Source organism: Chrysemys picta, chromosome 1 (genome assembly GCF_011386835.1).
Source record: "Chrysemys picta bellii isolate R12L10 chromosome 1, ASM1138683v2, whole genome shotgun sequence".
Taxonomy (NCBI): Eukaryota; Metazoa; Chordata; order Testudines; family Emydidae; genus Chrysemys; species Chrysemys picta.
The window spans coordinates 297,718,614-297,968,170 of NC_088791.1; the positions used below are offsets into that span (position 1 = coordinate 297,718,614).

The 249,557-nt window shown below is 43.2% G+C and overlaps 4 protein-coding genes and 1 long non-coding RNA gene across 19 annotated transcripts; 4 read left to right on the top strand and 1 right to left on the bottom strand.

The window, feature by feature from the left end:
* Positions 1-690: 690 nt before the first annotated feature.
* On the top strand, positions 691-8,366 carry LOC135983232 (uncharacterized). Its single transcript, XM_065593862.1, has 3 exons — positions 691-924; positions 6,564-7,154; positions 7,742-8,366. The coding sequence occupies exons 1-3, from the start codon at positions 837-839 to the stop codon at positions 8,242-8,244; spliced, it is 1,182 nt and encodes a 393-aa protein (XP_065449934.1). The 5' UTR covers positions 691-836; the 3' UTR covers positions 8,245-8,366.
* Positions 8,367-12,345: 3,979 nt separating this feature from the next.
* Positions 12,346-33,846, top strand: CDADC1 (cytidine and dCMP deaminase domain containing 1). Of its 2 annotated transcripts, XM_042842731.2 has the most exons (9): positions 12,346-12,566; positions 13,915-14,009; positions 18,280-18,457; positions 19,458-20,036; positions 24,172-24,221; positions 25,811-25,977; positions 26,509-26,698; positions 27,930-27,981; positions 29,799-33,846. In XM_042842731.2, the coding sequence occupies exons 1-9, from the start codon at positions 12,470-12,472 to the stop codon at positions 29,870-29,872; spliced, it is 1,482 nt and encodes a 493-aa protein (XP_042698665.2). In that variant the 5' UTR covers positions 12,346-12,469; the 3' UTR covers positions 29,873-33,846. The 2 variants fall into 2 exon arrangements, with proteins under 2 accessions (XP_042698665.2, XP_008166564.2); XM_008168342.3 differs by lacking the exon at positions 12,346-12,566 and having other exon boundaries at positions 13,908-14,009.
* Positions 33,847-38,973: 5,127 nt separating this feature from the next.
* LOC135983237 (uncharacterized) lies at positions 38,974-43,315 on the top strand. Its single transcript, XR_010600836.1, has 2 exons — positions 38,974-39,127; positions 40,079-43,315. It is a non-coding gene; the product is annotated as an uncharacterized LOC135983237 (long non-coding RNA).
* Positions 43,316-46,417: 3,102 nt separating this feature from the next.
* On the bottom strand, positions 46,418-147,804 carry CAB39L (calcium binding protein 39 like). Of its 14 annotated transcripts, none has more exons than XM_008168300.4 (10): positions 147,557-147,804; positions 113,820-114,040; positions 105,906-106,052; positions 85,328-85,492; positions 79,925-80,043; positions 71,324-71,492; positions 61,611-61,670; positions 55,819-55,884; positions 54,938-55,081; positions 46,418-48,535 (listed from the first exon to the last, which is right to left on the bottom strand). In XM_008168300.4, exons 3-10 carry the CDS (start codon positions 106,005-106,007, stop codon positions 48,356-48,358), a joined length of 1,005 nt encoding a protein of 334 aa, XP_008166522.1. In that variant the 5' UTR covers positions 106,008-106,052; positions 113,820-114,040; positions 147,557-147,804; the 3' UTR covers positions 46,418-48,355. The 14 variants fall into 14 exon arrangements, with proteins under 14 accessions (XP_008166522.1, XP_065449950.1, XP_065449988.1 ...); XM_065593878.1 differs by having other exon boundaries at positions 147,530-147,558; XM_065593916.1 differs by lacking the exon at positions 147,557-147,804 and adding an exon at positions 147,535-147,552.
* Positions 147,805-147,926: 122 nt separating this feature from the next.
* Positions 147,927-241,718, top strand: LOC101950365 (histone-lysine N-methyltransferase SETDB2). Its single transcript, XM_065582429.1, has 25 exons — positions 147,927-148,066; positions 149,611-149,966; positions 150,869-150,946; positions 153,503-153,625; positions 167,152-167,217; positions 169,690-169,780; positions 170,480-171,043; positions 171,807-171,926; positions 173,246-173,415; positions 173,875-174,103; positions 177,668-177,764; positions 178,854-178,962; positions 179,814-180,148; positions 181,967-182,055; positions 183,171-183,284; positions 202,280-202,291; positions 204,377-204,509; positions 212,852-212,959; positions 213,751-213,884; positions 218,234-218,280; positions 230,727-230,785; positions 235,029-235,095; positions 237,427-237,549; positions 238,995-239,066; positions 241,528-241,718. The coding sequence occupies exons 2-25, from the start codon at positions 149,951-149,953 to the stop codon at positions 241,662-241,664; spliced, it is 3,093 nt and encodes a 1,030-aa protein (XP_065438501.1). The 5' UTR covers positions 147,927-148,066; positions 149,611-149,950; the 3' UTR covers positions 241,665-241,718.
* Positions 241,719-249,557: the final 7,839 nt, after the last annotated feature.

The window sequence follows — 249,557 nt, forward strand, 5'->3', positions numbered from 1 at the left end:
GTGCTGCCTGAGCCGGATGCCGCAGGCCAGGTGTTGCCGGGGAGTAGAGCGCTGCGTAGTTGTATCTGCATCCGATCCACTACCTGCAAAAATGGTCTGTGGATGTGAAGCGGGTATCGGCGGATTGCAGGGCTCTAGCCATTGGAGATCTCTGTGCCTTGAATAGCGCGTGCGGCGCACGAGGCTGGGGCCACACGCCCCAGGCTCCCTAAAAACAAACCCACAAAGTGAAAAGTAAAAGCTGCCCGAACCCCTTGGGGGAGGTCAGAGCCCCTGGGGCTGCTGCTCCCTCGCCGCCCCAACAGCGCTGCTTCCAGCCCCGCTCCCCTGACATGCCCGGGCCCTCCAACGGCTCCAGACAGCCGTTATATGTCTGCAAACGGGTCCGGTTTCCACACAAAACCGTCGCACCGCTAACTGCGCTTCCCGCCCTGCCAGCGCGGCGCCAAAACATCCCTGCGTGCGACTGAGCCGGCCCCGCGCGAGAAGCAGCTCGCCAGGCCGGGCCCGCGCGCCGTTGCTGAGGGGAGCATGAGACACCGCCAACCGCCCAATTCCCACAGCAGCCCGCTCAGCTCCCCGCAGCCCGCCCCGCCCCATATTGAGCCAACCAAAGGCCGCTCATTGGAGTGACTTCACCTCCCCCTCCCCAGCGCCTGAACCGGCCAGCCACGCCCCTTCGCGGTTAAGGCAGCAGCTTCATGATGACTCGGTGATGCTGACGCAAGAGCTCGCGCCGCGCTAGCTCGTTGACGGGTGTTTGTTGCCACAGCAGTTATGTGGGGCGGAGCTGAGTCGCCGGAGCCGCTAGCGGGCGGGTGAGGCCAGCGAGACCAATGCAAAGTGCGGAGGGTCCGGGCGATGGACAAGTGGCGGCCGGGCGGAGAGTCAGCACCGCGGGCACCCAGACCGACAGCGTGTCAGGTGAGCGCCCCTCCCCCACCCCCAGACCGAGAGCGTGCCAGGTGAGCGCCCCTCCCCCTCCCCCTCCCCCAGACTGTGCCAGGTGAGCGCCCCTCCCCCATCCCCCACACCTGAGAGTGTGCCAGGTGAGCACTCCTTAATGCCCTTTCTACTGAGACTGCCCCACCCCTAGCCCCGGTCAGACAGCATGTCAGGTGAAAGCTTCTCTCTTCTGTATCCCCAGCAGACAGCCCTCCCCGATATCCAGGTTGACAGATAAGAGGGAGCCCGTCTCCCCCACAATGTGATATTTCCATGCCTTCAGGACTGAGCCTGGCAGCATGTCAGGCAAGAGCCCCCTTCTATCCCACTTGCCTCCCCTCACCAAACTGGCACCTACTCCCCACCTCCTTGGAGTCCTCCATCACTAGAAGTTGATCAACTAGGGCTGTGCGTCTTTCTAACAGATGTGCTGTAGTCAGGGTGAAAGTAACGCGGTACGGTCTGGTATGGCGTACCGGTAAAACGTGGCCGCCGGTACCGGCCCCTGCCACCTTACTTTAACATCACTGCCACTTTTGTGTCCCCTGTCGTTGGCCTTGCTGGGGCAGCGCTTTATCGTCCCTGCCCCTTTTGCCCCCCCACCCACCCACCCAGGCTGCCAATGCGGGGGGCAAAAGGAGCAGCTGCCCCAGGGCCGGCGATTTAAAAGGGCCCAGGGTTCCATCTGCTGCTGCAGTAGTGGCAGCAGTGGACAGAGCCCCAGGCCCTTTAAATCGTCCCTGGAGCCCTGGGCGGCATGGGCCAGTCAGCCTGGAAGGGCTGGCTGTGGGATGCTGACCACCAACCCTTCCAGGGGGAGCAGAGCCAGCCCCGCCCCTTCCAGGGCCCCCGTGCAAGTAAGTTTTCAGTTTTACTTTCACTCCTGGCTGTAGTTGAAACAGCAGTTATAGGCCTGATGGAGAAATCATTGGGTGAAGTTCTTGGCTTGTGTTAAGCAGATCAAACTAGTGGTCCTTAAAATCTATGACTACAGTGGAGGAGGCTCCCCCACTGGGACATCGACAGCATGTTAACTGAGTCCCATTTTCAAAGAGCTTACCATTCAATATGTAAATACATAAAAGACGGAAGAATATTCTGGAAAACAAGATGTGTGGATGACTGTTTTCTTCTCTCTTTCCTTCCACTCCCTTATTTTTTCGCACATCTTTTCAAATTATAATCTCATCTAAGTTTACACTATGGTAAAATCTTTTCTAGGTAACTGGTCCTAATTTGCTATTGCAAGAGCTGTAAGTGTAGGAGTATATATTCTCATGTATGCTAGCAGATCTTCCTTTGTAGTTCTTTGTTTACATGATACATACACTTTAAAATTATTTAATGATTAGAAATGTCGCTTAGCCATCTATTATCTTTTGAAACACTCATTAGGGAGTTTGTAAGTCTATTTCTGCCTGGTAACTGCTTCTTTGGCAGGACGGCTCAGAGATTTTTCCCATCATTCTTCTTGACGTTTTCCTAGCATTACTAACAATGGGTGTTTCCCATTAAATTTTATTTATATGGTTTCCTGCTAAACCAGTACTACTTACTTGAGTTTGGGATATAGTTTTATCTTTTTCCTTGTATTGTATGTCTTAACTGGGTTTTATGGCCTGTGTACTTAATTATGAAGCATTCCTTTTCTTAAAAGTAACACTGTTGGAATTGACAGTCCTGTGGCACCTTATAGACTAACAGACGTATTGGAGCATAAGCTGCGTCTGACAAAGTGGGTATTCACCCACGAAAGCTTATGCTCCAATACGTTTGTTAGTCTATAAGGTGCCACAGGACTTTTTGTCGCTTTTTACAGATCCAGACTAACACGGCTACCCCTCTGATACTGTTGGAATTATTATTATTAATACAGGATATTACCATGACACCAATTCAATCATAAATTCCTTTATTAAATCCAAAGACCAAATTATTCCTGAACAGTTACTCTAGCCATGTCTAAAAATCTAAATATGCCTTCATATGCCTACAGGCATGATCCACCTATAACATGGCCCAAATAGAGGTTTTGCAAAATAATCTTGCAAGAGTGTTATGAAATTCTAACTGAAACTAATTTTGATTGGCTTCAGATTTTCCCTTAGTGTTTGTGACCCAAATGTAGCAGGGGGAATAAGGTGTATGTGCAGACTGCCCATGAATACCACACTTATGCTGCCTCAGCACCATGGGAAATAAAGATGGTGCTGCTAAAGCTCTGCTTAAGAAGAGAACCATTCTCCCTTCTGCTTGAATTCCTCTGAGAAACCCAGTCCTTATGGTGGGTACAGATGGGAAGAAAACCTTCTATCCAGCCTTGGTTCTCTTTCTGCCAGTGTAAACCCTTGGAATTGAATAACAAGCGTTTGTTTTCCCTGCTGTTGCGTGATACTGAAATGAAGGATAGTGTTACTTCCTGGATGACATTTTATGTGACACAAAGCTTGGCTCCTATTCATTCCCGACCGATACTCTAGCCAGGAATCGCCCTTTGACACTGCTTTTGCTGAGTCTTGTAGTGGGGATGAGATCAGCATCCCCAGGATTATTTGGGAGGATGATGGTGCTTTGATACACCTGCAAAGTTCTCTTTCAATAACTATACATTGGCAGCAGTTTAAAAAAAAAAAAAAGTGGCTTGATTTTTCAAAGGTTCTGAACTCTTGCAAAAAGGGAAGGAGGAGGATCCCGGGAACTACAGGCTAGTCAGCCTCACCTCAGTCCCTGGAAAAATCACGGAGCAGATCCTCAAGGAATCAATTTTGAAGCACTTCAAGGAGAGGAAAGTGATCAGGAACAGTCAGCATGGATTCACCCAGGGCAAGTCATGCCTGACTAACCTAATTGCCTTCTATGATGAGATAACTGGCTCTGTGGATGAGGGGAGAGCAGTGGAAGTGTTATTCCTTGATTTTAGTAAAGCTTTTGATACCGTCTCCCACAGTATTCTCGCCAGCAAGTTAAAGAAGTATGGGCTGGATGAATGGATTATAAGGTGGATAGAAAGCTGGCTAGATCATCGGGCTCAGCGGGTAGTGATCAATGGCTCCATGTCTAGTTGGCAGCCGGTATCAAGCGGAGTGCCCCAAGGGTCGGTCCTGGGGCCAATTTTGTTCAATATCTTCATTAATGATTTGGAGGATGGTGTAGACTGCATCCTCAGGAAGTTTGCAGATGACACGAAACTGGGAGGAGTGGTAGATATGCTGGAGGGTAGGAATAGGATACAGAGGGACCTAGACAAATTAGAGGTTTGGGCCAAAAGAAATCTGATGAGGTTCAACAAGGACAAGTGCAGAGTCCTGCACTTAGGACAGAAGAATCCCATGTACTGCTACAGACTAGGGACCAAGTGGCTAGGCAGCAGTTCTGCAGGAAAGGACCTAGGGGTTACAATGGATGAGAAGCTGGATATGCATCAAGAGTGTGCCCTTGTTGCCAAGAAGGCTAACTGCATTTTGGGCTATATAAGTAGGGGCATTGCCAGCAGATCGAGGGACGTGATCGTTCCCCTCTGTTCGGCATTGGTGAGGCCTCATCTGGAATACTATGTCCAGTTTTGGGCCCCACACTACAAGAAGGATGTGGAAAAATTGGAAAGAGTCCAGCAGAAGGCAACAAAAATAATTAGGGGGCTGGAGCACATGACTTATGAGGAGAGGCTGCAGAAGAGAAGAATGAGGGTGAGATTTGATAGCTACTTTCAACTACTTGAAAGGGGTTCCAAAGAGGCTAGATCTAGACTGTTCTCCGTGGTACCAGATGACAGAACAAGGAGTAATGGTCTCAAGTTGCAGTAGGGGAGGTTTAGGTTGGATATTAGGAAAAACTTTTTCACTAGGAGGGCGGTGAAGCACTGGAATGGGTTACCTAGGTAGGTGATGGAATCTCCTTCCTTAAAGGTTTTAAGGTCAGGCTTGACAAAGCCCTGGCTGGGATGATTTAGTTGGGGATTGGTCCTGCTTTGAGCCGGGGGTTGGACTAGATGACCTTCTGAGGTCCCTTACAACCCTGATATTCTATGATTCTAACTGACATTAACTTCAGTGGGTTGCAGGTGTTCAGCACCTCTGAAAATCAGGTCACACTATGTTTGTTTAAGGTCCACCTTAACAGATATTTGGAGTTGCCCTTCAGACATATAATACAAGCTATCCATTGTGCTATACACTTTTGTTTACCATCTATAAGGAATATATATGTTCTGGCTACAGAAGGGCTCTGAAATTCATAAATGCAATAGAAATATAGATTAATGGGATAAACTCTACAACCCAAAATTACATGAAGAGTAAACCTATTTTACTGTTTTGTTTTTCTTTAGAAAATGTGAGAACAGGAATTTCCTCACACTTCTTATATATTGCATAACAATTGGGGTCCCGCAGGGATCAGTTCTGGGTCCAGTTCTGTTAAATATCTTCATTAATGATTTAGATAATGGTATAGAGAGTATGCTTATAATGTTTGCGTATGATACCAAGCTGGGAGGGGTTACAAGTACTTTGGAGGATAGGATTAAAATCCAAAATGATCTGGACAGACTGGAGAAATGGTAGTACTGAAGTAAATAGGATAAAATTCAATAAGGACAAATGCAAAATACTCCATTTAGGAAGGAACAATCAGTTGCACACATGCAAAATGGGAAATGACTACCTAGGCTGGAGTACTGCAGAAAGGGATCTGGGGGTCAGAGGGACCACAGGCTAAATATGAGTCAACAATGTAACGCTGTAGCAAAAAAAGCGAACATCATTCTGGGATGTATTAGCAGGAGTGTTGTAAGCAAGACAGGAGAAGTAATTCTTCCACTCTACTCTGCGCTGATTAGGCCTCAACTGGAGTATTGTATCCAGTTTGGGCACCACATTTCAGGAAAGATGTGGACAAATTGGAGAGAGTCCAGAAAAGAGCAACAAAAATGACTAAAGGTCTAGAAAACATGACTTATGAGGGAAGATTGAAAAAATGGGGTTTGTTTAGTCTGGAAAAGAGAAGACTGAGAGGGAACATGATAAGTTTTCAAGTACGTAAAAGGTTATCACAAGGAGGAGGGAGAAAAATTGTTCTTTTGAACCTCTGAGGATAGGACAAGAAGCAATAGGCTTAAATTGCAGTAAGGGCAGGTTAGGTTGGACATTAGGAGAAACTTCCTAACTATCAGGGTGGTTAAGCACTGGAATAAATTGCCTAGGGAGGTTGTGGAATCTCCATCATTGGGGATTTTTAAGAGCAGGTTAGACAAACACCTGTCAGCAATGGTCTAGATAATACTTAGGCCTGGTCTACACTACGGGTTTAGGTCGACTTTAGCAGCGTTAAACCGAATTAAGCCTGGACACGTCCACACAACGAAGCCCTTTCTTTCGACTTAAAGGGTCCTTTAAACCGGTTTCTTTACACCACCTCTGACGAGGGGATTAGCGATAAAACCGGTCTTTGCGGGTCGGAATTGGGGTAGTGTGGACGGAATTCGGCGTTATTGGCCTCCGGGAGCTATCCCACAGTGCTTCATTGTGACCGCTCTGGACAGCACTCTCAACTCAGATGCACTGACCAGGTAGACAGGAAAAGACCCGCGAAGGTTTGAATTTCATTTCCTGTTTGCCCAGCGTGGAGAGCACAGGTGACCCCGCAGAGCTCATCAGCACAGGTAACCGTGATGGAGTCCTCCCAGGATCGCAAAAGAGCTCCAGCATGGACCGAACGGGAGGTACGAGATCTGCTCGCCATATGGGGAGATGAAGCAGTGATAGCTGAACTCCGTAGCAGTAAAAGAAATGGAAAAGTATTAGAAAAGATCTCCAAGGCCATGAAGGACCGAGGCCATAACAGGGACACACAGCAGTGCCGCGTGAAAATTAAGGAGCTACGGCAAGCTTACCACAAAGCCAGAGAAGCAAACGGAAGGTCCGGGGCAGAGCCGCAAACTTGCCGCTACTACGCGGAGCTGCATGCGATCCTAGGGGGTGCAGCCACCACTACCCCAACCGTGTGCTATGACTCTCTCACTGGAGAAACACACAGGGAAGACGGTTCGGGGAACGAGGAAGATGACGATGGAGGTACTGTAGGTAGCTCACAGCAGCAAGGAAGCGGAGAAACCGGTTTCCCCAACAGCCAGGATATGTTTGTGACCCTGGACCTGGAACCAGTAACCCCCGAACTCACCCAAGACCCTCAGGGCACACAGGAGACCTCTGGTGAGTGTAACTTTGTAACTATTTGTAAACATTACAAAAAAAAAGCAAGCGTGTTTAATGATTACTTTGCCCTGGCAATCGCGGCCAGTACATCTACTGGAAAAGTCTGTTAACGTGTATGGGGATGGAGCGGAAATCCTCCAGGGACATCTCCAGAAAGCTCTCCTGGTTGAAATGGGGTGATTTTATTAAGGGGACATTCAGAGGCGCCCGTTCCTGCTCTTCTGACCAGAAATGTTCCCCGCTGTTAACCACGCGGTGGGGGGAGGGGTGAAGTGATCATCCCAGAGAATCGTGGTGGGGGTGGGGGGGTTTACTTGTGTTTGTGCCGCATGTTAACCGGGAAACCGCAGCCCCCTCCTTTTACATTGAAACCCCATTTTAAATGGACAACCCAATTCATCCTTGATATGGGAAATGCGCTGCTGTTTGCAACCTTTCCCGCATGTTAAGGTTAAAAAAGCCAAAACACTGTGGCCTACGATGGCTGCCTGCAAGCCGAAATATGCGACCTTGTAATGAAAGAGTGTACCCATTGTTCTCTAAAATGTGTCTTTTTTAACCACCTCTCCCTTCTCCTCCGCCAGCTGCAAATGTTTCTCCTTCGCAGAGGCTCGTGAACATTAGAAAGAGAAAACGTAGGACGAGGGACGAGATGTTCACGGAGCTGCAGATGTCCGCCCAGGCTGATAGAGCACAGCAGAATGCGTGGAGGCAGTCAATGACGGAGATGAGAAAAGCCCAATATGAACGAGAGGAGAGGTGGCGGGCTGAATCGCGGGAAGAACAGAGCAAGTGGCGGGCTGAAGACGATAGGTGGCGTCAGCTTGCAGACAGACGGCAAGAGGCAATGCTCCGTCTGCTGGAGCATCAAACTGATATGCTCGAGCGTATGGTTGAGTTGCAGGAAAGGCAGCAGGAGCAGAGACCGCCGCTACAGCCCCTGTGTAACCAACAGCCCTCCTCCCCAAGTTCCATAGCCTCCTCACCCAGACGCCCAAGAACACGGTGGGGGGGCCTCCGTCCACCCAGTCACTCCACCCCAGATGATCGCCCAAGCATCAGAAGGCTGGCCTTCAATAAGAGTTAAAGTTTTAAAATGCAGTGTGTCCTTTTCCATCCCTCCTCCCCCACCCATCCCAGGCTACCTTGGCAATTATCCCCCTACCTCTGTAAGGAACTAATAAAGAATGCATGAATGTTAAAAAAAAATGACTTTATTGCCTCTGCAAGCGGGAGGGGAGGGTGGGGTGGGGTGGTTGGTTTACAGGGAAGTAGAGTGAACCGGGTCGGGGGGGGGGGGTTTGGAGGGTTCATCAAGGAGAAACAAACAGAAGTTTCACACAGTAGCCTGGCCAGTCACAAAACTCGTTTTCAAAGCTTCTCTGATGCGCACCGCGCCCTGCTGTGCTCCTCTAACCGCTCTGGTGTCTGGCTGCGCGTAATCAGCGGCCAGGCGAGTTGCCTCAACCTCCCACCCCGCCATAAAGGTCTCCCCCTTACTCTCACAGATATTGTGGAGCGCACAGCAAGTAGCAATAACAATGGGGATATTCTTTTCGCTGAGGTCTGAGCGAGTCAGTAAGCTGCGCCAGCGCGCTTTTAAACGTCCAAATGCACATTCCACCACCATTCGGCACTTGCTCAGCCTGTAGTTGAACAGGTCCTGACTCCTGTCCAGGCTGCCTGTGTACGGCTTCATGAGCCATGGCATTAAGGGGTAGGCTGGGTCCCCAAGGATCACAATAGGCATTTCAACATCCCCAATGGTCACTTTCTGGTCCGGGAAGAAAGTCCCTTCCTCCAGCTTTCGAAACAGAGCAGAGTTCCTGAAGACGCGAGCATCATGTACCTTTCCCGGCCATCCCACGTTGATGTTGGTGAAACGTCCCTTGTGATCCACCAGGGCTTGCAGCAGCATTGAAAAGTACCCCTTGCGGTTTACGTAGTCGGTGGCTTGGTGCTCTGGTGACAAGATAGGGATATGGGTTCCGTCTATGGCCCCGCCACAGTTTGGGAATCCCATTTCAGCAAAACCATCCACTATTGACTGCACGTTGCCCAGAGTCACTACCCTTGCTATCACCAGGTCTTTCATTGCCCTGGCAAATTGGATCACAGCAGCCCCCACCGTAGATTTGCCCACTCCAAATTGATTCCCGACTGACCGGTAGCTGTCTGGCGTTGCAAGCTTCCACAGGGCTATCGCCACTCGCTTCTCAACTGTGAGGGCTGCTCTCATCTTGGTATCCTGGCGTTTCAGGGCAGGGGACAGCAAGTCACAAAGTTCCATGAAAGTGCCCTTACGCATGCGAAAGTTTCGCAGCCACTGGGAATCGTCCCATACCTGCAGCACGATGCGGTCCCACCAGTCTGTGCTTGTTTCCCGGGCCCAGAATCGGCGTTCCACGGCATCAACCTGCCCCAGTGACACCATGATTTCCACATTGCTGGTGCCTGTGCCTTGTGAGAGGTCTATGTCCATGTCAATTTCCTCATCACTCTCGTCGCCGTGCTGCAATCGCCTCCTCGCCTGGTCCGGGTTTCGCTTTGGCATGTCCTGGCTCTGCATATACTCCAGGACAATGCGCGTGGTGTTCATAGTGCTCATAATTGCCGCGGTGATCTGAGCGGGCTCCATGATCCCAGTGCTAGCTATGGCGCCTGGTCAGAAAAAAGGCGCGAAAGTAGTATCTGATGGACCAGGAGAAGGAGGGAGGGAGGGAGGGAGGGCCGAGTGACGACATGGCGTACAGGTACAGGAACAGGGAGAAACACAAACAACTGTCACACAGAATGGTCCCCCCAAAGATTAAAATGAAAACCCTGGGCTTAGCAGGCCATTGATTTCACGGAGGAAGGGGAAGCATATGAATACAGAACAAATCTATTTTTTACATCTTAAGGTGGCAGCCGACGGTGCAGCATGAGTGACAGCCATACCCATACCAGTATGACGATGACGGATACCAATCATAAAATACCATCATCTGCCAAAAGGCAAGGGGCTGCTGCTGTGTAGCAATGCAGCCCCACGTCTGCCAGCCCCACGTCCGCCAGCACCCAGCATCGCCCTCGGCCTCTTCTGGGTGCTTAGCAGACAATACTGGGCAATTGGCAGAAAATAGTATATTACGACTGGTAGCCATCATCATCGAAACAGTAGCATGTCTGCCCAGGTGGCCATGATTGACAGCCACACCAATACGATGACGACGGGTACCAGTCATAATATACCATCGCCTGGCAAGGGGCTGGTGCAATGCAGCCCTACGGCTGCCAGCCCCATGGCTATCACTCATGCTACACCGTCTACCGCCAAAAGGCAGTTAGCAGCTGCTGCTGTGTAGCAATGCAGTCCCACGTCTGCCAGCACCCAGAGGACATATGGTGACGGTGAGCTCAGCTGAGCTGAGCGGGCTCCATGCTTGCCGTGGTATGTTGTCTGCACAGGTAACCCAGGTAAAAAGGCGCGAATCTATTGTCTGCGTTGCTGTGACGAGGGGGGAGGGGCCTGACGACATGTACCCAGAACCGCCCGCGACACTGTTTTGCATCATCCGGGCATTGGAATCTCAACCCAGAATTCAAAGAAAAGGCGCGAACCGCTTCTCAGCTCTCTGAGCTGTGGCGCAAACGTAGTATCTGACGGACTAGGGGAAGGAGGGAGGGCGGGCTGAGTGACGACATGGCGTACAGGCACAGGGAATTAAAATCAAGAACGGTGGCTGTGCATCAGGGAGAAACACAAACAACTGTCACACAGAATGTTCCCCCCAAAGATTAAACTGAAAACCCTGGGCTTAGCAGGCCGTTGATTTGACGGAGGGAGGGGGAAGCAAATGAATACAGAGCAAATCTATTTTTTACATCTTAAGACGACGGTGCAGCGTGACTGATAGCCCTCGGCATCTTTCTGGGTGCTTGGCAGCAAATACGGGGCGGCGTATGACGATGGTCTTCAGGCCTATTGCACAATCGGCTGCTCAGGGAAGACTCTGCTAACGTGCGATGACCCGACTTGTAATAGGACGGCTAATAGTCGTAATACACCATTTACTGCCAAAAGGCAAGCCCCACGGCTGCCAGCACCCAGATCGCCGATGAAGGCTACCAGTCTACTGCACCGTCTACCGCCAAAAGGCAGTTAGCAGCTGCTGCTGTGTAGCAATGCAGTCACACGTCTGCCGGCACCCAGAGGACATATGGTGACGGTGAGCTGAGCTGAGCGGGCTCCATGTTGTCTGCACAGGTAACCCAGGAAACCCAGGTAAAGAGGCGCGAATCTATTGTCTGCCGTTGCTGTGACGGGGGAGGGAGGGGCCTGACGACATGTACCCAGAACCGCCCGTGACACTGTTTTGCATCATCCGGGCATTGGGATCTCAACCCAGAATTCAAAGGGGCGGCGGAGACTGCGGGAACTGTGGGATAGCTGTGGGATAGCTACCCATAGTGCAATGCTCTGGAAGTCGACGCTAGCCTTGTACTGTGGACGCGGTCCGCCGACTAGAGCACCTAGAGCATTTTATTGTGTGGACACACACAATCGGCTGTATACAACCGATTTCAATAAAACCGGCTTCTATAAATTCGAACTAATTTCGTAGTGTAGACGTACCCTCTGTCCTGCCATGAGCGCAGGGACTAGGCTAGATGACCTCTTGAGGTCCCTTCCAGTCCTATGATTCTATGATTGTTGCTGTAATGTGCACATATTACTTATGTTTGCATTGATTCTAATTAGCTGTGATGCTATTTGTGATTCTTCTGTGGAGAGAACTCTAAAAATAAACTGTTGCTTTAAAAGGTCAGTTACATTGGGTTGTATGCAAACACATTTCTTTACCTACTTGTCTCTCTATCTGGGTTCACATAACAGCACCCATCGCTACAGTAGCCAAATGCCCATAGCCTCTCTTCCTCCCCCCGACCCCCCCCCCAAAAAAAGAGAGAGAGAGAACATCAAAATAGGCCACTGGTCTAATTGTTCTTCCTACTTTCCCTGAGGCAGTTAGGACTGTTTTAAAAATAAATAAATACAAATTCCCTCTTCTATCTCTTCTCGCTTTCACTTTTTTCACCTTCCTTCCTATAAGTATTAAAAAGGATGGGAGAAAGGATTGAGCCTTGTGGGACTTAACAGGTGACTGCTCTGAAGTGTAGAGGAGCATTTACTCATAACAGCTCTCCACGCATCCCTAAAGGAGGGAGTGGAAGCATATCAGAGCTATTGTCTCTGAGGCAAAATAGTAGTATGCTGTGCCAACTGTGTAAATGTTACAGATAGTCCCAAGACATCCTCCTATCTATGTATGGGGGAGGTCATCCATCAGCACTACCAGAACTGTATGTTCCAAGACCAGGCCTGGATATTGAATAGAAGGAGTCCCAGATATTGGTGGTGGATAGGTATGTTTGGAGGTGACTCTTTTTTTCCTAATTTCATAGTTATCTTGATCAGAAATTGAATATTTCACACCAGGTTGTAGTTTGTAAGATCTGCTGGAACCAAAAATGGTTTCTTGAGAATTGACCAAACTGTGTGGTACATTTTACTAGTTTCATTGGTGGTGGTGGTGGTGATGGTAACAGTCTGTTACCCAAGAGCACCTAGTAACTTTGCTATCTTTCACCACTTGTTAAAGGCATGTGTCTGACTCACAGGAGGTGACTCAGATTTCTTTCAGCACATTTAATGTGCCTTTCTCCATGAATGTGCCAAATTCAGTGGGACTAAGTATATGGTTGCTGCTTTCCCCCCACAAGTGGGATGACTTCTGTGAAAAGTATGTTACCAGTTCCTCACATTATACAGAGCTGGGTAGACAAAGCAATTTGTGTTCCAGAAAAGTTCTATGTAGTGGGATTTAGCCACAGCAATAGTAGAAGCAAAAGATCCACTATGCTCTACCATGGCGGGTGTAGAATTTCTAGGAAATCTTTGTAGTTTATTTGCATCTAATCATATTTTCTGCTGAAATTTGTTTCATTTCCTTCTTGCTTCATTTGATGGAAATATCAGAAAAGCATGGTGATCTGTGGGGCTGGTGTTGGGGAGAGATGAATTTAGGCACTAGTATTACTAGTGGCCACTGAGTGATTATAATGCCTCACTAGCTCTTCCATTGCTTGGTCTATAGGACTAGGGAAAGTTTTCGTGGTAGATGCTTGGAGTAATATTTAGGTCATTAAAAGTGTGAAGGAATTTTTTATTTTAAAAACAAAAGTCACAATTTTTGCTTGTTTTTTGCTTTTCAGTTTTGGTAATAAAAGTAGGTGAAATCGCTCACTTCGTTGTTTTCACTTTCCAGATCATACTTTTGCAATGTTTGAATTTTAAATTCTGCATATTTATTTTACTGTTTTTATTTGTATATTAATTAATGGAACAATTTCTTTGTATTTATTACCGTTTATATAAATACATACTTATATTTGAATTACATGTGTGTACATTTAGAAAAATTATATATTGAGTACATGCCAGTTTAAAACAGCTTACTACATTTTCTATAGAGGAAACATCAATATTAGTCATTGGCTTTATAAATGCTTGTTTTTACAAAATTTAATTTGGAGGCCAAATTTAAGTTGAAGATGGCACTTCAAGCTACACTACCATCCAGTGTGTATTAAGCAAGGTATTCCATCTTTTTCTACCTACACTATAGAACACCAGTTATGAGTCTTAATCATTAAAGCAATACAATATTTTTATCAGTTAATATTTTATCTTTCATCTTTTTTCTGATGACAGGTCAAACACCAAGGCTTTCCAAAGTCAACCTTTTTACTTTGTTCAGTCTCTGGATGGAACTATTTCCCCCAGTTGAACAGCAAAAGAAATCGCAGGTAAAATATATTGCTTGCAGTTTAGTTGTCCTTCCTGAACAGCTGCTAACATTTAGGCTATGAATACACTTAACCAGACTATTGTGTGTTATTTATACATATAATAAATACTTTCCAGGTACTTTTTTTTTAAAGTACAAAAATTGTATTGATTGTATTTCTGACCATTTTTTCTTCTGTAGTAAATGGCAGGAGGAATAAAAGTAGAACCTGAGAGCAAAAATTTAAGAATGCTATCTATTCACCATCTAAACTTAAATGTAGTTACATACATTTCTTTTGTTTATATCCAAACCTTGTTCAAACAATAGGATTATTGTAAATGCTCTTCTGTCTAAGGTACTATAGATGCTATAGCAGAAAAGAATTGAGATGTCATATGTACTACAATAGATAAGGAATTCCAGTCAGCAACATTAACTTTGGTCATATGATCTCAAAAGAGGCTTGGTATTTGCTGACCGATATTAAATTAGAAAGATAGGAATGGGGTTATACATGTGGCAGAATGGTGGTCCAGATTTAAAAAATGGGGTTGAAATGCTAAAGAATCTCTTGAGATTGGTGGTCCCCTGTATTTTTCAGCACATGTTACAATGTGTTGCCATGTGATGATTTCTTGAATTTTCTATACCTTACTCAAATGGTAAGAGGGTGTACGCTGATGTAGTGTTATGGAAAACATTATGATGTTGTTTGGAGTCTACCTCCATGGATTTTCCTGTAGTCCACCAAGCTGGCCAATGGTTCACTCAACTGGGGCTTAAAAACATGGATCCCATCGACAGAGCAGACTCTCTTTAAAACACAAACCTTCTTGTATAGTTATAGGAAACTGTCATTTTAAAACCAAACTCTTGAGTGAATGGTAGGTGCATGGAGCCATTTGAAATGTCCATTGCACCTTTTTAAGGCTAGAATATCTGGGTGTTAGTGAAAAGGGTATTTATCTGTGTCAACTGGTCTCCTGGATAACTGAAAGACAGTGATGCTTCCAATTCGAGGTGTTTTTTGTAAGCACCTTGTTACAGGGTTCTCTCTAAGCGATCCCTTTGGGATCAAGGATTTTGTTACTCTTCTTTAAAAATAATTAATTTTTTATACATTGCATACCTATATGCCACATGATGGAGTCAAGATAAATCTTAATGTACTCCTCTAGTCTAGTGCCAATACTCTTACACAAGTGTAAATGTTATTTCTTCATTTAAACTGCTTGAAGGGGAAATGGCAATACTCTAGCTCGTGTATAAACTAGAACAGGAAAAGGAGGGTAAAATAAAAATTGGTAATAATTAGAAATCTGACCCAAGCCTCAAAGTTAGGTTCCAAATTTAACTAACTTGCTGTTCTAGGGTATTCAAACCCACTCTTCTGATTCTGCCTATCATAGAGATATGGGCTCCTTATGAAGTTTGAACCCAAATTCAAACTTAGACAAAGTGACTAGGACAGGGCAGGTAGTAGGCAGCTACATGGGGCTGTACAAAAATCCCAGATACAGAACTATCACTAACAATGGAATTTCTTCATAAATCTTAAGCAACTGTAGTCTTTCAGTTCTCACTCTTAGTAGCTGTAACACCATGATGGCCATTATTAGAAAAATCTCATTGGGCTAGGCTGTCTCCTATTTTTCCACAAACACAAATGATCCAGATGTAGCAAATGTTGCTTGCAATGTACAAAGGGAGGATTTGTCTTCCTGATTCCCCAGGCAGCCTCTGCCGATGAGGAGAGGCGAAACTAGTGTTCAGGGCCGGCTCTAGGCTTTTTGCCGCCCCAAGCAAAAAAAAAAATTTGGCTGCCTCCTACCCCAGCCCTGGGCCCTTTTCCCCTCCCCCACCCGCACCCCCTGACTCCCCAGCCCTGGGCTCTTCCCCCCGCCACCTGCACCCCCTGCTGCCCCAGCCCTGAGCTCCCCCCCCCCAAACATGACCTCCTTGTTCACCACAGCAATCCCCATTTATACTTGCAGTGGGGATCAAACCGTTTCTCTTATTTTTATTTCACTTTAGTATAAATCTCGCCCCCACAACCCCATCTTTAGTGCTCCAAATGCACATGGAAGGCACAGGGACTAACCCTCAAACCTTGTACCCAGAAAGGGATGGGGAGCTAGTAAAGAGGGTTCAGGCAGAGGAGCGGGTGTGGGGGTGCTTGGGGGCTCTACACTGGCAGAGAGGCGGGGTGTGATGTACTTGCGGAGGAGGAGAGGGGGTATCAGGAGGGTTGCGGGAGAAGAGGTGCAGGGGAGGGGGGAGGTACGGTAGGAGAGGACTCTGGGAGGGTACAAGGGGAGAGGTGTGGGTGAAGGGAGAGTACAAGGGGAAGGGGTGCAGCGAAGGAGCAATGGGGGAGGTACAAGTGGAGGGGCTGTGAGTGGGATGGGGGGGTACAAGGACTGAGAGGGGCAGGCGCTGACAACTGTTTCCCCAACCCTGTGCAGGCAGAGCCGAGAGGACAGACAGTGACCCCCAGGTGCCTGAGCTGCGGGGGTCCCCCGGCAGGGCAGTATTCCCTGCTGCCCCGCTCGGAGCCGGTCTCTGCCTCTCCCCACCCAGGGCAGGCAGCGCAGGGCTGAGGCGGGGGAGGTGCGCGGCGGGCTGGGTCCGGGGGCAGGAGGGGACGGCGGCAGCTTGGGCTGCCCAGCCACTTGCCCTATCAGCGCGCGAGCCAGGATCTGCACTCCCTGTACAGCCCGGCGGCGCCCTGCACAGCCCACTCGGGCGGGCAAACGCCGCGCTGCCCTGGGGAGACTCAGAGCAGCAGCGGCAGCAGGACCCCTCCTCCCTCCCTCCCAGGCCCCACTTCCCTTCCTCCCTCCCTCCCTGGCTCCTCACACCCAGGCTGGACTGCAGTTCAGGTTGCCCGGCCGCTGGAGAGCCAGAGCATCATCCCCCGGAGCTAGGGTGACCAGATGTCCCGATTTTATAGGGACAGTCCCGATATTTGGGTCTTTTTCTTGTATAGGCTCCTATTACCCCCCACCCCCGTCCCGATTTTTCACACTTGCTGTCTGGTCACCCTACCCGGAGCTGAGCCCCTCTCGCTGCTGGGCTCAGCTCCGGGGGATGATGCTCCGGCTCTCCAGCAGCAGGGCAGCCTGAACTGCAGTCCAGCCTGTGCGACTCAGGCTGCCACGAGCGCCATCTAGTGACTGCTGCCAGAACTGCAGCGTCAGTTCCAACTCAGCCTGAAAGCTTCAGCTGACAGGGAACATCTTGGTTCAGGGCCGGCTCCCGGCTTTTTGTGCCGCAAGAAAAAAAATGGGGGGGGGCCTGGAGTGCCACCCCTTGGAAAGTGCTGCCCCAAGCACATGCTTGGAGCGCTGGTGCCTAGAGCCGGCCCTGCTAGTGTTGGAAGCTCAGATGTTCTCCAGCATAACTTCATCCTCGTCCTGGGAGAATGAATAAGAGTGCTGAACTCATCAGCATTCTTACATGGAGGGTTCACTGTGCAACAGAGAGGATTCAAGAATGTAGACAGTGACTAGGATTGGAGGCTGTACCCTGGCCTTTCCACACAGATCCCTTGAGCCATGGTTTTAGTTTCTGTGGCTGGAAGGGAGGGAGACGAACCTCACTCAGATGGAATCATTCAAAAGATACTGACTGGAAATTTGTGGGATGTCCCATCCTCCATGTGGATTTTCAGGGAATAATCTGCGCCAGGAAAAAAAGACAGTAAGATTCAATGTGTTTTGACTGGAAATTTGATACAGGATCTGTTAGATGAGTAGAATGACTAAAAAAGATTAGCATGTACTTCCAAGATCTATAATGAACGGCACTGCCTAAAGGAAATGTAACCAAGAGATGTATCTGCCTATTAATCTCTGAGAGACAAGGTGGGTGAGGTAATATCTTTTATTGGACCAACTTCTGTTGGTGAAAGAGACAAACTTTCAAGCTACACAGCGTCACAGCTGAATACAAGATGGAACAGATTGTTTAGCATAAGTAGTCCTCCTTGTATTTAGCTGTAACACTCTGCATACCTTTCCTAGACCTGAAGAAGAGCTCTGTGCAGCTCAAAAGCTTGTCTCTTTTACCAGTGGAATTTGGTCCGATGAATCCACCTTCTCTCTCCAATATCCTGGGATCATGAAACATGTTTTGACCATCACTGCATTATCATAGCCCAAAATTCAAAGAAGTGCAATACTGCATGTAGGTAAGTCCTTGCTTTGTGGAACACACTGAATGAGCTATGGCATCATTATGAACTTTTAATTTATAACAAAAATTAATACTGTACTTTTTAATAGGTAAAGAAGACTGGCCTGGTCGTAGTGAAAAATATAAAAATGGTTGGTCTACATTGCTCCAGTGCAGACTTACATGCTGGTCAAATTGCTCTGATTAAACATGGATCAAGGCTTAAAAACTGTGATCTTTATTTTTCCAGAAAACCATGTTCAACTTGTTTAAAAATGATTGTAAATGGTAAGTTACAGACTGTAGTATGGAAAGGGTAAACATGTTAATTTAGATGTTTTGCTACTTATGACTGACTGACAATACAGAAAACTCATACTCCCTGGGGATTGCCCCAGTACTGTATGTAAATGTTTACCTCATTGGTTTGCATAGTAAGCCTTGATATTTTCATTAGGGGAAACCAGCATTAAATGTCTCTATTCTACAGTTGGTGATTCAGGAAGTGGGACTCTTTCCACTGAGCCAGTAGCCTCTCAGGTACTGATAGGTGGCACTATTATGTTCATTACTTGGACATAAAACTTAGGCCTTTGACCACTGACACTTTGCAAGCGTAGCAGTGTTAGCCTGGGAGTCCTGGTTAGTTTTATCCCAGGTAGTTGCATTCTGCTTGCCTACCTGTAATTTTACCAGAAGATCCTATTGCGTGCTAAGTATTAACTGCAGCAAAGAGGAATGTGAGTTGGTGTGGAATTCAGATGCAGTTCTTCGAAATTCCTTTTCCATTTAAGATGAAGACCAAGTGCATTTCACAGATCATTTTCTTCGTCTTTGTGTGGTGTGGACTGACTGCACTGTCCTTCAGCAACCCTTGCTTTTCACCACCTAGAGCACCACTAACAGTAGCTGTTTTTTTTGTTATGCACTGGCAATGTGGTCAGGTGGTACAAGACACAAAAGTAAAAGTCCCTGCCCTGAGGAGCTTACAATCTAGAAAACAATCAGCTTCAGTCTATTGGAGATGGTGCATCTTGGCCTTTTGGTTGCCAGAACTGTAAAAGCATAATAGAAGCAAAACTAGCTAATCTAAGACACAATAACCCCTTGAGGCTGATATTTGCCAGCACATATGCTCAAATACAGTTTGAAGAATACCCACTCCTTGTTGTTAAAGGGGTCAAAATGCAGTATTCTATGGTAATGTTTTAAAGTTAAGGTTATGAAAAATGTTTTTAACACCAGTGTTTGCACACTTCCTGTTAACCATGTGTATCTTCTGTTTCAGCTGGAGTGAACAGAATTTCTTATTGGCCTGCAGATCCTGAAATAAGTTTGCAGAATGAAGCCTCCAACCCTACTAGTACTGAAGATGCAAAGCTAGATGCCAAAGCAGTAGAAAGATTGAAGTCAAATAGTCGAGCTCGTGTGTGTCTCTTGCTTCAGCCTTTAGTGTGTGATATGGTGCAGTTTGTAGAAGAAACCTCTTACAAGTGTGATTTCATTCAAAAAATTGCAAAAACTCTGTCTGGGAATAACGCTGACTTTTATACTGAGTGTAGACAAGAAAGAATAAAGGAGTATGAACGTTTATTCCTAATTTCAAATGAAGAAATGCACAAGCAAATATTGATGACTATGGGTCTGGAGAACCTCTGTGAAAATCCGTATTTTAGCAATCTTAGGCAAAATATGAAAGATCTTATCCTGCTTTTGGCCACAGTAGCTGCCAGTGTCCCTACCTTTGGCCATTTTGGATTTTATTGTAATGGATCACAGCAGACAAATGACATGCACCATCAAAGCTTGCCCCAAGAAATTGCAAGGCACTGTATGATACAAGCCAGGTTACTGGCGTACCGAACTGGTGAGTTTCTATGTGAATGGGAGAAAAGCCAGTCTTGTGGTGATCATGGGACTAGAAGTCAGGAGCCCTGGTTACATTCCTGGCAGTGCCAAACACTTCCCATCTGACCTTGGGCAAGTTCCTACATCTGTAAAGCGGGGGTACCACTTAGAGTACCTCACAAGGGGCCTTCATTAATGTTTGTAAGGGGCTTTGAGCTCTTCAGATGGAAGGAGCTCTCACAGTGCAATTATCCTACACTGGCAAAGCCTCAGCCAGCGTGTGCACCCCCATCTCAAAGATTGAAACGTTATCTAATTTATTGGAGCCCCTGCAAGATCTTTTATATACGAACACCTTCTTGTCAACAAGTGACACCTAGTGATCAGTTGGCATTGTAGTAAGCACTTAATACACTTAAATAGAAAATAATAGTAAACAGAAATAGAGATGCTCTTCCATATCTGTTCATTACCCACCAGCAGAATACTAGTTAGTTTTGTATAACAGCATTTTCCTATTCCCATTGTTTAGTAGTGATAGTCATTACACACTTGACAACTGACCGTTTCCTACTTGCAAAGATTCTGGAGTTTTGAAGAACAGAATACTTTTTTTGTAGAGGACAGAGGCTATGTATCGACTTTGGCCTACTTTTGATACCAATGATTTCTAATCCCCTTATTCTCTAGTTAATTAAATAATGGCAGACTTGTGCAAATTCCCCTATTAGAAACTAAAATTCTTTGTGCTATTATGCAGGACTCTGAGAAAAAATATATACTCTACATGATAACCCTTAGGAAACTTAAAATTGACAATACTTTCCTTACTCATTTTTTGCTTCCTCTATGTTGGTTAGTTACTGTGTTTGCCAGTGTTGTTTTTTATTTTTCCATTAATAAATGAAGCATTTGTTTGAAAAATCCATCCAAAATTGGTTAGATTGATTTTTTTTTTCAAATACTTTAAAATAGGTCAAATATAACAAATTGCTTGTTCTATTGAAAAGGGATGTAAATACAGTATATCCCTTATATTAATATATCCTTTTCCTTGGCCTGCACATTTAAAGTTTGAAGTATTGTATATGTCACATCCCCTAGGATGTACCTGGCAATAAGAAACTTTTACATCTTGTGTTTTGTGAAGAGGTCTCATCACATTTAGAATTATTTCTCTTTCCCTTCTCTGAAATCTATCACATCATTAGTCCCCATGAGTCTCTGATGTGATGAAGTTGAAAATCAGTTTGACTCAGACTGACTCAGATGTTTGGTTTTCTCGAGCAAAGTATGGTTTGTTTTTGTTTTGTTTTTTCCTTCCAGCTTTTGTTCTATAGGACAAGGGGAAAAAATAACAGATGGCAGTAGGGTAACTTATAGAGAGAGCCAAGTACCAAGAGATCTGCACACTTTAGGGTTATTTCATAGTGTGTATGCATTGGTACTAGATAGCCTAAGTGTCTCCTAGGACTTAGAGAATGTTTGTTGGACAAAGGGTGCAGGAAACCTTTCTTATATTAAGTCCTACCACCTCTAACCTGTAGATCTTTCATCCAGCCTCCTGTTCCTTGCCATTTCTAAGTTTCCTTAGTGTGAAAGAGACCTCAGCATAAGTCTTGGGTTTTTACGTAAGATTGGCTTCAAGAAGCACAAGCTATTCATTCTTCCTGGCATCATACACCATAAGCCCCTAAACCCTCTACATCCTGCCACCTGCACAGTTGAGAGCCACAAAGCATCCAGTTTATGCATTAATGTATTTGTGAAAGTCCTGGAAATGGGGCAACCATCAGAGGTCTTGATAATGTGGTCATAATTAAAGTGTTATATTAAATAAATGACATGCAAACCACAGGCAGATCAGTGGTATAGATGCCCTGGCTGGCACTATATAATTTTTATAGGAAGGGTATTTCCCATACTTCCTTCTGCAGGTAAACCACTGCTCCCCAAACCCAAATGCAGCACTGACATAAGCTAGCGTAAACTCCATCTAAGTTAATGGGCACTCCACCCATGTACAGCTGGGCAAAATTTGGTTCGTTATTCCAGCCTCTCTTCCAGGGAATCTGAGGCAGATTTCTGGTATTTGCATGTAATTGGGCTCAGGAAGGTTTAGAAAGTTTCTCTTTTGTCTAGTTCCTAATTATCCTCGAGGCTTTTGTGCCTCCAGAACAGCAAGAGGAATTCCTTCCAGAAATCTGTCCTTTCTTACAAGTGACTCTGGTGACACTTCTGCAAAAGCAAAGGAATTCCATTCAATTCAGATTTGTAAACAAAAATTGTCCGCTGGTGATCAACTCTTCCTACACTTCCAGTACCAATTTTTGAATTGATGAGTGATGTGCATATAGCGGTGTGGGCTTGGGATGCTGTTCAGGTCTGGCCATCTGTCTGCATGTTCCTCAATAACCATAAAATAGGGAAATCTCTGAGCATGATAGGTACTAGCTAACAGGAACTCTCCATCCCTATGCCCACAGCAAATGTGGCACCCATGCATCTTATATCCTTTCAACCTGCTCTGGAGCCATAATGAAGAATTTTCTTTAAATTACATATTTTTAAAACTCCCACTCTAGCTCTCTTGCCTCCCTCTGAAAAATTGTATTTATTTAAGGTTCCAATTCTGCCCTCAGTTACAGTTGCAACTTTAAGTCAAGAGAAGCTGCTGGGTGCTAAACACTTTGAAAACCAGACCATTTATTTAGATGCCTAAACATCTTTTTTGAAGCCTGGCTTTATGCTTTTTTGCAAATCGTGCCCTTTGAAAGAATGCTCATTTTGGAAAGTTAGGAGGCAGGGTTGGCACAGAATAGAGAGAGAAAAGGATCAAAGTAGGGAGCACATGCCAGGATAAGTTGAGGCAACTCCCTGTTAACCTGGTGATGATACAAGCCTGGGCTGCCTAACCCTTTGGACTCAGTTTTAGACCACAATATGATGGCCATCTTTTAAACCAGAGAGCATTATCTAAACAAAGAGCACTGATTGGTTCAGGTAAGGGGGGATAAAACTTGAGGAAGAAGGTTTACAGCCACAAATTGTTCTTCTGTTTTACCTTTATTAACTGAAGATATTTGGATAAGTGTTTATTATGTCCAGCCCAGCTTGTCCTATTTAGGCTAGCAGTGACATCCTTATCCTATGTTAACTGATATTGAACTAATGCTACAGCTCTAGTTATACCATGTGGTAAAGAAGGGATACAAGGAAGGAGAACAATTCATGCTGGCTAATATATAGGAATAACTAAGAAAAACATGTAAATAATTTGTAAGACCTGGTAAAAACATTTCCTTGCCAGGAAAGTCCCCCTGTAAGTGATTGCTGAATTCTACATGGCACTAAGAATGCTGGGAGATGGTTAATTGGAACAGCACTGGTTGAAGTGTTCTGTACCGAAAGCCATAATGTTCTTTACCACCGGAGCACACCCCATTTTTAACCAGTTAAAATGCCTCCCATCAGAAATACCTTGGAAGATTGTCCAATAACTTAAATGAAAGTTTTGTTCAAACTCCTGCGTAGTGTGTAAGAGAGAGCCCACAAAACTCTACTGTACTAGAGCTTGATTCTGTATGTGGCTATTAAAAAGTTTGTCTTTAAATAAATTTTGATTAATTTATTCTTTTTTTTTTTTTTTTTTTTTCTTTTTTAAGTTTCCAAGTGATCTTCTGCCATCCATTAAACTCCTTGGTGCTATGGGCTAGATTCCCAACACACAGTCCTTTGCTTTGTGTAGGGTGATCAAAGCCAATCACAAAGCACCTAGTGTTTCTAGGTAGCTATCTTCTTAGCACACATTGCGTTAGTAGTATCTAATAACTGTCAAAAGAGACCCAATGCTTATATCTCTCCACACTGTAAAGTAATTAAATTATTTAGTCAGCTAAGATGTTGGGGAAAAGACAAGGCCTGAGTCAGGAGGGCTGCGTTCTGTTCCTGTCTTTGTCACAGACTTGCAAACCTTTGGTAAGTTTCTTAATCTTTCTGTGCCTCATTTTCCCTATCAGCAAAGTGGAGCTAATACCTCTCAGATGTACCATGAGGCATCATTCATTAATTGTTAGGTAATGCTATCAGATTTCCAAATGGAAGTTTTCTACAAAAGTGGCTATTACTTATTACTTATACATTCTATATTTTAGAGGATCACAAAACGGGTGTTGGAGCGGTTATTTGGGCAGAAGGAAAATCTGTGAGTATGGAAAAATTGTCACTTTGTCTCACACTGGCAGTTTGTACTTTAATTTTGCTCAGCATTGACTATATAACTTTGTGGAAGAGGTGTTTATGCCTTATGTTATTAAAAATTGCATTTTTTATTCTCTGGTAACCCTAAATTGGTTGATAATTGGGCTGTCAAGATGGATTAGTATGATTGAGTTGGTAAATGCCACAATGTTTGTGCCTAGTTTCTCATCTGTTAGACTCCATAGTAACAGAATTACGGTCATTCCAGGTGTCCTAGCTACAAAGCTTTGCCAGTACTACTAATCCAGCAACCTGTGCTGTTCAACAGTGTCACTATTCAGTTCTTCTCCCCTAGAGAAGTCAAAGGGCAACAGCTTACCTGACAAATCCTTGTTTGATGCAACTGTAGTGTTACACCACGTTGAACTTTTTTCTGCAGCAAATGTCTGGTGAACATGCCTCCTTTGGCTCAGAGTAGGGTTTGAGGGAATGGAAAAATGCCAAAACAAGGCATATACTAATGTGCAGCATTGACTCATAAACCTAGCCAAAATGCATTCATGTACTGCACTATACTGTTGTGATGCAACAACAAAGAACTATAGCAGTGCTGGATGTATCAGAATGACAGGTTATTTTACTTCTGTGGAAAAGTATCTTAGATATGTGTCTCTGCTATTTCTCCTGCTTCAACTTGCTTTCTTGGTTCTAGCTACTCTGCACTGGAGCAGTACTTTTTGAGAACCACGTCTATTTAGTGACTAATTCATCTGCATAGCAAAATAAGAACTGGAACCTGAATTTAAGTCACAGAACTTTAGTCTCCGATTTTATGCCTTGGTTCCGCACATGGCACTAGAAAGATAAATGTAAAGTGTTATTACTCGCCTTTTCTTTTCATGCCTGGGCATAAACTTCTTTATGCTAGAGCTCATTTCATAGGTCTTTTCCATCTTTGATTATTCTTACTGTATTAAGAGAAGTAGTGAGTCCTCCTGCAAGTGCAAGATTATTCCATGATGTATTTTCTAGCACTCGGTTTGGATTATTTCATTCTAGTCATCAGATACTTACAGTTGTACCACAAACTATTCTAACTTCAGCCACTAACTTCTTTACTATATCAACACGTCTGCCATCTGATAGATCTCCATGCAATGGCCGAATACAGGCTTTTGCATCTCGAGCTCACCCTGTAGCTGCTCTTTCCTGCTCTCACATATTGCAATGTGGCTTAATGACTTAGTCATTCATACCTTTTATTGCCTCTATCAGTGCTGCTTACAAGGAGAAGTAGCCAATGAGGACAACTTGCATTATTTATTTTGTTCGTGTTATAATGTGACCACCCAGTGCCATGGATGGAGATGGATAGATATAGATATATAGATGGCACTGGATGGTCACATTATAACACGAACAAAATAAATAAATAAATATATAGAACCCCCACCACTACATACACACACTATACTGCTAGTGAAAGCCCAGCTTTAACTCTACAACTCAGAATTTGAACACTGAATTAAATACACCCTGCAGATGTTCAAATAGACTGCATATTAAATCAATCTTGATGGTTCACTTTTGCAGAGCTGTGATGGAACAGGAGCCATGTATTTTGTAGGCTGTGGTTATAATGCCTTTCCTGTTGGATCTGAATATGCTGATTTTCCACACATGGATGATAAACAAAAAGACAGAGAAATCAGAAAGTTCAGATACATCATACATGCTGAACAGAACGCCTTGACATTCAGGTATATGAATCTATTATTTTAATATCAGAAAAGAAAAAGGCAGCTCAGAAATGAACAACTGATAGATGCAGAGCATGATGTGATGATGAAAGGTGCTATGTACAATCAAACTACACATTTAAACGTGATGTAAAATTTGAACATTCACAGGTAAAATAGTTTCTGTGAATTCTTCAAAACTGAAGGACTTGACTTAAATTGTTCATTCTTGTGTGTGTGATGGGTACCATTAAAACTCAACAGTCACCATCTCTGGTACCTGTCATAACCACATTATTGTCCTGAAATGAAATGCTGCAGAATGGTAAATGCTGAGTCTTTAACAGTGCTGTGTTTGTCATTCAGATAGCAAATCCTAACCAAATGTGTCCTCTTGTTCCCAGGTGCTTTGGTAGGAATAACAAACCTGCTCCGAAGAGCAGAATATAATATGATTAACAGAATTTCTTTGCTCACCCACTTGAGCCTAAATCACCACCATTCAGAATTGTTGAGTTTTTAATTTCAGAATCTTTTTCTGACTACTTGTAGGTGTCAAGAAATAAAACCAGAAGAGAGAAGCATGATTTTTGTGACAAAATGTCCTTGTGATGAATGTGTGCCTTTAATCAAAGGTGCTGGCATCAAGCAAATCTATGTAGGAGATGTAGATGTTGGAAAGAAGAAAGCAGACATATCATACATGAAGTTTCGTGAACTTGAAGGCGTTAGCAAATTTACGGTAAATGGTAGAACGTAGTGAATTTTTTTTTTTTTAAATCTTTAAGTGTACAGGAATGTTAGGAGAGCTGTGGAGACGGGGCGTAGAAGTTCTACCATCATGTCACCTAATCCTGCTTGGAGCAGGGTTCAAAGAGATGGTAGTAAAAATGCCTGCACTCTGTCTACACTGGTGTTTGCACCATTGCTGTGCTAGTGTGAGACCCATGATGGAAAGCGTGCTAGTGTAGACAAGGCTTCCAATACAGTTTTTTCAATAGGAGCATTTTGCAGTTAATAGCCCATTTTTAAAAACCCTCCTGCCGCTTGACCAGATTCAACAAGCTCAGATATAATCCTCTCATACCTTCAGTAGCTTGGAAGATTGGTTTCCAATGTAAATGCTTCCAGATGCATCTGGGAGATTAAAATGGGACCTTCCTAACTACATAAGATCCCTTCTTCAACCCTCCCCACAAAATCTGGGTTTTCAGTAACAGGCTGGGAGCTGAGGAAAATATCATATATGACACACTCTGCTCAAGATTCTAATCTTCAGTATTTTGTTATGAGTGCAATTGTCCCCTCTGCTACCATATGGGGAGGCCAGGGTACGTTCACACGGAGTAGATGTACAGAAGAAAGAGAAGGGCTCTGTGGCATGCTCTCCTGATCCTTTGGAAGCCCGTCTAAAGGGACAGTATATGGTGCATACTCTGCAAAGTGAAAAGGGGCAGGCCAAAGGCAGAGCTGGGAGTATCTCCATGGTATCTCCCTACAAAGTTTTCCCTTAAATAAGATTTGCTAACTCAGTTGGTACTTTTGTATGAAGTGACCTCCTCCAAACCCTCCCCTTCATACACTGGGGTGGGGTTGGAGGTATCCACTGGAAGGGCCCATTCAAGAACATAGCTCTTGGAGGAGTCACAGTGCATAGGGTGGAAGGTGGATCTAGGCACCTGTTCTGAGGCACTGGGCCTTGTAGGTGTTCAAGATCATGGATGTTGGTGCAACTCTCCCATTCCAGCAGGCAATTCCGCCTCACAAGTGGAAGTTGTGGCCATACAGTTTTAACAGAGCAATAGCTTTTTCCTTCAAAAGGTGAGGTGTGAAAAGAAAGCAAACCTTGTTTGTAGTTTTATAGTGTCAGAGGAGCTCACATCCTTAAAATGAAGTGATGTCCCAAATGTCCTCTTCCTCCCATTGTTTGTTTTTTGTCCTCTAGAAAAAATGAAACTTTTTCTTTTTCACAGTGGCAACTAAGCCCATCCCACACTGGTGTTCATGAGCCCACATCCAGAGAAAGTAAGTATTTGTAGTAACAGGTTGTAAGTAATTACATGCAATAAATACAACAGATTTTGAAAACAAACCCGGAATACTTGCAAGGTTATAGCTTACTTTTCAAATTCTGACAGACAACGTGCCTATTTAAACTTTCAACTAGATACTAGTGGTGAGTATAAAACTTCTGTATTCATTTAAAAAACAAACAAACCTGGTACCCCCCACACAACATAAATATCCAGTAGTGCTTTATCCAGATATGTAAGTTATCCATAGTATCCTAGTTTTTTGCACTGATTCCATCCTATTGGGAGGGTTTTTGAAAAGCCTTCAAGTGACTTGGAGCACAAGTACCAGTAACTTTCAATGAGATGTGAGCTCTGAAGTCACTTAATGCTTTCAAAAATTCAAACCACTGTCCACATTTTATAAATAACAAAATGCACCAATACTTTTTCTCAAGCAACTCTCATTTCCATGGCAGTTGGTCCCCAGATCACTGCATATGAGCTGTTCCCCACTCCTTCAACCCCAAGCAAGTGTATGTGCCAAGTGAGCTGTCACTTTCCAAAGACAGGAATTAAGTCACAGTGTCATGCTAAGGCCCTTTCTACACTAGGGGAAATGATCCATTGCAACAAACTAGCATCAGCTGTTAGCCTCTGAATCAGGTTTGGAAATGATGTAAACAGCCAAAATATTTGTAACACCCAATGCAGAAGGCATGCTAGATATCTTGTTCCGGGGGTAACTGGGAATACCTTGACTGGAAGTACTGAGTCTGCATACTGTATACACAGCTAGGAGTTTCACTGATTGTTTCTGGTCTGTGAGAGGCCACAGAGCACTGACTAAACTCCAGCATGCAGTGAGGTCCATGTGAAATTTGAGATTGATTCTCAGGGGCACTCTCTTCTTTGGTTGTTTGGTCAGGAATTCATCAGATATTACATAGGTGTTCACTAACCACTGCAGAATACCAATAACTGAACTATTTTCAACCCTCACTGAGGAGAGGTGCATAAGGTCCCAGTGCTTGACCGCTGTTGTCAACAGGTTATTTTCCAAATGTTTATTCCTTTAATGTGGTGCCCTTGAGTTTTAAAGCCATCTCCATTCTGGGCCACTCAGTATACTTACCTCACAATAGCTGTGCTTAAGTGGAGTAAGCTCCTCCATCTTGGGAAAGGTGCTCCCTTATCCTTGCTTAAGCTAAATGTGCTACCTCTGTTTTCAGCCCAAGGTATGAGAATCCTGAAGTGCTGTGTGCACACACAATGCTGTGCCTGCATAGAGTGTCTGTCCTAAAGTAGATTAAATATTTTAATTAATTGATTGCAGTTTTAAACCCACTAATGACAAGTATTCATAGTTGGGAATGTGGCAAGGGCATTGACCTGTGCCTTCCCTGGGAACTTGGAGTACATATGAAAGAGGAAGACCTGTGTAGTCCCTGGATCCAGACTCAGACCCATGTGTTATAGCAAATAAAAAGGGATAGACATTTTTATCTAGAGCTCTCGACCCCCATTGCTGTGTGCTAATGACTGTATGAACAGCGTGTGCTGGCATGTCACCAGCATTCTTTCAGTGGAGTAATAGCTGAGTAATTCTCAGTTGCCTGATACTTTGTATAGGTATCTCTTAGGGTTTGAGTCTGCTTAGCTATCCCCACAGACAAGGGGGTGAACTAATATCTGTTATTTGACCCACTTCACCATCTTTTGTCTCTAATATACTGAGAACAACATGGCTACAACAGCAGTGATATGGTCACGATACATTTGAGTGTTTAATGTATATTTAATATTCTCTTAAAACATCTTGTGTTTTAGATGGCGTACAGAAAACAAAATCACTAGATGAACAGCAGCACCAGAGCAAGAAGCTCTGCCTCGGAAACCATTGAGCAACTAAGCACGAAACAAGCAAGGTCTCTGCAGATTCTCCATAGCACTTTTATAATCCAGCCTGTTTGTGCTAGCAAATAAGGATGGGTTTTATTTATTAATTACTTGAAAGGAGATTTTTTAGAATAAGTTTATTTATGATGTCTTAAATGTTTTATAGCATTTTTAATTTAGATGTTTATGAAAAGAATTTCTGGAAAAATGCTGCTTATATCATATACAACATGAATTTGTTGGCAACCACTAAGATTGCTTTGCTGGCTGGTCATTGTTAATAAAAATTCAGATCAGAGGACTGGAAACTAGCTCATTGCTCATAGGACAGAAGAATTTTGGGGAAAAATAGCAAAATGGCATCCGCTTGGCTTGCAGGAATGGATTGCCATGCTTCAGGCAATCAGAACACAGCTTTGCAGAAATGATAAGGCCTGATTGTTCACATGTTCTGCTTGTGGAAATGCCACAGCATACAGGGTTTGTAGACACTAACTGTAATTCTGTTACACTAAAGTAGGTTTCATTTTGATTTCCAATCCTCTGGTATAAGGGCTATAAAGTCATTGAATGTCCTCACTAGATAAATGACTCCCAGATAAACCTTAGAGTGTTTTTGATAAATTTCTCTCTACAATAGCAGCAGGAGTTGCTATTCTGTGACAGCGTTCTCTTGCATTGACTTTATTTGTTATGGATGCTTTTAAAAATGGACTTCAGTTGAATACTCCTGTACGGAGATCAGTTTGTCACTGTTTAAAAACTGGAGCTAGCTGACTTCATATGTGACACACTCTGTACCTTGTGTACAACACACAGGGATGCTTGGCTCTTAGGTCACATAGGAAGAATTTTTTAAGACGTTATTAACAATGTCTTAGAACAGTCATTGTCCTATAGGAAACTCACTGGCTAAATTACCAGATTTCCTTATGTCCCTTGTTAGACAGGAAGATGTGAACCAGTGAGACAGAATGGTTTCTCATAGAGACCAATACTATATTGATAATTAAAACTGGAGAATGGAAAGTGTATTAGAAACCAGACTAAACTTACAAACTCATCTCATTAATGGCTCTGAGGTCGCACTGTGTACAGTTACCAAGTGACAGGTGTTTGCACTCTGTCAGAATACAAGGGCATGCTCAATTTTTTTGGTCAGAGGTTAACCCCCCCCCCCCCATCCAAGCTACATTTGCTGGTTTTGACTGACAGCTGGTCCATAAATCCCAGGAATCCCTCTCCCTTCACTCCCCCCTGCCAAGCTCCCAAGTGTAAACTCCTAAAACCTCTCCCTCCTCTATTGCTAGCAGGGTATACAAGGGGCTTCCACCAAAATGTAACAGCAATTCACTAACTAGTGGCTCCTCTTCCTCCTCGTTCTCCTGCAAACCCAGCAGGAGGGCAGGTTCCCAGGCTGGGAATATAAACTCGAGTCTCTCTCCCCCATGATGATGCTGATCATGACTAGACCCTGGGGGCAGCCAAGGCTTTTAGAAAAAATGTAATACTGGAAACATATGCACTTGTTAAGAGAGAATTTGCTCGTCCAGCAGTAGCACTACAATCTCCACTATAACTACACACGTTATGCCTGATAAAAACCATGGTATGTTTTAAATAGCAGTGAAACTGCAAAGCAAGGCATGCCAGTGATTTCAATACTGTCTATATCTGCTCTTTTCTGTTACTGGTTTCCAGCTGCCCTGCTAACTGTAGAATATACAGGACCTTCCGCTTTCATTTTGCCTACTATGGAAGCCATATATAGAGTCTCATAAATTCTTGGTCTTTCTAAAAAGTTAGCATGCTGGTAGACAGGGCTGACCAGACAGTAGGTTGTTTAGCAGACGTCTGCCATGGAACATGTTTTTTACTGAGAGGCTTTTGTGTCATTGTTACCCGGTTTGGCAGAGGGTCCCAACTCTTAATCTTCATGGTCTGTGGTTAAAGTCTCTAGGTTCTGGTTCTAGATGCTCAGAGTTGCTGCCTGTGACTCCCAAGGTGCAACATGTTGCTGTGATTCCTTCTGGGCTTGCAGTGCCTGCTTACTCCGAAATGCCTGGGACCTATGGTCTGGGTAGCCGGTGCAGAGCCTTTACGGGAGCTTTTATTCCCTTACATGGATATGTAGTTTGAGTAACAATGTAACCCTCAGTGGAGTAGCAGGAGCTGCTGTTTCCCTTCAGCCTGTTTAAATTTCTTTAAAAAAAAATATTCTGGAAACTGTCTGATGCCAGATGATGTAAGTGTGTTTTGGGTGGAGAACATTCTGCCACTAACATCTGTGTGTTGAGTAATGTCCGTGTGCTGCTGCAAGTGTTAGTGCATTTCAGGATTAAGTTGTTTACAGCTTCATTTCATCAGGCCAGATTCTTGGCAAGTGATCCCATTGAAGCCAACTTCATTGTAAATAATGGTGGCAGAATCTAGGGCTTAATGAGAACTTTGAAACCATGCTAAAGAGCTAGTACAACAGTGACGCAGAAGGAAGTCCATGACCTGAAATAACTTGCCTGTCATTGTGCCACTAACTATGTGCACTTTCATGCACTAGGATAAAACAGGGGCCTTGCTCTTGTACCTGGATCTGCACAGATGGATCTCTGTGCCTGCTTCTAGCCTCTTTGGCTTCAGGGGGCCTGCACAGGTCCAGTTGCAGCATTCAAGCTAAATGAGGACAGCAAAATTTGACCCAAATTGTTAACCCATCTTTAAAGCATACAATGCTGCACCAAAATATTCTGAGAGCAGTAGCAGGCCAGTATTCCAGTGAAAACAGATTCTCTTTTAAACCATGGGTAGTCCAATTTTAAATTAGTCTTGGGACATTCTTTCCCCTTTTGACATTATTAAATTAATCTTAAGTAGCCCTGTGTATTAAAGGGACACTGTCAAGGTTAGTACAGTAAACAAAGAAATTTGAACTTTCCTTTTCCCTAATCTATTTGCAAACTTCATGTAATTCTTTACATGCATTTTTTTCCTGTAGCTAGCGGTCTGATGTTCCTTCAGGTTTTATACAGACTTCAAAGTAGCTGAGGATGTATTAGTAACCCTACAGTAATAAACTAGTATGTTCATCGGATGACTTATATATTTTTGTAAGTAAACAGATTTTGTGTCTACCATTGAAGTGGCTGTTATAAACTGCAAGGAACGAGGATCTGATAGTTATCACAATAGAGGCAAAGAGAAAATTCATCAAAAGATACATTCTTTGACAGTTCTTTTAAAATAAAACTTCAAATGAAGACTTGTCTGAATCATGGTGGAGGTTTGTACTTCATCAGTTCTTTTAAATTTTAAACCTTTATTTTTGTAAAAATTGCTTTTAAAAAGGGAAATTATTCTGGATTATTTGTACAGCTTTTGTTTTGAAGAGGTTGATGGTGACATTTTATAATTGCTTTTAACACAGAGTGTGTGGGGCCTGCATTTCTACAATGTTCTATCATATTATTGCTACAGCTCAGACTCACCTTCTGAAGCTCTCAAAGTTTTTAAGAGTCTGGTCTTGCACATGTAACTCCATTAAAGTTCTACACATAGGACTGGACCCTTACCTTGGCTTGTGGCTACAGTGTGTCCCCAGCTCACTTTGCCTCTCAAATCATGGCCCATTTAGATGCAGCTGTGTGCTTTATCTATTGAAAGATGCAAGGAACACTTTGATGTTTTCTACAACATTTACATGAGCATGTATGCGAAGAATTTTCTCTGTCATCCTATGTAAAGATATAACTTTAGCACACCCGCTCTTTAAAAAATGTTATTTTACATTTTATATTAAAGTGTGAAATTTCTACATATGGAAGTTTTGCTTGGTCCTTTCAGCTCATGTGAGAACAAGTATATTGAAAATGTTAAATATCAGTAACTTGTCTCTATGATGTGATGAGAATTACAGAAATGATCATTCTTGGTGTCTGTCTTATAGCAATACATGTTTTTTGCTAATAAATTACTCTAAAGATAAGTATTGAAGTGTTTTCAAGTGGCTTTGGCTTATTAAGAACAGTATTAATGCTTTGAAATACATGCACTTTATTTGCTAAATATAAAGCTACATTGGTGAAATATTGTTCATCCACAAAACCTGGCTCTAGTGCCATCTTGTGGTTTGAGTGAGGCATTTATCGCATCATAATGCCATCGGGTGCTGACACAACTTAGTGGTTCAGCTGTGTGTGTGTGTGTGTGCGCGCGAATGCATCTTTTATACACTGACGCTTCCACCTCCCAAGATGTTAAAATTCTCCATTTCATTCTAGACATCACACCGGAGAGCTTAAAATTCTTTCCTCTGTTCCATCCTTTCTGACCAAGTGGGGTGACCTCCCTCGTTCAGCATGTGAAGTCCACAGCTGTGATGAGGAAGAGCAAAATAATAGAAGCAGCATTGGCTTGGTTGCAAAAGTGTGATTTAATCCCAGTATAATGACATTTTAAATTTAAAAAATACACTTGTATAACAAAAGCCAGAAAGAACAAACCAAGAGGCAAGTACCCTAGACCTATCTTTCAAAGTTAAATCTTCTTTCAGAGTTTGAGAATTTTATTTTTAAATTAACATATTGGTAGAGTCAGGGAGACTGTTGGTAAAAGATTGATTCACACACTAAGGCTCATTTACACTAACTTTGTAAAATACGGGTTCTGATACTGCTCTCACTCACATGGGTGTAACTCAAGAGTCTAAAAGCAGTGAAATGTGTGGAGATGCACAGGTGTGAGAACAGAATCGGGTCACTGCAGAAGTCTATATTCTGCCCTTTGGGCATATAAGCTGAGGAAAACCAAATATGTAAGATCTCACAGAGGGATACAAACATGGGGAGAGCACAGGCTCTGCAGTCTGTTTCTTCCCTGCCCCCCAGAATTCCACAGAAATCCCTTCCAAGTGGTTTGGGAGGAAGGGGTAAAGGTGGTGCACCCTGGAAGCAGCTGCCCTCTTTCCCTTCAAGCAAGAGTCGTTCTGCATCTCTTCAGCTATTATTGTACATAGGGTTGCCAGGCATCCGGTTTTTGACCGGAATGCCCGGTTGAAAAGGGACTCTGGCGGTTCCAGACAGCACTGCTGACCGGGTCGCTAAAAGTCCAGTTGGCAGTGCAGCGGACCTAAGGTAGGCTCCCAGCCTGCCCTAGCTCCGCACAGCTCCTGGAAGTGGCAGCATGTCCCCTTTCTGGCTCCTAGGCACAGGGGCCAGAGGGCTCTGCATGTTGCCACTGCCCCAAGTGCTGGCTTTGCACCTCCCTCTGGCTGGGAACTGCGGCCAAAGGCAGTTGCAGGGGTGGCACCTGCCAGGACGGGCAGCACGCAGAGGTAGGAGCCAGCAATGTCGGCCGCTTCCGGGAGCCACATGAAGTAAGCGCCGCCCAGAGCCCAAACCAACTCCCGCGCCCCAACCCCCTGCCCCAGGTCAGAATCCCCTCCCACACCCTAACTTCCTTCCAGAGCCTGCACCCAACCCTGAGCCCACTCCTGCAAACTAACGCCCTCCCAGAGCCCACACCCCCTCCTGTGCCCCAGCCGAGCCCACTCCTGCAACCTAACTCCCTCCTCCTAGAGCCCACACCTCAACCTGTGCTTCAGCCCAGAGCCCCCTCCTGCACCCTAAACCCCTCATTTCTGCCCCCACCCCAGAGCTCTCGCCCTCAGCCAGAGCCCTCATCCCCTCCCACACCCCAACCCCCAGACTAGTGAAAGTGAATGAGAGTGATGGAGGGAGGGGTGATGGAGTCACCGGGGGGACAGGAGCGGGGTAAGGATGTTTGATTTTATGCGATTAGAAAGTTGGCAACCCTAATTGTGCACCTCGCAGGAGGCAGCCAATGTCAATCTAGATATTTTAGGAACAGTGGGGAGTTGGCAGTACTGGCTTCTGTGAGTATTGAAATGGCTTATGGGATATGAACTCTTCTCTATGTAAGCACCAAAAACCTAACCAGGAAGAAGAAGTAGTAGATGAGGCTTTTATAAACTAAGGCTTGGTCTACACTAAACCCCCAAATCGAACTAAGGTACGCAACTTCAGCTACGTGAATAACGTAGCTGAAGTCGACATACCTTAGTTCGAACTTACCGCCGTCCAGACCCGGCAGGCAGGCTCCCCCGTCGACTCCGCGTACTCCTCGCGGCGAGCAGGATTACCGGAGTCGACGGGGAGCACTTCTGAGTTCGATTTATCACGTCCAGACAGGACGCGATAAATCCAACCCAGAAGTTCGATTGCCTGCCGCCGAACCAGCGCGGTAAGTATAGACAAGCCCTAACAAAATCATCCAAAGCACAGGACTTGGTGGCGATGGGGCACTGCAACTACCCAGACATATGTTGGGAAAATAATACAGCAGCACACATTATCCAACAAATTCTTGGAATACACTGGAGACAATTTTTTATTTCAGAAGGTGGAAAAAGCCATTGGGGGGAATCTGTTCTAGATTTGATTTTGACAACTAGGGAAAACTGGTTGAGATTTGAAAGTGGTAGCTTATGTAAAGTGATCATGAAATGGTAGAGTTCATGATTCTAAGAAGGAATGGTAGGAGGTAAAACAGCACAATAAAGAAAATTGATTTCAAGAAGGCAGACTTTAGCAAACTCAGGGAGTTGGTAGGTAAGAGCCCTTGTGAAGCAAGTCTAGGGAAAAACAGTTCAAGCGAGTTGACAGTTTTTCAGAGAGTCATTATTAATGGCACAAGAGCAAATTATCCCATGTAAGAAAAATAGGAAGTATGGCAAGAGGCCACCCTGGCTTAACCAGGAGATCTTCAATGATCTGAAACTCAAAAAAGACTCCTACAAAAAGTGGAAACTAGGTCAAATTATTAAGGATGAATATAAATAAATAACACAAGTATGTAGGGACAAAATTAGAAAGGCCAAGGCACAAGGCCGGGATTAAACTAGCTAGAGACATTAAAGAGTAACAAGAAAGCATTCTACAAATACATTAGAAGCAAGAGGAAGACCAAGGAGAGGGTAGGCCCATTACTCAATGAGCGAGGGGAAACAATTACAGAAAATGTGGAATTGGCAGAAGTGCTAAATGACTTTTGTTTCAGTTTTCACCAAAAAGTTTAGTAGCAATTGAACAGCTACTTTAATGAATGCCAGTGAAAATGAGGTAGGATCAGAGGTTAAAATAGGAAAAGAACAAGTGAAAAATTACTTAGACAAGTTAGATGTCTTCAAGTCACCAGAACCTGATGTAATACATCCTAGAATTCTCAAGGAGCTGACTGAGGAGATATCTGAGACATTAGTGATTATCCTTGAAAAGTCATGGACAATGAGTGAGCTTCCAGAAGACTGGAAAAGGGCAAATATTTCGACCATCTACAAAAAGGGAAATAAGGACAACCTGGGGAATTACAGACCAGTCAGCTTAACTTCTGTACCCAAAAATATAATATAGCAAATAATTAAGCAATCAATTTGCAAACACCTAGAAGATAATAAGGTGATAAGTAAAGGTCAGCATGGATTTGTCAAGAACAAATCGTGTCAAACCACCCTGATAGCTTTTTTTGACAAGGTAACAAGCTTTGTGGATGGGGGGAAGCGGTAGATGTGGTATATCTTGACTTGCGTAAGGCTTTTGATATTGTGTCGCATGACCTTCTCATAAACAAACTAGGAAAATGCAACCTAGATGGAGCTACGATAAGGTGGGTGCATAACTGATTGGGAAACCGTTCCCAGAGAGTAGTTATCAGTGGTCAAAATGGAAGGGCATATCAAGTGGGGTCCTTCAGGGATTAGTTCTGGGTCCAGTTCTGTTCAATATCTTCACCAGTGATTTAGATAATGGCATAGCGAGTACACTTATAATGTTTGTGGACAATCCCAAGCTGGGAGGGGTTGCAAGTGCTTTGGAGGATAGGATTAAAATTCAAAATGATCTGGACAAACCAGAGAAATGGTCTGAAGTAAAGAGGATGGAATTCAATGAGGAAAAATGCAAAATACTCCACTTAGGAAGTAGTTGGTAGCACAAAACCTAGGTGTACTAAGGAAGACAGTCCTGAAAAGTAAAATGCCACAGTTTGATCATGTGGTTGCAAGTGTGACTTTTTTTTTTTTGGTACAGGACTAGCCTCAAGTTGGCAAAAGCCTAGCTTCTTCCTGTAATCTTGTCTGACTAGCTGCCATGTGATGGTAAACTAGATCCCTGCTTCTTTAATACAGATGTAGACAGCAATAACAACACAGGTAATGCTATGCCTGGGTCAGGCCCTACTGAGAGGCCCACAAGCAAGTATCCACATGATTGAAGTGTAAAAGTCTGACCCTGGCTTGCCCAGTAGTTGCTTTGTTTAGGTTGCAGGCAGGCAGTGTATCATCCAGGGGGCAGCAGGATTATTAGGTATACAGGTGCACATGCTGTACAAAGGGGGGGGCAGGGAGCGACAGAGAGATGCTTATTGCTGTACTAGCTACATGGTTGGTTGAGTGAGTCCAAATCTGCTAATCAACTTTAGGAATCTTTACTGCGAACTGATGCCTTCATGTCATAGCAGGCACAAAAGGCCTCACGTGTTAATTAGCCGACTCACCAAAAGGCTAAATGCAAAGCTGCATGCTGATATTTGGCATAGCCACCAGAGGGCAGTGTTACCAGATCATTAAGTTGCTGATTGCTAAACTTCACTCACTTGATTCACAGCAAGCTATTCTGGTGAAGCATTTCCCCCAAGCCCTGTGGCCTTGCGTTCTCATGTGTGGTTTCTCTGCACGGGCAGGGCACACACTGCCAGTGTCTGTATTGCAGCAGCAGGACTCTAGTGATATGGCAGCTAGTCAGAAAATTCCACTGGGGCAGACTGTGAAGGACAAAGCAATGTCTGATAAATGCCAGAACAGTTGAGCCAGCACAAAACTAATAACCATGGAGGGTAATGAATGACCCTAGCTTGAATGTAATGTAGGGGCCAGGCACTGCTTGAATCCCCAAGCACAGCCAGCGTTGTGTTTGGGCACTGAGCTTCTGAGTGCTAGTTACTTTTTAGTATAAAATTGTGTTTTCTTTACTCTGCCCATCTTAAAATCCATTTATTTGGGCAAATTCTGGCCTTCCTGCTCGCTCCCCTTTTGCAGCTGATGAATTGTCTGGCTCACCTTTGATGGCTAGTCCAGTGTGTGGCTCTACTACAAAGCCCTTGCTACTGAAAAGGGCAGCTGCTCCCCCCGAGCCCACCAAGACATGGACTCCATGACTTTCCAGGGCCTCCATGATTTCTGCAGCCGGCAGGTGAGACTGACTCCAGGGCCGCCCGAGCAGCTAGGGTGGCCCCAGGTCCAGCCGCATCGCACACACACCCCCACGCCGCCCCTAGCAACGGCGGCAGCAGTCCCAGGCCGCCACCCCCCCACCAGCAGCAGCGGCAGTCTCAGGCCAGCAGAGCTGTCCCCCACCAGCAGCAGCAGCAGGGGTCCCAGGCTGCCCCTTGCCAGCAGTGGTAGCAGCAGTCCCAGGCCACCCCCACATCCCGAGCACCAGCGCTAGGGTGACCAGATGTCCTGATTTTATAGGGACAGTCTCGATTTTTGGGTCTTTTTCTTATATAGGCTCCTATTACCCCCCACCCCCCAGCCCTTGTCCTGATTTTTCACATTTGCTGTCTGGTCACCCTAACCAGCGGGCACCCAGGAGCTTCCCCCCCCACCAAGTACCAGAAGGTGCCCCGGAGTGCGCCCCCCCCTGCTCCAGAGCATCAGCTGCCCCCCCAGAGCCCACCAGAGCACCCATCATTTAGTCAGGGGTATAAAGTACAAGTCATGGACAGGTCACAGGGCCGTGAATTTTTGTTTATTGCCTGTGACCTGTCCATGACTTTTACTAAAAATACCCATGACTAAATTGTAGCCTTAATTATGATGCTTAACTAACAATTTCTGAACTGAATTTGGTGAATTGTCAGTAGAGCTGGGTGACTAACTTAAAAGGAATTTTTTAAAGGGTGGGAGGAATTATGTCCTGCTTTTCTTTCTGATGTGCCCTGAGACATGTGACAGCCTCTCCCCCTCCCACCCCCTCCCACTCCATAAGAACAGAAAGAGGACTCACTCTTCCTTTTTTTTGGCCTCAGATATTAGCAATGGGGGGGGGACTCAACATTTGCCATTTTAATTTAAAAAAGGAGGGGGGGGGGGCTCATTTTTCTACAGTGTGTTTGTGAACCATGTGCCACTTTTTTTTCAGCCAGCTCAGTCAGGAGCCTACCGTCTGGTTTTGCTGGCAGGGCACGGCACGCTACGCTGGGCTGAATATTGAAAACTCTTCCATCCGCACTGAAGGGCTGGTGAAGCCAGGCTGGCTGCAGACTGTCAGGCAGCGACGTTAAACAGCTGGTACCAGACGAAAACTTTCCGCCAGCTGACTAACCTTCCTTCCACCTCAGGGCTTAGCTCGCTCCTGCCTCTTGGGACAGGGCGTGGCCAGTTTGGTCAGTAGGTGCTATGGGGCGGGCTGGCCTACAGAAGGGAGCATGGCCTATAGTTTTGGCGGAGGAGACAAGTGCGGAGCTGGCTCCTGTCAGAAAAGCAGCCAGTTCCTCGGGTGGGGGAGGGAGAGGCACTGAAAAAGAAGGGGAGACACTAAGGGCTTGGCCTTAAAACTTGGCATTGCTGTGGCTCTCTGTGTGGTGTTTGGCCAGACCTAGTGCCCCTGCTCTGGGCCCGAGTGGTTGGAGCGCAGTTGCCGAGGGCTAGACAAACCCTCCCTTCGTCTCACTGATGAGTGTAAGCACAGTGCTGCAGCAGTTCCTTTTCCAGGCAGCACAACCCCAGCAAAGTCGCAGAGAAAAAATCCCCCAGTTGATGGCAGAGATTGGAAAAATGACTGGGGACTCAGCCGCCACCTCCTCCCTGAACTGTAGGCCAGGCCTGAGGCTTTAAAGAAGCTCATCAGGCACCATGACTAAGTAGCCAGTGTCAATGCTGCACGGATTTTCAACATGCTGTCAAGGCCCCATGGCACAAGAGCAATAGGCAGACACCCTCTCCTATGCGTGTTTGTGCAGCCTGTACTTGGCACCACGGTCCCATACCCAACATAGTCCCTTCCGGTCATGCGTGCCCCCATGGGAACGTACAGCAGGATGAGAGAGACGGATCATTATAATGTGGACTCCTGAGTCTCAGACAGGCTGATTGGATCACTCCGTAGCTCTGAGCTACTCATAAGTAGCTTACCTGTCAATTGTTTGCATTACGCCTAGAAAAACCTCTGTTGCTTTCATTTTTGTCTTTAATGAACGGGCCAAGATTTGTACTTTCTCAGCAGGGATTTTTCTCGTTCTTGGCTCCCCCCCGTGCACTGTTGCATTACTGTGCCTGACCCACAGAGGTTTGTGGATCGGGTACAGTAACGGGTGAGACAATGTGCATCAGTGGGCTCGGCTACACACAGTCCTATTCTAATGCTAACTCTGACAGTGGCCTTAGGCAAATCGCCGATCTTCTCTCCATAAGTTTCCCCATGCTCAGCTTTAAAATGGGAAGACAGTTGATTCCACTACTTTACCTATCTTTGTGGGGGTAGTGCGAGAACATACGAGCAGCGTTTTGCCTTTGCTATGCCTGCTTGCAGGTATACGCTTATGTGTACAGGTGGCCAGGTTGCCATCCTGCCATGTGCAGCAGCAAATGGCTGGCGTGTGTTGGTTCACTGGGTATTTGCATATGGAAACCAGGTGCGTGCAGCAATGCAGCTAAGTGAGCCTCATGGTAAAAGGTTGGCTCCACTTAGTTCATGTTTGCCCAAAGCTTTGAACAAATGCAAAGTGCTAGGGCCTGATAAGTATTTTTGTTAAGCAAGTTCAAAGCCTTGTCAAGGCAGCTGTTCTCAAAGTGAGTTCAAGGACACTGGTATAGTTGTCAGAACTATATGAACATAGATAAGGTCCCCACTAGTTTGGAAAGAATGGGCCTTTGTCATAAATGGTGTAAAGGTCAGTTCTGTGTAAATGTCACAGTCTCCAGCATGCAAATGTGCCGATCGGTCGTCTTTTCTAGAAGGCAGCGCCTCTTCATTAATTTATTAGCCTCTTTCCTCACCAGAATGAGTTTTTTTAATTGCAGGAAGCAGAGATTGCATGAAGAGTCCATGACTCTGGCACTGAACAGACAATGCTACACATGGGAGACTATCTAGCTGAAGGGTTTCGATAGTGCCCACCACCTTAGGAGTCAAGCGCTTGGCACTGGCCAGTTATTTATGTATTAAATGTGCAAGTGTCCACTGACGTGTCATCTCGGTGTGATTAAAATAGTAAACTAAGTGGCAGCATGGTCCCCTGGAGGAGATGGACTGATGCATCTTTGCTCTCTACTCTCTCAGCTGCTGAGACTGCTCCTGTTCTACTCTTGGTTGTTTGTTTCTGCTTTGTTTAAATCAATCCTGACTCATGACCACAGGAGATTCTTCCCATTCGCATCCCTGGAAGAAGCACAGCAGGAAGGAGGGGGATGCAGTTAAGGCACAGGACTGCTAGTCAGGAGATCTGCGTGATCTTGGGCAAGTCATTTCCCTGGGAGCTGCGTAGCATAATGATGAGCACAACAGACTGCTGACAATGACTCCTGAATGTTTAGCAACACATTGCCTTTTGGGTAATATAGCAAATGTCTGCACAGCATCTGGGAGCAAAGCTCCCAGCCCGGGGCCACAGGGTCACACTAGCGCTCTAAAAATAGCTGTGTAGGCAATGTTTTTATATTGTGTAGCTCAGGCTGTAGCCTGGGCTCTCACACCAACCCTGCTCCCTAGGCCTGAGAGCCCAAGCTCTAAGGTATAACATAAAAGCACTGTCTACACAACTGTTTAGAGCACTACTGTGAGCCCTGCTAGCATGAGTCTGGGGACTTGGGCTGAGCATTCCCCGATGCTTTGTAGACATACCCACAGAGAAAGTGTAGGCCACATTCTTCCTGAAGGTGCAGGCACTTGCCCTTCCTTGCTTTCAAGGGGAGCTGCTGGTAATGTGAGAAGGGGAGACAGGAACATGCCCAGCTTTCCTGATTATGGATGAACCTAAGGGAGAAATCCTTAGAATACACAGGATGTTTCTTGTCATTTTGTGCACTGTAGCCTGTTCACATAAAAATATTTGACGTGTCTCCCTTTCTTAAGTTGATCTCACATTTGCTACTCAGAAAATGTAATCCCTTACTTGTATATATGGCATGAGAGAGAGATGCTCCCTAGAAAACACTATAGCACTTCGAAACTACAGTAGGACCTCAGCGTTACGAACCCCTTGGGAATGGAGGTTGTTCGTAACTCTGTAATGATGGTAATAAAATGTTATGGTTGTTCTTTCAAAAGTTTACAACTGAATATGGACTTAATACAGCTTTGAAACTTTACTGTGCAGAAGAAAAATGCTGCTTTCCCTTTATTTTTTAGTAGTTTACATTAAACACAGTACTGTACTGGCTTCTTTTTTGTCTCTGCTGCTGCCTGATCATGTACTTCTGGTTCCAAGTGAGGTGTGTGGTTGACTGGTCAGTTCGTAACCCTGGTGTTCAGAACTCTGAGGTTCTATTGTAATCACATCTGGCCAATAAAGGTCTGACCATGCTCCCAGTGACCTCAGTAGCAAACCCCTCACTTACTTGAATAGAAGCAGCTTCAGAGCCGCTGTGCTGATGCAGGCTGCCTTGTTCTTGACAAAGCAGAGTTCAGGAGCCAGCATGCCATCCTTTAAGTCCGTGCTGAACCATTCCTCCCTACATGATTTGTGAAGTGGGAAGGGTCTGGGGTGACTCACCCACGCCCCCTTTCAACTCCAAAAGGAAGGCAGAGATTTGAAATCCTGCCTCACTGAAGTGTATTCAGATGTGTATGACAAGTAATGGGCCAGTAACATTCCCCAGGGCACACCAACCTTGTATATAAAAAAAAAGATACACAAGCTTAAGTCATCAGCTATTTCAAAATACACCCCTACTAGCTACTCATCATGGACTCCAAGGTAGAGTGGCTAAGTCAATGGTGCGCACAGCAGCCTTCCAAACGGTTTGACTTGGGTTCAATTGCCAGCCTGAATATTTCAGAGGCGGTACAGTCTAGCAGACAGGATCCTTGACTGCAAATCAGGGGCTCTGGCTTCTAGATCCTGGGTTCTACTGGTCTGCTGTGTGAACGTGAACAAGACACTTCATCTTTCTCTGCCAGTGTCTTCTCCCACTTTGTCCGTCTTGTGAGCCCATGGGGGCAGGGCTGTCATGTGTCTGTACAGAGTATGTGGCCTGGAGCTCAACTGCTGTCACTAGGTGCTACTGTAATATAAATGTTCAGTAATAAATATTGATCTATCATTTAAGTGCTATCAGCAATAGATGGGGTGGAATCCTGGCCCCACTAATTCTATGCGAGTTTTGCCATTTACTTCAGTGGAGCCAGGATGTCACCCTAGACGAATGTCATTCTGATGGGTAGCGAAGACTTGTGGCTTACTGTTGAAATTACTTAAGGCATGTGGAATCATGATGCCAGTCTCTCTCTCTCTCTCTCTCTCTCATAGTTTTAATTACTGTATGAAGCATCTAGATACTACGGAGAAGAGTGCTTTCCAAAAATACTAGATGGGTGTAGGGCAAACACAACTGAGCGGAACTATTTACTGTAACACTCAGATGGAAAGAGTGTGCCAAATTCCATAATTAGTGAAGGCCCAAGTTCCCTATCAGACAACTCTTTCCCCATTTGTTGAAGTAGATTGAGAATGGATAGCTTATTTTTCATTACAGGAGGAGGACTGTGATGCCTGTTTTAGTCAAATTCTTCATATTTGAATAAACTGTCTAAAAACCTCAGTTAAATGGGTTGGTTTGTAGTTTCCGGGCACTCATCTGTATCAAAGAAGGTTTCTATGTACAGATGTAACAGCATTCTGCGAGTTGCCACAAACCAAGTCTCCAGATCCAAACATCCCTTGACCTTCGGGTGGGATTTGGAATCTGGATTCTGCAGCTCAAGCCTCTCTGGTTTATTTTTTCCTCCTCCCTCCAAGTGTTCTTTTCACCTCTCTCATTGATAAATTGTGTCTTGGAATCACCCAGCTCCCACCGATATTAATTTTAGTCCCTGGGAGAAATTGCGATTTCCTGTCAGGAGCTGTTTCTGAGACAAAACAGGAGCCCTGATTGACGCACAAAAGGAAATTGAAAAGTCTATCTTTACTCAAGATGAATCAGAGAAGACCTCATCTTTCAACTAATTAGAAATGTGTGTCCCAGCCTGCTGTGAAATATTATTATGGAGCCTAATGGGCTCCTCAAGCTTAATTTAATCACCATCATTTCTGGTGCTCTCTCCTTTTACAAATGCTAAACAAGTTGAGTTTGGGAAAGATTTTTGCATTGCCCTGAGTGTGCTGGAAATAACTTCATACTAGCCTGAAAACACGGAGCCAGCCCTATGTGCAATAAACTGGAAGGAGGTGGATGGGTCTGGCTCTGTACAGGGCCACATTAACAATCTGGAATTCTTGGCCCACCAGTGCATGGGCCCCCTTAGCCCCTATCCCAGCCCCATGCTGTGGTCCCACTTCTGCTTGTGGTGGCAGTGGCCACCCTTACAAGAGCTGGCTTCTGGAGTGCCCAGTGTCACTTTCTGGGGCAGACTGGGGCCTCGCTGCTCTTTGGACCACTGTGGGCAGGCTGGGGTATGTTCAGGACGACAGATGACACAGCTCCACTTACTCCGCTGTAGGCATGAAACTCTCTGTATGGGTCCCTCTTCCCCTACGGGAGCCACAATGGGGGAGAACAGCTAGACCATCTGCCCACACCGAATCTTCTGCTGGGGCCCCTCAGAGCAGTGGGTTTCAGAGTTAACAACCCACTAAGATGGATGAGGCCATTCACACCTTTCAGAGCTACTGTTTCAGGCTGCCTGCAGCCTAAGGCAGACGTCACTGCATCAGTTATACGTGGCTGGCTTCGCAAACATGAGAGCTAGAACATTTTTTGTAGATGAAGGCTGAGATTCTGATGTTATCACATGACTCTAGGAGCTGAGGCCCTATGCTGCCTATGTGTTAATGCAGTCCCTGATATGGGCCCCTCCTAGGAGGTCCTGAGCACATCCTGAGACACTGAATGCCCCAACTCCCATTGGTTTCAGCACCTTGCAGGAGACACTCCACAGCTCAGAGGATCAGACCCTTTAGTGAATAGCTCTGAAGCTTTTCCACACAAAACCCCCCTCGCTACTCTAGAGAGGCCCCCTTATCAGCAGTGAAGCGCAGTGTGTCAGTTCCAGCCATGTGGCATGGCACTGAAGGTCACAGGAAGGCCAAATTGGATTGTAGCCTGGGACTGTCAGGCCCTGGGCCAGCGAAGACTGCAAATGTGATATTTGCAAAGCACGTTGGCTCTGAAGGAAGTGATCATCTGTCCTCCTCCATCTGTGGAAGTTGTGGCTTATGGATGGGAGAGAGAGAATTTATCAATGAAAAGATTCTAAGTGAAGGTGTTTTTTGAGAAGGTGGGGGGGGAGTGAGGGAAGGAAATAAACAGTGATTAAAAAGTGTAGATTAGTAACCATGCCTTTAATAACTTGTAAATATAATTTTAAAATTTCAAGCAGCTAAGATATACATTTGTCGTCTATGCCTGACATCTTCAAAGTAAACCATGTGTTGATGACCTATTTGTTTGGTTTCACCCCTTTTCTAAAGCATACAAATTAAATTCTCAATCACCTTAATATACAACAGTTTTATGGACAAAAATCTCACCTGATTTCTATCCTTTCACTGAAGTGTTTGCTATGCAATTATAGCTGGAGAACGTAATATTTCATTCAACAAACAGAAAAACCCAGATTTAAGCTAATAGAAGAAATACTTCAAGAGGTTCTCTCCCCACTCTCAACCTCCTCCACCAAACAAAACACCCAGAATCACAGCGCCCATTTCCTAGAAGAAGAAGAAAAATGGCAAGAATATCTAGGCAACTCTTTTTGGACCCAAGGCTTTATTTATCTCAGACATCACAGTGCAATGATTTCCCCTTCCACAATGTTCAGCCTCTAGCAAAGAAACTGCATTCACATCTGAACAAATCAAATGGAACCACATAGGGCAACCCTGCGAGCCCAAAGTTACACTCCTAGAACCATGTTCCAGCTTCTTCAAGAAGTGGCTTGATTTGCAGAGGGGCTGCACCTCTGCAGCGTCCATTGACTCTATGGGAGCTGGGGTTGCTCAGCTGCTCAGAGTTAGGCCATTTCTATTTAGATGCCTAAATAAGAATTTCGGAGTCTGATTCAGGTCCCCAGGTTTGAATGTTTTGGGCATGATGTTCCCAGCACAGGCAAGTATGAAGGAGCAGTAACTGAACCACTCCAGAATCTACGTCAGAGGGTTCCCAACCATGGCACAGGTACTGTATTGGCACAGGTATTGGTACTTTAGGCTTGTATCATTGATACGCTACCTGGGCTTCCCTTAGGACTCAGCTTAGGGTTCACTCCTGTGAAGTGCTGAGTGCCCCCACTGACACTGAAGTCAATGGGAGATGCACGCTTCAGGACTGTGCCCAGAATAAGAAGTGGTGAATAAGGCCCAATTCTGTTTCCACTGAAGTCAATGATAAAATTTCCACTTATTTCAATGGGAGCAGGAGCAGGTCCTTAGCAATGCACCTCTGCCCTTAGCCCTGATGTATTGCCTGGCTCCCATTCAAAGTGCATGTTCTAATTCCCAGTGGAGCTAGGACTTCTCCTGATCAGTCTTATTACAAGACTGGAGTTTGGGGCAGCCTAGGCTGCATTGTAGGGTTAGATCAGATACAGAGGGATGGGAGACAGTGGGCACTGGCTGCCCCACCCAAAGTATTAGCCTAATTCCCAGGTTCAGTTGGTCAAACTGGTGGGAAAGCTCTGAGCTTGAGTGAAATCAAAAAGACTGAAGGAATGAGTGAACATAAAAATAAAGTGAAAATGTGAACCTTATTTTTTTCAAATCTATCTCCCACTGCTTTAGCTAACAAATCTACTACATAAGTGCAGATAAGTCAGTCGCCCAACACCCTCTTTCACAGTCCTCATGTGCACGCAGAACTAAAACAAATTCACAACTACAAGTGCAAAGAAAAAGATAGTTACAATCTTCCGAGCTCCTACTTTGTGCATTTATGGAGAGCTCAAGTTTGCTGATAAAAGCAAGAGCAAAGAGGTTCATTCTTCTGGAGTGCACAGATGAAAATCTGCCTTACCAGCTTCTAATACAGAGGGTGTCTAAACTGACATAAATAATCACAGACTTGATTAGAAATAATATATTATTCTAGACTTTTTTTTGTTTTTTAAGTTTTCATGTAAGACCTTTATACTCTTGACATCTATGTGAACAAAGAATCAAACTAAAACAGGCACTTCTCAAGCGCTATTGTGTTGTTAAATGGCATGTGGGAGGAACTGAACAAATATGATTTCATGCCTATGATGGGAAATTAGGGGAGATCTTCATGGTGTTGGCTTTTTCAAGTCTCGGATCTGTTTAATCAAGTAGTTCTTCTCATCGGTGAACTGTTCATCATCTGTCCTCTCTTTCTGGAAATTGCTCAGAAACTCAATTAGCTTGGGTTGGTTTTTCAATAGAATCTCCACGATAGGCTGCGTTTTGTTTGGACTGGCCACAAATACCTAATATGCAAACAAAACCACACACACAGAGAGACAGAAAGAGAGGGATGAACAATCAGAGTCATGACACTGCCCTACATCATTCTCTGTTGAGTCAACTGAATGCTGGTGGCCAGATTCTCTGGTGCCTACTCTGTATCTACTGAGCGCAGTACCCAGTGAGGGGGAGAGGGAAGGGGCTGCATATTTGTTGTTTGCAGCTACCTGACCCTGTGGCCAGTTCTATACTGACCTCAGGCCCAGCATACTTTATAGTAGCCTCCAAGATCCTTTAGTCTAAAGTAGGACAGCTGGCTATGGTTCCCAAGAGGTTGTCTGCCAGCTGGAGATTAGTGCAGTTGCACTCTGACCACGACCCTTCCATTTCTGACAAGCATCAATGCCTCCGGAGCTGCAGGGAGGGCATAGGAACAGATTGTGCTAGCCACATATTAGCTGGGGAGCTCCAACAACTTTCTTGGCCCTTTAGTAGCACAAAGCGGCCAAAACAGGAAAGAAAATCTGACCCTGTATCTTAAACATACGTTAAAGTTTCCCATGATCTTGCTCATTAGCAGCTGGAAGTGAAGTTACACTTGGCCTTGTTATCACTCTCCCTTATTCTGTTCCTTTTATTGACAAATGGTTTGATTGTAATGCCAGCTGTTGAAAGGTGGCTATAAATCCCTGATCACTTCCACATATACAGCCCTCCCTCATGAAATGTCTTAAATCCATATTTACTGGGAGAACAGACGAGTCTTGTGTTGGTGATAGAATTTCCATATTAAACTGAAATGGCCTAAAATTAGACCAAGCAGATTTGTTTTGGTTTGTGAACTTAGGTCACATCCTCCACTGCACCCTAGTCCATTTTAGCAAGCAGGCTGTGAATGGAAATTTACAAGAGCAGGATCCACGTACATTTCAATCTGTTTGCTAAGCTCACAAGGACACAGCAGTGAGGCAGAGCAGAAGGATAGTGTAACACGCTTACATACGCAGCTCACTGCCAGCCCAGTACCTTGGAGGTGCTGTCTGTAGGTCACCCAGGTGAGAAGCTGGGATCTTCCCTTTGTAGCAATCCTGCACTTGGGAGGCACTTGCCTTTTGTCCTCCCTGTAACTCTCTTTTGGCTCCTCGTTAGTCTGGCTCTGAGGGCTTCTCCTGCTTACATCTGCAGCCTCCTTCAAAGGGAGGTTCCACAGCAAGAAGCCGTAGCCTGTACTGATGCCTAAGCATATGTCCCCCCAGCCTAGATCCCAGCCCCTGTGCAGGAAGGACAAGGCCACTGAAGCAGCTCCCCCACCATACCACAAGGTGCAGATTTGCACCCACAAGAGTCCTCTTTTCAACAATCCGGCCCTTTGTTCAGAACTTTTAAAGTCATGGACTTCTTTTAATTCCTGGTGACCTCTAGATGTTTACAAGCAATGGCACCTGACTCAGCAGTGCAAGACTTCACCACAACCCCTTTAGAGCCACCTCCTTGCCAGATGCTTCAAGTTCTCAAAAAGTAGTGTCTGTTATTAGGGGCATGTTCCTTGTTCTGAGAGGTAGTCAGCTCATGGCCCCTTTGAGTGCACTGAGAGGTACAGATAGAGTTTGTTCAGCCACTGCTTTGGCCATTTAAAAACATTCCTTCCATTACAAATAATCCTATTATACAAATTGCATGTTGTTTCCCACAGTTCAGATAAATAAAATAATTGTTTGAGAGAGCACAATGCAAATGTATTTGCAATGTCTTGCATTTTCAGAAGTATCTAATGATTTGGGTGCCCCATCTGAGACACCTTAAAGGAGCCTGACATGCAAAAAGCACCCATCCACAGAAAATCAGGCCCCTTTAAGATGTCTCAAGTAGGCCACACAAAAATTAAAGCACCAAAAATGATTAGTCAATTTGAACATTTAGACCACCACTGTATCTACACAGTATGAAAGGAACAGCCTGTGAACATGCTTGAAAGGATTTAATTTTAACACTGGCTGTAGCCTAAAATATGTATTAGCATAGCAAATGATTAAACGTGAGATGTCTCCTATTAGACTGAATTCTTTAGCTTCTTGTCTGATTGCTTATAGGTTATAATCCTCCCCCTGAAAAACTGGCATAAAAGATAGAAAACTCAAATGTAAATCATCTTTTGACTACTAGACCTACTGCAGGACTCAATTTCAACTCACAAATACTTTTTTCAAACCCTGGGATCATAAAAGGATTGTAAAACTGAATGACCGGCTCCCTCAATCAACTACAGTACCACAATGTCACAGTATTGAAACAAAAACTTTACACATATCTACAACAAACAATCTTTATACCTTGAGGCTAGATCCAGTATGAGGTTTTATTTTTTAAAGTCTCCTGCTAATGCTTCACTTGAAGACAATTAAAAAAAAAAAAATCTCTCTCTCTCTCCCTGGAAACAACATCAGTATTCCAGCTAGTTGGAATATTTCTGAAAAAAATAATTTTGTGGAGATATATTAGTTTCAACAACATATCTGTCAGAAGGGTTTTGTGATTGAGAGTTCTCTGGTCACTTCGGAGGAGTTTTGACACAACTCCACTTTGTGAAAATGTTTGAAAGGTTGTTTTTCATTCCAACATGGAATGAAAACAAATGTCAAAACTCAAAAGTTGCCATGAAATAGAACTGTTGTCCTCTAGCTGGCTTTAAATCAGTATTATCCATCAAAATTGATAAACTGTACACTCCATATCCACTCCATAAAGTATTTGATCAGAGAGTTCTGGAGTCTGACCTTGGTTCTCACAATTAATGACAACGCGTCATCATCATCCCAAGGGAACACAACAGGGATAAAGATACTAAAATGGTCTGATGCTCGATGCGTCATTGTGTTGTCACTAATAATCTTTGTTTTTTTAAGCACGGAGGCCAAGGCTACTGAATGTCACAGGATCTTGATGAGAATAGTTCACTGCAACCTCTGACCTACTTTCAAATGGTTAGAGATTATGGTCCAAATCTAGCATGCATAACTCTATACATTAACAGGCCAATTGACCCACCAGGGCTGAAACTGGTCCCATGATTTTCTCATATGCATCGCAGGGGGATTACCACCTCGCTAGAAGTGCATGAAAGCTCACGTAGCTGCACCTACAACATCCCCCACAGACCAAGAATTATCAAGTCTATAGCTCAGAAATAACACAAACTCGGCTTCTGCCCCATGCTGAGCAGAAACGGTCAGTATTGTCAAGTTATGCAGAACCGTTTGCAGAGTGAGCGACAGGAGGTAGCTTTGTGGTGTGCATGAAAGAGAATGGAAAAATGAAGCTAAGGTCAATCTATTTTTAGATTTAAACACTAAAACCTATCTTGCTACATCTCTGCTTAAGAAAAATGTGATCTTATCCTGAACCACCACTGTGGGGTGAGTTCACAAAATAATTGAATTGTTTAACATGATAGTCAAAAGAGGCTGATACTATTCTATATTTGTATGTGCATTGTGTGCAATATACTGCAGTGTGCTTTACTTTTGATTGCCTGCAAGAGAACAAAGAAGCAAAAATCACATACTTGGATGGACCAATAATAGTAACACACATATTTGTCAAAAGAAAACACATGAGTATTCAGAAAGACTCTTTTATTGTTCAACTTCCAAACCAGATATTGATTCTCCTGCTGGAATGGAGAGGGAGAAAAGGTGTGTGTGTGTCTGTGTGTTTTATTAACACTTAAGATAATCACTAATCCCTTTGTTTTTGTTACTTGGGGTCTACCTATATTCCCCAGGCTTTTAGGTGGCCATAAGTGGGTGACTGGTTGTGTGGGGTGGAGGCTAAGGGTTGAAGAGGTCTCATTTTGTTCAAGCAAGGGTAAGGGAGGGAGCAGGAATGATGAGGGAGGTAGAGGTCATGCTGGTGAGGGAACTGGGCGGAAGTACTGAAAATTAGACCTCATTACTTCTTTTCTGTACCTCTGGGCAGAGTACTCTGGATGAGTACGACTGTCCTCTGGGCTTGAAGAGTTAATTGCATTTTTAATTACCATCAAACTTAACTGTAAAATATTGAGAATTATAGATGCTCATGGTTCTAGTTAAAATATTGCAGCTTCAAACCCTCAATAATCAGATACTGCCTCAAGGAGCTGAGAGTCATATGCCTTCTTCAGGGTCAACTGGGGCCTGGGAGAGCTGGAATTTGGATACTTACATAACAAGCACTTTTTTCATTTCAAATGTGCCTAGCTGCAAGAACATCCAAGTCAGGTAATTTAAACCCAAATCTTTTGGCAGCTCGCAGTAAGTAGCAAGTATCAGCTGCTTGGCAAATCTTTGATTTCATATCGGTATTGGCACTCTGTGGTAATTTAAAACCGGACTAACTGGATACTTTCAGCATAGTTTTAAAGTTATGTGAAAATAAAGACAGAGAGCCCGACTTCCTCCCCCACCCTCGGTTACACCAGCATACAGCTAGAGTAACCAGGGGGAGAATCAGGCCCAAGGACTCTGCACCCAGAGCAACAAGGCACATCACTGCCTTTCACCTGCCAGAAAGGGCGTCGGGACAAGGCAGTAGTTTTTCCATGAAGCGTACATCCTCTTTCATATTTAGGGATTTCCTGGATTGGTTCCCATCATCAGCATAGAATTTATGAATAAAGGAAAACTCAGGACAAAATGCTCAGTGCCCTTCTCTCGTGCGTGTAGTAAGTGAAGGCCCTGATGGCCTGACTGGGACTTTTGGCACTGCACAAAATACATGGGTAGGCACTGTCCCTGCACTGAAGAGCCTACAAACTGGATGCTCCGAGCACGAGAAACAAAAGGACGGTGGACACTGGGAGGAAGGCTGAGGGTGACAGTAATTATATCATATGGTTACATAGATAGCTATGATTACAGATCACTCCAAATCCTCAAATTTCTATTTTAAACAAAATAAATAAATAAAATCATCTATTCATCACTGTCTGATTTCTTGGAACAGCCCAGCAGAACTGGGTGCTTAAGAGGAATCTGAAACAATAGATGGTAGTGGCCTTATGAATTAATTCAGGGACTGCACTTCATGCATAGAAGTTCCATGCATAAGTACGTGACTATTAGTAAATATGAAAAAGTAGCTAACAGAGACCAAATCTCTGTCTTCTCTTCCCTCCCTTGACATTTGAGCTCTTAAAGACTGCAAGTATTTGGGATTTGCTCTCCCCAACTTATGTTTGAGCTGCATACCTCCTGATAAGGGGTAAGAGCAGAAGCTACTCACAGCAGTTTGGTTGTCAAGAATAAGTCAAAGGCTTACACAAGTAATTAAGTGCATCACTGAGGTTTATTATGCAGGAAGCAAAATATTGAAATATGTTGGGAATCCCTGTGATTACTTTACGTAGATGAAAGATTGTATGGAGCAGCCATACCATCCTTCAAGCCGCATGCTGGAGATGTAAATGCCTGCTGAAAGATCTTTTGCACAATAGAAATGGCAGAATCAAAGGCCTCAAAAAGCCTTTTTGAATATTCTGAGGATGATGTAATTTTTGAAAATACTTGCCATTTGGTGCAATGTGGTCTGTTTTATAAACATCTCCCAGGGAAGGACATTCTCCCCCTCCCATAGGTTTTATCCCTCTTCTCTGCAAATTAATCTGTTCAAACTATGAAAATACAGCCATGCATATTTATGAGTTAATTTTGCATTATAGTAGCTCTGCATAATAATAATTCTACTCATCTTCTTGCTCAGGGCAAAAAACTTTTTTGATGGGTAAATAAAATTTAAAAAATTTAATCAAATCATGATGATAAAAGAAAGTAGTGTATGTGCCTGGGCTGATAATATTTTTATGACAATTTTGTAAGGCTGCATTAGTGATCAGTGCAAAACAGAACCAGAAAGAGGAGGATTAAGCATATGCTGGGCTCAAACTTATCAAAGGCAAATCTCTTGAAATAATATAAAAATTCCCACTTGCTTCTGCCTCACCCAGAGAGCTAACACTGTCTATCTAGGTTCTTACCCAGCACTGTAATATCTGATTGCTGGGTGCCATCCACATCAAATATTTTGGAATCACATGACTCCCCCAATTCTTACCCAAAGTCACTGTGACATGACCTGAGAAGAGCACCATCGACCCCAGCAAGTGGTTACCTGCAGCAATCAGCCAGGCAATTTGTCATCCCTTTCTAATAATGCATTGCTGTAACAAGGGCCCCCTCAGATCACTAGGCCCAGATCCAAATGACCCTGCCTTAGACATCACCTAGAGAGGGCAAGCAAGCGCAAGAGAGAACTGTCAGGGACAAATTTCTTATTAAAATATTTTCAAATGTTTGAAATGGTTTGTAAAACCCCACATTTTTCTGGGTTCTCCTCCCTCCCATAGTGAGAGAGAGGTTACTTCCTCTCTGAAGGCCATGCTGAGTTACCTTGAACACATGGAATGCTTCAAACTGAATGTTGGGGCTTTTATCTCGCAGCAGGTTCATCATTAGCTTCAGGTTCTCTGGTTTGCTGATGTATTTTGTCATGATGGCAAAGTTGTGTCGGTCCAGAATCAGTTCACCCAGCAGCTGTGGGAACATTTACAAAAACAAAGGCTTTGTGACTCACCACAGAATTTATGATTCAGATGAAAGCACCACATTGTTATCTTCACTCCCAGAGGTTTCAATAGTGTCTTATCTTAGGCCATGGTGGCTTAAAAAATGGAGGGCCTTTAAAAAAACTGAGGTGAATTTGCAGTACATGCAAGTGAGATAACTGTCCAATAGCACTGATCATGCAAATAATGCAGAGCTAGATACCATATTAATGCATAGAGTAACAGTTGGATTGAGCCAGATAAAATAAAAGCAAGTACAACCACCCCACATTGTTGTGCTAATTCACCTCAATCCTTACATGCCCCATACTTTCCTGTTCTAGTCATGAGAAGACTGCAGATTTTACCAAATTGCTTGGTGCATGGACAAATGGGGACTACAACGAACCTACCAAACTCACTCCCACCTGTGTTCTGAACTAGGCTGTGAACTCAGGTGACTCTGAGAAAAGAGGATGACACCCTCATTTCAGAGAAAGGACTCCAAGCTTTGCCATAGGAGTTCAGGAACTACGACTTCTCAATGCTAACCCCAATGCAGTAACATAAAGATACCTCCTGATTTGCACAAGCACTAGATTAATTTAAAAGCATTTCTTTTGTAACCAGAAAAAGAAGTATACAAGGCCACTCTGTGACAGTCTGTGTAATAGTCTGAGCATGTTATGGCTATTCAAAGAAAAGTGTTCAGGAATTTTACATTACCTTTAAAGATTGTCTCTTTGTGACATAATTCTCAGAATGAAGCAGTTTTTCATAGTCCTCAAAGATCTAAGGGAACAAGAAAAAACCAGTGTAGCCATATTCTTCCTTCTCCCCATCCCCCTGTACTGGTCCTTCCTGCACTAAGCTTTGCGATGGCAGCAGCATAGCTGTGGCACTTCTTTCTGATGCCAGAGCCCAGCCCATATTGACCACTGATTAGCAACATCCAATCAGTGTTTGCTTGCACATGTGAATCCACCAGAGAATCAGGAACTTAGTGCCCTTGTGATTCACACCTTATGCCATCATCTTATACAAGATTATGAATTTGCTGCCAAAATAGAACACACAAATATAACATTAGTAACCAGAGACCATCTGCGGTAACTGTTATACCAACATAGGATTATATAAGTAGAGTGCCATCTATGTCCCTGGAAAGGCAGACAGAGAAGGATGGTGGAAGTCTGGCTTGTTAGAGTGACATTGCTATTTTTAGTGGGTTTCTATGCATGCATCTAACTTGCCAATTTTCCTTTTTGCTTCACTTCAGTTGTCCTCATTGTCATTACTATTCGCTATACCTTGGAGGCTTAAAGATCAAAATGAAGGCACTGCAAACACAGCATGGGGCCGTATAACAGACACAGAGAAATGTAATGGAGTCATGTAATGTTTATAATGCCTCCTCTTAATGTTACAGTTTCTGGGCCTCACTAGGTTCTGAGGACTTTCAAAGTCCCATTGAGTTAGTGGGAGTTGAGGGTTGCTCAGCACCATCCAGGATCAGATCTCTTGTGCTAAGACATTTTGTAGTTCTTGTTCATTAAATGTAGACAGAGCCATAGGTGGGCATAGTGATTTACAAACAGATAATCAGCGCTGAAAAAAAAATGAATTTGGAGAGAGACTCAACATGTTATACCAAGTGGTTAGAATGGGAGGAAAAGGTAATGAGACTACTACTTTGTGTAGTGCTTGCATAGTTTCATTTATTTTATAAAAAATGTAATGGGCCAAATCTTAATGAAACTAAAATCAATGTAGCTCCGTTTATTCATAAGTGTAGCTTCATTGGCATATGACCCAAAGATCTCCTAAAAATGGGGCAAGACTCAGGGCCATGAAACCTCAGCCAAGGGTTTTAATTAATGATTGTGGGAAGCAAGAGCCAATCACTCAGACGGCTAGACTGTGCCGCTGTCTATGCTGCCATGGCCACACTGCTATTTTTAGCAAACTAGCTCACACAGAGCTAGTGTGTGTAAGCCTGCCTGTGGTGAGACGCAGACGCTCAGCTGCGATGTAGATGTGCCCTCAGGCTCCAATCCTGCACTGAGTACCAGATGGGTGGAGCTTTGTGTTTGCACAGAGCCCTGGGGAGTCAGGGCTCCATGCAGCGATCAGCTCACATGATTCATAATGCAGAGGTTTTAAGTGACTTGTTCAAGTTCATCCGGCATTAACAGCAGTTAGGAAAATAATATACAAGAGCCATGACCTGCAGTCCCCACTTTAACCACTAGATCACACCATGTGATGCAAGTTCAACGTGGCACTCAAATGCCTTACCTGCACATTACACTTTGGCCATTAAAATGAGCAGCACCTTGGAAAATTTGGTTAACAAAATGTTTATTATTGTTAACCAGACTTAAATGGCGATGGTGACAATTTGATGGTCACAATTTCTTCTTGACCTGGTTGATCTTTTTAATGTTGAAATATCATTCACTGTTTTTGCCTGGTTGGTATAGCTGTGTATTTGAACAATGAGGTTATATGCAAACAAATTTAATGCATGTCTTATTTGAAGCTAACTTTAGCTTGTTCATACTGTTGCAATTAAAAAAATAAGCAAAAATATGTTTGTTAAAATGAAAGGGTGCTGTGTCAAAGAATGCAGTCCCTGGCTGTCTCATCACTCAAGGAGTGAACATGGAATGATACCTCCCATCTCGCTACATGCCAATGGTGGGCATTTGTCTGCATTGCCACAAACTTCATTCTCAGAGCCAAATCTGAGCTCAGATGTATGTGTTTAACACACCCTGATTTCAGTGGGAGTTGTTCATTTGTATCTCAGGGCACAATTTGTCCTTTATTGTTTAGGATATAATGGGAACGTCTATACAGCAAAGAAAACCCTGCGGCAGTGAGTCTCAGAATTCAGGTCCACTGACCTGGGCTTGTGCTATAGAGCTAAAAATGGCAGTATATACTCCTGAAGGAATTCTGTGCCAAAAAATTAAAAATTCTGGAAGTTTTATTTGTCAATAAATAAATGCAGAGGCTCCAGCATGGCAGTGGGGAGCACAGCCACTGGCTGCATGAAGGTGAGAGATCACCCTGCAGCTTCCCCACTCCCCACCCCCAGGACACAGACACAGTGGTGAGGCTGCACCTGACCCTGAAACAGCACAAGGCCTGGGCCTGCCCTAGAAATACCCTAGGGCCCTGCTCCTTTACCCCAGGCGCACCACATGTGGCACAGGCAGGCTCAACCAGGCAGGATCCAAGTGTGGAGGGGCTCAGTGTGGGGAGATCCAGGTATGGGGTGACAGGATTCTGTGTGGGACAATCTGGGTGCAGGCAACTCAGTGAGGGGTCTAAGTGTGGGGGGGATCTGGATTCACAGAGGCTCGCTGGGGGGGTTCCAGGTGCAGGGGCAATGGGACTCTGCAGGGGCTTCCAGGTGAAAGTGGTTGGGGCTCAGAGGAGGTGTCTTGGTGTGGGGGTCTCAGCTGGGGGGTCTGGGTGCTGGGAGAATGGGGCTTGTTGGGGTGGGGGTCTGGGTGCAGCTAGTTGGGGGTCAGTGGGAGTCTGGTGCAACTAGCTGGGGGCCGGTGGCATGGGGGTCTGGATGTGGGGGCTCAGGGTGGAGCAGGGGATGGGGCTCATCAGGGTGCGGGTTTGAATGCAGGGAGCTCAGTGGGGGGTAGTCTGGGTGCAAGGGTCCGGAGGCAAGGGGTCTGGATGCAGGGGGTGAGGCTTGGTGGAGGTATCTGGGTATGAGAGGTCCAGATGCACGGGGTTTGGGAGGATAGGGGAGCAGGTCCCTGTACAGTGACCCCTCCCCCTGCAGCTGGGGAGCAATGGGGGCAAGAAGCAGGGGAGGATGCTGAGCTTCCTGCAGCTGGGGGAGGTTTCTGGGGGTGGGTCTGACACAGCCCCAGCCACTGCTTGCAGGGAAGAGGAAATCCTGTTCTCTCCTGCCTCCAGCCCAGCCGGGACTAGCAGCTGATCCCAGCTCAGGGTAGGAGCCACTGGCTGGGGTGTCCACAGCCCTGTGGTGATTTACCTCTCTGCCAGCTGCTCCAAGTGCCTGAAATGATGCAACTGCGCAGCTAAGGAGTGGTGTCTGGCTGCTGTTGCAGCTTCCCTGTCAGAAAGTCATTTTTCTGCAGGGAAGCATGCACAGTATTCCCCGAGGAGTAAATATAGATGTTCCAACTTGGGCTGGATCCTGGGCTCTGAAACCTGGGAAGGGTAACAGAACCAAGGCTCCAGCACAAGCCAGAATATCTACACTGCTATTTTAGCCACAGCAAACTTGAGTCAGTTGACCCAGGCTCCGAGACTCACTACTGTGAGGGGTTTTTTTCCTTGTGGTGTAGACATACCCAATGTCTCCATTTATTGAAAAAAGAGTGAGCCCACTCTTGCAAGGTGGTGTGGGTGCCTCCTGCAAGATGCTGCCTGCCCTCAGCTCCACTGGCTTGAACACACCCCACAGGCTCAGGCCAAACAGGAACAGATTATGCTTTTGGTCTCCAGGTATCTTATTCTCATGGGGGACTTCAATCACCCTGGCATCTGCTGGGAGAGCAATACAGCAGTGCACAGACAATCCAGAAAGTTTTTGGAGAGTGTTGGGGACACCTTGATGGGGCAAGTACTGGAAGAACCAACTAGGGGCCATGCTTCTCTTGACCTGCTGCTCACAAAACAGGGAAGAATTGGTAGGGGAAGTAGAAGTGGCAACCTGGGCAGCAGTGACCATGAGATGGTCGAGTTCAGGATCCTGACAAAAGAAAGAAAGGAGAGCAGCAGAATACGGATCCTGGATGGCAGAAAAGCAGACTTTTCCCCCCCCCAACTACAAAAAGGATGTGGACAAATTGGAGAGAGTCCAGCAGAGGGCAACGAAAATTATTAGGGGGCTGGGGCACATGACTTATGAGGAAAGGCTGAGGGAACTTGACTTATTTCCTCTGCAGAAGAGAAGAGTGAGGGGGGATTTGATAGCAGCCTTCAACTACCTGAAGGAGTTCCAAAGAGCATGGAGCTAGGCTGTTGTCAGTGATGGCAGATGACAGAACAGGAGTAATGGTCTCAAGTTGAAGTAGGGGAGGTCTAGGTTGGATATTAGGAAAAACTATTTCACTAGGGCGGTAGTGAAGCACTGGAATGAGTTATCTGAATGTGGTAGAATCTCCATCCCTAGAGGTTTTTAAGGCCCGGCTTGACAAAGCCCTGGCTAGGATGATTTAGTTGGGGTTGGTCCTGCTTTGAGCAAGGGGTTGGACTAGATGACCTCCTGAGGTTCTCTTCCAACCTTAATCTTCTATGATTCAAAGAGGTACCAGTGATAGTTTTGAACATGTAGCAGTCTGTCTAGCTGAAAAAACAGAGTTCTGTTTGTTGACTGGAAGTCCTTTGAAGAACATTATTCTCCACTACATGTACTTTGAGCATCAGTGTTACACAAACTCAAGACAGTCATTTTATCACAGTGCTTTAGTACAGAGATATAGAGAATAAGTGAAGATATACAAATTGCCTGAGTCACACTGCATTTGTGACTCAGCAGCATGCAAGCTTGAAGGTAACATGACAACTTAATCTTCTGTCGAATTCCACCACCCATGTCAGCCCAATTTCAGTTGATTCCAACAGAATTTTCTGACCTACACTTGATTTTCCAAGATATTTTAAACCAAAGAGAAATGGCAATATACCAATAGACTAACTTACTTAGGATGATAACAGGTATATTCACATCTCAAAATCCCTTGGGATTTACAGAGACATAATTTCCAGTAACACTAAAATAAATTCTAGTAACTCTTGTCCTCTATCCTGAAGCATTACTGGGACATGAATGACCACTAGCTATTCCCTAACACTGACCAGATGGAATCAAACTGTAGCAAAAGGTAAATATTTTAAAAATAAAATTGGTCTAATATCTGTACACACGTGTAGCTCCCACTAGTGTTAATGTAGTTATGTTGTGTGCAATGAAGCGAGAATAGATTCTTCCCCTCTACTGTTCCACATCCTAAACAAGATTTGCTTTTGACATGGAGTTGTACTAGAAATCTGGAAGCCTGTAAACAGGATATAAGCGTTATTTCTACAGATGGCTAAGGAGGATTCTCTCTTGGTAAAACTAATTATTTTGGCTTATAGGGTGCAATGCTTGGTTCTAAGTAAAAGTTTTAGGTGGAGCATGTAGCCCTCAGCTACACATGCTCTGTTTATGAGCAGATTAGAAAGTAGGATTCAACTAGCTGCTGAAGTACAGGCATCTTCCCTGAAGTCCCGCTGCTGTTGTCCCAACTGGATCCCTCGCCTGGGAAATGGAGGAACTGTGCTGTTAAATGAACAGTTCTGATTGACACAAAGAATCAAGAAGATCCACTTATTTTTAATGTTTTTTTCTGAGTGGAGCCGAAATGCCACTACAAAAGGTTTCCAGTTCAGATCCAAGTGAGGGTGGATTCCTCACAGTAATGTTTGCAGGAACATATATGAAACCATTAAGGATGGAAATTATTTGTACTTACTGTGTCATAATTTTGTTCTAGGAAATCTGCTACCAACAATTTGTGTCTCGTTAGCAGGTCCTGGAAAAGAAACAAACAACCAGGGGAAAAAAATCACTATCTGAAGCATTTTCAAACTCAACCAGCTTTTCCCCCCCACTAGTTTGATCATCCCTTTAATCTTCAGTTGTAATGGCTCGGGGAACATTTTAAAGCAGCTCTTCTCCTTTACAAGAATTTCCAGCATTATCTCAATGAAAGAATAGGTAAAAGGAGTGACAGTGCACCATTTAATATCAGTTGCTGATTCATGTTTACTAGTTCAGTGAATAAAAACAAAACAAATACTATATTTAGAAAATATGTATCCTTAGATATTTTTGCACCTATCATATGGTCTGTGGGCACATATGCATATATTAATTTTTAAAATGCCAATTGTAAGTTGGAGCTATTTTACCTTTATAGAATCTACCTTTCAGAATACAGTGTATACCACAGGGACAGCCAGACTGTGGCCTGAAGTCCAAATGTGACCCATGAAACCTAAAACATGCCCCACAGATGCTCACTGTCACTCTCTTTCTGTAGCTGCAAAGTGATGACAAAGCTAATCAACTCCAGATTTTTATGGTTTATGGAGGCAAATAAGCAATTTAAATTAATTGATCACAGCAAAAACAATTACCAATTGCCCCATCTCAAAAAAGATATATTGGAATTGGAAAAGGTTTAGAAAAGGGCAACAAAAATAATTAGGGGTATGGAATGGCTTCCGTATGAGGTGAGATTAATAAGACTGGGACCTTTCAGCTTGGAAAAAGAGACGACTAAGGGGAGATATGATTGAGGTCTATAAAATCATGACCGGTGTAGAGAAAGTAGATAAGGAAGTGCTGTTTACTACTTCTCATAACACAAGAACTAGGGGTCACCAAATGAAATTAATAGGCAGCAGGTTTAAAACAAACAAAAGGAAGTATTTTTTCACACAATGCACAGTCAACCTGTGGAACTCCTTGCCAGAGGATGTTGTGAAGGCCAAGACCATAATAGGGTTCAAAAAAAGATAAATTCCTGGAGGATAGGTCCCTCAATGGCTATTAGCCAGGATGGGCAGGAATGGTGTCCCTAGCCTCTGTTTGCCAGAAGCTGGGAATGAGAGACAGGGGATGGATCACCTGTTCTGTTAATTCCCTCTGGGGCACCTGGTACTGGCCACTGTCAGAAGACAGGATACTGGTCTAGATGGACCTTTGGTCTGACCCAGTAGGGCCATTCTTATGTTCTAATAAATATTGTCTACATTTATTTATTTAAAAATAAATTTCTATATGAAGAAGGAGTTTGAACCCGAGAGGTTTTAAGCACCACAATTCCTATTTGGAGTTAAGAGAAGACCAGGACCATAGATTTCACTGAAAGTTTATGTTGCTAAACATCTCTTTGGCTCAAGAGTAGCCCTCTGCGTAGCCCTCTGGCTCCTGGCAAATGCTAGTGTGGCCCTTGGCATCACAGAGTTTGGGTCCCCTGGGACCTGACTCTCCTCTTTGGCAGTTTTAAATAGTGTAACTCCATTGCCTTCAAAAGGGTTACTTTCCATAGGAGTGAGAAGAGAATCAAGCTCCTCATCTAGTAAATTGACCTAAGCCATTTTTTTCAAATTTGGGTGCCTAAAAGTTAGCCACCTAAATCCATATTTAGATACCTAAAGAAAAAAAAAAGGCCTGATTTCCATACAGGCTGAGCACCCACCTTCCCTACTGAAGTGTATGGGAGCTGCAGGTACTTGGCACCTCTGAAAAATCAGGCCACTTATTTAGGAGTCTAAATATGGATTTATGTGGCTAATTTGAGGCATCCAAATTTGAAAAATTTTGTCCTACTGCTCTCTTCACTAAATTGCACTGAAATGCAATAAAAGCCTAGATCTAAAGCCCATTCAAGTCAATGAGAGTCTTTCTGTGGACATGAACAGAAAGGGCTTTGAATCAGGCCCTGTATCTTTTTCTTTAAAAGATCTCTCTTCTTTTAACAGCTTTGCTACTCACTGTCAGAAGTTGAGGCATATGCAATTGTCTTTACACAGAAGTGTTCTCAATAGCTCCAAAAATATATTTAATCTGATGGTTCTTCAGTTTTTAATTTGATTTATAATGAATTATATTGAAAGGATTAGTATTTAAAGGATTTGTATTTAGCAGCCATTGAGAAGAGGGAAGAAGAGGTCCTCATAAACATGGTTGCTATAAAAACTAGTATACTATATAGTTAGTATATTCTTTTATTCAGCATGGATGTGATGAATTCAGGTTAATTAGCAGAGTGGACTTCAGCCTGCTTCATATGCAGGGAACTTAGCAACCAAGCACAGCATTTTTCATTGTGTCCAACAAACTGCATATAGTCCAAAAATTAGTTTTGTTTTTATTCATACAAAATCACAGGACAGAGTGGTGCAGCAACATTTGACCAGCATTCTTCCCACCTCCCAGCTGCTCCTGATACCTCCATAGCAGATTATGTCTCTAAATACAAGTCTGTTTTCCCCAATCCCCTTGCATTGCTCGGCAGCTCAATCACCCTCTGCCGTGCACCTGGCTGAATTTAATTAAAAAGTATATCTTAATATCATCAAAAATTCCAATATTTCCCTACTACAAATATCCTTAGATATTAATGCAAATTTAATTAAGCCCTTCTCTGGCCCCTGCAACAGACGAGTCTTTCTTCTCTGCACCAAACACCCATGTGATTACATTATACAACCCAACAAGGGGGTGGCAAAACCCAGATCAACAGGTGCAGTAATCCACCGAATGAAAAACTGTAATGCTTGTTTTTACAGTCTTAGTAGTCAAGATATAGCTATATGTTTTATAATTCCTGTTACTTTCACATCACTTATTGCTATTCCAACTTAATGGAGATACCAGGATCAACCAATGTTTAGCTAGACCAGTGCCACGTCTCTGACACTAGTCAATACCAGGTGCTTCAGAAAAAGGGGCCAAAACAAACAAAAAAAACCACCCCAACAACCCATAATGGACAATTATGGAGTAACCTGCTCACAGAGGAAAAGTTTCTCTTAACTTCAGGAAATTAGTAGCTGCCTTATGCCCTGAGCCATGAGGGTTTATGTTTATAATTTTTTCATCTATTTAATGTATCTATGGATGTTACTATTCATACAGACATACAATTCTATTTTTAAATCCTACCATGCTTTCAGCTGGTGGGTCCATGACTATATAGGTCCATTGGTTATACATGGCAGGGTCCAGCAGTCTATAGTCCTTAATACAGCTCAAAAGTGCTTTGTCCCATGCCCTGCCTTGTGGCTGGGGGAAAAGGAGATTCTGTTACCCACCCCCACCCATATTTTTCTCTTGCTTAAAGCCTGATTACTCTGATATTGTGCAAAGGATATGAATTTCTTCCACAGTAAATTAATGGCAGAGCTGGAAATAGAATCCAGGAAATCTTACTCCCATCCCCATGCCTGACCAAAAGACAACACTTCCTCTTTGAATACAAAGAGGGTCATTGACGATCAAAAACTTGAGTCATGTGTACATCTTTGTAAAATAATACTGCTGTACATATTTTAACTTGGAATTCTCTATATTTATGCATTAGTTCAAGTATCATGATATTCAGCTGGAGATAAAGATGGATAGCAACTTCAAGTCTTCTTTATTGCTTAACAGAGCTGGTTTGTATTGGAAATCTGGCCTCACTGACCACTTAGGAACAAGGTTACTCCCATTAAGCAAATCTTTACTCCACTCAATATTTCAAGGATGACAGTAAAAATTAAGACCAGGTTTCGGGATGTGCCTTACATTGGTGAGTTGAATTCGCTATTAGACTTTCTTCTAATTACATCCGAGGTTTCTCTCATCATGTTTCTAATTAGCTTTTCAAGAGGAAAGAAATAACTTGTTTCTATGACAGCAAAAAATCTACTGATAGGAGAAGGAAAAAAAGAACCATATCTATATTTAGAAGAATCTCTCATTGCAAAGATTTCCCCCCAGCTTTTTTAGGTGGTTTTTACAGAGAATAACCAAACTGTTCCTACGCATTAAACCTAATGGGCAAACAAATTTTGCTCAAGGACTACACTGGCTATTGCAAGTCACATATACATCACAGTCACATATACATTGCATAAAGTAAAGCACATTGCAGCCAACATCCTCTTTAATAGGGAGATATGGCCTGTGGAGACTGCAGGTCCCAACATGCAATGCCGCATCTGGACCTGAGCAGCAACCACAGACCACAGAATTTAATTTTGCATCTTGCATTTGGTCCACCTCAGCCCCCCATTAGAGGAAGATTTAACAGGGGGATAGCAGAGCAAATTCCAGTCATGCCCCTCTTCTTGCTTTGAGGGACATTTAAATAAAAAGGTCGCAGTGTTTCAGTCAGTGCTGAAATGGTTTGATCTAACCTGTTGCTCTCCCGTCTCTCTCCTCTTGGCCTACCTCTCCAATTTCTCAGTATTGCTATCCCCCAAGTTCCCAAAATAATGAAATTGGCATAAAAGGTCATGAAATTTTCTGAAAACAATAGATTCGGGGTTCTTTTTAGTTGCCTTTTGAGTCCTTAAGGTGCGATCAAGTCATGTTTTCAAGCTTTTTCCTGCAACCACAATGGCTAGATGCTTTAAAAAAATGAAAGCAGAAATTCTAACATAATCACATGAAATCAGGAGCTGAGACTTTAAAAAACTACAAATATCACAGGACTCTCAATAATATTGTGAGAATTAGCAACACTGGTTTCCGCTTGTCAAAGTGGTTGCTACAGCTGACCCTCATGTTGCCTCTCCAGCTCCACATCACCCTTCTCCTGACCCGAGTGCCATTAGAAACAATCAGTTGCACACACAGAAAATGGGAAATGATTGCCTAGGAAGGAGTACTGCGGAAAGGGATCCGGGGGTCATAGTGAATCACAAGCTAAATATGAGTCAACAGTGTAACACTGTTGCAAAAAAAGCAAACATCATTCTGGGATGTATTAGCAGGAGTATTGTAAGCAAGACACGAGAAGTAATTCTTCTACTCTATTCCGTGCTGATTAGGCCCCAATGGAGTATTGTGTCCGGTTCTGGGTGCCACATTTCAGGAAAGATGTGGACAAATTGGAGAAAGTCCAGAGAAGAGCAACAAAAATGATTAAAGGTCTAGAAAACATGACATATGAGGAAAAAGAACAGGAATACTTGTGGCACCTTAGAGACTAACAAATTTATTAGAGCATAAGCTTTCGTGGACTACAGCCCACTTCTTCGGATGCATACCAGAAGTGGGCTGTAGTCCACGAAAGCTTATGCTCTAATAAATTTGTTAGTCTCTAAGGTGCCACAAGTACTCCTGTTCTTTTTGCGGATACAGACTAACACGGCTGCTACTTTGAAACATGACATATGAGGGAAGACTGAAAAAAATGGGGTTTGTTCAGTCTGGAGAAGAGAAGACTGAGAGGGGACATGATAACAGTTTTCAAGTACATAAAAGGTTGTTACAAGGAGGAGGGAGAAAAATTGTTGTTCTTATCCTCTGAGGATAGGACAAGAAACAATGGGCTTAAATTGCAGCAAGGGCAGTTTAGGTTGGACATCAGGAAAAACTTCCTAACTGTCAGAGTGGTTAAGCACTGGAATAAATTGCCTAGGAGTTATGGAATTTCCATCATTGGAGATTTTTAAGAGCAAGTTGGATAAACACTTGTCACGGATGGTCTAGATAATACTTAGTCCTGCCTTGAGGGCAGGGGACTGGACTAGATGACCTCTCAAGGTCCCTTCCAGTTCTAGGATTACCATCTAACCTTGCCTGTCACTGCTCTATTCCCACATCCATACTCACTGTGGCTCTGCTTCCCCTCCTCCCCATCTAAATCCAATCTAGAGACTTACTGTTACTTCTCTACCAAGTTCATTTGCCAACTTGACCTTTATCCTAAAAACTTCATGTAATGTAAGATGCAGCACTATTCCCATTTCCAGAATTATGGGAAGAGATTTTTTTATGTACTGCTACAAATGTGCATTGTGAAGTATCATTAAACATTGAGGAAAAGGGAAGAAAAAATACTGAGGTAAAATGAGACTGAAATGACACCTACGATTTTGCATGAATTCCTCTATTTTACAACCCTCACCTAACATACAAAGTAAATATAGACCTACATGGTAAGTACTGTGTAATCACAGGGTAATTATTTTCACCAGTTTATTTCTTTATTCTAAACTAGTCTCATGAACTACAAGTTTACAGAGTCATCAGTTAAAATTTGCCGCATCGCTGTACTGCAGTCCTAGGACCGTGTGACCAGTACAGGTGCATGTGGCACCTTTGATCCAGTCAGGCTGTATTGGAAATATTTTCAAGTTACATGGATCTGCTGATTACACACAGGAGGCAAAGCAGTCTGCAGTCCCTAATACAGCTCAAAGGTGCTTTGTTGTATAGCCTGGCACCAACTCCATGACCACAGTGCTGGGGCTGGGAACAGCAGTAATGCAATTAGTCATTCTTCTTTTTAAATGATTGGAATACTATTGAAGAGGTAGGAACAAAGGGAACCTTTTGTGGACAAAGCAGTAGAGGAAATGAGCATGTGGAACCCTCTATTATGGGGTGGGAGACATGTGATTGAAGCTGGTGCCCTCTTCAGGGATTCTTATATTTCTTCTAACAATATACTAAAGGGGCATTGGCGATAAGTTTGCAGACTCCTACGTGGTATTGCTGGATCTACCAGTTTTGTTTTTTTGTTTAAAAAAGAACTACACTGACCCAAGTACTCTCTTGTCCAGAGTGCACATTATAGTAACGTATGCACGTTCTCCATCCTTTTGAGATGGCAACATACATAAGGAGTAATCTCTGAATTACTTGTCAGCCAAAATTCTTACATTATCTATTAGTGGACAGTACAAAGCCAGACCTGAAGCGGAGCTCGGTGTCGCTTGAAAGCTTGTCCCTCTCACCAACAGAAGTTGGTCCAATAAAAGACATTACCTCACAGGCTTTGTCTCTCTAAACTGAGTAACAGGCAGCATGGTAAAATAACACAGCATTTCCTACTTCACAACCATTCCATGGACATGGAGGTCCCAGATGCCAGGCCTGTCAAAGCCAGCGACAACCTTGTTTAGGAAGGTCCCAAAAAATACCTAGTTGAGAAGGCATTGCTTTCCAGTGAGTCTTCCTAATGCTGCTATCAGAGTTCACAAATGACATTGCAAAACCAAGACAAGCTGTGGGAGGCACCACCCCAGAATTGCTTAGAAGAAAGATTTAGGCAAAGTTGGTCAGATGAAATAGCTGACTGATTGGAAATTATTAGTACATGGTACCATCCTGATCTGATGAAAAGCTGATATTAAACCAAGTGGCAGAGATGTCAATCAGAGGGGAACAGGAGGACTTGTGGCACCTTAGAGACTAACAAATTTATTAGAGCATAAGCTTTCGTGGACTACATCCGAAGAAGTGGGCTGTAGTCCACGAAAGCTTATGCTCTAATAAATTTGTTAGTCTCTAAGGTGCCACAAGTCCTCCTGTTCTTCTTTTTGCGGATACAGACTAACACGGCTGCTACTCTGAAATCAGAGGGGAGATGTTTCAAATCCTCCCTCTTGGTTGTTCTTATTCTCACTTGTGCAGTGTCTAAAAATTGACAATTTAAAGTCCTTAGGGCATGGACCTTGTTCAACTACCCATGCTACCAATCTCCTAGCACATCTTTGGAAGTGGTATTAATAATTATATCAGCCTTTTGTCCAGGATGGTTAAGCAAAAAAAGAGCTTTTTTTTTTTAATTATGTGTTTAGCATGTCACTCACTTCAGGCATGGAATGAGTACATTTTGTTTGGGCCGAAGCTGGCAAAATCTGCTTTATTATGGGATTGGTATTATTTTTCTGCACAGCATCTGTTATCCTGTTGCAGTCACAGAGCCGGGTTTGAAGGTGTCTGGCAGTCATTCTTTCAGTCTGTTTTTACTGCTGTTTCAAATATGTGGTGATGTCTTTTCTATTGATTAAGATTTATATTATTCAACTCAGCAGAAGCATCAGTCCACAAGGACTTAGTGAGGATAAACTTCCACATACAATGTCAGCACTCAGTTCCCTGAAACAATAATGAACTAAACTGTGCCATTTAAACACAGCCTATGGTAAAAAGTGGTATGTGGCCACACCTCCCCATGGAGACCACTGGGAGATATTCTGTGTCATGGAGGCAGAATACCTCCTTGAACGATGCAGTACATAGGGGACTCAAAACCACTACTACACCCCTTTCGGTGGTGTGCCTTGCCAGTTTTTTCTTCTGTGTGTGCCAGGCCCACTCCATGGAATGGTGCAGAGGAGGGGAACAGAGTCTTGATTCCACCTCCCTGCTCCTCCAAGAATATGGAAGCAGTGCAGATACAGCAGTTACATCTGGCCCTTACATGGGCCCCCCAAGGTGGGGAAGGTCCTTGCCCCTTCTCAGTTTGTAGAATGTCTGTGCACAGATTAAGAAAGTCACATATTTTATTTATTCATCAAAATTATTCAACAAAACTTTCATTAATTTTTGTTGACTCTGTAGCTTGCTATTTGAATTGTGTTGTTGCATTGTGATTGATCACATTAATCATATGATTTACATCTGTTTTGTGATCGGATCAATGTAACAACCAATTTGCAAACGTATTCCAAAAAGCATGCTGATGTTTTGGTTTTGTAATTATTTTAAATTTAACAATAAGGGCACCTAGAGCCCAGACAGGATTTCTTTTAAGTTGTACTTAAATCTGGATACAAACTAAATAAAGGATTGTGAATACTGTGAAAGGTACTTCATTAACTATTCACGCAAATATTCATGGAATTTATTTGCCTAACTCTGCTTCTGAAGAATAAAAACCTAAAGGCTGCTGCAGCCTCAGGTTCCTGAACTTTAAAGAGAATGATTTCTTTAATCTAAGAACAAGTCACCTGAGTCTGCATAGCAATTACTCTCTTAGGCCATAATCCTGAAATTCATTGCATGTTCCAGACTGCTGCACCCATGCAAAGTCCCAGTGACTTCATTAGGGTTCTGCGTGGGTGTAGTAGCCTGTCTGCATGCAAGAAATTGCAGTGATCAAGTCCTTAAAATCTGAACCTGCTTGGTGCTCCAAGCCCACAGATCCCCAGGGAGAAGGCAATGAGTACCATGTAGGACTGGATTGTAGAACTGCCAATATTTTAAGATGAATCTATGAGAAAAGCTTGTCCTATCTAGAACTATGGCTAAGCAGTCTGGTGTGTAAGGACCAAACTCAGAGCAGTAAGATGAAGTAAGGAACATTGTGAATGACTAAAATGATTCATCCCATATATTATTTTTAAGGGATTATATGTGATACATGGCTAATTTTAGTTTTAAATGGTTATACAAAATGCCTTGGAACATCAGGATGAAGGACATCAAAGAAATATAAATCTGGATTAAATTAAAGACTCTGGACTGACTCTACCCCTGCTGTAAATCCAGTCACAATCTGACCAGGGATGAATTTAGTCTTCTCTATCTAACAGTAAAAAAAGCAGTCTACTAGAAAGAAAAACCCAATCCCTATGTATTATACCACATCCAACAGTCTAAAGCCAGTGAGGGAGGAGTGCTGTTTTAAACCCAACATTGTAAAGTTCCCATAGACATCAAATAATTTACCTTAAATGTAGCAAAGGCATCAGAAGCGATGTCAAACGTTGACATTTCCACATATTTGAAAAAGTCTCTGAACTGTTCTGAGAAAAGGATGATTTTGGCAAGTGGCTCATGCCGGATACATTCTCTCAGCATAATTCCACAGCGTAAGGCAATATGTGGTGCTTCGTACCTAGAGTATGAAAAAGCACCAGACAAAGAGGGTTATTTTAAGCATAAATGGGCAATTGCCTACCACATATAAGATGCATCTACCAACACATACTAGAAGGCCCTAATACAGAACACTGGATCCAACCTTCATGGCTTGGACCCATACTTGAGAAACATCAGCAGGTCTCAAATTTTTTTTTTTTTTTTTACAGGCAACCCCTTTCACATTGCAAGCCTCTGAGTGTGACCCCCCTAATAAATTAAACATACTTTTTAATATATTTAACATCATTATAAATGCTGGAAGCAAGTGGGGTTTGGGGCGGAGGTTGATAGCTCAGGACCCCCCATGTAATGGCCTCGCAACCCCCTGAGGGGTCCCGACCCCCAGTTTGAGAACCCCTGAGCTATATAATTAAGGTTGCTAATAGTACAAAAAAAGGGGGGGAAGGGGTTGGAATGAAAACTAAAATTTTTGAAATACTTACATTTCCATTGAAATTTTTATGCTTGGCCTCTGCTGAGAGGTGATTTTGGGGGGTGTTTGAAAATTTTGAACAGAATTCCTTCACCATTTTGGAATTGAGAGGGTAAACCAAATACAGTATATTCCAACTCCCTTTTTAAATAACTCGGAGACCCTTAACTTTTATAAGTAAAATATATACCGCCTCATAGACCGTGTTTTTGCCCCCCTCCACTCTGCAATAAGAAAAGACTCCACTGGAACACTAATCTCTAACAAGCAAGAGAGGAAGAGTTTATCCATGCAGCCTCTTCAGTGTCTGTCTCTCTGCAGTTCTGATGACCTATTCTGTAGCCTGGGAGTTTGAGCAGAATTTTGTTCATCTCAGTCTCTGTGGAGATTTGTTCAGAAGACCAGCATTTGGCCCTCAGGTTGTAACCACCTTATGGCGAAGACACTGTATCGTACAGCAGCAAGCACACTTGTAAACCCCGGGGGGAGGGGAGGAGAAGAGTCATCTCTCTCTAATTCCTATGTAACACACTGTATCTCCTTTAAGTCAAAGTGCATACTGAAATAAAGCATGCAAGGTTTCAAGAAAAAAATGGATGTGATTTAGCCAACCCAAAAACCTCCAAACCTCTTCCCGCTGCAACATTTAAATTACTACACAATGAACAATGTTCATTTAGCTGAAAATGACAGGGCCCAAATGAACAGAGAGGAAACTCTGCTTCAATAGGTTGACTGTTAGCCAAAGCTTATTTACCTTATTGTTTCTCTGCACAATTAATTTCTACTGTCAGGCTAAAAAATAAGACAGACTGCCATCTGTGCTGTGAGTGAGTGGGCCTTTCAAATTCACCACCAGCTTCCACGTTAAAAAGAATGGTAGTGTTTCCAGAGCATACTAAGGCTGCATATTTCCATGTGATGACTACAATAGCTGGCCTAGTGAAAAATGAACCACTGATTCAAAAGTCAAATGAAGCTCCTCTTGCCTCAAACGAAAATAAATCCCAAGCAGCTGATGACAAGCATGTCTCTATCATTTGGGGGGCCATTTGCACACTAAACATATGACTCTTTAGATAGTAAATGTCCACTGATGTTTTCTGCTAAGAGTTTCCTCTTCTCTACTGCATCAGGTCATATTAGTACAAAGGCACATTTTCAAACAGAAGAGGCAGAGTCACTTCTAGGAGTGTGGCCAGGAAATGTTTAATGGCTGGGCTGGTGAACATTTTAGGAGGAATATAAATAAATGTTTTATATTTTTGCCAACACAATACACTTCCAAAAACACAGGTATCATTGTAAGTAAATGCAGTAGAACCCTTAAGTAATTTGGTATGTCACTGGGGCTACATAAGCAAGGCAAGTTGTACTTGGCTCCTGGAATATACCTGAAAGAAGATTACCAGCTGTCTGGCCATAATTAGCACTTTGTCTGCACCAGCAGTTCCATTCAGCACCACTGTGGAATTTAACAGAGAACCAGAAGGGAAAGTAATCCATTACCAGATGCTAATACAGCATTTTTAGTGATGATGATTAGTTATTATTAGCTGAAATGTGCTCAATGGTATAAAGACACAAAATGAAGATCCTACCTGCTCTGAAGAACTTTCAACCTAAAAGTTAGACACTGAACACGGGATGCACTGGGAAACCCAGAAGAAATCAATCACCTTTTTAATATTTACAACCCATTTTTGTGGACACTGTGAAATCAGCAAGTCAAAGAGAGACTTGAAGGAGAATAGAAGTCAGTTGGCACAGTGGGGGCAGGATAGAAGAAGGCACGGAGATAAGGGTGGAAGGAGACAAGCAGGGCATCAAGACTGGAGGGGCACAAGAAGAGACTTCTTGACAAATTGCCACATCCCCCTCAGCTTCTTAGGCCTGACCTTATACCACTGAAGTCAATGAGAGTTTTGCTATCGACTTTAATGAGCACACGATCAAGCCTTTAGTGATGCTGTAATAGTACAGATATTATCCCTATTGAGAAAGGAGGCAGCAATGGAGCACAGCACAGAAACACAGCATGGCAAGGTAGCCCATGGAGATTTTGAACTCTGATTTTTTTCATGTACAGAATGCCATCCTAGCAGCTGCTGTAATTTTCTCTGGTACAAAGTTATACATTATTTTACATCACAGGGGACTGAATTCATCCCTGGTCTAACACCACTGAATGCAATGGATTCCAATGGACATCGGGGATTAATTTGGCCCAAGGACATTTGCTAATTTATATATCAAAAGCTACATTCATTTGAAGTCCTATTTGCACTCTGCAAATCATACTGAGCCTCCATAAAGGGAAGATACAAAACCATTAAAAGTTAGTCCCCTTGGCAGCAGGTAAGTCAATTATCCTATTCTTTTTATATTATACACACACCACACACACACACACACACACAAAAACAACCAACAGTTTGCTGAGTCTTTTTGTGAAGCTAACAATTTGGGAGGGATTAACTGAGAAGTAAAATGAAGACCGGATGTAATAATAGTTATCTCAAGCTGGCAGTGCCACTGCAGTATTACACAGGAAATGCTGGGAAGGAGAGCTTATTCAGGAATCTTCCCACTTAACAACAGAGCTCACATTATGCAGTGAAAAAAAGTGACCTTTTGTTGTTGCTGCTGGGAACTGACTGTCAGGTGGCAATGGAAATTTTTCATTCAATACTGCGCAAACAATGACTTGCCTTCATGATAGTTCTGTGTGGTTTTTTTTCTACAATTGTATGTAAAACATACATCCTGATTGACTTATTTTTTAAACAAAATATATGTCAGAGATAGCATCCTATAATTTTATAACAGAGATGGCCAAGTTCAGGGAGATAACAGGGAGAGAATACTTGTGGCACTACTTTGGGTTTGTTTCAGTTTTTCTTCCTTTTTTAAAGAAATATTATATTATATTCACAAGAAAATACATAATAAATAAAAAAGTAAACAAAGGAAATACAGGGCTGAGTTAAGCACATAGACCCAATCTTGCAATTCATGGCACATGAGCACAGAAGACTGGTCACATGCAACAAATTGCAGGCTTGGGGCCCTACCCCTACGTTAGGCACTTACTATAAGTTGTGGAAGTTGGAACTCAACCCCAAAGTTGGATCCATGCAGATAGGTGCCTCTGTTCGCTCAAATGTATTACAGGCTCAAGGCATCTTATTAAGATCCCTTGTATAAAAAAGTTTTATCAATCAAGAGAGAGCACAAAGAGTTCTATAAAGGAACAGAAAGCTGTGTTCGAGTCAAAGACAGATACATGGCATGGTTTCCTATCTCCATGGGAGTTCAGCAAGGCTGCATTCTGTCACCATCTTTGTTCAATACTGGTATTGATTGGTTGATAGATAATCTTCAGGAGGCAGCCATCAGTGGCATTGAAGTGAACACTATTCTGCTTTGAGATCTTGAATACACCAATAACATGGTCTTGTTGGATCAGTGTGGTGAATTGCTGCAGCTGATGGCCAATCTGGTCAGGAAAGAAGCAGTGCATGTTGATCTGGTAATTAATCTGGATAAAACTAAGCCTCTGGCCATTCCCATCAAGCAGCCCTCAGATCCAGATTACAACCAGTTCAGTAAAAATCTGTCCAGGTAGCAGGTAGCAACTGTCAAATACTTGGGCAGTGTCAGACAGCACTGGAGAATGCTCAAAAGATGTAGATGCTTGGATAGGTGCCGACTCCATAGAGAAAAATAAGCAGGTGCTTAGCACCCAGCGGGAGCCAAGCTCCCCCCCTTCACTCTCGCCCGCTGGCGGCCCGTGCTGATCATCTCCTCCCCCTCCTTGCACACCGTGGCTTGCACACTTGGGGGAGGGGGTGGAAAGAGGTGGAGAAGAGGCCGGCGGGGTGAGGCCTTGGGGGAAGGGGTGGAATGGAGGCATGACCGGGGGTGGAGTGGGGGCAGGAAAGGGCTGGGTGGAGTGGGGGTGAGGACAGGGGCTGAGCAGGAGTTGAGCACCCCCGGGGAAAATTAGATGCCAGCGCCTGTGGATGCTTGTACGGCAGCAGCTGCTGTCATGTTTCATGCCGTTCAGCAGCCTCTGAGGGGACATCAAGCTTGCTATGAAGCTATGGATCTATGGAACCATGGTTATATCAACTCCATCGTATGGAAGCGGTGCTGAGAAAGGCTGAAGAACATCAGATTGATGTTTTCGACCTTCATCATTTTTGTCAGTTGTTCCATATCAAGTGGCAGGACAAGTTCAGAAATGAGGATCTTCAAAGCCAATAAACCCAGCAGCCACCTTCATCAGCAACGGTTCAGTTTCAGCTGTTTTCTTGGTATGGACATATAATAAGAATTGAAGACCAATGAATTCCGAAGCGTGTATACTAAGGAATGTCACTACACGGCCAGTGATCACATGGTGCAAGAAGATTGCTAGTGAAGGCCATAAGCTGAATGTGCAGCTAGACCACATTAAGCACCTTGACAGAGATCAGTTCAGGTGGTGCTTGATTTACAAGGAGGCCATGTACCTTTGGGATTTGCCACAATGATGAGGAGTATATAAAAGTTACAGCATTCAGCAGCAATCCCCAAATATTGCTGTGATATTGTAAACGTGAGAGTTTTGGACCATTCTAGTAGAATTCTTTAGTTCTTTCTTATAAGGTTCTCCAGGACTGGCATACATTAATATTTTGGCACAGTTAATAGTGCTATTCCCATTGATATTACAATATACATTATAAGCTTCCATATTATCTTTTTTTCCCTATTTATTTACAGAGAATCCAAAGAGTACTTGGGACACGATCCAAAAATATTTTACAGAATTGCGCCACACTGTATAAAACCAGGCAATGTGCCAAAGAAAATGGGAGGAGGAAGGAAAGAAGAATCCAAAGGATAGAGCTAGCAAAAAGGGGTGAAAAAATGGTTTAAAAAACTGATTTAAAGATTAGACAAATATTTATTTTTTACTTAATCAACAGAAAAATTTATGAAATTTACCTAAGCAGTGATTAAAGGAGCTATTATCACTGTCACGTGACAAGGCAAAAGGGTCACAGAGAGTTGCTTTCCTCTAACTCTGAATAAGAAACTTAATCAGCACGAGAAAAACATTATTTCTTCAGCTCTTCTGCCTCTCTCTACTTCACTGTCAAATTTCTGCGTAGAACCTTGCTTAGCCCCTCCTACCTGGATTCCTGCTAGAAATTTAAAGGAACAGCATACATATCTTCATAGCCATTTGAAGCTGGACTGCCAAACGGTAGACTGAAGAAATCCTTAGCCCCACAAGTTGTTTATAGATGACTACTACTGATGCTATATCTACACTTAAAAACGCTGCTGCAGCTGTGTTGCTGTAGCACTTCAGTGTAGACATTCACTACAGCAACAGGTGGGGTTCTCTTATTGCGGTAATTAATACATCTCCCTGAGAGGCGGTAGCTAAGTTGATGGAAGAATACTTCCATTAACCTAGTGCTGTTTACACCAGTGGTTAGGTCAGCATAGCTGCGTCTCTTGAGACGTACCTATGCCAATGTACCTTTTCAGTGTAGACCAGCCTGAAGTATTTGGGATTGGGGAGCAGCAGAGATGGTCTTCAAATGCCCCTTTCTGTAGGATTTGACCCATGCAGATCCATGCTGAGCACAAATCACATTTGTGGGAGATACTCACTTTCTTACTGCCTATGTTCTCCTGTGGAGACCTGCCAGGGAAGTCACATCTACAGCCAGCAGAGAAGAACAGAAATCCCTCACACAAATCTCTGCAGACTAGTCTCAATGCAACAAAAATGTAGCTTTTCATTTGAGCAATGTATTCGCAGGCAGGGTACTTCAGGATTTGACCACATCAACATTAAATAGGCAATACTTTGAATGTATCAAAACGAAGCAACTATATAAGTGAGCTGTAAAGTATTTCCTTTGGGAATTTTGTTTTACTTATTATCATCCAACTCACTTTGTAGTTGACGCCCAAAATCTGTGTGCCTTTTTGCACATCATCTTTTGTATATGCAGTCATTACAACTGGACATAAAAGTCACATGCAAATGCCAAATTTGTGCAGACAAATGCATTATTGACACAAGTAAGTGAATGGACTTCATGCCTTGCTTTATTAAAATCTGCTATATATATTTTAATATCATTAAATTTAACAAAATGCCAATATTTTATAGAGAAACAAATTAGCATAATCATTAAGACTAGTTTTCTGAAATAGAGTATTCACCCAATACATAATCTGTAGTTTGACATTAATTAATTAAAATTCAGCAACAACAAAAATCCATATAGCTGGCTGACATCCTTTTGAGAAATCTGCTGCCTCCGTAACTCAGATTAACAGATATAAAACAAATCTGAGTTTCAAGGTTAAGGATAAAGTTAAACATATCATTGGATTTAATAGTTAAGACCAATGAGTGGCTCAGTTTCTGTATTTATCACGCAACTTTATCAAAAATAGTGGGCCCAATCCTGCTCCTATTGAAGTCAACCAGAATTTTGCCACCAATTTCAACAGGAGCAGGCTCCTAATTTGGAAAATCTGGGGGGAAAAAATCCCAACTAGTAATACAGTCAAAGTCCAATTCTTTTTTTTTTTTAAATCATTACCAGAGCTGTGAGCATATTGCCGGCTCTTGTGATTTCATTGTAAGTCTTGCAATATTTGGGATTTTTCTTAAAGTCCCAGCTCATGGAGCTATGTTGTTATATGAAAATCCCAGAGTGCATTTTTTGTAAACAGTAAATTGCTATCCATGGTTGCAGAGAAAAGCTTGAAAATTAAAACCCTAAAGGCTCAAAAAAGGTAATTAAAGACCCCCAAATGTATTTTTTTAATCTCAATTTTGGGGGCCATTTCCTGATTTTTGAATGCCTGAGTTTAACAGTACTGCTATTATATGGTTAACCAAGAGATTAAACTGGTTATATTTATTAACTGACCAATATAATGTCTTATTTTTACATAGTAACTTTCATCCAAAACAATCCTAAAGCTCTTTATAAACAAGGGCCTATATTCACCCTCCCCCAGGAAAAAAAAATGAAAGGGTGATCAGAAAATAGCAGCTTTCAAACCATGGAAAAGCTAAGATTCTCAATATAAGGGCAGGGAGATTTGTGGCCTAGCAGAGAGAACAGAAGCCTCAGAGAAGTTTGGCCTCACTCATGCATTCCCATGCATCAATGCAGTTAACATCCCCTCTGTGCTGCTGCCTAGTCCCCTTTCATGGCAGCATAGCTCACCTTGGAGGCCTCTGAGCTGAGCACTAACTCCTTCTGTGAGACAGAAACCAGAGGGAGAATTAATGCTGAAAAGAGCAGTGTTAACTTCTGCATTGATCTGCACTTGGGAATCTGCTGGTTGTTGAGGGGAACATGTTCCCTGATTCCATCCCCCTCTCTAATGTCAGTCCAAAACTCAGAGCCCCAACTGTGCAAAGTCCACGAGGAAGAACTTCCATGTGGTCACGAGGGGTTGTAGAACATGTCTTTCAGACACCAGTACCTTTCTTGTAGACTTCTCAACACAACATGCAATAGTCCAGAATTTGGCCAAATATTTATAAATATTTTGCTCACTACTGAAATGCAGCCACCTGTGAAGGGAACCCAGCAGTTACTTAGCTGCACCCATCAATCCAACACAACAGTTTAGGGCAGGAATGGAAGAGAGTATCTCATGGAAAACAGAGGCGGAAAGCAGTCAGAATGTAATTACCCCAATATGGAGTTTGGCCAAGAAATCATGACCAAATAAATAATGCAGGTACTGAAATGTGTACAAGTGTCCATTTAAGTAGTAGCAAGTCAACAGAAGCCAAGAAATCTGAAATTAAGGCTGAAATTTCATCCACTTTTTTTTTTTAAAACCATCGTATAAGGTAGATCAAATGCCATACAAGCATGCTCCAGACAATCCTGCTTAATGGAAATCAAACTCAGATTAAAATGAACACCCACCCTTTTAGAAGCATAAATAGGATATGTGGATGGGCACTAATGTATTCCACAGTAGGGCTTCGAGTGCCAATTTGTCTTCTCAAGATGTTGTTAAATATCTGGGACACATCCTTTTTGCCCTATTAAAGAAACAAAACATAGTTGCAAGTGTGAAAACATGAAAGAATTTGATTATTCATTAGAGTCTTTATTTACAATAGGAAAAGAGACCCAAAACAGAACAAGTCAACACCAGCTTGCCCTACCTGTCTTTCTTTGCTGTTGACCCCCCACATCTTATTGCTCGAAAGATGGGTGCATCTTCAATGGCTCAACAGGATCCTTTGGTTCCCCCATCTATTTGTTCTGGACAATACCAATTCCACCATTTGCATTTTTCTTTTGCCAAAAATGCAGACAAAAACCAAATCCTTTGTTCTGTTAATTAGCAACATGTCTCACCAGTGATGCACATCTGCTCCCTTAGCCCCCAAATTCTGAGTCCTCACAGCAGCACTCAAACCGAGCTCCCAATGGGGCAGTGCAATGCATGGTTTTGACCCACTTGGTCAGACTACTTTTTTTCCTTTTATTACTATCACAATCAAAATGATAGCTCAAATTTAGCTAACTCTTACTCTTAAAAAAAAACTATTTTTTATAACTTAATTCCAACCCCTAATATACAGCAACGTGCCTGGTGTACTGAAGGACAGGACTAGCATTCCTCTTATAATCTTTATGTTAACCTTAAGTATAAGACAAACGTTATTGTCATTATCTGTGCTCTGGTTTTTTGTTGTTGTTGACTCTACTTTATTCCCCCAAAACTGGACGAGATTGGTCCATAACTTCTCTGAAGCTCCGAGGAACCCTCTCATTTTCTCCTGCTATTACTCTCCACATATACATCTTCTGAATCTTGTACCACATTAACCGGAACGATGATGACTAAAGACTTCTGAGAAGGCCCTTCTGAGCCATTTTGTAATCACCCAGAGAGGTTGCTGTTGCAAAAGTGGAGAGAGCCACATTAAAAGTCTTGTAGTGGATAAATATTGGGTCATAATGGACAATGCAAACCATAGGAAAGTGTTATTTATAATCTGTATAATATTCATAGATGCATTACAAGAAGACAAACACATTCCTTGGCTGGGAAATTAATGAAGGTCTCAAGGCAAAGGGCAGATAGTTTCACACAGCAGAGAATTTTCCTAGCTTCATCCTTGCAAATAAATCACTCTTGAGAAGGACTGAATATTCTGCCTTCCTAGTTGTTCCAGCCCAGCTGGCCTGGAGAGTAAGAGACTAAGGCCTTGGCTACACTTACCCGCTAGTTCGACGGCTGGAAATCGAACTTCTGGGTTCGACTTATCGCGTCTAGTCTGGACGCGATAAGTCGAACCCGGAAGTGCTCGCCGTCGACTGCGGTACTCCAGCTCGGCGAGAGGAGTACCGCAGAGTCGACGGGGGAGCCTGCCTGCTGAGTGTGGACCAAGGTAAGTTCGAACTAAGGTACTTCGACTTCAGCTACGTTATTCACGTAGCTGAAGTTGCGTACCTTAGTTCGAATTAGGGGGGTAGTGTAGACCAAGCCTAAGAAAGGGAATCAAATCAGTAGGATGGCCCATCTGCTGCTGTTTGAGATATTCTTGACACTTGGACATTCCTGTAATTAAGCCAATTTCTTTTTAAAATTGTTCCCTTTTAAACTGTAACACTCTCCACATAAATACGGAATGCTGCACAATTAAATCTGTAAGTCATGAGACCTGTTCCCAGGAGTTCCAAAAGTTAGTACACAATGAAAATAATCCAGAAAAGAAGAGCTGTTGAAAAGGGGAGACAACATTGGCCAGAAATGTAAATGATCCTAGCTGCATAAGCACAGGATTTGGGGAGAGATTTCTCAGACCATTGGGACTGCCTCTCGAGTGTCTGGACTCCCAGTGACATCAGTGAACACTGAATAGACTAGAGAAGAAAACAGATATGAGGCTTGTCCCAAAGACGACAGATCCTGAGCTCCACCAGCATCCAGATTCCTGCTAAGTGGGGGATATTATTTTCTTGATTTAAAATAAATCGTGTTCAATTATGTTCAAATGTCAGACAGAAACCCATGTATGTTGGTGGTAGTGGGGGAGGTCGCCTGAAAGAAAAACCAAATTTCCCATTGTAGGTAGGTAGGTAGGTAAGTGCCAAAACAAAAAGGCCTTATACAAAGTCCTGAAGTCAGCCTCAGAGGGACTCTGGAAGACTCATTTAGCGAAGAATGTCCATAGAGTGGGGGGCCCTGAACAGACAAAGCAATGGCACTATCCAGTCTGAACTTCAGAAAAGTCAGCAAGGACAGGCTGGTCAATCACAACTGCTTTACAGGCTCACAGCAGAGGAATAATCACCCAGGTTCCTTAGGCCTAAATCATGAAGGGCTTTACAAATATCAGCCACATAGTTCACCATAACTCTCAATTTAAATTTTGGAATCACCACCACCTCTGGCCAAGAAAGAGGAAGGAGTGCCAAAAACATTATATTCAGTTTTAAACACTAGGTGTACTACAATTATGTGTTTTAAAATGGCACATCCCCTAGAGGCTAAAGGCAGGCACCCATCAAAAAATGTATGCAAGAATTATGTGATTTTGCAATGCTTCCTTTATGTGGAATTTGCAACGCAAGTTCTCTTTACAATGAAAAACGCAAGATACAATAGAAGCAGAGTACAGGAGGGGCAAAATTGAAGCCAAAGCTCAGTGACTAGATATGAGCAAGGGATAATAAACTCATCCTGTGGATAATAATTTACCAGATTCCTCCACCATAAAACAACCCAAGCCAATATGATATTTTAAAAGAATCATTGACAAGAAAATGAGTGTAGGATCTCTGTAATGTAGCAGTTTTATGTTATCATTTGTCCTGGGCTACTGGCTATTTCTCACCCCCTTTATTAGCCAACTAAGAGAGGTTTTTGTAGCTACTGGCCCAAGCTATAAAGTTCAGATCTGAATTCGAATTAGAACTTCCCAAAGTTCAGTTGTGTTTGGGTTCATGATTCCTGCTCACGGCCATCTCCACTGTTTTATAAGGGCATCAATATTCAAAAAAGCCAGATTTTAAAACATGATTTATAATGGTACAAATGGGGATTAAACACAGAAAACACATTTGCATGCTGACAAGTAATGAATTGCACAGACAATCAGTTATATGTGGGTAACAATTGGAAGACAGCAAAATAAGGCTCAAATGTGGCCAGGAAAGTTTAGAAGCTCAAAAATTATGGGAACCTGAAGATACAGTGGGCATATACTGTTACTAAACTCCTTTTCAATTACATTTTACTGATGCCGTATACATTTCATCCGCTTGATTTGTCTAACAGTAACACCGGTGGCAAAGCAGAGAGTTTGCTGTGTGATTATATAACTTTGTCATGGATGAGGCTAATTTCACAAGTGAAGTATTTAGAGTTCTTTTCACAGTAATAATAAATACCACATAGTTGCTGGTTCACAGTTGACACATCAGACAGAGTCCTGGCTTGGAAGACTGTACTCTGGAGAAATAAGCCAAGGAATATTCCCCATTTGATATAAACTATACAGAATGCCACGCTTTTAAAGCAGTAGTTATCCCATGATTTGAGAAGTTGTATGCTGATGGTGCCTTTAATTTTTTACAGTTTGCAAACTATGGGATTATTTTTCTGATTTTAAAGAAAACATTTAGAGACTGACACATTTAGCAATAGCAAGAGAACAACAACAAACAACTGAAGAAATTCTATGATCAAGAAACCTCTCAGCTCAAGAATAGAGGGAGAGGAAGGAACTTGTGTTAACAATGGAATTTTTATATTAAAAAGTAAATGAAAATAATCTATCCCTAGAACATAAATCTCCCAAGGCTATGCCATTTAATACTGCAAAATGAACATTAAGTCTCACTGAAATGCCATCAGAAGGAGCATATTTTTCATATTTTCCAGTGAAATACCACAAGTATTTTTTTCTTACAGCATTTCAGTGAAAGCCACCGTTACAGCTCTAAAGGACTTCAGGTTTCACACAGAGGAAAATGTTCCTCCGCTTGATTCATTTTCAAAGGATGCGGAAAGTAACAGCACAACAAATGGTTCTTTCCATTAAATGGGGGACAGTTCCCCACAGGAACTCTCACAAAAGGTGACTCTCACAGGATTGCACAGAATCACCCCAGGAAACAAGCTAAAAGGATGATGCTCCCTGGAACCTGGTTTTAATTTCTGAGGTTCCCCCTACAACACATTCAGTTAGTGCCCCCACTTCAAACTGTAGCTAACGGGAGGCACTGTGTGAGCATCCTGTAGGACTGGAAGTACGGAATTCCTGAGTTCTAACCCTGCACCAACATGCTGAATTATTTGTGATGATTCATCCGAGCAAGTGGGAACACAGGAATTTCCATATTGGATCTGAACAGTAGCCTCTCTAGTCCAGGATCTTGACTTTGACAGCATCTTCATAGGTAGTGCAAGAAATGCTGTAGTGAAGTTCTAGAATAATCTCCCTACGGGGAAGTGTCTTCCCAACCTGCATCAGTCAGAGATTGGTTATGAGGGTTTATATCTATCCTAAATTATTTTTAATAATTTCTAATGTAAATGGAGATATTCTCATTGTCCTATGAAAATCTAATCCTTTTCTGAATTATTCCCAGTTCTTTTCCTTAACGTTATACTGTGGCAATGAATTCCCAAGGCTAATTACGAGTTACGTATTCCCTTATTTTACCAATATTCAGTTTGCTGCTTTGCCATTTTATTTAATGTCCCCTTATTCTTTTACTCTGAGAAATGAAAACAGGATTGAGCCAATCTATCAAGCCATTCGTTATTTTGTATACCTCTATCAACTAGGCTGTCTCAATCCCCTCAGTCTCTTTTCATAAAGAAATGTTTATATGGCTCCACTCATTTTCATTCTGTCTCCAAATCCCCTGTATCTTTTCAGAGACAATGAGACCAGAATTTAACCCAGTCAGGGTGAGGGTGCACCACTGAAGTATATTAGAGCATTATAATATTTTCAATAGTATTTTGCATCCCATTGCCTTACGCATCTGAATAGTCGTTTGGTCATTCTGATACTCCATAGAGTTATGCCAAGAAAGAATCTAATGCATCATGTGTAATTAAGACAGAGAGGGCACCTGTGTATCAGCATATTGATCACTACACAACAACAGAGGAATGCTCTATTGAAAAAAGCCCCCCAGCTTTCAGCATGTCTAAAGGTTTATAGCGAAAGTGAATGTTGGGAAGACCTAGCTACACAAATCAGTTAAACTTTAGGAAACTATAACTAAGCTAAATGATAATATCAGGATCAAAAAGATGGAATTCTTCTTTTCTGAGAACTAATATTGACCTACCTCGAAATCTATCAGCTGCAAGTTGGCTATAAGTGTCACTAGCAGGCCACTGTTGTATAATTCTTGTGCCAGTTGAGCCACTGTTTCCGTAGGTGGCTCCTTGTCACTAGTACCACACAGAATTTCCTTCATTGCTTGCAGTGATTTTGACACTTCTTCTGATGCCTGGTAATCAAACAGGACATTAACAGTTAAAGAACAAACCAACTTCAGTGTAAATAAAATTGGTAACAGAGAAAAACTGTTCAAACAAAACTTCAAACAGATTCCAGTACAAAAAATGGTTAATGTTATTAAATGGTTTACTAGATTTTTGCATACACTGGGGCTGGAACATTCACGCTGGATCCTGCAGCCCTTACTCAGGCAAAACCACATACTAATTCAGCTGTCGGTGAACTTAAATGCAACATACCATATATTCATATGTGTAATATGCATAAAATGGGGTCAGATTCTGGGGTAAAGGTGTAAGATACACCTCCCTGTGTTAGCAAGGCCCCTTTATGTTTCAGGAGGCATTCACTCCAAACTAAGGCAGGGGATGTTTCAGCTGCCATCTTCCCTCAAGTTTCCAGCAAAGGACTCCACAAGAACTCCGCAAGAAGGAGGTGTTGAGGGACACACTGAATCAGCACACTCCCCAGCTGCCTTGGATATATACCTTTTCCGTCTAAAGCCCCCTATTTTTGGGGCTGCACTGGCCTCACTACAGTTGACCGAGTAACTCCTTACAGACAGTGTCAGCTTTGCACCACTGCAACCTACTCTTCCCATAACAGTGTTTTTGCCACTTAGATCCTAAAACCAACCAGCAAGCCTGGCCCATTACCTTTAACTAGGAACTTATCGATGGAGTGTACAGATATCTAGATTGCAGGTTAAGGTAAACAACCTAACCTGCTTCCATTAAAACAAAACAATTGTCACTAAGCAAAAACAAAGCCAAATATCCTTCATCCTCCACTCCTTCACAGTTTATTTTAAAATACTTCTGATGAGCACAACTTTTCAGGTGCATCAACCATGAGTGCAAGATACAAAATCTGGATGATGCTTCAGATCCACTAGAAGGATTTGAATCCAGGGTTTTGGTTTGGCCAAGAAGAAAGACTGGAGCCATTTGTAAAGTCTGATTCCAAACCAGGTTAAGATTTTGAACGTCTCAAATTTTGGTGGATATTCATAGAATCCAAGGCCAGAACAGACCACTGTGATCATCTAGTCTGACCTCCTGTATAACACAGGCCATAGACCTTCTCCAAAATAATTTCTAGAGCATATCTGTTAGAAGAACATCCAGTCTTCAAACATTCAGATCCAAGCTTCTGGTCTGAGCCTCTCTCTAGTTTTACTCCTGAGGGTACTCTGCGCCAAAAAGTTTAAATTTCTGCACACAATATTTTAAAATTCTGCAAATTTTATTTATTTGTCAAATAAACATGGAGGCTCCAAGCATGGCATTGGGGAGCAGAGGCCATTGGCGGCACAGAGGTGGGAGATCACTGTGCATCCTGCCTCCCCCCCACAGTACACGGACTCAGTGGTGACGCTGTACCCAACCCTGACACAGCACAAGGACCGGCCCTGCCCCTCCATGCCAGGTGCACCAGGTGTGGGCAGGCAGGCTCAGCAAGACAGGATTCAAGGGTGGAGGGGCTTAGTGTGGGGGGATCCAGGTGTGGGTTGAGAGGGTTCTGTGTCGGGCAATCTGGGTATGGGCAGCTCAGTGGGGAAATCCACGTGTGTGTGTGTGTGGGGGGGGGAATCTGGATGCACGGGGGCTTGTTGGGGATTGTGGATGCAACTGTAATGGGACTCTGCAGGGGGTCCAGGTGAAGGTAGGTGGTGCTCATCAGGAAGAGGTCTAGGTGTGGGGGTGATAGAGCTCAGCAGGGGGATCTGGGTGTGGGGAGCTCAGTGGGGCAGTGATCAATGTGCAGCTGGTTGGGGCTTGGTAGGGTGGGGATTTGGGTGTGGGTGGCTCATTGGAGTGATCCAGGTGCAGGGGGAGTGGGGCTCGGAGGGGGTTCTGGGTGCGGGGATGGGTGAGGCTCGACAGGAGGGTTTGGGTATGAGGGGGTCTGGATGCATGCATGTTGGGCAGATGGGGGAGCAGCTCCCTGTACAGGGATCCCAGTCTCTGCAGCTGAGGAGCTATGGGTGCAGGAAGCACGGGGCGTGGAGTTTGCAGAGCTTCCTACAGATGAGGGAGAACTCTAGGGGTGGGTCTGACACAGCCTTGGATGCTGTGCAGGGGAAGAGTCAGCGCAGGGTAGGAGCCACCAGCCCAGTCTTCCCTAGTCCCGCCCTCTGCCCCATAGTGATTTACCTCTCTGCCGGCTGTCCTTGGCACCCAAAACATACTGCTGGGGAGGGTCGCACGACTGCTCTTATGGCTTCCCTTTGCTCCCCCATCAGAAAATCATTGTTCTGTGTGGAAGCAAAGATATCTGCCGGGGACATAAATTCTGCACATGCGCATTGGTACAGATTTCCCCCTGGAGTATAGTTTCTACTGAATGAAAAGTCTTTCAGTGTTTGAAAGAACAAGATGATAAAGCTACATAAATAATCCCCACCGCATGCTAGAGAAAACCACATGATATATAGATTGTAAGCATTTCAAGGTACAGACTTTGAGATGGGTCTGACCTCACACCACAATTATACTGATACAACTCTATTAACTCCAATGGAATTAATCCAAATTTACAGGAGAGACACACTGGAATCAGCCCCCCCTTCCTGATTTCATACCCAACTGCAAAGCTTCCAGCATGCACTTTGCACTATATAAAATAACAAATACTATTTACCTCCTAATTGTACCAGGTTTGCAGTTGTCCACTAATTTGGATAGGTCAATATGTGATGAGATTAATCTACATTCCCTTCCCAATGAAAGTTTTATTTGGCCACAATAGAAGGCTTTCTTCTCTCAAACATTTCTCATGGTCACCGTCTTTGATTAAGACAGCCCACTCTAAAAACATGCCTATTTCTAACCATCGGATGTTAATGGCACATCACTAGAGCTATCAAACAGAGTACAAAAGGACTTAGCAACGGGGATGTTATCTTGTGAATTGAAAACCTAAGTCTTTATGAAAACTGTGCAAATATTTTCATATCCAAAGCAAAACCTGTACATTTTTGGCTTTTCACCAGTTCTGGTTGGCTGGGTGTGAAAATTTCTGGCATTTTGCAGTAAAAACACAAAACAAAACAAAAAACAAATCACCACCCTGCTTTTCTCTCTAAACACAAATACTCCTTTCTGCCAGGCAGAAAATATTTGCAAGATTCAGACTTCAGTTGTAGCATCATAGAGCTATAGATAGGAAAATAAATAATTTAAAGGAAAAACAGACAAAAAAAACCTAGGAGTTACACAGCATCTTGACTCAAATTCTGTCTTCATCTGTCTCATATCCTTCCTCTCCTTCACCTCTAAACTCCTTGTACATGTGGTCTACACTGACGACTTCAACATCTTCTTTTATTCACTCTTGGATACACTGCAATTTGGCTTTCACATACTCTCCTCCTGCAAAAGGATAAGTGTTCTTATCATGGTCAACAATAACCTAGGGTGACCAGACAGCAAGTGTGAAAAATCAGGACAGGGGGTGGGGGCTGTAATAGGCGCCTATATAAGAAAAAGCCCCAAATATCGGGACTGTCCCTATAAAATAGGAACATCTGGTCACCCTACAATAGCCCATTCCTGGCCAAGTTTAAGGGCCTGTTCTCTAGACTTAACCCTCATAATCTATGCGCAAAGAGACCCTGAAGCCTCAAATGCAGGTCCTTAATTTAAAGATCACTTCTAGCCTCTATTTTGCCACTTGTATTTAAGCTTCATAGTTCTTTATAATAGCTCCCATTGCTGAAGTACACAAGCACTTTGTTCCTTGGAGGGAATCCCACTCCAGCCTTATATGCAGAAGACATTCTGTTCCAGGAACAAAAGTATCTGAGTACATCCATATGATCCAAGAAGCAAAGGACAAGAGAAACCTACAAAACCTAGTAGCTACAGACTGTGGATTTTGGAACTGTGCCTTTAAATTGTTTAGCTTCCCAAACCAGAAGTCTGGAGTAGAGGTGCAGCAGATTCCCAAGTTCTGTGATATAGAGACAGTTGGGGGAACTGTGTCACTGAACAAAGAGGCTCTCTTTCAAGCATCTTGGGCCTAAACTGATTATTGAATATCAAGATGAAATTCAATAAAGACAAGTGCAAAGTACTTCACTTAGGAAGGAAAAATCAAAAGCACAACTACAAAATGTGGTAGTACTGCTGAAAAGGATCTGGCCAGATAGTTGACCAGAAACTGAATACGAGTCATCAATGTGATGCAGCTGAACAGAAAGCGGATATGATTCTGGGGTGTATTAACAGGCGTGTTGTATGAAAGACACAGAAGACAATTGTCCCATTGGACAAAGCACTGGTGAGGCCCCAGCTGGAGTACTGTGTCCAATTCTGGGCACCACAATTTAGGAAAGATGTGGAGAATTGGAAAGAGTCGAGAGGAGAGCTACAAAAATGATAAGGTTTTTAGAAAACCTGACCTATGAGGAAAGGTTAAAAAAACTGGGCATGTTTAGTCTTGAGAGAAGAAGATTTGGGGGGCAGGGGACACCTGATAATAGTCTTCCAATATGTGAAGGGCTGTTATAAAAAGGACGATGATCAGTTGTTCTCCATGTCCACTGAAGGCACTAACAGGCTTAATCTGCAGTAAGGGAGATATTAGGATTGTAGTAGTAGTAAGGGTAGTTAAGCTCTGGAATAGACTTCCAAGGGAGATTGTGGAGTCCCCATTATTGGAAGCTTTTAAAAACAAGTTGGACAAACACCTGTCAGGGATGGCCTAGGTTTATTTGGTCCTGCCACAGCACAGGGGGCTGGACTCGATGACTTCTCGAAATCTCTTCCAGCCCTACATTTTTATGATTCTATGTTGTACCAGGAATAAATAGAAATGAGAGAAAATAATCTGAGAGGAAAAATGAGCAGATAAAAGCTTTGTTCTTTAGATAAGCACACCTACCAAACTCCTTGAAAAATGCAATAGTCTGTCCAATCCTCAAAAAGTCAACATTTGACCCTGAAGATCTCTTCAACTTCCTGTTCCTCGAGGAAATAACTGAGAAAATAATAGTCCTCAAGCTTCAACATGACATCAGCCAACATTGGGAATGCTTCACAATCAGGGTTCAGACTAGAGTACAGCACAAAAACAGCTCTAGTGGCACTAAATGTGCCAACATTTTATGGCCAGGGACACAAGTAAGATCCAGCAGTGTGAGCATGGAAACTTCTCTGCAGCCTTTACCACAATGGAAAATAGGGTACTGCTCACTAAAGCTGGGCCAAATTTTTCAATCAAATAGCAAATTTGCTAAAAAATACAATTTCAGAATGACCAGAACTAATTTACTAAATTTGGTAAATTTTGGCTGAATAAAATATTAAGGGAATATTTAAAAAAAAAAGTCAAAATGAACCATTTTGTTATTAAAATGTCATTTCAAAATGATGTTCCAAAAAAAATTTTTTTTTTTTTGGGTTGAACAAAGTTTTGGTTTTTCATTTCAGCAAGGAAAAACAAAAAAAAAAATCAGTTTTGGTTCAAAACTCTTTTTTTTTTAATTAATCAATTTTTTGCTTTGGCACCAAACCAAAAAACCAACAACACCCCACAATTATTTGCTAATCCACCTACAGGACATAACAGGAGTATATGGCCCAGAATTACAGAGGTTTCAGTTGTTCCTCTCCAGCAGAGCTCAGTGAGTGGTGATGGGTAACTGCCCCTCCTCTTCAAAGGCCTCACGTGTGAGGTCCCACAGGAATCCTACTTCTCTTCAATATCTAGATGAGACACCCGGGAGAGATAGTGAGACGCCATAAGGTGTGCGGCCAACAGAACACCTTTAACACTTAACTATATATCTCATTCTCTACTAATGCAACCATCACCATCATGTCAGAATGTTTACAGGAGATTAGCCCCTGGTTAAAGAGCAGGTGGCTCAAACTAAATCCAAGCCAGATTCTGATCAGCACCACTTCAAAGGGGAAATGCTTTGAAAAGATGGCCAAGATGTTGTCTCCACCACCTTCCATTAAAGGCACACAGCCACAGTTTGTCAAAGTTGTGAAAAGCCTCTGGGTCCTGTTTGACCCCTCACTAAGCTTGGATGACAAGATAGAAAGCGTTGTTGGAAATTGATTCTTTCACTTCCAGCTTATTCGGAAACTTTGTCCTTCCCTCCTGGACAACAACCTGGACACAGTAATCCCTACATTTGTCACCACCCAGGCTGGACTGTAACTCATTGTATCTGAAGTTGAATGTGAAGATGATGCACAGGCTCTAGTTGGTACAGAATGTGGCTGCCCAATTTCACCATGCTTGAGGCGGCCACAAGCACATCAGGCCTATGTTAAAATCAGACCACAGGCTCCTAGTCAACTTCCAATGCCAATATAAGGTCGTGGTCCTAATTTGCAAAGCAATTTGCTTTCAAAGCAAAACCAGAGACCCCAGGAAGTCCACCAGGGACTTTGTTATTGCTGCTGTTGATTTTACGTGCAATGTGACCAGATACTATGGTGCTGGATGGTAGTACACAACTTTACTCCTTAGGGCATTCTGCGCTCAAAACTAAAAAATTTTGTGCCAAAAAATTAAAAGTTCTGCGCACAATATTTTAAAATTCTGCAAATTTTATTTGTCAAATAAATGTGGAGACTCTGACATGGAAATGGGGAGCACAGGCCACTGACTGCACAGAGTTGTGCTGCTCTCACCCATGACACAGACTCAGCCTTTGCCATGGAAGATCATGTAGAACGCAATATTGATATGTGGGTATATTCAGAGGTGGGTTATGTTGATTTTAACTAGGGCTGTCAAGCGATTGCAATTTAATCACGCAATTAATTTTTTTACTGTTAAACAATAATAGAATACCATTTATTTAAATATTTTTAATGTTTTCTACATTTTCAAATATATTGATTTCAATTACAAAGTGTACAGTGCTCACTTTTTGTAATAAAAATAAATACATATTTGCACTGTAAAAAAACAGAATAGTATATTTCAATTCACCTAATACAAGTATTGTAGTGCAATCTCTTTATAATGAAAGTTGAACTTACAAATGTAGAATTATGTACAAAAAATAACTGCATTCAAAAATAAAACAATGTAAAACTTTAGAATCTACAAGTCCACTCAGTCCTTCTTCAGCCAATCACTCAGACAAACAAGTTTGGTTACAATTTGCAGGAGATAATGCTGCCCACATCTTGTTTACAATGTCACCTGAAAGTGAGAACAGGCATTCACATGGCACTGTTGTAGCCAGCATCGCAAGATATTTATGTGCCAGATGGGCTAAAGATGCATATGTCCCTTCATGCTTCAACCACCATTCCAAAAGACGTGTGGCCATGCTGATGACAGGTTCTGCTCGATAACTATCCAAAGCAGAGCGGATTGATGCATGTTCATTTTCATCATCTGAGTCAGATGCCACCATCAGAAGGTTGATTTTCTTTTTTGGTGGTTCAAGTTCTGTAGTTTCCGCATCGGAGTGTTGCTCTTTTAAGACTTCTGAAAGCATTCTCCACACCTCGTCTCTCAGATTTTGGAAGGCACTTCAGATTCTTAAACCTTGGGTTGAGTGCTGTATCTATCCTTAGTAATCTCACACTGGTACTTTCTTTGCATTTTGTCAAATCTGCTGTGAAAGTGTTCTTAAATCGAACATGTGCTGGGTCATCATCCGAGACTGCTATAACATGAAATATATGGCAAAATCCGGGTAAAACAGAACAGAAGACATGCAATTCTCCCCCAAGGAGTTCAGTCACAAATTTAATTAATGCTTTTTTTTTTTTTAAATGAGCATCATCAGTATGGAAGCATGTCCTCTGGAATGATGGCCAAAGCATGAAGGGGCATATTAATGTTTAGCATATCTGGCACGTAAATACCTTGTAACACCGGCTACAAAAGTGCCATGTGAACGCCTGTTCTCACTTTCAGGTGACACTGTAAATAAGAAGCAGTCAGTAGTATCTCCCGTAAATGCAAACAAACTTATTTGTCTTAGCAATTGGCTGAACAAGTAGGACTGAGTGGACTTGTAGGCTCTAAAGTTTTACATTGTTTTGTTTGAGTGCAATTATGTAACAAAAAAAATCAACATTTGTAAGTTACACTTTCACGATAAAGAGATTGTACTACAGTACTTGTATGAGGTGAACTGAAATTTTTTTTTAAAATTAAATTGTAAAAATATTTTTACAGTGCAAATATTGGTAATAAAACTAATACAAAGTGAGCACTGTACACTTTATATTCTGTGTTGTAATAGAAATCAACATATTTGAAAATGTAGAAAAACATCCAAAATATTTAATACATTTCAATTGGTATTCTATTGTTTAACAGTGCAATTAATCACAGTTAATTTTTTTGAGTTAATCACATGAGTTAACTGCGATTAATCGACAGCCCTAATTTTAACTCCCCCCTTTTACAGCCTTTACATCAGCTTCTTTACCTCCTCTGCAATTTTACTGCACAGTTTAGTCACTAGAAATTACCACAGTATAGTCTCAAATGAAAACTAAATAAGGTATTTTTATCATAACTTCAGAGGTTTATTTTCTGCATTGTTCTGACATAAACAACACCTGCTGGTCCACGAAGTGTAATTCATAATTCATGAACAGCATATATAGCAGCTTTACTTCTGCTGATTATAGAGTACTGAATTCTCTGTTGCAAATGCAGAATTACAACAATCTTTGAAGCAGGCTACCAAACTGACTAGCTCACCTAAATAGTGTAAGATGTCCCTTTGTGGTTATAGCATGTACACAAGTCTACTATCTCCTCTGAATAAAGTAACATAACTCCTCTGATTTAAGGAAAGTTATGCATGCATTGACACGCCTCTGCTTAGAAAAAAGTTGTTTTCTGGTAGTAACATGTCTTCATATTTTTTGACAAATTAAACAATGTGAGTTGAGACTAATACTTTGTGTAACTTATAAAAAAAACAACCCAGATTTGGTTCCCTCACAAGTGAAAATCAAATTATTGTAATTTACTTGATAGGATCATAACAGAAACAGAAAAGACCTTTTCGATTATAATGTCTTTGCAAGTGCAAAATATAGTCACCAGAAGATGTATTTAGGGTGAGCAGATGTCCCGATTTTATAGGGACAATCCCGATTTTTGGGTCTTTTTCTTATATAGGCGCCTATTACCCCCCACCTCCTGTCCCGATTTTTCACATTTGCTATCTGGTCACCCTAGATGTATTAGACAAAAAATTAATATTATACTTGATCTTAGCTAGACTGTAAACTCTGAGACAAGGATTTTTTTATTAAATTATTAATTATTATTATTATTATTGTGTTTGCAGAGTGCAGTGCAATTGGGCCACAATCTTTGATTAGGGCCTTTAAGTGCTACTGCAATACAAATAATATTAAAAGGCCATTTAGACTCAAAGCAATATGAGAAAGAGACTTCCTCTGAGTTTTGTTCCTGGACAAGCAGCACACTGTTTCTATTTAATTTAACAAATAATAAATAAGAATTTATCAGTCTTGGGATGGGGGAAGTAACTCTATGATTGGGAAATATGCACTATTTTTCTGTTCTCCTCCTAGTTTCCCTTTATTATACTTAAAGTGGCTTGGAATGCTTATGACCTTGTATTGCTAAGAGGTGGGGCAGAGTTTTAAAAATAGTCTCCTTTGTTTCTGACAACCAGCTATTTGAAGAAGCTTTTTGCTGAAATGCTTCAGGATCCAGTCCTAGCCTTGCTCCCGACCCACACAGGAACATAATTATAATTGCAGACCTGGTTGCTGGGACACAAAGGCCCTGTCCATATTATAGATTTGACAGTGTTTAAGCTGGTTTCGTAAATATATTGGTGCCCCTACTGTGTTATAAAACACTGTTGGGTCATGCCTGTGGCATGAGACAAAGTGCTACATCAATTCTAACAAATGATGCTCAAGATCAGAGTGTTCTGCCAGACTAGGGCATGATAATATGGCTTGGTCCTGTCTGTACAGACAACAAAAAGATGTGCTTTAACACTGTTGGGGCACTAATCAGGCAATGGTTGAGCACTATGAATGTGTCTACACTTAAAACCAGAGATGATTCATGTCTGCTGACAGGAGGGAAGGGGAATGACACAATGTAAAGAGGGGCCACATAACCACCCCATCTGTCGCCTCTGGGAGGAACCTTCCAGTCCCACCTCCCTGGGCCAGGGCAGCCAATCCTGCTGGCTCTTAGTGAGGAGCACGTGCCTCTCGGCCGGGCTGGGGAGACTCACAGCACCAATGTCTCCCCAGAGCACCTGCACCCTCACGGACACCTCAGCAGGGGGGAGGGGCGTGGGCAGTGCCCCTACCTCCGGCTGAGCAGAGGGACCCTGCTCCCAGCGCCTTCCCCAGTGACCCCCTACACACACCCTGCACCCAGCAGCGCCACACTCTGCCCGCCAGAATTTCCAGCTGGCTCAGTCTCTGTCCCTGGCAGGGAGCAGGAGAGAGCCACTTCTCATGTTGGCTAAGGGTGACTGCCCAGAGAGCTGGAGCCCAGCTGAGGAGGCCAAAGCAGCCCGTTCCTTCCGCTCCCCACCTGGGCCTGGCTGCTTGGGGATAGGGGCCAAGAGAGCTGAAAGTGCCGAGGGAGAGGCACAGCAGAAGGACAAAGCCTCCTCATGCTGGCAGGCCAAGCAGAGCAAGCCCTTCAAGGGCAGCTCAGCATTCAGAGAAATCTGGGGGGCACATAATTCCAAATCCCCTCCTCCCCCCGCATTGCCTCTGCTTAAGACGTTACAGTAGTACAACTGCACCGCTTCAGTGTATACACTACCTATGCTAATGGGTGGGCTTCTCCTACTGGGGTACATAATCCACCTCCCTAAGAGCTGTTAGCTAGGTTAAAGGGAACAATTCTTCTGTTGACCTAGCACTGTCTACACTGGGGGTTAGGTTGGTATAGTAGCATCTATCAGATGTGTGGATTTTTCACACCCTTGAGAGATGTAGCTAAACGGATGTAAATTCCTAGTGTAGACCAGGCCTATAACTTTGTCAGGGCTTTTTTTTTTTTTTTTTTTTTTTTTTTTTTAAACACAATATAGACATGGCCAAAATCAGGTTATTTTTACATCATCTTGGCCTTTTGGAAGTATTATCATGAAGTGGGTTTTTTTTTTACCCACGAAAGTTTATGCCCAAATAAATCTGTTAGTTTTTAAGCTGCCACCGGACTCCTCGTTGTTTTTGTAAATAAAGACTAACATGGCTACCCCTCTGATACTTAATATTAGATACATCCTATATCAAGCGACTGTATCTTGCACTTGTAGGGAAATGAACTCATTGATCCAACAGGTCTTTTGATCATTAACTACTATGATCCTATGAACTAAATTAAAGGGAAGTTTTCTGTTCTTGTAAATGTATTCTCATTTCATATGGAGAGATTTCAGGAAGCAACATGTAAAAGGTTAAAACGACCCACCTGTCTAATCTGTTGTTCACTCAGACGATTGATTTTTTTCCCATAAATACACTAGATACACTTTTGTACACCCACAGAAGCCAAGCTGCCTCCTCTGCAACATCATCTGCCTGTCTGCAGTGGGAGGAAAAAAACCACCCACAACAAAAACAGCCCGTCTGATTCAGAAACATAACCAAGTACAGACAGCTTTTGCAGCGTCCCATGGAATATCAGTGATGTGTTTATTGCAATCAGTGAAATGGTGTAAATTGAGTTCCTGGCTTCAGCAGCCTTGTGCTCATTTCACAACGATCCTTACGTGCAATCTCAGATAGCAACGACAAGGACCTATCATCACCCTTATACTGCTGATAGTATTTATAGTACAAGCAAATGGATCTCCACAACTTCAAGTGCATCTGGATTTTCCTTTTTGATGTTAACTATAAACATACAAAATAATTAGGACAAAATCTCAGATCTTGAGAAACTGACACCCATGAGAACTCCAAGGCCTAAACTTCAACTTTCCAACCTCTTTAATGAGTTGACTCCGGTTTACTTCTGTCCCAGCTGACAGTATCACTAGCAGGAAGACATATAGTTATACTCAAGGTTGGGAGGACCTGCTCTCATTTTACCCCCCAGCAGTCCGCAGGAGATACCACAGTGCCAGCTGGTGAGGAACTGAGACCAGGATCCATTCCCCCACCTGATCCCTCCGCTGGGGCAGGGCCCCTTCACACCCAGATACCCCTCTGGGGCAGGGCCCCCTCATGCATCTGCTTGTGTTCTAAGCAGCAGCAGCACAAGCTACTGTGCTGACTAGAGTGGGGGCAGATCCCAATCTCAATCTCCCGCCAAACCTGCCAGGAGCCACCGTGGAGCAGGCCTGGGCTCCAAATCATTGCATTGTCAGCTCCACCCCCAATCCTCACCAGCTGGACAGGAAGTAACAACAGTGCATGGGCTGGAGCAAGCCAGCACCATGGCCGGCACTATGTGGTCACACTCCCTCCCCAGGATAGAACTGACCTGCCACCTCCCTGCTCCTCTCTGGGATGATCCAGCTCGCTAACCTCCCACAAAGCCACAGCCTCATGGTACTGGGCTAATGTCATGATTTCCATGCAGTCTGTGAAATTATGATCTATCCAGTGCCTTACACATAGCAAACTAGACATTCTCAACTGTGCACAAAAATCTGGAAAAGAGGATTTGATAGCCAGTTTCAATCTGAACCTCTGGAATATTTCTAGTATGGTCTATATAAATAATATGGTTATTTTTTTGAAGTTACTGCTTCTCAACCTTGAAACCTACTCACTGCTTGACACAAACCACTGAAATGTGGCCAGTGACCAAAGTATGGAACACTGGTGTTTGTTGCACATCATGGCAGAATTGATGGAGTGTAATGGTTTTAACTATAAAACCTATTTTTAAGGGCATTCTCTCACTGGGGGAGAGAAATCAACCAATTTTTTTCAAGAAGAAAACTCAGAAAAACATATTCCATCATGTGCAGTCACAACGACCTCCACGAGCCACCAGCAAGGATTTTCAATGTAGGATTTTCAGAACCCTAGCACTGCCTTGTGCTCATGAAGGAGTATGTGAATCGATCCCTGGTGGGGGATATGATAAACACTCTGCCAGTAGGTTACACAGCTCTTTGCTAGACAGCAGTAGAATATTTAAGGTTGGGATTCGTGAGTTCTGTTCCTGGCTTTGGGTGAAGAATGTGGCCTAGTTCTTAGAGCAGTAGTTAGCAACAGGATAGCCAAGCACACAGATTTGGAACACCCATTCTGAAAGGCAGCATGACTAAGTGGAAGAGACTTGGGTCTGCCATACAAAGACCTGAATTTGATTCCCATTTCTACCACAAGTGTCCTTGTGCAACCTGTTAGGGAACTTACTTGTAAAATGAAGGGAATTATACTTAACTGTCTCCTAGGCGTGCAATGTCTTGATCAATACGAAGAATAATGAAGCATACAGAAATTTAAAAAAAGCAGTCAAAAGAGGGGAGACTAGAACTCCTGGCTTCCAACTCAGTTACAACCCCCTACACTAAAGGATACTTGAAGTCTCACTCATCCTCACTTGGCAGCAGAAGAGACTGAAATGTGAAATGTCCCACAAAATCCAGTACACCTGAGAGCTTTTGCAGCAGCAGACATGACGAAAGGCCAAGTCCTTACCTTACTTACACAGGACCAGATTATACACCATTGAAGTCAAAGGGAATTTTGCAACTGACTTCAATTGTTGCAGGATCGTGCCCACAGACAGTCCTATTAGAGTCAATGATAATCTGATAACGATTCCAATATGCTCATCTTTCATCATTCTTCACACATTGCTCATCTTACTTACACAAGGATTCCCTCTGTCTTTATTAGGACCAGATGTGAGTGAGATGAACAGGATTTAGGCACTGTTTCTTTAGCACTGCATAAAAGAGCAGGTGTAGCTGGATGATTTGGTCAGTCATTAGGCTTAGTAGCCTAGCTTCTGATTCCAATCTTTCTAACAGTTCAGGGCATCTTAGCTCTCTGGATCTGGTCTTAGCTAGACTGGCTTCTTTGCTCGTAACCCCTTGGCCTGCCCTCAAGGGGGACAGGAGCCATAGCTCTTGGGTGGGTAGGGGGACCCAGGCCCTCCCTCTCCACCAGGTCCTAGCCCACGGCCCTGAAGGTTGCAGCAGTGGGAGATGGCCTAGGTTCAGCATTCCCCAAGGCCACTTCCTACCACATCCTGCATCTCAGTTTCAGATGTGGCCATATTTGACAACGTTTTTACTTCAGCCAAAGGCCGATACCTGCAGCCCTTTTGTGCCCCTTACTCATGGTTCTCCCTCTCTTTTGGGGAGTGTCAGGGAGAGAGCAGGGACACACAGTTGGATCCCCTCAGAAGATACTACTTCTCCTGCTGCTGCCGCCGAGTAGTGCTCCTCCATGAAACGGCCTCTCTTTCCCCCTTTTGCTTAGAGTTGCTGAACTGAGCTTTCTTTATATTGATCTTTGCCACAGCATCATGCTTGGCAGTGGCCAAGGGATGGAACCCAGTACTGCTCCGATCCTCTTCCCCTGCCTCAGTCTAGTGTAGGATTCGTAAACCCCATCACAGCAGGATTGGGTTTTGTTTTTTAAATATAAATGCCTCATTAGGAAAAATCCCTAAGACTACAATTGAAATGCTGCTAAAAATCTAGCACTACAGATTCTTATGAACAGTTGTGAACCTCTGCTACAGCACACGGAAGTGAAATGCGAAGACATGCCACACTGACCTACCTACATGAATTTGCCTAATTAAGTAAGTTTAAATGTAAAGGGGAAGGACAGAGGAAAAAAAAGTTTAAAATGAATTTTTACCTAGTTGATACAGTGTTTTTGAACAGTGAATGGATCCCTGAGGCGAAAACAAAAAGGGTGAGGTTACTGTAACCTCAAGTAGTCTTGCTGGCTGGCAGAACCATAACTATTCACAATAAAACCACTTATTTACAACTTGCCTGATTTCAGATTCCTTTACAAATCAAACTTTGGTCAGCTTTGCACACCCAAGCCAAATGCAGAGGGAACTTGGGCCAACTTTCAAATTACTATGGATCAGTTTATAATTTTCGATTAAAACCTTGTAAAACTTGATGGATTTCCTTGCAGGGCTGGTTCAGAAATGTTGCCAAACCTGTAGCTGCAGGGAGCCTGAGTTATCAGAGCCCCAACCCACCAAGGATGGGTGAAAAATACAGGTGGAATGTTTACTGTTCATGCTTCAATGCTGTATGGCATGCAATATGTCCTCTGGACAGTGCTTTGTGGTTGTGATCTTGAGACCTTTAGGGAGTCAGGATGTCACCCTTTATATTGTGGGCTGGATTGAGAAGTTCCCGTTCATTTTGTTTAACAAACCTCCCACCCACTATTCCTCTAACTTCTTCCAAAGACAGACGGTATCACCACTATGAGACTAAACTCACCCTACCTGTCTGGCTTGGCACAGGAACTTGTGGTAGGTGGAAGGGGGTGGCAGTGGGAATATAAGGACATGCAGGGATTTTGGGTCTTCCAGCAAGGTGGTCCAGGCAAATGGCTTTGCAGGAGGCTCTAGACTAGTTGAGTTTTACCCCTAACCCAGGCAAAAACTGGCAGTTTTGGATTAATTTCGCATTGAAATTCAAAGCAAAACTCAAGTGGTGTGAATCATACCAAAAAAACAAAACAAAAACAAAAAAAACACCCACCAAACCCAAACCACAAGGTAAGTGCCAAGTCTACACAACTCCAAACTATCTGATGTATCCATCCACAGGCATCTTGAAAAAATAAGCTAGTCCAATTTTACCTGATGTATAATTACATCAAGTACAATTCTTAATGATGTGTTTGATTGCATGCTTATCAATCACTCCTGGTTAATGCGGAGTGCCAATGCTGGAGTTAAATCAGGGATGAATTTGGTCCCATATGACTGGGATTATATTACACATGCACACACGCACTGGCTCCTCACTATATGAAGATCCATGAAGGGGAATCCATCAGGACAAACGCACACTTTCTAAGGAGCCCCTGTTCAATTCAAATGTTGGGTGAGAAGTGGATGGGGTAGAAGAGAGGCTTTATTCAACTTTTCCAGATCTAGAGAATTACCCTTCTTAATCCTCCCAATGTTATGCTAATCTTCCCATTATTAAAGAATCTTCATTCCGTTTCACATCTGATTGATTCAAAGAGGACTTTAGAACAGTAGGAACTGGTTTTGGTATATGGATTAATTAGACCAAATTTTATGTAAGTGGATGCAACAACATTAAGGTCAATGCACCTGTGCTCACTAAGAGTGTCAACATAACCCATTATATGAATAACAACGATAATTAACACTAAGTGAGAGAGGGTGTATAAATAATATATTAGTGTGTGTATTCCACAGAGACACTCCTCTTGAAAAGATTTGCAACTGCTTTTTAACTTACAATTAGCATTTTCACAAAAAAACTGTCTATAAGTGATGTAGGCCATGCTTACAGGATGGGGGTGAGGAGGGTTTTATTCTGGTAAGCAGTGACTCTGAAAAAGATTTGGGGGTCATGGTGGATAATCAGTTGAACATGAGCTCCCAGTGTGACACTGTGGCCAAAAGAGCTAAAGTAATCTTTGGATGCATAAACAGGGGAATCTCAAGTAACAGTAGAGTTTTTTTTTTTTTTTTAACCACTGTATTTGGCACTGATGCAGCTGCTGCTGGAATACTGTGTCTAGTTCTGGCATCCACAATTCAAAAAGAATGTTTCTAAATTGGAAAGGGTTCAGAGAAGAGCCACAAGAACGATTAAAGGATTAGAAAATATTAGAAAGACTCAAGGAGCTCAATCTATTTATCTTAAAGAGAAGATTAAAAGGTGTCTTGATTATGGTCTATAAGTATCTACATGGGGAACAAATCTTTAATAATGGGCTTGTCAATCTAGCCAAGAAAGGTATAACTATAACACACTCCAATAGCTGGAAGTTGAAACTAGACAAATTCAGCCTGGAAATGAGGTTACATTTTTAATGGTGGGAATAGTTAACCATTGGAACAGTGTGCCAAAGATCGAGATGCATTCTCCATGACTGGCAACTTTTAAATCAAGATTGGATATTTTCCTCAAAGATCTGCTCTAGGAATTATTTTTGGGAAGTTCCATGGCCTCCGTTATACAGGAGGTCAGACTAGATGATGCATCTGAAGAAGTGAGGTTCTGACCCACGAAAGCTTATGCTCCCAGTACTTCTGTTAGTCTCAAAGGTGCCACAGGACCCTCTGTTGCTTTTTAGATGATCACAGTGTTCCTTGCTGACCTTGGAATCTAGAAATGCTATGGGGGTATGGTTAGCTCTGTAGTACTAATAAATTTTTGCATTATTTAACAATAGCACGCATGCAATAAGATCATACACTTCACGTGTGCTAATAAAATTTCACGTTTTTCAAATTCTCTTCCATCTGACCTCGTATCATTTGAGGGCTGCTTAACACCACTTCCTTGTAGTTTTGTATCTTTCAGAACTGCTACAGAGCTGGAAAAGAAATTCTTCTCTGGGTTGGTAGCCTCTAGGCCAGGGAATCCAGCCCCCTGCTTAATTTCATCCAGCCCATGGCAAGTCTCCATGCCGCGGGCCAGAAGCCCTGAGCCTCGTTGCCCCTCCCCCCCACAGGGCTGGAGCCATGAGCACCGTCTCGTCCTGCTGTAGGGGGAAGTTAGGGTGCCAGGCCGGTCAGTCAGCTGACCCTAGGTGCAGGGGTGATCAAGAAAGCTCTGAGTCCGCGTATGCTTATCCCCGCCCTCAGGCACTGCCCCTGCAGCTCCCATTGGCCAGGAACCACGGCCAGGGCGGGGTGGAGGGAGCTTGTCTTAGCCCTGCTGCTGACCAGGAGCTACCTGAGGTAAGCAGTGCCCGTCCAGAGCCCGCACCCCTCACCCTCTCACGCAACCCAACCCCCTGCTCCAGTCCTGAGCACTCTCCTGCATCTCAACACCCTCCCAGAGCCTGCACCCCCCACCGAGCCCTCTGCCCAAGGTCAGAACCCCCCTGCTCCTCCCCCCTAACCCTCTGCTCCAGCCCTGAGCCCGCTCCCTGAACCCATCATTTCTGGCCCCACCCCAGAGCCTAGGGGAAGCCCCAAGCCTCCGCACCCCCCACCCCCGCGGGGCTGTGTGTGGCCTGCGACTGACTTTTTCTGTGGGTCAGTGGCCCCCAATAGAAAGAAGGTTCCCCACCCCGCTCTAGGCACTGGTGCTGTATCAGCCACTTTCAACTGTCCAAACATGCATTTCCAACTACATATCCACACTACAGTTATAGCCATCTAAATAACTGCAGGATAAATCTTTAAGGCTTTAGACTTTGAAGTTAGTTCTATCTAGCTGGAATCTATTTTGCTAGCAAGCAATACTGTATGTTTAGCCCTGAAAAGAAAAGGCTTTTAGCCACATGAAAAATAGGTATTGAAAGTGAAAGTTATGACAAGACAATGTTTTAATTAGCTTCAAGAAAGTGAAAGATGTGGTGTTTTTGCACTGAATTTCTCACTAGAATAATAATTAGTTTTCAAACTTTCTCAGCCCAGAAGAACAGCTGAAAGTTGCACACAGATCTCCTTCCCTCCCCACAATGAATGCTCAAAACCACATGAATGGCAAAGATACTGAATAAATGCAGATCGACGAGGACCCCCAAAGTTTTGAATGTGCAGTAGCAGACATCAGAATATTTTTTATTTTTACTTTAGTTTTTGAGAGACTTTTTTCCTCCAAATTTCCTATACAGCTTTGTTTTAGCCCTAAGAATTTCCCCGCTATGATTTACTCCCCCAACATTGACTACTCAGAACATTTTCCTTACTGGGGGTGACTCTTTTCAGTCACTTCAGAGCAACTCTTGACTAAAGGGGACATCTATTGTGTGACATGAGGTATTTTCCTCTGACCCAAGGGGAATGAGGACTCTCCCTGCTCGGCAATCCAGATCAGAGAGTTAGGCCCCAGTTCAACAAAGCATTTAGTCATGTGCTTAAGTACTGTCCTGAATAGTGCTGCCTTCTTGAATTGTGCCTGAAAGAACAGAACTAGGAACAAACCACTTTCTCTTGTAGAGGGGTTTAATTGAAACTAGACGTGAGTAAGTCTGCAGGACTGGGATCATAGATAGCTAAATGATTTAATATTCAATTAAAATAAAATGCCATTTTCAAATTTGTAAATTATTTCCGTACTGACAAACTGGATAAAATCTTCCACATCTATAACCCTTTTATCTTGTGAGAAAAAAAGTGTACCAACAGTTCAGACTTTTTAGAAAGCAGAAAAATTGTCAAAGTTCTCATAAAACGTTAGAATTCCTTTTAATTCTCCATCTCCAGAGTACGCCCCACCCCACCCCAAAAGCACAGCTCAACCAGTGGAGAATTTAAAGTTGAACTGCAAAGCAAAAACAAAAATTGATTTAAACCCAGATTTCTGCATTGAATGTCCCCATTAATTAGGCTATGGGGACACATTTAGCACAAAATTAATCTTTTATATATTCTCTCTTTCCCCTTCCTGAAATTATTTTGATCCTTCACAATTAACTGAAGGTATCCCAAAATGAGACATCAAATACCAGAAGTCTCACTGGTATCCATGTTACAGAAATAAACACATTTGGAGTATTGTCTGTGAACCCAAAGTACCAAGAAGATTCCACTGAGAAGGAAAATGTGCTTACCTTTTTATTTTTGGTTCACTTCTAATATGTAATCGGATTGAGGAAAAGTACAACATTTGCAGTCAAATGACAGAATTGCGTAAGAAGTGTTTTAATATTACCTAACAATTATTTCGGTTTTAATTTTATTTTTAGTCTCATCCACATTTCTACTATTGGACTGTACCCATGACAATTCTTTTAGAGAATTTGAAATTCTCTGGTGCAATTAAATGTACTTAAACAGGTTTGTGATTATATATAAGTGCACACACAGACACTCACTCTAATACGGTGATAGATACAAATACATATAACAATTATATATAGGGTGTATATAGTACATATGAACATTGCTGTATTTTTATATAACATTGCATGTGCACACACACACACTTGTAGTTTGTCAGCCTACAAGAACAGTAAAGCCTAGAGTACTTTTTAAATGGTCTCATCTTATTTTGTTACATGCTTGAGTAATTAAAAAAATAATACAAATCACTTATTTTTTGGATTAGTCTGTTGGATATAGAAATATTAAGTTATTTGTTACCCAATTCTGGTTAACTTTACTCAGATGAAGTAGTCTCATTGACTGCTCATTGTACATAAAGTAACTCACATGCATAAGTGCTTGCAAGATCACAGCCTTGGTGAACAGAGTAATTTCAATCTCTTCAAATTGTTGTTCCCCCGAGTACAAATAAATACCTTATCACTAGTCTTTTAAAAACCATGATCTCATACCTTGTCTGTTTTTTTATCTTGCTTTTCCAATATGGCCATGTTTTCTTTCAGAGTTTTTACAATCTCAGCAGGATTTTTGTGTGATTTACTAAACAAAGGCATGATTTTCTTCACCTGAATTTCTTCTTCTGATATAGCTGAGGATTGCTTTAAATCAAAAAGGACAAAAAACAAAAAGCAAAAATTAGCTTTTAAGGTTTTGTTTGCAGCTATGAGTCAAATACAGTATGCTTTATGTATAAATTATACTGCAAGCTCGGACTGTAAGAGCACTCTGAGCTCCAGTTGCTCACATCTACTGAAAATTCCAGTAGACTCCACTAGATCCTTCAACTAGTCTCGGTTGGTTTCTACAGGCCTTTTAAGTTTTGATTGGAAAACCAGTAGCTCCAAGAACCAGCAGACAAATATATCTGTTGCTTGGATCATTGCAGGATTGGGCCTCAACTTTTCAGTCATTGCTTACATTTTATTTCGTTTCTCTCTATTTAACTTTTTAGTTAAGAGGATGTCAATATCGAATAGTTTAAGTCTCCCCAAAAAGGGAGCTTGCCAAACCTTGAGAGGCCTGCACTCCTTGTGACTCACTTTCTACTCATTTAAGTCCAGGGGAGTTTAGATGAGAAAGGAATATAAAATGAGTCCTAATATAAATACAAATGCTTACATGAAATTAAAACATTTAAATAAAAACATTTTAACTTATACATTCCTCCCTATTCTGTTGGAAACCCAAATACCCATCAGTGTACTACTGCATGAGAACCAGAAAGAGAAAGCAACCAGTTTAGTTTTAATGTGTCAGCAGGACCTGAGCCTGGAAGGTGCTGCGTGTCCTAAACTCCCATTAAAGCTAATGGGAGTTGAAGACTCTAAGGGTACGTCTTCACTACCCGCCATATTGGCGGGTAGCAATCGATTTATCTGGGATTAATATATTGCGTCTCGTTAAGACGTGATATATCGATCCCCGAACGCGCTCACCGTCGACTCTGGAACTCCACTAGAGCGAGCGGCGGTAGCCCAGTCGACCGGGGAGCCGCGGCCATCGATCCCGCGCCGTCTGGACCCCAGGTAATTCGATCCAAGATACTTCGACTTCAGCTACGCTATTCGCGTAGCTGAAGTTGCATATCTTGGATCGACACCCCCCACCCCCAGTGTAGACCAGCCCTTAGGGCCCAATACAAAGCCTAATGAAGTCAATGGAAAGACTCCCATTGACTTGTATGGACTTTGGATCACGCCCATGTCACTTTAAAGAGGGCGCACAGCACTTTGCAGGATAGGTCACCAAGCTGAAGAACATGCAAATAGTAAAAACACACTGGTAAGAAGTAAATTAGATGGGGGGGGGTGTGTGGCAAAATTGCTCCAATTTTCATATACGCTATGGTCTCATACAAATAAGAAATGTTATAACAGAGATTGAGAGGGGAGGAACAAAAACAGATTAAAATATACATATGTAAAATACTCTGCATAACACTCACCCTTACCTCAAAATCTAATGGTCTTATAGAACACATTTTTCCTCCATGTACACATGCTATTAATTATTACATATCTTATATGATTAATAAAAATAGCTATAGTTTTTACTTATACACCCTTATGGATATTTGAGAGAATTATTTGAAAATGTATGTGATGTTTTATAAAATAAGACAGATTCTATACTACAAAGCTTTTAAGTGAAACATCTTAAAGCACTTAGAGAGAGAGATGTTGTGTAATTTATCTGTGACATAAAGGAAAGATTATTTGAAGAGTGTCATATTTCAATTAAAAGTTCCTAGAGTAGGAAATAGCATCAAAAGTAGATGAATTTATATGTAGTTTTTCATTAATGATTTGTTGCTAGGCTGGTTCTACAGAAATATTTTCACATTCAAATTCTGGAAATTCAAGTCACTGTGTCTCTTCAATATTCAAGCTCCTTAGGGCACTGTTCAAACTACATTTTTATTTCTGCGGTTTTGGCTGTGTAAGCCTAAATACTTGGCTCAGATCTCGACTAGGAAGCCAAAAACAGTGCTCAGCACTGCTCCCATGGAACTCAGGCCACAGTTTGGCAACACCCTCTGACTAGCACAAAGCAGAGTCAGGCCTCTCAATTTGCTGATACACTACACTGAAGATGGGGGTATACTGACTAACTCATCTAGGAATGTTCAGCGATATTCACATACCGGGAAAGAAGGGGCCTCTCACTGGCTGACTTGCATCATCCCCACAATTTTGCTAAATTGAAAGGGTAATGCAATAACATGTCTGTCTGCATGCTGCTAATAAGCACTTGGGACTCCACAACCCCATGGTTAACGACTCGATATTACAGGGAAAGAACATTTTTAAAAATTAAAACACTGGAAATAGAAAAGGGTCAGGACCTGCAAGCTTATTAACCCCGAAGACAAGACATGAGGGGTGGGAGTTGGATTGTCAGCCTTTGAATTCTATTTAAAAAAAAAAAAAAACTAATGAAGGACATTTTAAAAAACAAACATCACATTCAGGTGGGGCAGGGTAACTTTGATTATTCCGATTTTTAAATAAATTAACCACTTTTTGCTAGTAGGTTTCTTCTTTTTGTGGGGAGAAAGGGGAAGAAGTAGTAATTTTTTATATGTTAGCTTCAAGGATCACAAGGCTTATTAGCTACCTTTTCCCAAAAGGAATTAACCTACATACATCTTCTGAACATAGCCTCTGTACTACATAGTCACTATTTTCACTACAATTCCAACAGGATTTTGTATCACTAGACAGGTAAGCTTTTTTCCCCATCCTAGATGGAGTCCATTGAATTCTAAGAGGCCAATATTTACAACAATGGGAAGTATTTTGGTTACCTTGATTTCCAAATGCCCAATCTGAGGTACCCCAAAGTACTGGTGTGATGCTGCACCCCATAATGCTTTATATAAATATGCTTATGAGTGTAAATATGACAACTGGAATATGTTTTATGCTAGATATGCCATGTAACATCTCTCTGCAAAGGTTATGATCTACTGAATATATTCATCCTATTTGTATGTATGTATCATTTTTGTATTCGAAGTTATGAATATTGGCTATGTACTTGTTTGATTTTAAGTAGCCTCAGTGAAGCATTTGGTCAGCTTCTTGAGAAAAGACTATTCTCAATAAGTGCCCAATCAAGAAACACTTAAGCTGACAATGAACTTTGAGAGATGCCAATCCACATCTGAGCTTTCCTGGGAATGTGGCGTCGGCCTGTAAAGTTCTGAGTCATGCATGGACATGTGACTTGCCCATTTGACTCCAAAACTCCATCTTGCCGCTCAAATAACTCTTTCAGCCTTGGAGGTGGTTCCTCCAGTATAGGAATGAGACACATTGCAGGGTTGTGTGGGAAATAATATACTTCCACTTCCTGAGGTTGTGACCTGTAGATAAACAGAACCTCTCAGTCTCCACAGCTAGAAAGTCCAACATCTTTCATGCGCTCTAAATTCACAACAATATTTCAGTGACAAGTATTCAGTTAGGGATTGGTGAAAGAACATGCTTGCTTTTGTTTTATTTTAGGGGGGAAAGTGACAAAAATAGTGAAAAGCAGTTTTTAAAGCAACCTTTCTCAGATGTTTGGCTGGGCCTGTTAACATTAGAAAGAAGAGTTTCTTTATGATGGGCAGTAGGCATGGGCAGGGCAGGTGTGTTTCATTCTTGGTGAGAAATTCTTCTGCTCTCTTATATTTTACCAAGTTATTTTGTCATTCCCGTGACATCCTCATGATCATACATGCACAAAAGGCAAAAACTTAATACTCAAGCTCAAGCATTCAAGAAGTCCAGAGACTAATAAGATCAGCAGTGCGCAGGTACTAGGAATAGTCGAAGGAATGGCTGAGATTGCAAAGTGATATTATGCACTCACAGTGCAGGCCTTCCCCGAGATCTTAAAGACTTTTACAAACATTAATGAAGCCTGACATCATACCAGTGAGGGCATTTAAGTACAACTATCTCCACTTTTACAGTGGGGGAACTGAGGCACAGAAAGATTAAATGACTTGTCAAAGGCCACATAAGAATCTATTGGGAAAGTCAGGAATAAAACCAAAATTTCTTGGCTTCCAATTCTGTGCTTTATTAACCACAAAACCAAATCTATTAGTTTTGTAGATTACCACAGGCCTATCAGCAAACATTTATCAACCAAGACTTGGGGTGGTGTAGAATGCCATTCAATAGGAACAAGAGCCTAAACTAAAGGTTCCTCTTCCCCTCCGGCCCCATCCAGGATTCTGAGACCTAGACAACTAGACCTCCGGTAATTTTGGGAACATGCAAGATGGTAAAATCTGTTTTTTAATCTCAGCAAATCTGTGGGATAAAGTTTAGCAGACTGATTTTCATGTGAATCTGAAAGGGGGGAGGGGAGAAGATCTGACTATTTACACAGATCTGAGTTTATGTTCCTACAGCTCAGAATAGATGATGTGCCATTGCTAATCCAATTAATCTAAAAGAGCATTTAATAAAAAACAACCAACCCACATCCACCAAATAGCAAAACCCAACAGCTTCAATGGGAAGCTTGGAGTCAGCTTGTCAGGTGGGAATGCTAAAATGAGGTAAAGAAAAAACACTGATAGGCCACCACCCCTTTTCCATTCTTGAAGATACTATTATAATGGGCCAAAACAAATGCTCTCAGCCCAGCTGAGTTTCCAGTGACTAGACTGGCAGGTACAGAAACCTGTTCAGCCAGCTTACATGTTCACCAGCGTGACATACGGAAATGTTTAGTGTGACTAGAACTCTTTAATACAAATATAAACTTAATCAGATTTCTTTTCATACACTTTATAGGCTCCCCCCTGAGCTCTCCTTTATTTCTTGATCACAGTCTTCCTTAAAAGAACCCAGTATATCAAAGCTTATAAAGACAATAAAGGAGGGAGAAACAACGTGGGTGAGGTAATATCTTTTAGTGGACTAACTTCACTATTGGTGAAAGTGACAAGCTTGAAGAAGAGCTCTGTTTATCTTGAAAGCTTGAGTCTTTCATAAATAGAAGCTGGTCCACTAAAAGTTATTACCTCACACTCCTAGTCTTTCTAATATCCTGGGACCAACATGGCTACAATAATATTGCAAACAAAGAAGGAGGCATGCAGACAGCAATATTACTTCAGTCATCAGCAGATCCCATCATTATACAGTAACTCAGTTAAACAGTTCAGTAACAAATACTTCCTCCTCCTTCCCACAAACACAAGAATGACAGCATGTGATTCATTCAATCCATTCTTCTTACATGTTACTTGAGATAAGCAGTTTAGTACTGAAAGTGAATAATTGTATAACATTTTACACAAATTCAGGCAAGAAAACGTTGTATGTTTTCTTATCCTTTTAGGTATACAGTATCTCCCTGTGTACCAGAATCACAACATTCTATTAACGTATTTACCCTGAGATGAGTTATTTTTTAATACGTAAATAAAATATCTTCATTTCCTCCCACCCCATCACTGTATTAAAAAGCATTGATGGCTTGTAGATTGTGTGCTGGTAAATTTCACTATCATTTTGCAGGCTAATTATGTATTCTTGCATCTCCCTCACCCCCCCCCCCCAAAAAAAATGTTAAAAGGACAATTAAGGTTATAAACTCAATCACTCAGATTAGGAAATGCCAGAATTCAGGCTGCCCATGCAATGTTAATTCAGCCCTTTTGTGTATATGTGTTACATTTATACTCTTTAATTACATGATTACATACTAATTTTTTCCACAGGAAAAGGCACTGAATGGACAGTGTTCTAGAGATGAATCAGGGGTGTGCACCAAATGAGGCTGTTATTTGGATCAGAATTGGGAAGTTACATGGTGAATGAAGCAAGGGATTACAGGAAAACTAGGGACTGTCCCATAGTTAAAAGCAGTTGTATGATGCCCTGGAGAAATGGATTCTATCCTGCCTCTGCCACAGAGTTCCTATATTATGTTGGACAAACCATAAACCAAAATTTTCACATTTGCTTACTAACTGTGTGTTCCAATTTTCTGGGTACTCAGTGTGAGATACATGGGGTCAGATGTGCAGGTGTGCTGGAGCACTCACAATCCTGGAAAATTGAGATAATAATACTGCTTAATCTCACAGAAATATTCTGAAGATAAATGCATTAATGTTTGTGAAGCACCCAGGTACTATGGTGAGAATACTATAGAAACGCACAGGAGGAAATTAATAATTTTGTATTCAATGTAGGCTTTGGATTGTGTGCATTAAATAAGGCCTGTGAGCAATGAGGAGAATAAAAAAATAAATATAGAATAATTCCCATTCACTTAATGGGTATGGGGTCCTGCGGAAAAAATAGTACGTAGTCTATCTCATAATGCAAACACACAAAGCGGAAGGGGGAGTGAATTAAGCTTGCACAGGTACCTTAATTCTGGCATTTCCTAACTTTTGAGTGCTTGACTTTGCAACCTTAACAATGCTCTTTTAATATAGTTTTTTGTTGTTGTAATTTCCTAGGCTTTTAAAAAAAGAAAACAGAAAAATTCTATCACATGGAACTATCCTGACACTCACATAGATCATCAGCAGGATTGGAATCTTTAGATCCACCACATAGACCTCTGCCACTTGAGCTAATGTAGTTACTGACAACAGTAGTACTTTATCTTCTTTAGGGACTAGTGCTAGAAGGTGATGAGAAATGTAACTTGCAAGTAGGTTTTGCAGATACTTGCTGACAGCAGAAGAAGGGTAACACTCAGGAGTCTTTGGAATCCCTACCTATAGCATGGCAACAGTGATGTTTGTGAAACATAAGCAGAGGCCAATCCTGCCCATTGAAGTTCACAGCAAAATTCAAAGTCTCTAATCATGCAGGATCAGGTCCCTTAACAAATTAATGTTTGGGAGATTAAAGCCATTATTTAGGTGCTATTATTATTTACCTATATACAAGGGGAATTTTAGCCTAATTTCCATTTAGATTAGTAGTAATAATTATGGAAGCAAGAGAAACTGGTAATAGAACACAAATTAAAAAACAACAACAACAACAAAAAACTTGAGACAGCAGCCAAGAGGAGAAAAATAACACTCTTGATCCAGCAGTTCAAACAAGTATTTATTCTTTTTTGCTTTATATTAGCCATTATTGGAAAGTGACCCATACCACCTCCATTCACTTGGTCATATCTTTGAAAAGAGTCATATCACTTTCTGTGACACTATGATGCATTAAATAATTTGGCACTGCAATGGGTTTACCACCACTAAAAATGGGCCAAGTTCTAAAGTCCTTACTCAAGCAAAACTCCCCAGAGACTTAAATGAACATTTCGCCTGAAAAAGGACTTTCAGACTGGCCCATTACTTCAGAGAAACCTAGAAGCTAGAGATGGAAGAGACCTATTAGATCACCCTCCATCTCTTTATTTATAATGATGTATGCAGTTACACGTGACAATTTGAATATATACTCGAATTTTATATACTTAACAGTTTCTGAATTTCTTACGCAAGTGACTATGCTCTCATTTCTCTGTATCTCAAGAGCAAAGCTGCATCTGCAAGCACCTCACTAGAGAGAAGCAAGAGAAGTGATATATTGCAGCTATTTTATTTTTGGAATCCCCACTGTAAATAAAACCCATTTCCAAAGATATGCCATGGATACAGAATATTTGTTAGCAGAGCCAATGCCTTATGTAATAGAAGTAGTACTGTTTAGGACTGCTTTTAACATACAACACACAAACACCATACTAGTTTACAATGCTACAAAAAGGTAACAAGAAGTAAGTGAGAATTTCATTACCAAAAAGCTATTGATAAACCAAAAAAAGAAGTCTTAATTCATTACCTAATTTTATTTAATTCAGACTAGGTAATCTTAGCTGATACTCACTGTGTACAAAAATGTCCAGGCTTGTCTAAACAACAAAAAGCAGATACATGATGAGGTGCTGAAGACAGCTCTCTGCCAGACCCAAATCAGCAGGCCAGTTGGAGGACCCTTTACTTATCTTCCATTTAATATAAGTTCTTCCTTATTATTGACACGTGGCAGAGAAAACAAATTCCAGAATTCAGTCTCAACTTGCTTGCTGAAGACAGAGTAACTGTTACCTTTTGGAAAAAACGTTAACAGAGATGATCACTAAAACACGCACACTCACTTAGAGTAGCTGTAAATTTCCACTCTCCTTTTCCTGGATTCAGATTCCAAACCTCATTTGTCTCTCTAATCTGCCAGGGGCAGTTCTGTTTCTGGTCAGACTAGCTCTGTGTATGTATGTCTTCCCTCCCTTCCCAGCTTTCTCTCTCACATACGCCACACACACCCTCCCTCTGTAAACTGAGTTCCACGTCAGAGGAATGTGTGTAAAGCGAAAGACAAAGTAATGTCTCTGCCAACAGAATTTTCTAGGGTTAAAGTCACAAATGCAACAAATCTACATCAGTCACATAAGTTTTCCCTTATCGGTCTTTTAGTACAAAAGCCCACCACAGATGCCTCTTTCACACCCACAGTGTGGTAGAGGTTGCTACAATTACATTATTCACCTTACCCTTCTGTTTAGAATGTAAATAAGGGCTTCTAAACAGTTAATGGTTTATGGTTACAAGACACTAAAGTCAACATGCTACCACAAGAGCTCTTTGGGCACAGGGGATCTACCCATAGGCTGCTGGTTCCTGTTTGAAAATATATATATATATTTTTTTTCTTTACTCAATATTTCAGTGCAAAACGCAGAATTTATTCTGAGCAAAATAAAATCCAATAGACATCAAAGGTGTTTCTCAATCCAAGTGTATTTTAATTTTATGACAATGTCAGTATAAGACAGGAAGGAGAAATTCACATAATAAAAATCTACTGAAACAACATATACTACCAACTATTAACAATCATGGGAAAATATAGCAAACTGCAATTAACTTAAAGGCTCTTCTTGGATAGGTGGGGGAAATGGAAAGAATGTGTGTGTGCACGCTTCTGTGTGTTATTTTAAAGCTTCATTTTTCTCTAACACCAGTGATTCTTCAGGCTGTTTCACATATGTCCAGAGGGAATTACATATGCTTTTTCCCTACAGCTAATGTCTAATGTACATTAAAGACCATGCAAAGAAAATTGTTTTACTAACTATTGCTACCAATGCTGTGTTTTAAATTCCTTCCTCATCTTATTTCTGCTCTGTTTTAGCATTATGATGAGCGATGATATATACATGTGCTGAAAACAACAGTTCAGGGTGTAGCTTGGGGCTGAATTCTGTATCTCAGCGTTTTGTCAAGTTCATTATGATCTCACATTATTTAAAAAGTGTGTGTGCACATAGCAGATTTATTTTAGAAACCTCTCTCTGTGTCCACCACATGTTAGTGCTACCTTCCCCTGTCCTGTCATGTCTCAATTTAGGACTCAGTCGTGGTAATTAACCACAGCCTTATCGTGGAGGCAGTGCAGAGGAGTACCACCACACTGGGAACTCTGGGAGGCACTGAGCCTAGAAATCTGAGGAACGCAGGTGCAACACCACCCTTTTAAAGAGTGCAGCTTCCGTTTGCAGTCACCAAGCTCAGCTGGCCAGGGCAGAGACAGGGTTGGGAGAGAGACTCAATTTGGAAGAACCTAGAATCAACAATCTTTAGTCTTTGTACTCAAAGGAGAACAAGGACTAAAATATATATGACCCTGCTCCTGGCACCATCTCCCATCCTTATGCATCCACACAGGAGGCACTACTTTGTCCTCAGAAAGATCTTCTTTTACTTGCTTGTAAAGCAGCACACACATTTATGCTTAAAATAATAAAGCATCACTGAGGCACCTAGGCCCCAAAGTTTTAGAACCATATATTGAGATGGTGCTGAAACCATGGTTAAAGCCAACTTCTGAAGTGAAATGTCTTACTACTAGTTCACCCACACCCAAAAAGGAGCTTCAGGAAGAGGCACTGGTGATTCAGCAAGTGGCACTCTTAGCACCAAGTCAGTTCTAACACAGTCCCCCAGCACGTTATGGGGCGCTTTGCTACTGGAGGTTCCATCTTTTGAATAAGACCTAAACAAATCTAACAACATGTAGTAAAAGATGCAATTGCACTTTTTGTAAGGGTAGAGGCATTCATTGTTATTTCCCAGTCAAACGCCATCTAGCATAATTACGTCCTCCCCACATCACTTCCATTGATGTTTCAGATGGAAAAAGGTGCTCTTTCATTCCGGTCCTAAACTGAAATACAACGGTGGTGTGCACTATAGAATGTTTCCTGAGTTTCACCACAGAGAAAAAGCCACATTTCAGTGGTAGGTTAAGTAAGCCCATTGGATGGTTTGTATATCATTACATTTGTAGAAGCATTTGTGGTATATACCGAATAAGAAATGCTATATAAACATAAGATTATCATAGAATCATCTAGTCCAGTCCCCTGAGCTGAAACAGGACCAAGTAAGCCTAGACCACTTCTGACAGGGATTCGTCCAACCTGTTCTTAAAAATCTCCTATGATAGGGACTCCACAACCTCCACTGAAAGCCTATTCCAGACCTTAACTACCCTTAGCCCCGGTCTACACTATGAGGTTAGGTCAAATTTAGCTGCGTTAGGTCGATTTTATAAGCAATGAGTCTACACAACCAACACTGTTCCGTCGACCTAAAGGGCTCTTAAAACTGACTGTTGTACTCCTCCCCGGCGAAGGGAGTAGCGCTAAAATTGACCTTGCTGGGTTGAATTTGGAGTAGTGCAGATGCAATTAGACAGATTTGGCCCCCGGGAGGTAGCCCAGAGTGCTCCAATGTGACTGCTCTGGACAGCACTTTCAACTCCGATGCACTAGCCAGGTACACAGGAAATGCCCTGGGAAATTTTGAATTTCATTTCCTGTTTGGTCAGCGTGGCGAGCGCAGCAGCACAGGTGACCATGCAGTCCTAGAATCGCAAACAAACTCCAGCATAGACCGAATGGGAGACACTGAATCTGATTGCTGTATGGGGAGAAGAATCTGTGCAGGTAGAACTCCGATCAAAAAGAAGAAACGCTATATATGCCAAAATCGCACAGGGCATGGTGGAGAGAGGCTACAACAGGGACACACAGCAGTGCCACGTGAAAGTTAAGGAGCTCAGTCAAGCCTACCAAAAGACAAAGGAGGCAAACGGTCGCTCCAGGTCAGAGCCCCATACAACCCGCTTCTATGATCAGCTGCATGGCATTCTAGGGGGGGACCCTACCACTACCCACCACTGTCCTTGGACACCTGCAAGGGGGAAGTCTCACGCAAGAGGGAGGAAGATTTTGTGGATGATGATGATGAGGAGGAAAATGCACAGCAGGCAAGGGGAGAATCTGTTCTCCCTGGCAGCCAGGACCTTTTCATCACCCTGGAGCTAATACCCTCCCAAGGCAGGATCCCAGACCCTGAAGCCAGAGAAGGCACCTCTGGTGAGTGCACATTTGTAACTACAATACAGGGTTTAAAAGCAATTGTGTTTAATGTTTGATTTGCCCTGAAGAATTGGGACGCATTTGCGGCCAGTACAGCTACTGGAAAAGTCTGTTAATGTGTCTGGGGATGGAGCGGGAATCCTCCAGGGATTTCTCCATGAAGCTCTCCTGGAGGTACTCTGAAAGCCTTTGCAGAAGGTTTCTGGGGAGGGCAGCCTTATTTCGTCCTCCACAGTAGGACACTTTACCACGCCAAGCCAGTAGCAAGTAGTCTAGAATCACTGCAGCACAAAGCATGGCAGCAAATGGTCCTGGGTTTTGTCACATTCAAGCAACATTCGGTCTTTATCTTTCTGTGTTAGCCTCAGGAGAGTGATATCATTCATGGTCACCTGGTTCAAATAGGGGAATTTTTGGAAGGGAACAGTAAAAGGACCCCGTTCATGCTGGGCTGTTTGCGCTTGGCTAAAAGGGATCATCCTGAGAATAGCCATGCAGTGGGGGGAGGGGTGAAGGATCATCCCAGAGAATAGCTACGCGGTGGGGTGGAGGGAGGGGTGTGCTGCACATCCACCCCAAAACCGCAGCCCCTCCTTTTAAATGGCAAACCCAACCAGCATTGTTTGCTATGGGAAAGGAGGGTGCTCCAGTTTGAAACCATTCCCACATGTTATAAAGGTGGAAGAAGCCAACCCCGCGTACTCTTTGGCTTACTATGGCTGCCTGGAAACCAAATTCTGTTGCCCAGCCGTGTGTGATGTGTCACCATACAGGCAAGCGCTCAATATAAAAGGCAAAATGTGACCTTGTACCTAAAGCACATGTGCTGTCTGCTGTGAATTGCTTGATTCACTGTGAAAGAGTCTCCCTTTTGTTCTCAGAAATGTACCATCTTAAATTTTACTCTTCCTTTTTATCCCCCTGCAGGTGCAAATGTTTCTATGCTCCCCCTATCATCTCCATCCCTGAGGTTATTACAGATTAGAAGGCGGAAAAAAAAACGCACTTGCGATGACATGTTTTCCGAGCTCATGCAGTCCTCCCACACTGATAGGGCACAGCTGAATGCATGGAGACATTCAGTGACAGAGGCCAGGAAAGCATTAAGTGAGCGCAATCAGAAGACGCAGGAGGCGATGCTGAGGCTAATGGGGGAGCAAACGGACATGATCAGGCATTTGGTGCGGCTGCAGGAAAGGCAACAAGACCACAGACCGCTGCTGCATCCACTGTATAACCGCCTGCCCTCCTCCCCCAAGTTCCATATCCTCCTCACCCAGACGCCCAAGAACACGGGGTGTGGGGGGAAGGCTCCGGGCTCCCAGCCACTCCACTCGAGAGGATGGCCCAAGCAACAGAAGGCTGTCAAACAGTTTTGATTTGTAGCGTGGCTACAATAAGCAATGTGGTCTTGTCCTTCCCTCCTCCCCCACTCTACCCGGGCTACCTTGTCAGTTAGCTCACATTAATAAATAAAGAATGCATGGTTTCAAAACAATAGCGACTATTTCCTTTGCCAGCTGTGATCAAAGACGGGAGGGGGATTGGCTTACAGGGAATGAAAATCAACAAAGGGGGCGGGTTTTCATCAAGGAGAAACACACACAACTGTCACACCATAGCCTGGCCAGTCATTAAACTGGTTTTCAAAGCCTCTCTGATGCGCAGTATGCCTAGCTGTGCTCTTCTAATCGCCCTGGTGTCTGGCTGCTCAAAATCGGCCGCCAGGCGATTTGCCTCAACCTCCCACCCCGCCATAAATGTCTCCCCCTTACTCTCTCAGATATTATGGAGCACACAGAAAGCAGCAATAACGATGGGAATATTGGTTGAGCTAAGGTCTAACCTAGTCAGCAAACAGCGCCAGCGAACTTTTAAATGTCCAAAGGAACATTCTACCACCATTCTGCACTTGCTCAGCCTACAGTTGAACTGCTCCTTACTACCGTCCAGGCTGCCCGTGTACAGCTTCATGAGCATGGGAGCAAGGGTTAGGCTGGTTCCCCAAGGATAACTATTGGCATTTCAACATCCCCAACAGTAATTTTCTGGTTGGGGAAGTAAGTCCCTTCTTGCAGCTGCTTGAACAGCCCAGAGTTCCTAAAGATGCGAGCGTCATGCACGCTGATATCGCTAAAACGTTCATTGTGATCCACCAGTGCTTGCAGCACCATTCAGAAGTACCCCTTGCGGTTTACGTACTGGTTGGCAAGGTGGTCCGGTGCCAAAATAAGGATACGCGTTCCGTCTATCGCCCCACCACAGTTAGGGAACCCCATTGCAGCAAAGCCATCCACTAGGACCTGCACATTTCCCAGAGTCACTACCCTTGTTAGAAGGTCAGCGATTGCATTGGCTACTTGGATCACAGCATCCCCCACTGTAGTTTTGCCCACTCCAAATTGATTCCCGACTGACCGGTAGAAGTCCGGCGTTGCAAGCTTCCACGGGGCTATTGCCACTCGCTTCTCAACTGTCAGGGCAGTTCTCATCTTGGTATTCCTGCGCTTCAGGGCAGGGGGAAAGCAACTCACAAAGTTCCAGGAAAGCGGCCTTAGGCATGCAAAAGTTTCGCAGCCACTGGGAATCATCCCATACCTGCAACACTATGCAGTCCCACCAGTCTGTGCTTGTTTGCCAGGCCCAGAATCGGCATTCCACTGTATCAACCTGCCCCCCTGCCGCCATGATGTCCCAAATTGCCACATCCCATGCTTTCACAAATGTCTGTGTCCATGTCCTCCTCACAATCGTCCTCGTGCTGTCATCACTTAGCCAGTGTTTACAATGCTCATAACAGCAGCACTGAGCTGAGCGGGCTCCATGCTTGCCATGCTATGGCGTCTGCATGGGTAACCCAGGAAAAAAAAAAAGACGCGAAACGATTGTCTGCCGTTGTTTTCACGGAGGGAGGGAGACTGATGACATACCCAAAACTACCCACGACAATGTTTTTGCCCCATCAGGTATTGAGAGCTTAACCCAGAATTCGAATGGGCAGCGGAGACTGTGGGATAGCTACCCACAGTGCACCGCTCCGTGAGTCGATGCTAGCCACGGTATTGATTAGGGCTTTGGAGCGGAGCCCGGAGCAGCTCCGGAGCAGTGGAGCACACTCCTCCGACTTAATGCGCTTAGTGGGGACATACACAATCAACTGTATAAAATCACTTTCTAAAGATCGACTTCTATAAAATCGACCTAATTTTGTAGTGTAGACATACCCTTATAGTTAAAAAGGTATATTTAGGGAGTGAGTGATATATTGAGCTCTGTTGAATTATATGGCCTGGTTATTTTCATTCAGAATTTAGATTTGTTTTGGGGACTTTTAATTATAGGCACTACAGGCTGTGATTGTGTGTGCAGTCAAGTCGGGCACCCTACTGCAAGTCTTCTGCCTATAGAAATTCCCTTTAACAGGAATTCTGTGCATGTACATCATGCAGCAATGAGTCTTTATTCTGAGGGGCTGCATGAAGTTGCTCAATCCTCACCCCTGATTAGTACACTCAATGAAGAGAAATATTGCAGATTTTTTTTTTTTAAATCTATGTACCACCTTTCTAATGTGGAATTTTGTCTGGAATAGCTTGTGTAGAGAGTTGAGGCCTTTACAGTAGTTGATCTTCAGATAACAGCTAAGGCCCTGATTCAATGTACCCCAACATGGCATATTTATCCAGCTGCTGTTTCCTGAACCTCTGGCTGCTGCTAAGTAGTTAACTATTTCCTTTGACAAGGGCTTCCTTTGATAATTTAGTTTTGTTTCAGTATATAATTTGTGCTCATCTCAACTCCTAAATTTAAAGTCTTGTCAAAATATACTCAACAACTTGTTTGCACATGCTAACGAACTCTGACTTCTACCTATTTGAGTCCCATTACATTTTTTCCTTCTTTATGAATGCAGATCTCAGGCTGAATGTATGGGTAAAGTTCTTTTTTGAAAGAAATGACCTTATTTTCTTAACTTAAAAATCCCTCCATCTATTAGAGCAAAGAAATAAAACACACATTACCACATTTGCCTTTTATTTTCTACAATGATAAAAGGAAATCTAAAAAGCTTTGAACCATATGTGGTAGTGATAAATTGCGGCATCAGGAAATAAATTTATAAATCTAAATTATATTCATGTTCAACATCTAATCATCCATATGCAAAGTAGTTCCAATAAAATATTTCTAGAAACTATTACTAAAATTATTTCTTTGTTAAAATGTGTGGGGTAGACCGAACACAGCATGATGTGGTATAAGTAGGCTTGGCAGAATCTGGTTTTTTTTTATAATTTTGATGGATAATATCAATGCTTATTAATAATTTTTATTGATTTAGATTTTCACAGTGTGCGAAATTATGGCCGCAGTCAGACAATTATATAATGACAGTAGATGTTGAAATTCAAAGAGTTAAAGCTTTATAACCATTAAAACACAACTGTCAATACCACCTGTCAAAATATACAAAGTAAATATCCTTAAACTAAATTAAGTTCTCAAACACTATTTCTTACTTTGTCTATCTGTAGATTTTGATAATCATTTATATAAATATTTTTTTCATCCATTTGTGTGTCTACGGTGAAACTGATGTTTACCACCATTTACCGATAAAAATCTAGTCCTTCCAAGTCTAGATATAAGGTTTTTATCAGCATTATTAGGGATGGCCTAAAACAAAACAAAAACAAAACCAAACCAACAACCCACCACTCAATATGGCCATCCCAAATTCATGTCAATAAAACCTTTCTACCCCCTCATCACATTCTTTCTGACCCTATAATTTTTATATATAACCCCCCGAGGAGGAGTGTGGATATGTACATTATGTAAATTGTGTACACACACAAATCCTGTTGTCAAGGCTGCTTCCCCACTCTGAACTTTAGGGTACAAATGTGGGGGCCTGCATGAAAACTACTAAGCTTAACTACCAGCTTAGATCTGGTCCGCTGCCACCACTCCCAAAGTGCTAATTCCCTTCCCTGGGTAGCCTTGAGAGACTCTTCACCAATTCCCTGGTGAATACAGATCCAAACCCCTTGGATCTTAAAACAAGGAGAAATTAACCATCCCCCTCCTTTCTCCCACCAACTCCTGGTGGATCAAGATCCAACCCCCTTTGATCTAAAAACAAGGAAAAATCAATCAGGTTCTTAAAAAAAAGGCTTTTAATTAAAGAAAAAGGTAAAAATCATCTCTGTAAAATCAGGATGGAAAATAACTTTACAGGGTAATCAAACTTAAAGAGTCCAGAGGAATCCCCTCTAGCCTTAGGTTCAAAGTTACAGCAAACAGAGATAAACACTCTAGCAAAAAGGTACATTACAAGTTGAGAAAACAAAGATAAAAACTAACACGCCTTGCCTGGCTGTTTACTTAAAAGTTTGAAATATGAGAGACTTGTTCAGAAGGATTTGGAGAGCCTGGATTGATGTCTGGTCCCTCTCAGTCCCAAGAGCAAACCCCCAAAACAAAGAGCACAAACAAAATCCTTCCCCCCACCAAGATTTGAAAGTATCTTGTCCCCTTATTGGTTCTTTGGGTCAGGTGTCAGCCAGGTTACCTGAGCTTCTTAACCCTTTACAGGTAAAAGGATTTTGGAGTCTCTGGCCAGGAGGAATTTTATAGTACTGTACACAGGAGGGCTGTTACCCTTCCCTTTATAGTTATGACCCCTGTGAAAACACAACCTAGAGTGAAAGCCAAACTAGTGGTCTGCTGCTCACCAAGGTACAGAACAACAAGGTGAAGACGGACCCTACGGATAAATCTACGCAGCAAACAACCACCCACCGCACCAAGATTCAGAGCCCAGGTCAACTGCCTTAGCCTCATGCTGCGGGGCTAAAAATATCAATGTAGACATTCACACTTGGGCTGGAGCCCGGGTTCTGAAATCTGGGGATCTCAGACCCCAGGCTCCAGCCTGAGAGGGAACATCAACACTGCTATTTTTAGCCCGGCAGCCCAAGCCTTGCAAGCCCGAGTCAATCGACCCTGCCTCTCAGACTAGGCTAGGATGACCAGATCACCCAAGTCAAATATCGGGATGCAGGGGGGCGGGGCCAAAACAAACAAAAAAACCACCCTTCCTCCACAAGCACTGGAGGGAGGCCCAGGAGACGCAGGGGAAGCGCGGGGACAGGGTGAGTGAGAGTCCGGCCTGGCCCCGAGCAGGCAGGACTCAGTCAGGCGGTAGGGAGAGATGCGGGGCTGCCCGCGGGGCCAGGCGGTAGCTGTTCTCCCCCCCTGGGCAGCGGGACTCGGGAGCAGCCACTGCTACAGCTCCCACTGCCGCGGGGGGAGGAAGCGGCTGATGGCCAAGCTCGGCGGCTGCGGCTCTGGCGCCCGGGCCCGAACCTGGGCCTGCTGCGGGGACCCTGCAGCACGCACGCTGTGCCCAGCCCCTGGCCAGTCGCGTCTGGGCTGCTGCCCAGCTGGTGTTATCCTGCAGCGGCCCCGGAGTGGGGGCAACAGGCCCCAGTCCCCCCCGTCCCGCTCGGGTCCCGCAGGGGAACAGGCTCTGGGGGTTCGGGCCCGGGCGCAAGAGCCGCAGCCGCCGAGCTTGGCCATCGGCCGCTTCCTCCCCCTGTGGCAGTGGGAGCTGCAGCAGTGGCTGCTCCCGAGTCCCGCTGCCTGGGGGGGGAGAACAGCTGCCGCCTGGCCCCGCGGGCCGCCCCCCTACTCTCCCTACCGCCCGACTGAGTCCTGCCTGCTCAGGGCCAGGTCGGACTCTTACTCACCCCAGCCCCGCGCTCCCCCTGCATCTCCCGGGCCTCCCTCCAGCGCTTGTGGAGGGAGGAGGAATGGTGAGCCTGGGGAAGAGGCGGGGATTCGGGGAGGGAGCCAATGGGGGGAGAAGGGGCAGAGTTGGGGGGGGGAGCGCGCGAGCACTTCCGGGCTCCAGATCATTTCCTTGTTTGTCCAGTGTCCCGACTGCACATCGGTCGGGATGCGGGACAAACAAGGAAATATCGGGACAGTCCCGATAAAATTGGGACATCTGGTCACCCTAGACTAGGCACTGTGGGTTTCCGTAGAGAGAGATTTCAGAGTGGTAGCCGTGTTAGTCTATAGCAGCTGTATCAGTTAGTCTCCTCGTTGTTTTTGTAGAGAGGCGCTCCATCCTCGCCTGCACCCAACTGGAAGGAAAAAAGAGGAAGGAGCAGAGCTTCCCATGTCTCTGAAGAACAGAAAACTGGTATCCATCTTTACTGGCTCCCAGTGCTCAAGTCAGTGATGTTGCCTCTGTGATTGCTGTAGCTGAGTTGCTGCTATTGTATTTTGGCTAAAGCCGAGAGCAGGATTGAAATAGTTTCTTCATATAAACTATTTCAAAAAATGTAAACAGATCATCATGATCATGTTATTCCTTCTCCCTCCCCTCAGCTCCCTCTAGTGTTCCCCAGCATGGACTGCATTCTTTCCTGTTCTATTCAGTTTGCATTAAATATAACTGCAGAGGAGAAGAAAGGCAATGTTAATCTTTCTAAAGAGTTCCAATTCCTGGTATGAATCCAGAGCTCACTCCACCAGTTGGGTTCCTCTTCATTTCTGCAGCAGTCCCATACTTACAAGAGCAGTGTGAGCCCCACTGGCTCACAGAAAACTAAAAAAAAAAAAACCCCACAATCAGAAACACTGTACCAAAACAAGACATTTGTTGCACACATCTCTCCCCCTGGAGAGAACATACACGACAGATGATAGTCATGTTGCTTAATGCACTACCGGAGAGCACTCAGATACTATAGAGATTAATATGGTATAAGAAGCCATATAGAATACAACAGAATCTGGTCTAGGCAGTAGTAGCTGGAGACATGATCAACAGCCTTGTCTCAGGGCTTTAAGCAGTGCTGGGGAAGGGGCCAGAGGTGATATGGAGTCCTGTATCCAACCACCAGTAGTCTTCTTGGAGCACATCATCCATACTGACTTCAGTCCCAACACTCACTCACCTGCACTGGGCTTTTTCTCCACATAAGTGCAGTACTATCATACTGTATATAAAATAAGAAAAACTTCTAAAAAATTCAATTAAACAACTCCTTCCCCACCTCCCCCATCCCCACAGTAAAAATTAGAGGTAAAGCAAGCAGAACTTATTCCTCTAATACAAATATTTTAATAATATCTTGTACTTCAAAACTAAGCCCAGCACGTGAAATAGAAATACAGGATTCAACTTAATCATACCTGCTCTGAAAAAATTCACTTACAAGATACACTGGGACACAGAGAGAATGTAATAACTTCTTCTTGGCTTCTCAATACCATTATAATCATAACTCTACTTCCCATTTTATGAGTGGAGAGAAAGAGATTAGATTGAGGGATACACGAACACAATTCTACAATGTGAACTTTTATCTGGAGCCTTATTTTAAAAGAATGGTGGTAAAATCAGCAACATGCCAAAGAGATGAATAGGTATATTTTTACATTTCAGCATCCCGACCTGTTCAAACTGCACCTGACCCAAGTCCATATTAATTGAACACCAGTTTCCTAAAAATATCTTGCCATACTACTCAGAACATTCAAAAAGAAATCTAGAAGCATATGTGAAGAGGGAGGCCAAAAAGTGAAAGAAAGGAGCAGTTTAAAAGGGGCTTTGTTGAAGATCTAAAACGTATGCTATCTTGACAGATGCCCTCTAACACAGATCAGAGCTTACTGTATTTCAACAACGAAAAAAAATATAAAGAGGAAAGCATTGCCCAGTGTGCTGAAAGATAATCCTAGGTAACAGTATTAACAATGATGATTATACAGTGCATAGTGCCATTATTCTCCAATATCCCATATTTGGAAACAGGCAAAGAATGTAAATAGTGTCTGGTTTCTTCAAAATTAGCTGTTTGTCCCTAGTTTCAGCAGAACATTGATGGATTCTTTTATTAATATCAGACACAACAGTAAAGTGCTTTGGGCTACCGCAGGTGACTATTTCTCCTTTCATCTGATATTTGAAAGGTATGACATTTTATTATTCTTGAAAAACCATGTAAAAGACTGAACTGCAACAAAGCATAATTGAATAGGACGCCCATACCCCTAACAATTCTTGAAGCTAAAAATTATATCACCAGAAGTATAAGAAGATTTGTTTTCATCCAGTTATGACTGTTTTGAGCCCCAAATGCAATATTCTCTGAGCAATTTCCATTCTAAGAGTCTTTACACAGTGCTTTAAAAAAAAAAAAAAACAGTTGTGGAAAATGGAGAAAACACCCCCCCCCCCCACAGAATCAAGACTCTTTCACAGAGAATAATGCCCTATGTTTCTACTGTGCCTTCCATCACATGATCAAGATATTTTACAAACAGAAGAAAATTACGTCTCACAAAATTCCTGTGAGATAAATATTACATCCATTTTACAAGGAAACTGAGACAGAGAGAGCAATGCACACACGCGCGCACACACACCCCCTCCCGCCAAGGCCTGATGATAACAGGAAATATGGGTACTTCAATATCTGTAAAAATGAAGCCCTAGTATCTCAAGTTGCCCACCTAAAAAACAGTGGCCATTTTTTAAAGCATTGTTTTAAACTAACTTGCTCAAAGTAAAAACAGAAAACCTGTGACAAAACAGAACCTAGATCTGCTGATTCTGAGTCCTGTCCTTTACTCACTAGAGTCTTATGATCACAAAGGACTAAATTAAGCTATGTAATCTGTACAGTGTTCGAAGAACCTCAAAACTTGCAAGTAGTGTCAAAATTTCCCCAGGAACATGGTCTTATTGTAATGATTAATGTAGATAAGACCTTGATCAATAGATGGTACTGTAAGTTTATTTCAGTGTTAAGTTGTTCTCATCTTGTATGTTAAGTTGTTGAATCTGACTTGGGGGAGAGGGGTTAGCAGGAAGTTCAGTCCTGATTGTGGGTGCTGCAGTGTTCCAATAAATCCCATGATTCTACAAGAGTGTTACAATGGGTGGCAGCAGCTTCAAGATTGCAAAAGCACTTTTGCCTGAGAAGGAATTTACTGGTCATGCAGATGAAACTGGAATTCTGTGAGAACTTGAAAGACTTTAAGCTACTGCTCTCTACGAATGAACGGACTGAGAGCAAGCAGCATGGTACCTACCAGTGCTTTTCAATGGTGATGTCAAAGCATTTTACCAGCAGCATCCCAGCATGGATCGTGGTTCTTACAGACAATTATGCAGAAATACCAGAAGGAATGGCAAGTCATTACATTGTAATCTTACACCCCCATTACTGCTGGCAGTAAGCCTGGTGCATAACCTGTTCTGTGTGAAGCACAGTGCAAGAGCTCTGCTAATAAAAGAACATTAACTCCTACTTGTGTATATCTGGATTTACTTTCATAAAGACTACATAATTCTTGATTTAGTCACAGAGTACAGTGCTTTATTTACAGCACAGGTAATGGCAATACAAGCTTACTTATCTATGTGCCTCAGTCTTGTTATGAGAAGATCATTTCAGAAGATTCACCTCTCTGCTTACACTCCCACTACTTACAGTGTTTTTCTTGATGGGGACATTTGCCATTAGGAACTAGACTAAGATCATCAATCCATTTCACATAGGCCCCTGAGCCATCAGATGGAAACAACTATTAAATCACTACTACTAAAAACTACTGGAAATCACTACTAAATTAATTCAGATTCAACTTGGGACCTTAAGGCAAAAAGATTTGTATTCCATTATCAAGCCTCCAAAACATCAAGTCCCCTCCCTGCTATCAATTGGTCACGTGTGTGTGTGTTCTGGTAATTATAACCAAAACATTTTTGTAGCTGTGATATCACAAACATAGGCAACAACTTCTGACAGAAGAACAGTGGTTTGAAAGCTGGCTGAATCTGGCTAGATCACAACATGAGAGCAAGACTACTGCCAGACACTCCTCCTTCCTTGTAACTTACCAAAGCAAAACAGAAAGACAGGGATGCAGAAAGGAACCAGGGTGGATAAAAATCAATGATTTAAAAAAAAATCAGATTTTTTAAAATTTAAATCGGATTTTTTTGATAAAATGCTTTTAGAGAGGAAAAAACCTATCTAAAAATAGTTTTAATTAAGATACATTATAGCTCAAAGATATCTCATCATGGAATAGGGATTATAAAGTCTAATTCTATAGTATGAGACAATATATGATATGCCAGCAGATCGAGGGACATGATCATTCCCCTCTATTCAACATTGGTGAGGCCTCATCTGGAGTACTGTGTCCAGTTTTGGGCCCCACACTACAAGAAGGATGGGGAAAAATTGGAAAGAGTCCAGCAGAGGGCAACAAAAATGATTAGGGGGCTGGAGCACATGACTTATGAGGAGAGGCTGAGGGAACTGGGATTGTTTAGTCTGCAGAAGAGAAGAATGAGGGGGGATTTGATAGCTGCTTTCAACTACCTGAAAGAGGGTTCCAAAGAGGATGGATCTAGACTGTTCCCAGTGATACCTGATGACAGAACAAGGAATAATGGTCTCAAGTTGCAGTGGGGGTGGTTTAGGTTGGATATTAGGAAAAGCTTTTTCACTAGGAGGGTGGTGAAGCACTGGAATGGGTTACCTAGGGAGGTGGTGGAATCTCCTTCCTTAGAGGTTTTTAAGGTCAGGCTTGACCAAGCCCTGGCTGGGATGATTTAGTTGGGAATTGGTCCTTCTTTGAGCAGGGGGTTGGACTAGATGACCTCCTGAGGTCCCTTCCAACCCTGATATTCTATGCATCCGAAGAAGTGGGCTGTAGTCCACGAAAGCTTATGCTCTAATAAATTTGTTAGTCTCTAAGGTGCCACAAGTACTCCTGTTCTTTTTGCGGATACAGACTAACACGGCTGCTACTCTGAAACCTATGATTCTATGATATTCATGTAATGTTTAAGAAAAGTTCATGGATTAGGGACCCAAATTTATGGGGCTCCAGGGACCTCTGTATAGATTATTATCTTTCTATCTACCCAATGGGACTCAGTGCTCAGTCTAGAAGATACCATCAGAAATGCATAGCTTTGCAGTTCTCAAACTGTGAATTTGTGGCTCCAGAGATAACATGCTTGTTAACAGCAAAAATGTTTTTACAAAAACAAATAGAGGTGAGAAATAACAGACCTAAAACCTACTGTCCCTCTGCAAATTTGTGTACACCGAGTCAATCCCTTAACTCTCTCTAAAAGTGTAAAGTTTCAAAAAGTTCAGTGAATAGAAGATTGTTGGGGGCAGAATAGATCTGGACAAGGAGAAGAAGTCTGGAAATAAATGTGAGAAGGGAGGGACAGGCAGTAGAAACAAAAGTGAAACTGTTTGAGCAGCATATCCAGAAGTCTTGAGGTCTTTCTGAGTGTAGCCTTCATTGATTTGAGATCTGCCATACCATTCTCTCACTAGAAGGGAAAACCTGTAATAGCAGCAGGACATAAAAGAGACCCAGTTTGGGAATATTTTAATGAAGTTCCTCTACCTATGGGCAAGACAGGCATGCATGCAAAATGCAAACAGTGCAACAAAGAAATGCAAGGCCTGGTTGCCCCAAATGAAACAACATCATGAGAAGTATTCCTTCTCAGGAGGCAGCTGCATTGAAGATGATGAAAGGAACATGTCTGAACATGCAGGAACTTCAGGTTCATACTTCTTTCTTAAGGACTGCCTATCTTCCTTCTGGACTATTCTTGAATTCTCATGTTTGAGCAAAAATTACAGTTGTTACTCTATGGTACTATCATTTTAGATGCAGTTGTGATAAAAAATAAGTATCTGAAATAGGCAGATCTTCCTTTTACAATTTCACCTTTAAAGTATTATTCAGTGTCAGTGAATGCAATGAGTAATACTAAATGAGCAGTATGGTAATAATAATTAAATAACTGCATGAGAACCAGATTACAAAAAGAGATAATTGATGACAAAATTGCCCTGTTTGTTTATGCAACAAACTCTCTGTATGACTGAGAACCCACACTTCATTAACATGGTTCAGTCATTAAGACCAGGATACAGTCCACCCAACAGAGCAGATGTCGCAGGCAAATTGCTGGATAAAGTGTATGAAAGAGAAATTGAGCAGCGTGCAAAAGGTCTAGAGGGTGAAATTGTTAACCTGAGTCTTGATGGGTGGAGCAATGTCCAAAATGATCCTGTTGTATGTACTTGTGTGACAACAGAAGAAGGGAATGTCTTCCTTACAGAAACATTTGATACATCAGGAAATGCACACATAGCAGAATACTTACTGCTACTTCTTGTAATAGCTATAACAAACTGTGAAAAATTCAAATGTCTAGTACGCAGCTTGGTCACAGACAATGGTACAAATGTATCCAAGATGAGAAGAAATTTAGAAGAGAGTCCCAAGCTAATAACATACAGTTGCAGTGCTCATTTGATGCACCTGCTAGCCAAAGACTTCAGTATTCCAGAAATAAAGGCTAATGTTGTTGAAATTGCAAAATACTTCCGTAACAACCACTTTGCAGCGACTGCTCTGAAAAAAGTGGGAGGAACCAAGCTAACTCTCCCACAAAATGTGCAATGGAACTCAGTAGTGGACTGTTTTGAGCACTATATCAAGAACTAGCCTAATCTGATGACGGTTTATGAACAAAGTCGTGAAAAAAATAGATGGCACTGTCAAAGCCAAGTTCTCAACATTGGACTTAAGAGAAATGTTGAACACATGCTGAGTACCCTGAAGCTTATTTCTGTAGCCTTGAACAAAATGCAGGGAAATAGCTGTTTTATTGCTGACGCTGTTGAAATTTGTAAGGAACTGAGTGAGACCTTAAAAAGAGAACTATGCAATGACAGAGTTAAATTACAAGCATAAAAAAAAACAAATGGGACAAGCACTATCTCCAGCTCATTTTCTTGCAAATATTCTCAATACTCGGTACTAGGGTCAAAGCTTAACTGCTGAAGAGGAGTTGGCTATGACATGGACATCCAGCAATCATCCCTCCATAATGCCAACTATAATAAACTTCAGAGCTAAGGGTGAGCCATTCAAGAAATATATGTTTGCTGATGATGTTTTAAAGAAAGTCATCAGAAACTGCTGAAGTGATAATCTCACTTTTAGCAGCAGTAGCTTCTTCTGCCAGTGTAGAAAGAATATTTTCTTCCTTTGGACTAATTCATTCCAAACTGAGAAATCGTTTAGGACCTGAAAAAGCAGGAAAGCTTGTTTTTCTTTTCCAGATTATGAACAAACAGGAAAATGAAGAAAAAAGACGACTTAGTTAGCTGCAGAAGCCAATATTTTAAGTTTCTCATGTTGACCTCGCTGACAGAGTCAATTTAATTTTTGTTGTTTTTTTAAAATGTTTAATTTAACTATTTTAGTTAAAAACAATTTTAACAAAAACAAACCTGATTTTAAGAAACTTGAATGTTTAACTAAGTTCAAAAATTCATATGCCTGTTTTGTTAAAATATTATATGTTTGCTGTTGAAGAAAAAAAAATCCAGAATAAATAATGATGTTGTTTTAGTTAAATAAAACAATTTAAATGTTTGTCTGGTGATGTTCTCCTCCTAATACAGAATAGCAAGAAAATTCTCCAAATATTAATGATTAACCTGTTGAACTGGAGATAGTTTACCTCCCAATGACTTCATAAATATCTGCTTCAATTACACTGCTCTACAGCCAAAATGCTTCTGAAATAAATGTAGTCAAACTTTACTAATTCTGGGTCACTGAGAACGAAAATGATGCTTAAAATTGTTGATTGGCTCTAGTTTTCAAGATATGCTATTGGGTCAGTATATACGACCCTTGACTTGGGAATGGCGGAGGATAAGTGAGTTATAAAGGGAAGCGATCTCAATTTAAACCAGGAATGACTAAAATACATATTTGACTGGAGATATGAATAAATCTATGACTGGGTTTGGACAGTACTTGCTTTTTAGGCAAAACAATGAATGATGCAATCTGAAGCTGGTATTGCGTCATACATGATATGAATTGCATCATGTTATTCCTAGAAGTCATGGATGATGCAATCATAACGAAGCTTACATCACTCTGCTGAACAAATTGCCCTATATCAGCTCTAGAAATCATACAGTGTCGTGCTCTCTTATTTGTCAGTGTTTGATTTTGCAAAGGGACACATTTCTGTTTAGCCAAAGTGAGCAGAGATGCCTCGTACTTGTGTGAACAGTGCAGATAACTTCTGCTATGTTTGTGGTGAAGTGACTTTTGCATCACAAAAGCGCAGTATAACCACTATGGTTAAGAAAGCCTATCACCTTTATTTTGGCTGCAAAATTGGAGATCAGGACAAGAGGTGGGCCCCACACGTATGCTGCAACACTTGTGCAACAAATCTTCGCCAGTGGTTGAACAGGAAAAGGAAATCTATGCCTTTTGCAGTGCCAATGATTTGGAGAGAGCCAACAGATCATACCAGCAATTGTTACTTCTGCATGGTGCCTCCAGTTGGGAAAGGTGTGTCAAAGAAGAAAAAGTGGACTGTGCATTATCCAAACATTCCATCAGCTATACGCCCAGTACTCCACGGAGAAGGACTGCCGGTTCCTGATGCACCAGAATCACTCTCACTTGAGTCAGACGAGGAAGAGGAAGAGGTTGAAACTTCTGGTCCTGAACCATCAATGTCACAGGACCCACATTTTCTCCCATCCTCCTCCTCTGAACCACACCTCATAACACAAGATGAACTGAATGACCTTGTCAGGGATTTGGAACTACCCAAGAGTAAGGCAGAGCTGTTGGGCTCCAGACTACAGCAGTGGAATCTCCTGGCAGGTGATGTTAGGGTTTCCATGTTCCGTGACCGTCAAAAAGATTTTGTCCCATTCTTCTTCATGGAAGGTGATCTTGTAGCCTGCAACAACATCGATGGTGTGATGGCAGCCCTCAACACTGTTCACGATCCAGATGAGTGAAGACTGTTCATTGATTCATCGAAGACGAGTCTTAAAGCTGTTTTACTGCATAATGGCAATGTTTTGCCATCAATTCCAGTTGGTCATGCAGTCCATATGAAGGAAACCTATGACAACATGAAACAACTTTTGAGGTGCATAAACTATGACCAACATCAGTGGCAGCTTTGTGGCAATTTGAAGGTTGTTGCTCTCTTGCTTGGTCTGCAGACTGGATACACAAAGTACTGCTGTTTTCTCTGCGAATGGGATAGTCGTGCAAGAGATTCCCGCTACATCAAGAAAGATTGGCCACTCCGACAGTCATTGGAGCCTGGGAGGAAAAGTGTTCAGCATCCACCACTTGTTGAATCAAGGAAGATTTTGTTACCATCCTTACACATCAAGCTGGGTCTGATGAAGAACTTTGTCAAGGCCATTGACAAAACACAAGCAGCTTTCAAGTACCTCCATGGAAAATTTCCAAGGTTAAGTGAAGCTAAGATAAAGGAAGGCGTCTTTGTTGGTCCTCAGATTCGTGAACTTCTTCGAGATGATGCATTTGACCATGCACTGCATGGCAAGGAAAAGACGGCATGGAAAGCCTTCCAGTTAGTGGCAATACATTTTCTCAGAAACAACAAGGCAGACAATTACAGGTTGTTGGTGGAAAACCTCCTCAAGGCATACAAAAGCCTTGGTTGCAACGTGTCACTAAAGATACATTTTTTGCACTCTCATCTAGATTTTTTTCCACTGAACTGCGGAGCAGTGAGCGATGAGCACGGTGAGCGATTTCACCAGGACATTGCAACAATGGAGAAACGCTAGCAGGGCAAATGGAGCCCATCAATGCTTGCAGACTATTGCTGGACAGTGACAAGAGATGCTCCATTTAATGAATACAAGAGACAAGCCAAGAGGCGCCGAGTAGACACTGAATAGGACTAAACTATGTACATAATAGTTTTTTGCCTTTTGTTTCATAATACATTTTATTTATATAACCCTTTTGCTGATTTTTAAAGTGTTACATAAACAGGACAGGTGAAATATTATCATGTAAAGCAACCATAAACACATGAAAAGACCTAGGTTTACATTTTATGATTAAAACTCTACTATCTACACAATATACATAGACATAAAATGTAAAAACTTAAATATATTAGAAACAGTAGCCAATCAGTAGTTTTAATTATCATATTTGAATTCAGCACATCAAAATACATAATAAATAGCACATTTTATCTCTGAAGCAGACGACTTCTCAAAAATTGTAGACCAGTGTTACCTTTGGTAAATTAAATAACCAATCATTCATTTTCTGATATAGCTGTAAAACTAATCAGAAAAGTTTTCAAAATAAATCACTTAAAATGTATAGTGTGTACCTTCTAAAAATGAAACCTACTTCTCTGAGTTGTGAAGAATATGTATTAAGGTTATAATAATCAACAAGAATGCACTTTTATGTAGAAATCCATGATTAAATCGAGTCTTCCTGACTAGTGATTTCATCAAATCCACCCTGAAAGGAACAATGGCATAACTTGACCCATAGTGCACCTATACATAATTTGAATGAAATATCAGTGTTTGACCATGTTTAGATATAGTAGCAACACTTTCTAATAGTAATATCTTACCTGAAAATTGAGGTAAAATACATAGGTGGTTTTAAAACCAATGATTGTTAATTTTTTTTCCTAAACAGAAAAAAATTAATGTATTCATTACCATTAGTAGAATTAATTAATAGAAGGCCAGAAAAAAATTATTATTCTCTAGTCTGACCCATGCAGGTCACAAGCCATCCAGACAGAAATTCATCGAGCCCAACAACTTGTTGAACTAGAGCATCTCTTTTAAAAAGACATCTAATCCAGACTTAAAGACTTCAAATGATGAAGAAGCTACATTATCCCTTGATAAACTATTCCAACAGTTAATTACGCTCATTATTAAACATTTGTGCCTTACTTCCAGTTTGAATTTTTCAAGCTTCAACTTTCAGACATTGGATCTTATTATGCCTTTGCCAGCTAAAGTGGAGAGCCCTAAAATATCAGACATCTTATCCTTGCATCGATACTTCTAGATCGTGATCAAGTCACCTCAATCATCTCTTCAAGAAGCTAAATACATCGAATTCCTTAAATCTCTCATTGCCAGATGCATTTTCCAGATCTCAAATCAGAAACCGCTTCAATTTTTCAAGCATGTCCACCAAAACAAGACACCGCGTTCCAGTAGTAGACTCACCAATGTTTTAAACAAAGACAGTAACCCCTCCCTGCTTCTACTAGATATTCCAGTTTACACATCCAATGACAACATTATTGGGCTGAGACCCAACCTCTGCAGAATCCCACTGGTTTGGTTCTCCATTGACAATTACATTTTCAGAACTATCAGCAAGCTTTTCATTCATTTAATTAGTGTTTTTATTTTTTAATCACAATGCCCTGCACTACTAAGTCAGAACCTTTACAGGAGTCTAAGTATATTACATCGCAGTTGGCTTTATTAACCAAAGAGAATCAAATTCATTTGATGAGATCTATAGTCTACGAAATTATGTTGAATGACACTTATATTTCCATCCCTTAATTCTTTGATAGAAATATTTAATAAAACACTTCTGCCTTTAATGCATCATTGACAATTTTAGTGTCTTCATCTAGTAATGAATCTATTCTATTGGTAGGGTTTCTTTTGTTCTTGAGATTTTAAAATTCCTTATTGGCCTTACTCCTATTGAAAATAAAATTTCATTGGTACCTTTATCCTTCCTTATCAATTGTATGCTTTTTTGTGTGGGTTCTGATGTATATTCATTGCCATATATTGACAGCTACTTTCAAGTCCCTTCTTAATCAGAATGGAATTATTTTGTTTTGCTTAAGAAGCTTTTGGTAGTATTCAGCTTCATACTGTTTTATGCAGTCATTTATTCCTTTAAAAAACACATCAGGCACTGATGAGTTCCACCAAAAGTCTAGTGGTGATATGACAATGCGTTGTGCAGAAGTTAAGGATTTAGTCAGTTCTTTGTGCTTTCGGCCATCAGAAGAGGGGAAAAAAATATGTCACTCATTAAATCTTTTCCAGACATCCTAAGAGTTGTGCCAATGGACTCTGGAGGGTACCGTAACCAGCCCTCTTTAGCTTAGAGGACAACCAACCCCAATAAGGGGCAACAGAATAAGTAAAAATGGGGAAGAATCTATCACCACCTAAGAGACTCTTCATATAACCTCATAGTATTTAACTGCTTCCCAGGTAAATTAGATCTGCCCACAGATGTTCCCAATGGACTTCATAGTTCTCTCTGCTCTTCTCCCTGCCCTGGTAAAGGAGATTCTGTTACCATATGCATGCTTTTATTAATCATCTCTTCCCTCTTTCACCAAGCATTCTAGTTTTAGAAGGAAAGCTTTTCAGAGAGCATGCCCTAAAAGTGAACTCATTCTGGGTTAGTCTGACTTCTAGGAAATCATTCTGTAGCCTAACCCCTTTGACCCCTTCTCTCACACGTTTTACCCTGGACTGTGTGAGCTGCTTTGTCCTAGAATAGTGCAAGTCTCTCAGTTGGCCACATCTGCAATTGCATTTAGAGTCATGACCTATTTTTAATGGCTTGGGGTGGGGGGGGTGTCAAATAATTTAACACACAATTTGTGATTTTCATTCACAGACCTGAATCTTACTTAACTCATTTGCTAGAAAGTTACCACTGCCCAGAGAAAGATATTACACAATATATGAAGTATACATCTACCATTTGCTATTTGAACATCAAAATAATCTGTATACATTATTACATGACCACAATCACCCACTAAATACAATTTAGTGCCTAGTTACCACTACAAATACAGCAAACACCAGATATCGCAGAGGACCTCCTCTGCGCCCCAAAACAATAATAATCAGCCAGTTAATGACTGACATTGTTGGCTACCATCTTGCTTTTTCTTACTTGCAGAAGAATAGCAATAGAGGCTTGACTTTGACACCAGAACTATAGAAAAAGAAAGTATGTGATGATTAGGTGTGTGGTAGCAGATCAAAGCAGCACAGCTACGCTTACTGCCAAAAGATAAGAACAATTCAGAAGTAGGGGCTAGAAAATAGCATGTTACATGTCATTCGGGATACCGGAGCTGCTGAAAACATAGTGAACTCCCCATCTGCAGTCGGTCTTCAATAATCTTGAACTTTAAGAAAAAAAATACACTTTTATTTGTTTAAAAGACTAAGGGCTGGTCCCCACTTAGTCCGGACTTCGGACTAAGGTACGCAAATTCAGCTACGTTAATAACGTAGCTGAATTCGAAGTACCTTAGTCCGGACTTACCGCGGTCCAGACGCGGCCGGAAGTCTCCCCCCGTCGACGCCGCGTACTCCTCTCGGTGAGCTGGAGTACCGGCGCTGACTGTGAGCACTTCCGGGATCGATCCGGGATCGATTTATCGCGTCTTAACCAGACGCGATAAACCGATCCCAGAACATCGATGGCGTGCCGCCGGACCAGCCGGTAAGTGAAGACTAGGCCTTAGCCTCCACATCAAGGGTACTGAATTGTTTTTAATGTTGCATGATGGATAGGGTTGCCAACTTTCTAATTGCACAAAACCGAACACCCTTACCCCGCCCCTTCACCAAGACCTCGACCCTGCTTGCTCCATCCCCCCTCCCTCTTTCACTCACTCTCCCCCACCCTCACTCACTTTCACAGAGTTGGAGCAGGTGTTTGGGGTACGAGAGGGTAAGGGCTCCAGCTGGGGGTGCGGGCTCTGGGGTGGGGCCAAGAATGAGGGGTTTGGGGTGCAGGAGGGGACTCCAGGCTGGGGCAGGGGTTTGGGGTGCAGGAGGGGGTGAGGGCTCCAGCTGGGGATGCAGGCTCTGGGGTGGGGCCAGGGATGAGAGCTCCAGCTGCTGATGCGGGCTCTGGGGTAGGGCCAGGGATGAGGGGTTTGCGGTGTGGGAGGGGACTCCAGGCTGCTGCAGGGGGTTGGGGTGTGTGTGCAGTGCAGGCTCTGGGTGGGAGTTTGGGTGCAGGAGGGGACTCTGGGTTGTGGCGGGGGGTTGGGGTATGGGGGGGGGGTGGGTTCGGGCTCCCAGGAAGTGGCAGGCACTGCTCATGCAGCTCCCATTAGTTGCAGTTTCCGGCTAATGGGACCTGCGGAGCCATCACAGTGCACAGAGCCTCGCTGGCCGCCTGTGCGCATAGGGGCTGCAGGGACCTGGCGGCAGCTTCCAGGAGCTGCACGGAAACAGGGCAGGTAGGGAGCCTGCCTTAGCTCCGGACTCCTGCCAACCGGAGCCGCCAGGGTCCCTTTTCGACCAGGCCTTCCGATCAAAAACTTGACTCCATCATTAGGGTTGCCAGGCGTCCATCTCTTTATCCACATATGCCAGTTTATTACAATAGCAACTTTTGTTGAAATGGCAACAAAAGCAAAATCTGCCTTTGAAGACTGTCAAGAAGGGTATTTCACACATCAAGCTTAACACTCCAAATTCCAGTTAGGAAGCATTGTGTCTTAGCTGTAGTTTGAGAAATGCAATGTCTTATCCCTTAATTTAACACTCCTACTCATCCACTACTTTTCCTCATTCTAATTCATTATCTCTAGGAACTGGAAGACCAAGAGACAAATTTATCTGAAATATCATTTTTCAACCAAAACCTTGAAACAAAGTCTAAAAATTTATTCCAGTTACCAACGTATCCAGAATCACATGTTGGATGAATTTTCTCTACGTATACCTATATATTTATTAAGTGCTGCTTCTGAGTCAGCTAGAGAGGATACGGTTTTCCTAATACCAGAAAAACTTCCACATCATCTAGCACTATTGATTCATAATTATATAACAATTTTCTTGCATCTGCAAACTCCTACATTCTTACCATTACTACAGAACTGCACTATAGCAAAAATTACTGTCAGAAAACTACTATCAGAAGCCTGTAAAACTACAGGCAGGAGCTATGAAAACAGTTCTGACAAGAAGTGGGACTTTAATAGCAGAAAGAAAAAAAGATCTGCAAAGGTTTAAGGAGTTGAGAAGCAGACCAGAAAATGTCATTTTTTTTAAAATGGAGTTTAAAACTCATTGAAGCCTTCTCTTTAAAAAAGTTGAAAAAATCATTATTAAATTGATACAAAATAAAAGCTTTCTTGTACAGTCTAATTTATGGAAAAGTCAATAAGAACAACTCAAAAGTGCCGGTAAATGACTTTCAACATATTTAACATTAAACTTAGCTTTTTTGTCAAATGTGCTGGAAGCTGTTTTGCCAGAATCTACCAGGTCTATTGTTTAATATCACATAGGGCTTTTGAAATTATTTTTTGTACAGTACAACTGAAAATAGTATCAAGAATTGTATTACTTCTTAAATTATTTAAAGCTAACATATTTACAGTATCACTACTTTAATTTGTTGTCAGTCATTTCAATTAGAGCCACAGAATTTATTTGGTTTCTTTGGGACTTTTGAAAGAAACCTTACAGTGTTGTCAGTTTAAGAGGAGGGTGGTGGTGCTGGTGGTGGGTGGGTGGGTGTGGGTGTGTGTTTACAGCTATGTGCAATAGCTAGGTTAGCAGACCTTGACAGAACTGCCTGGAAAGACTACAGACTCAATTTGGTGGCAAAGGCGCTTGGCCAGATTTATTGTTGACGAAACGCGATGCTAGCGCCCCGGGCTCAATGGTTACAAGTACACAAACACATGAATGCCCATTACAATGGAGCACCTTAGTCAGCAATGGGACTTTTTCCTGCCCTCTAGGACAAAGGGTTAAGGTGGGGTATTTTAACCTTTATAGACAAACAATTTGGGATAAACAATTTATGTACTACCTTACTTGTTTTATGATGTTTATTGCTTTTTTGTATCTTTCTGATGTTTTAGATAAAACATTTTTATTTACCACTTGTTTTGTCTAAAACATCAGAAGTACACATAGACATTTATTATTTTAGTTAAATTGTTTTATTTTGTGCTAGGTTAGGATGTACTTGTGCTAGCCTGCTGGAATGTGTTTACATATTCACTGTGTAATATTAAACTTGGCACAGGTACCACTAACATTATGTACTGGATACTGAACATATAGGCATTTGCTTTAATACATGGACTGAATTTGGTTTACAGCCTTTGGTTTAGGCTTCATGTCTCGCACCAGGCTTAATGCTTTAGGCTCGCTGCTATGTTCAGGATAGGAGATTTTCTATGAATTCACTATCTATAGGTGTTAAGTACAAAAGAAGGCTCACTCTGAAACCTCATAGGACAGCTGATAACTGGAAGAAGAAATTCTTCTGTACTTCAAAACAATATTAAATCCTCCTTGTTCAAGAAACTTTTTGCTGGCTTGTTTAATGTTTCTTATAAGATTTGTTTCTCATGTGCTCCCCCAGAAATGTAAACTCTGAATGGAAAATGTATTAATAAAATTTATATCACCAATTGTTGCTCAAGCATCATACTGGAGTTCAGTTGCTTGATTGTAAGGTTGATAATCCATCTGCACAGCAGACAAAACATATCCAAATAATACTGATTTAATCCAGAGAACCATAAAACTGTCCTCTCAGATCTAGCGCCACTCAATCCTACCCAATCACATTTAGACTAATTTAAATTCTGCTAACATTTTGAGCAAACTCTGTAATTAGACATATTAAGTAACATATGCATCCTTTTTTGTAAAACAGGTACAGGCCTTTGATCTTTTATGTCAATTTTACCTGCAATGAATGCAAGTGACCAGCACCCTGCTGGAAAACCAGTGGGACTTCTCACATATGAATAAACCTAAATCTGCAGCCCTTAGTTCTTCTCATACACACACTGCTGCTCAGTTGCTGTCTCTCAATGGATAATTTCCAGACATGCGCTCTTCAGTTCCAGTCACTCAGTATCTTATATCAAACAACTCAGGTCTCCTGACTCAGTGCTAAACAACTTAATGTGATTGTATAACCATAAGGTACACCTCTACCCCAATATAACGCTGTCCTTGGGAGCCAAAAAATCTTACCGTGTTATAGGTGAAACCGCGTTATACCGAACTTGCTTTGATCCGCTGGAGTGCGCAGCCCCGCCCCCCCCGGAACACTGCTTTACCACGTTATATCTGAATTTGTGTTATATCGGGGTAGAGGTGTAAAAGGACTATCTAGAAACAATGGTGGATGAAGGGTTGCTTAGGTTTTATGACAGAAAGAGGACTAAAAAGGAGATCTGCAAGGGCAACATATGTGTAAAAACCCCATATTATCAATTGCCAATTTCAGAGCTAGAAAGATATTCTGGCTACTGGAGGATTAAAAGAGTTCCAGCACATTTGGCATCCAAGATAGTTGGTAATTAACAGATATCTAGGTCCTCCATGTGAAAGAAGTTTGTTGTTTACACAGGGACAAAAATTGTTCTTTTCCTTTGGAGAAAAAGATATAGGTTTTTTTGCTTTAAAGTTCTTCTAAGAATCTTGACATCCCACAATTATCAGAGGCTCCACTTCTCAAAAAAGAAAAGCAAGCTATTTGTGTTCTCTGCAAATACTTTACAATCTAAAAGTAACTTTGTAGAAGTATCATGAGCCTACATCAGTCTTCCCCCTCTCCCTTTCTTAGATTAAAAACAACTAGCAAAATGAACGTCCAAAATCTAAACAAAATAATAGGGTAGCCCTTGAGAGCCTAGGAGTGTCTACTCAGTCAGTACTATAAGAATGGACTTTGCAGATTCCTTAACATATGATTTTTTTACATTTCTACTACAGAATAGAAGAACTCAGCCTAAGTCTCAGTGAACAGATGCTTGAATAAGAAAATCCATCACCACAACTAGCCCTTTTGTCATCACTCTCAGAAGAGGTGCTAAAGAATGTAAAGATGTAAGGATAGTTCATTCTATTCTAGAATTGGTTCCTCCCTGTAAGGGTGGTGGGACATTGCTGGGATACTGCTAGGAAGTTTGCTTTGCTGTTAGCTTAGTTCTGTGAATAGAGGAATTCAGTTTAGTAGGGGCTAGTCTACATTACCGTTTAAGCCAATATAAAACTTACATCGCTCAGGAATGTGAAAAAGACACACCCCTGAGTGACTTAAGTTACATTGACCTAAGTGCTGTCTACACCAGCACTATGTTGGCAGGAGACACTCTCCTATTGGCATAGCGCATCTTCACCAGACATGCTACAGTGGCGCTGATGTAACACTTGAGTGTAGACTTGCCCTGGGATGTCTGTCCAACATCTATCATGAGCATTAATCACAAATTTTAAAAGAAAATGTTTATATGATCTGTAGTAAAAATGCTGATGTAGAGTGTACTTATCTTGGTACTATGTAAGACAGAAGTTCCTATGTATTCCCACATTTCCTCCTCCTGTGCTCTAATCTTCATTTTTGATTAGAAAAGTTTTTGCCCTCCATTTCAATATGAGAGCCAAATCTTATTACCAACCCTTCATTAGTTTCAGACAGGCATTCAGTCACGCATCTTCAACCATTTACTTCCATTGTCTTGCTGACAAAAGCCCTAGGGTGTTATGCCTGGCACAGAATACTGCAGTGTCACAGTTGTGCATTTCCTGTATCCATCCCATCTTCATTATTAAAATACCAAGAACGAGTCTGTTCTCAATTACATAGGCATAATCCAGATTTTACACTGCTGTAAGAGTAGATGATGGTTCAAAATCCTCCATAAACTGGTTGTTTTCTCAGTGACAACTTTAAGATGACTTTTAACATAATTTTAAGTCTTTTTAATGAAGTTATTGCTGTTGCCACTCCTACTGGCCTATTCACCTCCTTATTCCCTCTTTAGGGCTAGTGCTGACTGTGATTATCGAATGTTACATCCAGCAATGCTGATTTACCCAGTGAGGTAACCAGTCGGTGTTGCTTTTTGTAATCAACTCTCACGTGTCTGAATCAATTAGACTACTCATGCAGTATAGTTATACTCCACAACAAAGTTAACCAAGTCAGGGTTACTGTGTCAGACAAAGCAGACTAGACAGTTTTGGCAGATGGAACAAGCTCAGGGCGGCTGGCTCAGGCACTGATGAACAAATGGAACACTGTACTTATTGTTGTATGAAAACTCCATTAACTCCCCTTACGTGAAGTAATCATCAGAAAAATGTGGGTTAATTGAGAATTGTTGAAGGACATTTAACTAGAGGCCCAAAATGCCACAATTGTAGAATTGAGGAAGAAAGTCATATTCGTTAAAAATCTGACCTGATTTAGAGGGGAAGTGAAGGCAGCTATAAAAAATAAAATATGCCAAATGGAAGGAGGAAGTTGATAGCAATGAACATAAATCAGACACTAGAAATTGTAGAAAATTGATAAGGGAAGCAAAGGGACACAGAGAACTCTATGGCCTGCAGAGTTAAGGATAATAAGGAGCAGTTTTTAAAATATATTAGGAACAAAAGGCATCCTAATAAATATTTGCCATTACTAGATGGAAATGGTAGAATGATCAATTATAATGCGGAAAAGGCAGACATGTTTAACAGAAATTTCTGTTCTGTATGTAGGAAAAAATATGTCATGGCATAGGATAACTCTCTTTCCATTCCACTAGTATTTCAGGAGGATGTTAAATAGCAGCTACTAAAGTGAGACATTTTAAAATCAGGTTTAAATAACTTGCATCCAAGAGTTTTAAAAGAGCTGGTAGAGAAGCTCATTGGACTGAATTTTCAATAAGTCTTAGAATACTAGGAAATTTTCAAGAGACTAAAAGAAAGCTAATTTTGTGAAACTATTTTAAAAGGGTAAATGGGGATGACCGAGGTAATTATAGGTCTGTCTGTCTGACACTGATCCTGGACAAGATAATGGAGCGCTGATATGGGACTCGCTTAATAAAGAATTAAAAGAGGATATGGTAATGCATATCAACATAGGTTTACTCTCAGTTGGCTTCTTAAATACCTTCATGCTGTTTTACATCTGATATTCCTTGATGAAACATAGGAGCCTTGTCTTATAACAGGCCTATTCAAAATGATACGAGCTACGAAAGTGAGATCTTGGAAGAGTGTTGCCGTTTTCATAATGTAATACAAATACTGTAATGATAAATAATAAAGTGTGTAATAAGCATGTCATAAAAACAAATTTTATATTTCCAAGATCACTGCTTTTATAATTTATAAAAAGAACAGGAGTACTTGTGGCATCTTAGAGACAAACTTCTTCGGATGGGCTGTAGTCCACGAAAGCTTATGCTCTAATAAATTTGTTAGTCTCTAAGGTGCCACAAGTACTCCTGTTCTTTTTGCAGATACAGACTAACACGGCTGCTACTCTGAAACCTTTATAATTTATACTCAGGTAAAGGAGAAAATCCCTGGAAATATTCATTTTTAGGAGGGGGTTCGCGAGACATTTTAGCGAAAGGGGTTCACAGGTTGTTAAAGTTTGGGAACCACTGCATTAAAGTATAATATAGGTGCTGGGAAAAAAATATCTATTTGTGAAAAGTATTAATTTTTTTCCAAAAAGTATCTTGTAAACTTTGTATGTGCTTTTTAAAGTTTTTTTTAATGTCAGATTTTAAAACTGGTATAAAATCTATAGTAACAATAAATTAACTTTTTAAATAATTAAGTTATTGTAAGAATTTGTATTTGCACACAACTGCAATCTCTAATTGTTAAGTGGTACTAAAGAGAAGTCACAGGTGACATCCTGAGAGGAGAATTGAAGTGTCGTATATACTCGTTTATTAGCCCATTTGTTCATAAGCTGACCCCAAAAATGGATACGTAAAAATAGCAAAAACTGTATGACCCTTTCATAAGCTGACCCTATATTCAGGGGTTGGAAAACTTTGGCTCCCAGCCCGTCAGGGTAAGCCGCTGGCAGGTTGGGACGTTTTGTTTACCTGGAGCGTTCACAGGCACAGAGCTTCAGGTAAACAAAACAACAATGTATTAGACATTCAATTCAATGATTCCATAGAGTTTAAAATCATCAAATTTTGGTGTAGACCCTTTTATAAGCCGACCCCCGCTCTTTGATGTGTTACTTTTTAACCAAAAATATTCGGCTTATGAACGAGTATATACAGTAATTCATTTTCTGTGTTCATTTATTTGTCCGACAGCTAATATTTATAAGTGCCTGTCGCTTATTTACATTTGGTAGTTGACAGGGTGAGCATGCAAACAAATATGTCTCTCAGTGGATGACACCTGAGTCCTGAAACTTACTTGATAGTAGTTTATTTTTAGATGTTAAGTTTAAGAAACTTTCTAGACCTTCATAGGTTCAATTCTGCAAATGAGACTACTTGCATTAAGTAGCACGTCTAGGTATCTGACCCCAAGTGATCACAAACATGGAAAAGCTTCCCTGTATCTGAACATAAGAACGCCCATACTGGGTCAGACCAAAGGTCCATCTAGCCCAGTATCCTGTCTTCCGACAGTGGCCAATGCCAGGTTCCCCAGATGGAATGAATAGAACAGGTCATCATCAAGTGATCCATCCTGCCACCCATTCCCAGCTTCTGGCAAACAGAGGCTAGGCACTCCACCCTACCCATCCTGGCTAATAGCCATTGATGGACCGATCCTCCATGAATTTATCTAGTTCTTTTTTGAACCCTGTTCTAGTCTTGGTCTTCACAACATCCCCTGGCAAGGAGTTCCACAGGTTGACTGTGTGTTGTGTGAAAAAATACTTCCTTGTTTTAAACCTGCTGCCTATTAATTTCATTTGGTGACCCCTAGTTCTTGTGTTCACTTCCTTATTTACTTTCTCCACACCAGTCATGATTTTATAGACCTCTATCATATCCCCCCTTAGTCATCTCTTTTCCAAGCTGAAAAGTCCCTGTCTTATTAATCTCTCCTCATACAGAAGCCATTCCATACCCTTAATCATTTTTGTTGCCTTTTTCTGAATCTTTTCCAATTCCAATATAGCTTTTTTGAGATGGGGCGACCACATCTGCATGCAGTATTCAAGATGTGGGGATACCATGGATTTATGTAGAGGCATTATGATATTTTCCTGTCTTATTATCTATCCCTTTCTTAATGACTCCCAACATTCTGTTCGCTTTTTTGACTGCCGCTGCACATTGAGTGGATGTTTTTAGAGAACCATCCACAAGGACTCCAAGATCTTTCTTGAGTGGTAAGTTAATTAGACCCCATCTGCAATTCTAATACACGTTAAGTACTGCTTGCAATCTTACCCTGCAGACTACAAGACTAAAACAGGCCAAAACACAACTGTAAAACAAAACTGGTCTAAAGTGTAAAACATAAGAAGGTGAGGGTGAAATCTGAATTCCACCTCAGCCTGAAGCACAGCTCAGCTGCCAACCCTGGAAATGGGTCTTCTGAGTAACCACCAACTGCAATGCCCTCTCTCTCCACTGCACCTCTTTAGGAGATTCATCCCCTCCCATTGTTTCCAACCTACAAAAAGCCAGTGTTATTTCACTCTTTATTTTACTACAGTAACAGAAATCAGGACTTTAAGATCTAGAAGCCAGGATAACTGAAAACACTGCGCAGATTAAAGGGAAAAAACACAACTCTCAAACTAATCCTGCTGTAATCTTTATGTATCACAATTAGCATCAAACACAATAGGAAGGCCAGCGTCACGTATATGGGAGTTCAGTGTAAAAGGAGCCCAGGCAGCGCAACAATGGGCACGGTACAAACAACTATATAAAACGGACTAGAGGGGTGGTAGGCTTAGGGCACTCCCCATCTCCTGGGGCATGTTAGAGCAATAGCGGGAAGAGCAGAAACCCATATTCGCTCTCTTTACGGCGGCCATTCCACCCGATGGGAACTAAGATAACGGAATAATTCGAATCTTTGAAAGAAAACAAACAAACCCCTTGAATAAAAAAATCCGCCCCGTGCCCGGGGTGAACCCGCCTCGGCCCCAAATCCTCCTTCTCTCGGATTAACCCTCCTCGTCCTCAAAACGCCCCCCCCCCATTGTTGGGGTTAACCCGCCTCTGCCCCAACTCCTCCCCGGCTAACCCTCCATGCCCCAAATCCCCCCCTTAGCCCTCCCCATACCCTCAAAACACCGCCCCCCATCCTCGGGGTTAACCCGCCTCAGCCCCAAATGCTGCCCCGCATGTTAACCCATCTACCCACCGAAAAAAAGCCCCCAGCCCCAGCGCCCGCCTGAACAAACTCCGCCCGAGTTAGCTCCACCCCTTTACCTCACCCAACATGGCGGACGAACCTACCTTAGCCACCGCCGCTCCTCCGACTCTAGTCCTGATGGCCCGATTTCATTGGCCACCGTATGGCAAGACGAGAAGTCAGTCGCAGCCAATGAAAGGCGAGGACGGCGCACGAACCGCGGAACCCGTCCAGTAGCCGTTCCCGATAGCCATTGGCTCACTTTGCTCCGCCCCGTTGCGCGCGCGCGTCTGCTACTCTGCGCATGCGCAGACAGCTGGTTGTGTCCAATCCGCTCATGGCTTTCGACCAACACCGGGTTCAAACCCCGCCTCCTGCCCGGCGGGGTGTGGTTGGTGGCTGTGGCCCCAACTGAGTAGCCTATGCCGGGCGGGCACGTGCGCCCAGCGGAACTGAGGGGTCGAACGCCGGGATGGAGAAGTGCCGTTAGCTCGGGGTGAGCCTGGCCACGCCCACAGAAGGTGTCTCCCTCCTGCCTTGGGAGGTTCGTCCCGCCGGGGCGTCCCGAGCCCGCTATTGCAGGCGCGCGCACCAGCACGGCCTCGCCCGCAAAGGTACCGTGCCCAGCGGTGGGGATGCGGCATTCGCTCTGCTGCCAGGCCCCTGCCGAGCCCGTGTGGTTTGGTAACCGATGCGTGTCAATGGTCCCCGCTCACGGAAAGGCGAGTGGAGGGGGGTGTTCGCCGCTGCGGGGTCTCGTTAATAAGGCGGCGGGGTCTGGCCTGCCCCGGGAAACAGGGACTGTTGATGTCGGGCTGCTGTTGGAAGGACCCTGCTAGTGGCAGGGAAGTTCCTGTCTCCCCAGTTAACAGCTGCTGTGCTTTCCTATTGTAACTTCTTGTCAACCCTCCCCCCAACCCCCCCACGGGAAAATGCACTTGAGGGGAGGGATCAGATCTAGCTGTAATTCCTGAAGTTCTCTTCTCCTTTTTTCATTGCCTAGGTTGCAAATAGTTAAAAACCTCTCTCTGTTAGATCTTTCGGAGCAGTTCTTATTAAAGAACCTTTCCCCAGAAGTTTACAGATGAATGTTAACCAACCACTCCAACATGCCAGTGTTCCTATTTAGGTCCTGAACCTGCAATCAATAGTACACATGCCTAAGTGACAAGTATCAGAGGGGTAGCCGTGTTAGTCTGAATCTGTAAAAAGCAACAGAGGGTCCTGTGGCACCTTTAAGACTAACAGAAGTATTGGGAGCATAAGCTTTTGTGGGTAAGAACCTCACTTCTTCAGATGCAAGAAGAAGTGAGGTTCTTACCCACGGAAGCTTATGCTCCCAATACTTCTGTTAGTCTTAAAGGTGCCACAGGACCCTCTGTTGCTCTTTATGCCTAAGTGAGACTTCTCACATGCATACAATCCAGTCAACGTGCATACAGTTAAGCATGTATACTATTGGTTGCAGGATTGGGTCCTCAGATGTTGCTGGATATTCTGATTTGATGGCAAGAATGCATCCACAAATGTGCACCTTGAAAAATTTACATAATGAAATAAAAACTTACACAATCAACTTTAAAAAAAAAATCAGATTTCTGTGTGTTGCATCTACTGTTGTTATAAGTAACTCCCATATCACTAAAGCTAAGAGATTTAGAGGAAATAAGCCAGCTTCACTGTTTTCCCTGTATAGTCTGTCTCTTTCCAGCAAGGGAATGAAGAACATTCTTTTTAAAAAATGTGACTGGTAGGGGGAAATATGTAGGACTCCAGGACAGATGTAGTTCCTGAAGCTACTGTAAATACTTTTTTAGATGCTGACTAGATTTTTAAATTGAGTACATAAAATGTCATCAATTATATGTGAGATTATTACATAATCTCATCAAGGTTCTATTCTGGGGAATTTGGCTGTACAATGCAGAGAGGGGGTTGTTGCTCTTCTGTCATCACTCTCTTTCCTTGGTTGCCGGTACAAAAGGAAGAGGATCTTTGATAATATCACTTTTAAGTAAACTGTAAAACTGTTCAATTTTAGCAGCAGTTTACTCATAGACCAGAAATATGGAAGTAATATCTGTGGTGGAAAGTAATGCCTGATCTTGAAAACAATCACTGTAAATTACTTCAAACCTTCTTTTTCTTTAATTTACAGAGGAATGGAATTTTCTTGGCCCAAAGGAGAATGAAAAGTAGTTTTATGAGACCAAAAGAAGTACTAAGGATTTTGGAGAGATCTCATTGTAACAATAAAGAGTTGCTGGCAACTGAAGATTCGTTTCATGTTTCTTAAATCTTGGTGGTTGTTGGAAATTTAATTGTGCCCCTAATTCAGAATGGAATCTGGCACTTCCCCCAAGAACAACGTAATAAATTGGGGAATTCAGTTCTAGGACAGCAAGTTCATAATGTTCTATTCTAGCCTCAATTTAGTGCAATTAATGTTCTAATTGTTTTTTGAAGCATAACATACATGCATTCAACTACTTCAAAGAATGGAAGAAGAAAAAAGTAAGTTTATTAAAAATAAAGCATTTTTTATAATCATTAGGCAGATCTTTTGAGGGAGTTTTTTGTAACTAATCTGGGTAGGATTGGCCTGCCTTCATTTGAAAACAGGACCCCAACCTAACTAAATTAGAGTGATTAAAGCTGCTAACGTGACACAGTTTGACTAAAGCCACCGAGTGTGTGCTGACATTTTTTTTAAAAGAATGTATATATCATAGTGGACTAGAAGCAATTTACTTTTCTCTGGCACTTCTGGTTCTATATTTGTAGTACACACCTTGTATTCTTTAGATTATTCAGCACTCTCTTGTGTCCACAATAGCACTTGCCAGAAATACTATATCCTTCCTATGGAGAAAGAGTGCCATCTTATGTGTGCCTATAATCTGTTACTCAAGAAGAACAACTTTAATTTGCTGAGCATTTCTTGGAGTCAAAATTCAGGGTTTTTTCCGAAGCCTATAAGTCTGCCACTGTTTCTAGAGAAGTTTACTTTCAATGCAATTGGTATTTGGCAACTTTAACAGAAAAAAGAGAATCATACACTAAAAGGAAGCAGAAAATGGACATGCCTCGCTGAATACTACAGAAAGTATTGCTGGTCTGGCAACATTTGGTCACTTTTGGGCTGGTAGGAGATGATTCTTGTATAAAAATGAGTACAACCTCACAGACTCCATTTCAACTTGCTGCTTTTAGTGGCAGCTTACCAAGGTCACATCCTAACATGTGTAGCCATAACAGTGGGATGGTTTTCTTTTTCCCCTGTAAGTATGTTCTCAGGCAGTGCTCTCTCAAATGTCTACTGTAGGTAAAGCTAGCTGAATGAAAGCTGTTTGGAGAAACTTGGTAAGAAGCAAGAGGCTGCCAGCATATAATGTCTCTCTGATCTTTTTATCTAGCTGTTTATACTGTGCCTGTCACATCTGAATGTCTGGATGTGGAGACCCTTAGCAATGTCAGTGGCGAGAGAGGTGAAGGTGATGTCATCTATTTCTTTTCATTATGGGGGGCAGAGGGGACGTGGTGATAAATGAGTAGTGCTTGTGGAAATTATGGTGGGAATGACAACCTGAAGGCTGAAATAATGTCTACCACAGGATAAATATAGCAGGCAGCTGCAGTGCAAGTTCCCTATCCTTAGCTGGAGAAAGACCACCTTGAAAGCTAAGAGAGTGATTACATCTCCATGGCCATTCAGTCCTGGGCCTCTCTGCTGGGACTGCCAAGAAAGGTGCCAAATGTGAGGCGACATCAGTAATGTGGACACCTGTCCACTGAGAATTGGATTGAGAATGTGAACTTGTTTCACATAGGGGCATCAAGCAGCCATGATTCTTTAAAAATAATTATACTAAACTTATTGTCCTAGGATGTTAACACAATAGGTAAAATATGTGAAGTTCTTTGAAGAGAAAAAGCACTAACTGTAATATCAGTAATTTTTATTCACTGTTGACCCTGGGTTGGATTTGAACTGCAGACCCAGAGATGAAAGACTGTGTACCATTGCCAATCCTTTGAGGTATCTAGTTCATCATTAGTATCCAGCCATAACAATTGTTGAAACAGCTGAAAAGAGATACATCACGGAAACAACAGTACAGGGTTGTAATCTTGCTGTGGTGAAACCTGCTATTGAATTTGCTAATACTTAACATAACTTTTTTTTAAATAACCTTTTTTCCACTTTTTTTTTAACAAAAATCCCTCAAGGAATAAAAGCACTTATAGTAGTGCAGGGATGTCTCTCAGGATTTGTTGGTTGTTGGAGCTCTGACGTGGGATTCCACCTGACCAGTTTGTGTGTTTTCAGGGGTGGACATTGGTCTTCCTTGTGTTAGCTATCTCTGTGAATACAAGGGTTAGGGAGAAGGTATTAGCAGATGGCAAGTGCCCTCCCCATCCAATCAGCTTAATGGAAAAAGCACTCTCCAAATCTTGCCTCTTAATATTAAAGGTGAGCCCATTGCTGCCACCCATACAGTTGCTGATCTTGCACTCATAAGAGAGCTTTGTGTTCCCCTTCCCCCTCCAGAAACCAGCTTCCTTTACATTACTCAACAGTTGCCATCTTTGGTAAATAGAAACCATCCTGCCTAAGGAAACTATACCAGCTGTGGAAATATTTATTCATGTTCTTGCAAATACCCAAATATGTTATCCTCTGACTTCTTAGCTAGAAGATAATATGCAGAGCCATTTGATGTCTGAGGATATTTACCCATCCAAATTAGCAGTCTGAGACAAGAACATAGAGATTCCTCTCTAAATATGATACAGATATTTAGAAATTAGTTAAGAGATAAAATAGATCTAGTTCTTCCTGGATTCTTTCATAGGCAAATAAGAAGCATCTTAATACCAATAATACATTTCCTTATCCTGACTGATTATGTGACATATTGAAGCAATACACTTTTTATTAGAGACCTTTCCAGTTAAAATATTGGCAGCACTAGGCATTCCCACAAAAGGCTTCCCCATTTAGACTGTAGACTGCGGGCTCGTGCTTTGCAAGAGAGAGGAGGAGTGTGAGGACAGGGACTCTTATTAATTGGTTTTTCCATTTTAAAAAGAACACTTTTTATGACCATATCCAAGGAGGGAGGTATGCTTCTTGGTGTGGTATAAGTTAATAAAACGAACACCACTTGGCAAACAAACTTGTTAAGGTGCACTTGCCTGAAAATGTTTTTTTTTTCTGGTAAATATACTGAGTATATTCTTAGGATAGCACAGTTATCAACTTGTGGGGATGTGAAGAACATGTAAAAGCTTGGTAAAAATACCTATTGTGTGATGCAATCCAGTCAACTAAAAATTTTGTTCTTCTTAATTATTTTTATGAGCCTCAGTGATAATTCATCTCTAACAGAAAAAACAGCACCCAGAAAGAGGAAGAAGATTATAAACTTCCTTCCTGTTTGATGGTACTAGAATTTTAACAAAGGACACTTCTGAGCATAGCTGCTGACTCTGTGGATGCTCAGGGGCTGAAGCACCCACAGAGGAAAAAATAGGGCGTGCTCAGCACCCATGGGACTGGCTGAGGCTGCTGCTCTAGTGGCCTTGGGGCTGCCCCAACCATCCGCTGTTGAGTGGGGGCTGCCCCGCCACTCACTCCTCTCTGTCCCCCCCCCCCCACTTCCCTGTTAAGGCAGTAGGGGGCAGAAAGGAGCCAGCAGAAGGTGCTCAGGGGAGGGAGCAGAGCAGGGGTGAGGCCCCGGGGGACAGAGGGGGGGCCGGTGTGCAAAACCAAAAGTCAGCGCCTATGCCTCTGAGTCTCCAGAAAGCCCCTCGAGCACATCACTAGATTACACTTTCATTTTCAGTTTATATTTAGGGCCAGATTTTTAAAAGTATTTAGGTGGCTAAAAATGTAAAGAGGGGTTTGGTGGGATTTTTAAAAGTGTCCAGGAGCCTTTGAAAATCTCACTGTGTCCCTATCTGCATGTTTAAAAAGCATTTAGGTGCCTAAAATCTGGGCACAAGAAACTGTATGCTCTTGTTGTAAACAGAAATGTGCATTTCAGGTGATGCACAGATGTTTTGGAGGCAAATGGAAGATGAAAGAGTGGACTTCATATTTGAGCGAGTGCAAAACGTATTGCTGTCTCTGAAACAAAAGATCAAGGATGGAACTGCAACAAATGAAGGTTTGAAACCTTTATAATAGTTATGCATGACTAGAATCAAATCTTGGCCCACCTTACCTGAAGCTGTTCGTTAACTTGCCAGACCTTAGCTGTAAGTGCCCAAAGATGGTGGTATTATTACTTATTATTCATATTATCATAGCACCCAGGAGCCCCAGTCTATGGACCAGGACCCCATTGTGCTAGATGCTGTACAAACATGGAACAAAAAAAGATAGACCCTGGCCCAGAGAACTTGCAGTCTATGGGTACATCTGCACTAGCGACTGTACACGTCAGTGCATGTCCATAACCCCCCTACTGTCCACACCTAAACTCCAGAAGCACATGTCTGAAGGTGAGTAGAGGGTGTGTAAGCTGACATGCCCGAGGAGTTTGAGTAAGTACCTGTATGGCCCCACACCCGTGCCTGTTTGCAGTGTTGACGGGCATAAAGGGGCATGTATCAGGTCTCGAGTTTCACTAGTCCTCCATCCCCATTCCCACAATGCACTGAACTTGTTTCTTCCTCACCCTCCTTACCGAATCTATAAAGGTCTCTGTGTCGTCTGTCTGTCCTCCCCCCGTCCCCCATTTTCACGAGTAGTAGCAAGTTGCACTGACTACATCAAAACAACTTTCCCCGCACTCTTTAGCTCAATATAGGTGAATGTGAATCCTGCTCCAAGAGCAGCCGCCTGACCCACCAGCCACATTCACGTGCCGATCAATGTGTGCTTGGAGTACAATGTCCTCTACTATTTGCCTGGAGTGGCAGGAACAAGTATCTGTACCAAGAAATTTCATGGAGGCTGGAGTTCAGGAGACTCTGTCCTTGTACTGGGAACACATCAAGCACTTGAGGCTCCTGGACAGAAAAGCAAAAGACTCCAACAGTCGCTCTAGGAAGGCTCATCGTACATGCCCCTTCTATGATGGTCAGAATAGGGTGCTGTTGAGGGCTCCCAGTACAAAGCCTGAAGTGGCTCATGCTCCCTTCCTCAAGTCCCCCAGCCTCAATGTCCGACAGGAGGCCAATGCGGGCCAGGGTGAGAAGGCAGCAGGGACTGTAGAGGATGCCTGGAAGCCCCAGAGGACAAGGAGTATTTGATTCTCCACCGCTACCTAGAGGAGCTGGTTAAGGAAAGCCTCTCCCCTGATGAAACTGAGGAGGACCCCAAGCTATGGCAGGAACCAGAACTGAAGGCTGGTAAGTTATAGTGGACCCCCATACACACCCTCCTCGCCAATATCCCCTCTTGCTCTAGTGCTGTATTCCTGATTTTAAAATTCAGGGCATTTGCAGTACTTGTGCACTGACGTTTCCTCCCTGGATTAATATACCATGCATTGCTATGTCTCTGAATTTGAACTGCAGTGCTGTTCAAACACCCTGTCCTCTTACCAGATTCCTTCAACTCTGCCGACCTCCATCCAGCCCCTGCTCTGCTCCACCTCAAAATGCCCCCCCCCCGAAAGACACTGCTATAAGTCAATGCTTTTATTGATTTCCAATCAACAATTATGCATTTAGCTAAAGCAGTGTCATGCAAACAGATTATTAACGAAAAATCATTGTGCATTTCTCAGCCAGCAGTCTGGCAGCAGTGGTCCCAGAGATACCTGGTGCAGGGGAAAGGAAGGGGCAAGTTAGAAAGCTCCCGGTTGGGGATGGGACAGTTGTAGAAAACTTAGTTGTTTGTCTAAAGTTAGTGACCGCTGTCTTTCGTCGCTTAGAAGATTATACACTTCCCCCCCCCCCCCATCTTACCGTCCCCTTACAAATGGGAATGGCACAGAACGGGGATGGTGTGGGTGATGTTGAGGGACAGCGGGGTTAGGTCTGGGCTAGGGAAGGGAACAGAACACAGTTATAGAATGCTTTGGTTATTTTGGGGAAAAGTTACTCACAGGAGTCCTTTTTCCCATGGAAGATTACAACATTTTTACTACCCACGTTCCTGGTGTCTGACCTCTCCCTGCTTTGAGCCGTGGTGCACAAGCCAGGGGAAATGAGGGAAAGAAGAATCAAGTCTGGTCTGGGATAAACACGGTGCGGTGTTCCTTTGCAGTGGAGAGCTTGTGGTGGTTACCTGAAACCACAGGGAAACAAAGTTGCAGCGTGGCTCTTTTTTTCCCCCATGTCCATTTCATCATTGTCAGTGACTTCAACATTGGCAGTCATGCCTAGTGGTTAGAGCAGGAGTTTGTAGTCAGAAATCAGAGCCAAGGGTCAGAGCTGAAGTCAGGAATCGGAGCTGAGAGTCAGGACCAGGTTTCCTGGAGTGAGCTAAGGCTGCATCGAAGGCAGAAGCAGGGCTGGATCAAGGCAGGAGCAGGCTGGGAACAGGTATGCACAGGAGCTGTTGCAACTGTGGGTGAATACTTTGAGCAGCCATTGAACTGCTGCTTCTGGGTTTAAGAGCCAGTCTGCTGACTCTTCCCACCAGTCAGGTCTTATAGCCAATCAGGTAGCCTACTACAGGCCCGCTGGGCTCATTAGGTTATCCAGAGACTCGCTCTCCTGCAGGTCCTGCTTCCTGACAGTATCCCCTGACCCCCACCCCCAGGGTGCCTGCTTGGGGCCTGGTTTCTTGGGGAACTTCTGATGGAACTCTTGCAATAGGTCCGGAGTGTGGATGTTCTCTACCAGTTCCCAGTATGGCTCCTCCAGACAGTGACATTCCTAGTCCACCAGGTACTGGAGTCTTTCCCTAACTCGCCAAGAGTTGAGGATTTTATGAATCAAGCACTCCTCCTGTCCACAGACTGTTATGCATGGCGCTAGCATGTTGGAGCGGTTTGGGTATGGGTCATCAGTGCAGGGCTTTAAAAGTGAGATACGAAAGACGGGATTGATCTCAAGGACTTGGGATGCTGTAACCTGAAAGCCACTGGCTTTACCTGTTCTATAATCTTGAAGGGGCCCAGGTATTGGTAGTTTAGTTTGGTGGATGGGCAGCTCAATTTAAGGTTCTGGGCAGAGAGCCACATGTGGGCGCCTGTGGCCAGATTGGGGGGCAGCCTGGTAGTCTTGGTGTGCATGATGTTTATAGACTTCTTTGGAGGGACTGCAAGTATTCCTTGAGCTCTTGGTGCACCTGGTGTAGGTGGGAAGCTAAATCTGCGGCGGCTGGTACTGGGGAGCTCACAGGTCAGTCTGCATGGAAGTGAGGGTGAAAGCCATAGTTTGCAAAGTGGGTTACTTTGGATTGAGGTGTGGACTGCATTGTTATATGCAGAGTCGGCACAGCATAGCAGGGAAAGCCAGACATCTTGGTGGCAACACAAAAGCAGCAAAGATATTGCTCCAGGATTTGATTGACTCTGCCCATTAGTCTGCGAGTGATAGGCGGAGAATGTGATGGGCTCGATGCCAAAGAGTCTGAAAAATTCCCACCAGAATTAGGAAATGAACTGGGGACCCCAGCCCAATACAATGCCCATAAATACCCCATGATAGCGGAAGCCATCTCCCAGGAAGAGCTGATGAAGCATCCCATCTTTGTTAGGAGGTTGACGACAACCAGGATTGCTGAGTGTCCCTAGGAGCATGACAGTTCTATGATGAAGTCCATTGATATATAGTAGACCATGGCTGTAGAGGTAAGGGAAGAGGCTGGAGGAGACCTAGGGGGTTTGATTGTGGGGTTTTGGTATGGGCACAGAGATCGGAGGACTTTAGATAGTCCTTGATGTAATCTTTTAGGCCTGGCCACCAGAAGCTCCTCAAGACCAGATTCCAGGTCTTGAACTGGCCAAAATTCACCCTCCTTCAGGGAATCAGGCATTGTTTCAATAACTGAAGCCTAGGTTGTTCCGCCGGAACACAGATACAACCCTTGCGACAAAGGAGGCTATTCTGCAGTCTGATCCCTGAGTTGCGTTGCGCATCCACGTTGTTCAGAGCCTGGCGGATCTGGATTATGAACAGGTCATCAAGGAGAAGGGAATGGATGAAAGACATTGGACTGTTGTTGATTGTCCCATTAACGAAGTTGGACACCTTGAGCATGGTGGCAGAGGGCTCTTCACAAAATTTGAGATATTCATCTTTATGGGATAGGGCAACAGCCTTCCCTTTTCTCTTCCCCGGGCGATAGGTCACAGCAAAGTTGAAGTGAGTGAAAAAGAGGGACCAGTGGATTTGGTGTTGGTTAAGGTGTCTAGCAGTCCATAGATACTCCAGGTTTTTGTGGTCCATGGGAATCGGGCTCCTTCTAGAGGTGGTGCCACTCCTTGAAAACTGCCTTAATAGCCAGTAGCTCCATGTCCCAAAGATGGTAATTTTCCCCCAACAGCATTAGTTTCTGAGAGTAAAAGGCACAAGGATAGAGTAGATTGCGGGGGCCTTTATGTTGAGTTAATACTGCAACTATGGTGTCGGCCTCAATCCTAAATGATTTAGTGAGATCTGGGTGAATCATGATTGGTATTGAGGTGAATGCCTTCTTCTGTCGATCAAAAGCCTACTGAGCCTCCATGGACCAGGTGAACAAGGCTGCTACTTGTAGGAGGACTCTTAAAGGTGCAGTCAGGCTAGCGAATCCTTTAATAGATGGTCTGTCGAAATTGGCAAACCCCAGGGATCACTGGATCCTGCATATATCCTTGGGCACAGCCCGGTCAGATATTGCTGCCCCGTCTGTGGGTCCATGGTGAGATGATATATCCCAAGAATTCCACTGTGTCCTTATCGAACTCACATTTCTCAAGCTTTGTATAGAGGTGTTTTTGGCAGAATCTCTCCAAGACAGTGTGTGCATGATGATTGTGGAGGTCCTGACTTTCAGAGAAAATGAGGATGTCATTTAAGTAATTGACAATAAATTGGTCCAGCAATCTGTAAAGATGTCATGTCTGAAATGGTGGAAGGTCACAGGGACTTTGCATACCCAAATGGTATGACCAAATATTCCAAGTAGCCATCCCTGATACAGAAGGCGCTCTTCCATTTGTCTCCTTCCAGGATCCTCACCAAGTTCTAAGTTCCACAGAGGTCCAACTTTGTGAAGACTCCTTGGTGAAGCAGAGTCTTTTGAGCAGCTTGTTAATAAGTGGTAAAGGGATACTGGTTTCAGACTGTAATCTTGTTCAGAGCTCAGCAGTGCACACAAGGCTGGAGGGAGCCATCTTTCTTTGCCACACAGAAGCTCCGGGGATGTGGAGATACAAATGAGGAAAACCTTCAGAAGAGGTTCAAGATTGGCCCAGAGTGCCTGTAGTTTGGGTTCGTAGTGCACGTAAATGCACCTGAAGGGATACTCTGCTCCCAGCTGGAGGTTGATGGGGCAGTCGTGACTCCAAGGGAGGGGTAAGATGTCAGATTTCTTTTTGTCAAACGTGTTGGCAAAGTGTGGATATTTAACAGGAATCCATGGAGTCATTTGGGACGTGGTGGGGGTTGGTGGGGTTGCTTTTGAATCCTCCCTTTGCATCTCTGAATTCCTTGGACGACCAAGTGTGCCACAAAGGGTTGCTGGTCCCAGATCGTCTCTCGTGAAACAAGTTTGTCGGCAAGATGGAAAATCAAAGCGTACTGTGCCTGACTGCCAGTGGACGCGAAGGTCGTGGGTGATGGGACAGGGGATGTCAAGGACAGCTGATGAATGTGGTGCACAAATCTGTCCAAACCGGAGAATTTCTTGGTGGCCTCAAAGGGCAGTTACCTCTAAGGGAGCTGTCTGGTGGGTGATTAGTTCAGATGAAAGGGGTGACCAGTCTGTGGACTCCACTAACTCAGGTCTTTGTACTGGGTGAGGATACTGTGTGGTCAGGTGAACTCCAGGTCTGTGAAATTGCCTGAGGCACCCAAGTCCACCAGTGCCTCTTGGTTGATACCAGGCATCTCGGGGTGCTGGAGCTGGAGAGGGAGTTGGATTGGCCATCACCAGGGTACCGGCATATGAAAGTTGATGTAGGTTGCTGGGAGATGGGAAGGGCACGTACCCAGCCTGGGGCCTCCTGTCAAGGTTGGGGTTTGGTGTTTCCACGAAAGCTTATGCTCTAATAAATTTGTTAGTCTCTAAGGTGCCACAAGTACTCCTGTTCTTCTTTTTGCGGATACAGACTAATACGGCTGCTACTCTGAAATCAACCAAGGTGTAGATTGGACCCTGATGCAAAGTTTGCAGTATAGGCCTGAGGCCTGGCATCAATTCTGTAACCAGGCCTCATTGACTTGCATGGATTCGGGCAGTGGAGCGAGGACTAGTGATTGGGGGAGGGGGGGGCAGGACTGGTGGGAGCCAGGAGGGCTACCTTTTTTCTTGGTGGTGTTCAGTCAGGCAGTTGTTGATCTTGATGCATAGGTTGACTAAGGCATCCAGGTCAGAGGGGGAGTCTACATATGCCAGTTCATCCTTTAGGCCAAGCCAGAAATGATAACACGACATTAATATTGTCATTTAGGCCGAGAGGTAATAGCACTGGGTGGCCTTTTTCCACTTGAGGTCTACTACCCAGTTCTAGAATTCTGCTGTGTATATATAGCAACTGGCCAGCACCCCTCTCATAGCACTTGAAGCACGGTTTTGGCCGTACGCTTAGAATTTGGGTCAGCGAAGATCACTGCCATAACTTGAATGAAGTCCTTAAATTGTCCCAGAAGCAAGCTTGATTTTTTTCCAGCAGTAGAGACGCCCAAGGCAGGGCCTCCCCAGTTACCAGGCTAACAATCAGTCCCACTCAGGCTTGGTCAGTGGGGTACAACTGTGAGAGTAGCAGAAGTAGGAGCTTGGGCTTGTTGAGGGATGGGGCGGGGTGGAGCTGACAGTGGTGCAGCTTGGGCTTGCAGGACTGCATTCTGCACCTGGTGGGTGACAGCTTTGGCCTGCAAGGTCTGTAGGGCTCCTGCTGTGTGTTGGCGAGAGATTGGCCATTGTAGAATCCATGCTCACCGTATCAACTCTAGTTCCCTCCAGAGTGTTTGTGCTGGGGCTGCTGAAACTGTCAATGGCTGGGACGTGGGTGGTCATGCCTAGTGGTTAGAGCAGGAGTTGGTGGTCAGGGACTTGAGCTCAGGGTCCGAGCTGGAGCCAGAAGCTGAAGGTCAGAGGTCAGGAATCAGAGCTGAGGGTCAGGACCTGGTTATCTGGAGTGAGTCATGGCTGGGTCCAAGCAGGATCAGGGCTGAAAACAAGTAGGCATAGGAACTATCACAGCTGTGGGCAAATGCTTTTGGCAGCTGCCAAACTGCTGCTGCTTAAGAGCCAGTCTGCTGATTTTTCCAACCAATCAGGCCATGTAGCCAGTCAGGCAGCCTAGCTACAGGCCAGCTGTGTTCATTAGGTTGCCTGGAGACTGGCTCTGCTGCAGGCCCTGGTTCCTGACAGACACAGGGCAGGATTATCTGGTAAGGCTGAGGTAGGTGGGGGATGTTTGTGGTTTGCCTCTCGGCACAGAAATCCTGTACGCTAGCTGAGACTAGCGTCAATTCCCAGATGAATTGCTTCCCAGTCCTGTAAGCGTATTTCAGCAAATTTCTGATGCAGCTCCAGCTGGGTCTTGAGGTTCAATGGCAGTGCAAATCTGCTTGGTCCACCTTCATAGCTGACCAACTCCCTCCATTATGTGGGGGGGCGGAGGGAATCAGTAGCAGAAAGATCTCTATGGCACTGGTTGCCCGATCTCCTCCAGAGGACTGGAAAGCCACTTCTGTTTTCAATTTTGGTACCTTGAAAACTGCTGTGTTCTTTAAAGGATGGCTAACATCTGGAGAAATTGCAAACTGATAACATAACCCCTGGAAGGAACTGCCCCCTCCTCATCCCTCCAGCCCCATGAGCCACTGTGAACATTTTGTATATAAAACATTAGTACATTTTTCTTAGCATTGTTAGCCTCTCTTCCTTCCTCATGGGCTGCAAAAGTCGTCTGACAAGCCTGGATAGTCTAACAGTTGCATTTCTGAAACCCTGAAAAGTATCAAAATTGTAGCCTTTTACAGCAAAGTTGTGTTATGGGGTGGGATTTCTTGGCTTCTTCCAAAAGAAGAAACAATTTATAATGCTGCCCTTTTCTTCTACTTGGCAGGACCTTTGGCTCCCAAGAGGTAAGCCATTCCACCAGGAGTGTAGGAGCAGTAACCCAGAGATGGTAGAGGCAGACAGAGAAGGACCGGGGGAAGAGCTACTCCTAGAGATGGACAGGAGGAACCAGGAACAGTTTGAATTCCTCAGAGCACAGGAGAATTGGGCTCTTCAGCAGGAAGAGACATTGATGAGCCAGTTCCTACAACTGGAGGCACTTCATAGGGAATGGGAGCATTCCCTAATGGAGAGGCTCTTTGAACTGGTGGCCAAATGAGTTCGGGATTGCCTGCTGCTGGAGCCACTGAACCTCCAGCTATCGCCACCACCTCTTCCTCTGGTTGCAGATGGAGGATCCTCTTTTAAGGACCCCCCCTGAGTGATTGGGTAGAGAGCCTGCAGGACTCCTGGAACTTCACCCTCACTCAAAACCCTTTTTAGGGAGACCTCTTGTTCTCCTGGACGGTGAGCCTATGGGAGTCCTAGAGCCCTACCAAGTGCCCACTCCAAAGCCCATGCAGGAGACCTCTCCTGTTTTCCCCAAGAGAGATTTTCTCATCATTTCCCCCTTGGTGGGAGGAGAGCAAGGAGAAGGGTGCAGAGATTGCAACGTTTAGTCAGTGCTCACAAATTCATTCCTTTAATGTTTTAAAGATTGTTAGCTGACCTTTCTTTTTAAAAATATTTTAATTACACGTTCCACATAGTACTTTTTAATAACTGTTATCGTTTCCTTGGCTTGCCTGTGGCCCCTCTCTCTTAAATATAATCAACAGAAGATGTTTTCAGGTTCGGGATTGGGCCCCACACAGCACATGAAATTGAATGACGTATTACTCTCTGTTGCCATGATATTGCAAATACTTTTCGGTCTGTCCCAAACCACACGACCTACCCAGGTTCAGAAATATCCCAAGTCCCAAGGATGCTCAGGAGGGATGGGGAAAGTGCAGTGAGTGTTATGTGCTTACAGAAAGCACTAGTGGTTTACAACACAGTAGAACTCTAGATAAACAACGTATGGCTTAGTTCACATGCAGAAATCAAAATTCCAGTAACAATACAGCAATGACAGCATCTGCCACTACCCTGTCCGTAAATGGCCCCTCCCTTCTCCCCCAAAACCTTGACCGGTTGCCGTCATTAGCACCACTAACAGCAAACAATTAAAAGAAGAGAATGGCTGCATACTCCACTCCTCCTCCCCCCATGCCTTGCAAATATTGATAGGGTCATTAGCAGAGATTGAGTGCTCCGGATAACAGAAATTTGTAAACAAGTGTGACTAGTGAAGACAAACATTTTACAATGACTGCATTACAACTTGGCCATAGCACAGCACAGACCCAACCCTAAGGTGAGGTGGAGGTGCCCTGTTATAATTATCATTAATGTGCGCAGTGTCACAGTAATGAGCGGCTAAAATGGGGTTCTCACAACAAATATTTTGGTGGCCTCAGAGTGTGGCCACCAACTCTTGCTGGTGGCTGCTCTGACAATTTTTCCTAAAATACTTATTTAAGTTTAGGAAAAACAAATAAATATGCACATATCCATATCCAAATCATTGTAATTTATTTATAAAGGTGTTTTTTTTTTTGCAAACTCAATAATAAAAATAATGTACAGTTGTCTGTGTTCTTTACTGAACCTACACAGAATAAAAACACAAATAAAGTGCTTTGCATGTTCTTGTCTGTTGTTGTTTGTTTCCTTTGCTTTTAGGTTGCCTTTTTTTAGACTTGCTAGCTGGTAAGTCTGCTGCTGTGAAAAGTAATATTTGTACATTTGTTAATATCACTTTTCACAGAAGCAGACATTAGCTAGGAGGCAGTGAAAAGTGATATTAACAAACATACAAATATCACTTTTCACAGCAAATTTACTCAGCCCCTGCAAGCTAGGGGACAAATTAAGCCCTGGATGGGGAGGTGGGTAGGGAGACAGCAAGGGCCAGGGGTGGTGAGCCCAGGGCTGGCACCCGCTGCAGCATGGCTGGGGCTGGAGCCCGAAGCCCCATGGCCGGAGCCTGCCGCTCACCACCCCAGCCAGAAGCTGGAGCCCCACCGCCCTCGGGAATGTGGGGAACTCACACCGGCTGCCTGCTCCTTGGGCGTTCGTGGCTTCAGAGGAAGGCAGGGCCCAACCACTGCTGGTGGCCCCGTGGGAGGGGTTGCTGCTCTCCCCCATCACCACCCAGGAGGCTGTGGCCGCAAGAAAAGCCCCTGGTGGCTGTGTTTGAGAAACGAATGACAGGCACTAGGGGGGAAAAAACTCACAAAGTTATGTAGCCCTACAAGTATGTACCAGTGTTACCTCACATGCTTGTCCCACAGCTGCATAGGGTATGAGGGTGTCCTTTCAAAGAAACAGATGTCGTCCTCTGCCTCCCCGTGTGATCCCACCACACTGTGCCAGTTCTTCATCTTCCCCTGTGCAAGATGTGTGCAAATATGGCATCCCCTGATTTCCTTTGACTGCTGGGAACCAGGGCCAGTGTGCTCATGCATGGGATCCAGCTGCCTGTGCAGAGCTTGTAAACCAGACTTATCCTGTGCCCACTCGGGACGGAAGCAATCCCCTTCACCCTTACAAAAGCTATACAGTGGGTGGCACGCAACGGCATTTGCCACATTGACATCCAGATGGGTGCGTAGGCTACACCCATAGGATTTGAGTCTACCAAATACATGCCCTTCTTCCTGTGTTCCCCAAGTTTGTGTTCATGAATCTGTCTCTGAGGTTCACGAAGCTTTGCAGAATGAGTTAATTGTAACCTTTTTGCTTCACATACTCACCCCTTGTGTTGGGCAAAATATTGGGATATGGGTGTCATTGATGGCCCCTGCACAGTTTGGAAACTCCATCCTTGGAAATCTTGTTATTTCTAGAACTTTTCTTATGGCACCCACCCATGGGTAGCTCACAGTGTTACTTGCCTCAGACCTGCACAACCACAACCCTGACAGTGGACTTTCCAACCCCAAAGTGATTTGCAATGGACCTATGGCTATCTGGTGTTGCCAGCTTCCACAGGGTAATAGCCACCCTCTTCTACACCAGAATGGCTTCCCTGAATCAAGTGTTCTGGCATTGGAGGTTTGGTGCATGCTCCTCAGATGGCTCCATGAAGGTCTGTTTCCTCGTTGGGAAGTTCTGAAGCCACTGCTGGCCATCTCTGTTTTCCGAAACGATGTGATCCCACCACACTTTGCCGGTTCTTCTTCACCAGAAGCGACAGTCCACCCAAGGGCATACGGTGGCAATACTGGCATTTACCATATCTGTATCATGTGAGCTGAATGAATTGTCATTGACCCTCAGGGTCAGTCACCTTCAACATGTCAAAGTTCTGCTCAAATTCCATTGAGCATTTCACCGATCACCTACTCCACTGCATAAATGTTTGTCTCGCAATGAGCAGGAGCAGAACCAGATCACCATTCCTTTGCTCCAAGTCTTCCACCCAACTCATCAGGAATAACAATGAGGAGCGACGTGATCAGGAACTGCCATTGGCAACTATGTGGGAGATAGTATCAACAACACACAGCAAACTGGTTCCTAGAGCATTTCCCTGTCTGCACAGAACCCTGGGACACCATCCCTGAATTGGTAGCGCTAATGTCGCCTAACAGCAGCAGCAGTGTGGACATGGGTGTATACGTTTACACTGCATTTCACCCATGTCCAGCACAGCATAATGTGGACATTTCGGCATAGTGTGGGGAACATGCATGAGCATGTACATGATCCAGTACTTGAGTCTGCATGCAAAAGCATCCCCATTAGGTGGGGAGCCCCAGGCCTGAACGAGTAAATGGGAAGGGAGACATGATCAGCAAAAAATTCCTTGCTGCCTCCAAAGGGTGCTTAGTTTGATTAATATGCGTTTTGACAAGCTCGCTTGAAAACCTGTTTTTCTGCTTTTATTAATATAATTTGCCAACAACTAATCCTCAGCATGGCTTTTTATGTATCCGGAGCTGAGATGTTCATGCATGAGAAATAACTCTGGAGCCTTGTGTATTCATTTCTCTTTAGCATGTTTTGCACTAGAAGCTGAATTCCCCAGTTAATTGAATGGGTTCACATTGTAATTATGATCTCCTGAGAGTCTTTGTTAACTTTGGAGACTCCATTTTAACTTTAGATTTCACTAGGAAAAACTTTATAACGGAAGAACTTGGGGAGTCCATTACAAGATCGCTCTGATGGCATTAAGAGGTGAAACTAATTTTGATGCAAATCTTCAGAGATTCCTTAGGCCTGGTCTACGCACAGTGTTTGTATGGGTTTAACATTTTGGTTGGGAGTGTATGTTTTTTACCAAATTAGTTATACCAGTACAACTCCTAGTGTAGATGGCAGTTATACTACTAGTATAGCTTATTCCCCTTCTATGAGAATAGCTGTACTAAGGGCTGGTCCCCACTTAGTCCGGACTTCGGACTAAGGTACGCAAATTCAGCTACGTTAATAACGTAGCTGAATTCGAAGTACCTTAGTCCGGACTTACCGCGGTCCAGACGCGGCCGGAAGTCTCCCCCCGTCGACGCCGCGTACTCCTCTCGGCGAGCTGGAGTACCGGCGCCGACTGTGAGCACTTCCGGGATCGATCCGGGATCGATTTATCGCGTCTTAACCAGACGCGATAAACCGATTCCGGAACATCAATGGCGTGCCGCCGGACCAGCCGGTAAGTGAAGACTAGGCTTAACAGAAAGTGCCTTTATACTGGTATAACTGTGTTCCATGCTAGGAGGACTGTTCTGCTTAAATGATACTAGTGTTGCTAAAGTGGTGCAACTTTCGTGTATACAAGCCCTCAGTATCGGTATTATGCAACATTACAGCAGTACAGTGTTGTACAAGTAAACTTAAACTCCTGTGCTGATGCAATAAAAATGTGAGATAAGACTTTAATTCTCACGCTGCTGATCTATAAAGTCCCTGTTATGGTATTACCATGAAATATCAATGCAAGCTTTTACTGCCATTTAACTGCTGGTTTAGTGGTAGTACAATAAGTTACTATATGGCAAACTGGAGTTTGAGACTGACTTTCTCTCTTGCTTCCTTGCATTGTCCTTGCTCTTTAATAAACATTCTAGCTAATTTGAAAATGGTGTTAATTGGCTTTGGCAGAAACAGCATCCATCCCTTCTCAGCAAGAACATGGTTAGGAGAGAGGGTGTAAAGACATTAAACTATACTAAAATGTATTATGGGGATGGAGATTTCTGAAATACCCATCAGAAAAAAAAAACCTCCACAAATTCCCCAAAGTCCAGGGAATTCTTAGTTCTGAGTTACAACTATCAGGACCAGCTGTAACATTATTGTAGCAAATGTAGGCCTCTATCAGGGGATGTGTTGCAGTGCTTCGATTCTAGTGTAGCAGGGATAGAAGTTACTGTGGGAGGCTTTTGCTCTGAATTTCCTGTTATTTGTCAATCATTCCTTTTAATTACATTGTTATTTAGAAACAATATATCTGTTTTGTTTTGTAAACAGAATGCTTCCAAGCTTTGATATTGGTGGATAGAGCTGATGGAAGCAATCTCTTAGCATTGACAAATGGTATGTATGCATCTCAACTCCATTTATTCTACACTCTCCAATATTTTATCATCTTGATTTAATCAGCAGAAGCATAAAGTTGAATAAAATAAGCCTGAAAAATCAACTACTATTGCACGTAGACCAACTGTAGTGTTAATCAGGCCCTACTGTGTTTTCTTTTCCTTGGTTTTCACAATTGTATGTATGTATGTATGTATGTATAGTTCCCTTCAAGTGAAGCTGTGACACCTTAAATGAGAAGCATCATGTTTTCTGGTATAGCAATTAGGGAGAGAAGAAAGGGTGAGCTCTTGATGTATTTCCTTGTCAAGCCATAAAACATGTGGGGATAGATGTGAGTAGCTTATTTCTTTCGGAAGTAAACAAAGGGTTTTGGAAATGGGGCAGGGAATTCATAATGGAAATGACTAAATTTTTTTGGCTTATCACGTTAGTAATTCCTAAAAGAGCAGAAGAGGAAGGAGGAAGGGGAAAAGCTTGCTGCAGACATTAATGCACTGACAAGCAGCTCATTCGTGGCCTGATCCTACTTCAGGGTTTCTCGAACTTCATTGCACCACGACCCGCTTCTGACACAAAATTTACTACGCGACCCCGGGAAGGGGAACTGAAGATTGAGCCTCTCTGCCCTGGGCGGGGGTCAAAGCTGAAGCCTGAGCCCCGACCCCCCCGGGGGCGGGAGGGTGAAGCCGAAACTTGAGGGCTTCAGCCCTGGGTGGGTGGGGGCTGTAACCTGAGCACCACCAACCAGGCTGAAGCCCTCAGGCTTCAGCTCCAGCTCTGGGCGGTGGGGCTCGGATTTATGGCTTCAGCCCCAGGCCCCAGCAAGTCTAACGCCAGCCCTGGTGACGCCATTAAAGCAGGGTCGTGACCCACTTTGGGGTCCTGACCCACAGTTTGAGAACCGCTGTCCTAGTTGCTCAAGTTTCCCACTGATGTTAAATGAAGGTTGCAGGATAAGGATGTGAAACTGCATGAGGCATCAAATCTCAGGCTATGTGTACACGACAGACCTTACAGCAGCACAGCCACTATAAAGTCTCCCGTGTAGCTGCTCTCCTGTCGGCATAATTAAACTACCCTCAACGAGCAGCGATAACTATGTCAGTGGGAGAGCGTCTCATGCCAACATAGCTTGTCCACACTGGTGCTTTTGTCAGTGAAACTTTTGTCGGTCAGGGGTGTGAAAAAAAACACTCCTCTGACCAACAAAAGTGCAAGTGTAGACATAGCCTCAGTCTTGTATTAGCACCTAAATTAAAAGAATGTTGTTCACCTGGTTTAGGTCCAAAATGTGAATTCTCTTTAGTCTAATGATCTGGGGGGAATGTCTGTTCATGAACTGGTGAATCTAAACCTCTGTAGAAGTGATGAATATTCTCTCTTCCTGTCTGCAACCTGTTGAAACCCACCATTTGTCAAACAGAAATTATAAATATCAGACTTCTCCCTTGCCCCACCCTCTGCCCCATACTTTACTATTTCTGTAAGGCCTCAAGAAAAATGTAGTGATTTGCCTTAGAAGAGGAAGCATTAGTTAACCAATCCTATTCCCAGTGCTGACAATATCAATGATGCAGGTTCGTAGGGTTTAAATTATTGTATTAATTGAGGGCGATGCAGGTGTGCAGGGTTTAAAATTACTGCATATTAAGAGAAGTTATTTATTTTTTGCCTTTGAGTAAAACTTTTGTAAGATCCCTTTAAATTTGATGTTTTATTTCATTATACTTTTAATCTGTCATTAGTTAATTCTATTTAAAATATAGTATTGCATCATGTGGTGTAGAGGAGATGATAAATTGAGAAGCTTGTGTATGTGAATAAATGCTCTGAAGAGTATTTCGGTAAAGCATTTACTGAGATGAGGCAATCAGTCTCCCAACATAAAAATAAAGGGCCAAAGTGTGTCCTGATTTGCACCCTATAAAACTCTACACGCTACAGTGGGATTGCATAATATGCGAGTCAGTTCACAATGTGGCTCAAACTATGCAATCTCTGGGTTATATTTTGTCAGTTTTTTTAATAAATCAATATCTCTACTGTCGCTCTGTGTATGTATATTTTTTATGTATAGTATCTATATGAACTTCCAGGGTTGCAGCTTGATCAAACTTAGAAGATTTAGGGCAGATGCAGTTCAATATTCTGATCCTTGAGGGGAAGGGGGAGATGGTAGCCCATTTCTCTTCAAACTTATCAAAGTCCTGTAGGTGGCACACTGAAATCTGTTCCACTGGAGATTCTCTCTTTAGTAAGATTTATCTAAGTTCTCCATTGTACTTTGTTTTGATTAAACTGTTTCATTAGCACACGCTCTCTGTTTTTCTTTCTTTTTGGCTAGTGTAATTCACAAAAATGAAGTGTCTTTAATGTATTTTGGTATCTGATAATGTGGTGACTTGTAAGTTTAATTGTAAAAATGTAATGTGGATTGCTGAAGTCTTTGTATTTTAATGTTTAAAGTAAACGATGTGACTACTGAAGATGGGATGCAGAAAAGCAAACCTAGGTTACAGCCTTCTATATCAAATGAAAATACAACAGGTTCTCCTTTGTGAGTATACAGGTTACATTTCATTTCAGTTTACTATAGCCAGTTCTTTTAAATATTCATTGTCTTGCACAATAGACTTTGGCATTAACACTATAAAATTAACTGTTTAAACACAATTTTGAATTGTGGTTATGAACGAAGCCTCAATCTGACCTGTGTGGAAGACTTGAATGTCCTCCAAGTTACAACAGGAGGGTGTGTGTCTGCCTGTAGCTAGAGAAGGGATAGAGTGATACAATTTCGCTGTATATGAAGGTGTGCAGTTAAAGCCGTGGATAATTAAGGTACTGGTCTGGGACTCAGGAGATTTGAGTTCAGTTCCCAGCTCTGCCACAGACTGTGCAGGACCTTGGGCAAGTCACTTAAACTCTGTATGGTTCAGCTGCTGTTCTGTAAAGTGGGGTTTATCATATTTCCTTTGTCTATCTTGTCTATTTAAAGTGTAAGTTTTTTGGGACAGAAGCACGCTGTAACAGATGGCTCATACAGTGCCCAGCAAAGAGGCCTTGATTGCCATTGAAAGCGCATGGCACTAGCTTAATACAAATAATGATCCATTGAAACTGTGGACTTCATGATTGGGACCAAGAGTTATTTTCTCCCCCTACTGAAGAAGTTTTAACAATTAAAAACTGAATCTTTGATTGGTAACACAAGGCACGGTTCAAATTATTATTTATTTTTTTGTGATTCTAACAGAATGGAGGCAAAAGAAAAATCACACTTGGGGAATGAAGACGTATGTAGTGAAACAAGGGAGTTACCTTTAAAGCTATGTTACCAGAATCATGACTGCTCTAATGTATGTCTTGCCAACAGACCACTGAACTCATACAAGGGGGAAAACCCTCTTAAAATACCAATCCTGTGTCATTTCCAGAGACGACATGCAAAAGCAGACTCGCTTTCAAAGTCACTTGATGTGAATTATAAGGCCCCCTGTGGGAGGAGTCTGAGAAACTTTCAAGATGTGCAGAGTTACCTGTTTGAAACAGAGTGCAACTTCTTATTTGTCGATCACTTTTCTTTCAACACATACGTACAGCTGGGCAGAAACACTCTGAACCGAGAAGCACTTGTATTTGATTTTGATATCAGCAATGGAGCTGAGTCTGTGCCCATTTCCTTCTGTAATGAAGTTGACAGTGCAAGATTACCTTATTTTAAATATAGGAAGGCCTCGTGGCCACGTGGGTACTATCTGAACAATTTCTCCAGCATGTTTCTTGACTCATGTGACTGTACAGATGGCTGCACAGATAGGTAAGTAGAAAAAGTTGACCTCTAACTAAAGCCAAGTCATACAGGTGCCCTGAATAACATGTAGGGAGACTGTCAAATTTACTGTGTGCATTTAGTGATATAGTCACTTTGTCTAATAATACGCAGGGTAACAAAAGCCTTCGATGGTCCAAATTAAAAGCTCTAGCTCTACTGTATGTGCAGAAGAGTGGGGAGGAGCAGATCAGTTGCATGCTCCTCTCATCCACTTGCAGGCTCTTTTTCCACAGGAGTTGAGTCTCTCTGGTTATGTAGGGAGTGAGGCCAGAGCCAGGCCAGGCGTTGTTCACAATAAACCTTTGCGGCTATAAGAGTGTAAGATAATAGTGACAGAGTCAGTGTTATCTTCTGTCGCTCCCCAATCTGTGTTGTGAACTCTAGTCATTTTCTGGTGGGGGGAGGGAGATGGCGAAGCAGTGGCAGGCACGGATGCCATGATAGTACAAATTTTGTTCAATTTGTTTATTTTGTGTATTAGATAGTATTTTGTGTAGTCAGTTTCGCTATGTCCCCCGGTGTAGTTAGTCCCCACCCTCCCCCGTTGTTGTTTGGGCCTTCTACAGGACACAGGCAAAAGAAACATTCTTAAAGAAGTAGGAAAATGTGATCGTAGACCAAAAAAATTTGGGGGGGGGCTGAAAGTACTTAGAAAAACATAGGTTTCAAATTGACTAGATTTAAAGTTCACTTTGTCCCTTTAATCACATCCTTATTTTCACATGACATTTTACTGTTGCCCTTCTAGGTCAAAATGTGCATGCCTACAGCTGACTGCAAAAGGCTGCAGTGAAAATTCTGCCTCACCAAGTAACAGAGCATCTTGTGGTTACAGGTATAAAAGACTGGATGGACCTGTCTCCAGTGGGTAAGACACCTAGAGTTTACACTGGTATTTTATCCATATACAGTTATAGTATTCAGGCCACGCTTAAACAGCTTTTGGTTAGCCAGCATCTTGGGGAGGGAGGCATTATAGTGATTGTATTGAATGATCATGGTGAAATGGGAAAAGTACTTTTGTTTTGAAAGCCACAGCATGGGTTTTGTATTATAGGAACTATTTGTTATACTTAGTTCAGCTTGCAAGACTAGCATGGTAGATCTCAAAGCACTTTACAAAGGAGCTCACTATCTCCTTACAGAGAGAGAAGATGAGGTACAGACAGGTGAAGTGAATTGTCCGACATCACCAGCAGGCCAGTGTCAGTGCTAGGAATAAAGCCCAGGTCTCTTGGGTTCCAGTCCAGTCCATACTCCACACTTAGGGTATGTCTACAACTGCAGTTAGACACCTGTGGCTGGCTTGCGCCAGCTGACTCGGGCTAAGGGACTGTTCAGTTGCAGTGTAGTCGTTCAGGCTGGAGCCTGGGCTCTGGGACCCACCCACGTCTTAGGGGCCTGGAGCCTAGGCTCCAACTCAAGCATGTACACTGCAGTTAGCCTCTTAGCCTGAGTCCTGCGAGCCTGAGTCAGATGGCATGGGCTACCTGCAGGTTTTTAATTGCAGTGTAGGTATACCCATAGTGCATGTACTGTGGTAACATGGCATTGAACCTGGGAGTTGCCAGATCACAACTGGCCTTACGGAATGGAAGCTCTCACTGAAGTTGTTCCAACGTTTTGACAATCAGCTTCACCCCAAAATGTTACAAGCTGGGGATATTTTAAAAATCAGAAAAATCCAATAGTCCCTGACTGCCATGACAAAGTCCATCCAGGTTGATTGATTGCTCTTTTACGCTTTTAAATCTGTTCCAAGGGTCAAAGGGGGCGCTTCATTAAATCACTTGTCAAGGCTGCAGAATCTATGGTGCATAGCTCACTTAGGTAATATAACTATGGTATATATTTCTCACTCATCCCTTAGGGTGACCAGATGTCCCATTTTTAAAGGGACAATCCCGTTTTTTGGGATTTTTGCTTATATAGGCACCTATTACTCCTCACCCACTGTCCCGTTTTTTCACAGTTGCTATCTGGTAATTCTGTCATCCCTGAAAATCTGATGGACTCTTGTAAGTGTTCAATCAGGAATGGGGAAGGCTAAACTCTAGAAGTGCAGTGATTTGCCCATTCTTTTCTAACCAGGTGTCTTTGTCTTTTCAGTGAGCTGCTCTTTTATTTGCTTTTGCCAGATATGAACAAGTGATATTTTTTTATTTCATTTTTCTTTTTTTCTGGCAGAATTTATGAATGCAACTTATCGTGCAAGTGTGACAGAATGAGGTGTCAGAACAGAGTAGCACAGCATGGCATTCAAGTTCGGTTGCAGGTGTTCAACACAGACCGGAAGGGCTGGGGCGTCCGCTGTCTAGACGATATTGACAAAGGAACCTTTGTTTGCACTTATTCAGGTAACATAAAACAATGCCTGAAAGATTCTAGCACTGTCATTCTCAAACTGTACTTTGTGGAGCCCTTCCTAGAGGTCTGCAAACTGCAGCATTTTAAGAACCAAGCAGTGAGCAGGATATGCTGGGTTGAGACGCCAGATATGTCCATAAAATCTGCTTTTCAGTGTGCACTAAAGAATAGAAAAAAGCTTAGAAAACAACTGTAATTTAATGGTGCTAGCCAAGCACTCGGACCATTCCAAGGCTAGATTTCTGAGACTACTGTCTCAAAGGTACTACCCCTTACCCCACAAGCTTGTCTGTTCTGTGCTAGATTCCACAAAGACAGCTCCCTCGCTGAATGAATGGTGTTTGCATTTCACACTCACAAATAGTGGTCTTGCCCCTGCTAAAAATATAACTGCAAGGTGGGTCAGAATGAACATGGACTAAACTAAAAACCTTCTGCTTTTCTTCTAGGCAGGTTAATGAGCAGAGCCGAGCCTCAGGAAACGAGAGATGTCAATTGTGAGGCTGAAAAGAAAGATGCTGTGAATGACACAAGTCCCAGCTCACTTTCAGTAAAGAGAAAACTGGACACTGCTTGTTCAGATTCTGAGATAGAACTTGTCCAGACGGGTAAAGACAGCATTAGCAGGAGCAGTGAAACTTCATCTCAGCCTGCGGAGGATGAATATAAACCAGTTGTGTAAGTTGTAGTAGCAGATTTAAGGTAAAGATAGACTGTATGCTACTATTATAGACTATTCAAAAAAGAACTAGATAAGTTCATGGAGGATAGGTCCATCAATGGCTATTAGCCAGGATGGGTAGGGACAGTGTCCCTAGTCTTTGTTTGCCAGAAGCTGGGAATGGACACCAGGGGATGCATCACTTGATGATTACTTGTTTTGGTCATTCCCTCTGGGGCACCTGGCATTGGCCACTGTCAGAAGACAGGATACTGGGCTAGATGGGTCTTTGGTCTGACCCAGTATGGCCATTTTTATCTTCTTATCCCATAGCAATACCCACAGTGGAACTTGAGTGTGTTCAACTGAGCAGCCCTTTTCATATTTTTTTAAACTTATTTTTTCTGATATTTCTTCAGGCAGGACACAATTGTTTCTATGAATTAACTTTATTCCCAACCCATCTGGAACTTTCTTGGCATTTTCCAGGAATTGCATTAGTCTCCTGAATGAATACATGTTTGTACTTGAGCTTTCATGGTTATAGCTCATTATGTTAATTTGAAAAGGGAGCAATGACTTTCATATTTTTCTCCAACCGTGCAGTATTTTAAATTAATCACTAATTGTTCTGTCCTCTTCCTTTTCCCCCCCAATCCTTCACTTCTCACCATTTTGAATTGTTGTAGCAAGAGACTAAGGTCTGGTCTACGCTACAGGGTTAGTTCAGTGCAAGGCAGCTTATGTCGACCTAACTATGGAAGTGTCTGTGCTTAAATTTCACTCCCACCAAAGTAATAACTCCACATCCATGAGCGGCGTAGAGTCTGGGTCAATGTAGTTAGGTCAACATAACACAGTGTAGACACTGCCTTGCTTACATCAACTGTTACTGGCTCTCAGGAGCTGTCCCACAATGCCCCACACTGACAGTACAATTGATACAAGTGCTCCCGGTGAGGATGCGCATTGCCGACGTAAGTTATGTTGACTTAATTTTGTAGTGTAGCCACGGCATAAGTCCCCAATCTTGTAATCAGTTTCATGGAGATGCAATAGCGTGTTCAGTGAGGGGAGCTCATCTTGGGAGCCTTAGTAGCCAATGAGAATTTCCAAAAACAAACAATGGCTTGTCTGAAAAGTAAACTTGTTACTTTGGCAGCATGTGTGGCGGGTGAAGCTTCCCCTGAGGGAGGCTAGCTCCTTGCCCTGCCTCTTCTGCCCGCGACCCCACACACACTCCATCCCTGCTCCACCCCAGCCCTGCCCTCTCCCCGCTTGTGGTGTCCTGTCGTGAGACACACTCCACAAAACCCTGTCTCTCCTCACCCTCCCACCCAGTCCCTCGCCAGGTCACCCACCCACTGCATACCTCCTCACCCCTCCTACCGATCACTTCCTCGCCCACCCGCTGCGAGAACCCCCCCACCTGTCACTTTCCTCCACCACCCCGCTCACCATGTCCCTCCTCACCCCTCCACCCTGCAGCTTTTGCAGTAACATGGTCAAGACTGTGTGGAGAGTCAGAGCGGGGAGTAGAGAGAGAAGGTCTGTGAGGTAGGCTGGAGCAAATCACAAGTGATTCAGATGCACAGTATTTGTATTCACAAACTATAACTATTAAATTGATAGCAAAGCTGACACACACTCGTTTCCATAAACCAAGCCAATTGTCCATATTCAGACTTGCATTTTCAACACCACTGAAACCTAATCCAATTTGGAATGAATCACTGTTATCAGTGATTAGCCAAATTTTACTAATATTATACATATTAAAAGGTACAGGAAACACCATTTTTAAGCTACATTTACTGCACCACTATACTAGATTTTACTTGATTATTTCCAGTATTTAGAATAAGAAAGATTCAAACTCCTGTGTTAAATTCTTACCGGCAGGGAGCACTTTTTTTTTTTTTTTTTAATCTTTCAAAAATAAAAAATAAACCATCAGACCAGGGATCACAAGAGACTGTTAACATGATTGGCATAGGGGTCATGAATACAGGTTATGTTGTACAGGATAAATAGACTGTAATCCACCTACCAGTGTCGCTGCATATGTTGTATCACTTCAGCTTCTGAACTTAACATAGGTCCCGCAATCTTAAAGAAATCTAAAAGGATAAAATTTGTTTGCTTCCATCTGTAGCACAGGAAAAATCATGACCTCTGTATGAGGAGTAGGGTTATATTAATTTTTTAAATTCTAAGATTTCTGGAGCAGGGACTGTCACTTACTGTATGATCCTACAGGTGACTAGCACTACACAACTCCATCCTGGCTGATGCCTGTAGATGCAACTGCAACGTAAATGGCTCATAATATTAAACCAAAGCTGACTCATATCCTGTCTCCCTACCTTTCCCTCCTGTTAAGGGAGTGTGCTGGGCTGCTCCACTCACTGCTAGGATGGCATCTCCTCCTGGTTACTCTGGGGAGTAGCTGATCAGGTCAGCGCCCCTTCCCGCAGTTGCTAGCCATCCCTCTGTCTCTGTCTGCCAGTCTGTGGCCCCTCTCTCACTCCACCTCTTTGTGACTTGACCCTCCGGCCAGGTCAATGAATGGTTTCCCTTTCTGGGGTTGGAAAGTCTTTCCTTGCCAGCAATCCTAGGCAGTCGTCCCATTCACTGCCTCGTAGTGCTTCTCCCTCAGTGGCTAGCAGGGGAACCCGGGCCCACCTTCTATTCTGGGTTCCAGTTCAGGGACCCTCTAGCCAGCAGCCAAGGTCTGTTCCCTTCTAGATCTTACTGTCTTTCCCTGAGCCCTGTTCTAACTTCCTGGCCTCCTCCCTCTCTGGGTTGGCCAGCCCAAACGCACCTCCCCTTCTCCCAGGGAGTGACTGCAGACTTTCCCAGCAGTCCCCTTTCTGCTGCCAATTTCCAGCCTGCCTTTATAGCCCCAACCCAGCTCCTTCCTCCTCAGCTGGGCTCCCTCACTCAGTTAGGGGATTGCTTGGCCACCTGACTCCTCTCAGCCATGGCCCGTTGGGTTAATTAGCCCCCTTCTTAGTCTGCATTAACCCTTTCAGGGCAAGTGTGGGGTGAACACACCATCACAGGGAGTTACGGTTCTTTTAGGCTTTGTAGGATTTTGTTTGTTTCAGTGGTATGTTTACAGTCTCTCTCCTTGCAAATTGTGCCTTCCAGTTTGAGGTATTAACAGCTGTAACAGGGAAAACCCAGAACCCTGAATGTAGATACTCTTAGTTCAGTGATGAGCATGATACAAGAACCTAGATGGATGAATAGATAGAATTTGGCTCTTGACAGGAACATTAAGGAAGAACTGCTTCCGTTTGTTTTTAAAATGTCTGTGGGATATACAAGCAACTCTCGCTCTCCTTTAACAATAAAGCATGAGCAGTGTATGATGGGCTGCCTTTTAAGAATATCAGTGAGGCCAAAACCTGCAGTCTCTGCTGGGGCAAAACTGCCACAAGATTTCTACTGAGTATTGACTGCAGGCTTTGCAGTCTGTTCTTTACAAACTGGAAAATATTAGCAAAATAGGTGTTGCAAGAGTTCTTTTATCGGTCTTTAGTTTTGCATAAAATCCTTTTCCCATCTCTGTGCAGGGTTCAGAACTATGGATATAATCCAAGGAATCTGAGGAGTCCAGCCATTAGGCCTAAAACCAGAACTGCTATTCTTCAGACTCGCCGGCTAAAACTGGTAAAAATGCAGAATAACAGATTGTATTCAGAATTATACATATTCAGTGAAGTGGGAAGGGAGTTATTTATGACCTTATATCAGTACACACGGCAAGATTTTTTTTTAAACAGCCTTTCTTACTTGCATCTATCATGGGACTTCTGCAATACTGCCCTGCCTGCTGCTGGCACTGGCCTCATCCCTTTCCCCATCTCCCTGCCAACATGTGCACAGTATGTGCTCCTTGAGCTGTCTCTGAGACTAGCACTAAATACTCCCACAGCCTCCTCACTTTTCTTCCCTGTACATGTATGCAGCCCCCAGGACTGTCTCCAGGAAACAACCCTCCCTCGAACTGTAAGCAACTATCTCTCCTCCTTGCAACTGCAACATATTCCATGTGCCTCCTAACTAATGAAATAGGAGAGGAAAAGATAAACACTGTTGGGAGCCAAACTCAAAGCTGCAGCATCCCTTGCTTCACTAGTGGTCAGGGTCTTATGCTCTGCTGCTACGGCACAGACTGGAGAATTTGATCTGCCACATGATCTAATATGGAGAGGCAGGAAGTATCCGCTCAGGACCTGTGCACAAGAGGAGGTGCTGGTCGCACTTGAGTTGGCCGTGCTAGTATCAGTGAGTGATAGCTTCACAGCTGATTCAAACAACATGTATGAGAGCTTCATACCAGGAACAGACAGTATTGGAAGTCCCATGATTAGTCACTGGTTTGTAGTGAAAGGGGAGGAATCTTGCTGACCCAGTCCATTTCAGTTAGCTCCGCATACAGAGCTAGCTTAGGCCCTGATTCAGCAAAACACTTAAGCGTGTATTTAAGCATGTGTTTAAATCCTGTTGAAATCAGTGGGCGTTAAAGTGAAACCCATGCTTAAGTGTTTTGCTGAATTGGGGCCTATGTTCTGGGAGGCTTGTCTGAATAATTCTGAATTATGAAGTCTAGGCTTGGAATTTAGCCTGCTAAAACTCACTCAGTCAAAACAACAGATTACAGTAGATTTGAAACTTGAACTCCAGGGCCTTAAAGCCCAGTTGTCTTTGGCTCTTGATGCATAGAACACAGTACCTCACAACCTTATTTCTTTTAAGGGAGTTGCTACACTGGTGCACGATGCCAGCTCAGATGAAGATGATAGTTCTCAGTCCCAGCAGTCAACCAAAACGAAACTAACCACTGGAACCAAGAAAGGCAAGGAAAGTAGGTTTGCAGAGTTATAAATATGACACTGGTTAGCACACTTGTGCCCAGTCAGGTGAAACATTTGCATTGTAGAAAACAATCTTTGAATGTGTGCAAACCTCTTCAAATGCCACATCTCTGACTACAATGACATTATCTGTATAGCACTTAGTGTGCTCTACCAATAAGCCTTAGCAGCCACTCAGGTTATTACTTATTACACATAGATGTGGATAGTGCTTAAAGACTCAGAATTTAAAGATAAATACAAGTTCCCTGCCCTGAGTAGTCTACAGTGTAATGGCCTGATCCTGTAAGATCTGAGCACTCCCGGAAAGGTGGTAAGCATCCTGTACTTTTGCTGCCTCCGGTGGGGGGGGCGAAGGGCAGAATTGGGCTATTTATTAGGCATGACACAGCAATGGTTAGCAATAAGCAAAGAGGGGCAGGGAGATATGGGAGAAAGAAGGGCACAGCTGTAAAAGATCCTGGGAAACATTTGCTGTTGAATATGCATCCTGTTAGCGTCTTATTAAAATATGGGATGCTGTGCAGAATGCAGGTGGAGACTGGCAATAAAATACCAGCTGGAAGAAGTGAGTTCTGAGAGAGGATTTGAAACAGGGGTGCGGGGAGAGACTGGATCATGCACAAGGTTTGGGGGGGCTGTTCCAGGCACTGAGGGGGAAGCATAGGTATTTATGGGAAATGACATGGGAAGCAAGAAATTGAGCGGGTGGGTATTTAGGGTCAAGTAAGCCAAACGCATTTAAGTTTGCAATGTTACCCTTAGTATCATTGCTGAGTCATTTTCAGTTGATGCAAACAAATAACGTGTTCTTTTGATCTCTTGAAATTTCTGTTGACAGAACCCAACCTGCAGCAAAAGCTAGGAGAACATGAGGAGGCCATGCAGTCTGAGCCAAGCACCACAGATACTGCAAAATCTAAAGAAAAAAGGCCATCCCCAGAAGATGCTAGAGGTGGTAAATCAGCCAGGCTAGATGATGCACATGTTATGAAACAGTCTATGGGCCTACTCCAAAGAGAGGACTTCAAAGAGGAAAAAAATAGGAGGTCCAAACAAGATCCTCTTTGTAATGAGGAGGCAGAAGGTGATGAGACACCTCTGAAGAATTCTAATAAAGACAATATTTATTTATTGGATGCCACAAAAGAAGGAAATGTGGGCCGATTTCTTAATGTAAGTAAAAATGGTAAATGTGTGTGCTGTTAAATCACTTAATTTTTTTTAATTGCTTATTTGCACAAATGATAGGTATTAATGAGTTTTGCAAAATTCTACTCTTCTTTTTTCCCAGGATGGGCAGTGTGTGTTTTTATTTTGGGGCAGGAAATCAAATAGCCCTAGATGATGAGGATTCTCTGTTTCCTTGCTGCATGTTGAATGGCCTTGCCACTGGGTGCTACACTGGATCAGAGCATGGGCTGGATGCTTGACTAGATTGCGGGTCTCCTTTCAGCCCATCCATGTTCCGAGGCTGTTGTAAACTGTCGTTTGTGTCAATTCAGGGACATGTTACATAATGCTGTGTGAAATTTCCATCCTTACTCCTGATCTGTACAGATGTAAAAACTGTCTACTAAAGAATCCCTCCCAGGTTTCACACTCAACCTAGTGCATGCTGAGAGGGGACCTGGCTGTTCTAGGCGGTGCTGTGTAGATATCCACATTGTCCAGGTATATACCCAATAACTCTGCCAATTGATTTAATTCAATTGATTGAATTTTCAAAATGCTCCCAGCAAAATGCTCCCAGTATAAGTACTACAAACTTTCATCTTCACATGCATAGCACTGGCCTTGTTTTTCCCATGGGCATTTATAGGTATGTCAAGCCAAAATCTGCACAAACATTGAAATTATGCTCCTTAATATAGAACAGAGACAATGATAACCTATCACATGACCGTCCATGTGCACACACCTGTATGTGTGCCTAACTGGGCTTGGCAGAATTTGAACTTTATTTTTTTGTAATTTTGACAATTGATTATCAATTTTTATTTAAGCATTTTTTCAATTTTTAACCATTTTAATTTTCAGTTGTGAGAAATTCAGGGGGGTTGGGGTTAGTGCAGTGCTGATAGCAGGGCTGTGGGGGGCTCCTGTGCAGGTGAGGGGCCTGAGACGCCCAGGCACAAGGGATGCTGTGGTTCTGGCCCAGCCCCAGGCCAGGGCTGCGAGGAGCAGGATGAGTGAGTGAATGGGACCATGGCAGCGAAGCTGCAGAGGTCTCCCAGCACAGCTGAAAGCTAGTGACACCTGATCCCTACAGGTGCAGGCTGCGGTCCTGCTGGGGCAGAGCAAAGACCCCTGGCCTGGGCTGCAAGGAGGCCTCCCTGCTGCTGAACAGCTCCTGTACTCTGTGACAGCAGAGCTGCAAACGGCTCCCTGCATGGCCGCAGGGCCAGTGACACTGGATCCCTGCAGGCACTCGGCTTGAGAGAGGCAGCCATTGACGGATGTTTTTTTGTCCATTTCTGTGTTAGGGGAAATCAATATTTACTGGTACCTAACTATGTAAATAGAATCCTGCCAACCCTCCCTAACTGTATGCACGCCTCACCTCTGCCTGACAATTTCCACACACTTGGAATTATTTTATTTATGCATGTGCTCCCAAAGATTGCTCTCTTATCTGACAGCGCAGCATCTTTAATTTATTATTGATGGTGATGACTTTTGTTCCTGTGTCAAATGAAGAGAGAAAAATCTCACCATAAACTATTTAAGTGCAGATTGACAAAAGAATGTGATTTTTCAAGACAAAATTGTTATTTTAGAAATGCTGGAGATATTCCTTCCCTCGAAGTGACCTAATTATAGCAAAAACTGCTGCATGTTAAACGCGGGTGATGAAAGAGTGGCAGTGGGGATGTCTCTTCTCTTTTTTTAAGCATGTTACAAATGTTTTGGGGAAAAAAACATATAAACATTCTACAGCCAGAGACTGAACATCCTACTGATTAATTTTAAATCAATTATTTTGTTTCCCAGCATAGCTGCTGCCCAAATCTCTTTGTACAGAGTGTCTTTGTAGAGACGCACAACAGAAATTTCCCTTGGGTGGCATTCTTCACAAACAGGTTGGAACTATCTTTTTTTTTTTATGTTCATTCAAAGCAAAACGGTTAGAAAAGTATTGCATTATTTTCCAGTAGACAAATGTCACGATCATAAAAACCACATTCTTATTGGTGATCTCATCAGAGACCAAGGCCTGAATGGGTAAGGGAACTAAACTACATTATCACCACAAGAGAGATTTTCTCTAGTGCTGTGTGAGGAAAGCTTCCAGTGCTGTACCTGTTCTGTGGAAATATGGGACTTGTCTTCAGAAGTGTCAATTGGCAACCATTTATAAGCATTCTATTCACTGCACAAAAAATAATTGTTCCTTTTAATATATTCTCCTAGTGGTTGGCTCAGAGAGACAGCATGAGGAACTTGCCATTACCCTAGGTCTTGCAGTCCTTAGACAGAATCATTCCAAAGAGCTAATGTGGTCCCATTAAAACCTATCCTCCAGGAGTTCTTGCAGGCCACAAAGGCTATGTTTACACAGCAAAGAAAAATCCACGGCAGACCCGTGCCATCCGACTCGGGCTGATGGGGCTCGGGCTGTGCAGCTGTTTCATTGCTGTGTATACTAACAGGCATGGGGTGGGAGGTTTCCACCCGAGCCTGGAAATCTACAGCAATGAAACAGCCCTGCAAGCCTGAGTCAGCTGGCATAGGCCAGCCGTGGATTTTTCTTTGCCATGTAGACGTGATGATCTCCATATCCAGTGTATGGTATTCCAGGGTTTGATTGATGATACACTATAGTTAGTGAGACTAGACTACGTCTACTACCATTCAGACACTTATACTGATTTTTAACTGAATTTATGTAGACATCAGAGAAAGTTGTGTTTGACCTCTGCAACCCAGATCCCAGGACCTGATAAGTCTTAGCACATCCTAGGTTTTTCTAATAGAACATTCATAAGGTGGTTGCACACACGGTTGCTTCGGAGGCAGAGCACGTTGCATTCCTTCATTTCCCACCTGCACCCCTCACAGCTCTCTCCGTGCCACCCTCCCTTCTCCCCACTATTTCAGGAACTCCCTACAAGTAGTTGGTGGCAAATTTGCAAACACAGTACAGTGGTAGATTCAGTTAACTAATATATTAACTGACAGTGGTTTTGTTTTCTAGGCATGTGAAAGCTGGAACCGAACTCACGTGGGATTATGGTTATGAAGCTGGAAGCATGCCAGAGACAGAGATCTCCTGTCAGTGTGGGGTTCAGAAGTGTAGGAAAAAAATATTATAGACAAATGTTTACAATTACCACCATGTCCATGTAAATTTGAAATTCACTTGCAAGAAAGGACTAGACTGTGTGCACAGAATTACAATTCTCCAGTGGACTCATACAAGCCTGTCCCCTAGACTAATTTAATCCCTTTCAAGTAAAGGGCCTGTGCTGATGAGATGTGTGAATCTGATTATTTTTAAATGTGCCACTGCTTGCTTTTTCGTATGTAGCAAAAGAAACGTGTTTGTCATAAGCAAACGCGTAAAACTGTACCTAGGCTATTCCTTTGCTCTGGGCTTGTTTTTTCTCATTCAGAAATGGAAGTGAGTGGCATTGTATCTAATAAGACATAAAGCAACGTTTATACAGCAGCCTCAGTCATTTGGGTTTTTTTTATTTTTAATTGATTGGAACTTCTGGAGAAAATATGGAAAGATCTGCTGTGTTTGACTGCTTGTAGCATCTTCTACAGTTTATTTAGCACAAGTTATAGTCTATTATGATTCATAAGTATGAAACAAGCTGGGTCTATGCACCTTCCCTTAGGCATCAAGATATTTTGTGAGTGAATAACTTATGGTCTGAGCACTTTAGCTCTGAATCAGCTCTCAGCACCCTATGCCTTTAAGCCAAAATTGCTTTTTGCTGTAGAGCTAAACAATATATGTAATAATTTTCAACTAATAACTTGCAAGAAGCTGTTTCTGGTCCAGGGGAAGTTCAGGGATTTCAGTGTTGTGTGAATTCTTGTCACAGTTTGCTCTTAAACTGTGCACAAAAAGTTTTATAAGAATCTGGTGATTTAAAAATGGGTCATTTGTGGGACCTGCTCTATCTCGGTAGTACCTTGACTGAATGACCCCAAATTTGCATCACCCACTGTACCCCTGCTCCTGATACTGTACGTACTTTTTCAAGGTAGCCTGCCTAAGCCATCTAGATTTTTACAGCAAATTGAAAACGCAGCTGTAAACAGAAACTCCATTGCAACTTTAATTATTGTGTGGCTAGGTGCCATTCCATAACACTACAAACCAATCGGGCATTGGCTGTGCTGCTCAAGAAGGGGAGAGAGGTTCTGTTTGAAACCATTGTGCCTAAATTTGAAACAGAATGTTTTTCTACAGTGAGTGAGTTACAGCAGTGAGACACTTTACTATAGTACGTAAAGTAAAACTCAGTGAGGTATCAAGACCTGCATAGTTTCAGAAGATGAGAAGAAAATAAATCTCCTAATTACAGCTATCCTATGAGGAAGAGTCTAACAGAGAATCCTGTAATGAAAAAGGCATCTTCAAAGATAACCTTCCTAAGAGGGATATTTGCTTATAGACTTGTAAAAAAGCTCCTTTCAAGTTGAAAGGGACAACTTTAACACCAGTCGCAAGATGTTGCTAATACTAAGCCAAAGTGGACAGTATTTAGGTAAAGACAGCTGTGACTAATAAAGCAGCTAGAACATCACGAGGCAGTTACAAGTGGAGAATAAAGATTCCCCTGTTTCTGCTAGCAGGTGGTAGAACAAGATGATGCCTCACAGCCAGTCCACTATCCAAAAAAAATGCTACAAGGAGTAAAAAACCCACTTTTTTTACCCACGAAAGCTTATGCCCAAATAAATCTGTTAGTCTTTAAGGTGCCACCGGACTCCTCATTGTTTTTATGGGTACAGACTAACACGGCTACCTCTCTGATAAAAAAAAAAAAGGCTGTTTGATTTCCTGCCTATGGTGTGAAGAATGCAGAAGGCTGGCACAGAAGTAGACTGTATGACACATATTAGATTAATGAATGTGGAGAGAAGTCATTTAAATTAAAATGGTTGGGAATGGGTATGTTTGGACAGTGTATGTAATGGACAGTATGTGTCATGGACAGTTTTTTAGTGAGTGCTTTTGTGATATTCACCAAGTTATACAGGAGGGAGGCTGGGCTTGTTGTCCTCTCCCTCAACCCATTGATGGGGCTTAATTTACATAAGGGTGAATATGATAGAATAAACTATGGCCTACTTAACTCCAGAATGCCAAACAACTTTCAGCTATGAGTCTTGTGTACACAGACAGGAGAACACAAATCACTGATTAGTCTCTATGCCACGACTGAAAAGTTCACTGATATGTGTGCAAGTGAAACTGCAGTATAAGGCCCTGGAAATACAAATGATAAAATTATTGTAGGAGAAATGCCAGCTTTCTATTTATTTTTCCTGGGGCAAAAAGGAAATGTTTATTAATTACTTGTTTACAAATTAATTTTTACAAAATAGATTTAGGGCCAAATTCTGCCCTCCTGTGATAAAACCTGATGGATATTGACTGAGCCAAAGCTACTTCAGTGGTTCACCTTGTAGAATGTCTGCCAAATATTCCCTCAGGAATGAGGATTGGAGTGTGGGAGCATTTGCTATATGAAGCTCTCATGACAATGGTAGGGTAGCTATGCCACTGAATGGGGCCAGGGCCTTCCTAGATAGGTTTCAGGTGTGGGTGGGCAGATGGAGCCTGGCTCTCTAGGGGTTTTTGGGAAGGAATCTCTTTCTCTGGCTGGAGAGCTAACTGGATTGTCAACTCCAAAAGTTCAAAAAATCAGAGGATTGGCCCCAAAATAATATTTTCTTTTAAATTTTTCTTTGATTTTTGAATTTCCCCTGCCAACCACCAACATGCACGTGAGAATTGTTGCCAACGTTTCAAGTTTATAGTGAGTAAGGTGATTTTGGCCCCAGCTAAAGGAGCTTTCACACCAGGGAGCCCAACCCAGATCTGGGCCCCATTGTGCTAGGCACTGTACAAATGCATAGTAAGAGATGGTCCTTGCTCTGAAGGGTTTACAGTCTAGTGCAAAGCATAGCGGTCAGTTTGACTTGGGATCTGGAATTGGGACTAACCAAACTCATACGGAAGCTAGCTAACATCCATTAGATGGAAATAACTTCTTAATCCCTCCTGAAGCCAGTTCTCAAAATGGCATCCTCGGTACAGTGTGACCTCTCGCACTGTGCATGAGAGGTCATGCTGATTGGGCTGTTCTCATGCTGGTGGTGGCATTCCAGTAGCACTGGAAATGAAAAGTGTCCAAACACTTAAATGCCAAGTGGTCTTTTGCAGGGGAGGAAGTTTGGGAAGCCCTGCTATAACTCATTAGCAATGCCCTGAGGCATCAAATCCCCATTAATACTCAAGTTGCAACTAGATTTCTGGAAATATAAGTTTATTACATCAAGTTCTGACCTTTTAGGAGCTTATATAAGCAGGATCTGGAAACAAGATTTCCCACACATTGCACTCCATTTCAAATACAATCTAAGGGTTTGCCTACATGGAGAAATTGACCAGCAGTTATTCCAGAACAACTAATCCACAACAGCTTCCCATGAGGACCTTCTATTCCAGAATAAAAGTGTTTTTATTCCAAAATAATTAGGGCTCGTGTATGCAGGAAAGTATCTTCAGGATAAGCTGCTCTATGTCTACACACACACAAGTGCTTTTTTCAAAGGATCTGGTATCTTTTTACATTAATCTACTTTAGAAACAGATTAAATATATATTGGAATGATTTACCCCAGAATAAGGTTCTATGTGGATGCAGCTTCATTTCAAATTAACTGTTCTGCTTCTAGCAATCCTCCCACGGCCATCCCACACTGCACACCTGGGTTGGCCTGTCTGTTTACCTTTGTGCCATAAACTGTTCCAGGGTTATGGTCAACAGCTCTCACCTCCCTGTTTAAATACTGGCACACAGCCTGGTGTGGCTCTTTGTGATTCCAGCTCATAATCAGTTCACACGCTCACAATCAGATATTATAGTAGCCAGGCCCTGTGCTTCCACAGGGACCTATAGGGAGGTGCTGGCCTCTGGGGAGGGGAACATGTCCAGTCCCATCTTCCAACAGTCATCGGAATGCCAAGACATCTGAGCAGCTAGCAAAGCAAATGGAGAGATGGCACTCCTTGGACACATCCCATTGCCACAACAAAGCAAAAGAGCTCTGGGAGGATTATAAACATGCCAGACACATCAACAAGGCCTCCAGCAACAGTTGCACTACCTGTGCCTTCTGTGAGGCACTGGATTGCATTTTTGTCAAGCAGACCCCCTCCCCACCACCAAACTCTGGCATACATTGGACAGCACCAAAGACCCACCAGCCAACCACAGACCCTGAACGGGACCCCAAGCAAAAATAAATTGCCCTGGACAGCCAGGATCTCTTCAGCACACACAACCCCAAGCCAGGGCCAGGGCCAGAGATGGCCCCCATATCCCAAGCCAAGACCCAGCCTGACAGTGCTTGGAAGAGAGCCTCTTCCAGTAAGTAATCTGTGCTATTCTACAATACAACCATATAGGGCAGGGGTTCTCAAACTGGGGGTTGGGAGCTGTCAACCTCCACCCCATCCCGCTTTGCCTCCAGCATTTATAATGGTGTTAAATATATTTAAAGGTGTTTTTAATTTATAAGGGGGGTTGCACTCAGAGGCTGGCTATGTGAAAGGGGTCACTAGTAAAAAAGTTTGAGAACCAATGGTATAGGGGGATTTAAACAGCAGCTTTTTTCTGGTCACTGCCATGTTATGCAGATAAGGTGTGTGACAGTGAGGTAATATCTTTTAGTGACCCACTTCTGTTGCTGAGAGAGAGAAACTTTTGAGCTACACAGAGCTCTTCAGCTCTGGGGAATGTTACACAGATGAAAGTTAGGAGTCCCTCTCTGCCTACTCTGCTTTTATTGTATCCCATTCCCCTCCTCCCATCCCCCTAGCGTGCTCAAAACAGTGCCTGTGCTGGAGAATTCAAGTTCTAATGCATTTATTTCTGTGAAATACTGAATCCCATAATCATTGGCCAAATGTGCCAGCCCCCTCCCACACCTCTCCTTTCCCATTCTGCTTAATGCCCCTTCCCCATTGCATGGTGGGTATGTTTACTGAAGCAACAGTTAGAGAAGGAGCACTTTAGCAGACAGTTTATCAATGCCCTGTGCGTTTACCTATCTTTACATTTTAGGAGGTAAATTGCCCAAATTAGGCTAGAGACAGTTCAAAGTGCACAGCGATTATAAAGCATTCAGAGCTATTTTTAATCACAACCTCAGCATTGTTAACCATTTGGGTTCAGGACAGTTATTCCAAAAATCTGTTTATTTTGCAGTGCATGTTGTGCTGATCTGCTAGTGTTATCACAGAGAACTTGAGGCAGAAATAGTGCTCTGTATTGAAAGGCACCCTGCCAGGCAATGCAGCTTTCTTGGGGCTGCCCTTCCACTCCTGCACTATCTGGTCTGGGTGGGGGAACCATGCCGGTATATAGCAGTACAACATAACTTTCTGGTTTGCCCCTTACCATTGTGAACAAGATCCTTCTCTGCCTTTTAGGGACATACCTCAGGATAACATCCTCCATCGTAAGGACAGCCTGTAGAGATGCACATGCAATTACTAGTGTGGCCCCTCCTGCTGCTGCTTGCCCACCATCAATCCAGCACCTGTATAGGGGTTCCAAACAAAGGAGAACGAAATTGGAAAATGTCTTACCATCTCCAAGCTCACCCAGACTGGGAAAAGACCAAGGAAACAGCATCCCGGAATAAAGAAAAAAGCAACATTTTATCATTGTTGGCATTGATAGACTAGAACGACCTGTGTTCTTTCTCTGCTCTCCTAGCATTCAATACACTGCACAAACAGGAACATTATCATTGTCTGAATGTCTGGAAAATCTCTGGGGGCGCAGAAAGGGGACAAAGGAGGACAAGTTTAGTGCCCCGGAGCTGCATGCCAGCAGAGGGAGAAGACTAAAGAGTGAAAGGGAAGATTTCCTTCAGCATGATACATAGGAGAAAGAGGCAGACAAGGAACAGGCTAAAGCACATCCACAAAGGAAAGGACATGCAGGCACAGCTATTGGAAATGATACAGACAGCTCTGCTGGAGAACACCGTGGCCAACATTCCAACCTACTTAGCCACATCCTGCAGCCCTTTGAGAACACTGCATACTGGGAGCACCCCTCCACTTACTCAACTACTACAGGCAAGCCCTTCCTTCATCATGCTACATGACATTAAGAACAGTCACAACCCCCCCACCTACACGTTTGTGACCCTATCAGCACAAACATGGTTGCACTCAGTACTTCAGGCATGTCTGCCACAGTTCCACTGGCTTTAAGTATGTACTATATGTTCAATTAGGTTTTTTATTATTTACAACTCAGTTTATTATTTATTCGTGACTTGGCTGAAAAATTGCATAAAAGCATTGCACAAAGCATAAGTGAGGAATGCACTCAAGGAGGACAGGTGAGGTCCCAGAGGACTGGAGAAGGGCAAACATGGTACCTATATTTAAACAGGGGAACAAAGAGGACCCAGGGAATTATAGACCAGTCACAACCTACTTTCCATACCTGGAACAAATGATTAAATAATCAATTTGTAAGTACCTAGAGGAGAATAGGCTGATAAATAATAGCCAACATGGATTTTTCAAGAACAAATCATGCCGAACCAACCTAATTTCCTTCTTTTGACAAGGTTACTGACCTAGTGGATAGAGGGAAAGCAGATATGATTTATCTAGATTTTAGTAAAGCTTTTGACCCAGTCCCACATGACATTCTTGTAAACAAACTGGTGAAATATGGTCTAAATGAAATTACTATAAAGTGGGTACAAAACAGCTGCATATATTTTGAAACTTCCCTCCTTAGCTCTGGCTGAACTCAAACTTGTTAAATTCCTATCAAAGTTATGTGCATAGCACCTCACTTTCAAATTAATTCTTTCTTGAAAACTACATTTTAGAGACTCACCTTAATCCTGCTTTCTGATGACAGGGATGGGGAAAGAACCTTCCCATATTTAAAATAAAGGGAGAGAACTGGATATAACCAGATGGCTGTCTAAGTGTTATACCAATAGAATAAAAACCAGCAGGATCTTATTAAGAGGGATAAGGCAAAGATGCCACATTTATTGTAAATATACTGATAATGCAAAAGATAAAAGTAAACAACGTTGTTTGACTACTTATTTCTTATACATACACACATACATATATATATATATAGAGAGAGAGAGATTCATTCACACAATCATTCATTCAAGTTCTGTATAGGTGTTATAGTTACCAGCCTAGAAGTTGCTCATGCCAAGTTACTGGCCAGGTATCTTGGTCATGAGGATGGAGTCGAGTCTGTGTCAGGTGCACCTGATGCTCCTGGAGGCTGGCAGCAGAACCAGAGACTCAAAGTCATCAGTCTTTAGAGTCCATTCTTATAGGAATTAGTTCCTATGTTAGTCTATGGGAGCTGTTTCATCCTGCTGTTGCTGACTCAATCAGCAGATGGCACATTCCTGTCCAAAGTGGCACATTCCTGGTGGCTCCACAATGTCCAAAGTTTGTGTTTCTCATCCTTCCAGGTGATGGGGTGGGTCCCAGTTTACCCTCCGGGGGTTTCTGGTCATCCACTTGACACATTCTTTGGCCGATGGATACTCCTTTTCTAGGCTGGCACCTCCCTAACCATCCATGTATATCAAGCATTCATCAGCATACATTCCATCCCTTAACCATATTTTAATTTACTGTCTCCACCACTTTCAGAGTGTGTGCTAATTCATTTGAGACTCCCGGCCCTTTAATCACAGAGGGTGGGGGTCTGTCCTAGGAGCAGTTGTGAAAGACACTTAACAGCTTATAGTGTTTGTTTACATTGTATAACAAAGTCAGTTAACTTGTTTGTAAATTTTACATAGTAGTCACAGGATAGATATAATCAATGGTTTCTACAGACAGTAGCTTACAAGTTTTAACAGAAGACCCAAGAGATTTTTGTATTTGGTGAAACTGTTGGATTTTAAACTGTGGGGGCCAAATTATGAGGGGGTCACTGTCTCTTGGGGGAATCACTGTTAGTACCTTCTTTAATATCCCTACATAAGTACAAAAGCAGAAGCTCTCTTCTCTCAAGCATTTAGGGTGAAGGAGGACTGATGGGCTAAACTGATGGGAAGTTTCAAAATATATGCAGCTGTGAAACAACCAAGGAAGTTTTGATGCAATCTGAGGTGGTAAAGGGGACAGGAATACTATTTACTGGATCACACAGGCCTGCAGGCTTATTTAGCAACAGACTGAAACAACATTATTCTAAAATAAATTCACAACCAACTAGTTTACAAAATCCTGAGGAATGTGGCAGCTGCCTTCTCCCTCAGCTTCTGCCATACACAGAACAGCTCTGGAGAAGTCCAGGATGCTTACCTGGTCTGTCTGGAAGAGCATGCATACTGCACAGTGAGTGGGCTGCTGAGCCATGGGGTGATTATAACCACCAAATGTTTTTTGGGACCACCATGATTGTGTTAGATCTAGAAATTAATATATTCACTTCTGTATCGGAAAGGAAAATTAAATGTTTTGGGCAGGTCTTTATTGAGGTTATGCATCCTAGGATGATCACTCTGAGTTTTGTGACAAGCATATAGAACACTGCATTCAGAGGGTTAAAATGTAAAGGAAAGAATGAACAGTCTCTAAGTTCTGCCTCAAAGAAGTTGGATGCCCCAGGTCAGGTGCAAGGAGACTGTGTTTGGCTCTTGCACGCGTTTTGATAGCTGTAGACAACAAAATGCCCAGGAATTTTGTTAACTCCTGCAACACATACAATCACCCATTTGCACAGATAATTCCAGTTATTGTGGTCTCATCTTGATTTGTAAATGGCATAAGCAGATACTTGGGCAAAAATAGTTGGGCAAAGGAGCAGCTAGAGGTATCTTTTTACACTAGGCAGGAAAGTTTTTCCAGAGGAGTGAGCCTGAGATAGGGAGTTGCGAATGCCTGAGTTATCAGTGCTTAATTTCAATTACCTAGTCCTCCAGAAATTGGAGTTGCAGTCCATTAGAAATGCCTTACATTTTAATCTGTAATCTTGCAGCCTGAAGAAGAGCTCTGTGCAACTCGGAATCTTGCCTTTCACCAACAGAAGTTGGTCCAATAAAAGAGGCTACCTCACCCATCTTGTCCCTTTAAATTTTAACTGGTGTCTAATTTGACATTGAGTTTATAAAAGTCTCTTGGTTTTTCAATGGAGAAATGCATTTCCAGGGTTGGTCTGCCCAACAACAAATATCCGTTTGAGACAGTAGTCCTGCTCACAACTAGGCTAGGTGGCTTGTTGAATAGACACTGCGCAAATAGCTAGCTGAGTATAAATAGGAATGTAAATGATGAGACACTGCTTAGGTGAATAGAATACAGACACACCAGAACCTTAAGGTATATATCCTGTGCAGCTCTGAATATGCCCAAGCAGTGCCTCCCATGTCTACACTGCTCTTTTTAGCAGTGTAGTGTCTCACTGCCACCCTGCTGCCGGAACTTTTCCCAGCCACCATGAAAAGCTCCAGCAGTGTGAAAGGCTTGGGTAGGGGGGAGGTAGAAGGGAAGGGTTCCAGCAGACTTTCTCTGCTTCCTCCCCGCCAGAGCCTTTCACATGCAGCTGTGTGGACACAGCCTACTTTTCACTGTAGCATATCACTGCGTGTAGCCTACACACTGTTGCAAGTGTAGACAAGGCCCTAGAGCAGGGGTCAGCAACCTTTCAGCAGCGGTGAGCCGAGTCTTCATTTATACACTCTAATTTAAGGCTTCGCGTGCCGGTAATAAATGTTAATGTTTTTTAGACGATCTCGCTATAAGTCTATAATATATAACCAAACTACTGTTATATGTAAAGTAAACAAGGTTTTCAAAATGTTTCAGAAGCTTTATTTAAAATTAAATTAAAATGCAGATCTTATCAGTTTAGTGTGATCCTTGCCCTTGCTTTTCCTTGCTGAGTTTTCCAATGTCTGGCACGTAATTGGATACTTTAAGCTGCACACAGGTTTCTGAGTGATCAGTTGTTAACCGGCTGGAACCCCAGATCGGCAGCTGAGGTGAGTGGAGCAAGTGGCTGGTAGGGCTGAGCAGGGCCGGAGGTCTGGACCCTGTCTGGCAGGGGGCCTGCGCTGGAACTCCAACCGGAAGCAAGGTGAGAGGGGCTGTGGCCGGGGGCACACCAGCTGGCAAGGGGCCAGCAGCTGGAACCCCAGAGCAGCGACTGAGCGGCTCAGCCCGCTACCGCTCTGGGGTTTCGGCCGCTGGCTCCTGCCAGGCGGGGTCTCAGCCCGCTGCCAGCCTGGGGTTCCTTCACCCAGGCCGGCAGTGGGCGTTGAGTGGGACCGGCAGCGGGACCCCATCTGGCAAGGGGCCAGGAACGGGAACCCCAGAGCAGCGGCGGGCTGAGCGGCTCAGCCCGCGCCGCGTGCCATCAAAAATCGGCTTGCGTGCCATCTTTGGCACGCGTGCCATAGGTTGCCGACCCCTGCCCTAGAGTATGAAACAGCTATGGGGATGTTTAAAAAAGTTTGTATATTCTTTAGAATCTTAGGCTATGTCTACATTACACAGCTTTTAGCGACATGGCTGTGTCACCACAGCCGTGCCGGAAAAAGTCAGGCAGTGTAGCCGCTCTTTGCAGGGCCGGCTCCAGGCACCAGCTGAGCATTCATGGAAGAATTGTAAAAATCCCCAGGCCTTTAAACAGAGGAGGGGCGCGTACCTGTGTACCTTCAAGGCAGCGGAGTTCAAACTGCTGACCAAAGTGGTCATGATGGACATTGTGGGACGCCTCCAGGAGGCCAATTAAGGCAACACAACCTAGTGAGGTGTCTACACTGACACTGTGTCGCTTTAACTGAGCTCTATGCCGCTGGTCAAGGTGGTTTTATTATGTCGGCATAGCAGAGTAGTTACATCGGTAGGAGGAGCATTTTAGTGTGTACACCTCCACTGTTTTGTCGACAAAATTTGACTTTTGTTGACAAAACTGTGTAGTGTAGACAAGGCCTTAGTCTACCATGGAGGCAAACAGACAACAGAGGCAGCAAAGGGGCAGCACACTCAAAATGAGTTTGCTGCTTGGTACAGGTACACACAGAATTCAGATTGTATAGCGGTTCCTAAGTTGTCACAAGTTGTCATACATTCCAGTGTGCACGGCTGAACTACGTTAATGGTGTGACTCCTTAATTTGTCTACTTTAAGTTTGAAGTTCCTACTAATTTTTATCAGGATTATTACTGAATATGAGCCATAGTCTTGGCTGGGGGTGGATGGGCTTTTCTTGGGCATCAAGCAGCGTCAGCTCCAGCTCTTGCACCTCAGCAGCTCCAGCCCCTCCCCAGGCAGGGTCCATGGATGCCTGCAATGCAAAGACGCAAACACCAGCCAGCCGTTCTGCCACTGAAAAGCCACGTTCTCCTTATTCCTGTAGCCAGGCTGTAATGCACTGGAGCCAACTGACCACCCTAATGTGCCACTCTCACAATTTTATTACATATCTTGTGATTTTTGGTGTGTTTCCTTAAAGCCCCAGGTCCTGAAATCAAGAGATTGAATGAGACTCGCTGCTCCCAGTTAGAAAACAAAAAAGTATGTTTCAGTCATTCATGGCTTGAAAACGTGAACAAGGGCAGCCTACCAGCTCAGCGCCCAGATGGCAACCAAAATAGAACCCAAATACATATATTTAATAAAATCCCCTCATGATTGTCTGAGCCTGAGGTTTTCCTATCAGCGTCCACCAGCTTGAGCTGTGGAAAATGGCCAAAGGCCCCGAGCACAGCGCAATCGTCCAGTCTGCGGTCAGGTGACTCCCTCATCAGGTGAGCGGGGACCCCCGGCACGTGATTTCACTGGCACGGTGAAGGCGAGAGATTGGCAAGATCCGCCTCCTTCATCCCACTAAGGCGAGGATCTCCCGTGCACTCCCAGCCCTGCGGGGGCCAGAGGCAGCGCCCGCTCTGCAGCGCCTTCGGGGCCCTTGGATCCAGCCCCTGGCAAGCTCGCCGAAGCCCGGCAACAGCGCGCCACACCTCAGCCTAGAGCCTGGGCGGCGGCGGCGTTTGCCGGGCTGCCCCCATCGCAGCTGGCGCCACCCGGGATTCGAACCGGGATCTCAGACCGTCCCAGCCCGCGAGGATTGGAAGCCGGCGCAGCCGCACCCCGCTCCTCCGCGGCCCCATTTCGTGTGGGGAGCGAGGACACCGTTAGGTTCAGCAGCTTCGGCAGCAGCTAGTGAGCATGCGCACTTGCGCAGCTAGCTGGCACATGCTCAGTCCCAGGGAGCAAGCCGGGTCCTTCCAACACTCTCCCAGCCGGGCACGCCCATTTTCTGGCCCCTCCTCCTTCCCCCCACCCCTTCGGGAGTTTCTAGGATCCTGTCTTGTGTTGAGGCAGAAGCAGCAGCTCAGGCGGCAGATGATTCTCCCTTCCCCACCCCCGGTGGTAAGTACCATTGGGGTGGGGGGCGGGATCCGGGCTGTCCCCTCTTGCGCCCCGCTTTGTGCACCCTCGGTAATGACTGATTCCCATCCCCCCCACGGCTGCAGCGAATGGGCCGTTCCGCCCCTGCCTCCCGGCAAGCGGTGGGGCTGGCAGGGGAGGGACCCCTAGCATGGGGCAGGCTGGGCGTGCTGTCCCTCAGGCGGGGCTGGGATGTGCTGACCGACTCTCACCTGCCCCCAGGGGGGCCTGGGCCAAGCAGGCCTCCTCCCACCGGCCGTTATACCCACCACAGTGCCCTCCACCTAGCCTCAGCGTGGAGGGAGCTTGCCAGGGTGGTGCCTGCGCCACAACACACCCTTCGCACCTCTAACCCCTGCCATGTGCCATGATGTAGCCCTCGCTGTGCACCATAATGCACCTCCTGCCATACTTCATGCCACCCCTCATGGAGTGCCACAAAGCGCCCTACTCACTGGGCACCATAACACACCCCTAGCACCTCTTGCTGTGCTCTATAACGCCTCTCGCACCTTTCGCTGGGTGCCACGATTTTCATGACGCCTGCCACGTTGGGGTGTCAAAGCGCTTGGCATGCAGCAGCTTGGAAATCCTGCCATGGACCTAGGTATCAAATGCACTCCCCCACTCTCTTACTGCAGTGATGGGGCTGATATTTTACACACCTGTTTAAAACAAATCAGGAATTTTCACATCTGCAGCATGGAAACTCAGTCAATTCAAAACCACAGCAAAGTCTAGAAGATACTGACTCACTGTGATTACAAATGACACAGAAATTAACCAGAACTGGAAGAGATCAGAAAAAAACAACTTTCTATTTTTTGTTTTCCTCCCCATTTGTTTGTTTTGTGCAGTCAACAGCAGGTGGGCAGAGACAGTTTCACTTTTGTGGATTATCAGTTTCATTTCCTCTTTTTGACTAGCAAGTGATGACGTTATCTTCATGCTCTGAGTGGAGTTCATATGCATCCTTTTCCCCCAGGCTCTGAAATATGGCATTTAACAGTCCCACAACAACAGGGAGCTGCTGGTGTTTTGGTGTCTACATAGCAGTATTTCAGAAAATTGAAGTAGTAAATAAATAGAGGAGGCTGTATTAGTGTGACAACCAGACTCTTGGCCAACACATGGTATTGAACTGAGGAATTTCAGAGCTAACAGAATAGGTTTTTGGTCCTCTCCTTGCTAGAAGAGGAACCAGACTCAGATACAGACTGGCTAGAATAGCCAGGCGGGGGTTAAACTAATAGCAAAAGGGGAGAGTAAAAAGAGGGGATATATGAGCTCTCAGCACAAAAATTTAGATGCTGAGAACAAGATTAATCAAAGGACACAAAGAGAAGAAATTCTTGAATTGCATATCCACCAATGCTAGGAGCCTGAGTACCGAATGAGGATTGGAATTGCTCATTTGTGAGCATAAATTCATTTGGTACTACTGAAACTTGGTGGGATGAGTCGCATGATTGGAATGTTAAAAGCAATGTTTATAATCTGTTTTGGAAGGATTGAGTGGGCAAAAGAGGAAGGGGAATGACAATCTATATAAAAAATAGTATTACCTTTTTCTGAGTCACTGTTAACTCAGAAGAAAGTGAAGTCCTAACACATAAAGCACAAGATGGGGTATTAGTTGGTGTCTGCTAAAGACCACTAAGTCACAATAAGGAACAGGATGATCACCTCTTTACACACCTATCTATAATGTGTAGGGGGAAAAATGCATGATCATGGGGTATCATAGGCGCTGACTTCCCCTCTGCCCAGTGGGTGCTTGACTGGCTCCCCCCGCCCCTCCTCTTCCCGCCCCTGTACCTCCCTTGCCCCGCCCCGCCCCCATTCCACTCCCTTCCCCCAAGTCCCTGCCCCTTCTCCACCTCCTCCCCTGAGTGCGCCGCGTCCCCGCTCCCTCCCAGAAAGTCCTAAGCGCTGCTAAACAGCTGTTAGGTGGCGGGGGGTGGGAAGCGCTGGGAGGGCGAGGGAGGAGCAGGGACATGGTCCGCTTAGTGGGGGGAGAAGGAGGCGAGGAGGGGGGAGCTTGGCTGCAGGTGGGTGCAGAGCACCCGCTAATTTTTCCCCATGGGTGCTCCAGCCCCAGAGCACCCACGGAGTCGGCGCCTATGTGGGGTATCCTTAGAATTTCTGAACATTATATATGACAATTTCCTAATACAAAAAGTGCTGGAGCTACATGGGGGAATTCTTTATTAGAACTTGTCCTAACAATTAAAGAGGAACTGATCACAGAACTAAAAATTAATGGTAGCTTGTGCAAGCAGAATAAAGTCCAGACCAGTCATATAGAGACTTGGTCCTTTTATAAGGCCAGTTTTACAAAGCTAAAATAATTAGAAGCCAAATCAGTTGGGAGGAAGAATTTAATCAGAAAAATGTGAATGATAATTGGGAATCATTTAAGAACACCTTACTAGATGCCCAAAAAGCCACAATCCCACAACTGAGCAAGAAGGTTGTGCTGGTTAAAAAACCAACTTAGTTTAGAGGAGAAGTGAAGGCAGCTATAAACTATATAAACAAATAAAAGACAAGGAAAGTTGATACTTATGAATATAAATCAGAAGTTAGGAATTGTAGAAAATCGATATGGGAACCAAAGGGACACAAGGAGAAATCTAGGCCCAGCAAAGATAAGGACAATAACAAGCAGTTTTTAAAATATATTAAGAACAAAAAGAATCCTGACATGTTATTGGTCTATTACTAGATGGAAATAGAGTTTTCAATAATAATGCAGAAAAGGAAGAAGTGTCCAATAAATATTTTTGTTCTGTATTTGGTGAAAAAAACGATATAGACTCATCGTATTGTGATGATAATACTCTTTCCATTCCACTAGTATCTCTGTAGAATGTTATATAGAGTTTGATATTTTAAAATCAGCATGTCCAAATAATTTGCATCCAAGAGTTTTAAAAGAGCCAACTGAGGAGCTTGCTGGAATGTTAATGTTGATTTTCAGTAAGTTTTGCAGCACTGGGGAAGGTCTAGACCAGTGCTTCTCAAAGCCGGTCCGCCGCTTGTTCAGGGAAAGCCCCTGGCGGTCCAGGCCGGTTTACCTGCCACGTCCGCAGGTTCGGCTGATTGCGGCTCCCACTGGCCGCGGTTTGCCGCTCCAGGCCAATGGGAGCTGCGGGAAGGGCGGCCAGCACATCCCTCGGCCCGCGCCGCTTCCCGCAGCCCCCATTGCCCTGGAGCGGCAAACCGCGGCCAGTGGGAGCCGCGATCAGCCGAACCTGCAGACGTGGCAGGTAAGCAAACCGGGCCGGACCGCCAGGAGCTTTCCCTGAATAACTGGCAGCCCGACTTTGAGAAGCACTGGTCTAGAAGGCTGGAAGAAAGCTAATGTGACAATTTTTAAAACGGGTAAACAAGATATTATAAATCTGTCAGCCTGACATCAGTCTTTGGCAAGGTAATGGAGTGGCTGATATGGGACTTGATTAATAAAGAATTAAAGAAGGGTAACATACTTAATTCAAATCAACATGGGTATATGGAAAACAGATCCTATCAAAATAACTTGATATCTCTTTAGGATGAGATTACAAGTGTGGTTGATAAATGTAATAGTGCTGACATAATACACTGAGGTTTCTGTAAGGCTTTTGACTTGGCACCACACAGAATTTTGTTTAAAAAGCATAATGATATAAAATTAACATGGTACACATTAAATAGATTAAAAACTGAGTAACTGATAGATCTCAAAATTATTTAATGGGAAATCATCACCAAGTGGGTTTGTTTCCAGTGGGGTCCTGCAGGGATCAGTTCTTGGTCCTATACTGTTTAACATTTTTATTGATGACCTGGAAGAAAATACAAAATCATAAAATTTGCGGTTGACACAAAAATTAGGAGATCGCTAAATAATGAATAGGACAGGTCACTGATTCAGAGTGATCTGGATCAGCGGTTCTCAACTGGGGGTCCGCAAGTCCTTTCAGGGGGGGCTGCAGGGCCTCGCGGCTGAAACCTGGAGCCCCAAGCCCCGGCACTACACCGGCACCCCCAAAAGCCAGGAGAGGCGTGGGGATGAAGCCAGCAAACCTTCCCCCCCACCCCACCCCCAAGCCAGGAGCAGCAGGGGGCTGAAGCTGGGATCCTCACTGGGAGCCCCCCCCCCCGCCCGTACACAGCCCTTAGCTACCCCCTGCCTGTACCCTGAACTATTTTTTTGCCAACACACAGCCCCTAGTACCCCCTCCCTGCACCCTGAGCTATACCCCTCACTTCATACAGCCCCTTGTTACCCCCTGCCTGCACACAGCCCTTAGTACCCCTCTCCCTGCACCTTGAGCGGTTTTCACACTTTTTAAACTGAATCTCCCCTTTGAGTTATATTTTTTGTTTGCATCCCCCCCCAGCCCAGATAGGCTGGGAGACCTCCTGAGTGAGTCGGGGTGGAGGTGGCACTCCCTCTCTGGACCCTGTTGTGTGGAGCTGGCTCGAGCCCCATCAGCCCTTGCCCTGCCCCAAAATAGAAGTAAAACTATGCCTATGCCCAAGGCCCACCACCACCCCCCAGCCCGGAGTCCCTCCCCACCCCCACCCCTTGCTGGGTCATGGAGCTTTTATAGCATGTTGAGGGGGGACTCAGCAAGAAAAAGGTGAAGAACCCCTGATCTGGATCACTTGTTAAGCTGGGTGCAAGTAAACTGTGTTTTAATATGGCTAAATGTTCCTAGATGTATACACTTACAAAGAACAGAGGCCCTACTTACAGACTGGGGGACCTTATTTACTTTACATACAACAATAGTTTCATTATTTATTATATACTTATAGAAAGAGACCTTCTAAAAAGGTTAAAATGTATTACTGGCACACAAAACCTTCAATTAGAGTGAATAAATGAAGACCCGGCACACCACTTCTGAAAGGTTGCCCACTCCTGCTCTAGTGCTTCCATTACATGTGTGTTCCTCCCATTCATGTACTCTGACACCAACTTCTGTACCTGCATGCACACTCCTGTTTGGGGTTTTTTGATAGTAACAGAAAAAAACATCAAAAATATGAACAACTGGTTTAAACAAGTAAAGAAATATTTTTGCAAAGGAACTTGGGGATAGTACAAAGCTGCTTTACTTCCTTTTGCTGAAATTGACCAATTTCAGTTTGATGATATCCCTTAATGAATTGACCCTGACTGTACCCCTGTGAAGTATAATTATCACCGTTTTACACAGGGGGAACTTAAGCACAGAAAGGTTAAGTGACATGCACAAGTCTGTGTCACAGCCAGGAAAAGAACCCAGATCTCCTGACTCCCAGTGCCAAGCATGAACAATTACGAGAAAAGAAGAACAGGAGGACTTGTGGCACCTTAGAGACTAACAAATTTATTACATCCGAAGAAGTGGGCTGTAGTCCACGAAAGCTTATGCTCTAATAAATTTGTTAGTCTCTAAGGTGCCACAAGTCCTCCTGTTCTTCTTTTTGCGGATACAGACTAACACGGCTGCTACTCTGAAACCTTTAATTACGAGAAAGCCATCCTCATTATTATTCTGCAGCATCGTTTTACATTATTGCGAAGTGCTTTTCAGTCTGTAGATTAGCAAATAATATTTAGCATTTATGTAGGAATTTTCATCTTCATAAGTCTTAGCAAGGTGGAGGTAGTGCTGTTATTTACATAATGCCCAACAGTGATCTGTGTACTCCATAGATCTGTGAGAAGATGAACCCTCCCCAAAGACCTTACTGCAGCCCGAGGGCCGCAGGTTGCCCACCACTGCCTTACGGTCTAAGAGCTAGATCCTACAACTGGATCCACACAGGTAGACCCATGTACCCACACAGATCCAGTTCCAGGATCTAGCCCTAAATGGACAACATTCAGGAACAGGAGGGATGCAGCACAAACCCTTTTCTCACTTTTCCTGTTATCCGTTCTGTGTGGGGCATTTGTTTTTATCCAGGCCCTTTTGCATTTTTGACTGTGATTAGCCTTTGTGTGACTTCTCTTTGTATTTTAATCTCTGCCTCGTTGTCTTTTTAACCCTTTCCTACTTTTTATTAATTATTTGTGTTAAGATAGCGCCTAGAGTCCCCAGCTGAGATCAGGCCCTAGTGTGCAGACAGATAGTGAGAAACAGTCCCTATCCCAAAGAGCTTACAATCTAAATAGACAAGTCAGAAACGGGTGGGAGGGGAACCAGAGGCACAGAGTGTGAAGTAACTTGCCCAAGGTCACATAGCTGGTCAGTGGCAGAGCCAGAAATAGACCCTCAGTCTCCTGATTCAGTCCAGTGCTCTACCACGTGAACAGTGCTGCTTCTATTGTACAGATGGGAAGACTGAGCTTGCCCAAGGTCACAAATGGAATGTGAGTCAACAGCTGGGATTAGAATTTAGGAGTTCCTGGTTCTTGGTGCTGTATTTGACCATGCTGCCTCTCTCTCACTCATGTATTAAAAATAAACGTTTAAAGCCCCACAGTCCTGGAGAAATTAAACAAGATTTTCTTTATCCTTACAGGTAATAGGCTCCAGCACTCTCTGATGTGACATCACCAGCAGAGAGCATCTTGAAACATCACACCTAGTGGGAGCTAGCAGTTGCTGAGGCTCTGAGTGTTGGGGATTTGCATGACAACAGAAAAAGTGAAGTTTATATTACTGGTGTGTTGAATGAACATCTTACCTGGGTCCTTGGGGACACTGGACACATTGTACTGAAAGAGTTTGAATTATGACTTTTATTTGCAGATGGCCTTAAAAAATTATTGCAGCTGCCAGATAAGAAAAATGAGATAATGTGGTAAGGCAAAAGAGGATGAGAAGGAAAACACTGAAAGGATAAGGACAGAAAAGGAGAATAGAGATTCACTATAACAAGGCTAGGGGGTTAAAAAATTTCTGGTTTACAGAAAATGGGTATTGCCCAGGGTGGTGCTGGCCTTGACAATGTTTTAGTGGCAGTGGTTGCAGACCTCTGACTTCCTTCTGTTATTGAGGAACCATCTAATTTCACCTTCCTGTCTTTTCCTTTCCCCTTTTTACTTGCAAATCTCTTTTCTATAATCCCATTATGTTAAAGAAACAACATTTCCTCCTTCTTTCCTGTGAACTCAGGGAGGAGATTTGTGGGAGTTGGCGGTACTACTTTGCTTATTTAAACTGTGACAGATACTTTAATGCAGCTGCAGTTAGATGTGTGAAAGAACAAGCTTGAGGTGCTGATGGCAGCAGACTAATATCTTCTAAACTAAAGGTGCTACACATCATATGAAGTGACTCACAAGCCCATGCAAGGTTGTTGGTATCTGCATGAAATGTTCTTCACTGAGCCATGTATTGCTGAGCAAGTTTGGAAGTTTTCATATTGATCCCTGCCCCCACCAGTGGCTTTCCAAGAAAAAATTCTAGTTCTCATTCCTCCAATCCCAGTTGCTAGAGCCCCTAGCAGCTAACTTCTGTAACGATGCTGGTTCTGGTGGCATCCAACTGAGAGTGCCATTTCAGAACAAATTGCTTAAAACAGGGCAGTTACAGCCCAAGGCTGGGGTTTTTCCACCTCGAAGGCAAACCAAACCAGCCAGACAAAGAGGACTTTGGTCTCACCCCACTAGCTAACCACAATTCACACAAGCAATTCCCTTAGACACTCCAGTTTCCCAGTATCACCACCAGTGCCACTCGTTAGGGGGACAAATGGTTATGAAAACCAATACCCCAGTAAAAGAAAAAAGGCTCTCTCGATCCAAAAGGACCAAGCCCCAGACCCAAGTCAATATACAAATCAGATCTTACCCACAAATCACGCAGTTGCCAATCCTTTCGAATCTAAAATCTAAAGGTTTATTCATAAAAGGAAAAAGATTTAGATGAGAGCTAGAATTGGTTAGATGGAATCAATTCCATACAGTAATGTCAAAGTCTTGGTTCAGGCTTGTAGCAGTGATAGAATAAACTGCAGATTCAAATCAAGTCTCTGGAGTACATCCACAGCTGGGATGGGTCATCAGTCCATTGTTGAGAGCTTCAGTTTGTAGCAAAGTCCCTCCAGAGGTAAGAAGCAGGATTGAAGACAAGATGGAGATGAGTCATCAGCCTTTTATAGTCTTTTCCAGGTATAAGAACACCTCCTTGTTCTTACTGTGGAAAATTACAGCAAAATGGAGTCTGGAGTCACATGGGCAAGTTCCTGCATACTTTGCTGAGTTACAAGGCGTATCTGCCTTCTCTCAATGGGTCAATTGTATAGCTGATGGTCTTTAATGGGCCATCAAGCAGGCTAGGCAGACCTAACACCAACTTGTCTGGGATGTCTCCCAGAAGCATAGCATAAGTTTGAAATACAGACAGTATAGAGCCAATATTCATAACTTCAACTACAAAATTGATACACACATATAGACAGCATAATCATAACCGGTAAACCATAACCTTGTCTTAGACACCTCATTTGACCCCCTTTATACAAGATTTGGTGCCACAACAGGACTTTGGTTGCAACCATGTTCTATACGATCCCAGTTCAAGTCAATAACGTGACAACTTCTATTCTGTTTTTATCTCAGCAAGTCATGTTTTATTCATGCCAGTCAATCACTGCTAGAGTGGCTGGGCACAAAGTTTACTGGGATGCAAGTGGAATCGAAGCTAGATCTGGAAATGCTGTGGGCCCTCACCAGCTACACTTTCTGTATTCCTCCCAGCTGGTATAGGGTGGTTGCATTAACAGTTTTATGTTTTGTTCCACAGTCTCTCTCCAGGTGACTTCCAGATAATGGAGAAGATGGTGAAAAGGAAGTGTGCATTTTGTCCAGCAGATGAAGAGTGTGCTATAATGTACATTGCAGAAAAGCAAAATCTTGCAGTTCATCAGGATTGTTTGGTGAGAGTTTTTCTTAACATATGAATAATATTAAAAGAATCAAGAAGGACCAAAAGGAAACATTTCAAAGACAATATGGACATTGTACATAATTGTTTACTCTAGAACAGTGGTTCTTAATGGGGAGTATGTGTACGCCGGGGGTACGCAGAGGTCTTCAGGGGTTACATCAACTCATCTAGATCAGGGGTGGGCAAACTTTTTGGCCCGAAGGCCACATCTGGGTGTGGAAATCGCATGCAGGGCCATGAATGTAGGGCTGGGGCAGGGGGTTGGGGTGCAGGAGGGAGTGCGGGGTGTGGGAGGGGATGTGTGGGGTGCAGGAGGGGTTCAAGGTGCGGGCTCCGGCCCGGCGTTGCTTACCTGGAGCGGCTCCGGGGTGGCAGCAGCGCGCAGCAGGGCTAAGGCAGGCTCCCGGCCTGCCCTGGCCCCACACCGCTCCCGGAAGTTGCCAGCACCACGTCCCTGTGGCCCCTGGGGGAGGGAGGAGCAGAGGGCTCTGCTCGCTGCCCTTGCCTGCGGGTACCTCCCCCGAAGCTCCCATTGGCTGCGGTTCCCCATTCCCAGCCAATGGGAGTGGTGCCAGCTGCTTCCGGGAGTGGCACAGGACCCGCGGCGCCATGAAGGTGGCAATCCTGTGGGCCGGATCTAAAGCCCTGATGGGCCGGATCCGACCCGCGGGCCATAGTTTGCCCATTCCTGATCTAGATATTTGCCTAGATTTACAACAGGCTACATAAAAAGCACTAGCGAAGTCAGTGCAAACTACAATTTCATACAATGACTTGTTTATACTGCTCTATATACTATACACTGAAATGTATTTCATTTGTATTCCGATAGATTTACTTTATAATTATCTGGTAAAAATGAGAAAGTAAGCACTTTTTCAGTAACAGTGTGCTGTGACACTACGTCTGATTTTGAAAGCAAGTAGTTTTTAAGTGAGGTGGAACTTTGGGGTACACAAGACAAATCAGACTCCTGAAAGGGGTACAGTAGTCTGGAAAGGTTGAGAGCCAGTGCTCTAGAAGAAAAGAGAACTCTTTCCCTCTCTGTATCAGAAGGCAATGAATGATCTACAATTTCATGGTCTTCTGGTGCTCCAATGATTAGAGCTTCAGACAGTTATATATATATTTTTTTACTTGTCCAAATGGTTGGTGCATTGAGGTAGAGGGGAATAAGAAGAGTAATACAGGAGTTGGGATGGAATGTAGAAAGAGTAAAAACTAGCCCAATTCATCATTGCCTTGCTCTTTGTATAGTCACTTTACACCAGTGCAAAGTGACTGTAAAGTGTTACTAAATCAGAATAGTAGCATTTTACATCCAATTTTCACTGGTATAACTAGCGACGTAAGTTACAGGACAATGCTGAATAGGGCCCAGGAGTCTGGGTAGGCAGTAGAAGGAAGGACAACAAAAAAGCAGGACTGAAAATATCTGTTTTGTCACTTAAAAGAAAACCCTGGCAGTCAAAGGATTTCAGAGTTCAAGACAAGTTCAATATTTTGGTTAGCCATTGTTAAATTTAGAAACTATAGAAAGTGCCTTAACCTTAGGTAAGAATTCAGAACAAAAATGAACTTGTTTCGCAACAACTTTGAAACCCTTTGACTTCCAATGATTTTGAATGGCAAAGCAGTCTTTGTGGCACCTTAGAGACTAACAAATTTATTAGAGCATAAGCTTTTGTGGGCTACTGCCCACTTCTTCAGATGCATATAGAGTGGAACATATATTGAGGAGATATATGCATCCGAAGAAGTGGGCAGTAGCCCACGAAAGCTTATGCTCTAATAAATTTGTTAGTCTCTAAGGTGCCACAAGTACTCCTGTTCTTTTTGTGGATACAGACTAACACGGCTGCTACTCTGAAAGCAGTCTTTCAGTCCCTGTCCCAATCCTGCAAAGACTTATGCATGTGCTAGATTGGCTATAATGTGAGTAGTCTCAACTGAAGTAATTGAATCAGACTCCTTACAGTGCGAACAGGTAAACATGTCCCTAGTCTTTGCAGGATCAAGGCCGTAATTTGCATGATCAAAGTGGCAAGATGGCAGCTTCTTGTGTGTGTCTTAAATATAAGGAATAATTAAGTGGGGTTTTAATTTAAGAGTTGGCTATGAAAAAATGTCCTTGTGAGGTTCTAGGTTTATTGTGGTTCTAGAACAAATTTACTCAGTTTGCAAATAGAATCTGTCTTCTATCTGCTAGCCCTTTAATCTTACCCTTGGATATTTCTTCCTTTCACATCGGCACCAGTAATAAAGATTCTGGACATCATATTCTCACCTCAGCTAGGTGTAACTAAGGGCAGAATTTGGCTCCGCCATTGGAACTTAGTTAACTATTCTGTATACTTTTATGAGAGCCCTCTTCCTAAATTTATTTGTTCTGCTATAGTATCAGGAGAAAAGTAATATAAACAAATAGTCATTAAATATGCAGGTATGTTTTTAAACTCACAGAGTGCAGATCTTTTAAGTTAAAAGGTGCCATCTTTGCAGTCACTTTCCTTGCTATAACCACACCTATACCTTGATATTTTAGTGTGTAGGATACCTATTACATTAAACTGGAGCTTTTCTTTTTTTGATATCATACATCACAAATCCTTTGCTCCACTTTTATTTCTTCCCCTTATAGATCAGCTATCTATTGTTCTTGCTACATTGTGTTTATAGCTTTATTAATTTGATTACTTTTATTTTGCATTTTACAGTGTTATATGTTTCAAACATTCAGATTATTGAAAACAAACCAGTGTTGGTTTAGCAACATTGTTACAGCTTTACTAGTCACTCTGAACCCATAGTAACATGTGCTAAGTGGCTTCTTATCTCTAAGGCCTTGGCTACACTCAGGATTTCCCAGCGCTGCCGTGGCAGTGCTGTGAAGCGCGAGTGTAGTCGCACCGCCAGCGCTGCAAGAGCTCTCTCGCAGCGCTGTAAGAACTCCACCTCTCCGAGGGGAATAGCTTGCAGCGCTGAGAGCGAGCGTGCAGCGCTGCAGGCTCTGATTACACTGGCGCTTTACAGCGCTGGACTTGCTGTGCTCGGGGGGGGGGGTGTTTTCACACCCCTGAGCGCAGCAAGTTGCAGAGCTGTACACCGCCAGTGTAGCCAAGGCCTGAGTTTATGTTCTTATTCCTTTAGCTGACCAAGCTTTGTGTCTTCTTGTAAATTTATCATGTATTTTAAGTAACAGTTTTGGTGCTAGGTTTTGTTTAAGTATGATCATTTGTTTTCTTATAATCAAATGTAGTTATTAATTAATTATCCCTTCTAATTTGTTGTCATAGTCCAGTACATCAGCAGGTATTCATGCATACATTTCTGCTATATTTTTCCAGCCACTGTTCAACCTGTTTAAGTTGCTTCTCCAACAATTCACTGCCAGTCTTTGCCTGGTATCACATTGCCAGCGTTAATTCTGTTGTCACTTCCAACTGAGTCCCTCCCGAAAGATCCTGAGCTCTGTCAAACCTGCTGGGCTAACTGGCAAAAGAGGACATGGATAGGATGATGGCCTCCTTGATGAGCCCTGTAAAAATGCCATGTTCCCTTCATATGAAACCTCCTTTAACAGTTGGTGGAGTCTAGTATCGCTGGTCCAGTCTTGTAGGAGGGTGGAAAAGCTAAGCAGTGCTCCCCCACTCAATATGGGACAATGTTTGTTAAAAACAAAGACATAAAAATGTACCTGTCATCTGTTTCCTGGGCTGTAAACTGGCAAACGTTTAATTCTCTGGAATAAAAGGGCTTTAGAGAATTAACATGGTATACCTTAGGCTTTATGTTGGAGGTGGGGGAGGCTATGAGATAGTTAACAGCTCCTAGGCGCTCCTGGACCATGAATGGTCCTTTCCACGACGCTTCCATTTTATGGGCCTGGAGCGCCTTTAAGACCATGACTTGGTCTCCTACTTTGAAGGACCGTTCTCTGGAATGTTTATCATATCAGGCCTTTTGCTCTTTTTGAGCATTCTTTAGGTTTTCTTTAGCAAGAGCTAAAGAGTATCGGAGGGTGCTTTGTAGGTTGCTTACAAAGTCTAGAATGTTAGTTCCTGGAGAAGGCGTAAACCCCTCCCATTGCTGCTTCACCAACTGTAATGGCCCCTTAACCTCGCGGCCATACACAAGTTTAAATGGTGAAAACCCTAAACTGGAATGTGGTACAGCCCTGTAGGCAAACAGCAACTGCTGCAACACTAGGTCCCAATCATTGGAGTGTTCATTTACGAATTTACGTATCATGGCCCCCAAAGTTTTATTAAACCTCTCCACCAGGCCATTGATTTGACGGTGGTAAGGGGTGGCAACCAAGTGATTCACCCCATGAGCTTCCCACAGGTTTTTTATGGTCCCTGCCAGGAAATTAGTTTCCGAATCTGTAAGGATGTCGGAGGGCCAACCTACCCTGGCAAAAATGTCTGCTAATGCCTGGCACACACTTTGAGCCCTGGTGTTGCTTAAGGGTACTGCTTCTGGCCATTGGGTAGCAAAATCCATGAAAGTCAGTTCGTACTGCTTTCCTCTGGGTGTCTTTTTTGGGAAAGGACCCAGAATATCCACAGCTACTTGCTGAAATGGGACCTCAGTTATGGGTAGTGGCTGGAGAGGGGCTTTAACCTGGTCTTGGGGCTTTCCCACTCGTTGGCACACCTCACAAGACCGGACATAATTAGCAACGTCCTTGCCCATTCCCTCCCAGTGGAAGGACTTCCCCAACCGGTCTTTGGTTCTGTTCACCCCAGAATGGCCACTGGGATGATCATGGGCTAAGCTCAAGAGCTTTACCCGATACTTAGTGGGAACTACCAACTGTTTTTGAGGATGCCAGTCTTCCTGGTGCCCACCAGAAAGAGTCTCCTTGTATAAAAGTCCTTGTTCTACAACAAACCGGGATTGGTTAGAAGAGCTGAGAGGCGATAGGGTGCTCCGCGCCGCCGCCCAAGCTTTTTGAAGGCTGTCATCTGCTTCCTGCTCGGCCTGGAACTGTTTCCTTGATGCTGGAGACATCAGTTCCTTCTTGGACTGTGGACTGGGGCTTGGTCCCTCTGGAAGCGATGCAGGTGCTGAGGCTGTTTCCATTGACTGTGAACCGCTGTCCGCTGGTGCACTATGTGGTATTTCAGGTTTTGGCTGAGCCTCTTGGGTAGAGTTATCTGCTGCTTCCGCCAGGTCAGGCTTGCTGGTGCCCTCTGGCGTTGAAGTTGTAGACGGGTTTGCAAGCGCTGGACTCAGTGCTGGCAATGGTGCTGGTTGCATTGCCAGTTCCGGTTCTGGGACTGGCTTTGGCTGGGTCTCTGGGATTGGATCCACTACGGCTGTTGCAGTCGTTGGCAGGGGATCCGGTTCCACCACCTTTGTTTGGGTCTCTGGTAACACAGACGGGGCCCTGGTGGACGGCTCAGGAACAGGGATGGGGGTGAAAGCTTGCTTAACCTGGCTGCGGGTGACTATTCCCACCCTCTTGGCTAGCTTCACATGGTTGGCCAAGTCTTCCCCCAGCAGCATGGGAATGGGATAATTGTCATAGACTGCAAAAGTCCACATTCCTGACCAGCCTTTGTACTGGCAACTTGGCTGTAGGCAAGGTTACAGACTGTGACACGAAGGGTTGAATTGTCACTGGAGCCTCCGGGTTGATGAGTTTGGGGTCCACTAGGGATTGGTGAATAGTTGACACTTGTGCCCCAGTGTTCCTCCAAGCGATAACCTTCTTTCCGCCCACTCTCAAGGTTTCCCTTCGCTCCGAGGGTATGAGAGAGGCATCTGGGTCTGGGGATATTTGGTGTGATTGTGGTGTAATGAACTGTAATCGGTTGGGGTTCTTGGGGCAATAAGCCTTTATATGTCCCAGTTCATTACATTTAAAACATCACCCTGCTAAGGTATCACCAGGGCGATGTTGGTTGGTGGAGACTGGTGTGGTGGGGTGAGAAGGCGCCTGGGGTTTCCCTTGGGATGTGGGTGGGACCTTGGGTTGTCCCCGGTGGTAAGGTTTTGTTTCGGCTTGCCCCTTCTGATATTCGCTCCAACTGCTACTAGCTTTTTTTTTTCTGTCACCTCCACCCATTTGGCTCCAATCTCCCCCGCCTCGGTTACAGTTTTGGGCTTCCCATCTAGGATGTACCTTTCTATTTCCTCAGGAACACCCTCTAAAAACTGCTCCATTTGCATTATTAAGCGCAACTCTTCCGTAGATTTAACATTTGCTCCTGATACCCAGGCATCCCAATTTTTCCCAATGTGGTAGGCATGTCGGGTAAATGACACATCGGGTTTCCACCTTAGGGCTCTGAACCACCGACGGGCATGCTCAGGTGTTAGCCCCATTCTGATTCTGGCCTTGTTTTTAAAAAGTTCATAACTGTTTATGTGTTCCTTAGGCATTTCAGCCGCCACCTCTGCTAAGGGTCCACTGAGCTGCGGCCTCAGCTCTACCATGTACTGGTCTGTAGTGATGCTGTATCCAAGGCAGGCCCTTTCAAAATTTTCTAGGAAGGCCTCAGTATCATCGCCTGCCTTGTAGGTGGGGAATTTTTTGGGATGGGAAGTGGTACCTGGAGAGGGGTTGCTAGGATGGGCTGGTGCATCCTGCCTAGCCCTTGCTACTTCCAGTTCATGCTTCCTTTCTTTTTCTCTCTCCTCCATCTCTTTTTCTTTCAGCTCCATATCCCTCTTGTGGGCCTTCTCTTTGGCTTTTTCTTCTTTGGTAGTCATTTTTCTGTTTTCTTGTGCTGGGTCACACCCCTCTGCAGTTGACTGAAACTGGGATGCTCTCAGCTCTGGCTGCTGCTGAGTTAACAGAGACTTTCTAACTAGCTACTCCCGAGGATGTAAAAAAAAAAAAAAAAAAACAATTCAGCTTGTAAATTCCTTTTACCAGTTTGCTCAATGATTGAACCCTTCTCTTAACAAAGGCCCTTGTTAAAAAAACTTAACACCTCTGCCTTCAGGCAAGGAGAGATAAGATATGCATCTACCTTCAGCTCTGCTTTCCAAGCAGCTAGAAGGAAAAAAAAAATCTTACTGGCTTTTGGGTTTAAAATGAATCCCACCCCTGCCACCATGTCAAGGCTGTTTCCCCACTCTGAACTTTAGGGTAAAAATGTGGGGGCCTGCATGAAAACTTCTAAGCTTAACTACCAGCTTAGGTCTGGTCCGCTGCCACCATCCCAAAGCTAATTCCCTTCCCTGGGTAGCCTTGAGAGACCTTTACCAATTCCCTGATGAATACAGATCCAAAACCCCTTGGATCTTAAAACAAGGAGAAATTAACCATTCCCCTCCTTCCTCCCACCAACTCCTGGTGGATCAAGATCCAAACCCCTTGGATCTTAAAACAAGGAGAAATTAACCATTCCCCTCCTTCCTTCCACCAACTCCTGGTGGATCAAGATCCAAACCCCTTTGATTTTTCCTTGTTTTTAGATCCATCAGGTTCTTAAAAAGAAGGCTTTTAATTAAAGAAAAAAGGTAAAAATCATCTCTGTAAAATTAGTATGGAAAATAACTTTACAGGGTAATCAAACTTAAAGAGCTCAGAGGACCTCCCTCTAGCCTCAGGTTAAAAGCATAGCAAACAAAGATAAACACTTTAGTAAAAGGTACATTTACAAGTTGAGAAAAACAAAGTAAAACTAAGACGCCTTGCCTGGCTTTTTACTTACAAGTTTGAAATAGGAGAGACTTGTTCAGAAAGATTTGGAGAACCTGGATTGATGTCTGGTCCCTCTCAGTCCCGAGAACGAACAACTCCCAAACAAAGAGCACAAACAAAAGCCTTCCCCCCCCAAAGATTTGAAAGTATCTTGTCCCCTTATTGGTCCTTTGGGTCAGATGCCAGCCAGGTTACCTGAGCTTCTTAACCCTTTACAGGTAAAAGGATTTTGGAGTCTCTGGCCAGGAGGGATTTTATAGTACTGTACACAGGACAGCTGTTACACCCTTCCCTTTATAGTTACACCCTTCCCTTTATAGTTATGACAGGCCTCCTTGATGAGCCCTGTAAAAATGCCATGTTCCCTTCATATGAAACCTCCTTTAACAGTTGGTGGAGTCTTGTAGGAGGGTGGAAAAAGCTAAGCAGTGCTCCCCCACTCAATATGGGACAATGTTTGTTAAAAACAAAGAAATAAAAATGTACCCCTTTAGGGGGCTTTGTGGGGTGAATAAAAATGCAGATTTTTTTTTAAAGTGCACAGTTCTCATGTCTGACATTGAACTGAAGACCCATCTACTTTCTATCATTCCTTACTGATACACATCAGAGTCTCTCACTGGCTGAGTCACTCTGTTAATTACTGCTGTCTTTTGTTTTGTTTGTAGTTATATTCCTCGGGATTTGTAGAATCCGAAGAGCATAACCCAGAGAATCAGGATACAAGGTTTGATGTGGCCTCAGTTCAGAGTGAAATCAGGAGAGGAAAGCGGCTGGTAAGGCAGCTTCTTTCAAATATTGCCTTGTTTATAATTTATAGTAAGAACAGCAGCACGTTAGATCATGAAGTCTGTTTGTCACATTTTTATGACCTTGTGACATAGAAGCTTGAATAAAATGCATACAAGAACCCAGTCATTCTGACTTACCAAAGATCAGAGTAATTAAAGATCAGAAACATGAGTCTGATTCTGCACTTAGTGGAACCTAAAGTATATAGCTACTTTTGTCTGGCAGTAGAAATTAAGGCTGTTTTGGTTCCTTTCTAAGAAAAGGCACATTTTGGCAGAGGGCAGATTTTGGGTCCTGCTAAGCTTACACATAAGTAACCTCCTGATTTGTGGGACCTAGAAAAGGAAAAGATTTCTTATTAAATGAGAGCTAAGTTTCTAGTCCTTTTGCTTTTGAATTTACTTTTGAAAGTGGAGCTTGGGCGTTTTTGAAAATTGTTCCCAACATCTCCATACTTGTAAACTGAGCAAATTTAATGTGAAATATTTACAGATGTAAAGCCCAACACTGTCACTATCATTGAGTCCCTTCTAAGAATATTAACTGATTTTAATATAATTGTGTAAGAGCAGAGAGAATAATAGAAAGTTGGTTGAAAAATGAGCTGAGCTGCGGTTTGGAGGAGTGACTTTGCATGACGAACAGGAAGAGGGAGGCTGAGAGTTAAAGATTTAAGCACGTTCACTGATGAAGCTATTTACTCTCAAGTATAAGATTTTAGTTACTAATTATAAAGTGTCTATATCTGCTAACAACTTAACTCCGTCTGCTGTAGATGTGCAACTTCTGTCGCAAGAAAGGAGCCACTGTGGGATGTGAGATAAAAACCTGCCGGAGGAGTTATCACTACTTTTGTGCACTGTGTGATGATGCAGCGTTAGAAACTGATGGAGGGCAAGGAATTTACCGGTATTTAACAAACCATTTTCTAATTTTTTGTAGGTTATGGTGGCATTGTCAAAAAAGAGGTTAATTTTTTTTTAAATGCAGAAAACATTGATGTGTATGTCCCCCTAAAAGGTCCTTTGCAACCCAGCTGTGTTTGAAACTCTGTGTGTTTGAGAGCAGTAGAAAAAAATGTTTCTATCTAGCACTGCAATGGAAAAAAACTCCATTTAATGACAGGAATATATAGATGGTTCCACTCACTGCAGTAGCGCACGCTGGTGTCAGGTTGTGGTGCACCATTGACCATAACGTCTTTGGCCGCGTTGATGTTTTGTCTCTATTTGTCTTCCACAGCCCAGCCTTCCGGCCAGGTCATATTTAAGTTCCGTCTCCACTTAGGGTAACAAAAGTCCAGCTAAAGAATGCAAATAAACCTCCAGACAAATGATCTTTCTGCCCCTTCACGCTATGTTGAAGTTTCCTGTTCTGCACCCCTTACTCCTCAGCACTGCGGAGTTCCTTCTTTGCATCTTAGGCTGAGCACTGTCTGCCTCCCAGGGCTTATTCTCTGGACGCCCTTCTTAGCAGGTTTCCCCACTGCCTTCCCCCTCCAGGGACTCTGGCAGCTTCTCTCAGGGACCTCCCTGCTTCTTACAGGCCCTATCTCAGGACCTCCCACGGGAGCTAACCAGCTCCCTGGGGTTCTCTCCAGCCTGCCTCCACGAGGCCCTTCCCAGAAAGAGAAAATTCCCCCTGCTTCTCTTTCCTGGGTCTTCACCCTTTAAAGGCCAGCCACCCTGTGACAATATCCATCAGTCTGACAGAATCCCGAAAGACCATGGAGCTAAAATTGAGACGCAGTTTTCATTAGCCATCTGGTCAGTAAACATTTCTGCCCCACAAGGTAGAATATTGCTTCCACCCAAATTCAGGTTTACTCCGGGTTCACATGCTTCAGTGAATAGTCTCAGTACAAGGACACTGCCGCGCTCTCTAAGACCATCTACCTTAGAGAGCTTTGGTAGTTTCCCCTCTGGTTCAGCACCTGGAATGCTAGTGGAAAACTTTGTGTCCCCATACAAAAGAACTTCTCCTGTTTCATATGTGTTCCCAATACCAGCAGAATTGAACTAGCTTTGAGCAAGTCTTCTAAATGCCTTCCAAACCCACTGTAATGGTGGTATACGCATATACCAGAATTTTGTAACATTTCAGCCAGAGATGGTGCTGGTTGTTCAAAGAAAAGAGGTTCTCCCTCATTGTTCTAAATGTTGGGATTGCAGCTGACTGTGGAGGTGGCCGATATATTTTGGTAAAGTTTGGAGTGCTCAGAATCCACAACGTCTGTTTCTGTGCTATGGAATGATGACAGTTGAAGCTTACTCTGTCATTTTAGGGTGTGGACTTTATTATTGTTACCTCTTCCAGGAAGAGGCAAGGCACTACAACCAGTATGGGTTTTCACATGACAAAATACATGCACCATTGGGTTATTTGGTAGGGCTGTCAATCTGGCATGTTTCACAAGCACAAAAATAGTCCTTTCCCACTGATTCCGGTAGCAGTTTAACTGTCCCAGCTCTGCCACTGGCTTGGTATGTGATGCTAAACAAGTGACAAGCTCTGTGAGTCTTAGTTTCCCCAACTGTAAAATGGGGATGATGTGACATTTAACTTGTTAACTTACTAATGTTTGTAAAGCACTCTACAGACCTCAGTTCAGAATCTCTGAGGCTGACGAAGGAGAGTAGCCTAAAAGAGAAACTTTCTGGGAGCAGAAGACAAAGCATGGCTGATGTAGGATGGCTTTAGAAAGTGTGGAAAAAATATGTTGGCCCAAAATAGACTCCAGGATTCAATTTCTGCATCCTGAAAGCCTATCATTGAACAGCCGTTAAGAAATGAATCAAATAGCTTCAGATTTATAAAGAGGTGGTTGTGCTTAGAATTTGATTAATTTCTGCCAGGAGGTGTGACAGTGAAAACTATTAAACGTGAAACATAACTGATGAGGTCTTAAGACTTTTAGTAAATTATCAGATTAAACGCTCATTAAGTTGAGGAGCATAGCATTGGTACCAAATTTCTAAATCGGTGGCTGAAGAATGATACATTGATACAGATTAGATTGGAGCACGATGAGGGGGAAAATGTGGGGATTAGACACAAACTTTTTTTTTTGTTTTTGCATTATACATAGGACTTTATCAAATTCATGGCTGTGAAAAATGAATCACGGACCATGAAACCTGATCTCCACCGTGAAATCTGGCATGCAGCCTGGAGCTCCTACCCTGCACAGGGCTCCAGTTGCTAGTCCCAGCTGGGGATGGGGAGGGACAAGACTTTCTCTTCCCCTTTGAGGCCACTCCTGGGGAGGGTCAGACTCACCTCCAGGATCTCCCCTGGCTACGAGAAGCTGGCGGCCCCAGATGCGGAGAGGCTGCAGGTCCAGCTGTCAGTGCCCCACTCAGGCAGGAGACTGCTGAGAAAACCATTACTGCTATGGTAACACACACAGACACACACACCCCATACCCTGTGACCCTCACTGCTGCACTGCTGGCGGTGGCGCTGGCTTTAGAGATGGGCGCCTGGCCAGCAGCTTTCCTCTCTGGCTGCCCGGCTCTGAATGCAGCGCCCCTGCCAGCAGCAGGGCAGAAGTAAGGGAGGCAATCCCACAACTCCTCTACAATAGCCTTGCAACCCTCCCACCCTGACCCCCTTTTGGGTCAGGACCCCCACGGTTACAACACCATGAAATTTCAGATGTAAAAGTCTGAAAACGTCAACTTGACTAATTTAAAAACCCCTGGCTGTGAAATTGACCAAAATGGACTGTGAATTTGGTAGGGCCCTAATTATACATCAGTGATGCACATAAAGGGACATGCAGCAGCATGCACAAGTTTGAAGCTAAGCTAGCAAACCTAGGCGGGCCAGCCACTGCCCAAGAGTGGAGAAATTAGAGACATGAAAAACTGTGGGCATGGATTGACGACACATGCAATTGTGCATGGAAAAAACGTAAAGTAATGAGTATTGTGTCAAAATGGATAACGTCTTAAATGGATATGACTCGGATGGGGATTTAGAACTTAAAACCATCAGCATGATGATTAGTGTGATTAGGAAAGCAAATGGAATAGAGTGAAAATGAAAAGTGGTCATTATAGCACTATATAAAGAAAACAGCTGCAGAATTTAGCATAACTTGGGGAGCTCATTTGTAGAAACAGTACTGGAGCGTTGGAAATGCTCCAGAAGAGGGTAACCAGGATGATAAAAGGTGGAGGGATTATAAATATGTGAATTAGTAAAAATGTGTTAAAATGTGTTAATTGTATTTTAAAACATGTTAATTAGGAAAGAACCAGATAGGGCTGTGAGCTATTAAAAAAATAAAAATGTTGTGGTAATAAATAGGGCAAATTATTTTTAATGTGCAATTCCATACCTAGCTTTCTGGATTTAATTATTGAGAGTGCACACATCTGGTATTTGTGTGAGAAAATGAGCAGTCACGGTAGTTGCACATACAAAAGTAGGCCTCATTTTTATAAAAGAACAAAATGTGGACCTTTAGGATTAGGACGGTGTTAAAAAAAATTAGAAAATACACAGTACATTATTGCACCTCTGTTTTTGACAACATTTTCTTCAAAACATTTCAGTGCTAGTTTCTGAAAATAGGCCATCTCAGCCGTAATGCCAGCATTGTAATACAGTTTGAAAAGTGCATTGGGATCCTTCTGGAAGAAAGGTGTTCTATAAATGGTGGGCAGTTGTTTTGTGTTCTTCAGGAAAGCAACTGTTATATATTGTTCACCCTCTGGTAAACACAATTATTATTTACTATACCTGTCCTTAGTCTCTTATAGTAGACCCATGTTGCCCTCCAAAAATCTGCAACAACTGGTGGTAGCAGGGGGATTCCCCCTCCCCCCCCCCTTTACTGAACTCTCTAAATCAGGTAAAAAGGAATTAATGGAATAAGCCGCTGTTGGCCACTCTGCCTAAGCAATGGGTAGGGGTATGTCACAAGAGAACATGCTGGTTTAACAGTTAGTTCAAAACTGTACCATAACAGCATTTGAATCTATTCAAGCTTTGCAAATAAAGTTACAGGAGCTTGTATTATAAAAGTGCCTGTGGTAAGGCTCAACATGGTCAGATTTCATAGCTGAGGAAGATAATGCTCAAATTTCAGTTTTAAACAGGTTCAGTTTTGTGTTCAGATTTTTTTGTATCATTAGTATAGGTGCTGGTGAACAGAGGGAAGATATCTTGAAAAACAAAGTTAGTATATCATTGTTTACATATTAATTAATACTGTTTCTCTCTCTTTTAAAATTGAACCAATGTTTTAGAGTGTTCTGTCCAAAACATGACCCAGGCAAAAGGAGCAATCATTATGGTGAGTTTCTTTAATGGTTTGGTTGATTTCATTTATTTTTTAAATCTGCATTCTACATTATTTGCAGTGGGTCACCAATTCATATGAATAAAGTTAGTGTCACTCCATTCCCCTATAGAATTGTGGGTTTCGTAAAAAGTTACAACCGTGTTTCTAATCTTGCAGTAATGGTTCGGCTGAGATCCATGTATTTGCATAGAAAAGTCAAAGCATTTTACTTAAGAAGTATTTTGTATGTAAGAGTTGCCCTGAGCTTTTCCAGATAAATGTTAAAACTATAAAATAGAAACATTGTGGACCAGATTCTCAATAGAACTACATTGATTTGCACAAGCTGAGAATCTGGCCCTGTATTTAACATTATAGCTTCTTTCTATACTCCTATACCGACAGGGTCACATTCTAGAAAGTTGGCTGGCACCAACATTTGACTTAAGTATTTTGTTTTAAAATACATTCCACAGTTTCACAAGTGCTTCTTACCGTTTGTACTCTGAGATTGCTGGGCTGAGCAAAATGACTCGTAAAACATGAGCACAGTACTAAAGATGCACAAATTAACACTTGATTTGCCAAAAGAGAGCTGTTACAATACTAGTCACTTGGGATTCTTATCTGTAGTTATATTAAACCTTTTCAAATTAGCATTTTTCACATTCAAAATACTTTATAGTAGTGCCTTTCATTCTGCAGGATCCCAAAGAGCTTTATCAATGTAACACTGATATATAAACTACATATAAGGATCACTTCCTCTACCACTGAAACGCAGCAGTTTGAGCATGAAACACCTCAGCTTTCTAACACATTACAGCCATTCAGAATAGAAAGTGAAGAACCTGTAATAAGAACTGGGGAGAAGTGCCATGGGTTTTGTAATGACCACAAGAAGGCAGGGCCAATTTCATATCTCATCCAAAAACGTGGCCTCTTCAGCACCATAGTGTCATCTAATATCATTCTAGGACAGTAATTTAATGACCACTCATACAGCTGAGTACTGCTCGCTGAATTGGCAACACAAATTTCTGCCATACGGAAGATTTAATAAACCTCAGAGTTAGGACAAGCTTCGTTAATGTCTGTAAAATGCTGTTTAAGTACTTTTATGAGCTGGGTGAAACCTTGTTGTGGTTTGAGTTAAAACCCCATTCAGAGTGGTAGGTGTGAATTCACCCTTCAATTAACATAACTGTAAACATAAGCCCTCACCTAAAATAAAAGGAGGGTGAGCCCGCTCAGAAGCTGTTGGTGGAGTATTATTTTGGGTAGGGAGAATGTGTGTTTGTGTGAAGGCAGAAGAGACAAAAGACTGAAAAAGACAAGAACAGAGAGAGAGGCAGAGGCAAAAAACAAGAAAGCCAAGCAATAGCCTGAGCACAGTGTGACCCTGGAAAAAACTAGAGAGCAGTTTGGGGTTGGTTGGCTAAAGAGGCTTGAGGTTGTAAGATAAGAAATTGATCCTTTTGTTCTTGATTCCTCCTGCATTTGGGGAACAAGGACTTTGCACATGCATCAAAAGGAATACCAAACTCCATCAGTTTCTGCTTCCAGCTGGAACGTTCCCAAGGCCCTGAAAGGTGACTAGCCGCTCTGACTGAGAAGTGGCAACATTGATTTCAGGAGCAAGATCCAGTGTCCAAGGAGAGAGATCGTTAGCTCCCATAAATCAAAACTGGCCAGTGGGATTTAAAACAAGTCGTGAAACAGGAGTTGAAGGCATCACAAAATAATTTAAAACAAGAGATGAAGGCTTCACAAAAGGAACTAAACCATCGTCTGGAGGATTCCCAGAAAGGACTGCGGGTTGACAAGCAGGCAGAGGTCAAGTCTCTACAAAGAGCCCAGACAGGTTGGGAAGCCCAGTTGCAAAGTTCCCAGAATGGAATTGGAAGGTGATCAAACAGGTGACCAGTAACCTGACTGCCACAAACCAGAAGTTTTTTTCCATGAAATAGTGGAGACCAGGCAAGCGTTAGCCTGCTTGGAACTTGCTAACAGAGATGTGCTGCTGCAATGACTCAAGCATCGGAAAATTAAGCTCCAGAAGGAAATCAACAGATCACAATGGAACACAGCCACCTGAATGAGGAATTGAGCTGCCAGAAGACAAGTTTTCTATCTCATTTGTAACCTACAGAGGCCCAGAAGGGAGCGGTTGGGCTGTCCCAGCTCCAGTGATGCAAAATCCTATTATATCTTTGAGGGAAAAACTCCCTGGGAGGTTTATTTGGCTCAATCCAACAACATAGCTTATGGGGAAGATGGTCAGAAAGGGGGGTTACTAGTAGTCAATTTGGGTAGCCCAGCACTAATGGTGCTGCAGAACTTAACTCCATCTCTTTTCTGGGGGTATCTAGACCTGGTACAAGCCTTTGACATGTAGTTTGGAGCTAGCCATCAATCTGAGTTGGCCAGTGCACAGCTAAGACTTAGAAGGAGAGAGAAAGAAGAGACCCCACCTGAATTGGAAGAGGACCTGCAAGAGGCTTGTGTTCCTGGCATATCCTGATGCTACCGAGGCATAGATTAGCAATGGATCAATTTATAGATGCTCAGCTGACTTGGACTTGCAAATCAAGATCAGTGAAAACAAGGCAAAGCCACATTCTGAGAGGCTGTGGAATTTGCCACAGAACTTACCGTAAATGTTTTCTTGTAGCAGTTCATCAGAAAAGGAAGTAGCTGCCAGTGAGGAAGATGGAAACTTAATGTCATAAGCCCCGTAAGTATGGCTCTGTGTCTAACATGTATGATGAAAGAGGGGATTTTAATCTGATTCATGACTACACCTCTACCCCGAAATAACGCAACCCGATATAACACGAATTCGGATATAACACGGTAAATGTAAGAGTTTACATCTGGGGGGGCGGGGCTGCGCACTCCGGTGGATCAAAGCAAGTTCGATATAACGCAGTTTCACTTATAACGCGGTAAGATATTTGGCTCCCAAGGACAGCGTTATATTGGGGTAGAGGTGTATATTGAACAATTAGAACAAAGGATAAATTTGGTTTGTAAAACAAAGAAATTGGCAACAATGCAAAAATTAAAGGAAACAGTTCAGTTAAATGGTGGTACTGTGACAAAACTGGCCACAGAAAGGATTGTTATAAATTTAAGATGGGCCAGCACAGACTGGCACAAGTGTCTAGTGAAAGCCTTTCTCCTAGTAGGAGAAATGGGGGGGACACAAGCTGAAGAGGCAAAGCTCAGAATTACACGGATCAACCCCCGTACACCCACAATCTGATGGGTTGGTGGGGAGGTTCAATAGGAATCTGGGGCTTCAGCTGGCTACCTTTGTAGAACAATACCAAAAGGACTGGGACTAGCATATCCCATTTCTTCTAATGGCTTATAGAGCAGCAGTCAAAGAGAGTACAAAATGTACTGCAGCACTCATGTTTGGACATGAACTAAGGACCCCAGCAAACCTCTTGTGTGGAGTTCCTGAAGAGTAACAAAGGGAGTTAAACAATGTAGAAACCCTGCACTCCAAAACGGAAAAAGTTCATACCTTTAGAAGGTAGCCTCTGACAAAATGGAAAGGCTGTATGATGTAAGAGGAAATTTTTAAAAGAGGGCACCCTGTCTGGTTCTACAGTCCTAGAGGAAAGAAGAGTAGGAGCCCTAAATTGGATGAACCTTGACAAGGACCCTCTACAGTACTGACCCTAATCAGTGAAGTGGCGTACAAGAACACCGTTGAGGGCCAGAACTAAACCAAAAGTTTTACATAAGGACCATTTGAGAAGATATCAGAGGGACAGAATTTCACTTTGGCTGCCCGTTGAATCTGAGAATGTAGCTGTGGAAGTTGAGTCTTGAAAAGTTGTTACAAAAGTGAATTCACCGTTATAATACAATGAGCAGGGTCTGCCTCAGCCAGCAAATTCCACAGAAACAGTAGATGTCCCTCAGAGGCTGAAAGGAAATCCAGGGAGAGAAAAGCCCTAAAGAGGTTTGGGTGGGAATAAAATTATTTTGGGCTGGTAACATGAAAAACATCTGGATAGAAAGACACTGTACATATGTGAATAGTTAACGTGTATAATTTTTAATTTGTTAAATTATTGATTTCTCTTTGGTCTGATTTGTGAGTGTCACCATTTTAGGCCTCATCAGGATGATGGACAAAGCTGAGGTAGGAAGAGATGTTGTGAGGTAGGTGGGTTGAGTTAAAACCCTATTCAGATTCATAAGTGTGTATACATGGCTCCTTGCACTGTGCATACGCACCAGGAGTGCTTGTGTAGATGCACTCTCTGTTGCATCAGGGTAGGAATTCTATTGGGCAACTCGCCATCATCTGGCATGCTGTCTGTTGGGAAACTTTGGCGATGCATGATGCGGCAGAAACTAGTGCAGCGACGACTGGAAGCAAGGGGTTAAGTTCCCATCATGCAACTTTCTCCATCCCATAATGCCATCCATATCCCATAATTTTTGCACCTTTTTTAAACCCCCCACAAAACTGCATAGCACTTCTCACTGTCCGCCTTCTCTGACAGAAGCATGGAGCCCTCACAGCTCTGCACTATTGTCATGAGCGTTGCAAACACAGGATGAAGAATCCTTCAGTATTTGCAGAGCAGGAAGAAGCGCAACCACGGGGGCCATGACGATTTTGTGGAAGACAGATTGCTGTGGGACATAGTGAAAACCAGTTTAAGGTTGTTGGAGACATTCACGGAGCAGCTGCAGATGGTGCCGTGCTGCTTCTGGGCCCGAGAAACAAACACCGACTGGTGGGATCGCATCGTAATGCAGGATTGGGATGATGAGAAGTGGGTGCAGAACTTTTGGTTGCTGAAGGCCACATTTCTGGATCTGTGGGCTGAGCTTGCACCAGCCCTTCAGTGCAGGGACACCAGAATGAGAGCTGCACTGACAGTTGAGAAGCAAGTGGCATTCGCTCTGTGATAGCTCATCATGCAGGATTGCTACCATTCAGTGGGAAATCATTCTGGAGTTGGAAAATGCCACTGTGTCATGCAGCTGTATAGGACCATTAATTGTCTTGTGCTGCATAGGACTGTGACTCTTGGTGATGAGCAAGACATATTAGATGAATTTGCAGCAATGGGGTTCCGGAACTGCAGTGGGGCAATAGATGGCACGCACATCCCTATTTTGGTACCAGAGTACGTCAACAGAAATGGCTACTTTTCTGTGTCAAGTATCAGAGGGGTAGCCGTGTTAGTCTGAATCTGTAAAAAGCAACAGAGGGTCCTGTGGCACCTTTGAGACTAACAGAAGTATTGGGAGCATAAGCTTTCGTGGGTAAGAACCTCACTTCTTCAGATGCAAGTAATGGAAATGGTTACCTGCCTCTGGAGATTTCCATTACTTGCATCTGAAGAAGTGAGGTTCTTACCCACGAAAGCTTATGCTCCCAATACTTCTGTTAGTCTCAAAGGTGCCACAGGACCCTCTGTTACTTTTCTGTGGTTATGCAAGCATTGGTAGATCACCAGGATGCTTCACCAATATCAATGTTGGCTGGTTAGGGAAGGTGCATGACATTTACATCTTTAAGATCACAGGACTGTTCAGAAAACTACAAGCAGGGACATTTTTTCCCAACCAGCCGATTACCATTGGTGATGTTGAAATGCCAGTAAAGATCCTAGCGAACCCATCCTATCCCTTTTTCCCCTGGCTCATGAAGCCATACACTAGCCACCTCGACAATGCTAAGGAAAGAGTCAATTACCAGCTTAGGAGGTGCAGAATGAGAGTTGAATGTGCTTTTGGTAGATTGAAGGGATGCTGGTGGTGTTTATGCAATAGATTGAATCTCATGAGAAAAATATCCCAATGGGTATAGCTGCCTGTTCTGTCCTGCATAATATCTGTGAGGCAAAGTGGGGAAGTTGCTGCCAGGAGGGAAGTGGTGGAGTGGCTATCTGCTGAGTTGAAATCGCCAGACACAAGGGCTAGTAGAAGACCTTAATGCAGAGCTATGTGGCTGAGGGAAGCCTTGAAAGAGCACTTAACAGTCAGGCACAGTAATGTGGCATGGCGGACTGTTGTGCTGTACCTGGCCCTGAACTTTTGGTGGCTTTTAGGAATTGTGTGGTGCTTGGTGTACATTTATGAATATAACACTGTCTGTTAATGCACCTAATAATTCTGCAGTACTCGCTGTACAATTATGATTAGTACCCTGTTTGTCACTGATCCTGAGTTCTGTCACTCTGTGCAAGAACTAGTAGTGGGTGCTTTGAGAGGCAATAGGCATTCTGCAGCATGTGTTGTTAAGTAATAAAGATGATTTACCAAAAAATAGATCTTTCTTGCATACCAAAAGCAGTGCAAAAAACCAATGTGCAATTAAAAAACAGAATAAAAATGGGGGGGGGGGGAAGAAGGGAGAGATAGCTTAGTGGTTTGAGCATTGGCCTGCTAAACCCATGGTTGTGAGTTCAGTCCTTGAGGGGGCCATTTAGGGGTAGGGGTGTGTGTGTGTGTGTGTGTGTGCGCACCTGTCAGGGACAGTACTTGGTCCTGCTAGTGAAGGCAGGGGACTGGACTTGATGACCTTTCAAGGTCCCTTCCAGTTCTACGAGACAGGTATATCTCCATATATTATTATTATTATGTCTGAAATAAATGAACATAATAGGGGAAAGAACGTTCATGGCCATTTTCATTCATTTTGGCTACATATACAGCAATCATAGCTCTCACTGGTGAGCGTATGTGAAGCTGTGGTTCCCCTTATTGTCCCCCAGTGTGTAGAGGTAGGCTTAGGGATGAAGCCCTTGATGCCATGTGGAATGTTGAGAGGTGTGGAGCAGGTGCTAGAATAGAGTTCGCCACTGACTATAAAGTGGGAGAGACTGTGACTGTTGGATCTGTAGGTCAGTAAGAGTGTGCAGCATTCGTGTTTGCTGTCAGAGATGCATCTTCTTCCACTCCAGGGCCTCTCTCCATACTGTCTGCAACATTCACCCTTCAGTCCCAGTGCAGCACTGGCTTGCAGGACCTCACTAGAATAGATCTGCCTGTGTCCTCTTCTTTCTCCTTATTATGGTCAGGCATTCTGTGTGGGTGGAGGGGGACCCCTCTTGGCCATAGCAGCAGCAGTTACAGATGGAACACCCAGAGGTATCATTGTATTTAGAGCCACAATGGGAAGTGAAAGTTAAGTTTCAGAACTCTTTTCCCTTGCTCCGCTAAAGTTTTAAACAAGACATGCTTATTGACACTTCAGCCTTAATGCGATGGTGCTGTGTGGCCCAGTGAGGGAAGGACTGGCAACAAGGAAGGAATCGTTCTGTTGCATGAAACAATAAAATTTCAGCACATATTTCTATGAGTATGATGCAGGGTAATGGCACTGAGCACTTGTGCTACTTTCCATAGGCGGTGATTCTAGCTGATATCTTGCTCCTGAGGGCAACAAAGACACAGAGAGCACAGCTGCTGCTGGTGTCCCTAAGCTATCCAGGCCCATACACTGCTAGTCTGTTTACTGCAATGGTGCCTGCCAAAGTCATTGTGGAGTGGCGTGGGGAAGAGTCCTACTATGGAGGAAGAAATAAGGCAGCCATCCCCAGAAGCCTTTGGGGGCGGTTTCCGGGTTATTCCATGAAAGTTTCATTGCGACCTCTCAGCAGGATTCAAGGGACATCCCTGTGTACACCCACAAACTGCTCTGTATGTGCCTCTCTCCCCTCCTCCCCAACTAAGTCTACGGGGGAATGAAAAGCAGATAACAACTCTACCTCTGTTTGTTGTACTGCTACCTCTTCTAGTGTGAGCAAATGACTGAAAAGTCAACACCTGTGTCCTGCTACACTGGGGTTGGGTAGCATCTGCACATTTAAACATTGTAATGGGACATGCGTTCACACACTTACCTGAGGTTCCTTCCCCGACATCGGGCTCACCCATGCTCAGCTGCTGGGATTGACTAGACTGCAGTGGAGTCTCGGAAAGATCCTCTCTTGTGGCATAGCTGGACCCCCAGGTTGCATGTCCCCCATTCTCGTTGCTGGGGGAACACAGCAGGGGTCTGTGTCTGGGGCTCCTTGGAGGTATCCAAAGTGCTCTGTGTGTGCGTGTGTGTGTGGGGGGGTGTCTCTGCCAAATATGGCATGCAACTAGTTAAAAAAGCAGCAGGTCTGCAGTTCAGCACCAGATTTATGTTGGCCTCCCTGGCCTTCCGGTATGCCTGCCACAGATCCTTCACTTGCACACAGCACCGCTGCTGAGCCCTGTCGTACCCTTTCACCAGCATCCCCCGGGCAATCTGCTCGTAGAGGTCCATGTTTGTATGATTGCTCCATAGCCTCTTCTTCCCACGGGCCCAAGAGAGCCAATGCCTCCTGTCTACTCCAAGCAGGAGCACATCTGGAGAATGTATCCGGCACGGTCAGTTGAGCAGCTGCACACAACAAAGGAGAGCTGCAAGGTGGGCTCACCAAGCTGGGCAATAAAGAAAAGTAATTTTAAAAATATGTAGGGTCTTAAAGGGGGTAGTGACTTCTGGTCTCTATGACCCGTGGAGAATGGAGTTCACAACTGTGACCGGAGTGGTCAGTGTCAGGCATTGTGGGACAGCTGCTGGAGGGCTGTTAAGGGTGGACATAGGTTACATGGTGTCTACACTTGCACTGCATTGACCACAGTAGGTCAATCATGACTCAATGCTGTTTGGGAAGATGGTGTTACTGCATCCCCGTAAGGGGGCACTTATGTTGGTAGGACACAAATTTAAGCATAGACACATGCACAAATAGGTTGATGCAAGATGACTTAGGTCAAGTTAACTTCATAGAGTGTAGACCAACCCTAAGGAACTGCTCCTTTTTTTTTCTTGGTTCCTCCTGCATTTAGAGAAGGATTTTGTACATTCCTTGCAAGTAAACAAGATTGCATCGAAGACCATACCAAACTCCATCAGTTCCTACTTCCAATGGGAATGTCCTCCTATTTAGACTATTTAGAAAAACTGGACGTGCACAAGTCCATGGGGCCGGATGCGCTGCATCCGAGGGTGCTAAAGGAGTTGGCGGATGAGATTGCAGAGCCATTGGCCATTATTTTTGAAAACTCATGGCGATCGGGGGAGGTCCCAGATGACTGGAAAAAGGCTAATGTAGTGCCCATCTTTAAAAAAGGGAAGAAGGAAGATCCAGGGAACTACAGGCCAGTCAGCCTCACCTCAGTCCCTGGAAAAATCATGGAGCAGGTCCTCAAGGAATCAATTATAAAACACTTAGAGGAGAGGAAAGTGATCAGGAACAGTCAGCATGGATTCACCAAGGGGAAGTCGTGCCTGACTAACCTAATTGCCTTCTATGATGAGATAACTGGCTCTGTGGATGAGGGGAAAGCAGTGGATGTGTTATTCCTTGACTTTAGCAAAGCTTTTGATACGGTCTCCCACAGTATTCTTGCCGCCAAGTTAAAGAAGTATGGGCTGGATGAATGGACTGTAAAGTGGATAGAAAGCTGGCTAGATCATCGGGCTCAACGGGTAGTGATCAATGGCTCCATGTCTAGTTGGCAGCCGGTTTCAAGCGGAGTGTCCCAAGGGTCGGTCCTGGGGCCGGTTTTGTTTAATATCTTTATTAATGATCTGGAGGATGGTGTGGATTGCACTCTCCGCAAGTTTGCAGATGACACTAAACTAGGAGGCGTGGTAGATACACTAGAGGGTAGGGATCGGATACAGAGGGACCTAGACAAATTAGAGGATTCTGCTAAAAAAAACCTGAGGAGGTTCAACAAGGACAAGTGCAGAGTCCTGCACTTAGGACGGAAGAATCCCATGCACTGCTACAGACTAGGGATCGAATGGCTAGGTAGCAGTTCTGCAGAAAAGGACCTAGGGGTCACAGTGGACGAGAAGCTGGATATGAGTCAACAGTGTGCTCTTGTTGCCAAGAAGGCTAACGGCATTTTAGGCTGTATAAGTAGGGTCATTGCCAGCAGGTCGAGGAACGTGATCGTTCCCCTTTATTCAACATTGGTGAGGCCTCATCTGGAATACTGTGTCCAGTTTTGGGCCCCACACTACAAGAAGGATGTGGAAAAATTGGAAAGAGTCCAGCGGAGGGCAACAAAAATGATTAGGGGTCTGGAGCACATGACTTATGAGGAGAGGCTGAGGGAACTGGGATTGTTTAATCTCCAGAAGAGAAGAATGAGGGGGGATTTGATAGCAGCCTTCAACTACCTGAAAGAGGGTTCCAAAGAGGATGGAGCTCAGCTGTTCTCAGTGGTGGCAGATGGCAGAACAAGGAGCAATGGTCTCAAGTTGCAGTGGGGGAGGTCCAGGTTGGTTATTAGGAAACACTATTTCACTAGGAGGGTGGTGAAGCAATGGAATGCATTACCTAGGGAGGTGGTGGAGTCTCCTTCCTTGGAGGTTTTTAAGGCCCAGCTTGACAAAGCCCTGGCTGGGATGATTTAGTTGGGAATTGGTCCTGCTTTGAGCAGGGGGTTGAACTAGATGACCTCTTGAGGTCCCTTCCAACCCTGATATTCTATGATTCAATGATTCATCCTCAGGGCCCCAAAATTTTACTAGCCGCTCAGGTCAAAAAAGGGCAATAGTACCATTTGTTTGCCTGAGAACAGCCTCTTTCCCAATGCAACACTGCTGTAACTGATATCAGCAGAGGTGCTTAAGCTGGAGGGCTTCAATTTAAAAGGGGAGGGAGGCGGAGTGTTGTCCTTGAGGGAGTCTTTGAAACATATTTCTTCCTTCACCTTGGACTTAGATAGTTTGGAGCAATTGACCTGCAAAGAATGCTGAAAATTCTATCTATTTTCATTTGGAGAATGCAGTGAGAGTCGTGTTTCTGGAAAAGGGGAAGTGCTTTTGTTTTTTCGTTGGGGGTGGCTCTGCTGATTTGTGTACATTTTGTTTTATGAAATTGTGTTTTTAATTGATGCCCCGGGTGCTTTTATATTGTGTACTAAACCCAAATGAATATTCACCAAGTACTAATCTTGCTTAATTTGTGAGATCTGATGGGATCATACCACAAGATGTATGGCTACAGGTCAACGAGGCACTCTTAGACAGTGGAGCACTCTTAGTGAACAGTACGTTATGTGCATGAATGAACATTTTCAAACTTGGATGACTGAAGTTAAGTGCCTAAATAAATGATACAATTATTTTTAAACAGTTCTGAGTGCCCACAACTCCTTTTGAGTCAATGGAAGCTGTGGGTGCTCAGCACCAATGAAAATTGGGTAACTTAATTATATACCTAACTTTAGGCTCTCAAGTTTGAAGATTTGGCCCCACTGTGTCAAGAATGGACCAATTAGTTCCTCCCAAAAGAATGGTGTATAGTAAGTGTAGGTAGTCTCTTGGTCTATCCAAGGCCGTGATCAAGTGTCTTGATGTTTTTGGTCTTTTGGCCTCAAGATGAAAACCTTGCCTTTGTTTCTGGGACCTTGAAGTGAAAAAATTCTCGAAGTTATACCTTCACAGATTTGACCACACAGGAGGCAGTTGATTCTAAAAATAAAGAGGGACTGTATAGCCTCTTTTTCATTTCTCTTTCCAGATGGTGGGTTGGTTTGGTTTGTTTGTTTTTAGTTACTAGGGACATTTACATGAAAACAGAATCTTTGTTTCTCAATACTTCACCTGCTCTTGCTGCTTATTCCTTGCCAGAAGTCATTATTCTCTGTTTTCGATGGTGGAATCACTTCCATGGGAGCGAGCATGATATCTAAGAAAGTCTGACACATTTTGGCAGCAAATACGAAGTGGGAGCAGGTGAACTTTCAAGACCAAAGTTCTTGTTTTCATGTAAACGTTATTAAACACTTTACAAACAAACAAAAATCTGCCACACAAGTAAAATGGTTTCTGTATAGGATTTTTTCCCGAGTTTTTCAGGAGGTTGCTTGGTTAAAGTTTGAAAGACCACTGTATATGAGGTGATATATGCTAAATTTCTCAGAGTAAATTTACATGCACAAAATAGTTCTAGTCATGAGTTGTATTAAAATAAACATGGGTTCATTTGTAGATTAAAACTGCTTTCTGAACTATTTATAACAACTCTTATTTGAAGTTTTTCTTTTTTTTAAATAAATCTTTTACTTCCTTCTGTTAACCCTAGCTTGGGAGGGGTAATTTACTCTGCAGTGCAGAGTTAAAAGTCTGAAGTTTGCTTTATAATCAAATTAGGAGGAAGGAAATCCTAGAGGAAATTTACAAAGATTTACATGTCTTTTTTGGCAGTTCTAGTGATTAGGCAATATGTTAGATTTCATGGAAATAATGTACATCCAGCTGAAATGTCAGAAAGTCAGGGAAGCTAAAATATACTGTGACTATTATCCAGAGTGTCTGTCTTTATAGTCCTCAGAAATAGAGATGTCAAAATTAAGTGTGAAATGATCTATCTTTTGTCTAAGAATGTTACATTCTTACAGAATTGTCTCTTGATTTCTAGATGCAGACAATAAGAGGAACAGGCATGGAATGAAATCTTCCACCTTCATGGAAAAAAGGGTAATTTGAATCCAAGCAGTTTTATTTAAAACCTAAACCACCACTGTAGCTAAAGACATGGAGGAATCCACTTTGTGTTGTTACAAGTTTAGCTAGACTTCTGCAAGAGATTGTGTTAGCATAGTCCCAACATGGGAAGTCAGGCAATGACTTGTGCCTTGCGCACAGGAGCAGCTGCATTTCCTAAACAGCGGTTTCTCATTCCTTACTTCAGTCTTATAATTCCCTTGAAGCAATACGTTTCACATTCACAGTTACTTTGGGTGGAACTAATTCCACCACCCCGGTGTCATCTGGTGCAACTGCAGCCACTTAAACCAAGGGTGATTTTGGCCCCATGACTGTGATCTTGGCTTATACAGAAAGTTTTTTTTTCTCCTGAGTTGTATTTCTTCTGTAAAGTACCAGGATACAAGAGAACACACCAGATGCCATGACACCATCGGCTGATATGACAGTCGGCAATACCAGAGCACTAGGATTCTGAGGCATAGGGGAAAAGTGATTTTTCCTTAAACACAGAGGTCTTGCGTGGCCGAATAGCGCATTACCACCAGGCCAGTATCGGGTGCAGTTACATCTCTTTATTTTTAATAAGTCACATTGATTTCAACTAGCACTGCTTCATTTGAGAAACTACAACTATATGTGCAGATTTTAATTCTTAACATGAAGGTTCTCTCAACCTTGGACATTAAAACTGCATCTGGACTCTCATGAAGGCCATAGGCCAAAACATGCCTGCATTTTTTGTACCTCTTGTAAAGCAGACTTCTAACTCCAGTTTATTTAGACTCTCAAGGTGATATCCCGGCTCCATTAAAGTCCACATCAAAACTCCCATTGACTTCAGTGGGGCCAAGATTCCACCCGAGTGCACGTCAAATATACATATATATGGTCTATGGATATAAAAAGCGAAATGGAGCATCCAGCATCCTGAGTTGCACCCATGATTATGAAGATATTTAAAATGACAGGCCGTGCAGACTCATGTCTTGATACATTTGAAACATGAAAAATGTGGTGCTGGCACAGGAGTCTCATTGGATGCAGTGCACTGCCACACCGAGATCAGCGTTCAGGACAAAATCATAGCTCAGTCTTCTGGTTCTCAGCTGAAGAGCAGCACGCTGACTTCTAGAGAGCAGGATATCTCTGTGCGTGGTGACATCCCCTCTAGCAGACAGGAGGAGAGTTACTAACTGTTTCCAGGGAAGCCATATCAAGCTTTCCTCAGCAGACGAATAGTTGCTACAACTCTAAGATCTTGAGGTTAAAGGCAGACCAAAAGAGGGTGTATGGAGAATCCACAGCTTTCAAAGTACTACTTTAATTGGTATATAAGCCTATTGGGACAAATTAATCTCTGTCTGTAAATCCACTTAAATTGGAAAATTTCTTACCCATAATTTCCTTTCTGCTAGCAAGTCTCCCACAATTCTGGACGCCTGGGCTGCTCCCTTCATCTGTAGCTAACAGAGACAGATCAAAGTTTTGGAACCATTTGCTTTGGCCACACTCCCTCTGCTCATACTTGCTGGCAAATGAGTTATTCCAAAGCTGTCCCACTCAGCGTCTGATCGTTTGGCTCATAAGAGTTGTGAAAGACACTGCTCGCAGAAATGAAAGTATCAATAAGACATTTTCCGTTCTGCAGCCCACAATTCTGGATGTCTGAGAAGCAGGAGACAGTGAACAGATGTCAGGAGGGTTCTAGAAAAGGTCAGAAAGAAGAAAGGAAAAAAGGTATCCTTTCTCGTTCATCAGCTTTGCTGAAAGGGAAAAATTTCTGGGCCCCTGCCTGCAGAACCTTCCTGCCAAAGGAAGCCTCTGCAGATGACAGGATGGCCAGCTGATAGTGCATGATAAAGATAGTAGCTATTGACCAGGTGGCTGCCTTGCAAATAGCCAACGTGGATGTATTTTCTCTTTCTGCCCACGCAGAGATCTTGTGAAGTGTGCCCTGACCCCTTCCAAGACTGGAATCTCTGATGTCTTTTTATCCTCCACAATGCATAGCATAATCCATCTAACAATGGAGGACTTGGAAGCTCTGAGTCCTTAGCATTTCAGGTGGGAAGATATGAATAGGGAGTCTGATCTTCTTGTGTAGTCTACTACTACTCTTAGATCCACCAGGTTTATTCTTTCCTCCAGGCTCCAGATGCCTTGAGCTGTTTGGGTTCCCATGTGTGCTTCCCAGCACTCCAGGCTGGTGTCAGTTGTGAGAACCAGAGGATCTGGAAAGCGTATGGGCATACCTTTGTGGACATTGCCCTGGGCTGACAACGATTTTCAGGAGCTGAGCACCAGCGTCGGGATCTTTACTTGATCCTTCCAGTGTTACGGGAAGCGGTCGCACACCTTTAAGATGAAGCTGTGATGGCGCCTGATGTGTGATTGTTCCGATTCCCCTAGGGAGGGAGGAGGGGATACGATGCCAGAGTCCTACTAGTTGAATTAGGAAAGAGGATGGCTGTTTATGAGCCCTGCTTCTTTTCCCTGGGCACTCAGGACCCACTTTAAGATTTGGAGGAGAAGGGCGGGGAATTTGTGGCTCCACAATGGGGCCCTTTGGGACTTCCCCCCGAATTGGCTGGCTAGGGTCCTCCTCATCTTCAGAGCCTCTTGCTGCTCTGCTCAGAGACTCCTGGTCCATTTTCCCCACATCGGAGTTGCAGCTGCTCTGGTGCATACAGTACCCTGCATACCTGTCTGACTCATAACCCTGGGACCTGACCGAGTTAGGAACAGAAGGCTGGGTACAACTCACCATCAGCCAAGCCCAGGAAGGCTGTCTCACAGGTGGAGCACCATTTAGATTTGATTTGGTGCTTTTTAGGCTGCTCTACCATGCCTGAGAGGAGCCACAGCGAAGGCTCAGGGTGGGTTATGTCACCCAGCTGGGAACAGGCCCAGGGAGGAGGGAAAGGCTAGAGAGGGAAAATACTGCTCACCACTGCCCTAAAAATAGCCAAACAGAACCCTGAAAAGAAGAAAATAGGCGGGAGCAACAGAACCACCATCCACACGCTGCCATGGAGGCAGAGAATGTAGAGTGACCAGATGTCCCGATTTTATATATATATTTCTTATATAGGCTCCTATTTTACACCCCGCCTCCCCCCCCCCCCCCCCCGGTCCCAATTTTTCACACGTGCTGTCTGGTCACCCTAAGAGAATGTGGCAGCAAGCAGGAACGGAGGGGGTGTGGCCAATGCACGCTGCACCAAGACTTTGATTCTCCTCCATGAGCTGCACAGAGGAGGGCAGCAGCCCAGAGGTTCAGAAATGTAGGTGACGCTGGGCTACAAAACAGTGGAATTACTCCAGGGATGAATTTGGCCCAGTATGCATGCAGCACTGCTTCCGCAGTTCTCCCACGTTAGAGTACTTCCGAAATGAATACAGACACAGGAGATAAGACGTAGAAGGGCTCCATATGCATTTAGTTAATTCAACGTAAATCACTTGTCACAGGACTAACCAGAAACACCTCCATGATCTGGAATAGTCCAAGTGTAAACATTTTTTCCCAACAGCTTTGTGCCTTTCTGAGACCTTATCCACTTCTATGGATGTGTGGTTAAATGTTAGAATGGCACGTCTGTTATACCAGCACAGCACGTTATAAATTCACGTACAGATCATATCGGTATGGGTTTATTTTGGTTATTCAGAGAGAACAGAACACTAACAATAGAAAAGGGTGGTGTTCACTTTAGAGGGGGGTTTTTTTAGTCAGATTATTTTTGTTGCCTTTCTTTAGTTGTTTACTTTTTAATTGACTGTAAACAAACAGAATGAATGACGTTTTGAAAAACTGGTATAACTATTTTAATACTGGCCGTTTTTCTCTTTCAGGCTTTGTGTACACTAGCACTGTTGTTGGCAAAACTTTCGTCGGCCAGGGGTGTGGAAAAAAACCACCCTGACCAACATAACTTTCACCAATAAAAGTGCCCGTGTGGACAGCGCTATGGTGGCGGGAGACACGCTCCTGCCAGCATAGCTACCGCTGCTTGTTGGGGGTAGTTTTGGGAGCACTCTCTCCTGCCGGTGTAGAGCGGCTACAGAGGAGACCTTACAGCAGCGCAGCTGCAGCGATACAGCTGTGCCGCTGTAAGGTCAGTTGTGAAGACACAGCCTTAGTAAATGTGGAAATAGTTGTTTTCTTTCCTCTAAACAGTAAACGTCCCTACTGGTATAAACGTACAGTGTTTTGTTTTGTTTTCAACAGAGCACAGAAGAGACAGCAGCAGAAAATAGTTTACGACTTTTAAGGAAAAAACATAACAAACACAAAGGTTTGACAAATAATTAATATTATTACCACAATTTGATGCTATAATAAATTGTACTGAAATGGCCAGTGTGAGGTCAGGTCACTTCCTAGCAGCTGAATCACAGCTTTACTTTTCCTTTTTTTCTCAGTCGGCCAATTCTCTGCGCGCTGGCAAGAGAGTGGGGTTCTGATTTGCAGAACAGCTGTGTGATTTCAAAATAATTGTGCAGGAAGCAAATCCCACTGCTTTGGCTGAGGGCCATTATTATCCAATAAGAGTCAATTATTCCCCAGTGGTTATATAATCCCTTTACCCTGAGTGGCTGCTGGTCTCAGAACTCCTCATCTGTAGGCCCACAGCAAACATGGATGGCTAAGCTTCTGCCCCCTCCCCTCCCTCCAGATATGAAATGAGATTACATTTAGAAAGGAAATTTACTCTTAGCTGGAAAATTAACATTAGCCTCCTTTAAAGGGGAAGGAGGAACAGGCAGTAGAGTTATTGAGAAGGCTGGTGTGACATGGGTTAGTGGGGCCAGAAGTTGAGGTAACCATTGTAGGGGATATTCCTAAATTATAGAACACATGCTTAATTCTGCATTTGTTAGAGTGTTACAAAGGGGTAGATGGGTCTTGAGAGTCACCAAAAAAATGTGTTACCTAATTTATGAACAGACCCTTAGTTGTGGCTAGGAAGATGTGGAGACGAGGCCAGTAGCCAGTTAAGAGTACAGGTGAGAGGATGTTAAGCCCATTTCAGTACAAAAACTATTCAAAGATGTTTCTAGTTACAGCTGGTTGATAACCTGCCCCTCAAAATGTTTTAGGCCACCATGCAGTTATTACCTCAAAGGGAAGCACAGTCTTTGAATAGTGGATGTACACTGTAGTATAAAATGCATTGTAACGTGTGTGTTTTATTTGATTTATCTGTTGTAATTGCATCTTTCTGTAGTAAAGCAAGTTGTCGAGCAGCCTGCTTAGTAGGTAGCGTTCCTTTCCAATGTTTTATACTGCACAAAAAGCATTGTTGTAATTACCCATTGGGATTACTCTTCCAAATAATGAGAGAGTTTCTATTAAAGAGGCAAAAGTGGCATTTACCTACAGTGTATGGTGGCTAAATTCAGTGTGCTTGAAATACATTACCATGTATTTTTTTAAAAAATTATACCACTCTGTATTACTGCTACAACTGTACTTCAACGAGCAGAAGACCCTCAGAGAAAATGCTGGAACATTTTATTTATATATTATAGGATATCTGGTATAAGCAGAGCTGTACTTTCTTTCTCGCAATGTCCCATCAATAACAAAATTATATATAAATTAGTTTTTTAACTCTGACACTTGCTCCTGTAATTTATTCTTCACCTGCAGTCCTAAATCTTAGAGCTGCATCCTCATAATCCTCTTCACAATAACTAACTGATGTCAAAACCTAAGATCCTGATTTGAAGTGGGGGGGAAAAAACTGCAGGAACAAATAATCCTGTAAAAACAGCCTGTTTTCATGAAAATGGCCTGCGGAAGAAACAAACCCAGAGGGAAGAGTAATTTTTTGGTTCCCCAAAGTTGCCCAGATGTGCTCAACAGCCCTTTTAATCGAGGACCCATGCTTTAATAATGGGATTTGTTATACCTTCTCCTGAGGTCTTTACTCAAACCCTTCAAATAAAGAGACAGTTTATCTTTTTTCAAAACAAAGGAGGTTCCCACTTTAATACAAAGTGTACACATGTCCCTCCTTTCAAACAGCCCATTTATTTTAGCATAATTGAGGACTGTCCTGAGACAGACTGGGGGGAAAAAACAGGTACGTATATTTTCCTAGTTTCCCAACAGCCGCAAAGTTGCCATATAAAGTGGACCTGCAATATAAGGCAAGTGAATTGCTGTCATTTGGGAGATCCGTGTTCAGGAACGGATACTATTCTTCAGCCAAATCCTGTTCAAATTGTTCCTTATTAGAACTATTTCTCCCCCTTCCTGATCAAACCATGCAGCAGCATTAAGAGAGGAGGTAGTGAAAGCTATCTGATTTACCAGACTGAGAGATGCATGGAGGAATATGAATCTAACGAAGGATTGTGGTGACACACTTTGCCTGCCTGGAATTGAGAGGGGTTTATTACTGGCACTGTGCCTATTGGCTTCTGACCCTTTCAGAGCCTCATCTGAAAGGGTTGAGGAGGTAGAATTAGAACCATTAGTTTAGTCATGTTCAGTCACATTTAGGAGAGCGCGAATAGGAGCTGCTACAATTAGTGTAAAGGACTTTGAGATGCAATGAACTACAGTATCTGTGCTGAGACACAATTTCAGTAGAAGTGTGTGTTCTATATTTTAACAGCAAGAATAGACTTTCTTAGGAAGTGCAAGCAGGCTGGACTTCTGGATGGCATATTTAAAGAAATGCTAGACACACTTCACCTTGCAAAGGAAAAACTGATGGATGACAACACTTCAGAAACAGGTACTCTGAACAAATAGGAACTCTGCTTTGGACAGATTCTGAGCTGAGCCATTTAATTCTTGGTACCTTTAACTCGGGGTCATTTTCACCTTTTTAGAGCCCTAAATGGTTTGGGTGTTGATTACCTAAGAGACCATCTCTCGCTTCCTTTGCATACTACTTCAGTGTTAGTGGCATGGGGGCAAGGAGCTGTTAACAAGTCATTCTCTGTGAAAGCGCCTCAAGTCGGGAATTTGTTAAACAAGCCCTTTCCCCCAGCATATACACACAGCTTAGTCTGCCAGATCCCAGGGATGCTGCAAGATGTACCAAGCATTTTAAGAAAAAAGTGTTTGAAGGGTTGTGAAGATTTTATCTGAACTGGGGTTGTGTTTTAGTTCATCACAGAGGGATGAGCAATCTATACAGTATATGAAAAAAACTGCATAAGAATGCATTGAGTCTTGTAATAGATTATTTAGATTAACATTAATTTAAAATATCTTGGGGGTTCTGATATAGCTACAGTACTTGTATAAAACACTGTTCTTGAAGCAGTCAACCCAGCTTAATAATCTTATGGACAAAGCAACATTAAAGAGAATTTCAAATTTCACTCTGTGGGATTAGCCTTCTCAGTTTTCAAAATAGTCTGCTGCTATATCCTTTTGGGGATGAAGGATATTAATGTCGTCAACATTGTTAAGGAAAGAGAAATAACCCAATTAACTAAATCTCCCTCATAAGAGAAGAGGTTTTTGCATAGCAAAAGTTGCCAGAAGTAATAAAAAAAATACTTATTCACATCTTAGAATCTCACAGCACCTTGTAAACATGAATTAAGTAATCCTGTGAACACCCATGTGAGGTGTGTAAGCATTATTTGTGTTTTACTGAGGGAAAACCTGGCACTAAAGCTTACTTTAATGATATTATGTTAATAAACATTATTTAAGGATGCTACAAAGTCACTTCATGCATTTAGAAATGTAAACAATTTATTAGCGTCTTCGACTGGGCACTTTCAAATCATGTGATTTGCAAATAGCAATTAAATTGGCTTCCAGCCACTTCTATCATCTGGCACATGGTCCCAGAGGTGACCAATAACTAGATTTTAAAATTTAGTAATTACATTACATGAGCTTGGTTACCAGACAAATAGCTCCTATTTAAATAGATCCCTATTAAAGGGGTGCAGACTATGTAAAACATAATGAGAATCCCATTTATATCTTATTTTCCATAGGAAATTAGTGAAGTAAAATTGTGAAATTGACACTTCTTCCTTGGTATAAAATGGCAGAAGGGAGATTAGTATTTTTCCCAGCATTCTATCTTTCTGAGCTTAAAAGCCTCATAACTGAAACAACTGGTGTAGTATACAGATGGGTAGTTACCACTGGGCAATTTTTAAGTTCTATGTTAACATGTAACAGTAAATCAACTTTTTTTTCAACCCCTAGAATACGAGGAAACAGTAATATCACTTTTTGACTGTAGCCTGTTTGAAAATATACTTACAAATGTTCATTCAGGTATGTAAATATATATATGCTACTATATAAAGTAACCCTCCCAAAGGAGTAGTTATTAGAATTAAGGTTATTCTTCTGATGGTTATGGTATAGTATCAGTTTAAAATCAAAGCTTTCTTAATGTTGTATGAACGCCCAGGTGAAATCATTGGCATCACTATCCTTAGAAACATAATATTGCACAGGTTTGTCTGTCTTATTTGAATCAGGACAAGAGGGTTTTCTATGGTTTTAACTATTTGAGTATCAAGAACCTCATATGACTTCTTGACTCAGCGGACCCTGCCTCTCTCCTACATGATGCGCTGATATCACAGGATTTCCCAATGCATTGTTTCTTCTCCTATATATCTCCAAGACCCCCACTCAGCCAATCGTTTTAGACAGAACTCATATCTTTCAGATTTACAGTGTAAACAGGTTCTTCTCCTTCCCTGATTGCGATAGGTAGTTCAGGGAGCTCCACCCACTTTAAATGGTACTTATTCAGAAGTTGTGCAAACAGTCAAAAGCTTTGAAAGAAGTCTAAAATGAAAATGGGGGAAATTAAGAGGAAGATAGTTGAGAAGGCAGCTGAAGTGTATTGGAAGGAATATGTTCCCCTTCTGTTGAGTATTTGTTAATGTATTTACAGAAACAACCAGTTTTGAAAACAGCCTATCAAGGAGAAGGGAGAATACACTGTTGTGGATTTTGGGCCAAATTTTTCAAAGGAGTCTCTGCTCAGTCTCTGTTTGTGCATGCACAACTTTGCAAATGCCTCCCTGCAAACTTTCTGAGCACTGATACCAGTGTGCTTTGATAACAAGATGATAGATGCTTTGGAAATTAGAGCTGGAGCATGTGCATCTAAATGAAGGCTGCTCTTTGAAAATTTGGCCCTTTCCCCTGCTTGTCCTTCAGTGTTGACTTTATGGCATTCTGAAACAGCCATGGAAGTCATGAGAATATACAAGCTACATCTGACTGCACAGAAGGGAGTATTTTTTAGTCATAGTTCAGACCTAGGGCAGCAGCCAAGTCTCTCTTTAATAATTTGATGGCCTGATTTGCAGAAGGGCTGAGTATCTAGAAATCCCATTGAGGTAAATGGAAACTGCAAGTGTCATATATATTAGGCTACCATTGACTATAAATAAAAATTTTGTGCCTTTTAAAAAAAAAGTTTAGGACTTTTAAATTAACCAGGTATCTTTACCCATAACTAATTGGTCAGACCCAGTCATTCAAAACCAGCAGCCATAAGCATTTTTTCCCCAATTGAGCTAAATGACTTTCCCACTTTTGAGGTTTGGAAGCATAAGAAAACACTCTACCTCTTTCTTAAAATTGAAATTATTGTGTGTGACATAATTGACTTGGTTGAAGCTAGGAACTTCAAGTTTATCTTTTTGTAGATCTCATTGATGGGGGTGGGGAAATCAATTCAAGTTCTGAACAAAATCTGGTCAGTAACTTTAAGGTTGTGAATACATAACCATGATACTTTGCATGTTCCTAAGAACTGTTCTGTTCATTATTAATGCAGGGCACTTCCCTTAGATACTCTTTCCTTAGCAGCTTCCTTAAATGCATGAAAGACTACCCAGTCTTGACTCATTTATTACCATTAAAGATCAATATGAATCTGAGGGCACTGTGACTTATTTGCTGTATTTGCTTCCCTTTTAAAGTCAAGGAAATGTAAATGCAAAAGACAACATGACAGCAGTGTCAAGTGAAAAATGAAGTTACATTCCAGACATTTTAAAGTTAAATTTGCAATTGTACCTTCACCTTGTACATGTTCCTTTGGAAAAAAGTGTATTTTTAATGATGCAATGGACTTTATACAATAGAGGTATCAGTTGTATTGTGAGGTACAGATATATTTGCTAACTTCAAACATTCAAAGTTACTTAATTGACTTTCCTCAAACATGTCAGTTTTTTAAAACCTCAGATCTACAAAACAATCCAAGTTTTAAAGGAAGCGGTTTTAAGCATTTAACATATTTAAAGATGGCATGTGTGGCCTCAGCAGTTGAGTCCCTAACAAATGGATCCTGAAAATAGAACAATTATTCTCATGTACAGTGTTAGCAACTTGAAATATTCATAACCTAAAAAACACGTTTTTACACCTGGCTTGATTTAAATCTCTCAATATGTTACTATAATTTCAGATATGACAGAATAATTTCTGATGGAACAGATGCACAAATTATTCCCCCGCACCCTCCTCCCCAATTCTATAACTCCAGTGCTTAAACTAATTTTGCTCAAATGAAATAAAATTCCACCTTTTGGTAGAGACCAAGCATAGTAGTAGTTAGCCTAAGGAATTTTATTTGAGAAAGGTATGGAGATTTAATGTGAAGTCACAATTCTTACTCTAGTAATAGAGTGATACCTGTGGCTTTAATAATTTGAATGTGCATATATTTATGGTCTTTACTGTGAATTTTTTTTTCTTATTATAGGAACAGAGGAAAAACTTCAGGAGCTTCTGGAAACCCGGAAAAGACTGGATACTCAAATTGAACTACTGCAAGATTTAAAAGAAGTAATTCCTTTCCAGGAAAATATAGCTAGTGCATCTAGTTCAGTGTCTGAATAACCAATACTTCTCTTGATATCAACTTCCATATTAAAGATTTTCTACTGACAGAAACAGCATCTGGTCAGTGTATAAAAGTGACTTTCAGAGATAGGGGTGCACAGAAAAACAATTGGGTGTTTTACTCATATTTTATACCTCACTTTTGCAATAAATTTATTTGTCCTTTTCCTTTTTAATTTTTACTGTGGCTCAAGGAGTGATAAACACTTAAATTTAAATACCTTCCGTACAAACTTTTTTTAAATACTCCACAAGCCACTTTTTAAAATCACTTCAGTTGCGGCAGCCCCCTATCATGTGATGTGTCTGTGATTCAATGTCTGCTCATCGTAGCAGACAAAATCATTATTAAAAATTAAGGCTTTCCAAAGAGGAATTTAACAAGACTTGCACTTGAAGAAGCAGAAGGTTTTTTTAATGAAATTTTCTCAATTTACGGTGTGTTAATGTTTAAGTAGTTCCGTTTTAACTGCAATGGTGAGAGGTGGTGTCCATTAGTTGCTTGCAAACACCTGAGGCTGGCTGGTGATCATCCTCTGAAAAATCATTCTACTATGTAAAATAGTTAGGGAGTCAAATATTGCAGTAAGAACATTTATGGCTTCCATGTGTTATTTTGTCTTATATTAAAATTGTTTGAATACAGAAAAGCAGTACATTTAGTTACAAAATTGCAAGTTAATGAAAAACTTGACAATAAAATGTTTTTGTAAAGAAAGTTGTGTATTGAAGAAAACTAGTGATAAAATCAGTTTATGCACTAAAATACTGTTTACAGTACAGCCTTGTAGGTTCTCACTGCTAATCCACAGCCTTGCTGATTCTCACAAAACCCCTGGTTTCGTCATACTTCATAGCTCAGCTTTAACAGAAGAGACAGTACAATAGGAGATTCATATTAAGATTTTATTATTCTTAAATATACTAAAGAACCTTTGCTGCTGTACTATGAAATAAATGAAATTAAACTACACTTTAGAAACTAAGTATATTTTAGTGCATTTAACACTTCACTTACTATTTTACAAAGTTAACAATGCACTCTGTCATTAGTGTAAATCAATAGTTCTATTGCATAGCGCTACTTGTTGCCTGTAGACAGCCAAAATATGACTTTTCCAACCCCTCTTTCTGATCACTCTGGTCTGCCTGTCAGTGACAGTTGCTGTCCAGATAGCAGCCACCCTTGTGCTGTCCCTAGGGCTTGCTTTTCAAGTCCCTATCACAGGGTCAGCTTGTATGTTCAGACACGCCTCTCCCTCAGTGTCCCTCGTGTGTCTGTATGCAGCAAGGCAAGCTTTTATTAACTACAATTAACTTTCATCAGGATTTCCATTTGGGTGGCAGAAAACCCAAGAACAATGATTAATGGCGGCCTTTCAAAGGCTTAATTAATTTTCCCGCTGCCAGAGCCTTTTGCTGCAGTGGGAATGGCTCCAGTAGCAGGACACTACACTACTAAAAGTAACAATGTAGATGGGAGCAGCACTGCTGGGCAGAGAGAGGCATGTAGGGTTTATACCCTAGGATTCAGGCATGTAGGGCACTCTATTCACCTAAGCTGTGCCTCACCATCTACACTGCTATTTATACCTAGGACCTGACCAAATTCACAGCCATGAAAAAAGTGTCAGAGACTGTGACATCTGGTCTTTTGTGTGTTTTTACCCTATACTACACAGATTTCACAGGGGAGGCCAACATTTCTTAAATTGGGGGTCCTGACCCAAAAGGGAGTCTCGGGTGGGGCGGGGGGGGGGGGTCGCAAGCTTATTTTAGGGAGGTCGCAGTATTGCCACCCTTCTGCGCTGCCTTCAGAGCTGGGCTGACAGAGAGCGACAGCTGTTGGCCAGGTGCCCAGCTCTGAAGGCAGCGCCCAGACAGCAGCAGCATAGAAGTAAGGGTGGCAATACCACACCCTCCCCCTACAATAACCTTGTGACTCCCCCCCACAACTCCTTTTTGGGTCAGGACCCTATAATTACAACACTGAAATTTCAGATTTAAATAGCTGATATCATGAATTTTACAATTTTAAAATCCTATCTTGAGTAGTTTCGTATCATCTGCAAATTTTGCCACCTCACTGTTTACCCCTTTTTCCAGATCAATTATGAATATGCTGAAAAGGAGTGGTCCCAATACAGACCCCTGGGGAACACCACTATTTACCTCTCTCCATTCTGAAAACTGACCATTTATTCCTACCCTTTGTTTCCCATCTTTTAACCAGTTACCGATCCATGAGCGGACCTTCCCTCTTGTCCCATGACAACTTACTTTGCTTAAGAGCCTTTGGTGAGGGACCTCGTCAAAGGCTTTCTGAAAATCTAAGTACACTGTATCCCCCTTGTCCACATACTGTACTTGTTGACCCCCCTCAAATAATTCTAGCAGATTGGTGAGGTATGATTTCCCTTTGGAAAAAACATGTTGACCCTTCCCCAACAAATTATGATCATCTATGTGTCTGACAATTTTGTTCTTGACTATAGTTTCAACCAGTTTGCCTGGTACTGAAGTCAGGTTTACTAACTTGCCGGGATCACCTCTGGAGCCCTTTTTAAAAATTGGCATCACATTAGCTATCCTCCAGCTGATTTAAATGATAGGTTACAGACTACAGTTAGTAGTTCTGCAATTTCACATTTGAGTTCCTTCAGAATTCTTGGGTGAATACTATCTGGTCCTGGTGACTTATTGCTTTTAGTTCATCAATTTGTTCCCAAACCTCTAATGACACCTCAATCTGGGACAGTTCCTCAGATTTGTCACCTAAAAAGAATGGCTCACGTTTGGGAATTTCCCTCACATCCTCAGCCATGAAGACTGATGCAAAGAATTCATTTATTTTCTCCACAATGGCCATATTGTCCTTGAGTGCTTCTTTAGCATCTTGATCGTCCAGTGCCCCCCACTGTTTGTTTAGAAGACTTCCTGCTTCTGATGTACTTAAAAATGTTTTTGCTCTTACTTTTTGAGTCTTTGGCTAGCTGTTCAAAATCTTTTTTTGTCTTCCTAATTATATTTTTACACTTCATTTGCCAGAGTTTATGCTCCTTTCTATATTCCTCACTAGAATTTAACTTCCACTTTTTAAAGGATGCCTTTTTACCTCTCACTGCTTCTTTTACTTTGTTGTTTAGCCCCAGTGGCTTTTTTTTTTTTGGTTCTCTATGTTTTTTAGTATACATTTAAGTTGGGCCTCTATTATGGGTGTTTTTGAAAAGTTTCCACACCGCTTGCAGGGATTTTACTTTTGGTGCTCTACCTTTTAATTTCTGTTTAACTAACTTCCTCATTTTTGTATAGTTCCCCTTTCTGAAATTAAACGCTACAGTGTTGGGCTGCTGTGGTGTTTTCCCTGCCACAGGGATGTTAAATTTAATTATATTATGGTCACTATTACCAAGCAGTCCAGCTATATTCACCTCTTGGACCAGATAGGACTAAACGAAGAATTGCCTCTCCTCTTGTGGGTTCTAGGACTAGCTGCTCCAAGAAGCAGTCATTTAAGTGTCAAGAAACTTATCTCTGCAGCCCGTCCTGAGGTGACATGTACCCAGTCAATATGGGGATAGTTGAAATCCCCCATTATTAATTATTATTATTAGAGTTTTTCCTTTTAATAGCCTCTCTAATCTCCCTGAGCATTTCACAGTCACTATCACCATGCTGGCCAGTAATATATCCCTACTTCTATATTCTTATTATAAGAGCATGGAATTACCACCCATAGAGATTCTATGGTACAGTTTGGTTCATTTAAGATTTTTACTTCATTTGATTCTACACTTTCTTTCACGTAGAGTGCCACTCCACCACCAGCACGACCTGTTCTGTCCTGCCCATATATTTTGTACCTTAGTATTACTGTGTCGCACTGATTATCCTTATTCCAACAAGTTTCTGTTACACCTGTTATATCAATATCCTCATTTAAGATGAGGTACTCTAGTTCACCGATCTCATTATTTAGACTTCTAGCATTGGCATATAAGCACTTTAAAAATGTGTCACTTTTTAGCTGTCTGCCATTACATGATGTAATTGAATGGGACTTTTTTTCATTTGACTGTTTCTCATCAGATCCTATCTGTATTTTATCTTCCATCCTCTCCTCCTTCTTAGGACATAGAGAATCTCTCTTAATAGATCCTCCCCTAAGGGATGTCTCTGTCCGAACCACATGCTTCTCTGCACCTGTCGGCTTTCCCCCCAGCCCTTAGTTTAAAAACGCTCTACGACCTTTTTAATTTTAAGTGCCAGCAATCTGTTCCATTTTGGTTTAGGTGGAGCCCATCCTTCCTGTATAGGCTCTCCCTTTCCCAAAAGTTTCCCCAGTTCCTAATAAATCTAAATCCCTCCTCCCTACACCATCATCTCATGCACGCATTGAGACCCCACAGTTCTGCCCGTCTAACTGGCCCTGCGCGTGGAACTGGAAGCATTTTGGAGAATGTTACCATGTAGGTTCTGCACTTCAATCTCTTACCTCGCAGCCGAAATCTGGCCTCCAGGACGTCTCTCCTACCCTTCCCTATGTCATTGGTACCTACATGTACCACGACCACCGGCTTCTCCCCAGCACTTCAGATAAGTCTATCTAAATGCCTGGAGAGATCCACAACCTTCGCACCAGGCAGGCAAGTCACCATGCGGTTCTCCCGCTCATCACAAACCCAGCTATCTATGTTTCTAATGATCGAATCACCCATTACTAATACCTGTCCCTTCCTAATATTCTACCACCATCAAATAGTCCTTATTGACACTAACAACTAGCTCGTACTTGAATAGTCAGGTGTAAATATGTGATTTTTTTTTTTAAGAACAGGTTTTTCAGTGTCTATGCTCTCCAGGTGGGCCTGCCTGTTCCCCAGGCCTTGGCTCCTGCAATATTGTCCAGGCAGCCCAGCTCAGAATCTCCTTTCTGGTAGGAGTACTGGACAACCATAAGGCCAGAATAAGACAGACAGACTTTAAAGGAAAGCTGAGATTCTGGAGCCCAGTTCCTGGCTGCAATATACATAGGACCTGGCTCATAACACTGGCAGAAAAAATGGTTACTAACCCGTAACTGTTGTTCTCGAGATGTGTTGCTCCTTTCCATTCCAATGTAGGTGTGTGCTCTCCCAGAGCACCACTGCTGGAAAGTTTTTCCCTCAGTAGTATCCGTCAGGTCAGCTCTGGTGGCCACTGGAGTCGCACTGGTATGTAGGGCCTGCTGATCCCTCTGTTCCTTCTTGCCAGCTAACTCTGACTGAGGGATGGGGGAAGAGGGGGTTTGGAATGGATATGAACACATCATCTCTAAGAACAACAGTTATGGGAGGTTAGTAACCATTTTTTCTTCGAGTGCTTGCTCATGTACATTCCCATGTAGGTAACTCACAAGCAGATGTAGCGGGAGGGTTCAGAGTTCACTGACAAGCAGACTGTAGCACTGCTCTGCAAAACCCAGCATCATCTCTAGCCTGTTGAATGATGGTGTAGTGAAATTCAAAAGTGTGGACTGAGGGGGAGCAGCGCCAACCAGTGCTGGTGAGCGGTGCCAGGAGGGAGCGGACTGGGGTTGTGCCATCATGGCTGGTTTCCCCTTCAACATTATCTGAGGCCTTGTACCTGCAGAAGTCTTTCCCATCAGTGCCACTACTGACAGCTCCCATATGACCAGGGACATTGGCACCAGTAGCACAAGTCCCCCGCCACCGGCATTGAAAGTATGGGCAGAGTTGTAGGGCCTGGTGCCTCCCTCGTGGCGGAGAGTCTTTCGGCGCTGGACTCAACGGCTCCTGTTCCAGGACTGGAGTCAATGGTGCGGCACGGGTTGTCAATGCCACAGGGTGGCCAGACGTGGGTCACACATTGGTAGTGTTTCTCTGTCCCCCCAACCTCAGTGTAGGTGATCAGCCTCTGTAGGTCTTCCTTTGCTTCTTTCTAGGCACCGGCGATGGTGGAGGTCGGAGTGCTGCCTCCAGGAGTATAGAGCAGAGTCTAGCATCTCTTCTTCTTGGTGCATCAAATCAAATCCCTACAGATCTTGCACCGCTCCCACACATGAGCTTCCCCCAGACACTTGAGACAGCTGGAATGGGGGTGATGCACAGGCATAGGCTTGTAACAAGATTCCCAAGGCTTGAAACCCACAGACTGAGGAATGCCTCCGTGCTGGAGGTTAACCCCATTTAGTTATTTATTTAGTTAGGAACCTTGTTAGTAATTAAGTTTCTGTTGTTAAGTTAAGTACAATCAACTACATACAATAAGAGTAGAGAAAAATTGACTGAGGAGTACTTCCAACAACAAGAATGAGTCATAGTTCCAGCAACCCAAGAAGGAACTGAGGTGTCAGCGGGTCGGCAGAGTCTTTTATACTGGTGCTATAAGAGCATGACTCAAGGGGACACCAGAGCCGGCACAATGGAGACCACTGAGGGGAAAACTTTCCGGTGGCGGTGCTCAGGGTGAGCACACCCCTACCCTGGAATGGACATAAGCACGTCCTCGAAGAAGAATGGCTTTGTTCTGTGTTCATGTAGAGATCAGAGGAAGCATCCCAAGTGATGTGGCACCTGGCTTGAGTAGAGGTTTTCTAGCGCTTTAGCAATTTCTGCTCCCATTGAAGATGATGGCAACACTTCAGTGGCAGTAAGATGGGCTCTGACCTCACAGGGAAAAGAGGAAGTTAATGAGAGCTTCAGCTAATTAAAGTATATACAAAATTGGGTGGAGAAGAAGTCTTCTTCGCCAACGCCTCACCCTCAAACATCTATTGGTGCCTAAACCAGGGCACAATAATTGAACTGAAATCACCCCTCATACAAACATTGACTTTCATGGCTAGAGTTTCCCTTAAGTTTAGAATTTTGGTCTCACCATTTCAGTCTAGAAACCCACCTTTTCTCCTGTTTCTTTTACAGGCTAAGTAGGGACATTTCCAAGTGATTACAGCACATCCCAGATAGCCTAGCCACCTCTCTTCCTGACTGGGCAGTTGACCTTGGACAAGTCACTAAACCTCATTGCGTCTCAGTTTTCCTATCTGAAAAATAATAATTTTTAGTTTACCTCCCTTATGCTGTAATACATAGAGTAGTTAATGGGTTGTAAAGCACTTCTGAGATCATGGTGTGAAAGGGCACATGGGGTGAACGGGGTTATTACATTCACTTTTAAGACATTTCTTTGTGGCTCTTTACATCAAGTGAAGTACTGAAGTTTGAAAGCATGGCGAGAATCCACTGGATATGGGAGTAGGGAGTCCCTACCAGCCAAACAGATGCAATTCAGACTATAGAGAACAAATTCAAATTGTTCCAACAGGTGTATTACAATTCTAATCTTAATATCCTTTATCTCAATTTCATGTTAATGTACTCATTTTTTTTTTGCAATCAGAAGTGCTAGGAAGGAAGAATGAAATGGGATCAGGTTAGTTTGAGCTAGTGATAATCTTGTACAGTCCTTGCATTTCCTTGGTAGATGATGCATCATCTACCATTTCTATAGCTAATCCTAATGCTCAGTTTCTGTTGGGCGGTCTAGTAGATTAGAGATTCTTTAGTAGAATAGAGAATCCCCAGGTACAATACCGCAACCAAGTGGAATGTGTTGAACTGAGTCAGCTCCCAGCAACCTACATGAATTTGTCCACATTTTTCCTGAAGTGTAGTGCCCAGAACTGGACACAATACTCCACCAGAGACCTTATTAGTGCTCAATAGAGTGGAAGAATTACTACTTATGTCTTGCTTACAATGTTCCTGCTAATACATCTCAGAATGATGTTCACTTTTTGTGCAATAGTATTACATTGTTGACTCATAATTAGTTTGTGATCCACTATGGCCCCCAGATCCTTTTCTGCAGTACTCCTTCTGAGGCAGT

What these genes read in the sequence shown, in the direction of transcription:
- LOC135983232 (XM_065593862.1), top strand. Translation starts at nt 837, where the DNA reads ATGCAAAGTGCGGAGGGTCCGGGCGATGGACAAGTGGCGGCCGGGCGG. An exon ending in CCAGACCGACAGCGTGTCAG is followed by an intron (nt 925 to 6,563) that starts GTGAGCGCCCCT and finishes CTGTTTGCCCAG; the next exon opens with CGTGGAGAGCACAGGTGACC. An exon ending in GGGCACACAGGAGACCTCTG is followed by an intron (nt 7,155 to 7,741) that starts GTGAGTGTAACT and finishes CTCCTCCGCCAG; the next exon opens with CTGCAAATGTTTCTCCTTCG.
- LOC101950365 (XM_065582429.1), top strand. An exon ending in TGGAACTGCAACAAATGAAG is followed by an intron (nt 153,626 to 167,151) that starts GTTTGAAACCTT and finishes TTTTGTAAACAG; the next exon opens with AATGCTTCCAAGCTTTGATA. An exon ending in TGACAACACTTCAGAAACAG is followed by an intron (nt 237,550 to 238,994) that starts GTACTCTGAACA and finishes TTCAACCCCTAG; the next exon opens with AATACGAGGAAACAGTAATA.
- CAB39L (XM_065593889.1), bottom strand. Translation starts at nt 106,007, where the DNA reads ATGCCTTTGTTTAGTAAATCACACAAAAATCCTGCTGAGATTGTAAAA. An exon ending in CTATTTATGCTTCTAAAAGG is followed by an intron (nt 71,493 to 79,924) that starts GTGGGTGTTCAT and finishes TTCATACTCTAG; the next exon opens with GTACGAAGCACCACATATTG. An exon ending in AAGCATTCCATGTGTTCAAG is followed by an intron (nt 48,536 to 54,937) that starts GTAACTCAGCAT and finishes TTTGCATATTAG; the next exon opens with GTATTTGTGGCCAGTCCAAA.
- CDADC1 (XM_042842731.2), top strand. Translation starts at nt 12,470, where the DNA reads ATGGGGGAGGTCATCCATCAGCACTACCAGAACTGTATGTTCCAAGAC. An exon ending in AACAGCAAAAGAAATCGCAG is followed by an intron (nt 14,010 to 18,279) that starts GTAAAATATATT and finishes ACTTTTTAATAG; the next exon opens with GTAAAGAAGACTGGCCTGGT. An exon ending in TGAGCCCACATCCAGAGAAA is followed by an intron (nt 27,982 to 29,798) that starts GTAAGTATTTGT and finishes CTTGTGTTTTAG; the next exon opens with ATGGCGTACAGAAAACAAAA.